This window comes from Lipophrys pholis, assembly GCF_963383615.2.
Source record: "Lipophrys pholis genome assembly, chromosome: 7".
Lineage (NCBI taxonomy): Eukaryota > Metazoa > Chordata > Actinopteri > Blenniiformes > Blenniidae > Lipophrys > Lipophrys pholis.
In genome coordinates this window covers 22,647,601-22,931,331 of record NC_137638.1, presented here as the reverse complement: position 1 = coordinate 22,931,331, position 283,731 = coordinate 22,647,601, and the positions used below count along the sequence as shown (strand labels likewise).

The 283,731-nt window shown below is 41.9% G+C and overlaps 19 protein-coding genes across 42 annotated transcripts; 13 read left to right on the top strand and 6 right to left on the bottom strand.

Moving 5' to 3' along the window:
- Positions 1-2,022: 2,022 nt before the first annotated feature.
- ube2d4 (ubiquitin conjugating enzyme E2 D4) lies at positions 2,023-8,726 on the top strand. The gene is made up of 7 exons (XM_080467013.1): positions 2,023-2,296; positions 3,861-3,924; positions 4,036-4,067; positions 4,163-4,240; positions 4,467-4,572; positions 5,847-5,940; positions 6,062-8,726. The coding sequence occupies exons 1-7, from the start codon at positions 2,273-2,275 to the stop codon at positions 6,105-6,107; spliced, it is 444 nt and encodes a 147-aa protein (XP_080323139.1). The 5' UTR covers positions 2,023-2,272; the 3' UTR covers positions 6,108-8,726.
- A 2,469-nt stretch (positions 8,727-11,195) lies between these two features.
- Positions 11,196-19,980, top strand: dbnlb (drebrin-like b). 2 transcript variants are annotated; one of them, XM_080466908.1, is made up of 15 exons: positions 11,196-11,335; positions 13,552-13,607; positions 13,877-13,989; positions 14,082-14,156; positions 14,835-14,984; positions 15,520-15,597; positions 15,914-16,065; positions 16,149-16,203; positions 16,673-16,744; positions 16,967-17,105; positions 17,366-17,482; positions 17,807-17,881; positions 18,064-18,122; positions 18,207-18,294; positions 18,634-19,980. In XM_080466908.1, exons 1-15 carry the CDS (start codon positions 11,253-11,255, stop codon positions 18,768-18,770), a joined length of 1,449 nt encoding a protein of 482 aa, XP_080323034.1. In that variant the 5' UTR covers positions 11,196-11,252; the 3' UTR covers positions 18,771-19,980. The 2 variants fall into 2 exon arrangements, with proteins under 2 accessions (XP_080323034.1, XP_080323035.1); XM_080466909.1 differs by lacking the exon at positions 17,366-17,482.
- Positions 19,981-23,495: 3,515 nt separating this feature from the next.
- On the top strand, positions 23,496-30,405 carry arid5a (AT-rich interactive domain 5A; the record flags this gene model as incomplete). The annotated part of the gene is made up of 7 exons (XM_080468404.1): positions 23,496-23,616; positions 24,986-25,050; positions 27,071-27,239; positions 27,327-27,379; positions 27,963-28,060; positions 28,182-28,335; positions 28,422-30,405. 7 exons carry the CDS (start codon positions 23,496-23,498, stop codon positions 29,607-29,609), a joined length of 1,848 nt encoding a protein of 615 aa, XP_080324530.1. The 3' UTR covers positions 29,610-30,405.
- A 648-nt stretch (positions 30,406-31,053) lies between these two features.
- Positions 31,054-34,331, top strand: gins4 (GINS complex subunit 4 (Sld5 homolog)). Its single transcript, XM_080467787.1, has 8 exons — positions 31,054-31,548; positions 31,645-31,731; positions 32,418-32,531; positions 32,641-32,738; positions 32,823-32,911; positions 33,006-33,096; positions 33,237-33,341; positions 33,628-34,331. Exons 1-7 carry the CDS (start codon positions 31,450-31,452, stop codon positions 33,331-33,333), a joined length of 675 nt encoding a protein of 224 aa, XP_080323913.1. The 5' UTR covers positions 31,054-31,449; the 3' UTR covers positions 33,334-33,341; positions 33,628-34,331.
- Positions 34,332-35,280: 949 nt separating this feature from the next.
- ppp1r3c2b (protein phosphatase 1 regulatory subunit 3C2, duplicate b) lies at positions 35,281-37,507 on the top strand. The gene is made up of 3 exons (XM_080467786.1): positions 35,281-35,330; positions 35,473-35,574; positions 35,744-37,507. Exons 1-3 carry the CDS (start codon positions 35,284-35,286, stop codon positions 36,582-36,584), a joined length of 990 nt encoding a protein of 329 aa, XP_080323912.1. The 5' UTR covers positions 35,281-35,283; the 3' UTR covers positions 36,585-37,507.
- Positions 36,753-42,669, bottom strand: phyhip (phytanoyl-CoA 2-hydroxylase interacting protein). Of its 2 annotated transcripts, none has more exons than XM_080467784.1 (5): positions 42,483-42,669; positions 40,199-40,378; positions 38,714-38,888; positions 38,401-38,518; positions 36,753-38,321 (listed from the first exon to the last, which is right to left on the bottom strand). In XM_080467784.1, exons 2-5 carry the CDS (start codon positions 40,364-40,366, stop codon positions 37,775-37,777), a joined length of 1,008 nt encoding a protein of 335 aa, XP_080323910.1. In that variant the 5' UTR covers positions 40,367-40,378; positions 42,483-42,669; the 3' UTR covers positions 36,753-37,774. The 2 variants fall into 2 exon arrangements, with proteins under 2 accessions (XP_080323910.1, XP_080323911.1); XM_080467785.1 differs by having other exon boundaries at positions 37,225-38,321; positions 40,199-40,375; positions 42,483-42,656.
- A 2,214-nt stretch (positions 42,670-44,883) lies between these two features.
- Positions 44,884-49,885, top strand: polr3d (polymerase (RNA) III (DNA directed) polypeptide D). The gene is made up of 9 exons (XM_080467782.1): positions 44,884-45,036; positions 46,280-46,426; positions 46,546-46,589; positions 46,691-46,845; positions 46,961-47,085; positions 47,174-47,333; positions 47,464-47,711; positions 47,931-48,083; positions 48,367-49,885. Exons 2-9 carry the CDS (start codon positions 46,283-46,285, stop codon positions 48,481-48,483), a joined length of 1,146 nt encoding a protein of 381 aa, XP_080323908.1. The 5' UTR covers positions 44,884-45,036; positions 46,280-46,282; the 3' UTR covers positions 48,484-49,885.
- A 1,841-nt stretch (positions 49,886-51,726) lies between these two features.
- On the top strand, positions 51,727-64,376 carry LOC308112131 (glycerol-3-phosphate acyltransferase 4). Of its 2 annotated transcripts, XM_080467375.1 has the most exons (13): positions 51,727-51,861; positions 52,478-53,096; positions 54,905-54,974; positions 55,064-55,364; positions 56,913-56,987; positions 57,076-57,165; positions 58,821-58,914; positions 59,026-59,141; positions 59,257-59,312; positions 59,416-59,501; positions 59,607-59,735; positions 60,197-60,276; positions 61,962-64,376. In XM_080467375.1, the coding sequence occupies exons 2-13, from the start codon at positions 52,929-52,931 to the stop codon at positions 62,068-62,070; spliced, it is 1,374 nt and encodes a 457-aa protein (XP_080323501.1). In that variant the 5' UTR covers positions 51,727-51,861; positions 52,478-52,928; the 3' UTR covers positions 62,071-64,376. The 2 variants fall into 2 exon arrangements, with proteins under 2 accessions (XP_080323501.1, XP_080323502.1); XM_080467376.1 differs by lacking the exon at positions 52,478-53,096 and having other exon boundaries at positions 51,761-51,861.
- A 1,268-nt stretch (positions 64,377-65,644) lies between these two features.
- inpp5l (inositol polyphosphate-5-phosphatase L) lies at positions 65,645-81,326 on the top strand. Of its 5 annotated transcripts, XR_013935475.1 has the most exons (17): positions 65,681-66,211; positions 71,074-71,115; positions 71,467-71,567; positions 72,238-72,325; positions 75,708-75,771; positions 76,333-76,436; positions 76,711-76,763; positions 77,936-78,055; positions 78,215-78,299; positions 78,397-78,492; positions 78,585-78,659; positions 78,813-78,886; positions 78,979-79,090; positions 79,335-79,403; positions 79,498-79,557; positions 80,886-80,924; positions 81,051-81,326. XR_013935475.1 is itself a non-coding variant. In XM_080467567.1 (16 exons), the coding sequence occupies exons 1-15, from the start codon at positions 66,152-66,154 to the stop codon at positions 79,537-79,539; spliced, it is 1,119 nt and encodes a 372-aa protein (XP_080323693.1). In that variant the 5' UTR covers positions 65,645-66,151; the 3' UTR covers positions 79,540-79,557; positions 80,886-81,326. The 5 variants fall into 5 exon arrangements, 4 of the variants coding, with proteins under 4 accessions (XP_080323693.1, XP_080323690.1, XP_080323691.1 ...); XM_080467567.1 differs by having other exon boundaries at positions 65,645-66,211; positions 78,002-78,055; positions 80,886-81,326; XM_080467564.1 differs by having other exon boundaries at positions 65,665-66,211; positions 80,886-81,326.
- A 2,905-nt stretch (positions 81,327-84,231) lies between these two features.
- Positions 84,232-91,505, top strand: LOC308112531 (E3 ubiquitin-protein ligase NEURL3-like). Of its 3 annotated transcripts, none has more exons than XM_080468119.1 (5): positions 84,243-84,530; positions 89,334-89,517; positions 90,164-90,676; positions 90,770-90,931; positions 91,059-91,505. In XM_080468119.1, the coding sequence occupies exons 2-5, from the start codon at positions 89,487-89,489 to the stop codon at positions 91,208-91,210; spliced, it is 858 nt and encodes a 285-aa protein (XP_080324245.1). In that variant the 5' UTR covers positions 84,243-84,530; positions 89,334-89,486; the 3' UTR covers positions 91,211-91,505. The 3 variants fall into 3 exon arrangements, with proteins under 3 accessions (XP_080324246.1, XP_080324245.1, XP_080324244.1); XM_080468118.1 differs by having other exon boundaries at positions 84,248-84,530; positions 89,374-89,517; XM_080468120.1 differs by lacking the exon at positions 89,334-89,517 and having other exon boundaries at positions 84,232-84,530.
- Positions 84,246-86,318, bottom strand: nkx6.3 (NK6 homeobox 3; the record flags this gene model as incomplete). The annotated part of the gene is made up of 3 exons (XM_080468121.1): positions 84,246-84,476; positions 85,286-85,455; positions 85,904-86,318. 3 exons carry the CDS (start codon positions 86,316-86,318, stop codon positions 84,246-84,248), a joined length of 816 nt encoding a protein of 271 aa, XP_080324247.1.
- Positions 91,506-97,733: 6,228 nt separating the features above from the next.
- On the bottom strand, positions 97,734-99,682 carry LOC308112544 (E3 ubiquitin-protein ligase NEURL3-like). The gene is made up of 4 exons (XM_080468140.1): positions 99,518-99,682; positions 98,680-99,192; positions 98,425-98,586; positions 97,734-98,297 (listed from the first exon to the last, which is right to left on the bottom strand). Exons 1-4 carry the CDS (start codon positions 99,546-99,548, stop codon positions 98,083-98,085), a joined length of 921 nt encoding a protein of 306 aa, XP_080324266.1. The 5' UTR covers positions 99,549-99,682; the 3' UTR covers positions 97,734-98,082.
- Positions 99,683-105,563: 5,881 nt separating this feature from the next.
- Positions 105,564-129,594, top strand: sorbs3 (sorbin and SH3 domain containing 3). Of its 10 annotated transcripts, none has more exons than XM_080467703.1 (22): positions 105,657-105,753; positions 114,102-114,189; positions 115,865-115,932; positions 116,640-116,828; positions 117,045-117,117; positions 117,945-118,078; positions 118,297-118,360; positions 119,263-119,295; positions 119,378-119,465; positions 119,964-120,072; positions 121,861-121,914; positions 122,068-122,175; positions 122,798-122,847; positions 124,082-124,152; positions 124,710-124,771; positions 124,913-124,959; positions 125,137-125,251; positions 125,341-125,466; positions 126,081-126,596; positions 126,720-126,823; positions 127,420-127,526; positions 128,200-129,594. In XM_080467703.1, the coding sequence occupies exons 3-22, from the start codon at positions 115,921-115,923 to the stop codon at positions 128,259-128,261; spliced, it is 2,124 nt and encodes a 707-aa protein (XP_080323829.1). In that variant the 5' UTR covers positions 105,657-105,753; positions 114,102-114,189; positions 115,865-115,920; the 3' UTR covers positions 128,262-129,594. The 10 variants fall into 10 exon arrangements, with proteins under 10 accessions (XP_080323826.1, XP_080323831.1, XP_080323833.1 ...); XM_080467704.1 differs by lacking the exon at positions 105,657-105,753 and adding an exon at positions 109,141-109,240; XM_080467700.1 differs by lacking the exon at positions 114,102-114,189 and having other exon boundaries at positions 105,564-105,753.
- A 1,410-nt stretch (positions 129,595-131,004) lies between these two features.
- Positions 131,005-167,578, top strand: pdlim2 (PDZ and LIM domain 2 (mystique)). 2 transcript variants are annotated; one of them, XM_080467965.1, is made up of 10 exons: positions 131,005-131,437; positions 139,583-139,711; positions 141,528-141,679; positions 144,351-144,420; positions 144,854-145,005; positions 146,373-146,436; positions 158,931-159,049; positions 163,998-164,146; positions 164,800-164,911; positions 165,979-167,578. In XM_080467965.1, the coding sequence occupies exons 2-10, from the start codon at positions 139,619-139,621 to the stop codon at positions 166,169-166,171; spliced, it is 1,104 nt and encodes a 367-aa protein (XP_080324091.1). In that variant the 5' UTR covers positions 131,005-131,437; positions 139,583-139,618; the 3' UTR covers positions 166,172-167,578. The 2 variants fall into 2 exon arrangements, with proteins under 2 accessions (XP_080324091.1, XP_080324092.1); XM_080467966.1 differs by having other exon boundaries at positions 131,119-131,332; positions 165,979-167,210.
- A 4,736-nt stretch (positions 167,579-172,314) lies between these two features.
- adgra2 (adhesion G protein-coupled receptor A2) lies at positions 172,315-212,134 on the top strand. The gene is made up of 19 exons (XM_080467342.1): positions 172,315-173,307; positions 190,079-190,150; positions 201,982-202,053; positions 203,630-203,701; positions 203,791-203,862; positions 204,285-204,448; positions 204,850-205,063; positions 205,211-205,375; positions 205,456-205,654; positions 205,746-205,895; positions 206,015-206,176; positions 206,799-206,999; positions 207,176-207,362; positions 207,891-208,099; positions 208,529-208,656; positions 208,745-208,868; positions 208,971-209,119; positions 209,853-209,942; positions 210,078-212,134. Exons 1-19 carry the CDS (start codon positions 173,006-173,008, stop codon positions 211,495-211,497), a joined length of 4,152 nt encoding a protein of 1,383 aa, XP_080323468.1. The 5' UTR covers positions 172,315-173,005; the 3' UTR covers positions 211,498-212,134.
- Positions 212,135-213,532: 1,398 nt separating this feature from the next.
- On the top strand, positions 213,533-225,256 carry rab11fip1a (RAB11 family interacting protein 1 (class I) a). 3 transcript variants are annotated; one of them, XM_080467666.1, is made up of 6 exons: positions 213,533-214,275; positions 218,624-219,060; positions 219,161-220,055; positions 221,247-222,890; positions 223,233-223,338; positions 223,937-225,256. In XM_080467666.1, the coding sequence occupies exons 1-6, from the start codon at positions 213,926-213,928 to the stop codon at positions 224,138-224,140; spliced, it is 3,636 nt and encodes a 1,211-aa protein (XP_080323792.1). In that variant the 5' UTR covers positions 213,533-213,925; the 3' UTR covers positions 224,141-225,256. The 3 variants fall into 3 exon arrangements, with proteins under 3 accessions (XP_080323792.1, XP_080323793.1, XP_080323794.1); XM_080467667.1 differs by lacking the exon at positions 221,247-222,890 and having other exon boundaries at positions 213,541-214,275; XM_080467668.1 differs by lacking the exons at positions 213,533-214,275; positions 218,624-219,060; positions 219,161-220,055 and adding an exon at positions 220,543-220,688.
- A 2,325-nt stretch (positions 225,257-227,581) lies between these two features.
- prlhr2a (prolactin releasing hormone receptor 2a) lies at positions 227,582-229,652 on the bottom strand (the record flags this gene model as incomplete). The annotated part of the gene is made up of 2 exons (XM_080466765.1): positions 227,582-228,218; positions 229,192-229,652. 2 exons carry the CDS (start codon positions 229,650-229,652, stop codon positions 227,582-227,584), a joined length of 1,098 nt encoding a protein of 365 aa, XP_080322891.1.
- Positions 229,653-245,693: 16,041 nt separating this feature from the next.
- Positions 245,694-252,533, bottom strand: got1l1 (glutamic-oxaloacetic transaminase 1 like 1; the record flags this gene model as incomplete). The annotated part of the gene is made up of 8 exons (XM_080466577.1): positions 245,694-245,833; positions 246,590-246,732; positions 246,998-247,163; positions 247,918-248,068; positions 248,183-248,400; positions 249,583-249,706; positions 249,947-250,128; positions 252,359-252,533. 8 exons carry the CDS (start codon positions 252,531-252,533, stop codon positions 245,694-245,696), a joined length of 1,299 nt encoding a protein of 432 aa, XP_080322703.1.
- A 1,109-nt stretch (positions 252,534-253,642) lies between these two features.
- adrb3a (adrenoceptor beta 3a) lies at positions 253,643-271,754 on the bottom strand. Of its 3 annotated transcripts, none has more exons than XR_013935479.1 (3): positions 269,863-271,479; positions 262,591-262,842; positions 253,643-253,690 (listed from the first exon to the last, which is right to left on the bottom strand). XR_013935479.1 is itself a non-coding variant. In XM_080467724.1 (3 exons), exons 1-3 carry the CDS (start codon positions 271,179-271,181, stop codon positions 262,808-262,810), a joined length of 1,392 nt encoding a protein of 463 aa, XP_080323850.1. In that variant the 5' UTR covers positions 271,182-271,696; the 3' UTR covers positions 260,216-262,807. The 3 variants fall into 3 exon arrangements, 2 of the variants coding, with proteins under 2 accessions (XP_080323850.1, XP_080323851.1); XM_080467724.1 differs by lacking the exon at positions 253,643-253,690 and adding an exon at positions 263,473-263,510 and having other exon boundaries at positions 260,216-262,842; positions 269,863-271,696; XM_080467725.1 differs by lacking the exon at positions 253,643-253,690 and having other exon boundaries at positions 260,216-262,842; positions 269,863-271,754.
- Positions 271,755-283,731: the final 11,977 nt, after the last annotated feature.

Sequence of the window (283,731 nt, the reverse complement as noted above, 5' to 3'; positions counted from 1 at the left end):
TCAGAGCACAAGGCCCCTGCTGCACAAGACTCAAACTGCTACCTCTGCTGCCTGCTGAATCTGATTACAGGCAAACCCCGAGGACAGGCAGGTCATTGAGAGCACAGAGATGAGCAAACAATAAGATATTATCTGAAGGAATCTTCAGTTTTCCAAAAGAAAATGGTCCCTCTCAGTGTCACATTGACGATAGGATCCTCAACCTGACACTGAATCAGCCATTTAAGAAGAATGAACACTGCGAGCCATTCATACATACTCACTAAAATAATGAGAGCTCTTTTTTCACCCTTGTTTAAGACATATAAAGGGAAGCTCATGAGGCTTTGCGAGACAAGGCTGCGCAGAAACCGGAGCACGCAGCTGACTCGGATGAATATGCCTTGACAGTGGTTGAGTATTGAATGAACAATTCTATAGTCCTTTTTCTCTATTCTTTATGAGTGTGTGTAAATAATACACGTGTTTAGCTCTATTGTACTGAGGTGAACCATTGTTGTACACTTCTGCACTTGAGAAGAAAAAAAGCTTTTGACAGCAAAAATGTATACATTTGAATTCATCAGTCGATTACTGTGCTATTAAATCATAATGAGATATATATACATATATATATAAAAAAATATTTTTTTGCTACCTTACAGAACCACATTTCAGAAGAAACCTGTAGCAACTGAATAATATACACTGACTGTATTTGTGGGTGCTTTTGCTCTTTTCAAATAGTGACATCTTGTGGACACCTGGACTCAGACAGTTGTGGTGACGTTTACAGCGTGTACAGATGTTTAAGGCCCGGTTTTGACTCGTGCCCCGTGTAAATGTCATGATAACCCATGTTGAGATAATAATGACGGTGATCTAATGCAAAAAAAAACAGAGTGATAAACAATTTTGTTTTATTTGTGAATATTTAAAAAGGTATTCATAAATTCACCTTGAACAGGGTGTACACCTAATACTTTTATCTGATCTTGTCTTGAAAGCAGATGAAACATGTTTTAAATTTGAAAGTTATATTTAATTGGATGTTACAAGAATTATAGATTTTACACAAGAGATTTTACACAACAAGGAGGTTTTACTTTAGCTTTTGAGAATAGAAAAGAAGAGAAGAGAAGAGAAGAGAAGAGAAGAGAAGAGAAGAGAAGAGAATTGTTGTTATGACATTCTTCACACAGAATATAATATAATAAATAGAATAGAACAGAATTGAATAGAATGTTAAAAAAAATATCAAATAAGACTGAATTAAAATTAGATATTTAAATATTAAATATCAATGTGTTCAAGTTTTGATGAGATTAGGTTTATAGTGATGTGCTCTAAATGAATAAACAGAATGTAAAATGTTTTATGCAGGAAAATCCGTATTTATGATAATGATATTCAAGACAGTATTCATAAATTCTCGTTGAATTTGGGTTCACACTAAATAGTTTGCCATTATTATAACATAGATATCATTTCGAATAGAATAGAATAGAATAGAATAGAATAGAATAGAATAGAATAGAATAGAATAGAATAGAATAGAATTACTTTATTTATCCCAGAGGAAAATTCTTCTGTGTTGCTCAACACAGAATAGAACACAAAGAATAAAAAAACCACACTTAAATATTAAATGAGGCAAGAAGAAATTAAGCAAAGAATATTAAATGTTAATATTAATATATAAAGGCTATACGGTGTGTAATATAAGCACAGAAAGGATCGACTGAAAACCCAGCAAAGTATAATAATAATAATAATAATAATAATAATAATAATAATAATAATAATAATAATAATAATAATAATAATAATAATAATTAAAAGGGCATTCGTTGTACGTCATTAATTTAAAAAAACTGGTCTTTTTGAACATTTCACTACATGTGGTTGAATCACATAATTGTATAGTTGTGGTATAATTTAAAAGTTAGAGTTTACAAACCGTTTTAAGAACTACACTCATGGGAGTTGGAGGAAGTCGAAATTGTTGCTTCGTGTCTGTGAAATCTCGCGATATTTCCAAATCCCGTCTGCCAGGCACCGAGAGGAGTGCGGATGAGAGGAGAGAGGCAGCAGAAGAAAGACCAACAAATAGCGCATAACTAGCAGATCTTTTGTACTACAAACCAAAAGCCCCAAGTCTGCTACATGCCAGTCGTGATTTCCTGAGTTGAACGTGAAGTGAGAGTGGAGAGCACGCGGCCACAGAAGCTGAATTGTATGTGTGAAGTGCTAACACTTAGCTGACAGGCTACCTAGCATAGCCATTGGAGCAATGGCGTTGAAAAGAATTCAGAAGGTGAGTGTATGTTTTCTTCATGTGCCAGATTCACCCATCACTGGGTGTCTTTTTCCTAGTGCGCCGCCCTCTTCGACGGCAGCGTAGTGTTCGTTATTTTCCGCAGGTCGAATTAACCCTCTTTCGCGTTGTTTTGTGTGGTTCTTTTCAAAATAATTCACAGACAAAGACGAGCTAACTCACTGCTGGCCCTGTTGGTGCACTGCTGCCAATAATGTCATCACGACGCGTTGATTTCAACGTTTACATGTGACCTGGATTGAATGGTTGAAAAGTTTGTGTGTAATCTGGTCTTTTAAACTTGATTGCAGGTGGAGGAGAGGGTAAATTCGCAGAGCAGTGTTTTGGGTAGCAGTTTTCCTGCAAGCGTCAGTTTGGTTTGATTGGTTGGCACGATCAGGATTTGCTCCTTAATTATTCGGCTGTCAGTTGTCTTTATCCCGGTGGTCGATGGCTGAGGCTGACTCTGTGCCTGTGTTTAGTGGCTGAATGACAGCTGCTTGATGGTTGCCAAAATTGAACCCTAGTGTCAGTGTTGCCATATAAGGAATGGCAAATGGGGCACTGGAGCAGGCCATGGTGTGTATTTATATAACAGAATAGATAGACTTTCTTTCAATGGATGTTAAATAACCTGCCTTAATTCTATTTCGGCTTCTGCTGGCTGGAGTTGTTTGGTGATTACTGCAATAGGTGTCATTCATTGTTAGTGCATCCGATTTAATACTCTATCCTATTATATTGTTTATTTTATTAATCATGGGCTTGTTGGTATTTTTTTTCCATTGTTAGACAACCATTTATTTTGTCCTTGTGTCACAACGGCCAAGATTAAAAACAGATACAGATATTGTTATGTATTATCACGACCAGCAAAAATGTATTCAGGTCATTTTAGCTGTCATATGATCTTGATTTAAAAATGTCTTATTGAATTTCAGGACTAACTGACTTCAAAACACAACGCTTCAAAATTGAACCTTAGTAACTGTAGAGCCCTATATTACCAGCAAAGTGACAACAGCTTCTATTTATGTTTTAGAACATGGTCAGGGTCAGTGACAAAGTTCTTAACAAGTTTTGATCAATTAATGTAGAACTTTGCTGATGTTGCATTTTTAATTGATTTTTAATTTTTTTTTTAGATAGACAATTTATACTACAAAGTACAGACTTACTCATACTGTTATCTAGGCAGAGAAATGTTTGTTGGTTTAGGTTTGCAATGTCAGGAGTTCTCACACATCTTTTTTTTTTTTTTTTTTTTAAATTAAAATCCTTTATGCCAATTGTTTATGGTCATTGTCTTACCTCAGGTTAAACCTGCCAGAATGCAGATTGAGACAGAAATTTTATAACCTTTACAGAGTCGTCTATGTTGTACACATCAAATATATTTGAATATATCCACTGTTTCTCATTTCATCTCAGTTGTATCAGTCCTGTGACATGAGCAGGTTTTTAGGGTACTCATCCCATATTAGCATCACATCAGTTTACATTATCTAAAAATCAAAGCTACAAACTGAGTTTTCAAAGTTTCCTAATGTTTTTGTGCTTGTAGGAACTGTCAGACCTGCAGAGGGACCCTCCTGCCCAGTGCTCTGCTGGGCCAGTCGGAGAGGATCGTAAGTGTATTGCTTTTCTGTGGTCTATTAGTATAACTTCAATATAACAACTGTAAAGTGACATTGTCCTTTTTGTGAATTCAAATTGATATATATTTATTTACTTTTCAGTGTTTCACTGGCAGGCCACAATAATGGGTCCGGTAGGTGGCACAATAACTCCACACAAACATGTGAAATATCAAAAACAAAGCTGCTGACAACACACTGAACTTGTTTCTATTTTTACTCCCAACAGAGTGACAGCCCTTATCAGAGCGGAGTGTTTTTCCTCACCATTCACTTCCCTACAGATTACCCCTTCAAACCCCCCAAAGTGAGTTTTTTCTTCTCTCTCTCTCTCTCTCTCTCTCTCTCTCTCTCTCTCTCTCTCTCTCTCTCTCTCTCTCTCTCTCTGTCTCTCTGTCTCTCTGTCTGTCTCTGTCTGTCTCTGTCTCTGTGTGTGTTTGTTCTTTAACAATTTTAACTCAACCAAACCAACTTGCGAATCAAGTTTCTGTTATTTGTAAAGATTAAAATGTTCTTGTCGTGTTTTCCTCCAGGTTGCATTTACAACAAAAATTTACCACCCAAATATCAACAGCAATGGAAGTATTTGTCTGGACATCCTGAGATCACAATGGTCGCCTGCACTCACAGTATCTAAAGGTAAGAAGAGACGATACAGGATTGTACATCATATCAGATCGGACAGTTCCAAATCAAAAAGTTCTCCATATTTGTTTCTTTGCTTTCTGAACGTAGTGGAAAATAGTCTGTTTGACACAAAGGTATTAAAAAACAAAGAAATCCTGTATGCTGTGGGATCGGAAAGCCTGACGTGAAAACCTGAACTACAATTTGTCATAAAATAAATTTTATATTGATTGAAATTGTGCCGTAATCAACTTCTTTGCTCCTACCCTGTTGCCTCTGACCAGATTTGATTTTTGCACTTCTCCCAGACTATTTATAATATTTAGAAAATTCTGTAAAATAACAGAATGCTGAACAGTGGAGTTGTGTGCCCATTTTTTAGTAAAGAGATCCCAACATAAGATTCTTCACCATGTCACACTGGAAAAGAAAATACCGTCATAATATTAAACAGATATTGAAAGTTGACGTTATCTTGGGGAAATGGCAGAAGTCACCCGTTGATAATTTTACAGTCAAATTAAATCCAGTCAACGCAGCCAGAAGAGGCGAAAAACTCATAACTCATTCAAATATTCCTCTTTTCACGCTTCCATGTGATTGCAGTCCATCCACAAGGGGGCCGCTCTAAAATAACAAACTGGCCAGAGTCGAGTTTTCTGAAGAGGAGAAGTAAAAGTAAACGATAACGTATGACAGTGACTGCAGTGGAGGGAGAAGTAAGCCTGATTATAATAAGAAAGGATCACCAGTGGCGGCGGTCTGTGACGACTTTGAACATCACAAGGCGTCACACTGCTGCTCTTCCAGAAACCTTCCTTCCTATTGCAGCAGTGCCTCCTCGTCATGTTGGTTAGATTCAGGGGAACCGACAGACGTAGTGGATGCAGCGTACGCACAGATGGTGATGCTTGTTTGTTTATCTCACTAAAAGCATAAATAAGCCTTTCATCTCCACACTGGAGGTGGTGCTGGTACACTGAACATGACCTCCAGTGTGATAATGGCGTTTATCTAACATATGTCCCCGTGATCTTCTGCTGAATATCAGCATACAGACGGTTTAATCAGTCTTTCGTCATGACCAACAGTTGAATGTTTCTTTCTACATCGTCCTCACTGGATATTTTCATTAGTGTATTAAAACAATCAGAATTTTGGAAGAAAATCTATAAGTCTTACTTATTAAAATCACGTTTGAGTCTTCTGGTGCTTGGTTTAGGTTTGTTAAACAAAAGTTTTATATATCTTTCAGTTCTTCTCTCATGTTTGTTTTCCTTCCACAGTATTATTGTCTATTTGCTCTCTCCTTTGTGATCCCAACCCGGACGACCCTCTGGTACCGGAGATCGCTCATACGTACAAGGCCGACAGGGAAAAGTGAGTGCAGCACCTGAGGAGTTTCACATTTCTTGATTTCATACTGATGTTTGTTTGAGAGTTATTACAGCATTTTCACAAATGTTGCATGTGTTTGTTTTTTTTTGTTTTTTTTTTACAGGTACAACAAATTAGCAAGGGAATGGACACAGAAGTATGCAATGTGAGAAAATCAGAAAGCTTGAAATACACACGAGAACAAAAAAAAACAAATGAATTGTAACTTGAGGCAAATGAGCAACCGCGGAGAAAACAAAACAAAACCCATAACTAATCAACAGCCCATGTTTGGAGGAGGAAGTGATACAATGAGGTACAGTGCCACTTGGCTTTCCATGTGCTGAACTGCTACCGTCTGCTTTCCTTCATGACTTGTATGGATCTGTTGAGCAGGACCTGATGGACTCCTTAAAGCACTCCCATTAAGGAATACCGGAAACTTTTCACAGTCCCACACTCAGACTTCAAACTGTTACTCCTGCTCTTTTTGTTGTTGCAACTAATACATCGTTTTCTTTGTCAACGGAGTCATATCGTGCTACTCAGAAGCGTTTTCAGGAGATTGGGTCTCCTTTCATTTCAGAGGTACTGTCTGTGTCCCACTGGAAGTCCCGTTATTACTGTATTTCCATGTATTTAGTGGCCTTTCTGTGTTTGTGTTTTAATTTTTCAAGCGGTATATGTGCAATTGAGACAGAATGTTCTTTGTTGAACACAAAAAGGTGCCGTGCCACTACCAGCAGCTCATCTGTTGGCACATAACTGTCTCTACCCCCAAACAATGTGAACGCTGGAAAAGCAGGATTGGTCTCCCATCACCCCACTGCAATTCAAATTGTATCAGTATTAAACGGTTCTGAAGACACTGGAATAAAAAACAAAGTTGCTGTTTACAAGCAGCAACGCCCACACTCGCCGTTCACTCCCATTTTTCTCACACATGCTGTCATTGCCCTCACTTCCTGTTATGAACCATCCATGTCTGATGCCCATTATGCACAACTGACTGTTGACTTGTTACTTGTGTTGCGTGGATATCAACATGGCTCCTCTTTGGCGTACGGCTCAGCCGTGTGCCGCCTCCTCAGTCCAGTTACTCAGGTATCCAAACACATCAGCCTTCACATGCAGTGACACGTGGTGAGAAAAATCACTCGACCCCGAGAAATCAGACTTCTAAACACGATACAAGACTTAATTCGATGGTTTGTTTACTTAAAAACAATCTGTTCTGTTTAGTTGGAGGCACCATGGTCAGAGATGGGCCCTGATCATCCCTCTGCCGTTTTCCACTCCTTTTATTATTTGAACACTAGTATGTGAACAGCTTTTAACCAGGAGAGCAAACTGTTAAACGTGTTTGTTCTCCGGTTCTGTTGGAAAGGAAATGGCCTTTTGGTTACCGCAGGCATCCCTCGTGCTGAAAATGGGAACTTGAGACTTGACCTTTTATAGTATCTAGTCCTTTGAGGTCATGTAGTTACTGGAGGTGAAGAAGTACAGTAAACTCGCCATGACGGTTTTAATTTTAATGTCAGGTGATATTGACGCTTCGCATTTATTTATGTTCAAGTTTTTGTTTTTTGGATTATCAACACTGACGGTAAAGCATTTTGTCTGGGTGTTACATTTGTGACTTTTTGTATTGTATCTTCAAAAGCTTTAGCTTTAGGCTTTTTTTGGTTTGTTTGTTTTCATTTGTGTCACATGAACTGAACATGATTGTGATTTGTCATGATGTAATAGTTTTAATATAATCCATTGTAACCGTTGGATAACGTAGATAGGAAAAGTTGATTTTCAAAAGAAATGATAGTGGCTCAATGTGCTGATGCTGCCAATATAAAGGGAAATATTGAATATTAAAATGGGGAAGAGATTTTACTATCGAGGCATTACTGAAAGGAGTCATCCAGGAAAATACATAGCGAAGCATGATGAATTTAGAAGCTTTGATTGTAGAATTAACTTCACAGTTTAGGCACTTAATATAGATTTTCATCATTGTTAGCTGCTGTAGAGAAAAAAAACAAGATGTCCTGAAATATGATATTCACTAAAATGTTTTTTTTTTTTGGCAGGGGGGGTTAAACCTCTAAAGGCAGTTAAAGTACTTTTGCTGCAAAAACCTCAATTGTAATACAAGTAGTTAAATCCTTGTGTGCATTGTTGTTTGTTCTCCTGGCTACTTATTTATTTGAAAGCGAACTCTCTTCCAGCTGACTGAATGCAGCCTCGACTCGACACGCGGGCGACACTACATTATTTACTTCCCTCATCCAGTGAGCTCTGTAGAAGTTTATATAGGCAGCTTGGCATGCTTTGCACTCTGGAGAACCGTCTCACAGCCATTTGCCAGATATCAGGGATTTCGTTACAAATCATCTGCCTAACACCTCCGACTAAAATTTTAGCCTTAACCCTCATTTTGTATGTATATGTATATATCAATAGAGAGGCAGACGGAACGTGTCGTGAACTGTAAATTTGCTATCAGGGCTGTCCCCACCACCCCCCCACCCCCGAGAGTGGGCGATTAATTTCCATCGGCCGATGAGGAAACCTGCTTGAGTAATATCAATATTTTTGTTTAAAAATAAAAAATCAGCCCGGCTTCCCCCCCCGCCCGCCTTGAATATGCAGGAACAGCCTTCATGCATTTTATAATTTGGAATATCTGTGCTTGAACTGCCATTATGAGCATCCACACGTCCTCACATAACCTACACAAGATAACTGTTGACCTTCTTACAACATATGAATAAAGCTCATCTTGGTTTACTGTTGTCTGCAGTTATTTCTCTCCCTCTTTATAATGAACAATCAACTGTGCATCGACTATTGAAAAGCGAGACGCAGCATTTAAACCTTTGTAGAGCACTGAAATATGTGTAGTCTGAAATTTGAAGGCTATTTATATTTTTCAGCAGTTTAAAATTGGTGCAATCAATTACTGTATCTTGTACAGCATTGAGCAGTTCTCCATAAAGTTTGCCAATAATTTGCAATTCTGCTTCACAATATAATGGTGCATGTTTGTACAGTGCTGCCTTTCAAATTACTTTTTTGTTTTTTACATTTTTCTATTTTTAACACACGTGCACCAACTGAGAAATGGAAGTTCTTTACTGAAACAGGCCAAGCAAGGCAAATTTATTTCTATAACAAAAGTCAGACTCATTTCAGTGTCTTTCGAACCACGCGTAATAAGAACAAAACACTGTAGCAAGACAAAATACACAGATTAAGCGAAGTATAAATAGAACAAACTAATATTTAAAAATGTTTTAGAAATGCATGTCCCTTTAGAAGCTCTGTTGTATTGCATGTGTACAACAGGAACAACACCGCACAGGGCAGTGGTTAGTGCAACAATTAAAATACAGCAGCAATCCAGTATCAAGCACTTTAAGATGCATCGTTCAATGCGTCAGTTAAAGGCATAAAAGGGAGAATAAATAATGTAGAAACTTTATTCAATTAATGGTTAAGTTAAAACTTGTTAAATGTAAAGCCTGAGCAAATAATATTTAAAGTCCTGATTTAAAAGAAGAGAGAGTGTCAGCAGTCCTTCAGTATTCAGGACGTTTGTTCCACAGGTGAGCGTAGGAACTAAAAGCTGCTTCACCTTGTTTCTTCTGACTCTCGGAACACTGAGTAAACCTCTTCCTGAGAGCCTCAGGAGTCTGCATGTTTCACATTCTACAAGTACATCTGAGATGTATTTAGTCCCAGGAACATTCAAAGCTATCTGAACCAGAAATAAGATTTTGAAGTCAATCCTTTGACTCCGGCTGCCAGGGTAGCGAGTGAGACTCAGATAGAGCATGCTCCACCTGTGTTGGCCGAAGCATGAACAAGTTTCTCTGAATCTTGTTTGGTCAGGAATCCTTTTATTCTTGCATTGTTTTTCAGATGGTGATATGCTGATTTTGTTACTGTCTTAATGTGGTTGTTGAATTTCAGCTCTGAGTCCAGAATTACTCCCAGATTTCTGGCTTGATTTGTTATCTTGAGTGACACTGAGTCGAGATGACCTGCTGACCTTTAACCTTTAACCTTTCCTCTTTGTGGCCCAAAAACAATTACATCCATTTTTTTCACAAGGTTAAGTTGTAAAAAGTTTGGATACATCCATTCATTCGATTAATCTAGTAATTTCTTTTATTTACCTTTTTGTTCTTTTTTTCTTTCTGGTGTGTATGCATGTATTCTATTATTGTTTTTTATTGCTCATTCTATATGTCGGTTCACTTGTAAAACTAAAAAAATGGTTTGCAATGCACGTCTGTAAGAAATTGTATCTCCGCTGATTTCTGTATGGGATAAAAAGAGAAATATAATAAAGAAGCGAACACAATGTGATGCACAAATCATCATGATGGACAGATTCTTTATCTTCCAAATGACTGGAAATGTCTATTATTTATTGTATGTTAACAGTGTAGTCCTCGGATGGAGCCCTTCTGGTCATCCCAAAGTCAAAGCTTCAATCTTAAGGTGACCGTGCGTTCTCCACCAGGGCCCCTCAACCTTAGAACGACCTGCCTGAGGAGATAAGGCTTGCAGAATCTGTGAGCTCTTTTAAATCTCTTTGAAACCCCCACTTCTATAGACTCACTTTTAATTTAAGCTTACCTTTTGTTTTACATGTTTTTTTTATTCCCTTGATCTATTTCTACTCAAAATTATGCGCCATTTATCTTATACATGTTCTCTCTTTTTTAGCCACCTAGGCCTGTGGTGTTTTGTCACATATAACGTTTGTATGTAATTTCCATCTCTAATTCTCTTTTAATAATTGCACGTCTTCTCTGTCTCGCCTGACTTTTTTGTTTGTGTGATTTTTTTCTGTAAAGCACTTTGTGTAACAACTGTTGTTAAAATGCTATATAAATAAATCATTATTATTATTTATTATTATTATTATTGATAAGAAAGAGGGGTGGCACGCGACTCTGCCCACGGGCTCGCTGTGAAGTCACGCCCCTGCACACCTGCGCGTGCTGCATCAGGGTATGCTTGATAATCACGATGCATTTCGACGCTTTTGCGGTGCAGACAAACAAAATCAAATGTGGAGCATTTCACCCTTTATTCTTCGATCCGACCGACAAACATTTGAACTTCACCACTTGTTTACAAATCTACTTGAGTTGCTTATTCCCTCCTGACAAGAATCTCCGCACCGTCGGCCCGTACTGACGCTGTAAAAGAAGCGCACCCTGCCTGAGTCAGCATCACCGCCGCTCCTCCCAGTAGGAAGGGCGCATCCCGGAGAGCTAGCGGGCTAGCTGGACGCGGTGGTAACGATGGCAGTGAATCTCTGTAAAAACGGCGCTGCGCTGACAGCCGCGTACAAAGAAGTGGTGGATGAAAAATCCGACACCAACTGGTAAGAGGCGGCGTGTGTAACGCGGTTCTTCGCTCCGCGTCGGGCGGGCTGTTAGCTGCTGTGCTGGCTAGCTTTCAGTTCAGTTGGTCCGGTAATAAGTTAATGTTCGCTAACCTGCACGGGAAATAAACACAATCCTAATCTGCTGGCAACGATACTTCAATAATCTAAACAAACGAGTCGGATAAGCGATGGGACGAGGTGAAGAATGGTGTTTATATATATATATGTGGAAGTTCGTGTGTAATCGCACCTATATGTCCTCAGGTTTTTGTCTTGTAACAAGATGCTCTGGTTAAACCGCTTGTTACTGAGCTCACCGTGGAGTCTGGGTTAGAAATTAACTTGCTTTACATGCAGTTTCACCTTTTTTTATCAAAGATAACTCGTAACTGAATGAGGTCAGTGGACCAGCTCCCTCACCCACCTCAACCCACTTCCTGGTAAGATATCAGAAGTTTGACACGATCTGAGTAAGAAAGTAAAAAACAAAAAAAACCGAGAGACTTCCTCTTGAAGCAATGGAGGGAGACAGTCAGGATTCATTTCAGACAGAAACCTGTTGATCACTGCTGCAGTGTTTAATCCTGACCTGGATTAATGAAGCCCATCCCAGGGGAGTCCTGCTGGCTGGATCTGTGCTCAACTCTCATGAATGGCTGCTAGTCTGTGTCTCTTTCTTCTCATTTCACTGAACAGTTTGTTCCTACATGCAGCTGACAAGAGGAAAGTAAAGCCCATACAGTAGAGACTATTTTGACTGAATCAACATCTTGTGAGAAGAGATTTAATTATTCTTCAATGCTTTAATGGAGGATTATTTAAAAAAAAAAAACGAACAAACACAAAAACGTGCAGGTGAGAACCACATTTGATCATGTGAAAGTGTCCACTGGCCAACAGCCCTCATTACAATATCTGATGATAGCTCATCGATTTTAAATAGTTTCTCAACAAACTCTTTGTGCCAAGAAGAAATATGTCCGTTTTAGAACGAAGGGCTATATAAGACCTGACCTTCATTGGCACTGGGGTTGAACTTTGGACAAACATCACGTCAGTTTTTGGCAACAGAACACACCAAGTCTGCTTTTGCTCAATAGTTGTATTCTTTAATCTTATATTTAGATAAGCTCTTTTAGGGAACCGTGTACAAGGAGAGGGAACCTCTCTCTGTTGTGAATGAGTGGTACCGTTGAATCACTTCAGTCCCAGTGTGTCCTCCTTTACCTACCTTACATAGTTACTACTCTTTGGCTCTTTTTAGTTTCAGCAAACTCAATACACCATCTTGTGTTGCTTTAAGTTTTAAATCAAAAGGTCGAGGTAAAGTTAGACGGGCCAGGTTGAGACAGATGACCGATGTAGTGAAGGAGGAAGTAGATCAGGTGAGATGAAGGTCAAAGGTCTTCATTAAGTAAATCTGTTCGATCTCATATGATACAGAACAACAACTCGCCTCAAACACTGCAGAGAAAGTTCCTCTAAGCCCAACATGGGATTTTTCCCTCTAAGGAAAAAGTACCAGAATTACCTGTGGGTCATGTGATAAAAGTTTTGGTTTCCTTGGGACTTTTTTTTTTTTTCCGTCAAAATTCCGTTCAGATAATTCTCACTTGAGTGTGTGTGAAGTTGCGAGAAGGTAAGATAAGGAAGTTGTGTGTTTGTATGTAGAAGTGAGATGAAACCTGAAAGGAAGCGATTAGCAGCCCATTTGGAGCAAGTTGCATGTCCCTTTTTTAAATGTGCTAATTTGAATGTTTATCCGACATTTAATCGCCTCTGAATTTCTTCCCTACATCAGCCTGAAAAACTCCTTTAACCCACCATGACATTAAGAAGATGCTGTTTTGAAAAGCTTGACAGTAAATACTTCCTCGTGCCGCTATGTTAATAAAAACCAATGCAAGAAAAAAAAATTGCCCCGTAGCAACTCGGGATTTAGTTTATTTAGGGAAGCTAATCTTTGGTTATTTTTATTGGGAATTTTATAGCAAAGTAAAGTCTTTATTAGAGCCAGAGCACACATCCGTTAAGGATTACTGACATGGGCGATATAAAGGAGGATTAAAGCTGCAGAAATGTTTACGCTGCCCGGCTTCCTCTGTGGAGTTCTTGTGTGAAGAAGGCTTAAGTGTGAGAGAGCCTTAAAATAGGTTTACTAAACATCCCATGAACTGTGTGAGCCTGTTTCTTAACGGCTGATGTTTCTGCAGGGCCTTGTTCACCTACGAGGGAAACAGTAATGATATCCGTCTGGCAGAGAAAGGCGGTGAGTAACCGGGTTGGTTTTGTCAAGTTTTTATGATCTCAACACAATATTATGAGAACGGTGCTGGAATTTGATTGTCAGCAGCGTTCGGCTGCAGTACTGGAACATCAGCACAAAAGGATCGCCTGCCTCTGCCTCTGCCTCTCCCTCTCTCTCTCTCTCTCTCTCTCCGTCTCTCTGTCTCTGTCTCGCCATTCGCAAAGCGCCAATGGTTGCATAACAAATCACCACAACCATCAGACTTTTTCCCCACAATGTTTATGTTTCAGACGGGGGACTGGAGGAGCTGGTTGAGGAGCTCAACAGTGGAAAAATAATGTACGCTTTCTGCCGGGTCCAGGATCCAAATTCCGGTCTGCCCAAATACGTTCTCATCAACTGGGTCAGTGCCACGTTCACCTCGGGTGTATTCCCCAGTGGGTTTTTCTGTGGCGGCCGTCCTCGTGCTGATGGAATTTTCTTCTTGTGTTTCAGACGGGCGAAGGTGTGAATGATGCCAGGAAGGGATTATGTGCAAACCATGTCAGCTCCATGGCCAATTTTCTCAAGGTGACCTGGTCTTCTTCAAATATGCACTTTCATTTCTGCACACACGCTCCCGCCACTACCGCTCCTGCTAAAGAAAGTTACTCATTTCGGAATTGCACTTTTTTTTTTTTCTTAACAATATAAAGTAAAATAGTGCAAAATCCTCATGCAGACAAGCAAAGATTGGAAAAAGATGGGGAGGAAATACAAACGCATTAAATCTACCCCTTCTTCCTTGGTTATTAAAGAAATGGTCAGGATCTTCGATGTCATATGAAAAAATAAAAAAACTATTATGTGAAGCGTTTTGTTTTTACATTCATATTTAGACAAAAATTTGCACAAGATAAAAAGCAAGCAACAAGTTAATGTGATCTCCTGTTTTATCAGTCATTCCCCAAAAAATGTATATTACAATCTATGCTAAAGGAAACTGCACTGAGCATGTACATTGTGCCCAAAGTGATTTAATCAGTTTAAATTGAGTCGTTTTCATTCATATCATTATAATAATAAATCTCTACAGCTCTTTTTAAAGCTTCAAGCCAATGAATAACAGATTTAATACAATTCAAAGCAACACGCATAGAAACAATGGAGCTAAATTGTTTGATTATTCATTTCAAAAGTTTCTTTTCAAACTAAGGAAAACAAAGAAAAGGTGTTTTTGATCATGAGAAAGTCTATGCGTTGTTTCAGGGGGCCCACGTCACGGTCAACGCCAGAGCAGAAGAGGACGTGGAGCCGGAGGCCGTCATGCAGAAGGTGGCTAAAGCCTCAGGAGCAAACTACAGCTTCCACAAAGAAGCTTCCAGTCGCTTCCAGGACAGCGGTCCTCAGGGTCCAGTGGTATGCTCCTCTGTTTGCTTTGATGGGAAGAGAGAAATGGCAGAGCAAGATCTTAATTATGCAGCTGGAACTATGGAAGCACAGGAGACGTCTCTGTTGGCTGTCACTCACACCAGACCTGCAGTTTTTGTAACGTCTGAAAACGCTGGGATGCTGAGTGATTGAGAGGAGTATTTTATATCTGACACAGTCCAGTTTGAGCTCGAGTTCCCTGGTCTTCCATCTTCTCAGAACGATGTTCTCCTATTGGGGCTTGTTTGTTTTTTTGTTTATTAAACTAATTATAAATTATCAAATTTTTGTTGCAGCCTTTAGCTTTAGATTCTCCGTCACAATAAAGTTTCAAAAAAATCAAATTATTTCTGTTTCCATTTTTATAGATTTGTTTCCATGACAGATGCTTGTCTTATGTTTATGTTACACACATGAAAGAAAATGATCATTCCAACTTTATCTCCATCAAAGCATCTCTGGTGAACAGACTGACTGTTTTTCACATTAATATGAATAATTTTTCTTTCTTTCCTTCCTGCAGGGCTCAGTCTACCAAAAGACCAACGCCATGTCGGAAATCAGAAAAACCAATAAAGACAACTTCTGGGCACAGGCAGAGGTATAATTCTGAATGTTCTCTCAAATTAATAAAGTGTGAAGAGTGCCTCTAGCATCTCTTTAAAAAAAAAACTGTGAAATGTATTTACATGGTTTTAAATCGTCGACTCGTCAAAACTGTAAAATATTACAAAAGCTTGGCCCATTTGATGTAGATTAACTTTTCTCATATGCAAATATACAAACGGGCAGTTTTTAATCATCGAGAAAATATAAATATAAACTTTGCTCTTTGTCAGCACTTCTTCTCATCGTCTGACAGCTTGTCTCACTATTGGCAAAATAACAAACCAGCGCCGATCTTGTTTGGTTTGCAGAAGGAAGAGGAGAAACGCCGGGTGGAGGAGCGGCGCAAGGCGGACGAGGAGCGGCAGAAGCTGGAGAAAGAGCGGAAGGACCGCGAGGCCAAGGAGGCAGCGCAGAGGGACAAAAGAGACAAGGAGAGGGCCTCGCAAATTGACCAGCAAAAGTAGGTTACAACTGGCTACCGTCGGTTCACAGCTGTTGAAGAGGTTGAAATGACATTTCCTCTGTGTTTGAAACGTTTACTAGGAAGTACCAGCAGCAGCAGGACGCTGTGAGCAAAGAGCAGGAGAAGCAGCGCTGGGTAAGAGTCGGACCCTCTGAGGCTTTCTGGAGTGTTTCATGTTTACTGCAGTGACGATGATTAAAGGTTCAAATGTTTTTTGGTCGTAATACAGAACCGATGTTCTACTGAGCATGAATGAGATTTCATCAACCTTCACATTTGTAGAGTTCTATTGATGGTTAAAAAAAGCTTTGGGGTAGTACACACACACACACACACACACACACACACACACACACACACACACACACACACACACACACACACACACACACACACACACACACACACACACACACACACACACACACACACACACACACACACACACACACACACACACACACACACACACACACACACACACACACACACACACACACACACACACACACACACACACACACACACACACACACACATGATGCAAGAACAACAGGGTGACAACAAATATGAGCAGTGCCGTCATTGATCTCACCGTCATCAGGAGGAGCAGGAGGAGAACCAGGAGGTCCAGAGGAAAACAGTCATGAGAGGTGAATCTGTGGAGAAGGCCAATGTGAGTCCCCCTCCCTGAAAGTGTCCTCTTCTCGCTCATCTTCCTCCTTTTTTTTCTTCTCTCCTGTCTGCAATCGAGCCTCCGTCGCTCTCTGATCAAACGCTCTGGGGGAACGCACCTGTCCTCCACTCTTTGTCCCGCATGACTTCTTTCTATCGTCCTCGTACCGTCGGGGTTTCTTTAATTTGCAACGGAACCCAATGAATTACTTGTGTCTTCTAGGAGGCGGCCTCTCTCATCTCTCAGCGTTCCATGAATCCCAGAGAGATGTTCAAACAGCGAGAGCGGGGAATTACTCCCAGCGACTCGGATGTGCCTGCCGCTCCCGCCCCGGCCCCGGCCCCCGCCAGCCCCCAGCCAGGTACCGTCATGACAGAGTAGCTTGTTTTGACTGTTACTGCTGAGCCCTCTCAGCTGCTACTAGGTCACGGTAGGTACAACCTGCTGGTTTTAGTTCAGTGGTGATCAGTGTCTTTTCAAAGTTCCCATCAGACTGTGTCGTTGTCCCATAGTCATTCTTGACATCGTCTCCCATAACTTTCTTCTGCTCAAAGTGTTTGTCTTTCTTTCTTTCTCTCTCTCGTCTCATTTCTCCGCTCTTTCTGGGGGTTCAATGCTCAGGGCGTCTTCAAAGCCCCTTTCTGTCTAAGCAAGCGTATGAGCCTGAGCGATCCAGCTCACCTCCGCGCCAAGCTTCTCCTGTGCCAGCAAGCTCCGCCTCTCCTGTCCATGCCACAGGTGTGAGCTTTACACACACACACAGACACACACGAAGAACACTTACACAGCATATTGGATGTGTCTAACAAAAGCTCAGCATTTCGTGTCTCATTGTTGCTCTCATGTCATCATCCTCATATTTCTTCTAATCTCCACGCGTTTATCACGAGTCAGCAGCTTCCAGTCATTGTGTTTTCTGTTTTCCCGAGCGTGTTTTCCTTTGTTATCCACCGATTGTGACAAACCTCGAATGAGACTGGCTGTGGTGTTTGAGCCTGTGTGGATCTGTGAACGTGTCGCTGTGTGCACATGCATGTCTGTGCTTGTGTTTTGGCTGATAAGAGCCCGATGTGGATGACGGACAGTCCAGGTGTGAGTATGAGGAGCAGGAGGCGGCGCCAGAGGAGCAGCTGAAAGGTGGGGCTCATATCACATGAAAACAACCCCACTGTTAACCCTTTAATACCCCCCCCCCCATCCCTCCATCTGCTTCCACTGCCTGCAATGTATTCTAATGACTTGTTTCGGCTGAGGATCAGCTGCTGATGCTGCCACCTGCTGGCAGAAAAAGTTATACTCACTGTCGTCTCTCTCTGCAGAAGAGCCACCGGCTGCCAACTCGTGGGTTCAAGAACCAGAAGTTGAAGAAACCCCTCAGGTGGGTGTTAATGTACACTCAGATTTACATTTTTACTACCTATATGTGAATAAATCTGCAACATGAGTCCTGTTTCTTCTCCAGGTGGAGGAGAGTAGCTCCCAGGAGGTGACGCCTGTGGAGTCAACAGAGAGAGGCGTCTGTGCCAGAGCCTTATATGACTACCAGGCTGGTGAGTGAAAAATAATTCTGATTCATCTACAGCTGATGCAGTAACACATCACATTATGGAGGCTCTATCGTTAACCCAGCACATTTCAACTCCTTTGCTTTGTTTCTGTTTTTTTGGAATACCTGCATTTTTAGTCGCTGGTGGTTTCACTTATTGCCGCAAAAGTTGAGAACAGCTCCCCGCAGTCATAAAACACTGCTGGGTGCAGGGCTTGGTCTCAAGTAATAAGAGGAAGTTGAATTAAGTGTCTGATTATATTTGACCTGAAAAGTGCACTACTTGTTCGTAGAATTTGCTGGGCAGAGTTTTGCCAGTAAGCGTGCTCGTTGTGTCTCTTAGCTGACAACACGGAGATCTCCTTCGACCCCGACGATGTCATCACCGGGATCGAGATGATCGACGAGGGCTGGTGGCGGGGATACGGCCCAGACGGTCACTTCGGAATGTTCCCAGCCAATTACGTGGAAATTATTTAGCCCCCCCCCCCCCCCCCCCCCCTCCCTGCTCAACCCCCCCCCCCCCCCCAAAAAAAGTTATTAAATCCTCACAGTGGCAGATCTGAAGGTCTTCTGCAGTCTAACAACACACTGCAAAGTCAGTCCACACACACACACACACACACACACAAGATCAGGCTGAATCGGGGCAAGTGAGCCTCCACATTTTGGACCAATGAAGAGTACGAACGGTGATCGCGGGCCTGGTGCTTTTGAAACCTCTATCATTTCAAGAAAGAAATTCCATGTAGTGTCGATGTTGTGAGCAGCAGATTGCATAGTTGTAGGGATTTGTGTCGATCCACACGCTGACCAAAACTCCCCCAAGATGAGTCTCTTTACCTGTCAATGTGATGCAGTACAGTGTCGGCCTCCGTTATATTCCATTGTGAGCATTGATTGCACTTGGCGTGCACATTCCTTTACAAAGTGGCTTCATTTCTCTTTCAGGTATAATTTAGTCATTACTTGTAGCACTCGCTCCTGTTCATTTCAGGGAAATGACGGTGGTACCAGCTGCAACCTGATCTTTTGCCTTGTTTTTATTTTTTATTTCTTTTTGCCTTTCTATACCGGCATACTGAGTTATATTTCTTATGTGATTGAACCTACATCCTGTGTGACTTTCCAGCCTGTACTGATACGACTGTGGTTGAAGTGAATATTTAAACTATAGAGAAACAGATGTTTGCCGTATTCTGGGTGGTTGGCTTCGAGAATGAGAACGCATGAAACGGTTAGGTTCCTTAAAACTGTGAGTAAATAACAGTTTCCATTTCAAGACCTTCCTCATTTGAACATCATTTCAGCATTTCAGCGCGCTGACTTTTCAGGGACGAGCTGACGAGAGGGAAGCTTAAGTAAGCGTTATTTTCTGCCCCGTTTGGATCTGGCTGGACTGAAGCTGAGTGCGTGACCGATCTGTAATATGTGAGATCACGGTGCCATAATGACGGGGGTGAGATTGTGGTCGGTGGCATTTCAAATTTAAGACATTTTCAACCGCTTGATGGCAAAATATATGCAAGTCCATTGCTTTTTATCATGGAAGAAACTATCTGGTCTTTGAGGTCAGTTGACCAAAAAGCAGCTGATTGTGAAGAGAGAGGGGCATCATGTTTCCATTTTGCTTTTCCCCAGAGTCTATTGTATTGCACAGACATTCTTCATAATAAAATGAATAAACCAACCTGCTGTGTTTGAGTTTTGTGTGATTGAGGCTCACATGTAACACACTTAAATTAAGTTAGAAAAACAAGGGATTTTCGAAGATTTACCGGGAACCGTCTAGCTGTGTGTGTGTGTGTCTGTGTGTGTGTGTGTGTGTGTGTGTGTGTCAGTGTGTGTGTGTGTCAGTCAGTTTCCTGGAATGAAACATCGACCAGGGGAATTCACTTCTAATGCATGGGTTTCATTTTCACATGAAAATCTGATCAGACTTTCACCCACACCAAATGAGTTTGCAGGTGAATATTTTGCACATCTCAAATTAACTTGAAATGATCTTTTGCGATGTAAAAGAAATGCCACTCTACTTCTATGAACCTGCGTCACCCGAGCTGCTTCGTCCTTTTCACACTGGTGCAAAAACATATAGTTACATAAAACAATATATTCATTATAAAATGTATTTTATAATCAAACTATGGGTACGATTAAATAAGTTTTACTTCTTACTACTACCCCTTTTCAGGCATGTAAAATTAGATGTATGACTTAGTATGTATAGGTGTAGTATACTCCGTTATTTTGTGTATAATTTCATATAAATTTATTTCTATAGATCAACAAGCGATTTATATGTATAAAGGTGTATTGGTGCGAGTGTTTTTGGCCTTTCTGAAATTATTTCATTTAAAAAAAAATCCATGTAATGAGCTGTATCAATAGCTTGGATAGTTTTTATTCAGTTTATTTATTTAAATCTATTTCACATCCAAGTCTTTTTTTCTGTATCAAAGATCTATTGGCTTTTAACGAAATGAAAGGTTGTAGTTTTGCGAGTCATTTCTGATTACACTTGCCTATTTTCAAACTTCTAACCACACGACAAGGAAGTTAATTTTAGCTCACTTATTGTAAGCAGTGCAGAAAAAGAGCGAGAGGAAAAAAGGAAAAAAAAAAACGTGAACTGAGATAACGAGCAAAGATAAATACAGAACTGTAAAACGGCTTTAAATAAGGCCTCAAATGTAAATTGGATATAAAAGTAGAAGATGAAATTCAACAGCTCAGCCTGCTTTTGTAACCCTGTTGGTGGCCGTTTGAATCTGGAGTCTAGTCGCAGCTTCATGTTGTTTCACATTGTTCCCAGGATAGTGAGTCACTTCAGACAGGAAGTCTTCTTATGGACTGGCAATATTTTCCTCTCCACACGCCCTCATTTTACATTTACATTGTGGCAGCCTTGTGTTTTTTTTTTTTTCTTTTGTTTTGTTTTGTTTTTTGTCAGTGAAAGTCTGAAATGAATAGCGGGGTTTTTTTGTTTTTTTTATTTCTCAATGTCACGACTGATGTTTCTGCCAAAGATAAAGAACGATCAGAAGCGCAAGACCAAATGTGACTTCTGGAAATTTCGAACATTTCTGTAAAGCTGCACATCAACTGAGAGTTTCTAGAGCGAGACGAATATAATAATATTAACATTTACACTGTATGCACATATGAATTCATGTCTTTTAGTCAAACAAACAAATGTGCAAACTTCAAAAACGATCAAATTCAGTTTATCAATACTTTTATTTTGAGCTTCGTTGAATCTCGAAAACAATCAGTTTCGAAAAAGCCCCAAAAAGGCTTGTTTTTCTCACTGAAGCAGAGAAAAATCCCTCGGATATTTGACCAGTTTGTAGATATTTGGGTAATTTGACCTTTAAATGTTAATCATTTTGAAATGTCATTCGCTATCCGCACCAGATGGAGGAATAGGGCATCCCCCTTTCAAAGAGGTTAAAAACATGCAGAGGAAATGTGGATGGTGCTGCATCTTGTGTTTTTAATCATGACATCTCTGCAGGTTTACAGGAGGGAAAACACGGTCAGACTTAACCCTGTCCTTGTGTGAAAATATCTGAACGTCGTTTAAAAAAAAAAAAAAAAAAGGATCACTATGGGCACAAAGCACCATATTTAGTAACTTCAGTGTTTTCTGATTCTTAATGCAAAAGAAGAATAAAGTGCTTGAGGACAGAAAACTGAACTCAGATGTAGGGTTATAATTTACAAAGAGCACGTTGAACAGTAGAATCCTTTTACAGAAACCTCTTCAGTTGTTTTTTATTTTAATGCAAGGGCTTGATAAGTTTAATGTTTTATAAGATATGCACACTTTAAAGTCTTCAACTTCTAAAAAAAAAAAAAGCTTTAATTGAACAGTGGAATTGAAATATTGCATTTACAAATACGTTAATGAGTATCCTCTATAAACTGAAGACTCTGAATTAGTAAGGAAATCTTTCTTGTTTGTTTTTTTTGTATTTTTTTTAAAAACACGCCTGCCAATCATCTCTACTGGAACAGGCTACTTCTGCATTGTCTGGGCATCCTATTTTTAACCAATATCTTTCAGCAATGGTCAGTAGAAATCATTTTGAGGAAGTAGTACATTCTCTCTTCCTGTAAGTGTAAAGTGCTAAGCACCCAGCAGCTACTGAGCGGTCTCAAAACTCTCGTCATCATACAGGCGAGCAGGCCAAGACAGTTTTTTTATCAGCGACTCGCTGCAGTGAGTTGAAATGAAATTGATGTGTGACTGTCCTCAATTGTACTGTTTAACATTTTGGATTATATTTGCTTAATTTGGCGTCAGACTGAGGGTTTGGAGCTACCGTGTAACCATGCAACCACCTTTGAATTCAACTCTAATTCACAACACACCCCTTAGAGATAACACCTTTTTTTTTTTTTTCTCGGTATGATGGATTCTACTTTGTGATTAGAACAATGACTGCCAAACAAAAATGACGATTAGCCCATTTTTGATGTGTTTTCATGACTGAATCTGAAGGATCCCACTTTCAACAGCGTCTTTATTCCATTCTCATTCCTGAGTCAAGGTTGTGTTCATGCCAGCCATTACAGTCACGAGGCTTGCATCCTTTTTCCCGTATTATCAATCTGCAGTAAACGTCCAAGAAATGTCACTCCTCCATGTCATGCAGCCGTCTCTTCAAACCTTTATTTGGACATCAGTTGGGTGTTGTTTTTTCACTTCCTTAAACCGAGAAACGCTGCTGAATTTTACGTCTGTACAATGAAGATGACAGACTTGTTTAATTTGTGTGCATTCTGTCCAAAATTAAAAAACCTCTGGCCAGTTTGTATGATGCATTATGGCAGCGCGGAAACTATATGGAGATCTAGAGTTTTCTCTTGTACATAATAATCCACATACTGACATACAAAATCAAAAAAGGACCGGCCAGTTGGTTTATATAGTGAGCATTTGACAATAACCTGATGTCCCTCTGGAATGTAAATAGGAACTATTGCTGTCACATCCCGTCTTGTTGAAGCTGTGGGAAACGCAGAAAGATGTGAAATTTAATTACCAACGATTGAAGCACAGCTGTCGTCTTTTGGGCAGAAAATCAAGAGACGAAACTGAGAGGACAGATATTGTGAGATTTAAGCAAAGAAAAAAAAAAAAAAAAAAGAAGTACTTAGTTTCCCAGCCACATTTGCTGCGGTGTCATCCGTCAACCAATGAAACTGCCCTGTGGAAACACCTTCCTATTTCGTGGTGTCGAGTTGAAGAGAGCATCGCATGAATTACAGTCACCAAACACCGATGAGCCAGAGACTGAAGGACCGCTTCTGGAAATGGGTGAGAATCAACTTTAAAGTCATTGAGGAGCTTTTACTTTAACTTATTTACAGTTTGTCTTTTTCCTTTAGAACATGTGGAATACAGTCAAACATTTAAGTTACTTTGAGCTTATTAAAATACAATTTTAAAAAAAGAACAATGCTTTGAATGAGATTTTTTTTATTGCATATATGAGGAACTGAATTAAATCTACTTTTGTCAATGTAACTTATGTACATCATACTTTCTTTTTTTTTTTAGACATTGCTCCTGCACTTGGAAATTCTTTGTAAGCTTTTATCTTATGCTTGTCCAAATTAATCTTTGCCCTTCTCTCGGGTCCATATTTCAGTACATCACTCCAAGTGAACGTGTCTTTTAGTTACACAAATCAAACAGCCGTAAATATTTTATGGCAGAACAATACACGAACAAATATTTGTTGAACAGAAAACCAAAATAGAGAAGTTGAGAGCTCCTGAAAGCAGAATGAAAGATTCAAGCCATAGCACAGGAAACGAGCCATCTCAAAAGAGAAGCGTATTGGTTTTTACACCGTACTGACATCACTGCAGGGCGGAGGGCTCACAAGATGAAGCGCTTTACTCTTCTAAAGACAGACTGTTCTCGGGCTTGTCAAATTAAAAGTTCACTCTCCCTAGCAGGGAATTATGTGATCGAATTCTATTAATTATTTTTGGACTCTGCTCATCTTAAATTGCTTAAAGTTGCTGTATTTTATGGGAGAGGGTGCAAATTCCATCTCCTCGTCGTTGGGAACAGAAAACGTGCCCGTGAGCACTTTTTCAGGGGTTTTTACCAAAAGATCACTCTGAAGGTTACGAGACTTTGCCCACACAACTCTATGAATTGATCATTTTTTGTTTGCAGACGTAATATCTGGCGTCTGTATTTTGAAGTATTGCATAGTGATATTAGAGGTACTTGGAGGTTTGTTGCTTCACTGCAGTTGCAGCTTTCAAAGAGAAAATCTTGCTCAATACTTAGTTACAATATGATACAGTGCAGCACATGGCTGCGCCGATGAGCAGGAAGTGGTTTACGAACCTGTGGTTTTATATCACACCCAGTTGACAATATGTGCTACGTTTTGGTTTTTTCTTTTGTTTTGTGATTTTGTGTTGATCAGCTGATCATGCAGATTACTAAATTATACCTTTATATGTTTACATTTTCCCGGCAGTCAGTTTTGAAATCTCTCCAGAGAACTGGGTTTGACCTTGTGAAAGACTGCATTGTCATTTTTCTTGAAATGAAGAAGTGCTGGGCTCCTTCGCTTCTTTGAATTGAGATTTGCATAGCAACCTGGCTTGTTTCTTTTCTCTCTGCTCAAGTCATTTCTTTGTAAATGTGTTTGCATTTCAAGCCCAAGACGACCAAAGTGAGGCATCGACGCCGAACCGTGACGGAGAGAAGACGAGAGTGGAGCAGGTATTGCCTTCAGTCACTGCTGATAAATAATTGGGCCTTCCAGTTTGCATCAGTTACAGTTAATCGGGGACTACAGACATGACTACTCAGAATGAGTAATGTGCCTTTTCATTTCCCCTTTTCAGTCGACTTTCAGAAAGTGCTCTTTTTGATGTGCTGATTGCTTGATGGACATTTCAGTTTTAGCGGTGATGTGTTGGCCCTGCTTCACATTTCACTCACTGCTGTATTTCATAACATGTGAAATACACACACACACACACACACACACACACACACATGCACACACGCACACACACCCGCAGCGGCAGCCACTGTTCTGGTAACTGAAACATAAAGTACAATATGAGACGCAAATTAGGCCATGAAATTTCCAAGGTTGACGTGTGTTGAAAGCGCGGTGGTTTCTGTGGTGACCGCTGGCCTGCCGATAGCATCGGTCCAGAACGCCACCAACAATCATCGCAAGAATCGCATAATCAACACAATGACATCAATACCACCCACACAGGTTTCCAAACAACAAAAAAACAACCAATATGTCAAATTCAACTGAATTACTGACTGAAAGACGTCCACTCTGTGGTGTCCTGTGAGCTCTAGCTCAAGACGGGGGGGGGGGGGGGGGGGGCTTCACGTTGGGGGTTTGAGTGCAGACGCTTCCTGCAGGCAACCACCAATGCATAAACCTGAAACTTTTGTGAATCAGCTCTGTAGAAAGAAGAAAGAAAAAAAAAAACAATGACTGAAACTCGACTGACATATTTTGAATAACAATGAATTTGATGCCATTGAGATGTGATCGCCGCTCTTTAACGGTTTTGTGACAGACGATGCTCGGCTGAGATGCACCCCGTCAATCCAAACGCGACACATGCAATGGGAAAAGCTGCTCGCTGAGACGTTCTCGACAGAACAACAGCGGAAAGTCAGAAGTGCAGGCAGTTAGCTGGGAACTACAATGTGAAGCCAGTGAACTGTGACTCAGTGGGTGCTATCTCGGTTAGAGGCCTGCACCTTCACTATTAGTCACTCTAGAAGTTTGCTTCTCGGAACCAGGAACCACATAGAGGAACTTCATTCAATATGAAACCGCCTCGAGCTCTTTTGTTGTGCAATGAAAGCCGTGGATATAGCAGCTTCCACGTAGGCTGATTCAGAGTGAAATATTGACTGAAATTCTTCAACGCAGGCGCCATGCGAAACTTCACATTCAAGTGTGTGACGTGAATTCTGAAATTTTCAATTTCACTGCAGAAACCAAAATGACTAACTGCATGAGGCACAGCACATGAGAAATAAATGCCATGACTTCTTCTCACTACTTACAGTACATCATTTACATTCAAAACTGTTTGCTTCCGCTGATTACATTTTCTTATACAGTAGTACCATGGGTGTTAGTAAATAGAAACTGCATGGTGTTTTAGTTTCAATCCTCTGCAGTTCTCTTCAAATAGTTTGAACTCATCATTTCTTATCCTGCATGTCTTCACGCTTTCATTTCTCCTTTTTTGAAAACCACAAATATTGACATTGTGATTTATTGGAATTTATAGCGAACACTTGACTCACCTCCGTTCAGATGCTGAGCACACAGAGGCAGATTTTTTTTGTTTTTAAAGTCTTAGCTATTCAGGATTGTTTTTGAGAAATGTCTGAGTCAAAAGTGGGTTTTGTTTTTGACACCAAACTCCCCTTTCGGGTGAAGCTCATGTTTCAAAGTGACACCGGCGACAGACAACTCGAGACCGAAAACCCCAGAAGTCTGCTGCTTTCTGTCCAGACAGGAAATGTAGCGGTTATCTATTGAAAGCCGTGGTGAAAACACACTCTCCGATTTTGAAGTTTCATTTCAACAATGAGGCGTTCAAGACATATCTCTGTGCCCCCCCCCCCCCCCCCCCCCCCAACCTTCCACCCTATTCTATGAAATCAACATATACGCCAGGTTTTCACTTAGTGCAGTGGTGAACTTAGTCATATCTCCTCTCTGATGTATTTGTCCTCTCGACATCAGGCCTCCCTGTCTGTTATTGAGATTGAAGACTCCGTCGCCAAATGCGAGGAAGAAGTGAGACCCGGTGTGGTGCAGATGGAGGAGAAGGCATTCATTTCAAGTTTACACTCTTTCATGAAGAACAAAGACACACCGATAGAACGAATTCCACATCTGGGCTTCAAGCAGAGTGAGTTGAACGTTTACCAGCGCCATGCTGGCTCATCAATTCTTTTCAGTTTAAAGCTTCGGGTTTTTACTTGTTTTCTCTCTTCAGTCAACCTGTGGCGGATCTACAGGGCTGTTGATAAACTGGGAGGCTATGATTCAGTAAGTTCTATCGATGCCAAATGTATTTGTGATTTATTTTTCTTTCTTTCTTTCATTTTTCAAATAGCAGTCGCTCAGGTGCTTTGACATGGCCGCTTTTAACATCTAAGCTTCTGAGCTCTCGACGATTCTCAAAGCTCTGCTGATCGGTCTTTGAAGCTCACGCTGTGGGACGAGTTCTGAGAGTGAACCTCGCATTGAACTCTGCCAGAGTTGACCGTCGCGTCCCGGGCTGTAAACACACAAGGCAATTGCAGCTGCCTGCCCACGCATACACACGCTCACAAATGAGAGTTTTGTTTCCGTACTGAAAGTCAGCCGTTTAATAACCAGCCACAGCCTTTTTGGATCCGATGCAAAGCAATATTACAATAAAACTAAATAAAGACATGACTAAATACAGCAGAATTTCAGGAACTAAACAGAACAGCACCGCACACCTTCCAAACACAGTTTGTCTAAGTTGATGTCCGACCTGTTGCCTTTTTGTTTCTGTATCGTATATAAAAAGTCATTTGTCACTTTCACACATCAACTGTCACTATCATGAACTTGAGCGTTTGTAAATGCTTTGTCTGTGTAGGTGACAGTTCGACGTCTGTGGAAGAAAGTGTACGATGAGTTAGGAGGAAGCCCAGGAAGCACCAGTGCTGCTACCTGCACACGCAGACACTATGAAAGGTGGGACTGATCCTGGTTTACCTTCCTTACAGTAGTGTGACGTTCACAAAGTTTTACAATAAAAAAGTAACATTGATTAAGGTGTAGTGTGGAATTCTAAAAGCAAAATGTGTCATTATAGGCTGGTGCTGCCGTTCGAGAGACACTTGAAAGGAGAGGAGGACAAGCCGTTGCCTCCAAGCAAACCCCGAAAGCCATACAAGAGAAACTTAGATGGAAAGGTATACAAGGCTGATGGGAAGAGGAAAAAGACTCATGTAGACATCGAGCCGGAGGTATGCAAAAGACAAGAAAAAAAAAGGGTTCATTCTGCATTGCTGATTGTTTGTACATAAAACAAATCCTGCGTATTGTCTTGCAGTTATTCCTTCAAAGTCCTGAAGCTGCTTGCCCAAGTGAGGCGATGATACATCCCCACTCTGTTCTCTGGGCCGCCTCGTCTGACAGACCCGCCTCCAAGAGCAACCAGCCGAAAAGAGCCAGCACTGACCTCTGCGCCTCTGTCTACACACACATCCTCCAGGCCCCGACATCCACTCCCTGGATTACTCACATCCCACCTGCAGCAGGGGAAGTCATCTCTCCCCTGGAGAAGAAGAAGCGAATGGCTCAGGCGAGCCTTCGCTTGCCAAGAAGCTCTGAGAGTGAGGACAAAGACCGACCGTCCGTCATCCACCGCTCTCAGTCTCCCGCCCGGGCTCCTTCCAGCAGGAATTCTGAAGGCTCACCGTTGCCCTTGTCCTCCTCGTCTTCACGCAGCCCCTCCCCCGTATCTGTCTCGTCAGACGATGGTGCAGCAACTAGTAAATACAAACCTGCGTCGAGCTCAGAACTGACTGTCAAAGACACGTCCGTTTGCAGTGAAGAAGGCAAGGCTATAAGAACAAGACAGACATCCAAAGACCCCCCGGGACGGTATAACAACGTAACTCCAGTCAGAGCCCGACCACTGTCTCCCGACTCGGTGAAACAACTGAATCAAGACTCTGCCTGGAGGCCTTACCATAAAGGAACTCACAAATATTTCTCTTATCCTCTTCAATCTTTGTCCCCCTTCTCTTCTACCACCTCTACTTCGAGTTTCACGAAAGTCGCCTCCAAGTCGGTGCAGCTCCTACGGCCCGCTCCAATACGACCCAGTTATAAAATGTACCCAAGTCGGTTGCTGCAGCAGGTTGACTCTCAGACCTGTACAAAGAGGCTACACAGCGGGACCCAGTGGCCCCACCAGACAGAGAAGAGGGAGAAATGCCGGACAGCCCAACAAAAAGCTCCTCCTGTTCAGCAGAATGTGATTCACCCCAATGCCGCCCTGCCGAGCTACGACAAGTCGGGGAGAGATTCTCGGTGTCAGCCTCTCTTACACCCTGCGTGTCTCACCAACCGAGTGAGACTACCTCAGTCTCAGCTGATGTACCGTCACGTCCCCGTCGGTCCAGCTGTCTTTGGTTCAGCTGTCTATCCATATCCGTACGCCATTCCTCTATATAATTCCCATAGTGGATATACCATACCTGCAATAAACCACATTTACCCTCACAAGCTGTAATCAGTAAGCAGCAGTGACATTTGGAGATGTTTATAGGATTAGAGGAACTTTTTTTTTCTTCCGTTGTCCACATAATGAGTGCATTTGGAAAAATAAACTACTCACAAAATGTAAATTACACTTGTGCCAATTGTTACAAATCTGTATCATGTAAACTGATGTCTTTATTTACAGGGTCCTTATTCCCACGTTCTTGATATGAATTATGAGTTGATAAGTAATACATTTAACAATCAACCATTTGATATGTTGCTGATTTTCATGGAAGAACAGGTGGAAATGTGCTGTCTAAAATGCAGTTTTTATCAAAATATGTACCACATGATCCTCCTATGCCACATATTTGGTTTCTGCATGACCTTTATCTATATGTTTATTTATGTTGTAAATAAAGAAGTATATTAACAAATACAACAATATTTAACATATTGCTTAATGTTTTCAGTTCATCGAGTTGTCCAATTGTTCCAGAGCAATAATGTTCATTTGTTCAGATTATTTTTCAGTGCTTATTCAAACTTTTGACTGCAGAATTTGTTTTGGGGTTTATTCTTAATGTACCATACAACTCAGCTCTACAAAGTCCACATCATGTTGTTTTTTTGGGGGGGCACAAATCCTTGTCTCTGTAGTCATGCTATTACTATTTGTTGATATTAATCAGCTGCTGCCCTCTCAGTCTCTAAAATTATGAAATAACTGAGTTGAAACAGATACCCGTTGTAATTATTTGTTTATAATAAATGCATTTAAAGTGAAAACTATAAATAAATAAAAAAGTGCAAGCTGATTTATTAAACATAAAGTATAATTCTCATACTTCTGCTCTGATGGTGAAGGTTTATTCTCACAGTTGGATTTCCCTGAGTTTTAGTATTTCAGGAAACACGAACATTTACCTCACAAAAAAGATGCAAGAAGCTGATATATCAGTGGAGGATGTGTTTCATCTACTCTTAAGATACGATATTCTAAGATATTCCTTTATTTGTCCCAGTGGATATATTTTAGTTGTTGCAGCAAAGTCTCATCAAGCACATAGTACTATACCTTTCTCCCCCAGTCCTCCCACTACTGAGTCGTAATGTACATGCAAGCATATACGTGACTGTACACATATACTCTCACTTCCACCTGTTAAGAAGAAGCCCAGCTGTTTTGACACTAAACGGCTCTAAATCATTTCTTATTGTTCACATTATCTGCTAAACGGAGCACAAAAATCATTAATAAACACATGTATTAATTCCCATGTGGGCGAAACAGGCAGCAAAATGGAATTCTATATCAACAATGGCCATTAACATGAACAAAGAAATTAAGATTTGGGCTGTGGTATGATTTTTAAACAATGTCATTTCCAAATTTGTTGAAAATTCAGTGAGTTAGGACAACATATAGAGCATAGAGGGGACCACATTACTGGCACGTCGCTCCAACAGGCGGCGACAGTCTAATGTTTACACGAACTACTGTTTATATGCAGCATGAATTTTGCTGATTTTGTCCTGAGTTTAGTATTTCAGGAAGTACTACTCGTATAGAGGAGCTGGTGAACACAAACTCTGTTCAACTTCTAAAGGAAAGATAAACACTGATGCTAAATATGATATAAGCAAAGCCTTGATGCTCACAATCTGCAATATATATGCTTAAATCTTGGATTTTCGGAGTACATTTTACACAGACGGCAAATGGCGTTGCCTTCCATACAAACCTCGGGGTGAAAATACATTTTTAAGGTCTCGCGAGAGGACCTGTTGTGGCGCGAAGAGACAAGACGCTTCTCTAGTTTTCCTCATTTGTTTTTCGGTCGTAGTGTTTCTCCACACAGCGAACAATGTCGGAATCTTTACCTAATGACAGCGGCGACCTGGAGCAAGATGACAGCCAGGAGGAGATTATGACCCCGGCGGAGCTCATTTCCAACCTGGAAGAAGTAAAGTGGCTTCACCTGGATGAAGTGTGACGTTTAACCTGCCGGAGCCTCAACGCTACTCTTTCTTTATTTGTTTGTTTATTTGTTTGTTTGCAGGCCTGGCTGAATGAGAAGTTCTCCCCGGAGCTGCTGGAGAGCAAGTCTGAGGTGGTGGAGTGTGTGATGGAGCAGCTGACTCACATGGTAACTAAACGTGTGTTCACTGTGGGAGAAAGATGATGGAAGGCAAATAGTTCCACAAATATGAAGCTGACAGCAAAGGAGCCAAGCAAGCAGTGATTTAAAATGTGGACTTGCTCCTTTAAAAGGAGTTACAGTCCGCCAATGTTTATCCCTGAAATAAACATGTCTGCATTTCACTTAGTGAAGACTTCTTCATAAAATACTTATCACAATGGTTCCATGTGCACCCTTTAACTTTTTGTTTTTAAATGTTTTCTCAATATGATTTCTAGTATTTGTCATTTGCGGAATATGAGCCTTCACATCTCTACACTGATAGTTGTCTCTCTTTAAACAAAACATTTGTTGTTGCATATGTGTGAAAAACTACAAACTTCTACGAACAAGTGTCTGCCAGATTAACTATGCTCTACTGCTAATGTAATAACGAACTGCTCTACCGAATACAATCCTACTTAAAAGTCTTATGATTTCCCAATGTAGGGGTCATGACAGGAAATCTGTCTCTGTGCGGCTCCCTGAGTTTGCTTTAGCATTATTATATGTTAGAGCTTGCCTCCACAGTACCAGAGATGCAGTACATTTATAGTCATAAATAAACATTTAAATGTTGGTAGTTTATCTCAGCTGGATTGTAGCTTCTTTTTTGTGTTTGTGATTTTTTTATTTTTTTTTTCCACCATCAGGAGTCGAACTTGCAGCGGGTGAAGAAAGGCGATGCAAAGGCCAGCATCCACCGCATGGAAATAGACAGAATCCGTTTTGTCCTGAGCAGCTATCTGCGCTCTCGTCTGCAAAAGGTCAGTCAGCGTCGCACGAAAATCCACAAAACAAAACAAACAAAAAAAAAGAAATCCCTGAAGACTGTCGGTCAGTCTGTTGGCTCATTCCTTTTGACTGCTTGTCCAGATCGAGAAGTTTTTCCCACATGTCTTGGAGCGTGAAAAATCCCGAGGTGAAGGAGCTCCGTCGCTGCTTTCACCGGAGGAATTTGCTTTTGCCAAAGAGTAAGTGTTTTAAAAAAGACAAAGGTTTGAGGCGTTTGTTTTAAAATGGTACTAGAGATCTAAAGTAGTCGATCTGTCCTGCAGGTACTATGCCAACACAGAAACCTACCTGAAAGCTGTAGCATTGAAGCGCATGCCACCAAACCTGCAGACACTGGATTTGCTCAAAGCAGGTAAGTTCTCTCACACTCAACTGACCCCTGACACGCTGTGGCTTTTCTGTCGACATCTATATTGACTCTCGCATGTATTCCCATGCACTTGCAGTTCCCGAGCCCTGCTTGGACTCATTTGTGTTCCTGCGGGTGAAAGAAAGACAAGAAAACATCTTGATCGAGCCGGAAACAGACGATCAGAGGTACCTCCTTCAATCTCTTAACATTTGGCTTATTATTTCACTCTCCAGCAGGTGGCAGTGTTTCCCTTTTTACAGTCATTTGATGATTCCGCTTATCTCCTGAAATGATTGATGAATCTGTCCTGTGGCTCTTCTATCAGAGAGTATGTGGTGGATCTTGAGGAGGGCTCTCAGCACCTGATGCGGTATCGAACCATAGCACCGCTTGTGTCGAGCGGAGCCGTGCAGCTGATTTGAATGTTGAGGTAAGAAACAATGATCGTTGACCGCATCGGCCTCCTCATTAAGCCAGCGCTGCCCTCGCACCTTCTTTTACCGACATCTGCATATCTTACATAAGCCGCTGCTTTGTGGCGACATGTGGATTTATTTTTAGCTCTCACTTCTTTCTCAGGCTTCATTGTCTCTCGGCAACACAACCTGGTCTCGTTATGACTCACAATATTAGAACAATATGTCGAACATGGTAATTCACGTTGCTTCAGTTCTGGGTCACACACAAGTAACGCATCATGTTTTTTGATCTTGCAGGTTTGTCCGCTGTGTTATTATTATTTGGACAATGGCGCATTAAGAAAAAGGCCGTTCAGTTTGCTGGAATCACACCAGAAAAACACGACCCTCTGCCCTGCGGCCGTCTGGAAGGACTGTCGAATGGGGATGCAAGTTGCCGAGAAGTTTGGAGCACCACGGTTCATTTAAAGTACTCGTGAGGAGACGTGACAGATGTGGAGAGACGCTCTTCACTTGATGGGCTTTATGCAGTGCGGGGGTGTTATTTTTGGGTCGTTCATATCATGTCACAACATGAGTTTGGTTACATAATTCTAATGTATTCCAGTTTGTTGATCCGTGTGACTGCTAAGCCCCTTCTAGCGCATCTCCTAATTCATCGCCCGTCCTGTTACTATATCCAAATGATTCACATTATTTGACGTTTTCTCCCCCTGCTCGATAACGAGATACATCAGATGACCCGAAGGTGAAATTTCATCAGTTCATTTGGCATCACAACCCCTGCTTCATGAGAGACATGTTTATACCCGTGCAGATTTGAACATTTGTTTTTCTTTAATCGGTGTTATTCACATTTTGATTTGTAGATATTAATATGATGTAAACAGTAATAAATCATCTCCCTGTGTTTTATGTGCACCTCAAGTTCCCGTTTCTTTTGTGTGCAGTTGTGAGCTTGATATTGACGGTATGTATATAAAGTGTTACCTTCTCAGATCAATAACCTGCATGAGAGAGTTCTTATGTAGGAGTTTCATCGGGAGCAATCAGTGCCTATTGTCTGGCTTCACGTAAACATGCTCAGTAATCGGAGCTAATAAGGAGCCGAGGGAAAGGCGGCTGGATACAACTGAGCACTTTAGGCTGAATGTCCTCCTCTTGAACTCCACTTCCTTACCCTCACTATATGAAAACACCGTATAACAGATTTTAATTTAATTGAATATTAATAAATAATGCACAAAGCATTGAATTAGAACAGTCATTTCAAATTTATTGTAATGTGCTGGCAGGCACAATCATACAGTCCTAATCTGAGCTCATCAATAAGAGTTTGACTGCATATCACTAACTTTGTCTGACTTGACCTGTGTCCTGTGTGTGAATGTACTTATATGGAGAGATTGTGGAAAAGCTTCCTGGGTTGAGTGACCTGCTCGTCAGGTGAGAGTCGTCATTCATCCGGTTCTCCTCGGCATCGTACGTGCTGATGGACTGCGGGACAGCGATCCAGTTAAAGCAGCAGCCGGATACCACAAACTTGGACTGATGCCTCGGCCTCGGCCTGTTGACGTGTCTGAGAATAGAGGCCGGGATGACTGGAATGCTTTCCACAATGCAGGATGAGGTTACATACTTTGTACATTATGTGCGTTATCCATGAAATGACTCGGAGCTGAGCGGGTGACACAGCCACTCCCGTTTTACACAAATCTTCACCCTGTCATCACGGTTTGATCCTGTTCTGATGAAGCATTCAACTGAAAAGAAATACATAAAAATGACGGGGGCTTTTGTAAAGTAAGCAACATCAGTATTGAGAAAACATTTGAAGTGCACAAAACCACAAAGCTTGATTGGTCGGGACAGAGAAGAGGGTGGGGAGTACAACATGACATCTTTGCAGAGGTAGTATAAATAGGAAGTGGAGGCAGATTCTTAAGCGGGCAAATGGATGACGGAGACGACACAGAACAACCTGCTGCTCCCTGCAGTTTGTAAGTTAAACATGGATTTTTAAATAACTTAATCCTATTTTAATGACATTAGAAATGCTGAATTGTACATAAAGGTGTTTAAAATATTCACAGTAACTTGAGATTTTTCTTTAACTTGTTATTTGTTGTAATACTGACACAGGCTACTCTTGTGTTTGGGTTTTCTAGAGCTTCCATCAAGACCAGAGTCTAATAACGCCATCACTCAACACAAGACAAACACTATGGAGATGTCGAACACAAGGTGAGCACTTTCTTCAAGCTAAATATATGAATTGAAATGAATATCACATTTAATGTGTTGGGTCACATTGACCCTGTAATTATACTCCTTAATGCACCTGAAAGATTACAGTATAAGGCTATAGTCTCACTCCGTTGATTCTAATTGAAGTCGCTCTGGTTCCTGCTAGTGTCTACCCGGCTGTTGGCTTTGGGTCGATGGCCCAGTCGGCTGGACTTGCGGAGATTGCTGTCAGGCTGTGTTTGAACCAGCGTAAACAACTGTGTCCTCATGTGTGGGTTCCCATCCTGAAGCCCCAGCGGCCCTGCCTCCGCTCTTCACTTTCGGAACAGCCATCCTCTGAAATCTTCAATGAAGCTTATCTCTATGCCCCGTTCTCTCCCTTCCTGGATGACTTCGACGGGGACATTTTGATCCCCATCAGGAACAAACGGGTGGTTTTTGCAGACTCAAGGGGATTGTCTCTTACAGCTGTGCGAGAGTTTTCAGAGAGGGAAGGGCCGTCCGACCTTGACCTTCTGCCATCGCTACGAGGTTTAGGGAGTATGACGGAGGATGGCTACAGCTGCACCGTCAGCACCTGCTGCCCGGGAACGAGCCTCAAGCTGGGTTTCCCGCAGCCCTCCGCCGATTTTCAGGCCTTTCGGGCCAAGCTGGCCGAGAGCATGGTCATCCTGGAGAACTGCAGCATCAATGAGCAGGCCCTCCACGGGACTGTACGGGTCAAGAACATCAGCTTCCAGAAGGACGTGCGTGTGCGTATCACCTTCGACTCGTGGCGGAGCTACAAGGACGTGCCCTGCACGTACGTGCAGAAGCGCTTTGGAGGGCCTCAGACAGACATCTTTGAATTTGACGTTTCCATTCCTAAAGTCCTGGATGCCAAAAGGAAGATCGAGTTCTGTTTGAGATATTTGCCAGGAGGACAGAACGAGTCTTATTGGGACAATAACAACGGGGAGAATTACAATATTGCAGTGTGTGTGAACTCACATCTCTGCTGTGGGTAGAATCTAAGTGAAAGGGCATGACATAGTTTTGACTGGAGGCTAGAGGTGACCCCTATTTCTGTCACGTGTATTACGTCAATCTCTGAAAGGGGATATTTTCTTCTACCTGCTTTGTTTTCCCCATCAAATAGTGTTTTGAAATGTATTTTAAAAGCAGATACGATTTTTCGCATTTAATATTATCCCAAAGTTTTATAATCCCTTAAGCAGAACATTGAAACTTCACACTCCAATGCCATGACTAACATTTTGGCTCGTCACCCTGGTATGAATTGGCCTTGTAGTCCAGAGCAGGGATCCCTTTCACCTCCTGCATTTCTGGGATTCCTTTATAGGTCAGAGATTATTGGGCAGGGAGAAACAGAAGCCCCGTAGCGGAGGACGCTAATCTTAGCTCAGGGCCGTTTTCAGAGCTGAAGCTTGCAGTCAGAAAGTTACTGCTGCAGCCAACTTTGAAATACATACATCTCCACTGTTGTCGTCATAGGTGTAAAATCCCAAATAGCTTTTACTCTGATCGCATATTGTGTGGTTCTGCGGTGAAAATGCAGCATGGCACACAGATAAGGTCCTTATCACATGTTTTGAAGTGACGAGAAACGGTATTGTGTGAAGACGCTACAAGTAGAAGATGAAGAGGCATAGTACAGAACTACTTTAGTTTCTTTGGAGAAAAGTGGTGTTATTCTGACTTCATGCACAGGGCATCACTATAAGCTGAATTCATTATTTCTATTGGCTAAAAATTGTATTTACGTTTTTATGATGGGCCTCAAACTCAAACGTTGGTAAAATAATCCAGCGAAACACATTGGAGAAAAAAATGTAAATGGGAAAATTATTGCCTAAACGTCATGAAGATGCCTTATAAGAGTTCGTGTGACTCCACAAATAAAAGAGCAGAAATGTTCACCCGTCCTGTGAAGCCTGACATGTCTTCCATAATTCTTGTGCTCTTCACTGTATTTCCAGCTGTGGTCGTGGTGAGGTTCTGCAGTCCACATTTTAAATGTTTTCTACTTTAAACATACTAATCTAGTCCCGGAAGGGTTAAAGAGAGAAGCAGCATGGACTCCAGAAGTGTCTGTTTCCACAGTGTCCACCAACTTGTGGTGAGTGGGACTTTTTGGTCAAGCTGCAACACTGTTTTTAACTGTCACTCCAAACTCAGCCCTTGTGAAGTCTTTTCCTCAGCGTCCCACGCTGATGTTGCACACTTTGCAGCTCGGGTCCTTCTTGGCGTTGGCTGTAGTCAGACTCATGAGCTGGTGGTGTCCACTGATCTGCTCCACGCTGCCCTGATCCAAGTGAACAGGCTCTGTGAAAAGCACCTCGAGGATGACATCACTGGCGTGGCAATACAGAGGCTCCTCCCCTGGCCTCTGGGGGGCAGTGTATGTCAGAAAGGGGTTGGAGGCCAAGTCCAGCATGGGGAGACGTGTGCGACAAAAGTCATCTCCAGCGGTGCCCACTGGAGCCAGCACCAGCACCACATAGTGGTAGGCTGTATACATGCAGTAGAAGTCTGCAAAGTAGAGGCTGATGTTGGGGTTCAGCAGGTGCCCGGCCGGGATCTGAAAACGAAGGGGCCCGTACGGAGAGTCTTTGGGAGGGAGACCTGTGTCAAACTCCGTGTTGCAGCTGAAGAAGACTCCATGCAGTTTGCCATTGATGGGAGAGCCGTGACTCCCACTGGTGTCTTTGAGTGCTGGACTCATCAGTCCTCCACACTCCCTCCTAATTCAAGACAGGAAGAAGAGATCATTGTAGCATGGCGTTGCTGTGGACACATCAGAAGAAAGAACGGAGGACTGACCTGACGTAGTCGAAGTAGTCTGGGTGCTGGTTGCGATAAAACACGGAGAATTTGAGCAGCCTCCCCGCAGAGCCTTTGGCCTTGTCGAGAAGCTGCTGAAGGTGTTCCACAGCGTAGTCTGCAAAGTTCATTTAATTATTTCAACTCCTATTCGAGCACTAATGGCTACTCCATGCTGAGACTATGATTGCTCTTATGTAGCCGGTTTCTCCTCTTGTAGGCACTGCGCATTTTCCCCTTTCAGGCAAAGCGTCCACATTACACAACACGCACAATCAGCAGTACTATAATTGCAAGACGTGACACGTCTTACCCCCGGTGCAGAACTCCACCACCTGGCTCCACTCTGACACCTGGTAGTCACCGTCTGCCTGGCGCACAGCCGTCTGAACAGCCACACAGTATTCAGTCCGCGGGCTGAGGAACCAGTGGCCTCTCACTGCCATGGGAAGAGGCACAGCCTTGGCCACCAGCTTGGTCGGCACATCCTGGAGGTTAACAGCAGGAAAGTGGTGATACTGAGAAACATTCACATTTCAAAGCAAATGTAAATGCAATTGTTAATCTGGCCATCTCTCTCTGTATTCTTTGTCTTAGTAGTGTGATTTTTTAATTATTTTTTTTAAATTTTCAGTTTGATCTCCAGCAGCTGTAACCAGGATACATCTAATCAAATCAGCGGCTTTGTTTTGTCGAAGGCCTCCAAGAAACGCAGCTAATTACAACAGGCTCAGAGGGACATATATCCATAGCAACATCTCTGATGCAAGTTTGTGGCACCTTTTGCATCAGAGAGGGAATATAACTGCATTCAGGAAGAAGTCAGTCACTCCTGCTGCCTCACTGCTGACGTTCTCTTCCTGAATACTGCCTCCAATAATGGACTGTAATTGCAGGAAAGATTAAGCCTCTGCTCTAAAGGGAGGAAGAGAATGTTATGAGTAGTATAACTACCAATAAAAGAAACAAATGAGTAGAAAAGGAACACATATCTGTGAAATTTACATTTGTGGAGAAAATATGCTGATTCTTAGACTTAGATTCTAAATTAAAATGGTACATACATAACAAATAGCAGCTCTGTAATGCAAGGAAAGAAATTCTAACAAAGTTACAAGTCAGTTTCATGGTTCATGCTGCAGGTGTTAAACAGAAATACATGTATATGTGTATAATGTGAAATTATTTGCTGTGTGATGAGCGTCTCTAGTACCAGTGTTTGCAGATAGATGGTAGGTAAATGTTGCACAGAATACCTCTGTTAGAGAAGAATGTACTCTGACTACTGCACTTATTTGAACAAAGAGGAACAAAATGGTTCAGATTGCTTCTTTGCAAACTTGTCCGAGTTTAATTCAATCTAATGGCTAATTTGAGAATTCAAAACGTTGTGCGTTGGAAGTAATTAGCATGGAAGCGGCTCCCGGCTGCAGCTGGATTTGTCAGTTTGAGTCCAGTTTCAAAGAAAACAATGTACGAGTGAGTCACTGGCCCGAAGCTGTTGACGGCACACGTTCTGCATTTCATTTGTATTGGAAGTGACTGAAAGGGCGCAACCACAGTGTTCTGTGCTCAGACTAAGGCAGAGTATCACAAGCCAGCCTGTTAACCCAGCTAGTTCTCTGTCTTATTGAGGCGAGACACTCCAGCACGTAGTACAAGTATCGAATAGACAAGTGCATAATGAAAACCGATTCACGTGAAACTGGTCATTGGGCCTCTTAACACTGTACAGAAGCCTACGAGAGGGGAGTGAGGAGTATGTAGGGGGTCATGCAGGAGATTTAAATGATCAGACCCTGTGTTTGAAGCGGTTTGGATCCCTGTTCTCTTTGCGGCTCAGGTCTATGAAGAAGTGTGTGGCTCTGGCAGTGTCCTCGGGGGTCATATCCCACATGATGCGGAAGGAATCGCAGGTCACCTCACAGATCTGGATGTTGCAGGGAGTTGAGAGTGGGGCGTCCATTTCCGTAATCTGCTTTTAGAAGTGGGAGATAAGAGCAGACAGTCAGACCATGGTGTAATCTGGGATTGTGTTAGCAGCGCTGGAGATGGGAACGATCCGCTCTGAGAGATTAAACTGTGCCACTTAAGAGCCATGAAGTTGACACTGAACAGCGGTTGAGAAATATTCCGGCTGAATGCACCTCGGGCAGAATCAAATTAACCTTTCATTTAGGGGTCTGTGTCCCAGCCTTTCACTCTCTGTCTTGCTCATTTATTTCCCCACAGCCTCCCCTTTCTGGCCCTTAACTGACATTTCCGATCATTATACAACACAATATGTTCCCAGCTGAGTGACTGGCCCCTACTTTCCTTGCACATTTCATAATCCACCTACAGCAGTCTCCCAGCAACCGCACGCCCGACGCCTCCCTCAATCTTCACCAAGTGATTTTCAAAGAAATGGCCACGAACAAAAACATTTCTGCACCTGTCAGCAACAATTTCAACCAAATGTGCATTTCTGCTTTTGTGCTAAAACTGCCTTCCGAATCAGCTTATTAAAGTGAACTCCCCGTAGCTCAGGGGAGACCTTTAAACAGCTCAGGGACTGTTTCGGCAGACACGTTAGGTTTTAAGCACCAGCAGCAGGTGATGTACGATCATATCTCCTCAGTGGCCCATCAGCAGCTCGATCCAGACTGCTGCACACAGCCTTGAGTACCGGGCTGGGAGTAATCAATTGGTCAGCCCTGTGCTTGTTTCATTAGCTGTCACCTTCCCTCCTCTGAACTGATGAAGCCTTTCTAGTGTGTGCAAAATTGTTTTTCGGCAGTAATTTTCATTCGTCTGGAGTTTGTTCTCATTATATCTGCTCCGGTATATCTTGCTGACTTATTATTACATGTTTATTTGTCTCCAACCCCAGCTTCTTATCACCAGAGGGTTATTGTTATTTAAAGCCCTTATCACACTGAGCATATGCCAAGTCACAGATGTGGCTAAAAATAACCCTTGAGCAATTTTAGATCAAACAAGCTCCCTTTTGTGTTCCTTGTGATCCTGAAAACGTCTGGAGTGGAGTTACTGTCTGACTGTCGGGTCCACTGAGGTGCTCTCCAGTCACTATGATGGACAGGCTGCATCGGATCATTAAAGCCTGTGAACTGTGAAATTTGCGCGGAAGCTCGTTCACGCGGGCACCAGGGAGGAGAGAGCTGTTGCATCATGCACGTGCATTTCCATGCGTCTGTTTTCCAGCTGCTGTTCTCATTTCCTTGCCGTTGTATCGTTTCCGAGATGGAAACTGGGGCAGGGGGAGATTCTCACTCATCCCAGCCCCATGTTTGTGTTCCACTTTGAGATCGAATACATTTGAAGACGGTTCAAACACAGGTCTCCACGTCATTCACACAGTTTCAATGTCCTCATTTATAAACCCGTCCCATTATCTGCACTGCACAACTGGATCTGACCATGCATCCCGTGCTCACATCATTAATCATGTTTTCGTGCTTTGTTATAATTCTCATCCAAAGCTGAAAGACACAACACAAGTACACAGATGCAGCGAGCTTCATGCATATGGAACAGGGAGCAATGCTGACTTCAAAGCCTTTTCCATTCAGACAGAATACTTTAAAACACAGCTAGATAAGAAAAGGAGAAGAACAATGCAATGTTTTCTTGCAGTTTTTAATATGGAAGCTTAGTTGAAAGCAGAAATATATAATCTATTTATGAAAGTTCAGGAAGCACTCTGAGAAAAAACCCAGAAAAAGCGAGACCTTGTGTGACTGCAATCCCTTTCACAGTTTAACCGAGCATTAACAGAAATGGAACCCATCTCATTACATGAATCAGTCAGTGCTGCTGCAGAAAATATCCTGACAGTCTCGTGCAAAATGTCTTGAACAGGATTTAATGGAAGTCCAAAGTTGGAAAAATGGATTTCATCACACACGCATGTGTCCACTCACATTGCATGACAAAAGAACAACTTATAAATCATCACGCAAAGATCAGAATTTGTGTTTTACCCACAAATGAAAAGATTGTGAATATCTGAATATAGAGTGAAAAACACTCCTGGGTACTTAAAGCATCAATAAATTGAATCATTCAGAAGAATCACTTACTTGTATGATGCTGGATTTTGTGATGGGAGAGGATTTGAGCGTGTCTTTGTTCCACTATCTTCTTACTTTGCTTTCTTCTTGCCTCCTGTGCTGATAGATCCTCCAGGAAAAAACAGATCAGGAGGTGAAACGAGCACACGGACTCCTCTCGTCTTCTAACTCCCTCTATTTCTCGCTCACTCTCTGTGTCACACAAACACTACCCCCCCCCCCCCCCCCCCCCCCCCCCCACACACACACACACACACACACAGCCTCTCTCCCTCCATCCACTCCTCTCTTCCTCTCTCCCCCTCTCCCCCTCCCTTCCAAATCGCTTTTTTGCTCCGAGCACTGCATGATGTTTACTTCACTCCTATGCGAGCAAATGGGATGAACTGAAAACCTAAAAGCAGGAAAAAAAAAAAGGGTGAGGATGGGTGAGAGCGAGGGAATTCCATCTGCAGCGGTGAAACGTTCAATCAACCTTGTCAGCATCATGCTTTCACCAGCCAAGCGTGCACAACAGCTCGCCAGTAATTCTGCCTGTGGGCACAAAAGCCACACACTCAAATGTTAGTCTGGAACATTTAGATGCTTGCATGAATGTCACCTCTCAGATATGGAGACAGTATGGCAGAGAAGGGGGGTTACAAACACTTTTTTTTTTAAACACTCTACTTGCCATAGAGCATTCAGAGGAGATTATGCTTTGAGTGATGTCCCAGTAAATTACATCGAGTACCATCCAGACCTCAAAAAAAAATATACATGTGCCAACTGTCATGCCATATGGACTAACTCCACAGGACATCCCCCTCCCAGCCTATCTGGAGACAAGGGATGCCACTGTGTAAGTCCAGAGTAAGCAGATTTCCACTGGCATTAATTTTCTGTGGGATGTTTTTGTGCTGGTTCAGCCTCATGTAGCAACATAATTTAGGATTCCATTAGAGATTAAAGCGACCCCTCCCAGATTAACGTCTATAATCTGCCGTTAAAACAATAGACGTGAGGGTAGGATAGAGGCCGATAACAAAGGGATCACGTTTAGTGAGAGTGCAGTCTTTTCACAAACACATAATACGCATTTTTTCGAAATGACAAAGATGTATTGCCATAATTTTACGGGCTGCGCACAGTATTGAAAAGCTTCATTTATTTCCAACCAGTCACAGATAAGTGATACCCTCAGTGTGTAATTAATCTGTAATCATCCATCATTAGTCATGCCATGACAGTCCTCCTCTTTCCAAATCATTCTCTCAGCTCCAGAGATGGGAAGAGCAAAAGGGGGGGAGGCTGCTTGCGTGTCAATGGAATGAAACATTTGGCCTCATTTTTTAAAACATCTCTGTATTTGAATTAGGCTGACACTCAGTCATATTATTTCCCACAGATTTAATAATCACAACTCACCCTCTGAATGTCATGTATTATCAGCAGGGCCAGGCCTCAGCAGCCTGGGGCACCAACATGGTCAGAAACAAAGGGAAGCAGGTTCCATGTTTGCGTGTTGTCTTTTCCTGGAGGATGCTGCCAGGGCATCCCGCAAAATGCGGGATGTTTGCATTTGTTTGTAAGGATCTATGTGCATCAAATTCTAGATAATGTTGAAGAAACTGAAGCCTCTCAAATTAAATTTTGATGCAAGAATATAAATAAGTCTGTATACATTTAAGTCAAAGGGGTACACGATGAGCCTTCGCTCACATTTAACATTAACATTCATATGCAATTTGTATAATTTCAAAGGCTTCATTTGGTAAATAAATCCAGATCCAGCATGATTAAAAGGAATTATAGAAAAATCATTGAATGCTTGGGCATAGACCGAATAAATCCAGTGAATTTATTCTGCCCTGGCTGGCACTTTGGGGCGCTCATGGAAAATATCCTCATTCAATTGCTTGCCTCAGTAGATGGCACATTCCATCGCCTTAAAAGAAACAAACACACACACACACACAAAAAAAACAACCAGAGGTTTTCAGAAAAATATCTAATTAATGGGGTATTGAAGTTGCTAATTATTATCATTATTAGTAGTAGTAGTAGTAGTAAATTAATAATCATAATAATGATAATAATAATAATAACAATAACAATAATATAGTTCTTGATTCGAATTTGGCTTTCTACATCGAGCTTGGATGTTTTTTTTAGATTACTATTTAGTATTAATGAAGCATTTATATAAGTTCATATTCAGTGAACTGTCCTTTTACGAAACATGTCAAACCTTGGAAATTGAATTGAATGACTGCAAGTTTAACAATATTACGTATCAGTTCACCATGTACTTCACAACTTTTATTACACTATTTGCACCATAAAACAATTGACCACATGAAGCTGGAACTCAAATTGCATAAAAGAAAACGAGGTGAAGGGGCGAGATGCGCGTGCTTTGCGCAGGCTTGATCCTCGTGAAGGCGGAAGTGTCATGGCGCCGTGCGGCTTCATGGTGAGTCAACGTGATGCAGAGTCGGTGTCAGTCCTTAGAGAAAACACTTTGTGATGACTCTAAACTTCTGAAGCTGCACGTGTAGGACACAAGAGGAAAGAAAAAACTGTAAGTATTTACATATAAGACTCCCATCGAAGCGTTAAAGTGAAATAAACGGGTATTTGTGCGGTATTTTAGCCACGTGTTGCAGATTTCTCTTGGAAAATCTTCCAGTCCTCCCAGCGATGGTCGTGATGTTGACAGATGGTGAAATGTAGATTTTTACACGTTTATTTAATATGGATTTAGGACGTTTGTGTTCTTGAATCGTAAATTGTGGTCTGACGCAACAGCAGAGGCTCCTCGTGAGGGTAAATATTGCGTCAGTTCTCTTGTGTTGACAAGTTACTGTACGTTGTACAATTCTCATATTTACTGTGGAAAATCTCCATAATCAACGCAATCGAGTAATGTGTCAAATTCGGTAAAGAATTTCAAACGTTATTTTGCCTGGACACGTCCACATTTTATATTCGACATGAATTTGAATTGATATAAATATTTTTTTAATGTCAGGAGACTTGTGCAGAACATTTTTTCATGTATATTTATTAATTTGTTTTGAAAAGACTGTTCTTATTTGTCAGTCGTATCGTGGTTCTCCATACAAGCAGCTTCATTTTCATATTTTTTAATTAGAGAAATTCTCTTCATACCATTGATTGTGGAAGAAACAACAGTTTAGGTATGGAGGGTCACCTCTGAGAAGCCTTTCTGTATTTCTATCTTTGATTAAAGAAAATAAAAATGTGTTATTTCTATTCCCACAGAACAGGCATACTGTAAATATGCTTAAAGTATGAGGCATCTTTTGGTATTGTTTAAGTATCTGGGGGCTTGGCCAGGTGTCGCCCTTTAAATCTTGAAATGAAAAAATGTTCACACTAAATAAATTTCAATAAAATGCATTTAGGGGTTGTGGTTGTATCCTCACAAAAATAAAGAGCTAGACTAGTTCACTGAATAAGTGAACTATCATATTGTCAAAATAATCACTTTGATGATTATTTCCTTGTATGGAATTATGTATTCAGTTACAAATAGCCAGTAGTGCTTCAGTTTCAACCTCAACCAGATAGAAGTGTTACAGTTTTTGAAGTAAGCAACTAGAAAGTAAGTAAAACACAGGCAGGTATGGATGACACGACTGAAGGTACATAAAGATAAGGTCTATAAAGATCCAACTATATGAGAATAATTCACAAAGTTTTGGGAGATTTTTTATTTTTTTTGCAATAGCAGACCTATTGACCACATCTAAAAGTTCTTAGAGTATGAACGATATGATTTATTTTTATTTTTGAAACAGTTCATGATGGCTGACTCGGGAGACTCCAGCGGCCAACGTGCTCCAAACCCTGGACTGCTGACGGGCCGGCGAAACACGGCTGGCATGGCTGCTGCCCGTCTGCCTTCAATGAGATCCAGAGATCTCACCCTGGGAGGAGTGAAGAAGGTAATGTTGTTGTTTTTTATTCTCACTACAGACATCTACAGCCAGTGTTTGAAAGAATGACACACATTTTCAGATGATGACCTATTTGTGTTTGTCTTTCATTTGTTTGATTCTTTTAGAAAACATTCACACCAAACATTATTGGCCGAAAAGCTAAAGAAGAGTAAGTTTCCAGGGTTTTTATTTGTTTATTTATTTTTACTGATTCATCTTTCTCTTCATGTTGCATTGATTATTGACCTTTGTCACTTTCTGTCTCACCAGAGCAAAAGCTGAAAGCGATCCAAGGTCAGAGAGGAGGGATGCAGGTCGGGGTCGGGGAGCGAGAGACCGGGGACGGGGTCGAGGTCGTCCAGAGGTCATCCAGTCCCACTCTATCTTTGAACAGGGACCTGCAGAGATGATGCTGAAGAAGAAAGGTGGGGCTCCAGAGGGTTAAACATTAGTGTTATTGTTCTTCTCTCAGGCATGAACGTCGTCACTCAGACATTCTTGCCGAATCTTGGTTGAGGTGAATCTCCTTGTCTTTCACAGGTAGCTATAACAGCGAGGCTGACGCGCCGAGCGTGGGCCCTTCACCCATCATTAATATTAAAAAGGAGAAACGAGAGACTGAGGAGGAGACGAAGGAGATTCTCCGCAGTCTGGAGCGAGACAACGTGAGTCCCTCGGTCGTCAGTCATTTTCATTGAGCGGGTTTATTGTGCCGTTTCTGAAAGTTTGACTTTCCTTTTGTGTGACATTCAGTTTATAGATGACCCTTACCTCAAGAGTGAGCAGAGGAGCTGCCCTGTCCAGCTTCCCCTCGCCGTGTCCGGATGGGGCTTCAAGGAGGAGTTTTCCAAGCCTGCTATTAAAGTGGAGAAGGAAGAGGAAGATTGTGAACCCATGGAGGTCGCAGTTCAAGGTATTTTCATTATGTGACTTAGTAATTTCACAAAACACAATCGATGTATTTTCACTCCATTTCCATACAAAATAACATACAAGTGTTTCATCTAAGTTGTTTTTTCCAATACACACCAACTTGTCTTCAGTGAAACAAGAGCCAGAAGAAGTGGAGATCAAGAAGACCGAGGCCATTTTCAGGCCTCCTCCTCTCCCCGATCCCGAGGTTCTTCCCGACCTGCTGCACCAGTGGAGTTTGAGTAAAGCCGAGGAGCTGTTCTTCATTCAGATGCCGGACTCGCTGCCTGGACAACCTCCCACCAAAGAGCACAAGCCCGTGAAAACTGAGGTGCAGTCCGAGGATGGGCAGTCTATGCTGCTGAAAACAGAGACGCAGGTAGATACACCTATTCTTTTAATTGTAGTCTGGTTGTAGAAAAGTAAAAGAACGTGCCGTGAATAAGCTCTACTGTGTATTTTTCCAAGATAACTTCAGTATCTCACCTTTTTATTTTGGAATGTGCTTCATAGTGTTAGTGAAAGTTAGTCTGTTACCAAAATGATGTCGATGAGAATTTCCCTTGCCGACATTCAACTTTATTTAAATTTCAAACAGGATGAGGAACCTGAAGACAACAGCTGCAATCTGAAGGATCTCCGTGAAGGGCTCGTGGGGAAGATGCTGGTCCGGAAGTCTGGCCGGGTGCAGCTCATACTGGGACAAGTGACACTCGATGTATCTCTAGGAACGTCCTGCTCTTTCCTTCAGGTACCATAACAACAACATACATATATTGTGTTCCTCTAGTTTTAACTTTTTTTTTTTTTTAAAGAATTTTCTGGGAGAAGTTTTAACCTGCTTTTATGTCTGCATTTGAGAGGAATCATCAAAGATAATCACTAATCCTTATCAAATGAACAAAAACATGTTTTGGTGTGCCTCAGTGTGCTTCGATTGTTTTCATACACATCAGACGGGAAAATGCAAAAGCTGCATTGAAGACTGAACTGAATCCTCTGCTTCTCTTCCTGCCTCCCCTGTGCGTCCTCAGGAGCTGGTATCTGTTCATACAGAAGGAAAAACAGGCAACCTGACTGTTTTAGGGAATGTCAAACACAAGATGGTTTGTTCCCCAGACTTCGAGGCTCTGCTGGAGAGCCGAGCTTGACGTCTATTGGAGTGACAGGCCTCCTGAAGCCTGGCTCATGAACGGACTCGTGCTGATGGGAGCTCTGGGCTGCCCTCCTGGAACCTGGCATCTCCTATATCGAGGATGGCAATTAACTGCACTTTTTTGTGTCCAAATTACCTAGAACCTCATCGATCTACACTAAACACATGGAAAACAGTGCAGAGATATATTTTGCTGTGGAAAAGGCTGATTATGTGATTCAAAGCTCGAGTTGCGTGCCAAGTTTCAATAACTTATTTTTCTTCTCTGGAGCCGACATTGGGGAACTGTACATGATTGTAAATGTGTCAATAAAAGCTTTTGTTACTTGGATATGTTGAAATGAATTAAGTAATTGTTTTGAATGACAGAAAATAAGGTTACTCAGCTTGGAACTTAAAGATGTCACTTTTGGGAGACAATTGTTGTGTTACAGAAAGGTAATGGCAAAAATTAAAGCGGGTGTTTAAAATGCAGTAGTCTGACCTGCAATGAATTATAGTTTGGAGACCTTGGTATTGTAAAAGACCAGAGGCTGAGTTAGAAATGGTCGAGATGAAGTTTTTGAAATTCATTGCGTTTGTCAGTTCCAAACTGGACTGCTACGGCTCCCTATTATCACGGTGTACGAAGAACTCATTAAACTATCTCCGTGATTCACTATGCTGCTAATAGAGTAGGGACTAGCAGAAGAGATCACATCTTGCCCATATCGCTTCCTCCTCATTGGCTTTTTTTGAAATTTAGAAAAGGAATTCAACTTCTTTTAACAGCCTGGCTTCATCATATACCGACATAGATTCTCTGAGGTTCAGACCAGGCCAGGTTGCTGGCCAATAAAACACAATAACAGCATCGTCACTGAACCAGCTTTTGGTACCGTTGGGGTGACGAGGCCTGTTGGAAAATAAAATCAGCATCTCCACAAATTTCCTGACTTCACTGACTGTGAACTTCAGAAAACACAGTGGACCAGCACCATGTCATCTGCTGGTGTTGGTTCTTTTGTACTTTATTTAAAAACGATTTTTTTCACTGGGTGATTTCGTATATTATGTTGATTACAAATGAATTGTTTCATTAAAGTAATCCAGACCTCATGATCTTGGAGATGAACAGAAAAATTCCAAAACAACAGAAAACGTAAGTCAAAAGAAATGTGATCGGCCTTCCTCTGAGCTGCATGCACTGCACATTTACACCGGCAGGGGGCGATGTCTGTACGCAGTCCACACATCACAACAGTGACCTGCACAGATCTCAAGGGGGTTTATATCTGGTTCTGGTTCACTTCAAGGTTTTTTTTTTGTTTTTGGTGTCGCATTATTCACTCATTTGATCCGTTAAGTTGTTTACTTCTGCTCTTTTGGGAATAAATGTCATTAATTTTGAAACCTTTGTTTCTGTTTTGTCTTTTTGTGGTCCTATAATTGAATTGATTTGTGTGACAGTTTGTTGGTTTTGAGGGTGATTATTGATCATTGATTTGATCCGTCCTGATTCCTCTCGACACCTGCTCATCGGTCTGGGACCATTTTTATCCTTTTGGATTGTTTGGCATCTCTGTTCTGTGTTTGTGTTCGTTGTTCATCTGAAGATTAGACCATATTGCAAAATCTGTGGAATGAAAATGAAACAAAAATGAAAGCAAATGTTTTTGTTATCACACATTGTGAAAGCTCCATGGAGCCGTTTAGAGGAGCCACAAAGTAGAGAACACGGAGAAAATCCAATCTTGAACGTTAGGTCCCCAAGCATGTATAATACTACTGTGAAATAAGTTTATAAACCAACCAATCAAAGTGAAATAAAACAATTCCTTCCATCCATCCTGTTCATGGTGTCCAAAAAAAATTCTATTGGGAAAAGAAATGGCAACAAAACAAATTATAGTGATAGGTTATGTCAGGATATTAAATATATACAAAAGCCCAGAGTTCATGGGATATGTATACCACTGAATAAAAATATTCAAGACAAAATGTAATTTAAAACACACACACAAAAGCATGTTACTTTATTTACATTGGTATTCTGAAAGAACCATGAAACAGGCCAACTTTTATTGCCCGTCGACTGGATGACCCTTAGTTATTGGTTTCATGCTGGAAACATCAGCATTCTTCTTCATATGATTTGGAAAACGAATGAGGCCTCCTATTGGTGTTGGTAGTGTGTGTGTGTGTGTGTGTGTGTGTGTGTACGTGACATATTATCATTCTTTAGTTAAGACAAAGATCACACATTTCCACAGTAAGATGAAGATCACACATTCATTTCATTAGCCTTTATTTATTCAGGAGAACCACATTGAGATTGATAATCTCTTTCTGGTCTAATCTCTTTCTTTCTAGCTAAACTTCCCTCTTCCCCTCACTGCTCTTGCTATTCCCATGTACTCCACCAATGTACTGTACTGCGCCCATCTGTCCAGAACGCTGGTCTCAAGCTCTGGCCTTTCCCCTACCTTGTCCTCTCCTGACTCCAGCCCCCTCTCCTTGATCCATACTCCATTCCCTGTTGATCCCGATAATGAGGATTTTGTTGATTCATGGGCTGACGAGTCAAACCTTCCTGACCCCCTCTTCTATCAGGCCCAGAACAATCCAAGGACACTCCTCTGTTTTCAAGCCGTGGTCCCATAAATCCTGTAGCCCCAGGTCCTCTCCTCGCAGGCCCACGGACACCCATGCATAAGTCTCTGTTCTCAGGTCCTGGTCTTCTCAACTCTGGACACCCAGGTCCTCTTCTATCAGCTGGAACAGGTGGCTTTGTGGCAGGAGCATCACTTTGAATATTTTGAAAGATTGTCCCATCCTCTGGATCATAGGCCACATTGTCTGGTGAGATCTTGAGAGATGGTATTGTTAGAGACTCCATTAAGAGGGATGCTGAAGAAGTCATGGCAGGTAAATCAGGTGGTGACAGCAGGTGGGAGTCATTCCCTGAAGAAGTTGTTGATGACTCACGCTTATCTCTTGATACAGAGATCATTGCTTTTTTCTTTGCACATGAAATAATTAAAAAAATTTAAAAAAGTCAATGGATTATTTGCTATTTTTGCAATTCTCTTCTTAGGCCGAATTGGAGCCTCTGGTGGGTCTATTTTGGTCCCCGGGCCTTCTGTTTCACTCCCCTGCTCTGCCGGGACAGTGGAGGTTGTTGCTGTAGTGGCGGGTGTTGTCCAGCAGGGGGCGGGGCGGCTCCGGACGTGTTGTTGTGGGCGGGGCCTGCTGATACATCGCCGGTGAGGCGCTTGCTCGTGCTCGTCGTCCGCTCCTGCTGTCCGACGGGTGGAGTTTGGCTCCGGCGTTCAGTCCGCAAGACAAAGACAAAGTCCCGCCGTGTCGGCGCTGGACGCGACGTGACTCGAAGGTCGGTTCCTCCATCACTTGGTCTTTAAACGTGACATATGCGCACAGATCAGGTTTTATAAACCTAGCGGTCCGGGGCTAGCGCGAGTTTAGCAGGGCGATGGGGAGAAGCCAGGAGAAACAATCAAGCACAAAGTGTTAGCTCGGAGGCCACAAGCTCACTCCAGCCGGGTTTTTTAAAAACCATGTGGCTCCTGGAAGAGGGGGTCAGCTTCACGACCCGGCTCCGCGCCGCGCCTCACCCGTGTTGAATTAGTCTATAGAGGCGTTGGAATGATCCGCGAAAGCCGAGGCTGTGTTGTTCACGAGCGGCTAATCCTTGCGAGAGCGGCGGTGCTCGGATGCAGTTAGCCGTCCTGCTGCATCGCCACACGGCGTGAGGAGGATGAGGGCCTCCAGCTCCCTTTATCGCTCCACCGCAGCTGATAACTCCACGTTTATCTGCTCCTTCACAGACAAAACCTACAAGATCGCTGTGTTTGAACTTGGATGGTGACACTCATTTCTTTACATTGTCTTGAGTGGATACAGATGCTGCTGCACCAGGACACGGCGTCTTATTTTCCATGATTAAATCAAACCTTATGTTCTCTGACACTTTGTTTACATCTTTTCAGGGGTTATTTTGTGTGACCCTGAAGCCCTCTGGACCCTGTGGATCTGCACCAGACAACAGAAAACACCTGCTGTGACCATTGTTTACATCTCTTCCATGTACCTCAGGACATCTGCTCCCAGGACAGTATTCACCAGCAGCTGCTTCACGGATTAAAACCTTTTTTCTTTTCTTCCCTGGAGCTAAATTCAGTTCAGTTTCAGAGACCCAACTCATGCTGCGACTAATGAACTTTTTGGATATTGCCCAAGAGGGCAACGTCAAGATGGGCGCTTGTATTTATATCGATCACCTGCCTGCTGTGAGGAGAAGCTCCATCTCCTAGTCATCTTGATGACGGCCTTTTGGTGACAAAAAATAAGGGCCAGGAGGTAGACCTCCTCTGACTTCAGCTCAGCCCTGTGACTCCCAAGTGTTTTCCTACATTTTCTCGCCCACTCCCTGACTTCAAGATGGAGCTCTTCTTCAACCCCTTTGACAACCTGGTGTGTATCCTGCTGGGCATCTCCTTCACGGTGTGGTTCACCCTGCTGCTGGTCTTCATCATCGTGCCTGCCATCTTTGGAGTGTCCTTTGGCATCCGTCGCCTCTACATGAAATCTCTCTTAAAGATCTTTGAGGTGAGCCTCATCTGCTACCACATCCCATGCCTATTTTGCCTATTTGAAGAAATGGAGACACTTTAAGGCCAGGTGATGGTGAAAAAAAATTATTAGTTTTGGTCTGAAGAAGTGCACACAACATCAGTCTCCCTCTCTCTCTCTCTCTCTCTCTCTCTATATATATATATATACAATTTTCTATTTGTGGATTGTGCCAATGGACAGGTGCAGTTTTTCTGCTTGTTATTTGAGTTCAACCAACCGGTAGACTGAGTGCTGATACAGATTAACAGCCACTGGGCATTCTTCCTATGTTATGTAACTAGAGGAAAAAAGTGGCCCAGGCCCTGTCAGAAACTGTCGTCTGTGACATGGCTTCATGAGTACAGCGTCGTCTCTGAGGAGAAGAGTTTGATTGGCCAGCGAAGGTATTAATTCAGCTGCTCTGCTCATGTGCATCATCAGTAGTAAAGCAGTCGTCACTTTCCATCATATACCTCTGAGAGCAGTTCCTGTGCCTGAAATAAATGAACCAGCAGGGGATATGGGAGATGTTCTTAGCTCCAGTAGCAGCAATTAGATTTCAAAGAAAGGTCAAAGGACAGAGGAGGCGCAGAGAAAGAGAGAGCAGTGTGGTCTGCTTTGTAACTTTTGGTTCAAGTTCAGTCACCTAAAAAAATGTATTTATTGCATTATGTTTTATTGAATGATATCCTCAGTTCTTCTGCGCCCACCTTTGTTAAAGGTATCCCTGCAGTAATTCCACACCTGTAGCACTTCTCACAAGATAAAAAAGTTGAAACTGTCTCTGACAGGCAGCTCCCGAGTCACATGCTGCCACATGCGGTTTTTATTTTTTCCTCCCTCTTCTGCTCCGATGATCATTACTCTCAAGTCCAGCTGCATTTTTTTTTTTTTTTTTTTATACCTCTGACTCAGGAATGTAACTTAACCTAACACTATTTAAAGGTAGCAGCCAAGTTAAACAAAAAGATTGCTGGTATTGCACGTGTCTAAATCAGAGCACAATTTGTAGCGGAGGTGCTCCAAATATTAAGTTGTAGGTTTTATGTTAGTGTGAAATGTGCAGCCCTAAGCTGAAGGCAACACCGCTGTACCGCTTAACATTCTTGGAAGTCTTCCCAAGTGGCTTGCTCGCTTCTCCCTGTAAACGTTCATTCCCTGCATGGCTCCAGCTGCAACTACTTTCAAACATGTGTGTTTCTTGCCGCGTCAGTTAATTTTTCCGTGTGATTGATGCAGGCGAATCTCGAGTTTGGGTGGCGGTAGTTTTAGACGGACCGGCATGTGCCGGACGGCTTTCACTTCAACAATCATTTCCTGAACTTTCCTGCTCGTCTTACAGCTGGAAGAACACGGTGTCCTTTCTCCGGCCCTCCTGTTTGTTTTTCGTCTCAGCACGCCGAGCGCTCGCCAACGGGCTGAACTTCTCAGAGCTTATATTTCTGACACTTATTGTTGTGTTGTGCACACAAGTGGGCATTTAAATGTAGGTTTCTTGAGGATGGTTGTGATCACAAATGGCTGATTTTTAAAGACATGAAAATGAATGTCTCAGATGGTGATGCTTGGCTTTTCTTGACTTTGAAGACAACCTAACATGAGATGCTTAGCGTGAAAGAGTTGGCGATAAGTTGAAAAGAGAACTCAGTTTACCATGATGCACGAGTGTTATTCAGTCATTCAAATCTTACAACCGTGCCTGTCTTTAACTCACTGGATAAACATTTCATCAGTTGTACTTTTCAACCAATGGGTCCGTCTTGTCACGTTGTACATCTTGTGTTTTTCATTTTGTCGTCCAGTGGGCCACACTTCGGATAGAACGAGGAGCAAAAGAAAAGAATCACCACCTGTACAAGCCCTACTCCAATGGTGAGATCACTGTGTATTTGTGTCTTCCTGCATGTTTATCTGCTTCCGATGTGTGTGGCGCTAACATCCTGTCTCTTGTCCTGCTGAAGCTATCATTGCTCGGGAGCCCACCTCTCTGGAAGAGGAGATCAAGGAGATCCGGCGGAGCGGCAGCAACAAAGACCTGGACTCGGCCACCGAGTTTGAGATGTCGGACATCTTCTACTTTGCTCGGCGGGGAGTGGAGAGCATCATGGACGACGAGGTGACCAAGCGCTTCTCCGCCGAGGAGTTGGAGTCCTGGAATCTGCTGACGCGCAGCAACAACAACTTCCACTACATCAGCCTGAGGCTGACCGTCCTCTGGGGTCTGGGCCTGCTGATCCGCTACGGTTTCCTGCTGCCTCTCAGGTACTACTTCCACCTCCGTCCGATACAAATACTTGCAGCTTGATTCCAAAATTGGGATTTTTAATCTTGTCGGTAGTAAGTGACGCAACGTCTTCATTTTTTAATTACAGCCACAAATGTGTTTGGGTTTTACATTTATCTGTGTGGCTTTAAATGTATTTGAGCAAAGTCCACATTGAGATTTGTCCAACAATTTCAAGATATTCCTCTGTTGGAAAAAAAAAGAAATAATGTTATGACCTCTGGTTACATGTTTCTCTGTGTTAGCTCAGTAACTCTGTCTTCCGAAACTTGTAAATAGTGTTGTACAATGTTATGATTCAGTTCCCTTGAATTCACCACTTTATTAACGGAGTGCAGCACTCGAAATCAGAAGCGAAATCCGTGATCAGAAACATGGTTTTTCCCAGAAATTCCTCCATTTGTGACTCATTTCCTGTTCCAAATGTCAAAAACATGTCAGCTGTGGCATATCAACTTAAAAAACAAAAAAAGTTTTTATTGTGTTTAACTGTCAAACATAAAACATGTTTGTTATCACACACGTCTGACGGGTTCCTGTTTTTTTAGTTTACTGTAAGAAGAAGCTGTGATGGATAGATATGAGAATCCTCTTTAATGTAACAGCAGTTTGTGGTTCTGAGAAAATTTACCGCTGCATTTATTTTGAGCGCGCATCCTGACAAGTCATCTTCATACAGAAGCGGCGAATACCGGCACTTCTAAATGCATTAAAATTTCATTAATCGGCCAACTGTTTTTATTGATCCGTTTATGAGCAGTTTTGTGATAATTGTGGCCTCTTGTTGAACAAATTTGGGAAAATAATTCTCATGTTTTGAGATATTGGTCTTTGGCTATTGAATTTCACTTCTCTTGCATTGTATTGTAATGTTTCGAAACGTGCCTGTAAACGTTGGCACACGCAGCAGTGGGTAAAAGAGCTCCTCAGTCAGACCTATTAGAGAGACGCAGGGACAGAGACTCAGTTCTAAGCCTGTCTGGCTCATTTCCAGTTGCCAGTGGGGAGACGAATCAGGCCACCGCCGCTCTGACACCCGTCGTCGTCTCTCGCACAGCCAATAAATTCTTTCAGTCACTACTTGTCTGGTTGAATATTGGCTCGGTTGAGATTTAGTTCGGATCCTTCACCTGTCTTATGTTTTTCTAATCCTCACACAATCTATTCAGCACCTTCTCTAACCCTGGATGATTGGTTCATCCAGATTATGTCGACCTGTTGGTCAGCTTAAGCGTCGCCGAGTGTGCCCTCATGCATCAGTACCAGCGGTGAATAAAAGAGAGGGCAACATTTTGAAATGAAAATAGAAACCCTGATCTCCTGGAAAGCATTAATCCCGCTGTGCACATATGAACTGAACGGTCGTTTCTCTCAGTGGAAGTTTGAAGTCCAGAGAGAAGCTTTGAATGCAAAGGGTCATGTCTTTGCATTTAAATGTCCAAAGAAGTGATGCACCTCATTCACATGCACGCTGTACATTCCCATGTTCAATGGTCTTATGTAATGCGCCTGTGTCTCTCCACCAGGGTCACTCTTGCCTTCACTGGAGTGGGCCTCCTGGTGTTCCTCACCTCGGTTATTGGGCTGCTTCCCAACGGAAGGTAAGACGGATCACTGTTTTGATGTGATAAAAGCCCGTCAGCTCAGACCTGTGGGTATGTTTATGCTGATTTATACTCCTCCCTGCAGGATGAAAAACTTCCTGAGTCAGAAGGTCCATTTGATGTGCTACAGAATATGTGTCAGAGCTCTGACTGCCATCATCACATACCATGACAGGTAAAGCTGCAACACAAACTCACCAGTAAACACTTGGAACAACGTCATAGAAATAATGCTAAATAAACAATCATGCATGGGGGGTGGCGGGTGGGTGGGGGTGGGGGGGGGGGGGGGGGGGGTTCAGAGTAAACCTGGAATGCATTGAATTGGACATGTGTGAACAGATGAACGTTTTAACATGTCAGAATGTCTTTCAAGACGTGCAGTCATTTCCCTGCTGTATGATGGTTCCTTGGTTGCTTCTGGCCTCTTTCGAAGCAGTTTTGTGCTTCAGGACAAGTTTAGTTCTGTCAGTGAGAAATGCAGCTTGATAGAAGACAGCCTCCGTTTTTTAAAACTGATTTCTTGGAAGGAAAAGATTTTTCCAAAACTGTATAAAGTTGATCACATTTACTCGATAAAGTAAATTGCGTCTCGCCGTTTATAATAATAAAAACACTCTCTCAAGTTATTCTAAATCCGTCGAGTCATCTTCTGTAATGCTTCTAAAATCTCATTCACTGAAAACGGATGGTTTATTATCACACTGCTGCTCATCTTCCCAATGCTTTAGATGTAAGACAATGTGCAACAACATGAGTTTTATGCTTTTCTTTTTCTTTTTTCAAGAGAGGTTTTGTCGATGAAAAGTTTTTTTTTAATTTCAGTCCTGAAAAGATATAACTTGGCCTGCTTTAGCCTCTTCATACGATTTCATTCTCTTGTTATTCCAATAAGATTAATAGCAGACCTCGAGCCAGGAGGAGGGCTCTCCGTCAGATTATGTAACAGGAAGTGAATTATGTTCCGAGAAAACAAATCTGGGCGTGTTAGCAGTTGAAATATGAACACGCGCGCAGTGAACATATAGAACGGTTGCCTGAGGCTGGACTTACTGTAAGACTTCCTGCCTGCCTTCATACTCAGTGCAGCCGTCATTATGAGACGAGGTGCAGAACAATGTCCAGTAATGTTTTCTCGAATATGCAACCGCTCCACCAAGTTCTGCATCTGAAGTTAGAACATGTAACGGGTGGCATAACTTTGATGAAAGTGGTGCAACAGGATGTACCAGAGGAACCTGACGCTGCATGTTATTTACTCACACCTTTTGAGCAAACAACATCTGTTGTATTTAACAAGCTGCACTGCTGACTGATGGATTGATTCTATGAAGACATTAACACGTAGTTTATTTTACCTTGGTGTTCCCACCACAATAGAAGACGTTTCATTATCGCAAGGGGAATTTATTGTTTTAGGCAACTGAATATGAGTCTTATTAAAACCAACTAATTGACATTTCCAGATGAGTTTATCCTCATCGGATGAGACAATGATGGGTTGTAGCTTTCCAAGCGTCTGGCTTTTAGTCCCAGGCCTGTTTGAACTTGACCCAGTCGGCTGCTAAAAATACACAACTGACATAGGAAGTGTTGCACTCTCTCTCTCCCTCTATTTAAGATAGTAACTCTATCTTTGGTATGTGAACTTGGTCCGTACCGCTCCTGCGTGCTCACGGGGTCAGACCTTTTAACATTAGGCGCCACGCCCCCTTTGTTACCCCTCCGAGACGAGCATGAGAGGCAGTGAACCGCGACTCCCTGAGCTGTTTTGACACTAGTTTTCATGCATCACTGACTCCAAGCTTTATTTTTATCTTCTTGTTCCAGTGAAAACAAACCCAAGAATGGAGGCATCTGTGTTGCCAACCACACCTCTCCGATCGACGTCATTATTCTCGCCAGTGACGGCTGCTATGCCATGGTAAACAAACGGCTTCCCAAAAGGAAACTGTTTGAAAACAAAAAAAACATGTTACAATTTGACTTGCAGCTCTTTGTTGGAGTGACATTTCATTGTTTGTGATTGTGTCAGGTTGGCCAAATCCATGGGGGCTTGATGGGCGTCATCCAGAGGTCCATGGTCAAGGCTTGTCCTCACATTTGGTTTGAACGCTCAGAAGTGAAAGACAGACATCTGGTGGCCAAAAGGTATCATTGCAACATATTCTTGGTGCTCTTTTCCCAATAAGTTCAGACAGTTTAAATCTCAATCTTCTTTTCTTTTTCTTTTTTTTTTTAACTTTGCATACGTCTTGTTTTGCAGGTTAAGCGACCATGTAGAAGATAAATCTAAACTGCCCATCCTCATTTTCCCAGAAGGTGAACTTCTTCAGTGGTTATCTACAAATCCCAGTTGTGGTCTTTTACAAAAAATTTTTTTTCGTGTCTTAATTTCATCTTCCATCATTTTTTTTCCTCCCAGGCACCTGCATCAACAACACATCCGTGATGATGTTCAAGAAGGGCAGTTTTGAGATCTGTGCCACCGTCTACCCTGTGGCCATCAAGGTGAGCGTTGTGAAACTGTATCATCCTCTACGGTTTTATGTGCAGTTTTCATTGTTAACCTTTGGATCATAACATTTATTTTTTTTGCTTTTTGATATGTGTCAGTATGATCCCAGATTCGGAGATGCTTTCTGGAACAGCAGCAAGTTTGGGATGGTCAACTACCTCTTACGTATGATGAGTAGCTGGGCCATCGTCTGCAGTGTGTGGTACCTTCCCCCCATGTCCAGAGAGGTACGACTTTTCTTTATAATAAATGGATCTAATTCTGTGAAATCAAGCTTTAACTCTCAAAATAAAGTGATGGGAGAAACGGTGAGGAGGTAATCTCGCTTGATGTCTCATGTTGTGCTGTAGAAGTTAGTCAGTCCATCTTCTCGCAGCTCGTCCAGCCTCTGGTCTGTTCTCACTCCAATAAGATGAATGGCTTAGAAATATTGAAGAGTAGACATAGTGGATGTTACTAACTAAACAGAAAGCAAACTGTAACTCACTACTGCCCCCTAATGCACATAGCTGGTATGTTTCAATTACCCATTAAGAAGATTTAGTACTTTTCCATGTGCACATGAAGGTATTACACTAAAGAATACTACAACATTTGGTTGTTTGAAATTTGTGTCCTGCTGTTTGTAGATAAAACTTGGTGCTTTACTGTTCTAGTTGTGACCATTTTCTTTTTCCTTCTCTAACAGGAGGGAGAGGATGCTGTGCAGTTTGCGAACCGTGTCAAGGCAGCCATAGCCAGGCAAGGAGGACTGGTGGACCTCCTGTGGTAAGAGAAGAAGTTCTCATGCTTCTCACACATTGGTCTGACATCTAATCCATCATCCTTACCTGCTTTGTTCAGACAGGGATCCCGGGGTTCTGTACCCTTCACGTCCAGCGCTTCAACGACTGATCGGTCTTTCGTAGCAGATCAGTCACAATTTCAATCAAATAATTTTTGCCTCAGCATGGGTACCAAATTCCGTACTTTCATAGGTACCGACCGAATTTCATCGGTACTACGGAGTACCGATTCACGTCAATTCAAATGCTACCAATTTTCAGCTAAACGTATCCTTGTGCCTGTGAGGGAGTGGAAGAGTAGCCAGTTTTCTGAGCTGGACTTGAACACAGCATGGCATGAGCATATTGATATTAGTAGCTGCAGCAGTGAACGCAGCAACATGGCTGACAGGAAGCGCTCAAACGTACGGCTCCACTTATCAAAATGCGTTGCAGATTACGCTCGCTGCAAAATTTGAGGCACGAAGGCCAGCAGCAGAAATACTTCAAGGCTGAGGTTAAGCACTAGATTTAGCTCCTCCATGGAGCCTCATCACACAATGTTTCCAGAGGTGAAAGGAATCGGATCTGGTTTTTAATTTGTGCATTATTAAGAAAAAAACCCTGCGTAGTTGTAGTTCAGAGTTTTCATGTTGAAGAAGTTTATGAAACAACTGCGACGTTACAATACAAGCAGTTAGATGCTGTGATATATTTGTTTAAAGTTTACATATTGAGAAATGTTTATGTTAAACGGAAAAGGTTTGAGATATTATTATAAAACAAACAAAAATTTATCACCAAATAAACACACACAAAAGTACAGAAAATGGGTACCATTGAGTACCGGTATTGACTCCCAGGTATCAGTAGAGATGCGAAAGTTACCATCCCTATTTTTGCCCCTGTTACTAATGAATGTAGTCCAAACTATTACAGCTTTCAGTGATAATAATTTGAAATGGCATCGAGTATCTAAACTGTTCTGTCATATAGTGGGTATCTTTGGTTCTGCAGCCACGAATCAGACATAACGTGAAGAAGCTTGTTCCCAGGAAAACCTCACTGACTCCTCCATCAGAACTTGCTCTGTGTTTGAACCAAAGTTAGGAACGTCAGTGGGAAAAGTCTTAAAGAAAATTGAAGTACATAGAAATACAGGATAGGGCTTAATGTTTTAATAAAAGTCATAGTGAATGGCTTTTCTCAGATCCTTTCTGCGACGGAGCTTCAACATCAATGCTGTGTTTGATATCGAGGTTAATGGCGTCGTGTGTTTATTAGCTGAGAACCTACAAGCTTGTTCTCGCACACACACACACACACACACACACACACACACACACACACACACACACACACACACACACACCTACCTGCAGGGATTTCTGTATGACCATGATGATCCCCGTCCTTCAGCCACACACTGAACCGTAGTTTCCACTCTTGAATTGGTAAAGCACGTCGAAACTACCGAGGTGGAAAATTGTACTACTCCACTTGCGTATACTGCAATAAAAGATTATTTCCAAGGTGACAGGAGGGTACTCGGTCTGCTGTGTCCGGGAGTCACGTTCAGCCTTTCATCTCATCAAACTTTATTCTGAACAGGGAACCTGCTGCTGTGTGATGAAGCCAGGGGACATTCCTTCGGTGTCTGAATTAACTTTTGATCTCCTCTCTCTCCAGGGACGGAGGATTGAAGCGAGGAAAGGTAAAAGACACTTTTAAAGAAGAGCAGCAGAAGCTGTACAGCAAAATGCTGGTGGGCACTCAGGAGGACCGCAGCCGCTCCTGAAGGACTATTCTGGGAGTGAAACTCGCTCAGCAAACTCAGCCGGGCTCCTCTTGACTCAGTTGGCAGCCGGCGGCGGTCCCGCTCTCTGCCGAGGCACCTGGACTGGAAACTCTTCTCCCCGATGTCAACTGTACTCCATTTGGCTTCCTCGGTCACTGCCTCGGCCTGGCATGTTAAGTTTGCATTGCTGTTACGGGTCATTCAGAGTCCGCTGCCCCGTGTCTCGACTTGAATCCCTGCTTGCATCAGAGACGAGCGGCGCACAGAGAAAGTCTTCCTCGATGGCAGTCTTCTGCAAGCAAACATGTATTATTACCTATCATTGAGCTCCTGTCTTTGTTTGATAGTTACCACTATAACTTTTTAAGTTTTCAGGTGTTTGTATCACTCTGTGTTTTAAGTTACACTCCTGCGTATAATTGGGATGTAGAGGACAGTTATTGTAGATGCAAAGTGACATAAGTTGGGGTCTTTCAGGACTGGCTCTTTCCCATGATCAGAGGGCAGAGTGCCAGCTTTTGTTACATTTCAAGATATTTTTATGGGCTTTTTTTCCACGAGAACAAATCTTGTATTTGAAGCTTTGTGTTTTGCATTAAGACTTGTATCCACACGTGGTCACTGCGGGAGTTGCTTTGCAGACATTCTGCTGTCATGTTGTCATTTTCCGCGATTTCTTTTTTTCCCCCCACGGAATGTGTAAATCGACACATTATGAAGTGGAAACTGTGCCGTTATCCTGATGAAGGCTTTTTTTTTTTTTAATGGTGCATCCTCCTCTTCTGGTTAAATAATGCAACATAACTGAAGTAAGGGGTTTTATTCAAGTCCATCCCATAGTCGACGTTAATTGGTAACACTAATGGAAAACAGCTCGACCTTCTCTATGAGACTTTCTCAACTAATCGAAAACATTCTTGTCATGCCATGGAGCTGATAGATAGTCATACTAACTGGACATCGGCTTCCTGCTTTTTGCAGTGACCCTCCTGCCTCATTCATTCTAACTGAAGTCTAAAAGTGATTGTCTTTATTTTCCCACTCATTAATAACCTTCCTCTCACTTGGCAGCCTGGAGGAGGCGTTAAGGAGAGCCTGCAGCTGTAGTTTGAACTACACCACAGTGGGCATTCATCACGTTTCTTTTTTTTTTTTTTTTCATTCATGGACAGTCATTAAGATTGTGTCAAATCAGTTCAAAAATAAATGTTGAAGAATGTGACTACATATGACAGTTTAAGGCTTTTTTTTTTTTTTGCTTATTCATCTTATATACGACTTTATGTAGGTGAAGGCCAGGGTACACTGTCCATCGCAGGACAAACACTCACATCCACAACTCCAGGCAACTTTTACAGTCGTTTGGCTTCAGCTGCATATTTGTGGACTCCGAAGACACCAATAAGTATACTAAAGCAACATCCAACCATATCAACTAGAACTCAAATGGGATTTTCCCGCCATGAAGCCATAGTGCCGACCACTTTGCAGCCCTTGTTACTCACAAAGAGACAATAAATAGGTTTTAACATGTTCTCTTAACAGATTTTTGGCATTTAGTTCCATAACATATTCCAATAACATGGATGGATTTATAGATGATCTAAGAATTAAAAAACAAACAGCGATTGCTTTTATTAGTTTATGCTGCTATAAAAAGACTCTCCTTGCAAACTAATCTAAATACTGTGTGGATATGTGTCGCTGAATGTTGTGCAGCTGCTTCATCCAAAACCAAAGCTTGTCGCGGCTGCCATAAAGCACCTTGGGGCCCCTTTCAGAGAGGCTTCTTTCTAAACTCTTTGTCTCCAAACCGGTGACGGACACGGCAGCATTCTTTTGCATCTCTGTTTGCAATAGTTTCAAATGGATGTGTTGGCGTTGGTGAATAAAAGCGCACAGTGCTCGGGAGCAGTAAGAGGAAGCAGAGAGAGGTGCTCAAAAGGACTGGTTGTGTAAGCCATGCCATGGTTGAACGGCTCGCTCGCAGCACTATGGAGAGGCAGAGTCAGGCCCCCAGCGATCTTTGCTTTACCCCGGGTCGGAGTCCAGGCTGCTGCGTGGCACCGGCCCATGTGCTCTAAATGCATGTTTTATAGCGAGTGGCCTCACTGGGGAGTGTTATTGTAAAATAGTGTGGTTGGTCTGTTGGAGGAGGCAGGCTGCTGAAGAAACAATGACGGACTATAGTTTAAAGCAGGTCGTTTCTTCAATTTCTCAACACTTCCAGAGTCAACAAATTAACAAAAAAAAAAAAAAAAGGGGTCATAGACTCATGTCCCAATAGACAATTGTTCATATTTGATAAAAAAAAAAAAAAATCCCTAAGTTGCAACATTTCTCTGTTGTTGAGCAATGTCTTCTCTGGAATTAGGGTTGTGTACTCGCATACTTGCAGACGTAAACTCTCATCATGAAAGACTTCTCAGTGAAAAGGTGCTTCATTGGAAGAGTTTCTCAGAAACTGACTAACTTCCTGTTTGGGAGTCCGCAGAAACAAGTTGTGGTATGTTGAGCATCCAGCAGAGAAACCCCAGCTGGTAGGTTTTTACAAGTGTAATACTCAATGCAGGTCACTATTGTGGTATCAGTGTGTGTGTGTGTGTATATAAATGTAAACCAACCCTATAAATCCTCTGAAACATGCTTCAGCATCAGTGAGACTCTACACACACTTCTGTTCACTTGCATGTTCTCACTGCATGCATGTTTTTTGTTTTTTTTCCCCTCCAGGTTTCTCCCACAATCCAAACTCATGCATGTTTGGTTGATTGGTGGATAATTAATTGGGTGAAGGTGTGTGTTCCTGTCTCTGTCCTGTGATGGACTGCTGAACTGCCAAGTCAGTTGGAAGGTAGTCTAGTCCCTGTACTCCAGATGCTGAACAGACAAATGGACATGTTGCCATAGACCCCATGGTCATCTTTCCCCCTGAAAGGCAACAGCACAAACCAGGACAAAGAGAAATATTTGGATCTCCCACAGAAAAGTGCAAAAACGTTAATATGAATAACTTAATTGCAACAAACACATTAAGACCTCGTAAAATGAATTAAATAGACCGCAATAACACAAACCATTCACTGTCAATGACCTACAGTATATTTGTAATAATAGGGTACACCATGGACAGATCAGCAGTCAAAGGACAGGCAGAGAGACAGGCAGATACAAACACAACCACACCTACAGTGTTTGCACTGTGGTATGAAACCGGAGTACCTAGTGACAACCCACGCGTGCACAGGGAGAACATGCACATTCTGCACAGAAAGGCTGTAATTAACTACAATAGAGCTGCACAGCCTCACTGCGGGGCTCTTTGGATTTGCTCATACCGGGTCAAATGTTGAATAAACGCATGTGTTGAAGCTGCAGTATGACAGTAAAGTTATGACTGGTGCACGAGGTCAAATCAGCTACAGACTCAAAGTGTATAATGTGTCTGTAACTGTTTAATGGATCGCAGCCTAACTTTACCATTTCAGTTCCTGACTGTTCTCTGATGAGGCTTATTAGCAGGGATGGAGCCGGTTGAGCTCTCTACTCGAGGAAAGAGCAGTCTAACTGGAGCAGATGGGGCGGAGCACCGACTCTCCATAACAACCCAGACGGCGGCGCCGTGCGCTGATCTGAGCGCTTCACAAGGAGGCGACAGATGCGCCGTCCAGCTTGGTTTAGTCCTCTAAGACGCTCCTAGTCCAATTAAGTCGGAGGAGGCGCAAATCCACGCTTGTCGGCACTTTGTGGACCAACTTCAGCAGCGCTCCTCCGCACGAGGATGACGAAGGCGCGCGCGGCTCCGGCAAACGGTCTGTTGAGACGGACCAACATCCGCACACAAGTTGGAGCAGCAGAAGCGACGCGGTGCCAGTGACAGATGCGGTGTTTCGAGCAATAGCAGTGGAGATCTGAGCCCGTCTTTTCTCTCTCTCTCTCTCTCTGTCTCTGTCTCTCTCTCTCTCTCTCTCTCTCTCACGCGCGCTCAGTAAAGCCTCCGTAAGCCGCCGCCGCGAGGCCTCGTCTGTGCGTTATTTCGCCCGAGTTTCCTCGTCGGACCGCAGCTGAAGGTGGATCGACAATGGAAACCTTCACCGATGTGCTGCTCGTCACCGCGAACGTGGGCTCGCTGTTTGACAACGTGAGTACATTTGACATGAAACCCCGCAGATACTGCCGGAGGAGTTAATCTCATAAGTGGCGCAGAGTGAGAGAGGGAGAGAATAGGGGAAGGGGAAGTTTTCACTCTGAATGGGCTCCGGCGCGTCAGCGCTACAAGTGTGCCAAAGAGCGCGTCCCTCTCTCTCTCTCTGGCTTCTCTCTGTCATTGTGATTCATGAGGATCGAGTATCTTACTGCTGAGAGAGCCGCGCGTTTCTCTGTCAGCTGTCAGCCGCATGTGCTCGGAAGGAAGGCTCCGTCTGCTGCAGAGGAAAGTCAAAAGTTGACGCCTTTTTTTTTTTTTTTTTTTTTAATAACCTGCTATTGTGTCACATGACCTGCACCAACGGCCCAGGTTGACTATTTTTAAAACAGCAGCCAGACAGATGATTGGCTTGGAAGGTGCTGAATGAAATCAAGCGAGAGATAAGAGTTTTCATAGAAAAATACGGGGTGAAAATTGAGCTGATGATCTTTGGAAAGAAATGTTTTAATAATTGAGGGGAAAATTATATTAATATTTTATAGGTTCATATCACAAGAAAGGTCCACAATCAATGTACAGTAGATCACAGATCATCACTAATATTAAGGCCAGGAGTTACATCTTAAAAGGCTCATGTGGAAACAGAAATTCAGAAATGTTTAAGTTATAAAGTGAAGAAAAATCCATCCATCCATCCATCCATCTATCTGTTACTTTACTAAGTATATAATCAAGGTGTACAATATCATCAGCCGGTTGGTCTTATAGATAGATAGATAGATAGATAGATAGATAGATAGATAGATAGATAGATAGATAGATAGATAAATATTGGTCTCAGCCCAACATTAACCTTTATCTCACCTGACAGCCCAATAAATGTAAGTTTTAAGAAAGCCTTAAATACAAATGTCTCCATTAAAGAAACAGTAGGTTGAGTTAATTTGTGTATCATAAGTGTTGAAATCCTAGTTTTGTCCGTCTGAATCCTGTAGTGGCTCATTACCATTTGAACATTTTATCCCAAATTGTTTTGTGACTGCTCTCACACATGGTGAAGACTGGTCGTTTTGTTTCCAGCCTATTTGTTTATACTGAAATTGGGCCTGTTATCACTACTAGATTCATTATTATTGAGGAATAATTAATCAGTTTGGTGAGAATAATGTCAGAAACTTGAAAATGATGATACTTGAACAAAATTGCAGCGGTGTAACCTGCCGAAGATGAAAACATATTCAGCTGATCAACAATTACGCCTGAAGGAGTCAGAAAATGATCTCATTTAGGACGCCAGAATCAAATATGTGCAAACACTTCCCAATCAAGACTGAAAATAATGAACCAATAAGCATCAAATTAATTTTCTTTGCAGGTCATAAACTCAAACATTCAGGAGATTAATTATGTGCCGTTCTGTTCTTTTTCCATCAATCGCAGTGTTTTTGCTCTTTGTGTCCTCTGTGGTTAAATGTCTCTCTTATCAGATCGACTGTCTATTAGAAAGATCCTCAACGATTCCTCCTACAATCTGGTGCCAACTTGTCCTGCAGGACTAAATGGCCTGAGGCAAGTCAGAAAACAGTAGCACATTACTAAATTGTCATTAAGATGACATTCATACTATTTATTCTATCATTCAGAAGTTATATTACTTTTACATTAAGCTCAACGATCACACGCTGCCATTTTAAAGCGTTCGTACGGGGAGTGTCTGTGTCTTTATCTTTATCTTGCTCTATGGCAGCTCCACTGCTGGCGCTGCGTTTCTATAAATTATTGAAGTTGTAGTTTATAGCTCAATCGTACATGTTTATCTCTGCTTTTAAACAGAATCAGAGTGGTCACACTGTGACTTTACTTCTCCAAACACACCTCTGAGCACCCGGTCCGTTCTTTGTCTCGGCCGGAGCTCGCCAGACAAAACGTTCAGACGTTGCAGGGAGGAGGGCTCTTGCGCTCATGGAAATTTGGCTGGGGACCATGTTTCCGGTTGCCAGATCGAGCTCCAACGAAAACACGCTGGATACATTGTGAGAGATATGTAAACAGATGGTATCTCGCTCGGGGGACTTGAGCCTTTCTACTTACTCGGGCCCCCTTATTTCTATAAACAAACACTCCTAAACGTCCAGCAAGCCTTTGGGATAACAGCAAGACGTTAAGCACATCACAGAATAAATCCTATTGGTGGACTGCAGCAGACGAGCCGGGAGTGTGAGCAGCTCAACAAGTGAACTCCTGCCACCCGGTTCCACTACAGCACGGCGTGTTTACGACTCCGTTCAATACTAACCACTCATGCTGTTTTTACATGTTACATGGAGAACAATGCTGCTGGAGACACAAGCCAGCCGGGATTCTAAGAGAACTTCAAACAACATAAACTGTAACTTCATTCCTCTGTTTGATTCTTAAAAGTTCACTTTATCTCACTTTATCCTCCCGATCCAATCACTGAATTATGATGCTCAAATGAGGATGTTTTTATATATTTCTACATCCTGAGTAAACGTGCCACATTAACTATCTGTTAGTAAGTGTCCCCAAATGGAATTGGATGCCCATAAAGATTGAAAGTATGAATTCTGTGGACAGAAGGATGCTGGATTAATCCTCCAGGTCTCAGGAGCTGAGCCGTCGCCGCCCCCTGTCATGCAAATGCAAATGCACTATGCAAAGTCTTCTTGCAGACTGAATGCACGACTTGAGAGTCGTGCATTCATCTGCTCAGACGCAACTCCGTAACAAATCACATTTAAAACATTGTAAAGGTCTTTTCTTTTCATGTATGTTTTTTTTTTTTTTGGCCAGAAAATTCCGTTTTAGACACACAGACGAGTTTGCTCTGAAGATAAATGTCACACTAGTAGTGAACCCTGTTCTGGCGTATTGTTGAAAATGACATATTTGTCCACAGTATCATTGACTAATGAAACAAGTCTGCTTTGTTGGAAGCTGTATCCAAGAAATGAATGTTTAAGAACTACAGTAACAACTTATTTTGAAGTGATTTAAGAAAGCAGACTTTATTTGGTATTATTATTTAATGCTTCACAGTCACTGTGCAGAAGAGTCGGTTTGGTTTGACTCGTTGCCGTTTGTCAGTATCTGCCTGCTTCACTCATACATGTGTTACAGTTTATTGTGTGTGTATATATATATATATATATATATATATACATGTATACACAGTATACTCCACTGTTGACTGGCCATGCAATATTAAACACATCTGCAGGGGGGCTGTGTGGACGGTGGCCATACAGCCCCCCTGCAGATGTGTTTAATATTGCAGGGGGGCTGTATGGCCACCGTCCACACAGCCCCCCTGCAGATGTGTTTAATATTGCAGGGGGGCTGTGTGGACGGTGGCCATATCGTTACTCAGACGACCGAGTACAAACACATGGATTACATTATTAGTTGTTCTGCTCACGACCTTTTAAGTTTTCAGCCTCCATTTGCACATAAACATCTCTACTCTCTACTCTTTGTGTTCTTTGATTTGTTTCAATCTGGTGTTGAGTCAAAGTGACGGTAAAAGAGTTCGCACTGAAACTATAGAAGTTAAATGAATTTGACAGGATCAAGGTCGAAAATAACTTAGTGTCTGTGTCAACACTATGATACAAGTTGAACAATGGCCGGCGTTGCAGCTGAACTGCTTTTATCCACGTTGAGAAACATTGTATGACGTTAACAATAGTGTCCATGTGAGCGGGAGGCGCGGTGCAGCAGTGGTTAGCACTGTTGCTTCACCTAATGAACGCCTCGGTTCGTACTCTGTGTTGAGTCAATGTGTCTCGGGTTTTCACACTTTGCTCTGATGTGCTTCTTTAATTTATTAAAGCCTGAGCAGGTAAATAATACATTTATACAATAGAGCAGCATTTTCAGCTAGTATTCACTCTGAAATAACATGAACAATATAATGAATAACAGTAGATCTAACAGGTTTCACAGGTAAAGAAGCAGATATTTCCAACAGGATCTTTAAGACAATAGAATGATCTGCACCCCGAAATCTTGTTCTAATGAGTCTTGAACTTTGGAATGTTTTAAAGCTGAGTTATGAGACATCTTGTACCTTGTCTTCTGATGGACTGATGAGTATTTGATTTGATGACGCTGCATCAAACAGTGACATCTACAGTCCTCGTATGATTCCACACACTGGTTTTTAAAACTGGTCTCGTCTCCGGGCTAAAAACAGCTAAATTAGGTAAAACATCTAAAACAACCAGAATAGATAGATTTGGTAAAAATAGAAGAAAAACTACATAAAACTACTCCCCAAAGAAGGAACAGGAAGAACCGTCAAAATAAAATGATTAACTCAGTGAGTTTCAGGAAAAGGAAAAAAGAAGAAAAAAGACTTGCATAGATGAAATAGAAAAAAGAAAGGGAGAAAATGAAAACAGAAAGATTATGAAAAAAGAGGTGTAGTATAGCTGACCCTGCTCTCATAATTGAAAGCACACAGCGACTATAAACAGTTAAATGGCTCAAATGGGAAAATCCATGAAACAACAAGAAGAAAAAAATCTCTAAAAATGGCCAGAAAAGCAAAAATTACAGTAAAATATATTAAAATGCTTCCTGTGGCACATGAACGCAGGCTTATTTTTTGTATGTATAGTATAGCTATTTTTTTTCCTCTTAATTTCAGATAATTGAAATGTTTTATGGCTTCAGACAAATTTTACTTGGTGGGAAATCCTGACAACGATTCTTTAGGTCACAAAGGTTGTAGGCGTCTGGTTTGGTAGATTAAACACTTTCAGCTGAAGAAGGAAAATATTTCCAAGATCGAATGAAATAAATCAGTGACTTTTATCTTTGTCATTTTGTAGGTGGGGGAAATTCAAAATGACTGGCTACAAGAATTGTACAAGGTGAGTCTTACTTCTCCCCTGTGATTTCATGTTGTTTAATTTTGTTTCTTTCAACAGTAATGCAGGTACGATTACTGACATTGTCTTGGGCTTGTTACTTCACTTGTACATTTTCGAGCTGCAGAGCTGCTGTCTGTGTATCAGTAACTGTGATCAGGTTTTGATCTTTGCTGACCCGTACAGCTCTTGTTATACGCACCTCAGCAAAGCACTGGCATCCTGATATACGCAACCTCTCTGTGTTAATCCAGAAAACTGATGCTGAGCTGATGACTGCTAACAAAGACCAGTGCAGGGAGCCTGACGGATGTTTACTGTCACCCTGAGCCTGTTTGCTCTTTTCTGTAACAGACTATCAATAGCTACAAGCCGCAGTTCATCGCCCTGCATTTCCAGGAGGTGGGAGGGAAGGACTACATGGCCAACATGGGCCATGCAGAGAACTTCTTCTGGTAGGATCAATGTGCCAAAAAACAAACAAACTCTATGTTGTACTGTCAGTGTGTGCTTTGCTTTTACTGTGTGTTTGAGTTTATTTCAATCTGTTACAATGGAAGTCCTGCATCTAAATGCCCAATCATTCACTACTGAGCGCACACGTCTAATAAAAACACAGATTATATATGTTTATGTTTGTATAGGTAATACTTTTTAACACTTCTGTGGTTGACTAATATTGTCTTGTGGTGGATTTGCAGCTGTGCAGGACAATTAAAGTTCCTCTGATTCTCATTCAACCAGGAAATAGCAAATGCATGGAAACATTTATTTATATAATTGTTCATTTATCATCTTATTGTTAAAAAATAGCAACAAATTGTCATTTTAAAATAAAATGCAATCATAAAATTAAGGAGTAAATATGTTAAATAATGACAAAAGCATAAAGTCTTTTTAAGAGCTGCGTAAGAAGTGAGACTAAAGTGGAATACAACTCGCTTGTTTGATCCAGTCAGCAGGCTCATTTGACAGGCTTGAACTGCTGAATATGTTAGATTTAACAAAACAAAAAAAAAAAGGATTTTTGAAATAGTTATTACATATTCATCAATTGAATCAATTAATAATTTGTTTTCCTGAAAATCAAGCTTCTCTGCTGTTTTCTGCTGTTGTCGTTCCCAGGAGCATTGAGTCCAGTGTGGAAATGAAAGACTTTGACAGGGTCTGTATCTACGTGGACAACCAGTTCCAAGCAGAGGACAGCTTCACGGTGAGACGTCCGGCTATGCTCAGTCAGTTCCCATGTGACTCCACTAGATGGAGCCCTCCTCCATGTTAGTGCTCAGTGGGAGCTGCACATCCAGGATGGGTTTTGTGCTTCTGAGAGTCAGAAGGTGGATTAAAACCTTTAAACCTTCCCATGTTAGGTCCTCACTCATTGGCATAATTCACGGAACGCCGGGACACCGGTCCATCACGGGGCCAACACACAGAGACAGTCATAGAAGCGCAACCACCAGCGATTTAGACTCACCAACTGACCGGAAAATGCATGTTTTTGGATTGTGGGAAGAAAATGGAGTACCCAGAGAAAACCCATGCACAGGGATAACGTGCAAACATCGCCCGTCCCAGAGTGCTGCTAACCATGGCGCCACTGCGACGCCAAATACTTGTTCTCCAAGTGTAACTGAGTGTTCTCAAGAGAAAAAGTGGCGTTATCGTCCCCAACAAAACAAAAGTCTCACTGCACATAAATCTGATTTCCTATTCGTGTGGGTGAAAGTGTGTTTACAGTAAAGGGTGAGTTGGTTTTCATACATCAAGCCTGACAGGTTTTTTTTGTCTCAGACATGTGCCAAAGCACACTTGTATGAAAGCGCCATTGATCGCAAAGATTCTTTTTGAAACAATGCCAGCCGTTAAACAGGAGGAGGCGCTTAAAGAACAGTTTGTTTAGTTGCTCCGTGGGTTTCTGAACACCACGTGTTGTTGAGAGCCAGCCTCTGAGACGGACGTGATTCTCTTTAAAGTATCATAAAGGAGCAACCCCAATGCCGCGCGGCTCACGAACGCAATAAAAAGAGAATTCTTCCATGCAGCTCAGTGTTGTTGTGACCTCATGTGGTGACCAGATGTGGTCACTTCAGCGTTTCTTCCGGAAAACCTACAATTTCAAATGAGAATCTCATTAAAGAAGTGGTGGACACTGAGATAGACACAGCTTGTGGAGGAGTCCTGGAATTTTAGAAGCATTTCGGCTTCACGCTCCTCATGATAACAGAAATACCTTTGATGATGTGCTGTTTGCACACAGTTAGTTGTTTAGAAGAACTTTTGCTGTTATTGATGTGTGTGTGCGTGCGTGTGCGTGTGTGTGTGCGTGTGTCTGTGTCTGTGTGTGTATAAATCAGCTGTGATGGGAGTCGCGGTTCTCCAGCTGAGGAAAGTAGCTGAGTATTTCTTAAACTATTAACCCTTGCTCCTCCCAGGTGATATCCTCACACTGGGTGTGTGACAGTAGGGGTCAATGGCTGCGTCTGCAGACTGAAGGTGTGTGAAGCTAAGCGGGCGAGTCAATGGCAAGGTGTGTGTTTGTGTGTGTGTGTGTGTGTGTGGGGAGGGGGGGGGGGGCAAAGCCAATACATTTAACTCTAGATTAAAACTATCGATCCCAGGCCATTCGTGCACAATAAATAAAGTGTGTTGGGGGCTGGACGACAGCTGGGACTAAGTTTCCCCTCGCACTCGAGTGTTTGCACCCTCCGCTGTTTGCCCTGAGAGGGTTGCAGCCACCCCCACCCCCCACACCCCCCCTTCAGCCCACCTAATGCCTCATTCTCATTTCGCCGGTGCCACCTGCATTGATTTTCAATTTGTTTCCCCTTGGCTGCAGATCATCAGTTATATGGCCAAGAGAGACTGAGGTTCTCCCTTCAGAGGGGCTGCAGAAGTAGAGAGGACAGACTTGCATGCATTCCCAGTACAAATGGTGTTTTGATAAAAAATCACTTGTAAGTCAATATTTTTTTATTAAACTGTGCACAAACCTGATTGATGAAGATAGGTGTTTGGCGGCGTATGTGGAGGAGAGTGTGGAGGGGAAAGTGTGAGTGTGAGTGTGAGTGTGTGTGTGTGTGTGTGTGTGTGTGTGTGTGTGTGTGTGTGTGTGTGTGTGTGTGTGTGTGTGTGTGTGTGTGTGTGTGTGTGTGTGTGTGTGTGTGTGTGTGTGTGTGTGTGTGAGAGCACTGTGCTGTAGTGTTTAAGCATAACATCGTTACTAATCCAACATAAACTTGAAAGAAATGTAGTTATTTTTATCAATGAGTGAGTTGTCAGAACAAAGTCTTGGAGTATCCACAGAGACTCAAAGTTTTTGCCGTGAACTAAACCTGCAGGATAACTTTTCTGGAACTTGATTTTCTACTCCACAGCATCTCCTCTCTCAGCTTTATGTCTAGACTCTTAACAACTTTATGAGACTTGTTCACAGACAATAACTTCCCGGTGCTCCTCCGTCCTTTGTTTAGACGAGCTGGTCACTAATTGCAGCTCACTGAGCTGACCACCGAGACTATTCCATTTCATTAAATGAGGATGACTTTGGCACGGAAGATAAATGACATCTTCAGGGAGAGATCTCTCATGCTCTGGCTGTGTGTGTGTGTGTGTGTGTGTGTGTGTGTGTGTGTGTGTGTGTGTGTGTGTGTGTGTGTGTGTGTGTGGATTGGGGGGGTCGCACAGCGGTCTGTCACGCCCCGAGCCCTCCGAGCGCCGGCTGATTTTTCTTCGGCCCCCAGTCACAGCAGCGCTGCCTGCAGACAGCAGGGCTGCTGCTTAATACCTTTTAAATGGTTTTAATTTTCTGTCTTTATTGATTTCACAGGCCATGATTAATCAGATCAGTGGAGCAGGCAGTTAGTACATTAAAAATTGTCAGGCCCGTGTCAGGGAATGATTGGGCACCCAAAGTGTGCGTGTGTGAGGGGCCGCTGTGCACCGCACAGTTATATGTTCTCCCGAAACGTCTGTATTCTTTAAAGTTCCATGTGTCTTTTCTGATAGTAACGATAAACTGCGTCACACTGTGTGATTCAGTACAAGGCTCACAATTCAGTTCTAATAATGAAGAATGACGGTTTCATTTTCCGTTTTCTTTTTTTGGTGGGGGGGCTTTCTATAGATTTTGCGTACTTAGCGTGTATGTGTTTTACAGATGTATGGAAGGTGAATGGCTAAAGTTTAAAGACGAAGTATGAAAATGAATAGTGGTTTGCACCCTCGCCTCACTCACAGTTAAAACCCTCCAGGCACAGACTTGGGGCTTCGCTGTTCTGAGTCTAATTTTGGGGTAATTGTCTGTGTATGTTTGCTCTGTGAAGGACCGGTGACCTGTGTGTCCTCTGAAGTTCATCCAATTCATAAAATGAAAGAGTGAATAGAAGATGAATTGTTTTTCTTGTTGTAGGTTCTGCTTGCGCATTAGTTCAATACCCTTTCGGTGTCATCACTGAATGTATTTTTGCATCCTTTAATCAGATTGAGAAAAGTTCCAACACAGTGATTTACTTGCGATTACGCCTCTTCTAAACTGGTGTTGCTTCCAGGTACATTTGGCAGATATTGTAAAATATCCTCTTTTATATCCACAGGCCCTGGGGAGTATGTACTTCATCCATAAGTCACTAAAAAATATCCATCAATATGACTTTGAAGGTAAGAAAAACGCTGTAATTGATTTTTAGCATTCCATTAATTACCAGGCTGTCATAGGTTTACGTTTGTGTTTTTTTTTTTTTTTTTGTTTCATTCTTTAAAACACCTCCACTGTAGAACTCACTCCTTCAGTGAAACAAATTCATTGCTGTGTACAAGTTTACAATTCTTCTTTTTTTTTTTTAAATCTTTTAAATTTGAATCCCCTTCTTTGTGTGTGATGGCAGTTTGAGAGGCGCCTCTCCTCACCAGGTATTTGCAAAAGGAGTCCAACTCAAAGCGAGGCTGTTATTTCTCTGTTGCATAGTCCAGTCACGTTAGGTGTGAAAAAGCTCCTCAGAAAAGCTTATGGAAGAACCATAAACATCCCACAGCTGCCACCTCGCTGCGTGGGCCCCAAACCGATTGTTGTTCGCCAAACGCGGGCTAATGGCCTGCTTATAGATTCTCTCATCACGTATGCCGCTCTGATGAGGTTAACACCAGTTTATTGATTTCTGTTTGCATGTTTTCTCACTCTTTTACATGCCACCTCCCTCACTCCGCCTCTCCCTCGCTCAGTTAAGGATTTCAAAGCGGTGCTGGGGCAGAACAAGTGTGTGGGCTCCCTGGTCGGGGTCACCACTGTGGAGAAAGAAAAATTCCCAAAGAATTTCTGGCCTGATGTGAGTATGCATGCAAGAATGTGTGTGTGTGTGTGTGTGTGTGTGTGTGTGTGTGTGGGGGGGGGGGGGGGGGGGGGGGGGGGGGGGGGCTGGGGGGTTGGGTACACATGGGCCAAAGGGAGATGTTGGGATAAATGAGTCTACAGGGGCTGTCGGCCAGCTCTGACAGGAAGATGAGACAGATTATGTGCGAGAATCAATAATTATCAGTTTGGCCCTTCAAAGACACAGCTCACTGCTGTTTAGTGACTCACTCAATTTGTCTCTGTTGCAGTTCAAGTGGTCCAGGAAGGGCTTCATGAGGACCCGCTGGATCATACACAACCAGTACGTAATATACACCAACCTCCCCTCGCCGCAGCGCTACCGCCGGACTCTCAGCTTCGGTTCTAATCCAGACACTGTTGACAACATCCAGATTTGAAACAAAACACGTGGCCCGATGAGACGCGTTCCAAAGATAATCAAGCAAATGTTAGTTTGGTGACGATGATCGCGTTAATACCCGGCTTCAATTGAAATGATCTCAATTTAATGTAATAGTGAGTTCAAGGAATAGAAAAACAAACTTCTAAAATTCTCTGCCGTAGATTGTCATAAATCCTAATCCTGAGCTCGGCTTTCTAATCACCCGGTCATGGATTACATTTTGTAAATCAGCTAAAAAAAAAAGAAATCTGCAAATTCTTGATTCATTGTGTCATTAACAGCCGTACAAGCCAGAGGTCAAACAAAGATAACGTGTCATTGTGGAGCTCAGTTCAGCTCCACGAGCTGCGTGCTACTCTCCATCTGCCCCACAGTTTGCCGACGAAGAGTCAAAACATTTCACTCGGATGTAAAAAGCTTAAATGGTGAAAAGGAAATGAGGAAATGAAAGTTATTGTTGCTTCATATGTCTGTGATGTTTCTGCCTGGTGAATGAAGCTTTAACACAAACATGGATGGAGCCGACCTGATTAAAATATTTACTAATACTGTCAGATAAGCAGCTGCACCTACAAAGGTTAACTCAGTTTAATCATTTGATATCCGGCTCGACATTTAATGTGAATTCTATATGGCTGCTGCCACCAAACAAACACCCGGCCACTCCTTAAACGTGTTTGGCCACTTTCAAACGTTCACTCACAGCCGCTGCTGAAGCCTTCATGTCACTGTTTTCTTCTTCTGCATTTTCTCTCTCTGGATGTTTTCAACAAGAACTAAAAGATTGATATTAATGCAGCCACTAAACAAGCTGGAATAAATCACTCAGCCGTGTCTTATAACCCGAGGCTCCACTATCTGTTTGCCACAACCTCCTGCGGCGTGTCAACACAATTTATTTGTCATATGCACATTACTTCTCTCCTGTCACATACGAACTGTAGGAGTGGACGCTTCCTATCCAGGACAAATAAGCTCGTTCACTTGGAGATAAGAAGTTACCTGCTGTAGGGCAAAACATAGCCGGCCTGGTTTTTCTTTATTTGCTGCATCTTCGGTTGTTTTCCCAGAGGTCTTGACCTGGTTAATGTGCACCTCTTCCATGATGCCTCCAACCTCATTGCCTGCAACTCCAGTCCTTCCATTTACTCTGCCAACCGCAACAACGCCCTCAGATACGTCATAAACAGGTCAGAGTTTAAAAAAATTTTTTTTGCAAAATGTTCAAAACAGCTTAAAGCTACAAAATCTAAATTTTCTCAAAATGATTTTCTGCAATCATGGTGCCATTTTGAAAGGCTATTTTGGTGAATTATACAGAAAGGAAAAGATCCTCTCTCTCCTCCTAGGATATCAGATAGCCGCTACTCTTCTCTGCCTTTCTTCGTCTTTGGAGATTTCAACTTTCGTCTGGACACACTCAGTCTGGTGCAGGTATGTACCGGCATCCCCTTTTCCCACAAAGCTGATATGGTGACGAATTCAAGGTGTAGACGTGGTATATTGACACCATTTGTCTCTCTTCGACCAGCATCTGTCCACTGCAGCGGACGTGCAGAGAGTGAAGAAGGACAGCAGCAACGAAGTGGAGAAAATAATATGTGAGGAAAAAGATAACGACCATCAGGTGATGCAAGCAGAAACGCATTTCTAATAACAGCTCAGATAGGATCTGATATATTTTGTGATGCACTTGACGTGTCCTCATTCCGTGTGCAGGTGCTGCTCCACATCGAAGAGAAGCTGTTTGCTTACCTGCACCAGGCGGTTTTCAGAGAGGATGATGGCAGAGCGGTGAGAGCAGAATCTCTTCCTTCACCCTGATTAGAGCCAATCAGGAGACATGACCTCCTTTTCATCCACGTCCCAATTCTACTTATTCCTCTTGTGTTTATTTTCTCATGTTGGCATTTCCAGTTTCCATTAACAAACGCTTCTGTCCCTCAGCTGTTGAAATATGACAAAGAAGCCGCAGCTTTCCATGACATGGTTAGGGAAGAAGACATCAGGTTTCCCCCAAGGTCAAACTCAGAACCGAACCACATGCTTCCTCCTGACAATCCAGTCCAGATACTTAGGTTTTCCTTTTCTGTCTCCTCTGTCTGCTGCTCAGCTACCCTTACAGTGAGGAATACAGCAAGCCGACTCAGTACATGAACACTCGCTGTCCTGCCTGGTGTGACCGCATCCTCATGTCCAACACCGTGCAAGACTCCATCCACAGGGTCAGTCACTGATTCAGATTCAGAAACCTCTGCCGAGCTCCACTTGGTGGACATGCTTTGAGACTCTGAAGAATTTCAGACCAACTCTCCTTAAATTGACATTTCTCAGACTATACGTCTGCTCAAGATGGATGGATAGATGGATGGATGGATGGATGGACTCATGTTTGTTTTAAAATGTCACAAATGTTAAGCGTCAGAGTTGTTCAAGCCATGTGACGACAAAGTTCACTTTTCTTTTCAGAGAGATGATGGCGAGAGTGGCGTTGTTTACAACACCGTGGGTCCTAATGTGTGTATGGGAGACCATAAGGTAACAGTATGAATGTTGCGCAGGTAACAAACAGACCATGTGAAGTCTCTCTTATGTTTTTTTTTGTTTCTTTGTTTGTTTGTTTCCCCTGCAGCCTGTTTTCTTGTCTTTCTCACTGAAGACAAATGACCATTGACTCTGATCCTTCTCAATGGTAAGCGCATTGTGCCTCTTGAGTGTGTGTGTGTGTGTGTGTGTGTGTGTGTGTATGTACTGTATGTTGGAGCGCAGCCGGTCAGTGTGGTTCCTCCAGAGGCCAGATTCAGTGTGTGAGAACGATCACAGTAATCTGGCTCCGGTCCCCAGGGAACCATAACCAGGCCGGCCCTGTGGAGACGGGATATGAACTAAGATGAAGTGCCTGCGGGACACAAGCGGCTCCTTTGTGTCCAGTGTGGTCGGCGTGCAGGCGATCAGCACTTTTCACTGATCTATGTCTATCGAATCCTCTCCACTGTCACTGTTGCTACTCGTTAAGTGTATTGCCGGGGCCCGGTTTTCATTAATTACCACCCCGATGGTCAGACATTCATTGAGCCAGGCGGCATATTGGCATTTTTACGGCCATAATTTTGTTTTGCTGCCGTTTAAATTTATTCTTTTTGTTATAAACTGCTTTTTCATGACAGTGCTTTCTTTGGAAGTCAGCAAAACGATGAGATCCACGCAATCAAGGGGTCTGAAAGGGGCTACAAGCGGCTCACATTTGGCTTCTTGTGTGAGAATTTGAAGTTAACGTCAGTGCACTTTACAAACTGTGGCCTGACGTTTCACTTGGGGAACCTTGAGTTGGGTGCAGCAGCAGGAAAAATCTGGGAGGCAGCAGAGTGCCTTTTTTTTTTCAAGATGATGTTTTCCTTTTAATGTTTGAGAAAAAAAGATATTGAATCAGGTAAAACTGTTCATTGTTTTAATAAAACACATATCTTTACTCCATACGTTTTTTAATGAAATGAACAATAATTGCAATGGTAAACCAAACAAAATCATCAGACTAACCAGAGCCTTTAATAAAATAAAGATGTTTCAAATTGAAACCGCACAAGTAGCACAAGAAGATTTGTGCTTTTGATTGTTTGTTTATTGCCTCATACTTGACACGGAACCAAGTATATGCAGTGAAAGGGTTTGATAGGGTGTAATGTGTTTCAATCGCTTTCATTGTGGATGCTCATCCGTCAACACTTTTAATTATTGTTAATCTTATTCCGCATGCTGGGAGAGGCTGCCGCTGCCTTAACGTAACATAATGTTGTTCTTGACAGGAGTCGATGCTGTAGCTGCTGAAACTGTGCCAGCTAACGTTCCTCACATGGTTCATGTGTGTGTGTGTGTGTGTGTGTGTGTGTGTGTGTGTGTGTGTGTGTGTGTGTGTGTGTGTGTGTGTGTGTGTGTGTGTGTGTGTGTGTGTGTGTGTGTGTGTGTGTGTGGTGTGGGTGTGGGTGTGGGTGTGGGTGTGGGTGTGTGGGGTTTTGACTGCAGGTTTTTAACCGCACCGTCTTCAGAGCTCTGCCGCTGGAGGTAAACAGCACGATTGTCACTCGGTACAAACCGACCCATCAACAGGGGGAAACGCCTCACCTCACCTCACCTCACCTCACCTGTGTCTCACCTCTGTCCTCACTGCCACATACCGTTCAACCACAGCTCTCGAAAGGCAGGCATGCAGGTTCATCAGAAGACGTCATTTCTACTGCTCAACTCAACAGTCGCTTCCTCATCAAGACCTGAAGTCAACTGAGATCTCAGAGCAAACTAAGCTGTTGCCCTTTTTCCTGCCTGAAACTGTTGGGAGAGAGTTTTATGAGCGAGACCAAAAGGGACCAGACCTCTCAGATGAATGAGTGTCTACATGCATATGTGACACATTTAAAAAAAAAAATAAAAATCTTTGAGATGTTTTTAGTCAGATTTCTTTTTTAATATAGACCCAAAGGATCATATGTCTTTTATTGACTGTTAAAAGTGTCTAAACTTCTAACTTAGTCACGCAATTCAAATCTATTGCAAAAAGATTTAAAATTCAGACAAATATTATAGTAATGGCAATTTGTGCACAAATATTTGAAAAGAATTTAAAAAATCTGGGATATTTGATTTAGTCAGGAATATTGGGCTTCTGCCCTGCTGTCCTCCCACGTATGTTTTAGAATCTTATTTTAACTAACATTTTGTTCTGTATTTATTTTTTACACCCTGTTGAGCTGTTTATTTTGATGATTCTCCGCAGATAAAACATTTAGGTCATAAAGTATTTTTTTTTCTCCACACGTAGCTGTCTGGCTGATCAGTTTCTATGATATTCAGCTTCAGAGGAAACTTTTATTTCGATATCAAGTAAAAATTATGCTCTGCGGGCACTGAAGTCGACTACATAATAATAAAAAAAATAAAAATACCCTATAGGTTTTCATGATCTATAGGAGGAGCTGAATTTCAGCACAGAAACAATGGTTTACCCTCATGAACTTCAACTGACATGATCTCTAGTCTTTATCGAACCGAGTTTGGATTTCTACGATTTAAGTTTGTTGTCTTGCTTCACAATCTAATACTTTAACGCCAGAGCAGTGATATCAATTTTTTAATATGCAGGTTTTAAGTTTGATGTTTTCTTGTGGCAACCCCCCCCCCCCCGTGAATTTAACATGTTTATAACTAAATGTAATTAGATTTTTTACTATTTTGTTCAGCCTGCACAGCTTGATGGATGGCACAGTACACTCCCTGTATTGATACCAAAATGCTTTTTAATGCATGGATTCACAGATAATTCACATTTGTTTGGACTCTTTGTACAGTGTAACCTCTTTTTAACCCGACACTGAGATGCAGGCGTTCGTGTAGATTGATTGAAAATGCCAGTAATAAAGTTGTAGCATTATTAGGATGTCGTCGCCGGAGTGAAGTTGGTCGTTTTATCTTTTGCATTGATTCTGGTGAAAAAAACACTACATCATTGCGATGTTTCACTTTTGTAAATAAAATATTACAATCAAACGTATGTCAGAGTCTTATTTACTGCAGGGATTAACTGCAGTCAGCTGTTGCAGATTAACAGTTTGCAGTCTCCACCGTTTAGAGGAAATGCAGCCGGCTTTGATGAAACACTTGTTTACTCTCCTGTGATTCATTTATGACCCGAGGGCTGAAAAGCACGTGAGCTTCAGGAGGACACGTCGGTCACAAAGATTTCTTCTCCCCGAAACTGTTTCCATGAAATGAAAGTTGATTATGAAATGCACCAATACATTCAATCTCTTCTTCTTCTTAATATAATGTGAATTAGGAGTTCAGCCATAGAGAGAGCAGAAGAGAAATTCCTACTGTAACATTAGATAAAATAAGTCAGGCCCCTGAAACTGGAATTGGCTGCCTATTTAGGGCTTTTTGTTCAAATTGAAAATCTCCAACCAGTCAAAAGCGCGCAGGATTTTACACTGGTTTTCGTTTTCATTGCCATTTGACGTCTGAGGTGAGTCAATAGTCTGTTGATTCAGTTGTTGAAAAATGTCCCGATAGTAGGGAGATGGAAGGACATAGAAACTTAGATTTGTGGGACTTGGCAGCTGTTAATTGTTTGCATTTTACCAGCTCCTGCATGGACTTGAGAAGGATTTAGATAATGATGGGAGGGGTAACTCCGGCACGCTGCAGCCGATCTGAGCAGGTTTTCTGAACACGGCTGTCAGGCCTGCTGTCGGCTAATGAACCACGGCGGGCCTAAACTCACTCAGCCTGAATGGTGATCGAGCTGCTTTATTGGTATTGATTTTATGTTGAAGTGGGTTGCAAGGGTCATTGTCTTCAATTAAGCCGTACCACAGGAGTAAATCACATAAGATTTGACCTCTGACCTCTTAAGCTTTTGTACCTCTTGGTTGATTTCACTTTTACCGTCACTACGTGGGCTGATCGTTGGTAGACCTTAACCCACTGCTGCCAATAAATATATATGTACTTTAGATTGTTCAATTAAATACAAACTAGACAAACACAGTTTGATAAATAATTCCCAATAATTTATTGTGCATGAGTTCAGGTGCTTCTCTCACTGCATGTTTGCTGCATATTTTATAAACAAGACAATGAGAAATAAAACATCTGACTTGTGTTTGAGCAAAGTGAGCTTCAGTTGGAGCCGTGATAAAAGAATTACAACAAAATGAAAGTGGATGTGAACAGAAGGCTTCCCTAGAAATATTATGTCCCCTTTAGTTGCTTTCTCCCAAAAAATATTGCAAATAAAAATGTGATTCTGCTAGTTGAACGGGTGGTTTTTCACATTGTGACAGCCTGCAAGTTAACTATAAACATTACATGAGAAGCCATAACAGCAATGTGAAACTATGATGTAGTCGTGTATTCTCTAGACATACTTTCTGAATCTTACTCAAAGCATGTATTGGCTTGTGTCACGAAGGCTACAATTATTTTAATGATGCACAAAGAAAACCCAACATGAAACAACAGTTCAAAATGTGAGCTTAGGGGAATTACTTTCGGTTTCGCTTTCCATTTATTAGTATGTCCCACAGCATCATGCAGATTTTTTTCTATTTCTGTCAGTGTGTCATATTTTTTTTTTTTACAAAATTATTTGTATATTTGTGAATATAATTCCTTCACACAGCTGAGTAACAGACCAGGGAGTTTTATTTCCAGTAGCTTATAAAAGTTTTTGTTTTCTTAATTGTGTGTTGGATCTCTCGTGATCATGCTATTCAATAACTAAACCTTTGGAATTAAAATGTTCATATTCATACAAGCATGCGGGTCTGCAGAGAAGCGCGTGGATGTAGGCATGTGTGTGTGTGCGTGTGCGCGCGCGCGCCAGGTGCGTCAGACGTGGTGCGGCCCGAGGCGCAGCACGGAGAAAGCCCTGCGGTGTTTGCGCAGCAGCAGCCGGATCTTGTCGTCGTCGGAGTCCGGGTCCAGCGGCTTGTTGTACTCCTCGTCCTCCACCTCGTTCTCCGAGGCCTCCCCGCTCTGCCCCGCGTGGCTGGCCTGCGTGGAGCTGGGCTCCGACGCGCTCTTTTTCCTCCACTTGGTGCGTCGGTTCTGAAACCACACCTGAAGCACAACAAGGGGCCCGCTGATATTTCTCTCCGTGATTGTCGATGCAAGGTAAAAAAATTTAATAAAAAATGCATCACATGAAACCAGGAGAGGTTCAGGATGAGGTGAATGTGTTTTGTCATCAGATGAATTTACCTTCCTCTTAAGTCACAAAGGACAGACATGCCAGCTTCCCTAAAAAACGGCTTTAAAAATACAACACGCTTGTAGATTTTTCTGCTTCAGTCCTGATCAAATAACGAATAATTTCCAGGATTTAAATTTTCACCACATAAGAAATGTGTTCAGAAACTGAAACTACATTTTTCAATCTGAAAGCCATTATAAAATGGCATTATGCATTCTGGGTTTGATTTTTGAGATAATACATTTCATAATTTTTACCACTAAAATCTATCTTTTCCTCATTATACGCACAAGCATGAAATGCTTGTCATAATAAAAAACAAAACAAAACAAAAAAAACAGAGAACATACCACAAACTACTATTTGAACTTTCCAACTGAAATCATATTAAAGTGATTTCAGATCTGGAACACAATTTACTTTAAAATATAAAGTGAAGGTTCAAAACAGAGGATAATATTACTAATATATTGGCATCATGTCATCAAACTGGCACTTAAAGGGTTAAAATCTTGATACTCTATCAAATAAAAAAGATGTGGCAGAGTTAAACAGTTTTATTGTGCTGCACCTATAATGGTGTATGTGCATGTTTTAGAAAAATGCAATAAATCAATCAAGTAACTGTGTATTCATAATCCGAATTATAATTTCACGAGAGCACGTTCATCTTCACCTTGACTTGTGACTCGGTCATTCCCAGAGAGTAAGCCAGTCTCGCCCGCTCAGGCCCGGCCAGATACTTGGTCTGTTCAAAAGTTTTCTCCAGAGCAAATATCTGATGGCCACTGAATGTCGGTCGGGTGTGTTTCTTCCTGTTGGACATCTCCCCGAGATGACCGCTGCCTGGAAACGTCAGAAAAGCAAACAAGTTAAAAAGCACTATAATATCACTCTGCAAATAAAAACCCTAAATTACTTTCATGTGGAGATAACCATATGAGCTGAACGAGCATGGATAACAGTGTTGGGAGGAATAAATATTAAGTTCCTTCATTAACAAATGGCTATTTTTCATCAGGCAAGAAGGCTATGTGAAATGAAATGAAAGTAACATAAACATCTACTTGTACATCCTGGAAAATTGTTCAGCTGACATGTTGAAAGCATGTTTCAGAGCAATAAATGAGAAAATTCAGAATTCTTCTCAATTGAAGCCTGCGATGATGCCCTGGCTATGTTTTAGCTCTTAACCTTTTGGTTTTGCATCTCTGACTGCTCACAGACAGACACAGAGAGGGTTCCTGGGTGTCTGAGCTGGATACTGAGCCCGGGCTGCTGTATTCAGACTCACTGTTGCTGCACTGCTGCCTCCCTCCTCTCCAGTCACAGCCGCTCTCTGCCCAGCAGCTCACGCTGCGAGCCTTCATGGCGCACTCAGCGCCGGGCTTGGCGAAGCCGCTCAGGGACGAGTTGTAGTCTCGGTTGTAGTACATCGATGTGCTGGTGACCGAGGGGCCGAAGCCCCCCATGGTGGAATATCCGGACAGCAGGGTGGTGGTGCCCGTCGAGCCCACGCCGACCATGGAGCGGCTCAGGATGTCGCTGATGCCGTGCGGCGTCCCCGGCTGCAGCTGGCTGTTCAGGCCCGGGTTGAGCTTGTAGAAAGAGTTGGGCATGGAGTACTGGCACACCGGTGCCTTGAGGTCTGACGGAAACTGGTTGATGCTGTTGTTGAACAGGAAAGACCCCTGGATGTTGGGATCCATGGAAAGTACTGTAAGTCTGCCTCCAGGTACCAGGAACACATCCAGTAAGATCCAAGCAGGAGAAGACCAGCAGTGGGCCGGAGGGAGGAGTTCTCTCACCCCCAACAATATCTGGATTGGAGAGCTCACCTTTCCTCCCCAAATTTGCAGGAAATTCAAAGCACTAATGGCAATTTGCACAAAGTTCTTGACGTTGGTACCGCATCAGAAACAATGCAGCCGTAGGTTAAAACTCACTCTCGCCATTCGCCCTTTCTCATCCACACCTGGCCGGGTGTTAGCTCCATGTCTGAAGTCTTCGACGAGAACCTCTGGACACAGATTTCTGTCTCCCCCTGAAGACGTATGCCTCCCGCCGGCTCTCGGCTCAGAAATCATAAATAAGCAGTATGTGGAAGTGGAGTGGCACCTTGATAAAGATGGGCCGCATTAGAATGCAGCCTGGGATTGGCCCGGGTCTCACAGCTTTAATGCCTTGCTATTGGCCCGGCGGCCAGAGCCGAGCCTTTTATTGGACGGCAGCAGATTGATGGAGTTTTGAACAGGTGGAGTGGGAACAAGTGGATTTTTTGATGACCTGCCATGTCTGACCAAGTGAGGTGCAGCTGGTGTACACGGTGGAGGAGAAGAGATGAGACGCTCGGCTGCCTGTTTAAACACCACAGATATTCAGCATTGAAACAAACAATAGTCGTTTTGCCGCGTGCAATGCAACGAAACAAAATCTTAACGTGGATGCCCGTTTAAACTCAACTAATCAGTTTCACGTCATTGGTAAATGGCTTTTAAGTCATTACATGTGACACAATGATTTATGCTTACTCAGCATGTTGAGGAATAAATTCAGATCAGGAAAATAAGTCATTTAGGTTTTAAACATGAATTCTGTCTTCAGTCATGTCAAGGACAATGTTCCTCGTGCGATTGTGATGTAGAGAGATGCACTGTCCTTGCTCTATCCTTCAGTTTATTTCTCCTCCAGGTATTCCAGTTTTTGAAAACGTGAGCTGATATTGTATCTGTGATTGTAAAAGCTTTATTGTACCATCTCAGAAGTAAACATGGCCGCTTCAGTGCATATCTAATAATCATAACAAGCTTTATTTACATTGCACTCCTTATACACACACAATGCAGGTCAAAGTGCGGCTACTTAAAATGATATGTAAATAAGTAATTTGTGATTCGTAATGGAGCATGTGGTCAAAGGATTTACAGTTATTGTCTCTCTTATCTGCTATACTTTATTGTGCAGCTGTTTCCGAAAACATTCCTTACATTTGTGGCTGAGTTTCCGTCAGTTCTCTTCAAATGGGAATTGGTTTTGTCATCTGCTGCAGCAGATTTCTAACGTCAGTGTAACATTTCCTGTCATGCCATACACTTGATATTGTGATTTTTAAAGATAAGCATTGAGACTTTCAAACAGAGGTTGTTCTATCTCTTATAACTTTACCTCCGATAATCTCAAGCAAAACTCTTGTAGTAAAAAACTTAATTATCAGGATAGAGATTAAACACATTCATGAGGTAAATACTACAGGATACTCTGTATTTAATTCTTGTATGAAGCGATTAACCTCAATACCTGCTTTGAAAGGCAACCCGACATGTTCAAACATGTACTGAGCTCACTGGTTGCCCGGATGTGCTGTAATCCTCCAGGACGGCAGAAGAGTGGGATTTTTTGTAATCGTTGCTCATTTCAGGATAAAGACCAGTACATTTCCAGGAATGATGATCTCACTGTGGCCTCCTCAGTAAGGCCTCCTCCTGTCACATGATCATATAAAGCAGATGGTTTTCTATTCTGAAGTGTCCTGTAGAGGGCGACAGAGAGACTGACGGATCTTCCTCCACCAACCAGTCACACATATGAGCACATCTACATGCTTTCGTTACTCCGCTGAGGGGACTTCCTATAAGATCACCGGTTTATTCGAAGGAATGATATCCCATGTCTTGGTGGAAATTTACAGCTTGGTAATCAGGATTGTCTGTCATGTGATGTGTGTTTTACAGAAAGGAAGTGAGTTTATAATGCATATAAAATGGAAAGTATGTATGAAAGTATGAGGATCGTTTTTGGGGCTCTACAAAGAAAAATATTAATATTGAGATCCTGCAGACAGATTGTTGTGTTTATATCAAATGTCTTCACAGTCCAGTAGACAAAATAAATATTAGTCATTGTTTATTTTCTCTCAAATGGAACAAAATAATAATATTTGAGAAATGAGAAGAAAGAAAAATTGTACATTTACATGTTGTTTCCTTAGAAGTCTCATCCTAACTTTTGAAAAGCTCGACTTTATCAAGCTGCATGTACAAAATCACAAAATATTTTTCATTTTAATAATTTACGGATGCTGTTTTGCCACGTATTTCAAAACTGGAACATATGTTTTTGTATGTATTTAGATAATTATATAAAAAAAAATTGGAACATCATAAAAAAAAAAATCCTGGCTTATATGCTAGAATTATACAGAATAAAACTAAAAAGTTCAGAAATTGTTGCATCTATGTGTAATAAATCTAAAATAGACCAACATTTCTCAACTGAATTGTGAAAGAATTAAAGTGTGTGTGTGTGTGTGTGTGTGTGTGTGTGTGCGTGCGTGCGTGCGTGCGTGCGTGCGTTATTGTCCACTTTATTAAGAACCTTAAATATAATTTGCTTGTCTCTTATAGAGTTTACAAGAATCCGAAAATTGACTATCAAATGTCTCATTTGCAGAAAGAGAGACTGATTAGCACTGGCCAGTTGTAAACAAATGCTGCTTGTCAGCTTTTGTCTTTCAAAATGAAAAACAAAGATAGGTGGTGAGAAATAAAGAAACTGCTTGAGAGCAATTGTCAGATAACTCATTCATTATTGCTTCCGAGAAGGCCGTCCCTTTACATCCCACGAATACCTTGGATAAACCTGAACGTGACTTTGTTCTCCACTTTGGGGAAATTTCCAACGTTTGGTTCCTCCCTCTGTCCCTCCCTCTTTCCTTTTCCATGCAGTGGTTTCTTGTTTGTAAACCACATGCACCATGTGCGTTAGATCCCGCCCCCTGTGTTCAAAATGAGGCCACACTCCCTGGTTTGTGACAGTCACTGACACGCTGAGCCGAGCTCACTCAAGACTCAAAGACAACTAATGACTGCATCTTCAAGATGAAGAAGCAGGACAGCTATGAGTACGATGGTAAGAGATTCATTCTTGGTTTTGACAGAAATTGACATGAATGTTATAATCCTGCTTTACATATGGGTGTTGTAATTCCAGGATGTAAGTCCTTCTTTCTGTTGGTCCTAAATGGTGATGAGGTTGAATTTGGTTTAGAAAGTAGTATGAATGAGCAAACGCCTTTGAAGTGCAGTGAAATTGGCAATTAGAAATAAATTGTGGAAAACAACAGTGAGTAAGTGACTTTAAACACGTCGACTGAAAGTACGGCCGGTAGGTGCGTGTGAGTCAAATGTGTAAGATGAACCTAACAGATGTGACAGTGAGCTGTAATTCACTGTGATTCATCCTTTGGCAAACAAAACACTTACACACATTTCTCAATTTCATCATATTTGCTGTAAGACAGTTTATTACTTTGAATATTCTACTTGTTGAGAATTTTCTCAAAATTGTATTAATGGAAAACACAATATTCATGCATAATGTCTTGAATAAAGACTTAATAGTGGAAGCAAAAATATGAGGAATATTCATACCATGAAGACCAAGATGCTGCACACAGCTTGTTGTTGTTGTCATTTGACGTCACAATGTTTATCTGTTAATGAAAGAATGTACTGAGATAAATCAGGAATCATAACTGAGTTTTGTTCCGTTGCAGATGGAACATCAAAGGCATCACACAGGTGTAGCTGGCGCTGCCTCGGTCCTCTCACCTTCCACACTCAGGCTGTGGGAGACACGGTCTGCCTGAGCCATGGCCACCGGCGAGCAGAGAGAAACAAAGACACCTTCAGGAACGGCCTGGTGTTCAGCAGCCGCCCGCTGAAGCTTCAGGAGAGGCTTCGTGTGAGACTGGAGAAGAATTCCTTTAAATGGGAGGGATCTCTGCGTGTGGGCTTCACTAACGTGTCGCCCTCAGGAAGACCTCTGCCTCTGCCCAGTATGGCCATCCCTAACCTGACCGACACCCCCGGCCACTGGGCTGCTGCTTTGCCTGAGTCCTTCTGTCAAGCAGGTTCAGAGCTGGAGTTCTGGGTTTCTGCTGGTGGCAGCATCTATACCTCAGGAAACAATGGCTCAAGGGTAAAGCTCCTAACAGGGGTGGACCTCAGCCACCCACTGTGGGCCATGATCGACATCTATGGACAGGCCCACTCCATTTCCCTCCTGGGTAAGTTCACTTTAAATGTCACATGTACCGATTGTGCTGAAAACTGTTGTCACACCATGAAATGATTTAATGTCTCGTTGGCTCTTTCTGCAGGCTCAGAGAAACAAGGACTGGTTTGCAGAAGATCCTGTCCTGCACCTGAACCCCTCCTCTCACCTGACTGTGACAATCAACTCAGGTTGCTTCCGGATGTTTCACCCCTGGTGGGAGACGGTGATGAAGACACAGTCCTCCGAGACATGGAAACCTCTGAAGGTAGGATGGAGTCCCTCCAGCTGATACTGTCCAGTTTGAGCTGAGCACATTACCAGAGAGGAGGATGTAATCAGTGACTCAGTCCATTGTCAGTCTTCTAATTGTGATTCCTGTCTTCTGTCCACAGAGAACCGCTGTGTGGTGTGCATGATGAAGGAGGCCAGAGTCACTCTGCCTTGTGGTCACCGCTGTTTGTGTTCGCACTGCTGCTCCATGGTGACCCAGCGGTTTGGTACCTGCCCGCTGTGCCGACACCAGATCAGTGCATACTGTCTCTGACAGGAGATCAACCAGGAAACTTTTTTTATGTGTTTTTTACTTCCTTTACTATGTGAATGTTGTACAGCCTGTGAAAGATAAAACTCTGAGATGTTGGCATGAAGATAATGTGAATGAAGAGCGAAGTCAATTTCTCACATGTAATTATGTAAAACTGCACTATGTATAAAACATTTTTACAAACTATTGTGTAAAATTTCTGTATATATTAAATATTACATTGATTTTTGTGAAGTTTTGAAATTTGCCCATGTTGTTTGTGTCGAAAAAATAAAATGCTCCCGTCTTTCAAAGTAATCTGGATTCTGCTCTTCTCTTAACTGAATTCATAATAAAATCATCACACATTTCAATAGTGTGGCCAAAATAAAGGAAAATATAAAAGTCACACGTTCAGAATAAATGGACTTCATTTAAGATATTTTTTTTAACTTTACCACTTAACACGGGACCTTCTATTAAGGCATGTGTGACGTTTTATGTTGCTTTAAACTGCTTTTTTAATGAACGTCTTTTCTGTTTATTTGCATGTTGTGTATCACGTGTGAACGTTTCACAATCAGCTAGTTTCGGTTTGATTCAATGTCCTTATCAAAATCAAAATGAAAGTTGGCATCAATACATTATGAATGATTCACACTCTCAACATTGACCTTTGTAGATTGTTTTGTAGATGAGGGCTTATCAGATGGAAATTACATTAATTTGAAAGCTGAGTAATTTGTTTTAGATTTTATTCTGCAAATGAAAAAGCAAAAAAAAAAACCCCACATTAGTAATGCACATACCTGCTGCAGCCACTTTACAGAAATGTACACAATTTACTAAAAACAACATATTCTGGTCAGGTCAGGAAAGTTGACTTTCATTTAGGTTTTATTCATCACCCAGTCTAAGACGATGTAATAAATCACTTTATAATAACATAAATAGTCGGAAATGACAGCAAATTACACATTAAAACTCGGGTGATAGCGGAGAAGCAAAACTCAGCTTTCAGTGTTGTGCTGTGTCTTCTACTCTCAGGAAAATGTTCTATCCCAAGGAAAATAAAATCCAAACAGCAGGTATTGTTTTAGATAGAAGTTTTCATACGACAGGTGGACGGAGCCAGAAGTACTACAGATCAGATCCAAGGCTTTTAGCTGAAGATTCATGCTGGACGGCACAGAGAAAAAAAAGACTTTATTTCTTTTTATAACATTATATTTTAATGTGTTTTCCTTCGTAGCTACTTTGATTCGTATTTCATTTTTATACATGGTATTTATTCTCAGTGTGACGTTTTCTCTGGATCCTAATATTGGTCTCGTTTGTCCCCAGTTATATCAACATTTCATCCTAATATTTCCTGCATTTTAAATGACATTTCATTTGACTTTCCAACACGAGTTTAACCTTATTTTTGTCGATTTGATATTTTACTGGGTTCAGTTAGAAGGTATTTTTTAAGGTATTTCTAATCCACTACTCCTCATCTTAATGTTTCTAAGCACTCTTGGTTAAACCTTCAAATGGCCTTTTTTTTTTTTTTTTTGTCTTGTATTTTCTGTTTCATTCGGTCTTGATATTGCTGCATGAATCTTCCTGTGAAGCACTTTGAATCGTTAATTTATTCTTTCCTTGTGTTAAATTTCTGTGGTTTGTATCTCTTCGTCTGGTCAGCTTATGATCCCAGCTGGGGATCTGATGACTGGCTGTGCTTACATGTTGATGGCTTGGACCATAGGTGTCCATCCCGCGGGTGCTCCGGGGCTCGAGCAATCACTAAAAAGGTTGCGCCCCCAAAGGGGATAGCCGATCTTGGAAAACAAATTCTGACAGAAGGCAATTCACAGTGCTTCACCAAGAAATAAAAGACAGGAATACGTTAAAAAAGGGACAAAAAAAGGCCCAAGTCATTTTCTCTGCTTTGGCAACTTCAGTCTCACCGGTGCTGAATTTTATTTCCACAGCAGCAACACGGCAACAGCAGTCTCATGCATCTCGGTCCAAGCCACTACAAAAGAACTACTGCTTACCACTGCTGTAAAACAAATGACTGTCATGCTATTCCTGCTCAACAGAATATATATTCACTAGTATTTTCACGAGTATTAAGAGCTTACAAATGAAATGTGACTTTCTTTACAAAATAAGATTTCCTACTTCTTCATGGTCAGACATGTTATAGAACTAGTATAAAACAGATGCATCAACAGCAAAACAGGTTTTGTTCTCAGAGGATCATCAACTATTGCATAGCATGTTTCATCTTCATCCTTTTGAGATTCAGGGAATTTGTTTTTTGGATACCGGTGTGAAGATACTGAGTATTTCCATACAGTATATAACAAGGATAAAGTTGTGTTGCTTTCATTGAAAAGCATTAAAAAAACAGACCTCTACTGTAATTATTTTTTTATTTTTTTTATTTTTTTCTTTTTTTCTTTTTTTTTTTGCCCTTGTCCTGTTCGGCAGCTTGGGCCAACAATATGATGTGATTGAGAGCCTTCGGAGTCAGAACAGTTTTTGGTCTTGCAACAGGGAGAGACCTGGAGTCTCTCCCTGTTGCCTTCTCCGTCAGAAGCTGGCATGGCTGCCGTACACGACCGGGGGGGAACGCACAAAGAGAGAGAGAAGAGAAGAGAGAGAAGAAAGTCGAGGGGGGAGGGGGGAGGGGGGTGGGGGGAAGGGGATAACATACAATGTCCTTGTTGTGCTACATATATTATTTGCAATAATCACACTCATCCAAATACTTTCCAACTGTTATTAGATTGAACCAGCCTGAGCAGCTCTATCTAGACAGTAAGATGGTTTCCTAGATTTAACCAGCCTGAGCAGCTCTATCTAGACAGTAACGTGAAGCAGGAACATGAAATAACAAAGTACGGTAATTATTAAATAGTGATGTGGGTTAACAGGAAAGCCAGTGTGGCTCTTAATTATGTTCTGCAGTCAATGTCAGTAATACTTTTCAATGTAGAGTTTACTCAGTTGTAAATGTCAAATCTTTTTCAATGCAAAGTTTTGTTTTGCATGAAATGATTATGCAAACTTTATTACATGCATTAAAACGTGTCCGTTATTCTCATTTGAACCGAATTACCTCCTTTAACGTATCTTTGAAATGTTCATTTTATTTTAGCAATCATACGACTTTAAAACAATTTTGCAAATGGACTGTAATGGATTGCGGTCATTTGGTGGTGCTTTTCCTTTCAAAGTCCAAAATATTTTTATTCAGCCTATCCTGGGGTTGTTTTTCAAATGTATAACGTTTGGTTTCATTTTTACCGCTATCAATTTTTTTACAGGTGTAATTTTGCATCAAAATGAAAGTCAACACTTCAACGGTGTTGATGTTGTTTTGTCTCAAGGTTAAGAGTGAATTTAGTGCAGCATGTGGTCTGTCAGTCATGCAGATAAAACAGTTAAAGCCAAATCAAAGTCCAGTTCAAGCTTTTGCAAAGTGAATTTCTAAATATCTGTACTTTACATGCATGCTGTTGTAAATTCTTGCAAATTATGTCCACCTGGTATTTAAGATTTAGCCATTAATGTATGGCCTGAAGAGTCAATTAGATAAAAACATATGACAAGTCTGGTGAAATGTATAAAAGAAAATGTTTCGATAAGTGGCACTGTGCACTGTGGCCAAGAGGAAAGCACTTCAGAGGGTCATTAACGCCGCCCCAATAAGGCTCGTAGTATCCACAGAGACCACACACACCCGGGACACCGGGTGTTTGAGCTGCTGGCCTCATGGCAGGAGATTCAGGGCGCTGAAGCCTGGCACTAACAGACTCAGGGACAGTTTTTAATAATAACAAACTAAAACTAACCAATGCACACCAATAGAATCTGGTCCAACTGTTGGCCAACCGTATTCAAAATATTACATTTACTATTCTCTGCACTAACAGCTCAGTTTGTACTGAGTCACCTCACTAAAGACTTATTTTGTCCGAGCTTATCTTACCTGGCCTCTTGGACTGAAATTTATTTGGAGTTTTTGCAAAATAGGTATCATTTTTAAAATCACACTTTCAAGATTTGATTTAAATTAAAGAGTATCATACATCACCAGTGCCTGGAAAAAAGAATTAAAAAATTTTTTCAAGGTATAATGGGCATCAAAATGAAAGTGAATATTTCAGCAGTATAAATAATTGACAGGTGATGCATAATAGAGGCATTGAAGTTGTTTCAGACTTTTACCTTGAATGTCTAAATGAGTTTGTCACATTGAAGTGTCAGTAAACAACACGTTCGTCAAGTCATTCTTCAAGAATGGTCTTATACCGATCTCAGGTGACCATGACCAGGTGGACAGGTGACCTGTCCAACACCGGGGCAAACACCGGAGTATCACACACACATTCATGAGCAATTTAGAGTCACCAATTAATCACAAACACAAAAAATCTACTAAACCAGATCACAAATTGAGTATTACTTTTGTGCTTCCAAGTAGCACATGTGTTGTATTATAGGATATCTTTGGGCACTTTGAATTGCTCTGTGCCTGAATGGTGTTTTATGTATCCATTTGCTTTACCCGACCTTGTCTTTAAAGTCATTTTGACGTTGAATCTTGTCAAAAAAACCTATTCTCTATTTACATTTTGACTACCGAGGCATTTTCCTATTGTGAGCCTTGGTAGATGTTTATCATGTGACAGAATGTTCAAAGAGTTAGAAACCTGTTTTCCTGTTTGACAGCTTGTTTGCTTCCATGCAAAAGAAAGTCTATTCCTGACACAATGGTACAGGCACACAAAAGACACTCATCACATAGCTGTCTTTTTTTTTTTTTTTTCACATGACCTATTAGAATATTTGGCCTTTGACGACCAGGATTCAGTTCTCAGTTCTGAACCATATTAAATAATGAGAAAATGTTCGAAATCTATAAATGGATTCTGACCATACATGTGAAATACTCTGGTTTGTTTGGTTTTGGGGTGGTTATCCTGAGTTCATCCTTGGTTTGCTTTTAGATAGTTTGTCTTCTGTGTTGAGGATTTTCAATAAATCATTTGTGAATTCAAAACAACCTCCAGTCATTCACACTGCTGATGTGTTGACTTTCGTTTTGATGCACAATTGCCCCTAGAAAATGTGATAGTTGTAAACATCTAAAAATTAAACCAGCTGGTTGATGTACATTTTGATAACAACCTCATGATGTGCTAAACAAATAACCTTTGGGACTTCGATGAGAAAACCACCACTAATCCTGGTCATCGCACTTGATTTTCAAAATGGTCTCGACGGAGGTAGTTCAGTTAAAATGAGAAAATCAGACATATTTAAATGTATGCAATAAAGTTTATTTCAAAGACCATAATACATACTCATTCAATACAGAACTTTACATAAATAAAGATTTGACATTTACAACTGAGTAAACTCATACATTGAAAATTATTACTGACATTGACTGCAGTACATGATTAAGAGCCACACTGGCTTTACTGTTAACTCGCATCACTATTTAATAATTACAGTAGAGGTCTGTTTTTTTAATGCTTTTTGATAAAAGCAACACACATTTATCCATGTTATATGCTCTCTGAAAACGTCACACTGAGAATAAATACCATATATAAAAATGAAATACGAATCAAAGTAGCTACGAAGGAAAACACATTAAAATATAATGTTATCAAAAGAAATAAAGTCTTTTTTTGGGTTTTTTCTCTGTGCCGTCCAGCACGAATCTTCAGCTAAAAGCCATATGAAAACTTCTATCTAAAACAATACCTGCTGTTTGGATTTTCTTTTCTTTGGGATAGAACATTTTCCTGAGAGTAGAAGACACAGCACAACACTGAAAGCTGAGTTTTGCTTCTCCGCTATCACCCGAGTTTTAATGTGTAATTTGCTGTCATTTCCGACTATTTATGTTATTATAAAGTGATTTATTACATCGTCTTAGACTGGGTGATGAATAAAACCTAAATGAAAGTCAACTTTCCTGACCTGACCAGAATATTTTGTTTTTAGTAAATTGTGTACATTTCTGTAAAGTGGCTGCAGCAGGTATGTGCATTACTAATGTGGGGTTTTTTTTTTTTGCTTTTTCATTTGCAGAATAAAATCCAAAACAAATTACTCAGCTTTCAAATTAATGTAATTTCCATCTGATAAGCCCTCATCTACAAAACAAACTACAAAGGTCAATGTTGACAGTGTGAATCATTCATAATGTATTGATGCCAACTTTCATTTTGATTTTGATAAGGACATTGAATCAAACCGAAACTAGCTGATTGTGAAACGTTCACACGTGATACACAACATGCAAATAAACAGAAAAGACGTTCATTAAAAAAGCAGTTTAAAGCAACATAAAACGTCACACATGCCTTAATAGAAGGTCCCGTGTTAAGTGGTAAAGTTAAAAAAAATATCTTAAATGAAGTCCATTTATTCTGAACGTGTGACTTTTATATTTTCCTTTATTTTGGCCACACTATTGAAATGTGTGATGATTTTATTATGAATTCAGTTAAGAGAAGAGCAGAATCCAGATTACTTTGAAAGACGGGAGCATTTTATTTTTTCGACACAAACAACATGGGCAAATTTCAAAACTTCACAAAAATCAATGTAATATTTAATATATACAGAAATTTTACACAATAGTTTGTAAAAATGTTTTATACATAGTGCAGTTTTACATAATTACATGTGAGAAATTGACTTCGCTCTTCATTCACATTATCTTCATGCCAACATCTCAGAGTTTTATCTTTCACAGGCTGTACAACATTCACATAGTAAAGGAAGTAAAAAACACATAAAAAGTTTCCTGGTTGATCTCCTGTCAGAGACGGCGTGTCTGTGTGGAAATGACTACTGAACCTCCAGAACACATCAGGTCAGTGTGCTACAGTCATTTGGTGAGTTTGGTCTGGAGTCTTGGAGCTCAGACCAGCACAGAAACTCTCCTCATCTGCACTGATCTGGTGTCGGCACAGCGGGCAGGTACCAAACCGCTGGGTCACCATGGAGCAGCAGTGCGAACACAAACAGCGGTGACCACAAGGCAGAGTGACTCTGGCCTCCTTCATCATGCACACCACACAGCGGTTCTCTGTGGACAGAAGACAGGAATCACAATTAGAAGACTGACAATGGACTGAGTCACTGATTACATCCTCCTCTCTGGTAATGTGCTCAGCTCAAACTGGACAGTATCAGCTGGAGGGACTCCATCCTACCTTCAGAGGTTTCCATGTCTCGGAGGACTGTGTCTTCATCACCGTCTCCCACCAGGGGTGAAACATCCGGAAGCAACCTGAGTTGATTGTCACAGTCAGGTGAGAGGAGGGGTTCAGGTGCAGGACAGGATCTTCTGCAAACCAGTCCTTGTTTCTCTGAGCCTGCAGAAAGAGCCAACGAGACATTAAATCATTTCATGGTGTGACAACAGTTTTCAGCACAATCGGTACATGTGACATTTAAAGTGAACTTACCCAGGAGGGAAATGGAGTGGGCCTGTCCATAGATGTCGATCATGGCCCACAGTGGGTGGCTGAGGTCCACCCCTGTTAGGAGCTTCTCTGTCTCACTTCCGTTACATGTGACGTTTATACTCCCACTGGTGCAAACCCAGAACTCCAGCTCTGAACCTGCTTGACAGAAGTACTCAGGCAAAGCAGCAGCCCAGTGGCCGGGGGTGTCGGTCAGGTTAGGGATGGCCATACTGGGCAGAGGCAGAGGTCTTCCTGAGGGCGACACGTTAGTGAAGCCCACACGCAGAGATCCCTCCCATTTAAACGAATCCTTCTCCAGTCTCACACGAAGCCTCTCCTGAAGCTTCAGCGGGCGGCTGCTGAACACCAGGCCGTTCCTGAAGGTGTCTTTGTTTCTCTCTGCTCGCCGGTGGCCATGGCTCAGGCAGACCGTGTCTCCCACAGCCTGAGTGTGGAAGGTGAGAGGACCGAGGCAGCGCCAGCTACACCTGTGTGACGCCTTTGATGTTCCATCTGCAACGGAACAAAACTCAGTTATGATTCCTGATTTATCTCAGTACATTCTTTCATTAACAGATACAAGTACATAAAAGAAGGAGTACATAGAAGTCCATTCTTTCAGTGACAAATAATTGTCTCGGTGTGAAAACTAGTAACAACAGCAATGCACATATTTGTGTGAAAATACTACAAATCAAGTGAATTAAATAATAAATTAGTATTTTTATGTATTGTTTTTTAAGTTCTCATGACAAGTACGTAATTATCAAACAAATATCCAAAGTGTAACTATAACTTATTCATCCTATTATCAAAATCTATGGGAAAAAAATCTCACCAGAGTTTTCGTTGCTATTCTGTTTCACCATCTCGAAGATGCAGGCAGTAATTTCTGGTGAGTTGTGTTTGTAGATGAGCTCGGGCTTGCAGCTCCGTGCAATTGTGATGGAACACGAGTGTCACGTCCCTTTTTGTTGTGACGCTCAAAATTCTGGGCTGTCCCTAAGTCGCTGAGGTTGACGGGTTTATACAGAAAAAAATCCTCTGAAACAAAAAGGGGAGGAAACAAACACATAGTGATAACATTTTTCTTCTCCTGTTTACTGACATTCCTGTGTTCATATTCACTGAGCCGCACTACGTGCGACTTTATTTTACTTGATGTCCATCATTGCATGACTCTCCTTCCTAAATATTTTGAGAATCTTTTTGACAGTAAACACCAGTTGAACTGAACTGTATGATATCAGGTCACAGAAGGAAAACATTGGAAACTACATACCATAAAGTCATTTTGAAGTTAAATCATCTATAGAATTTATTTTCCAGTGTTTGGATTTTTTGAATTACACATCAAAAATCTGGTCAAATACAGACAAAACAACAAACAAACAAATCAAATAAATGTATAACTTCCAGGTGAATGTAGTTTACTAACACAATGTTGTCACACTGAATGGTGAACCCAAAAGCAGACACAGAGTCAGAGTCAGGCTTCGGGTATTCTGGTATTCAGAGACACTATCCAGAAGGTAAGTCCAAAAACAAGCAGAGTTCAAATGTAATCCAAAACACAAAAAGCACACAAGGAAACACAAAACAATTGCGAGATTTCTCGATGCAAGGAATGACGATGATCTGGCGCTGAGACAAGCGTGAAGGGGAAGATGAACCGTATTGCATAAACACACGGACACAGGAAGTGTAGGTGTGCATCGAGGGAGAGGAGACAGGTGAGTACTAAAATAAAGAGACACAGACTTTACAATGAGAATGACGGTTTTACCTTCAGACACAGGCAACCCAGTGACTAAGTCCAGGGCGATGATGGACCAAGGACAGTAGGGCGCAGGCAAGAGGTGCAGGAGACCTCCTGGATGGTAGGAGGTCTTGCGTTGGACACAGCCAAGGCAGGCGGCCTTGTCTGTCCCCCTGAACATCTTTTTTCATGCCAAGCCTCCAAAACTGCTGTCTGGTCACAAATAATGCTTCTGGCCCCCAGATGGCAGGATATCGATGAGGAGTAGGCCCAGTGGATGACGGGAGACTCGAGGGACTATGTCACATACAGGTGGTTGGATGGACACTTCTCTGGGACAGTCTGACCCTCAACAGCTTGTCAGTCTGACCCTCTCCTCGACTGCCCACAAAACAAGTGGGGGAGTAGAATCATGTCAGGATTCTCAAGGTCGGGAGAGGTGTCAGACAACCATGAGAGGGCATCCGGTTTAACATTCTTATGACCCTGGACAGTGTGATAGAGTGAAGTTGAATTGATTGAAATAAAGTGTCCGCCTGGCCTGTCGAGAGTCCAGCCTCAGGGCTGAACACAGGTATTGTGGTCCATCCAGACAACAAATGGGAGTTTTGCCCCCTCAAGTCAGAGTAGCCACCTTCACCACCAGCAATTCTTTATTCCAGACATCGTAGTTCATCTCTGCCATCGTCAGCTTTCTGGAGAGGAACATACAGGGCTGGATTCTCTTGTCCTTTGTTGGGACAGCACTGCCCACCTCAACATTTGACGCGTCCAGCTTATTGATCTATTGCTGTTGGGGTTCAGGTACAATCAAGACCGGAGCCTTGTTGAAGAGGACTTTGACACATTTGGAGGAGGTGTCTGCTTGAGGAGACCAGGAGAACGGTACCTGAGAAGATGTGAGAGAGCAGCAACAGAACTGAACCCACGAATGAACTTTTGGTCGAAGTTGGCAAACCCCAGTAAGCACTGCAGATCCTTCCAACTGGAACGGGTTGGCGAGTCCCTGACGGCACTGACCTTCTATGAGTCCATCTCCACATGACCCAGACCTACCATGGAGCCGAGAAAGGAGACCCGGTGAACATGGAAGTCACATTTCTTGACGTTCATGAACGTTCATGAAGTGGTACTCCAAGAGTCTTTGCCAAACATGCCAGATATGTAAGTCAAGGTCTGGGGGGGGGAGATCTAAGTGTCACTGAGGTAGATAAAGATGCTGGTATTGAGCGGTGAATGCAAGTTTTATCCATTCTTTTAATTGAAAATACTTTGCACATTTACATTCGAGGAGGGCTGAATAACACGTGACATGATTTCAACACATTCACTGAATCACATGGAGAAAGAAAAAGCACGAGCCAAACGTAACAAAGCCATAGATTTGTGGTCAATTTCAGCCAGTTGTTCTCATTCTTTAATCCATTTTATAATCCAAATTACACAGGCTGCTGTTCTTTAATCTGCAAACCATTGCTCAAGTAGCATTTGCCAAAGCTCCAGAATAATAGTCGATGGTGTCATGATAGTGTTGCATTAAACACGTGTTGTGATATGTTTACAACTTTATCCAATAAATGTTTATAGTAATAGAGATGCTGTCAAATTGAAACTGCTCATTACAGCTAAGATAACAGTTTGTATTAGTCATGTTTCAGTAATTGAAATATAGCTTGGCAGTGAAGGTCAAGATGTTGCTGATTGTCTGAAAAGTAAACAATGTTATAAAGGTTTATTAGCTTTTAGCTGAATATGCCAGAGCAGTGAAAGGCAGCAAAGGTAGGAATTAGACACACACAAAAAAGAACTCAAGCTCAGTTCTCCATCCTCGAGACATGATTATACATTCCAGTATTTGGTGAACTTGCTGTGCAATTTGATAGACACCTCTGAACATTTACCCTGAATGTACTAGATATACAGTCAATCACATGTATTTGGTATTTGCATGTTGTGAATGTGTGCATGTGTAGTCTGTGTCATTCCCTTTCCCTCATTTATTTTGTCACACATGCATGTGTGACAAAATAATTGCTGTATTACTATATACTACAAGCAATTGGTATAGTTACTTTGCCTTACTCAATTAGTGCAGATGTAGTTGAGCTGTTTCAACTAGGTCAGTCTAATAACTCATAACATTAATCACATGTTACATCAGTTAGTTTCAATGAGATATTCCAAAATGTGTTTGCTGGAGTTTCTTTACAGAGGTAGATGTATGAATTAGTAAAAAGGAGACCTTATACAGGTACTATGAGTACAGGCAAATGTTGATTTTTTTTTTTATAATATAGCAAAAAAAAAAAAAAAAAAAACCTGCTTTGTCGAGTCAACAGGAGTTTAGTGAAATAAAGCTGCTCATCAGCGCCGACTGATGCTCATGTTAAAGTTAACAGTGACCTATGGCTTAGTTGGTAGAAACAAGACAGCAGCTCCACTTTGCAATTGAATCCAATAAATGATTATAGTGATAAAAAAAGCAGTCAAAATGAAACTGCCCATTCCAGCAAAGGTAACAATTTACACTGGTCACGTTTCTGTAATCTGAATAAAACAATGGCAGAAACCAGACAGCATCCACTTTTTATGACTTCCACTGGAGTAGCAGTGTCACAGTAAAGTGTCACAATCAGGTCGATTTTACTTTCCTTGTCTTTATAGTTATAGTGTTTCTGATAAACTGATGATCAAAATGAAACTTACAATAAATTAATCCTTTAATGTTGAACCTAACTGGCTTTAAAATGCAATCAAAGGCTTTCAGTTTCCTCATGAATGCAAACACATCATACACACTTTAGTTGAACAACAATAGTTTTCTTCAAGTATTTAGATTAGTGCCTTTCAGTCGATACTAAGTAAGACAAGTAAACATGACATATTCTTGGAAAACGACAACAGATCTGTCAGTCAGCCAAGTGCAGAGTGAGGTGCATGATAAACATCTCTGGAGGCTCATGCTGGAGACACGTTTGTGCCAGTCAAAGTATGTATTGCTCTGATAATGAACAGTATTCCCCTGCATCTCCAGGGTCACAGACAGACTTTGTTTTCATTCCTGAGGTGTCCTGGGTGTTCTGTCTCTGCTGCTGTAGAATTTCCATTCAGTTTGAAGTGGTTTGATTGGTTTGAAAGTTTACAGATGACGATGGTTTTTATTGTTATGATCATTTTGGTTTAATAAATGTAAGGAACATGCATTTGTGGGATGAGCATAGATATATTGCCGAGAAACAATGTTTCAATAAAGAAATATTCTACCAAACAGGCATTTCTTTACTTTTTGTGCTGACTTGATACGTGTTTAATTGTTTGTCTGAGGTGAACATAAAAATGGATCTCACTGGCAGAATGCTGTGCACAGCTTGTGTTTTTCTCTGTGTTTGGGTGCGTGTGTGTATGTACACGTGTGTGTTTTTATCTATCAGGAAATGAACTCTGCCCAATCTCTTTCTGATGGGATGATTTCTAAGTTGTAGATGCTGTTGTGTGCTTTATGAGCAAAAATAGATCAATAAGTAAAGATAATGAAAACCCTTTCATCTGGACACATTAAAAAAAAAGATAAATAGAAATGTTGCAGAGCTCAAAGTGAAGTCTTTCTTTATCTAAGAACATTTGATGACTCACAATTGATGCAATGCATGAAGGTTGTTTTTCAGATTTAATCTGCATGGCAGACAAATGGAGGAATTTCTAAAAATAAAATGTCTGTAACTCAGAGGCAAGACATTCCTGATAGGCCTACAAACATGTGTGGTATAAATCAAACAGATAAAAATTGTATATTTACAAATGCACGCATAGCCAGGTATTTATTTACTTCATGTTTTTGCTCTGATTGTAACCATTTATTAAATAAATCAAATATTCATGCTATGTTACTAAGCTTATCAAACAGCCATCTATTTTTTATTTGAGTAAAATACATAGAACATAAAAGTACAACTAAAACAAAAAGCATATCTTACTTTTGAAAAGTTGTGAGAATTCATTCCTTAAGTCAATGTCCACACACTTGAATCTGGCGCCATCTGCCTGTGCACCTTATAATATCATGTAAATGTTGTACCTTTTCTCAGAACCACCAAGAGGCGGTGTGGTGCTATTTATTAGTTTTCTGAAACACAGGCGTGCATGTACAAAGACGTTTGAAAACTAGTTTCCTTCCTTACGATAAACGTAAAAAATATCTAGAACAAACAAGATGCGTTCTATGGAAATAGTTTCTTATTTGTCTGGAGGTTGGGTCCTAGAAAAGCTATCTTTTAGTTGAATAGAGGTGTGATAACACGGAGCATCTGATGGGATCTGGAGGAAAAAACAGAGGTGTGACCTTTGGTTTCTGATCTCACAGCCAACCTGTTAAATATTTATTTTGCATGGGAGAGTTTAGCAGCTTCTGAACTCAGGGTGCAGAAATCTGCCTGCCATCTGTTGTTTAATTAGTTGGGGTTTTTTTCCGACGATAACCTCATTGATTAACTCCTCTCCAGAAGCTTAACAGAAACTTCTACTTGCACAGAAATAAACTTACCATCATGACTGCATTGGGGTCTGCTACTGGAACGCAACACGGAAATGCTGATGCCTGTCTGAGGCTCTCAAATCCTTGCATGTGTTTTTGTTTTTGCATGTATATGTGAACTTAGATGAACTCAGAAATTGTGTCTTCTTGAGTGTACACACAGGTCTTGCAAGGTGATGCATGATTAAGTCATTTTAGCCACCCGGGGCTTGTACAGAAGCACTAAAGCGTGTCTCCTGTGCACAATACGAATGTGATACACACAACATGTGAAGACCTGACACAGTGACTAGATCCCTCTCTTATGAATGTGGGTTTCACCCGGGCTTATTGGTTGGGATGGAAATTGCCTCCTCTTCCTTTACGCGTAAAACACTTGAGGGCGGTTCTACTGAGCCTGTGCCTGTATGGGAATCTCTATTATTTCCAGCTGTGCATGGAAACTATTACTGAGTGCCTTCTCCCTGATGAGCTTTAAAGTACACACACACACACACACACACACACACACACACACACACACACACACACACACACACACACACACACGCACACACAGAAAACAAGCTGTACACAGACACAGTGCACACGCCTACAGACACCCAGTCAAACATTCAGACCCACGCTGAATCATTCACCACAGATAAAAGAGACTCTGTTGGCCTTAGTAAGAGAAAGAGAAAAAGGGAGGAGAGAGAGAGAGCAGTGGTTCACTCCTTCTTTTTTCTTCACTTCCTCTGCTGCCCTGTGCTGAGGAGACCTCACAGCTCAGCTGCATTCGCCTGTAAGTACTTCACAACTTCTGTCTCACTCTGATTATAGAGCAACTGTCAGTGTCACGAGGAAAGAAAACAATAAATTACTTTTCCCAGCATCCGTCACAGCAACAGGAATCATTTAAATGCATGTTTTTATTACAGTTTAGAGAGATTTTCTGACAGATTTGAGCATCATGTTTATTTTTCAGCCATTATCAGTAAATGAATAAAAAAACAAAACAAAAGTGCAAATACTATTTATTCTTGTTTTATTGTTGGGACTGTTTTACCTCAGTATTCTGTTAATTGTTGAGTTGTTTAGTAGTTGAGGGAAAGCTATGTACCCGAACAAGCCTTCCAAAGAGTAAATGGCACCCTGATATAAGATGGTTGTGATCAGGCCTCTATCCTAAAGCTGTTTAGTGTGTGAGGATGTTTCCAGGTTAGAAGTGCTCAGTTTTTGTTGTTGTTATTGTTTGATTTGTTTATCTGACCAAGCCCATGATGATTCATGGCAGATTTATGGAGATGTTAGTCCTCTTTAGCCAACAGTATGACACAGAGTCCTGGGCTACAAAAGGCTGTTTACAGTCAGAATAAACCCTGATGCTTTTTGTGTTTGTTCCCAGATTGTTACGTGACTAACTGTAAAGTATTGTTTGCGTTCGTTATCTGTCCACGCTGATGCTTGTTAACCCCGTGGACTCCTATCACCTTGACGATGTGACAGTTTGATGGTAACGCTATCTCTGAATTTTACAGACTGGCTGTCCCAAATCTTAAAGTTTGTCCCCTTAGGCACTAAGTAATTAAGTTTTTGATTATATAACCCATTTCTGTCATGGTTTATTCACTCGCTGGAATCTTCGGTTGTCATTATTTTAATGAGCCTCTGCAGTGCCACACTGGCACTGTGTGAAAGGACAGTGGTGGGTATTTACAGCGTAGTAAAGGTCTGCTGGAATCCGTCCACCGAAGTGAAAGGCTGAGACAAGCAACCTTCGGTCCAATATGTTTATAAACCTTCCTGTTGGTTTTGTGCAGCGATCACATGTACAAGGACCCTGTGGGAAAGGTGTTGAATCCCAGTCTGAACTTTTTGCATGGTTACTTCATTTTACTGCAGAGTGACAGGGTGTCAGATGTGCTCGCAGTGGGGTGAAAGTCTGCACTAGTGGGACTGATTATGAAGGGGCCCTTCTCCAGCAAGCCCTCGTTGCCCCTCAAGATTTTGCCGCGCTGCTGTTTGGCAGTAACAGGCATGGTAAATGGATATCAGCCTTGAGTTTTGCTCTACCGGGCCAGACCGCTGAATTATTTAATAGAGCTGAGTCCTTCAGTTTCAAGCTGAAATGGGTCAGCACACGCAGACAGACTTTTAAACAACTTGAAGGACCACTGAAGATACCATTAATGCAATTCTTAGCTCTCCTTTCAGTTTTTTTTTCAGATTACATTGTGGTTGTGAGAATTGAAGCTAATTGCATTCATCAGCTGGTGATGGGATCCCTAACCTGCGACACGGACCTTGTAACTCTGTCCTTTCAGGACAGAAGACATGCTAAAACAAACGTGTCAGCATGTTAGACATCGACTTTTTGTGCTGTTTGTCTCTTTTGGCAGGACATGTGGATGAACAGGTAATCCTGGTTTTATTTGGGCAAGAACTGCCTGCAAGAGAGGCCGGGGGAATTTGGAAAGTGTTCATTCCTTTCTAACTGGTGTTGGCGCCAAAGTTTGGCCAACCATCCCACCAGAGTTTCACTTACTTATCTGTGTTCATAACACATCTCCAACTTTGAATAATTTCCTGGTTATAAAGAGTGACATGGTTCAGTCTCTGGTTACTTCCTTTAATCTCAATATTGGAAAGTATTTTGTGTGTGTGTATGTGTGCATTCATGAGTGTGTGTGTGTGTGTGTGTGTGTGTCTGTGTGACCACCACAGTTTTGGTTTGTTTCAAAATACGTGTTTTCACAATTTACATATTTCTAATGGTTGAAGTGTGGTTTTAGGGTTGAAATCACAACTGGGTCAGGACGTTTAAATTACAGTGATGTTTACCTCTTTCAGCCTAGTGAGTGGTGAACAGAGTCAATGGTCTTGTGAGGGATAGAGTTTAAATGTCAGGATTCAGATGCTTGGATTTGGGGTTTTTTCTTCTCATTTAGGTTTACAGCTTTTATCAAAAGGATGAAGCAGAGATGAGAGTTGGATTGAGGTCAGGAATTTGAAAGTAGAGTTAAGGATTCAATTCAAGGTCAGGCAGACGTTGGAGCGATGGCTAAAACTGAGATTAAGTTTAATGTCAACATTGTTCGTATTTGTTTATGACCAGATTAAGGCTCAGGCTGTCTCCTGGGATTGAGGCTAAAATTGAGGCAAAGATTGAGATTTAAGAAAACAAGTTTGATTGTGGTTAAGAATTGGATCAGATTCAAGATTAAGGTTTGACATGAGGTCAAAAGTCAAGGGTAATGGTCAGTCAACAGCAAGGTTTAGGTAATAATCGTAGGACTAAAAGCTATAGACACTTTGTTGTGATGGTAAGGTTGGTGTAAGGCACCAGGGGATGCAACGAGTGGACCCCACAAGTAATGCTCCGCGCTGGTGTGTGCATTCATGTGTGTGTGTGTGTGTGTGTGTGTGTGTGTGTGTTTGTGTGTGTGTGTGTGTGTGTGTGTGTGTGTGTGTGTGTGTGTGTGTGTGTGTGTGTGTGTGTGTGTGTGTGTGTGTGTGTGTGTGTGTGTGTGTGTGTGTGTGTGCGTGTGTGTGTGGGATAAAAGTGAGAAAAACTTGTGGTACACTATAAAACCTGGAATAATGACTTTGAAACACTTCCAGGGCTCCTGGAACAAAAAGAACTCTTATTCTCCCTTCATGGATTTGGCAGGCAAGAGACCTGGCCACACACACACACACACACACACACACACACACACACACACACACACACACACACACACACACACACACACACACACACACACACACACACACACACACACACACACACACACACACACACACACAGACAAAGAGAGCAGGAGGCATAGAAGTGATAAAGTTAAGAGGGGGGATATCAGTGAGCAGTGGCTGGGACGTGGAGGTGATGAACTATTTGTGTTCCCCTTTGGTTAACCCTGCACTGTGAAATATCACCTTATCACAACAATACGAACTGCCTCACTCAAGGAGGTGCCCCGAAACGACAAGCCAAGTGTAGAATGGCTTTTGAACGAGGGCCGAGTTTGGTTGCTATGGCAACGCCTGTCAACCGGGAAGTCCTCTGCAGAGTGAGTGAGAGAGAGAGAGAGAGAGAGAGAGAGAGAGAGAGAGAGAGAGAGAGAGAGAGAGAGAGAGAGAGAGAGAGAGAGAGAGAGATTGTGTGTCCTGGCTAGTTTCAAGAGTCAGAGAGAGAAAGTGCAGTGAAGGTCAGCAGAGTGGTTTTCATGCGCGACTCGGGGCAGACAGAACGAGGTGTGACTTTGCTTCTTGCTTCAACTTTGAAGGTGAGTCCAATTAATCATCGTAGCTGTACAGAGATGTACGGCATGCTTGGCTTCCTTGCAAGTGTGTTTTTTTTGTTAAGGCTGAATAACCAGTCTGACTGCTGGCGGAGTATGTGCTGCTCCACACGAGCAATGCCTGGAGTTTACACAGAGAGCTGTGTTCTCACAGAAGATGAACTCCTGTAATGTCTGCATTTCCAAATGTTGAAGCAGACAAGGTGTGTTGAGTGAAGTAAAGGAGAGAGCATCAGGTGTTATGGCTGGAGGAGAGTAGGAGAGAGAGTGGACACAGTGGGTATTGTTTCTCAACATGTCATCCCTCATTGCTTTGCCCGGTAGGTAAGTTTACACTGGTAGCTGCCAGGTGAGTTTGAGACAGTCAGAGGAAATCTTTTGTTGCGTGAGATTATGCTCTCATCCCGCAGCAGATATCAAGGGTAATGGCCCCCCTGGTCAAGGAATCCTTGGAAGCCAGGGGGCTCTCCTTACTGTCGGGGTGATTTCCACAGCCAGCTCTGACTTCCTTTGTGATTCTACAGAGGATCGAGCTGTCACTGCTCATATCCTCGAGCTGGACTCAGCTTTGAAGATGCAAAATGACAAGCATGAGAATTTAAAACTGTGCACATACTGTGCACCGAGCATGTACTTTCTCACTCAGTTTAGAAATGAGAGAGAATATGTTTGATAAAATGGTGCAATTCTACTACTCTCTCTGGTGGCAGGAGGCTGATTTATTACCTTATGGACACATTGCCTCTCCATTGACAAGAAGCACGCAGACTCCTCCTGTTGTTGCTCAGACTGGAGGAGCACCATACATGGAGGTGAAATACTTCCCCTCCTGATAAATGTGTGTATCCACCAATAACACCATATCATAAACTTGCGGCTCCCCAGGACCTTGTATGGAGCTCCATCTGCACGTCTGTTGAGTCGCGGGAAGGCAGGATGGTTGTGCGATCCACCTCTCGAGATTGACCTTTCACATAGCTGCTGAGTGACTCATTTCATGAGTTTTCAGGGAAATGCCTGTTTTATTTACTCCACAAATGTGCTTGAAATTACCAGCGCATCACTTTTATTTCAGCGGAAATTTTTCTTTCTTTGCTCTTTTCACCACATTGTATAACTTGTTAGGTAGCAGGTATCTTGTACATCATGTAATACGATTGATAAGCTTTGACCCTTTTCTTCTACATGTGACGCAATACTAACTTGGATATAAACAATATATTTAGAGGAGATAATCTCATACAATTTGAAGAGTTTAGGTCTCATTAGGGTTTAGGTTGAGGTCTAATGCAGGTGAACCTCATAAAAGGACCAATTGGAGCTGGGCTCATATTTTGGCAGCTCCCCTTCACATGAGCAAGACTTAGATCCTTTCATCAGACTGTGTGCAGCAGTTCCCACCGCATGGAGTCAATGATTAACTCTGCTCTCTACTCCCCAGCGCACACTCCAAAACAGAGGACATGAACCATGTTAATGAATGGAGATCAATTCAGAAGTGACTGTTTAATTTGTTTTATTCAAGTCCATTGGCCTTGATTTATGGACAAAGAGTTTCCCTCCCTGACCTGCACTTCATGACCTTTCATACTGAACGCAGGTTCACGGGTCACCACTGTGTCACCACTGTCACCTCGACAGCCTTGTTCTTAGCGGGAACAATGCAAGAAGCTCTCTCCCTGTGTGGTGCAGAACCAGGTCATCAGAGGTCACCGTCTTCTCAGAAGAGACCTGGCTGCAATAGAAGACGGACACGTTTGGGAAATTCGATGACCGATGTTGCTGTAATCTCCAGTTCTTGTGAACGAAAGCTATTTGACAGACTGGTTTCTCTTCATACTGAACTCAAAAAACCTTTTCTTTTCTTCTTATTTGTTACCTCCCATTGGTGTTGTGCAGCTATTCCTTGTCTTGTCTATTATGATTCACAGGACTCACATTGGGTGTGGTGAAGCTCACTGACCCCGTATAGCTGCTGAGTAGGTCTTCTCTGGCGCAACAGCTCAGCGTAATATCCTGGATACTCATTTGCCTTCTATAGATAACAGCAGGGATGTAGAGATTCTACATAGTGTCAAGTTTAGAAAACCCTTTATATTTAATCACACAAGCTGCACTGAAGGTCTTTGCTTCCAGAGTGTCCCGACCAAAAGAACAGAACAACACGGTGATAATAAAGGTAACAAATAAACAGAGATCTCATATAGTAATTAAGTGTATTATTCAGATAGTAACATTAAATATGATTATGTGAAACACTTACATGTAGATGACCAGGAGATTTAGTGCTTCAAGTTTAAAGGGAAAGTGTTTTCTGGCTAAGAAAGTGTATGTAGATGAGCCTTTTTAAAAAAAAATGTTGCCAGCTCAGTATTAACAGTCAGAGAAATATACTACGAACTGTCAGCAGATCAGAGAATAAGTTGTTCTGATTATCCAGGTTATTGTCTTCAGATTGATGGTGAAAAATCAACAACCAAATTTATGCCATCTGTGTTTCTTTTCTTCAGATCATCATACAAAATAGCTCACAGACCTACAGCTGTACTTGTAGCCCACCGTTGGAATTTCACATCTGGCTCAAAGAGACTGGCTAAAGAAGGAGGAAAAATGCAGAATTCCCTTTGGTTCTCATGTTGCATGTCCTCAGTTAACCTATCCGAGACTGAATGTAAAATAAACTCAAACAGAGAACTTTGGATTTTCCTCAGGCTGAAAATATTAACGTGATGTTGCAAAAGGCACGTCTGAGGCCTGACATTATCTCTATATCCGGGCCTTTTATGGGTCTGTTTTTCCTTCAATCTGTGAAGCCGATCCAGCGGTGATAATGGACCTCTCACCTAGCAGGAGTTTTGCTTGTAAATTTGTGGCCTACAACATTTCAGATAGCATCGAGTTGCCGTCTGTGAAAGCTTGTAGCTGCCTCCTGTGTTGAGTCTTCGTAATTACATAAGAATGCACTGGGCGTTCAGAGCAGATCCGAGGAGGGCCAAGATTTCTGGACAGGGATTTTCTAGCTAGATATCAACACTGATTTCTCCTTATTAGGCAGGATTGTGTTTGGTGCTGTCGAAGGGGGAATGCTTCTGGTCCTGGAGGATTTCTGTGGTGGATTTTGTTCCCAAGAGGAATGAGACAGAGTCAATGTTATGACATGCGTTTATTTGTGGAGGGGCTACTTTTGATGAAGCACAATGTTTTGGCTGTTAGGGGGAGGGAGTTCCTATTTCAACCACAAAATATTGCAATTCGTACATAACTGTCGTTGTATTAAATCAAATGTGGAATGTTTTTTTTTTGGTTATTTCTTTTCCCAATTGAAAAAGAATCCAGTCTAATGGTAACACTGAAAAGATTTGTGTAGAAGTTGTGTCATTTTTCTTCCTGTCCGGTGGGAGTTTTCTGAAGTTTCAAACTGAACCATCGACATGTCCTCCTTCACTGCATCCATAAATGTTCACTGAGTTGTTCTTCATCTTCTCCATTTCCGACATTTAATTTATCCACTAGCTTTTCTCAGCACACGTCCAAACCATCCCCGGCCTCTTCAGTTTATCTCTGCCACCTCCAGCTCCATTGTTCCCACAGTTCCAAACCATACAAGTCTCACTACTGTCTTGTAGATCTTCCCTTTCCTTCTTGCTGCTACCATTAGAAGAGGGAAGCCTGCCCAAATATATTAAAACCTCAAAGATATTTAGTGATAAAAGCAATTGTTAAGGTCAAAATGGCTTTTATCTGCTCAGTACACACACGGCACTCATATTCATACTGATGTGTTGCATTCACCAGTCAACCATATTACAGGACAAATGTCTATATTATTTAGAGTGTCTTATGGAGTCTTATGGGTTCTTTACTCTGATGTCCAGTGAGACTGATCATAGGTTTTTCAGAGTCGGACTGTATGAAACTAATAACGCTGCTTCAATATACCACGTGGTTATTATTATGACTTGTACTTTTTTGAATGAATGATTCGATGATTTTCTCAGAGTGTACACGCTCACACATTAAAGTATAAACTGTAGTGGCATATTCTTATCTTAACTGTTAATAGGGCACACATTGGAGAAGGTGGAAATTTATAACACAGGAGACTAAAATCAGCGCCATATGTGTGTGTGCGAATGGTAACTTAATTAATCTGGTGAAGGAATATATATGTATGTTTACATAGACAAATTATGTGTATTTTTCATTTTTAAAACTTTATAGCTCACACCTGTAGATTAGGCATTTGTGGACTTGAATGGCTTCATGATATGGAAATTCTTTCTGCATATATAACACACAGTTGAATTCTTATCTACACCTGTATACGATAGTTCTTAAATCTAAAACCTTCCATCCTCCGGCCAAGCAATGAAGTTACAAACATCACATCCATTAGCCTGCTACTGTTCTTGTATGATGTGTCTGGTGCATCAATGTTATTTGGAAGTAACTGAAAGGAACTTTCTCAGGTCCACTGATTGCATTGTTTTTCTAGATGACAAACGTGAGAATTTGTCACTGGACTTCCAACACACCACCAAGTCCGATGACGCTACAGCGCAATGTGCAGCTATAGCAGCTAAATATAAATGAGTAGATGCATTAAATGCATGAAAGCTGCCACACTTCGACTGGCACGGGACAGGAAGAATTGAGGGAATTACCACGTATGGTTATGTTATTCTGGGGATGCCTGGCCAATGCGTACATTTTGGGCTTGAAGTCATTATTATTATTTTAATATTTCATTAACTACTTATGAGAAGTATTAAATAGAAAAGAGAGTCCATTGTTTCTTCCTCAAATGTTCGAATGTTAATTATTCATCTTGTAATTGCTTCATCAGAGTGACTCTCCTTCAGACTGACTGGCCTCTTGCTCAGAGGAGATCAGGCATAAACAGGGACCAGCTTGTTAAACATCTTGTAAATGAGGTTAGTTGCAGTAATTATTCGTAAGTTGAGCTTGTTTGCGATGTTTCCTATTGTCAGATGGATAATCAGCTGGCACTGATTGGTTTAAGCGATGATGGGTCATCTGTCATGCGTGAGCGTTAACAGCTTTGTTGTGGACTCAATTCTCTGGTTCCCATCTTTCTCTCATTATGTAATGTAGTTTACTGGGACATGATGACTCAGATGAGTGACGGCGTTGTCTGGAAACGGCGACGTTGATTCTATCAGCGGATGAGCCCTGTGCAGTCTCCCAACCTTGTGCGCAGAGACACAGGCTGCTTATACGTTTCTTGGTCTTCACCACAATGATTATGGACTCTAATACGCAGCTGCGAATGCCACATGGAAAACTCATTAGTGCAAATTGTGTCGGGCAGCTCTCAGCCTGCAGCCGTCTGGGCCCCACTAGGTCATTATTTTCTAGCCAAAGCCAAAAGCTTTTAAAGGCAAATTCCTTATATTTACCTGACAAGTTGTGTCAGCGTTACTTTCTGTGAGTTTTTACCCCCAAAACAAGACTTCAGAATCAATTGAGTAGCTGGCCTTCGCAGAGGCTGGAGAGTGAAGCTTATTCAGGGCTGTCAAGAGTCTGCAGTTTGCCTGTATTGTCATTAGAGACTATTTAGCCACTATAGGTGCTCGTCGCACTCAGGAGCGGAAACAGTTTCCTCCTCTTCACTAACCCACTTTGATGTTGAAACAGCAGCTCTAACCTGTCAGTCTGAGGTGCAGTTGATTAGGAGCTGGTCTCCACTTTCAGTAGCCAACCTTATCCATTATCAGGTCTGGCTTGTTACGACTTTGTTTGACTGGGAAGAATGAGGGAAGCCAGGCCTGTGAGTCACTGTCATTGTTTTTTTTTGTTTTTTTTCCTCAGTAACTGGGGGGAAAAGTGGATGACGCTGACTTTCCCTCGTTAGGATTCTTTTGGGATGGGATAATGGAACAGCTGTGAAATGTGAAGTCATGACAGAAAGGCTTTGTGCTTCCTAACATAGATCATGAGCCGTTAAAAAAAGGAAACAATTCATATTTGAACATTTTTAATATTCTTCAGATATTTTGAATAATTTTACAAAAAGATTGACTGAACATGAAAATTCCCGTTGAAGAACTATATAAGCTACAGATCCTAAAAACAAAGGTGAAAACTTTTTTGAATGAAGATGGTTTCTCAAATACTCGTGCAGCAAATATGATTTATCTATTTATCAATCTAAGACATTTTTAAGATGGTTTAAAACCAGGAAACTTCTTGCAGTATAAACCGATATATCAGTGTTTTCAAAGTAATTTTAGCTCAGGGGTCGCATACTGTACAATTCAATCTTAAATCAGAATACTACCTTTCCTTAGTGTTTCTATTCACGCTAATGTAAGGAACAGCTTGCTGCCTCTCAGAAGGCAAAATTCCTGCAGTCTATCTGGAGTATGCAGGTTTTCTCAAAGCTCATGGCGTGACTTCACTGAAGAAGTGAGGCACCTAGTGGATAAATGAGTGAAATCAGCAAGATTTGTTTTACGAAAACTACTAAGATGATAATGTGATGTTACGAAACCTGAGTGGTATATAAATACAATTTAAAATTAAATTATTGATATTTTAACAGATTTGGAGGATATTGACATTAACATTTTACAAATATTTTTGCAGATACCTTCGATGCCGGGTCAACAACGCTGATACCCTGAACGACCATAACAGATCACATGCAGTCTCAGGTAAAGCACCGCCTTTTCCAGCAGATGAACATATGACGTTGCCTTGTAATACAACACTCATTAGTGTGACACATGTCCAGTCAAGTGTCACAAAAACATGCCTGTGGTGCAGATAGCCATCCCCACCAGGCACCCGGGGGCTTTCCCATGACCCCTCGACGAGTGAGCAGGGAGGGCCGGAGCTTCTGATAGGACCACATGGAGGAGGAGGACTGGTCATCACGGGCCAGCTGGAGGAGTAAAAAGTTACTATGGAGACCACAAGGTCACAGCTAACTCTGCTCGATTTTGAAGTTGACATCAGAGACCCCATCACAACCTCCCTGGCCCCAGCTCCACCGCCTGGATGGAGAATAGGGAGACTGGGTGAATAGAGAGTTAATGGGCTCATAATGGTGCTCTCCTGTTTCAGTGCCCCCGCTCTTGCACCTTGAATGAAGCCTTTCTGCAGTGGAGTCTAGAGAGATGATGGAGTGGGTGGACACGCCACGTCCCCCTGCTCGTGCTTTAAATAAATTAGGGACCTTTTCATCAGAGGCTCCCCCACTGAGGCCGGTTATCCTCTGGAGAATCGCTCGACTGTTACCAAGTTCACATGACCTCGCGTGGAGAGCATTGTTTACTCTCGGCAAGCAGGAGGACATGACAGGAGCAAAGTTCACACAGTGTTTTTGTTCATCTATATTTCTCATTTCCTCTTTGTTTAGCAAAGTGAGGAAGTGGTTGGAGGACCAAATGGCTCCAGGATTGTTTTCCCCGGGGGCCCCGGAGTTTCTTCACATCAGCACATCCTAACTTCTCCAGAGCTGACCCATGAGGTGGTCATCTCCCCTGGACTCCCCACGCCTCCTCTGAGCCCCTTCCGCTCCGTGAGGCAGCCATCTGGAGACTCCAAGGTATCTGATGATGGCTTGGAGTCTGAGTTATTAAAACTACTGAGGCTCAGTGTGAAGAGTTTAGTAAACAAGGGCTCCTCCCTGTGGAAAAATGAGGAATTACATGCTATATAAAATCAATTGTGGCCACAAGGTCACTATTGAGGGTTTTCAGCTTCATCACACTGAGATTTTTGTTGCATTACCGTTAATTTATACATTTATTTCCTTTGCTAGGTGTCAGAGCTCAATGGAAGCGGCCCAGGAAGTCTCAGCTTTGGCTCATACTATGGACCATCACAGGCACACAGTAAGATTAAGAATTTTTCTATCACTTTGTCAATGAATGGTTAAGAATTGAGGATCATATTAGAGTTATATTGTATGTGATGTTGATTGTAGAAATGTTAGATAAAAAAAAGACATGTTTCCAGCACTACAGCTTATCTATCTTAAAAATGCAAATACATAGATTTGCCATTGAGTGACCTGTCCATTGGCTCACCTGAGAGGAACTTCACATATATTCTTGGGCAAATCAACTCAGTGCATACTAAATTAAAAACAATTTAAATATAATAAAAAAACGAATTAAAATAGCTGCTGAAAATGTATAACTAATGTATAAAACAAATCAAGAAATTCAAAGAATGTTTACCGTTATTGTCCAAAATGAACTTACGCAGTTTTATCACTGGTATTTATCATTTAAAGTCCAGGCAAGGATGTCTTAGCTGGATAACTTCTCATTTGTCTATTTCACTTAGCCAATCCAGGAGATTTTATCCTTAATAAAATGTAAACTTGTATTTTTAAACGGATTGAATTATCCGACAACATAACTGAAGAAGTGGAAAGTTTAAAAAGGAGATCAAGCCTGAATATAACAATATAGCGATGTTTGTTTATAAAATATAACAGTTATTTTTATAATATAACAGTGCAGTTTAAAGTTTCATCTGTCATTTTTTGTATTGTAATCTATAACTGGAGCCGAGTGGCGTTGAAACGTCAGGTTATAAAATTGACTCAGTAAAGTTTAGCATTGATTTCTTGCTTGAAAACACAGACGTTTAATATGTGACTAACGGTGAGGAACATAGTGACTGAAATCTTATATTTATGATGGTAACCCAGGCGGACTGTCCAATGGCGTCCAGGCTGTGGCCACTTTACCACGCAGCTGGACGCCCACCAGAGAGGAGAGGCTGATCAAGTTCCAAGGAATCGGACCGGTGGATGAGACCGGGATGCCAATCGCCTCCAGATCGGTAAGACACCAGAACTTAGTACTTCATTACCAAACACTTTCTTTCATTGTGTTGTGTATGATGGAGAGTGTTCTGCAGCTCTATTTCTGTTAGTGAGCTCGGTTTCTTACTCTTCTCTTTTTTGGAGTTTGATGTAAACAGTCATGAAAAGTATTTTAACAAAGTCTGATTTGCCAGGTTTATTTACTTTCTGCACCTCCCCTCTGTTCTTGCATCAGAGTGTTAACAAGCCCAGAGACTGGTACAAGAGCATGTTCAGACAGATTCACAAGAAGCCAGAGGGTAAATATACTCCTCCTCCTCCTCCTCCTCCTCCTCCTCCTCCTCCTCCTCCTCCTCCTCCTCCGTTCACACACTCCACTCCAGAGCAAATTCCTCACTGTCAGCGTCAGGTACAACAGAGGTTATTCAGCAAACAGATTATTGCAGGGGCAAAATAAGACATGATGAAAGAGCCCTAAAGTCTTATGTCATCTCAGTTCATGAGATCTGACATTAATCCAGCTTCTTATGTCAGCCCCTCCTATACCCGGGTTTTCAGTTATCTCTGTTTTGTGTTGCATAATAGAACGATGTGTCCTGGTATTTATTTACTAAACTCATGACAGGAGTGTCGGTTTAAATTCTAAATCAATTTTGTATTTTGTAGTAATATTTCTGCACGTTTTATTCAAATTGTTTTATAATTCAACCTACTGAGGAAAAAAAGCACCAAAGCAGCTTCATGTGCTGCATTTCCTGTTGAAACACATGTTGTCATAACAGTGACAGGATTTGGCAGAATAATCTTACTAGAAAATATGATTCAGGGAGGAAACTCCTCTAACAAAACCATCTAGGATGCTTTGTATCTCATTTTAAATCAAACTGAATTATATAAGAATATATGACAACTTCTCCTGAAGAACGTATTAGTAACAACACAGAGAATCTATTCATAAACATGCATTGAGTTCCACATTATCGCGCTTTGAATATAGGTTATAAAACATTGGGAGAAATGATAAAGTTTTGTTCCTATTTTTAGTTTTGTTTTATATACTTACACAATATTTGAAGCGCATTATCTGATTTCTCAAACTGAGCAACATGTGAGATTTTGAATAAGAGTAAATGTGGCTTTCCTTCTAATTTATGTCTATAAAGTGCTTAACTGATCCGAAAATAATGTCTTTGTTCACCAGAACTGGAGGATTCGCAGCAGTGGTCGATTGAGAGTGAGTTTATCCAGTGACTCTATCATTGTTTGTTTCTGTAATAATTTCTATATGTGAAGCTGATCCACTGATCCGCATGCAGGACTCCGGTTATCTGATAATACAGAGGAAAGTAACGAAGCAGACAAGAATCTCTTCAGACTGACGCCTCACGGAGCTCTTCCAGACTGGTGAGTTTACCCTGATTTGATGCAACTGCTTCAGGGTCACGAGACGACTGCTCATATCCCAGCATGAACTGGAAGGAAAACTGAAGCAAACTCACGATCAATCACCAAACTCCTTTCGGCATTTTTAATTAAACTTCTAGACAGCTTGAGATGCAGTGGGTTTTTTTTTTGTACTTTTCTTCAAAATGAAACACCTGTACACTCAACACGTGGCAAAACTGTATGACCTGTACCGGTGTGACATATAAACTATCATGCGGGGTGAAAGCAGAGGAGAAAAAATGTGCAGTCGAGACAAGTTTGGATTTGTTGTTACAGGTGCTCACAATGAGGCCGTGATTAAGTTGCTGTCCATGATGTGTGTGTGTGTGTGTGTGTGTGTGTGTGTGTGTGTGTGTGTGTGTGTGTGTGTGTGTGTGTGTGTGTGTGTGTGTGTGTGTGTGTGTGTGTGTGTGTGTGTGTGTGTGTGTGTGTGTGTTTCGGGGTGTTTTGTTTCAGGAGCGAGGATGTAGATAAGCTATCAGAACCAGGAAAGCAGCACCGTCAACCAAAGAGTATATTCGACTTTGAGCCTGGAAAGACGTCCACCTCTGAAAGCCACAGCCAGGTACGAGCTCACATGTAGTCAGAGCAGAAAGAGGATCTGATTCCTCCCTAAAAAATGATTTTGTGTGGCGGATTTACCTGGTATTGTTGTTGGTTCATCATCAAAGTTCTTTGTGTAGTCTGTTTCTTTTCCCACCGTGGCGCTCGAGAGCGGGCTGGTCACCTTTTCTAACAGGATTACAGTCTAAGTCCTCGTATTTCACCTTCTCACGCGAGGTATCTGATGACTTGTGAGTGAAGGTTTTTGACAGTGCATGGTACCTGGCGCTTCCTGGGCGCGTCTTCTATTCAGAGCGAGCCTTTTTAGCATTCATTCATTATGTTTTTCAGACCAGGCTTCATAGAAGTGTTCATGTTTGTGGCTGTACCAGGTTTTATCCTTAAAGGTTGTGATTTACGAGCTTTTGAATGAGTCTTCTGGGATTGTTTTTCATTGGTTTGTGTGTCCCGCACCTTCTGGGTGCTGCATTGACAGAGTATGGAATCATTTGTGTACTTGAGACGTGTACTCCGCATTTGAACATCCCCAGTGAGTCACAGAGTGTTGTCTTGAAGTTGTTTTGTTTTGTTTTGTTTATTTTTCTTAAATGGTTCTTGCAACGCTGTCCTAGATCTTGTGCATTATGTACCTTGTGTCTACACTGGTGAAGAAAAGAAATCTTTGTTTTCACTCCCCCACAGGAGCTGAGGCGTCTTGTGATTCGTATTACGGTGTTAACCTCTTGTAGTGTGCAACAGCTGACAGCACAGAGACTGATTTCATTTTGTTTTTATGACAAAGGCCAATGTTGAATCCCCTGGACGGTGTTGAACAAACCGCACATCGACCATATCAGGTGTTGAGCTGCTTCACAGGGACATTTCAGACTGAGATTTTTCAGGCAGGATGACTCCGAACTAACTGGGAAGGTTCTGGCATTCAGGGGGAAATGTTCAGCCAAGAGTTTACAAAAGAAAAAAAAAGGCTCAACTTCTCACCATTGAAGCCTTTTAAAGTCATGTTGCATAGCTGGATCAGCTGCAGGTGGGGTTATGTCTTTCTAAGGAGAGGGTAAAAGAGGCATTGCTGAACTCCAGGAGTTTGTAACTACTAGAAACTGGACCTCCACCCTGCGTCCAAATGCACTTTATTTAAGCTGTAATTATTGTGCTGACTTTTTGTGCATGTCGGAAACGCTGCTATTTTGGAATGTAACGTAATAAGGAATTTGACTTACTATTTTCAGTTGTTTCTGCTTCGCTCTGAAGGCCATCAAGTTTGTGTATTGGAACTGACAGTATAAAAATCCAGTTTCTTGTTGAATCATAAATGAATTTTTTATTTTCTTTCTATACATTTGCTGAACGGGAATTATCAGGGTAGCAGGGGACACAGACAGACAATACCACACACTCACATTTATATTTATGGGACATTTTGAGTCACTCATAAGCATCGCAGGCATATTTTTGGACTGTGGAGGAGTACCCCGACAAAACCCACACACAATGAGAACATGTGAGCTCAAACAGAACGGTCCATCAGAGAGTGAAACCAAGGACAACCTCACTCTGTGCCGAGATTGAAATAATTAGGATCTTAACGTTGGATTCTTACTCAAAGTTCAGAAACTTTATATTGGACAAAGACCAGTAAGAAGTAGCTGATAATTATGTGAATTTATGAACAAATCCACATGTGCTAAACGACGAGGCGATTTCTTATGTGTTCTGAAGTTTTGGATCATCTGTAGTTTTTGAAGCAATGATGAGGTTCAGTAATATGTTTTTCTTTTGTTTTTTCTCGTAGACTCAATTACTTGCGACGAAACAGCCCGAAAAACAAAAGCCCCCTTCAATTGAGGTGAGTGTCTCCAACTCAACTTAAGTGTATAACTCTCTGCATAACAATGGTTCATTAGAAAAACGATGAATTAGATACTATCATCTCCTAAAATAAGACTGTATTGGTGTTGTAATCATGCTACTACATTACTCCATCGCTGCTTGAGCTCAGGCCAGTCTGGTATCTGAGCTGAGTCGATTTGAGGCTGAGCTGGATTCGGAGATTCAGGGCCTAGAGCGAAGTCTCTCCCAGAAGAAGCAGCATCGAGGCTGGGGTGAGGTACTGAGCCCCCCTCCTGAATCTCTCTTTCTGTCGTATCCCCACACTCCCACCAACCGACCTTGCATATTCCCCACCCACCGTCCTCGTTACTCCACGCTCTCAGAAAATATCCCTCTGCTTGCTGGCTTTAATCACATATATATCCCCCCCCTGTGTGAACTGGATGATGACCTCTGCATTGCCTGCCTGTCTTGTACTTGGATGATTTTGCACTGACGATCACCTGCCTGCAAGCTTCCCTCAACAAACCTAAAACTGCCTGCCAGAAAAAAACAACCCAACTAAGAATCAATTGCTTTTGAATCATTTTTTAATATGTTGTTATGTTGTACTACAGGGACTGTCTAACAAGTGTTTGATTCTCATGCTTCTCCTGTGATTGCGTTTGGCTCCAGCGGCTGCAGCTTGACTGAAATACCAAGCAGCTCAGACAGATCATGAGTTGTGTTGTTGTTTGTAGGCTGGGGAGGATAGGACCCAGGGGATTTCTTGCTCCTTTGGGAGTGGTCAGCACCTCCACTTTGTCTGAGTTGTTGTGAGATTTGCTCTGAGCTGTGAGGTTCTGTGAGGGCCGCTGCAAGGGGAGAAAAAAACTGTTAAACGTTCACTCTGTTTGCAGGAGACCAGAAGCAGAGAGCCAGAGACTCCAAACTGCAACACAAACTACAGGTAGGATTAAGACCTGTGCCACTGCTATGATCATCATTAAGACAGTTTTCATTTCACAATGTGTTTGCTTGTTTTAAGGAGTTTTGAGAAGTGTTTTTACACTTATATTATTTAAGGAAAAGTATCTTTCATTCAGATTGTACTGCTGACTGCAAACATTCCGACGAAAGTGTAAAGTTGATGCATGGTTTTATATTTGTTAATGTTTTCATGCATGTTGTTCACCAATAACTGAACAAACACAGTTAATACTATTAAAGTATGTAACACTGTTTGATTCATTAATAGTAGTTGATCGAGATGTTTTGTGGATCTTAGATATTTTCAGTTCAGAAAGTCTATTCACGCATGCCAAACAAGTTAATAGTAAATCCAAGGTGAATTGCCAGATAACAGACCTCCTCTGAGCAGAACTCTCCACCTCTAAATCCAGTCTGAAGTTCCTCCATTCCTCAAGTAATGTTACTATACTTTACTTCATGCTTCGGCCAGGATTACTTTGCAAGATACCTGTTAGTCGATCAGGTGACCTTCTGTGCTCGACACACTGTGAGCGGGCTGTTCATTTAACGAGTTCAAGTACAGTCTTCATTACATCAAGCAGCAGACAGCATTCCACATTTCTCACCATGTGTGTAATGCATTCTTGGACGATTCTCACTGCTTGTTTTTTGAGGTTAAATTCATGGCTAATGACCTTTTCCATTCCAGGAGGTTTAATTCTAAAACAGCAAAGTGTCCATCGCCTCCCCGCTGCTTCTTACTATCTCGACTTGTGTAGCTGTTTGTGTCTCGGTGCAAACACTGCAACACAAGAATACTGTCTGCAAATATGCAAATTGATTCAGAGGAAGTCAAGCAGGAAACTTTTGATTCAGGATGAATTCCAACCCTAAACACAGACCCATGGATCTTATCAGGAGGGAACTGTCAGGACTGTAAAGATAAATGCAGCTCCCATACTTTCTTGAAAACCAGAGTTTCAATACAATGGCAGGTCACACAGTGTCGTCGGCCCGCCCCTGTAGCTGTCTGATTATTTGTTTCATCTCTGTATGAAACCCAGCTGCAAACAGATGTGCTTTACAGTGAATCTGCAGGAAGGCACCACACACGCTGTCCCTCAGCGGCATGCAGTTTGTGTATTTTGTCTCCTGACGTCCTCCCCGATCGTAAGACACTGTGACGATAAAATAAACACAAAAAGTTAAAGCATTTATTTTCTTTTTCACAGCAACTTCTCAGCACCCAAGCAGCCTGTCCCCCTCTCTGTTGGCACATCCTCAGCCTCGGCTCCTTCATATGGTAAACATGGACCCCATTAGTATCGATGCAATAACTCTATTACTAAGATAAAACCAATTAATTACAAATAGTGCTGATTAGTTGATAAATTGTTTTGTAATCTTTCTTAAATCCTGAACAATTAAAGCCTTGCATCCTCAAAAATGAGGCCATTTATTCAATCAAGTCAGAACATTTGAGATGGAACATTAAGTAATCATGTTTTTTTCTGATGGTCCTGTGCTTCCTTTCGTCGCCTTTGTTGTTTTCTGCTCTGGTATTTCACCCTTTTATCGAGGCTGACGTAAACCTGGGAAGTCTCAACAGTTTTTTCCTATAGAAACAGCTGTGGATGGGTGGGGAGGAAGCCCAGAAAAATAGGAAGTTAAACTCGGAAGACCTGATTGAAGATTAGCTTTATCCAATTGTTCTTCCTGGAAAGTCAAGAATCCATCGGAGCCTGTGCGGGTGTTAAGCCTGTGACTGCTTTTACATAGCAACACATTTAAAAACAACAAAAGAGTGCACGTATTAGAAAAGTCCACTCACAGCTCCGTGACTTCATTTTTCCTCCACAGTAGAACGTCTCTCCACTGCAGATGAAATCATGGAGCTTCCACATAAAAAAGAAGAGAAAAAGGTACATTTCTACAATTTACTATGTGCTATGATTGCATGAAAAATGAATGAACTATTCTCTGTTGTTTGATTTCACTTTTTTCAAATAATTGCAGCTATTATTTTGTTCTCATGACGTTCAACGATTGGTTTTTTTTTTCAGATGAAAGCAGCACGAGCCAAATTTAATTTCCAGGCGCAGTCGCCTAAGTGAGTTACAGCTGATACGATCAATACACGTCTTCCTGTTGTGCTCGGTCATTTACATTTCTGAAACAAAGCATGACAGCAATAAACAAAAGTCTTGACTTCACCGCTCAGATTGAAAACACTCAAGATACCGGCGTACGCCCCTGTAAGATTGTTTCATGTTCTCCCGTCCTGCAGGGAGCTCGCGCTGCAGAAAGGCGACATTGTTTACATCCACAGGCAGGTAGATGCAAACTGGTTTGAAGGAGAGCATCACGGGCGAGCCGGCATTTTCCCTACATCCTATGTGGAGGTGAGTTTCTAATGCGGCACAATCTCTGTTCGACATTTACGGTGTGACACTATGTGATCACGGCTACAGAAAATCCACCTCCTTCACAGATTTTGCCACCGACAGAGAAGCCGACTCCGATAAAGTCTCCCACTCTCCAGGTTCTGGACTACGGAGAGGCAGTGGCTTTGTATAACTTCAATGCGGACCTCCCTGTGGAGCTTTCTTTTCGTAAGGTAAGCACTTCATGCTCTGAAAAAAATGTCGCTCTCTTCACCTCTGCATGAGAATCTCGAATATACATGAGAATGATAAGAGGAAGACAGACTGTAAATTATGTTCTGACAAAATATGGAGAGGACGGCTGCAAGCTAGTTCCAACATGTGGAGACTTAAAGAGTTTTTGTGTCTCTTTTCATTCCTTTTGATGGCCTGTTACATGTATGTGTACATACATGTAAACATGTATGTACACAATACAGCACAAGATACTCGTGTACAATACTCTGTGATGAGGATTGTATATGTACATATACAGTTCCAATGTTGGTAATATTCTTTTACTACTCAAAACACAATTAAAATTTTCTCTACCCACTTTTAAAGAATGTTATGACCGTAATCTTCATGTAAAAACCATGCCTGTAATTATGAGGCTTATATGATTTACATTGATGAAGAGTTGTACTCAAGCTAATGGCTTCTGGGAGCTGTGTCATTTTTATCACAAACAAGACCCGATTAGAGGAAGATACTGCTATGGTTCTTACATAAAAACAGACTTTGACTTGGATATATTCTAAATGCTAATTCCACAAAATGACCTTGTTAAATCTCTATATCTCAACAGGGTGAAGTGATCAGCATTACCAGGCGAGTTGATGACAAGTGGCTGGAGGGCAGGATCTCAGGGACCAGCCGGAGTGGGATCTTCCCCGCCACTTATGTCCAGGTCCTCAAGATGCCTCGCACCAAATACTCCACGGATGACTACTCACCGGGCCCCGTGTCTCCCCTCTCCCCTGGACCCCAGAGTCCAGGACGCCCTCTTCACTCACCCTGCTATTCACCACTCTCACCTTTCACGCCCACCTCACTGAGCCCACAACCTCAGCACTCCCCCGTGAAGCCTTCCTCACCCGTACCGTACGGCGGCCTTGTGTCACAGTCACGCTCCCCTACTCAGTCACCTGTATCTAAAGAAATGGCCAATCGTTGGCCCCACAGCGCCTCTAAAGCTGCTTCGCCCACCAACCAGAACAGCCACTGGGCTGGGACACACTCTCCAAACCAGAGCTCCCCAGCCAGAGCCGTCTCTCCAGGAGCTCCCACCGCCGCCAGCCCCAGATACACTGACCCCTCACAGGTCTGCCTTCACTGCCCTCCCCAGCACGTCCACTCCCTCAAGCTTTACTGTTTGCCCTGTCGGGAATGCGGCTCATCGTTTCTTACTCCCTAATACCTGACATGACGTTTCTGTTTTTCCCAGGGGGCAATACCAAGCGTGACTGCTCCGTCCAATCCACATGTCAACTCTCTGCTGCGCACGCGAGCACCAAACAGCTCCGCTTCAACTGTGGTGCAAAGGCAACCGTACGTCGTCAAATTCTTCTTTTAATTTCACCTTTTATTTCTGGAAAACAGAATAACTACAGTCACCGGGTTGGCCAAAAACAGTCATGCTGGTTTCTTCCAGAGGGAGGGAGGAGGCAGTCTGGAGTTAACATAAAGTACAGTCAGGATGATGCTGATCAAAATGATTACTTATATTCATATAGGTAGACTTTTTGCTGAGACAAAATAACACTCCAATTTGCTGACCAAGCCTCAGGTATTTGTTCATAGAAGGCTAAATTAACATTTAGCTTTTGTTTGTGGCTTGGCTGACTTTTATTTTTTAAATGTTTCCATTAAAATATTCCGAATGACTCTTATTATACTGATGATTTTTGTTTTACGGCTGTTCTAATGTCAGTTTTGTGGTTTGGGGACTGTGCCGAGATTTAATAATAAGTTTAAGTAGCCAGCCACACTACACATTTTAAAATGTAGAGGAGAACAGATAATCTTGAAAATAAAGATCAAACTACATGTCTCCTACACTTTGAAACCCCCCCAAGTGTTGCAGATCAGTTGATTCATTCATTCGTTTCTCACTAAATGTATGTATTCACATTTTCAATTTTCAGATATAAAGCTGTTTACAACTACAAGCCTCAGAATTCAGACGAGCTGGAGCTCAGAGAAGGAGACATTGTGCAAGTAATGGAGAAGTGTGATGACGGCTGGTTTGTAGGTAAGATTTATTTGGTGTGTTTCCCTTTAAGGTCACAGAGAATAGTCATTTTAGGGTGTGTGGCACTTACTCAGTTGTATTTATTGTATAAACAAGACCGTTTTATTTTGGGGAAACAACATTCTGTCCAATCTTTTCAGTGACGTGTCTCTCAACACATGAGTCAGGAGTTTGTATTAAGTCATCTGAAAGCCACACCTTCATACAAACACAGAATTTAAGACTTACATGTAAGTAAGTGCTGGTATTTTTTCCTCACTTGATGCTGTATTTATTGAAAATACAACAACGACCATATATTTGTATTTCCATAAATCATCAAATTGAAGTTTAAAAGGAATTTGAGTGATATAAATTGTGAATATTCTTAGTGTCAGTTCGCCCTCTAGTGGACGTTACAACACATTGCAACTTTCCATCAATAGACCCACCGTTACATAATATGTTTCCACGTAAAATCAGGATACCTCCTCAGACAGCTCATAAATCCATTAATGCAAAAACACTGATGCATGCATTATGAAATCACAGTAAAACCCAGGCACAGGGTGCAAACTGCATAGAAAAGCCCCCGAGCCCAGTTCCAAACTGGTTAGGCGAGAGCGCTCACCACGGCACCACTGTGTGGCGTCTTCACCTTGACAAGTATTTTTTATCATGTGTTTGATTGCAGGTACGTCTGAACGGACTCGGGCTTTTGGAACTTTTCCTGGGAATTACGTTGTACCGGTTTGACTTCTTCACTTGCTGCTTGGCCACATCCACCAGGACTCACAGGAGCCTGGTTATTAATAACTGCCCCACCCCTTCACCCTCCACACTCCAAACACCTGGATTAGTAAGGCCTGCATGTTCACTCTGGGTGAAGAGCGGGGGGGGGGAAGATCACCATTTGGTCCCTCAACCCTGCATGTTTGCGTACATGTGTATGTGTGTGGCACAGAGACATGGAGAGTGTTTTCACCCACATCACTTGAGAAGAACGAATGAATGCTGATGATACAGTTTCAGATGCAAAGAATGGATTTTTTGTTCCACAACTGTTTGCAGCTGCAGGACATTTGCATTCCTTCCCACTGAACAGCACTGTTCCCTCTGAGGTTTGACGCTGCATTCAGCTTTTTACCCCCACAGAGCCATCGCAAACCACTGCTGAGATTTCTGAATGAAATTTCACCCTTTGAGCATTCTGTTGGATTAATTATATTTCCTTTAAATATTTCCCCCCCTCCAGATTTTCTTTCAGATCTTTGAAAAGGCCCATGAGAGAACTACAAGAACATGTGTAAATAGCGCTCACAGTAAAGCGCAGTCAGAGCTTGGAGATATCAACATAAGTTTACAGTCTGCAGTCTTTACAAAGCGATGCAGAAACATTAATGGAATCCATGCAATGTACTGATTTATTGACCAAGTTTGGATGTGGGAATCCTGTACAACACTTTGACATTGAAGTGAGTTGCCAAGGGTGAGACTGAGGTGCCTGATCATGTTCTGTGTTGTTATAGAAGCATCTTGTTGTAGAAATTACTTTTCAAATCTCAGTAAGTTGTACAAGATCAGCCATATTGACTGACTGCAAAACAACGAATGCCTCCGTTCCAAACAGTTAATCTCTTAAAACTGAATTAATGCTGTGTGTGTCAAAGCTAACATTAAATGACATGACTCTGTTAAACTTTCCACTCATTTTATTCTTGCTGTGTTTGCTGCTACTGCTTTTTACTGAATTTCCTCCCAATACGGGGCTAACATTGTCACTTTGAAATCAGTATTTACAAAATAATGAATGTTTGTGCCAGGAAAAAAAAAAAATCCTTTGACAAATTTGTGACTTAAAAAAAATAAATAAAATGTTGTCATGAAGTTATTTTGCAGTTTTATACGATTCTTTCAGATTTTCACTGTAAAATCTTAATCATATTCAGTAGACTCATGAGATGATTGTACAGACTGTAACCCTTTATCAAACTGAAAAAATAATATATATTTGTTATAAAAACAATGTATTTCCTATGTATGGTACGCAATTTTCTAAGAAGTCTATTAAACATTGCAGAGTGATACCAGCTTGTGTTCTCGTTTTACTTTTGTTAACTAATTTAATCATATAATTTGGTATCATATGAGAATATGAAATGAATAATTTAAAGTCCGTTCATCTAAGTTTGAGCTATAGGAAGCTTTAACTGTTCCCAGGACAGATCACCACCACTGAGAGAAAGTCCTACTTGTGTTGAATTTGTCATAACCATGCATGTATTTGTATGGTGGGGAATAATACCCAGAGGAGTAAACCCAAGAAGAACATGCAAGCCACACTTAGAAAAGCCTTCAAGCTCAGAATCGAGGCGACACTACATAACCATGACGGCGTATTTGTGAAAACATTTAGGACAGTTTTGATTTGTAAAAGCACGCAAATGTACCTTAAATGATAAATTGGCAAGTTACGTAAAGTTTATATATACAGATGAAGCAGGCCTCCTTATGTATTGCGTTTTAGTGCAATCATCCGGATCATAAGGATCCTGGAGGAAAGTCAAGCATTCAACTGTTCTAGTTTGCTCCATGGGGAACTGTCAGACATGACAGGAAGGGGCTGTCTGCTTTCACATGTGCGTGAGAGTGGGTGTTTCTCGCACTGTAATGTTTTCCCAAGTCAGAAATTAGAAAGGGAGCCCACATCCTTTCTTAGAGGCAGGAGCTAAAAAGAAGTAAGGAAAATAAACAGTATCCTATATAAGAACATACATTTACAAGTACAGTTAATCCTACAGAGACAGTAGCAATTTAAATAAACAAATGAGGTAAAATCTAAAAACACCTAAACTATACACTAACATACAAGTACAGTTAACCCACAGATAAATATGCCTGTTAGTAATTCAATAAGGATGCTAGATACACTACTGACAGGGAAAACAGTTAAAATAAACTAAACATTAAGTTAAAAGTAATATACAATTCAGTCTCTTTGGTTACATTACATTAATCAAAAACAATACCATAAATACAATATTTACCCTGAGGGTAGTAGTTGTTGAAGAATTTCTGGAGATGAGCTTGAAGGAATTCACTGATGCAGAAAGTTTATTACAGCTGAAGTTATGTCTTAGAGAATTCTACAACACAGGACTTGCTGTCCCATTTCTGAGGAGCCGACCTTCAGGGAACATATTCATGAAGAGAAGCAATGCATGAGAAACAGGGGGGATTTAGAGAGTGATACTTGGACACTTTACTGTGTTTTAATGGACACTCCCATAAATAAATAAAAAAAAAGTTATTTATCGCTTATTCACAAAAGCAAACGGTACCAACCGGGAACAGAAGACTCAGTCATAGCTTCGATTCCAGCTGAGAGCAATTATCTAATTAATCAATTGACCTCAATTAACTGTGACGTCCGCGCGCGCTGCTTTGCGCCCTCTCCGCCAGCAGGTGGCGCGTGGACACAATGCGTCACCGAGGAGTGTTTCGGGTATCAATGGTTCAATTATCACTGCGGCACCCTTCTTCTCCTCCTCCTCCTCCTCTTCCTCCTTCTCCTTCTCTCGACGCGGTCCGCCCTCGGCCCCGGGTGCCGCCTGTGTCAAACCCGTTTATTTTGGTAACAGCACATGGCACCGCGAGCAGTGCGCGCGCAGCCACAGGTGATGGTTTCATGCGTGCCATCTTTAACGTCTGACACCGCAGAGGAGATATAAAGGCGCCGGCAGCGCGTCGGTGCCTCCACACTGACGGGAGGGAAGTCTTGAAGCAGCTCCGTGCCTCGCTGTGCGCGCAGCTTGAAGACAGTCGAGGTGAAGTGGGAACTACGAGCTCTTCTGGGTGTGTTCGGTGTTTTTCCTTGAGCAGTGCGCAGAGATTAAAACAGGTGGAGAACGCACCTTGAGGCACATCACCTGGTATGTGATTTTACTTTTTTTTTTTTATTCATTTAAAAAAAAAAAACACAGAGAAATGGACTTTGATTTATGTCAAATTCTTATTTGCTGAGTAAGCACACATTTATATACCCGCTGTTTAACCCTTTTTATTGTGTGTTTTATTGCTGTTTTTGAGAAAGCTGAGATTTTCACACTGAAATATTAAAAAAAATTAAATGTGAACGTCCATTCTAAAGCTTTCTGCGTTTTAGAAGAGCTGCTTTGGTTAATGGTGCATGATTGAAGTGGAACTTGGAAGTCAGTCCAGCAGACCTGAACAATAAAGCCCACACAGTTCAAATTTCCAGCGCCCACTGCAGACTTTTCCATCCTCTCCTGGATGCAGGAGAGCAGTTCAGTTATTTGCGCACATTAAGTAGTCAGTGTGATTTGTGGAGGGGCTGAACCAGGTGCGACCTCCTGGAGCTTAAAGTCAGTATTCATGTCACATTAGTCCAACAGTTAGTCCAATTGTTACCTTCTCCCCTGTTGTGATGAATTGGCAGGTTCAGGTAAAAGGCACCTCTCATTGACCCCCCCCCCCCCCCCCCCCCCCCCCAAACATGTCTAGAGGTGGTTGTTCTTTAACTTGGCCTACAGTGTTTGGAAATCAATCGCTGTGGCTGTGAGCTCAGCAGATGGGAAACTACTTGAGCTGCCCCCTGAGAGTCTGATCCAGAACAATCACTGTGGAAGCATCATGTTCTCCAGCCTCCATCTCCTGCTGTTTGTATATGTTGTGCATTGTGATTGTGCCCAGCTGCCTTTCACATACATGCTTCACCTACCCAGCTCTTACTCTGTTTGTTTCCTGATGGCTTTTCGTTTTTTTTTTTTTGTTAGAGGTAGAGAGAGAGAGAGAGAGAGAGAGAGAGAGAGCCAGCACTCAGCCTGGATAAAGTTATCCAGGAACTAAAAACAGACCACTGTAATTTAGGATAAGGAGCAAAGTCGGTAGCTTTTGAAGAAAACAGAAAGAGCCAGTTAGTTAGCTTCTAATTCAGGGAGAGATTTTTTTGTTTTGTTTTGTTTATTTTTACAATTGTAGTGTGGTTTTCAACTGGAGTAAATTAACTTTTTTTTGTTTGTTTGTTTTCTTTCTGAGTTTTGCTAAATACTACTGTGTTGCTGTGATTTTGATTTGTTTCTGTTCCTATAGCGGTCTCTGTCGAGAACATGCTCGCAGGAAGTCAGAACTTTGTTTAGTCTAAAAAGAGGAAAATGTTCTTTTGGATCCCGTTTCGCAGAAGTGTGGTTTTCACTTTTAGCTGAGGCTGAGCCTTTGCTGGGTGTTTTTGACTGTTAGGTTTTTTTTGTTTTTTTTTAACTTACTTTCCACTTTACACCAGGTTTCGTTGCAGCAAAAGTTGGTTTCCAACCCAACCGAGGAAACTGTCTTTCATCAGGCAGAGAGGTGCACAGCTGCAGGGATATATATTATATTTGAAGAGTGCGACTGTGGTTCTTGGTGTTTGTCTAGTCGTGAAGATGGTGCATGCAGAGGATGTGGTGAACTGATTAAGCTGCCGTGTTGAATCTTTTGAGTAACACGATCACTAAATGATAATGCAGAGCGGGAGAAGCAGCAGCAGTAGCCGAGAGGTCTCTTGTGAATGAAGTTGTTTGTGCGTTTTGTTGATGAAATCCACTAGTAGTACGCACCCTGAAGAGGTTTCTCACCGAAAAGGGAGTAACCCACAAAAATCACAGGTATGTTTCGGTCTATGATTAGTTTGATGACACACGAGCGAGTAGTCGTATACAACAATACAGAGGTTCATCAACCAACACCCTTTTAAGACATGACTTGCCCATTGTTTGGCCTGTTTGATTCCCTCGTCTCCTTGGTGATTACCACTACAGTTTATCTGACCAAATAGGCGTGATTTGGAGAATGCTCAGAATGCCTTTTCACTCCAGTGTCGGTCCAGGGAGAGGCCTGCCAATGCATTCTTCTTCCTGTTACTCAGTGGGTGTGTGTGTGCATCCAAGTGAGAGCCAACCGGTCAGTGTAGTGAGTGACGCACGGGTTCGAGTGTGTGGCATCACCAGCACACGCTGTGGAAAATTCACACTGGCGCATGGCGACCAGTGTTGGAGCCCCAACAAGTGTGTGATTCATACCAGGACTATTCCCCTGAAGCCACAGTGATTCATCTGAGAAAACTTCCTTCACATCACGAACACAACCTGAACGTATACGTCCTATCTTTCACTATTGGCATGTTGGAGAGCCGATGCTTGTCCATCTTGATCCTGTGGATTTTGGCTGAGAGTTCAAGTAAAAGAAAAATGCATCTCCAATTCAGTGAGAAGTGAAGCGTTGATGTCGGTGGTCAGGTTTGAGTGGCAGACAATACAGCATACCTGGTTTAATCTTAATGCCACACAAGTGACAAGAATATTTGATTTCCAGTGTTGCACAAAAGGTTTCAGCTTTCCATTCCGTGGAGTAAATGAGGTGTTAAGTCTTGGGATTAGCTTTGTTAAACATAATGACACAAATGGTTCCATGAATGGCGTAAATGTAGGAGCTGGTCATTTTCTAAGATGTTGTTTTTCAATTAGAACAGTTCCTGAAACTATTTTGTTCCGTGTTAAGTAATAATACAATTCTCAGCTGCTGGTTGCCTTAACTTGTCTTGTGACATGCTTGTTAAATTTAATGAATCATCAGGGTAGAGTCATAATTATTTCTGCTGGCTCAGAAACTTGCATACTTTCAGACTTGTGTTTGCAGGTTTCACTCCATTGTGTTTGTCCTCGCAGGACTACACCCTAAAGTCAAAAGGCTAAATAATATTTGTCTTATATCTGCACACTCAAGCTTGTGTGCTTCTCATTTGTTGTGAGAAGACATTAAAACAGCTGCACTTTTTTCTTTTTTTTCGAAGGACAAAACCAGGAAACGCATTGTGACCGACACATTTACGGTGACTGGAGTTTAGCAACATCTTTTCTGTACAAGTATTGCTTTTGTCATTTGATTTATCTGTTCCTCAATTTGTACAAATGGTACCAATACAGAAAGTCAATCTGACTTTGGCACAGTTGATTCCACTCACTAAGATTTTACCCTGACTACCGTAAACTTGAAACCCCAGTGATTCTGTAAGTTTTTACTAAATCAGGTGGTCAGTCATGCCGATATTGTCCTATATGAAAATTCTTCGACACCCTTAAGGCAGGTGTTCTCTATAAAAGGTTTGATTTAATGTTGAAAAAGCTGACCAGTAATGTGCTTGTCGAATTATTTTCTTTGATGGTGAAATATTTTAAATATATCAGACAGAATTCAGTTCTGATCTTCATGATAAACAAGGAACTGGCCAGAGTAACGTTTTGGAGGTGAAAACCCTGAAATGTGTATGCAAGTTAAACTTCTGGGACTCTGCATGCTGGAGCGGTGAGTCTTGAATCTAATCTTACAAAAGGCCTGTTTTCCCTGCTTCATACTTCTCCTGTCTGGTTTTGCCTGTAGCGACAATCCCTCAAACACATGACAAGTGCCAGAGTGGTCTTGAGCATATGAAGTGTGAACACAGCAGGCTGGAACTCCCCCAGAGAGCAAGAATGTCCCTGTAGAAAGAGAAAAATACAGTGAAGTCACTGCTGAGCTCATCATTCCCCCGAGGGCTGTTTACTTCCACCACAGCAGAGTATAGGAACCCAGTTCTTGTTGTTCTGGCTCTTTATAGGTAATATTGCTGGACACAAGAATCCAGATTGCATCAGGAAGGACATCTAGCTGAAAACGTCCAAGTCATCGCAAGTTGCAAAGACTGTGGTGATGCCTGCAACCGAATGGACACCGTTTGAACAATATATCCTCTATTGAACAACAGTATTTATTTGCTTCATTTTGACTTGGAGAAAACGTAAAGGTTTAACTGCAGTGTTCCGCACTGGAATTAGATTTACTGCAAAAAAATATTTTTTTATGATGCATACTGCAAAATAGTGGCAATGCCTTCGACTATTTATCCATCTTTTGAGTTACAAGGAGCACAAATGTTAGACCAGGACGTTTACTGTGATCTTGATATCATTAAATCTTGATGTGGCATCTAATAAAAAGTAACTATTTGAATTTTGGTGCAGATACAGATTCTACTTGCATTAACGGAGGAAAGGACATTTGGCCTCATAAATTCTGTCGCTGATAAGGTCTAATATTAATACACTGACAATTCTATAAGTACAATGATCCCAAGTTGTTGCCCATTAATTGACTCTCGATGAAGCCAGGGTAGACCCTGGACATGTCGGCCATCCTGTACAAGGCAAACGCACAGTAATTTGAACTAGTAGTTGGCCTCAAATCATTGTAGTAGTAATATATGGAGAAAAGTCATTCATGCATGGGGAGAACATGGAAACTCTTCACATAAAAGGCCCTTAAGTCCAACCTGGACTTGGAACTGGTTATATACTCTCCATTACACAAGGGACACCCCACTGTTGTGCTGTGCTATACCAGGTACATACAATTTAATTGAAGTGCCTGCCATCATTATCTGTCCCCAAAGTCCATAATTTAGGATTGTCTACTAAAAATAATTAACTTTAGCACAGCTATATGTAGCATCCGGAAGTACAGTGAGGGGGGAGGTGATTATTGCCTTCTGTAAAATTTCCATTTGTGACTATGAAGAGCAGTCTTGTTACATTACACTGCATTAGTTGCAGCTTCTTGTGTGGGATATATTTTGAGTATGTGAGCCAAAATCGAAACCTGTCTCATGAGGATGCAGCATGTTGTAGTATGTCAAACGTGACACCATGCTGTTTGTTGGTATGCAGGTAAGTCGTAAACCTGCCTGTTGTTAGTCGGAAGTGAGAGCGTTTCACTCGAGCCGCCGGACCAGTTTCCGTTCTCCTCCTCCTGCTGTGTGACTGATGCCGGACTGAAAGACTGACTCCATGACTTGAATTCCCCTCATTGTGCCGGGCTTGTCGAGTTGTGCTGTCAAATTAGGGTTTCAACAAAAGCAGCGAGATGTCACCAGAAGGGAATTCACCTTTTGTTTTTACTGGCGACAGCTCATCGATCCTTCTGTGGGATGGTGAGGTTACAGCAAACTGTTCAGCACTTTGCTTTATGCAAGTAGTACTGCAGCCTCTGAAAGCTCATTAGTGGCTAATTAAACGGAGCGCATGAGTGTGCCACTTATCCTCACTGCCACAGTGTTTTTTTCTTTTTCACTGTCTGTCAGCTCTGCCCTCCTTTCACTTTGTGCACCATTGGCATTTTTATGACGCGAACGGCGAAGGTTTACACAGAGAATTAGCAGGGTACCCGCCTGATAATGGCCACGCTACAGGAGAAGCTGCCGCGGCTCATAGTGCTAATGACACCCCCGGAGGCTGGGAAAGTTTTGGGCAGCTGCTCCCTGTCATTATCACAACTGCACCTATTTCTGGAGGCCGCACCAATTAAGAGCCCCTAATGATGGTGAGCCGAGTAACCCTGCTAATTGGCCCAGACTGTTAATGAGTATCTAGGGCTGCACTGCTTGTCCCAAACACTTGTGGAATGTGCCTGCCATGAAGTGGGCCAGTGTCTGGAAGGATTTAAGGGAGCAGCGTGGCGGCTGTCCTTGATCTCCTCCACGCTGCTCCGTGACGTCTCTTGCTTGTTCCTTGTACTTTCTGGAACTTTGACATTTGTATTGTGTAATCATTGTGAGACCTTTATGGCTTTTCTTTCATGGAGCCTGATATTGAGAACATAATTCACATTCAACATGGGTGATACTGTGTTTACAGTGCTGCAGAGTTTATTTTATTATTTCTGCTTGATATCAAGTGAACATGTTCTCAGATATTAAGATAACGTAACAATTTGGAAAAGACATTTGCATAGATCTTGATAATGTCTTTGTGCTTCATGAAATAACATTGCTCTTTGACTGAATTTACACCAGTTGTGACTGGCCAGAGAGAACTGGCCCATGAGGTTTATGTTTTAATTTTTTTATTTCACACGCTGTATGGCCTCAGACACATTTACACACCTTTTCTGAAATGGCAGGCATCACATGCATTAGGACTCCCTCTGACTTTGCTTCTCTTCTATTAAGTTGCCTTTTAGATTTAGCTGTGCATTCACTTTTAGAGATCCATTTGAGCCCGAGTTGTCAGTTTTGGGTTGCACAACACCTGAGAAAGCTGTTTTGATGTCTTTTTTTCCGCCTTGGCAAAGTTGCAATCTATACTTAAAATAGCTTGTGTCATCATCTAGGAGTGCACCTACAAATTACTTGTTGCAATAATGTCTTCATCTAGAATAAATGCACCTTTTCTTAGCAAGACGAGCTTCAGTCACGGACACAGTGTGTTTCTCGGTGCAGGTGGTGGTGTGTTTATGAAGCTGTAAGTGCTTATCCCATCATCACGTCTTCCCACCACAGCGCTCTTTGTCTCCACATGCAGTCAGACTTGCTTCGTCTGAGAAAAGTCAAATCACAGGCTACTGTCAAGACACGAAGGAATATCGGAATTATTGTTTATCTCTCATGTGACTTTATTCATGCTCTGTCTGGGTTCCAATCAGACCCAGGATGATTTATGAAGCACAAATTAAGCAATTAAACCCATTCATAGGCTTTGTCTGCACAAACTGGAATTGAAATTACAAATCCTCCTTTTAAAATGTTTCTGTAAATAACTTAAATGAAGACAAAGTAATTGATGGCACAAATAAAACCATAAATGCATATCTTCTGATATTATTAAAAAGGCCTTTTTAACAACAAAATGTTTAATTGGCTCTGTCTTTTTGTTGGATTAGACAGATTGTGGATCTTTTTAAGGTGACCGTTAAGTTTAGCACAACCTATGATGTTTGGCACTTTTTCATTATTGGTTTTAGAAATATTTCACAAGATTAGAATAAATCAATTTTCTTTTGTAGGGTCAAGTCAGACTTTGTCAGATCCCCTGCTGTTCATGTCAGCAAGAGACACACTGTTGGATTTTGTTGCTGAGTAAACTCGGTTAGTATGGCGCTGGATACACTGGGCTTTACCAGACGGTGCCACTTTCATACATCCACACAAATGAACCAGGAAAAGGTTTTTGCAGCAGACCTGCTTTTTTCTGTATATAAATATTTATTCCATAGACGGACAGAAGAGGACACTACACTGTCATTACCAGACACAAGTTGCAGTATGTGATACTGTTAAAGTTCCAGTCTCAGCAGTAATTAAAAGCTCTCCATCTGTTTCCCATCTGTTTTGTCATGAAGCTGACTAGATTTTTGATGGATAAAGATAATCAGCAAAGGCTCAACATAATCTTCAGGCACATGATAGTCGACGCTGACTGTCAAAACAGAAATATTGTTTAGAGTTGGTCATTTGTTCCATATGGCGATACGAGAACAAAGCAACCATGAATGATGTTTTAATAGGATTTATTTGTCCTTTTCACAAATAAAATAATGCTATGAATCAAGTTTATGTACAAGCGGACAGAGATCACACTACTTCACATGGTTGCACTACACTTTGGCTTCAGTCACGAATGTACATGAAGCCTCAGTAACTCACACCAAACTTTGTGGAGTGAAGAATCGGCAAATGGTCGTGCAAATCCTGAGCAGAACATTATAAAATACCCATGAGGGATAGACTGACTACTAAACAAATCGACTTGATGGCTGCAGAAGTTTATTTACGTAGCCTCTTCTCGTACATGGTATAAAAGGCCACTATATTACACTGAACCACTGTATACTTTGAACATATACATTAAGCTAAACAGTAACCACAAAGAAATGTTTATTTCCATGCTGGTATGACTTTTTTTGTTTATTGTTGCATTGAAAGTCTAGAATGTTGTTGGTGCCGCAGACACTTCAGTGACCATATTCATGTGGGTTTTACTTTTGGATTCTCCCCATTCCTATTTAATGTGCTTGCATAATTCATGTCAAGGAGTCTTTGGGTCAGGGGAAGTGAAGTGCTGCGAGAGATGAAAGGGAGCTTATACAAATGGTCACTGGTCAATATCCTCATGCCTGGCTATCGGGACATGTGACTCTGAGTACTAACCTTTTACCAGCTGAATGTTTAATCACATAATTATTTTCATCTTTGTTTCTCTTTTTCTTTTCAGGGCTTTGACGAAAGTGTGTGTTTATCCGATCACTCAATGGCGTTTACGCTGAACCTGAGCGGTCCTTCACCATGGGGCTTCAGAATATGTGGAGGAAGAGACTTCAAAAAGGCGTTGACCGTATCAAAGGTACATGCCAACAGCTGCCCTGGTGTTGAACCTGGTCACACCTTATCAAACCATATCCCCTGTTTTTGTCAAAACACGGGCTGCAAAACCATGTCATGCAAAGTCAACTTCCCACCCTCTGTCTCTTTTCTTGTCTTTGTTTATGGCGGCTGCTGCTTCGTAGCTGCTTCCTTGACCACTGAACCTGTTAGAATAGGATGGAAGTCGATTGCATGAGAAGGAAACCACTGATTACAGTAACAGTGGAAGCTGAGGTGGGAGGTTGAGGAGGTTCCTGCTTTATGAGTGAAATGTGCAACATGGCTTTATGTTTCTGTACTCCTGCTCGTGTTTTACCACCTACGTCAGTAAATTCAGCACCATTCTGCATTTTTTTAAAGAACTTTTTTTTAACTGACCATACTTTCAGTCCGTTTCCAAAAAGGAGAAAGGATGGAATAAAAGAAGCAGAAACAATACCACTGTAAGCAGCCGGTGTGCAGTAAACAGAATCAGGAAACGTTGCTCGGGCTAACTTCGGCATACCGGAGACACCCTGTTCTGCCTGCTGCATACCCCAGTCGCAGAGCACCACCTCAGCCTGGAATTATTTTTTTTTCCTTCCAGTGAGATTCCTCCAGTAGCTCCTCGGCCCATAAAAAGGATAAATTACGGCAAAGCCATGGCAGGGCACCAGGGCTTCAAACAGCTGGAGTTTCAAGCTCCTTCAACTTCAAACGCATTCAGTGTTTGGCTTTACTTAACAGCTCGTGCTGGAAAAACAGACCTTATGCATGATTTGTTCAATTTTGATTTTGTTACCGCTTTCCAGTAAACAACCCCGACGGGGTTGCTTGTCTCAGATGTCCCACATATTCTGTGAAGTGACAGAAACTGTGTCACTGAAATTGGTCTGGAAAGGCCAGTGTGAGAACAGCTTGTCTCGTTCCGCCGCCGCCTCCCCCCTGGCAGTTTTAACAGCCGCAGGGTCGAGGCATCCAAAGCGAATGGTGCTTGGCAGATAGATGACATGGATGCCCTCTTTTATTCCTGTTGGCTTGAAAGATAGCTTGTCCCTGTTTTTCTTGGGCACAGACCCTGGAAAAGAACCCCCAACTAATCTTGGTTTATGTGAACTCAGGCGTGTCCTGATCAGAAAAGGCACGCACTGTTGTGGGTCACCACAGCAACTCTTAATTGCCTTTGGAGTGGGCCCAGACATGGCATCCCTGCCCTCTTACGCTAAACTCGGAATGTTGACCATCGTTTTCCTCGCTCCCTCATCCATACCAAGAGTCTCTCATCCTTGCTGATGATTTGTTTTGGATTCCTTGTTTTATGGGCTGTCTTTTTTCACAACTTTTTTGTGGGAACCGTCATACTTTTTGACGACGCTATGTTGCGGCCCATTAGTGTGGAATTCCCTCTGGTGTGGTGGTACAGCATTGGTTTTGACATGCGGTGAGGCTGGTTGCAAAGGTCAGGCCCAGTCAAACCATCAAATAGTGTCACACTAATGATTTCTCCCAAGAGTGTCATGAATCTGTTGCCCACCACTACTCTGTTCTGTGTTTTTGAGTGAAATCCTTTGGTGCCTGTTTGCGTTTGAGTGGACTGAGTTATTTATATATTCTAGGGAATTTTTAGGTTGTGAATGTTATGAAACGCTTTGCAAGTTTTCTAATTTTTTTTAAATTCTGAATCTCATTGTCAAAATATTCACACAGGCCAGTGATTCAAAGCTGTTCGTGGTTCTTGGGTGGAAAGCATCCACTGTTATTTTTTCATGACCTGGGGCCAGGAGCACCTAACTGGAGCTCATTTCATTTTTCCACAGGTCAACGGGGGCAGCAAGGCAGAGCAGGCAGACTTGCAAACCGGTGATGTTATCTTGGAGATCAATGGGGAAAACACAGTCGACATGCTGAACGTGGAGGCCCAGAACAAGATCAAGAACTCCAAGACTCATCTGCAGATGCTCGTGGAGAGGTATAGACGCAAGATATCTCCTGCTTATTTTATATTGTCTGCTGTAATCAATTGGTATTTTCTATTTTGTGTGTACACATGGTTGACATGCATATCCATTCATGTAGTACAGTACATAATGGTTCTTTTAAGAGTTCAGGCCATAAACACTGCAGCTTTAATCTTTATTTACACTATTCAACTCCTCCGCTCAAGTACTGTACAAAACAACAAGTGATTGTAATCAGGGGAAATGCCAGCATGTAGGAGAGCCACACTGTTCCCTTCCCTGGTCCCTCTTAATAAACCTTGTTTAGAGGTTGGCCAAGACCTTATTTGGATGACAGGGAATTGGCCACCGCAAAGCCTTTTCTTTTGAGCCAGGACTGCTCTTGGCTGGCATTTTGATTAAAGATCCTCCCTAAATTCTTACCTCTTGACACTGTTAGCCCACCATCACTCTTCATTTCTTATTGCCTTCAAATGCACACCGTTATGCACACACTCTCTCACACACGTACACTTCACATACTTCCTCCTTGGATGTCCCATGTCCAAGTGAGTGAATTTTTCCCTTCTGACCTCATGTCTCAGACCGAGCCAGAAACAACACCATTACTCTCCGCCTGTCGGGGACAATGCCACTGTGTAGCTTTGCCATATCTTTAATCCCACTCTGTTGAGTGCCCTTCGTTTTCAGCACCAAGACTCTCTCAGGCTCCTCTGTAAGTGTTACTCGTCAGGCTTATTAACAAACTGAATTATATCCAGACAAGCCCTCCAGAGGATAGTAATCAAATAGTAGGAGTCTGTAATGTTTAGTCTGGTCTTAGTCCAGGTGAGAAGACTCTCTGTCCAGCTCAGCATCCGTCCATCTGCATTGACGTGAGGACGGGTCGTCCTCATGGTTATGGTCTTTCCCCTTGAGGCTATGACACTGGCTCTGCAGCCACTGGTCTGGGAATGGCTCACTGTTTATTTGCAGGAATACACAGGGGACAGATGTCAGAGCTATTCCACTACTACATTACCCTATAGATGGAAAGCAGATGGATTGAACAGTATTTTGAATAAATAAAACTGCCATAAGTTTATTTATTTATTTTTAGTTTAAAGCTTGGTAGTGGGCTTTGTTCAGTGTGTTTGGACTTGGTTGTTGGCAAAGAGGCCTTGTGCATTCAGTCTTTCTGACCAAAACAATTGTCTCTGTGATTCTGTTGTTGTTTTTTTGGAGCTTTGCCACACTATTCCCCCAACAGAGTACAATGGAGTTTTCTCTTTGATACTTTCTGTGTGAATTATGGTTTGTTTGAAGAGATTAGCTTGTTTTAGTCATGTTTTTATGTTGAAAGTAATGAATACATTACTGAAACTCTCATTTCATACCAAGCGTTTGAAATTGATAAACTGTCTATTCAAGCAACCCATAACCCCAGTACAGTTCGGAACGTTATAGTTTTTCTCCTCGTGGATGGATATCTTCTTCGGCTCTGGTTGGATATGAAGTGTTTTATTTCACGTCTCAGAAATGACTTTTATTCTTAAATTTCACTGTAGTGAAAAGAGGCAGGTGTCTCCATTGAGACAGCGTACGGTTTCAAATGTTTATTTATGTCAGTCTCACGTCACTGTGGTTTGAAGTCAAGGTTTTTTTTTTTTACCACTAATCCATCTTCTGTAAAAGAGACCTTTGACCTCAGTCAAGCGTCTCGACTTCAACAAAGTAACCTGATTTCTAACCTAAAATATTACTCATTGCCTAAAGGCCGCAGCTTCCTCCACTGTTCATAATGATATGCCACAGAGTGAATATTGTAAAAAGAAAAGGTGGGGGGGGTGGTTGCTGCTATGTAGTTCTTAATGCAAAACAAGTTTTTCAGGCCCGCAAAAAACTGACATCCCTCTGAAGGGAAGCGGGGTCTTATGAATGCTGGATCATTTTCTGTCTTCTTGCCATCTCTCACTTGCACGCAGCCGAGAGCCAAGGCCACTCGAGGTGTGTTTCTGGGTGATTTACCACAGGCATCCAGGCCTTCCTGTGTGCTTCATTACCCCAGCCTCTGGCCCTGCAGCCACGGGGGCAATGTGTTTGTATTGGCACTTGCACAGCCCATATTTTCCTCCCAAAAAATTCAATGATGGAAATGCTCTGAATATGTTTTATATTAGAAAAATTACAGCAAAAGTCTGAAAGTATTTTCTAAATTACCCCCATATTTTGAAGGATTGTGAGTATCCCCATCTGAAGTCTCCAGGATTCATGAAAACATACGGCCCCATACTTGCCAGAACATAACACAGATATCAAAATGATTTTATTGCTTCTCCCCACACTTCAGACACAGTTCATTAGGTTTATGGCCCTTACAAAAATGGATTTTCCCTCTCCCTGCATTTTAGTTCCAGGTTTTTAACATGTCATTTTGTACTCTACCGAAATGCCATCAGATCAGTTTTAAATACTTTTGCTTATTTATTTAACTCGACTACCTCGCATCCTTAGCTTGGCAATCCCCCCCCCCCCCCCCCCCCCCCCCCCCAAACTCTCTTTCTTTTAAGTTCTGCAGTTTTAAGTTCTACAGTAATGAGATGGGACATTTTCCCAGATGCATGGCTGGAGACTGAAACTTTCGATCGTCAAATATTATTATGATTAACAATCCTTTTCTCTCTGGTTTTCTGCCTATTTTAGACCTGAACCTTCGAGCCCGAGACAGACCAATGGCATCAGCACTCCTGAACAGCTCACTGGACGCTTCCAGGTCAGTGCTGAAGTTCCTCTGCAGATTTACTTTAGTTTGCCTTGATTACTGAACTATCTTTTTTACTTTTTGGGACCTTACAGTGTGTGCCACTTAATGTCTGCTCTTGGATACCTCACACATCTGTTTATTGCATCTGACATTTTCATGTCCTCGGATAGAAGCAGTCGAAGAGATTATATTAGTTCAGTGCATGTCCATGGATATTTCTGAGGCTATAATGAGTATACCAAATCCCGGATAGAACATGGCTGAATACACTGAAGACGAAATGTTTAACCCGATTGTTTGTGTTTGTATGTGTGTGTCCACTTTCTTCCAGATGCCATTCCCACTTGGGACTTTTATTACCTGCATGGCCAACAAGCAGCAGCAAATATAAAGTTGTGCACAGCATGTTAATGCACTCATATTCTTCTGATGTGTTTTGTAGGAAGCCGTAATAGTGAGTCGAGATGAGAACCAGAACTATAGAGACTACAACATCTACAGGCCGGCATCTGTGTCCCCAGGACCGTACTCGCCAATTCCTCCAGCCAGCCCCGATGGAAAGAAGGAGCAGCTCACAGCAAACATTAACAAGAGGTAGCTGTATTTCTGTTGCAATAAAAGTTGAGGATAGCGCAGAATGAACTTGCACACATAAATTGTTGTCACTTCAGAGTTGCAGTTGAGACAAGCCTGAAAGTTAATATCGGAGAATCAGAGAAATTCTTTCAGCATGGTTGTGGTGTTAAAAACAGACTTTTTCGAGCTCCATGATTCCTGTGGACCGTTGGGGCTTTTTTAGAAACCCAGCCATTCACTACCTAAATAGGTTTGTATCTGGACAAAAGGCTGCTGCAAGTGCTCTCTTGACTCCACAACGGGCGAGTCAATAGGTATGGGAATAACAGACAGAAAGTGGAGCCACGGGATTGTACTGTAGTAACAAAGGATATGCACAGGATATCACATTCCTCCGTTTGCATTCACTTTAACAAAAGGCAGAATGTGGAACGTTCACCACACTTTCTCTGTGTTCGGACGTTTGTTAACTGTCCTGTTTAGTAGGTCACAGTTCAAACAAAATTTACTTCTGCTCAGGACTTGGTTTTTTTAACCACAATATCATTATTGTTGTACTTCACTTATTGCAGTTTGATCTTAATCACATAAACCTCTATTTTAGTGGAAAAATATGTCAGGATTTATGTTGATTTTCATTTCACATATTTGTTTTTGTAAAAACCTTAAGCCCTGTCCACACAAGCCAAAACAGTCTTTTTTTTTTTTTCTTTGTTTTCTCTCCCCGTCATTCTTAAATATGTGTGGAGGTGTGCAGCTCTGAATCACAAATTAGTTGTGAAACACAAGCTTGCGACTCTAAACTCAGGCCCCACATAGGATAGTGAAATCATAATTACATATGACTTGATTTTCACAAGACACCATAAATATGTACCGTCTTGATGTTGTAGAAATGATAAATTGATGTATGTTTTTATTGATGGATAGTAAAGCTCGGCTCCCAGTGTTTGATTGTACTTAAACTGAATTTCTATTTGGAAAGACAATAACCAAATACGTTTGATGCACAGAGATTTAGAAGGTAGTAAATGTGGTTCCTCAAGGAGTTGATCTATATTTGTGCAGCACATCTGATTAGCAAAGAAATGTGAAGCACTTTAAATTGAATTTAAGCAATTGTACCACCAGAAGTTAAATGTAAAACTTTGAACATGGAAACAAATACCCTAAATATGTGAAAAAAAATTATTCTGAGTTGAATTCTGGCCAACTGAGCTATGACAAAAGATAATACAGGTATTACTGAGACACCTAAGTTGGTACAGGAAAAAAAGAAATCTAAACTGTTTTGTTGGCTTTACAATGTATGAACTGTATATTGATCAACTAAAGAAGTGTACATGTATGAGTCTTTGACCAGTTTTTCATCCCGTATATTTCAGTGTACAACTGCGCTCCTGGTCACCAGAGGAGAAGAGTCACAGGCTGTCCAGACCTTTGTCACAGGTTGGTTTCAACCAAATCCTTTAATCTTGCATTGTTTCCTGCATTGGCAAAATGACTGCATAGCCAGGACATTTGTTTACTCATTTTTGTTCAGAGTCCTTGCACTGGTGTGCATGCATCAAGTACAGTCATTTCATTACATGTAGGTGTTTTCCTCTCTGTCTGGCTGCATGTGCTTTATAGAGGTATGCAAAGTCACACTCGGAGTGAATCTATCATACAAACGCATGTCGCTGCAGCTTTAGACTGCAGTTCACCCAGACAGCTCAAAGTTTTCTGTTCTTTCTGCTTTGCTCTGTGGAGTCTATTTATTTTGACTGCAGTAGTCCAGTCTGCAAGAATAACATCGCCTTCCGCCTTGAATTGTTGGTCTCTGATGCCACAGAAGGTGCCCTGCACTGGGTTTGTGGACAATGCACTGAATGTGCACTTCACTGTAAAGGCAGGATAAAGAAAGGGTTTGACATTTTTATAGCAGGGAGTGTACAAACTTCAAAGGTCAGTCTTTGAAAATATCTGGCATAAAGCTGAGCAACAGTCTGGAGCTGTTTCATTCAGAGCCTGCTCCAAGTGAAAAAAATGATATGCTTTCCATCATAATAGTGGCCTTAACCTTTAGTTGTCTGAATGGAGTCTCGTTTGAATCAGTAGGTGGCAAAAAATGGAAGGAAGTGAAATACAGACGTAGGGGTTATCATAAGAGTGCAGCTAAACTATGCTGTGTCTTTTTGCCGCTCCTGCTACAAAACCAAAAAGGGGGATTTGGGTGTCTATAGAGACCTCGTGGGTTAAAGAGAAAATATGTTGTGGGAAAGTTCATCATGAGCTATTTGAGCTATGTCTTCATTCTCGGGTCTCATGCATTTTGTCCGACTGAAGACAGAACATGTCAAATGACAGCAGGAAAAAACATACAAGACCTTTGGTAGCGACACAAGGAATTCCACCCATTTTTTATATCTCTGGACATTACAAAAAGTTAGATAAATATGCAGAGGTTTGAACTTCAAAACATTCAAGCATTCTTTCTGGGAGGCAGCTGGCTGAGAAGATCCAGTTTTAGGATTTTACTTCGAGTTTGGCATTCTTTGTGTTATTCACATGTTAAATGGGATTCAGATGTAGTGTCATGCACAGCAGTGTCTGCTATCTGATTCTTTGGTCTGACGTCAGCGCCGTTTTGGTCTCGTACACTGCGTGGCACTGATACGGTCATGATATAACCTGAGTGAAATGGGTCAGTTGAGGATGCAATCATTAGTTCCCGACAATCTTTGATAAGCTGTCTTTATAAAAAAAAAAAAAAAAAAAAAGTGTCACCGATTGGCACTGTGAATGTGGGTCCCAGCTGATTGTAGAGTTCAGTAAGTGATAACAAATGTAAATCCTCATGGCTCGTCTTCTGTTTCTCAGTTGTTTTAAAACACGTTGAAGTGGATTTATGCATCTGATTCTTCCCACATTGTTTACTGTTAATCATCTGATTCATATACATTCACAAGGCAACAGGAGTTTAGCATTCAGAGTGTTTTTATTCACAAGTCTTAAAGAATTGATTATTTAGTTGTCCCCTATACTGTCATTTTTTATTTATTTTTTTTACTTGACAGTCAGTCCATCCAGCCTTCTTCTATAGAGCTTTTTCCAATTCAAGGTCAAGGGCACTGAAGCTGATCCCATCTGATAAAGTGAGGTGTGAACATGATAGTGCATACACCTACAGTAAATGTATAAGCTGATCTACCAACGGGATACACTGAGGATTGTGTTTTGTGTGATTTACAATCTGAAATTATTTTTTTTTTTCACATAGTTGTCGTATAGGTTTGCAAACCGGCTTCATCTTTAGCAGATATATTGTTGTTGTTATGGTGAGACCCATTTCTTCTTCTAATTAGCCATGACTTCAGTTTGCAGACTTTATTATGAGATATTTCCTGAATTGTACCTCAGATTTGGACGTTGATTGATCAGATCCTATATTGCATTTTTTTCAAATTTCATATTGATGAGCTGTAAACTGTCAATATATTCAGGTTTTTTAAATAAATGTATTAACTTCCACCCAGATTTGTTTGTTGGTGGGGGCTCAGTGCTTCATACGGTCACTTCATGATGAATGTAACTTCATGAACTCTTTGGTGTTATGTTCCCAGCAACATTGTTCTAATAAACTCGATCTAAAGTGTGCCAAACCTTTATTAGACAAAGAGCTCTTCAAAGTTTGAAAAATAATGAATTTGTCACATAGTGATGATCCATATGGGAATGTCTTTTCAAAGTTATTTGAAGTTGGTGTATCTTGGCCACTGCAGTAAATAAATACCTCCATGACTGTCGTATTGCTTTTTACTGACATAAAAGCAACACTATATAGCGAAAATGGGGATTCAGATGGTCTAAGATCACATTCAAGAACCCACTGAGGAGATAGTGTGGCTGCCTGCAAACCATGATGGAGCTAACTGGAAGTGGAGACACCCAGAAATACATTAGGGGCTGTGCTGTGGCTGAGGGCTCCATCAGCCAGCTCTCTAAACTCCTGACGGGACAGTCTTGCATGTTTGTGGTATTTATGGAGTCACCTCTTCTCCCCAATTCTCCTCTCCATTTTAAAATGTATTCTTTCTCTCATTTTTTCTAACATTGGAATGTGTTATGTTGCCTCTGGAAGCCTTTTTTCCCCCCACAGTTCATTGTGTGTGTTTAAATTAAATCAGCCTGGTGGATTAGAGTTTTGGTTTTGGCTGACCCCTTTCCACCAAGAGATGTCTACTTCAGTTTTAAAGTTTTGATGATCCTCCTGCCGCGATGCTGTGATTAGTAAGCAGAGTTCTTTCTGAGCACTCGGTGGGGAAATGGCTGAGAAGAGGCCCTGGGTACATTGTGCATTATGCTGCTTGGGCTGGCAGGAACACAGCATCCCAGTGAGCATGGAGATGTGGAACCTCCATGACAAGGGCCTCTGTCCTGGCCGAGAGGTGCAGAGAGCTGCTGTATCAGGTGATCAACCTCAATGAAAAGCTCCTAAAAGCCTTTTCCTCCCCTGGTTTGGCTCCTTGAGTACAGAGAGTGGGATGCGCAACAGGATCCTCCATTTTCCTGGGTGTTGGATATCCTGAGAAAAGGCCTGTGTACAATAGTGGCTGTGATGGCAGATGCCGTCGAAGGCGGGTGCTGCTTTTTCCCCTCGTCTCACAAGGCTGGTTGTTGTGTAATGGAGGCTGGGATAAAGGAGGCTAGAATAGAGCAGATTGAACACCAGGGAGCCCATTGATTTTATTTTTTCATAACTATACTTGAGCTATCATACCATTCTGAATGGTCCTGTATCCTCGTCACATAAAACCGAACTCCCTGTGCCACCGAAATGTTTTTCCTTCAGGAAATATATGCAGTGTGATTGGTGTTTTGAAACAGGATTATAAGGGACTTGTATGTTGGTCTGAACCAAAGTTGTCAGTATAAGGTTTGTGGTCATACTGGCAATTCCAACTTTTTTGACCAAATGATGGCTTTGACAGTTGGGTCACGATGTTCACCGAGCAAATTGCATTGTATTTTCGATTATTTTGTTCTTTCACCAGTTTAGAACTTACCAACAGGTTGGACAATGTAAAAAGGCATAGGAGCAGAAGCTCCTCACTGGGCACAGGGCCTCTGATACAATTTTGATATTTGGCACCGCTGACGTTTGTCAAGTATTGCATGACTAGTTAAACATGTATAAGCCTGATCAGCACTGGTTTGCCCATCTCTTCATCATATACTTGACTGTTGGATCCCTAAGGTTAGGAGGTCCGTCCCCAAGACCCCCAAGAAGCTTTACTCCCACTTTAAATATCCAATTTCTGCTTTAAAATGATGGATAAAGTAAAAAAATAACATCTCATGTGTATTGCGAGAGCTAAATGTATGGAGCCACTGTAGGAAGTTCTGATTAGAATTGTGACATTGTGGATCGTCATGTTTCGTCATGGTGTTACTGGATATGTTTGATATCTTTGTGCTAAACACCATGACAAAAGAAGCAAGTACCACCAAAATTCCTGAAAGCCCGGTCAGTGATTGTATCTGAACTGGCCGGAGGCTGTCAAGATTCAGAGCATCTGTTTATATCATCAGAAAGTGACCACAACAGGATCTGTGTTGCCCTGAGCAGCGCCATAACCAAACTGCTTTTCACAAGACGCAACCCGTCACTGGGCTATTATGACCAGGCTCTGTGTCTGGGTTTATAGTCGCTGCACGTTGAGGTTCCTGAGGGTTGACTTGGCGGGCCGCCCGATCCTGTGCCGGGATAGGGAGTTTTCTTTATAAATATCCCTCTTAGAGTAGGATGGGCAGCTCCAGCAGGGTGACACACAGTTTTTGGCCAGTACAGACCAAATCTTTGCTAAATTGGGTGACCTGGCCTTGGCTGTATCACATGCCACTAAGCTCTTTATCCTAAAGGGCTGGGTAGGTATCCAACCAGAACTCCTCTGCCCTTCACAGTCCTGTCCATCATCGTGCTCACAGCAGGCCAACCTGCTTTGGTGCTCTATTCTGGAGGCTGTGGTGGACTGCAGTGCAAAGCTGCGGCCATTGCTTTAGCCATGTAATAAATGCTTTAGATTCAAGAATAGACATAGATTTTATAGCAGTTACATGTTAAACTTTGGATTGCATATAGAATTTTTTTTTTTTTTTTTTACATTTGGGGGTAAATGTACCTTACCTACAGTATAGTGTTCTCTATACAGGCATGCATATTGTAGACTTGATGACTGCTTGGAATGATGCACTATTTCAGGTCTGACATGAGTGGGCCTCTTGTTTGGCTTGGCATGTCCATGCTACGCTAAGCCAAGCCAGTGTCCGGGGAGCTGCGCTGGCTGTGGCTACAGTGGAGGGATGTTTTCTTCTTCTCCTCTGCACAGTGAGCTCTGTGATGGGACAGTGTGAGGCCTTTTCACGTGGACTTTCACGCTAAGCTTGGGGTCCATTGTGGCCGCTCCATAGGCAGCATGCCTCTCCTCATCCCCGCTGATTGATCAGAACGCCTGTTTTTCTTTCCCCCGGAGTGGAAAAGCAAACTGGGGCACTTTTGATTCCCCGGGCTTTTCCAGGCCCCCGGGTGCACTTGAGGGACGGTGGCTCGTGCAAGTTTTATGGAGGAACTTTGGCCGGGAGAGATGGCCCTTTTTACTAGTTGGTGCTGTTTACGAAGGCGGTTGAGCGATATGTCAACATTCCTATGGTTGTTGTCAAGGGATTGACGACTATAACTGCCTCTCAGTGTATTCATGCCAACAAAAATAAACTTGTTGGCATATGTTCCTCTAGTTTCACACAGAATAACTCCTACGTTTTAGGGTAATAGTTGCTCGGGCTACATTTGTTAGTCGTAAATCATATTTTCCCAGCAGGTTGAATGACATCTACAGCAAAATGGAAAATAATTCTGCTGCAGTGAGACTCTATAAATGCTAAACCTGCTGACATTTAAGATTTATGTTTTAGTCATTAGTGGAAATTCTTGTTGAAATGATTGTTGGGTTGCACTCCTTCACGTAGAGCAATGAAGTATACATAGGCTCATGCAGTATCATCTTTGTGAAGTTTTTATTGAATGACAATTGAAGAGATAAGGCGCCATATTGAAACCTGCCAGGTTGATATGACGATGTTATCAACACACTTGGAATTCAGCCTGTCTCAATAGTTAACTATTGAGACAGGGGTCTTATTTCATGGTATGTGTATCGAGAGGCATCTGGTCAGCCATAAATTGGAAGTATCAAGAAGTCCAGTTAGTTTTTTTTTCTCCTCACCATAATAGACTCCAGATGTCTAATGAGCTTGATATGCTGCTGCAGTCAGAGCCACACAGGGAATTTAATGGAGAGGAAAAAAATGTGTTGCTCATAGCGCCCTTCGTGTGTAAATAAGTACTCAGAGAAGCAAGAAGGGATGAATCAAAGTCTGACTTATTGGTGGCAGTGTGGATGAGAGCCTTTCTCAGACCACCTACAGTTTGACACATGAGACTGCTTTGACTTCTCTCATGGTCTCAAAGTATCTGTCGTGCCATTTGGGATTCAAGCTTTTAAGTTTATAAAGAGCTGAGCTCTAAATATCTGGTACTTTCCAGCTCCGATTATAACCTGCCGAAGTAGTAAAACTTGAACCTTTTAAAATCCATCCTATTTTTAGGTTTTTCCTGAAAAACTACATGCTCTTATAGTCTCATCATGGTTTCATCTGTTGTGTAGTTTGTTTGTGAGGCATGAATTTGCTGAGTCCAAGTGGGTTGATGAGAAGATGCTCCATGGATTTCTGAATATTATCTGTCTGCCTCCAAACTGAGGGTGTCTTTTTTTATTTATTTTTTATTTTTTTTAAAGGCTTTAAAGTGCATTTAGGTAGCGTTCAGGTGTCTTAACTTTCTTTGTTTGGGACATTTTTTGTCTCATTACCTTGACTTATCACCTAAGTTTGGATATAGAAGGAAATTATCCGTTAAATCTCTTCCCGTATCAGAACTGAAGCAACGATGGCCCTTTTGTGTATTTGCCTGTATAAGTCCAGTGTGTGACAGAAAAAAGAAGAAAAAAAAGAAGAAACCTGCATAAAATAAATGGCGAGACAGAAAAGCTGTGTGAAGAAAGAAATTGGATTACTCATATATATACCTCTTCTCTGAGATCAGGTTTTCCCCAAAGACCTACAGGCCACACATGTATGTTTTACATTCATATGGTGTTTCAGAACTCAACCCTTCCATCCATCAGTTTTCTCTACTGCTTTATCAAACGTAGGGTTACAGTGAGCTGGTTCTGATCCTAGTTGACTATGGGGTTAAAGGTACATGGAGTATGATACAGAACAAACGTACAACAACACCCATGAGAGATCTTGTAGTCAACAGTTGACCACAAAAGTTTTCTTTTTTTTTTTTAATTATGGGTAGAAACGAGACAAACCGGAATGCACGGAGTGAACATGCAAACTCGGGACAGAAGGGCTCAATATCCAAGACTGTATCCTGACATATTGTTACTGTAAGGAGAGAGTACTAATCAATCCATCACTGTGCAGATCACTTTGAACCCTTATTGATACATCTACTCAAAAGTTTTGTTTACTGTACCCAACATTAAAACAGTAACTGGTGTTTTTGTTAAATACACTCGGATGTATTTTTACATCCACTGGTATATCGGGATCATTGAAGGTGGTTTTTATGTTTACTGCAGACGGTCAGTCAGAGCTGTAGCGCTGCTCAAGCTGCTGGTGAAGTTGACAGTTTGCTCAAAGTCATCCTGTTGTCTTCGTCTCTGCGCTGCTCATTTGGCCTATAATCTTGTACATATGGTTTATATCTGGAGCCGTCTGAGGGTGTGTGGCTGCAGTGAACGAATGGAGAGAGGAGGCTGTATTAGTGCCACAATCACTTTATTCCATGTTATTGAATGCTGCTCTCTGTAAGCTGATGCAAAGAATTTATATGTGTTGAGCATTATGGAGGGATTAAGGAGAATAAGTTTAAACGAGTCTGGACTTTGTGCTGTTTGTGTTTAGGAGTTTTACATGTCTTTTGTTATTCAAGGACTCAATCTCTTTTGAGGAAACAAAACTTTCCATACAGTTTATTACATATTGGACAGGTCTAATTTGAGGCCATAGGCTCATTACCTGAAGCAGCCATTTGTCCTTTTTGCTTGTTTATTTATTTTTTATATTAGTCAGCAACTCATAAGCCCATGCTGTATCATTAGAGCCATCAGTGTAGTTTAAAGCCTGGGGCCTTTGTGGACCGTGAGGCGGTAAAAGAGGTCAAGAATGTTAATAACATGAGCTTTGATATAAAACTGTGCCCTGTGTTCAGCAATTTATTGGCTTTTATTTGTTGCAGAATGTCATGCAGCATTGCTCAGACATAATTACAAGGCAGAGTCCATCAGTGACAGTGGATAACGAGTAGGTTACTCTCAGCCTCAGGTCTGTGCCCAGGACCTCCACCAGTATACACTGCAGGATAGGAAACACTGCACAGATCTCTGATTATTACCCAGACCAGGATGTCTGGTGTCCCCTACCTCATTGTTGTACAGCATTCATGTCTGTGGCGGAGACGTTGAATGAGTACTTGCAGCATACTTTCTTACTGCAGCACCAGGCTTCCCAAAATATAAGCTCCTCTGAGGCATTGCTCCGATGTGCTGCTGGCCGATGCCCTGTAATTGAAGCAGCAGGGTGGTAATGATGATGCAGAGTGGCTTGTTTGGAGCCAGACTGAAGGCTGCTCTGCTGGCACTGTCCCCACTGTCTCCCACGAGTCTTTATCTGTAACAGCTGCCATCACTCTACTTCCTGTTTGTGTCTTAAAGTAGTTAGTCATAAACCACTTTCTTTACTGTTGTCTATCTTTTTTTTTTTCTTTTACAGTGTTTCAATATTATTCCTATCCTTTATTTAGCCCTTGAAATTGCTTTCCCTTTAAAATGCTTTTTAGTGCAATATGGGTACTTTAGAAAAATTAAATAAAGTCATAGATTTATGTCCGCTTAAATGTTTTGGGTTGCTCTATGTTGTGACTCTCTATCCTGTGAGAGATATGACGTCCCTAAGTTTGACATTACTGCCATGGTTGATAATGCCATAGAAAGTCATTCATAATGGGGCATAGACTCGAGTGGGACATCTTGGTAGTTCAGGTTTTTTAATCATCTGAAGCCTATAAGTACCTTGTCTCTTTCCTATGCACGCTGAGATCGGCTCCAAGCTCTTCATTCTTAACGTGAGTCAGGCAATATGGTTGGATGAGTTAAATAAATAGCAGACTTCTGCAAAATCCTCCACAACCAGACAGACATCTTTTTAGCAGCTGTCCTGCTGCAGATGAACACAATTTAAATAAGGGGGAGGATTGTTACAGCTTTTATTTAGCCTTTCAAATAATTTTAGAAACTAACTAAAAAGATGAAACCTTGAAATCATAGTAATGTTTACTTATTAATGGTCTGAAAACTCAAGTAATCTGTAAGGCAAGCAGTTATTTCTCACACATTTTCACTTCCAAAAAATATTTGAACTACTAATCAAGCTGAATTAAATGAAATTTGTTGACACACGAGTCAACTTCTACTTGGAGAGTGCAAGCTGTAAACAACTTGAAACCGTCGCACCTTTTATACTTGAGTTTCAGTTCGCTTGTTACTGCACATTTCTGTAAACAAGTACATATTGTATGCAATGGAGGCGAAAGTATTTTAATCTCTTACTTTCTGCTTTCTTAAATCGTGTGGCCATTCAGCTGCTTGTTTCTCTCAGGTTCCACCATATGTCAATTCAACTTGCACCATAGATGCCTGCATGTATCGAGACTGTGGGAGGAAATGGTTGCAACTGGAGAAAATTCATGTTGTCATGGGGAGAACATGCAAGCTCCCAAATTCTGTCTGGGAAATGTGCTGTGTAAGACCCAGTGACTCATTGTTTGTATTTTTTTCTTATTTCCTAAATGAGATCTTGTGTTTGCCTGCAGTCTGAGATTCTCTCCTGCGCAAACAACCTTTAAGTGGCAGACATGTACTGCAGGCAGTGAAATGAATGACTGGATGTGATGTTGTATATTCAACTCGAAGCGAGCGCGGCCTAGCAGCGACTTGCCTTAATGATCTGGGGTTTGTTGACTATGAACTCCTGATTACAGTTCAGTCCAGCTTTAATCAGAGCTTCCTCCTCTCACCAGCCACAGAAACCTCAGAAAATTGGCTGATGGTTTTCCCCACTGGTCTCTCCCATCTCTGACCACGCTTCCATCCAAGACAAAATAAAAGGCTGTCTTCAGCTCGCCTGTGCCCCTCCCTTGGTGTGCTGATGCGTGAAGCTTGAGGACATTGTTGGCACCGCCATGAGGCACTTAACCAAATGCATTGTAGCCGTGGGTGATTCTTTGATGGCTTACTCTGAGGCGGCGATGGTTTTACAACAAAGACGTTTTGGGGAGAAGAGTTCACAACCACTGCCAGTTGTCCCATGGTTACGCTAATAAAATCCTGGCATTGTGTAGCAGAGGAGCTCCTCCATAACCATAATCTATTCTGATTGTGTAGATGAGGGTTTTTTTTTTTTTTTAAGCTTTCTAAGGTCAGGCTCCATCCCAGCTGGATACTGTATGTCGCAGCGCAGTTCTTGTTTTCGCTCCCTCTTTCTTTTTGTTTTTCTTTACTTCATTGCATTCCTCCTGAGTCTCCTAGATCACGGTCGTTATTCCATCCTTAAATTGTTACGCTTTCCGAGAGCATGAGAATCCGCATTCAGTAGCCAGACTCTTATGTAACGTACACTTGGTTTGCATTAGTGTGGATTCATATGAATGTATTGGGTGGCTTCACGAAGTCTTCACGAAGGAATCTCTAAAGCATGTACGTCCATCAGGTATGTGCCCTTTAGATTGTTTCACAGCAGGAGAGGACGCGGACGTCTCTATCCTCTACCCTGATGATATGAAAGATGTGATCTTATGAGCCATGTCTTATTATGCCGGGTTTATCCTGAGAGGAATCACATAGAGATGTCCTGATGGTCGTTTCTGGTAAAGGCTTCTTGGCATGCACCACTGATCTGCTCACTCACTAAGGAAAAGAGGAGGGAAAATTGGACTCAATTGGGAACAGAGACATTGTTCAAAGAGTTTTTCTGAATTGGAAGCGGCTGCTGGCATTGGACACACAAATCTTTGACTCCATCCGTGCCACTGTGTCAGCTTCGAGCGCCGGCATCAGTCTCGGACGTAAAGAGACGGGTGGAGCTTTTTCTGTCTTGGATGGAGTCTGTGAAACACTGATGCCAGCTGGTGACTGTTTAGGAGGAAAACCTTTTGTGAAGCATTGTGAAAACTGTACCCTGCAGTTGTTTGTGGGCTGTGCACAGGCTTGAATGAAGCAATAGTTTTGTTGCCCTAGCAATCAAACAGTTGTGAAACTATTTTGATACGTTCTCATTTTTCTTAATAAGAAAAGTCATTTATTTTGAATGTCTCTGTGTTTCCACATACATTTTCCTGTCAGTAAGTTGTTAACCTTAAGGGTGGACATGGTTAAGTACCTGACCGTTGTAGTGAAAACAATTAGCTGACTGAGATTCCTGAGAGTTAAAGTGTCTGACATGATTTATGTGCTGTGCACAGTTAGTCCAGGTGTGCTGAGAGTTTGTTGCAGGCATGTCAGAGGTTAGTGTTTCAACTGGGTTGCTGATGCTCTTTTCTCGTATGATTGAAGTTCAATTAACCTTTTGTCTCATGATAGAAGTGTGAGACCATGATGTAAGGGCACCTACAGATCACTCGTTCCAACAGTTTACAATCACTTTGTGGTGTGTAGCGCCCTCGTCTGGTAAGAGTAGAGTAATATTCTCCTAATCAAGAGGTTTGTCAGTTTCCTGCCTGAATCACAGTATTTTTACAGTAAGTGTTTGCCTCAGCTGATCCTGCCGTGTTAACTCATGTCGTGATGAGGCACACTGTTTAATGAGTGTGAATAATTGTGAGATTCAAGCTGCATCTGGAAATTATTGAACTACATGCAGGCTCTGCCTTTCCCATCAAACCAGTGCAGCCAAACATCTGTTGCCGCACTATCTCTCATCCATTAGCCCAGGGGTCAAGGTACAGCTCTGATTATAAATGGTAATCAAGATAAGAACAAGAAATGTTAAAACCAGCTGCAGCGATTGAGATGAATCAGCAGTACGAGTGAAGAGTGTTGGGTGTGACTCCTCTCATTGAAACTGTTCAAACACCCGATACCACAATGCAATAAAGAGGTGGTTCAGTGCTTGAAATTGAAATCTTCATCTAAATGAAATAAGGTTAAATTAACAACCTCGTACATTTTTCCAAAAGGTTTCTTCAAGTGCCTGAATATGTACAGTATATCCAAAATACTGGACCTTTGTCATGCTGTCATTTCTTTTTCTTTCACAAAGTCACTCTTGCCCCATGTTTTTAAACGAAGACAAATTGATGTTATGATTGAAGAAAAAAGAAATTAATTGAAGTTTAAAAAAAATTAAATATCTGTCATTTCTTTTTTCTCTTTTTGTCCTATATATTTTGACATGAATCAAGATACCTTGGCATATCAAGTCTATCAGTTTGTTAGAAGAGTGTTTATGTGGGCATATTGTCTGTCCCCTAACTAGACTTTGAACTGTATGAAAGCCTGATGTAAAAGAGTGCAATCACCTCAGATTTACTCCCTTCTGAAAACGGAAGAGAACACATGTTCTGCACTGCTTTGTTGATCTGACATAAATTGTTGCCTCCCCACCGAACATAGCCCTTTTTGTCTCTCTCACGGTCTACGTCATGGACTAAGCACTTACACACTGTCTCAGTAGATTCCTTTGGACAGAAAATTTGGCTTTGACTGCTGCAGAAGGTTTGACTTTCAATCGTGCTCACTCTCTCTTGCACTCATTGTTGCTTTCCACTTCCTCCACAGGAGTTTTCCCCTTCAGAATACAGGAATAACTCTGTGTCCAGTCGAACTCCCACACCACCGGGATCCTACTCTCCACAGAGCCCCGTTGATCGGGACGTGCCTATGTCGCCTAGACGCAGGTAAGGCCTTCTTTTTACCTTTTCTCTTTCTAGTTTCTCTAGATGTGCCCAGCTGTGGTCTCTGGTCTATTTTCATTTGGCCCGTAGCAAATAATGTCATGAAGGATTGTAACACGCTTCTGATATTGGCACTTGTGGGTTTCAACATTGTCTGTATTGTTGAGCAAATTTCTTCTTCTAAAGTCACAGAAAAGTCGCTGATAGAAAAGGAGTCTAGAAAATTTACCTCCAGTGAGTTATCCTATCCTTTGGATCAGTCTGAACAGCATTACCAGAAGTGTTTACAACCTTTCAGCTTTTCCAGAAATGTGTAAACACTGTGTGGTCATTTATGGACTGTCTTTTAGTGCCACCTATAGGCCTTTTAAAGGAGACATATCATGCTTTTAAATCCTTCCTTTTTACATATAAATCATACAGTTGTGGTCTATACAACGCGAAACTGCAATGCTTGGGTCTGAATTCCTCATTATTATAGCTCCACAGGCCCCTTTTCAACCCCCTTTCTGATGTGCTTCTGAGAGCAACTCGTTTTGGGGCGGTCTCTTCAAATGCAAATGAGACACTTCAGACCCCGCCTCCTCTCCAGGTTGCAGAGGTGACACTCGGTTCAACTCCACCCTGTTCGGCCATCTTTGTAGTTTGATAGAACAGATACAATTATCTAGCGGCGCAGGAACTTTATATTCACACATTATTTACAAAATGTCAACAAGGGAAGATTTGTCCATCCAGCCATACATGTTGGAGCCAGAGTCGGACCCGGCGGAGCGAGATGAAAATGACGATGATGCACCTGCAGAACAACGTCTTCATATGGATGTAACGCAATGGTGTGTTACTATATTTACACTAACTTCTCCATCCATGCCCACTACTACAATACTGCCTGTATTACAACGACTATTTAACACAGAAGTTACATTATAATCTAAAACGAGCACACAGCGCTAACATATGAAGACGGTGCAACTGCTAATGCTAACAAAACAATGACAGGGACGTCTTATCATCACACTTTTTAGCGTTATATACAGCTTACCGAAGTGCTCTGTTCGTCGTCTCCATAGATAGAAGGAACTGACCGCTCAATCAGACGAAGTCTTTCGGCAAATCCTTCTTTATACTGGCGGAGGTTGCTGAAGCAGTCGTCCTTAAAGTGATTCGCGCACACAAAAATGATCTTACCCACAGATGTGGGTACATTTCTGTGAAAAATAAAACTCAACCAGCCACTTCGAAAAGGTTCTGATGCTGGGAGACGGTGTAACGAAGCTTGTGGGTTACTACATCCAACAACCAAACATTTCGACTTATCCTCTCGTAACTTCGGTTGGACTACAAAATCGCAGCGAGAAACAAAAATGGCGGATTGCTCGAAATGTCGATGTCCTAATTTGGCAGTTCCGCTGAGAATACTGTGACGTCATTGTTCAAAAAACGTAATAGAGAATAGAAAAATCGAAACCGATCGCAAAATATGACCAAAACAGAATATAAAGATATCAACGGAGCACCTGAAGAGACTACTTTGAACTTTTCTGTACTTCTAAACACTCTAAATATACAACAAAATGCATTTAAGGGCTAAAAAAGTGGATTTAGCATGATATGTCCCCTTTAAAGTCTGGCTCGCAGAAACTGATCTGAGAAATCAATGCCACCCGAGGCCTCAATCATTAAAGTGTACGTACAAAATAGCGGGATAACGACGTCCCTGAGGGTCCCCAAACATCACTCTGGTACATTTTGTTACACACCATCAATGCTTTAAAATCACCTGCCTTCTACAGATAATAATGTGTATTTATGTTGGCATAATTGGGAATGATGTTATGTGATCTATATGTGTACCGGTAAGTTATGTCTTGTAAAGCTTTCAAGACAAATACAAACTTAAGTCACTTACTTGAATTTTTTGTAACATGAAAGTTAATCAAAATTAAATTCCAATAAATGTGTAAAATGGTAATTGCAATGTTTAATTTAACATTGTTACAGAGCACAAATAATAGACATGAACTTAAAAGTACCACAGCAGGGTAACTACTCATTAGATTTGTCTTTTACAAAAACATATTTGTGTTTCTGCAGATAGGGTGTTCCCTGTTTAACAGCCTGTGGGTAAAAGCTATTGAAAGTGCTACTAGAGTAAAATGTCTGTCAAAGGGTTGGTTGAGTGTAGGATTGCGAGTCCTCTTGTAAACTCACTGCTGCAGTGTGGCGGAGTGCTGCTGTTCAGAGCTGTTTGCAGGTGCATTTGGAGTCGACAACCACAAATTAATTCTCGACCTTTGGGAAACACCAAACTGTCCATCTGTACAGCTGCAGTCTGCCTCTTTTCCTGCCTCACCCTCTCTGATGAGGTGATACGCCTGCATTTCCACTCATTTCCCAGTGTGCAGGTGCTGCCCTCTCAACATTGTTTGGAATGTTTTTTTGTCTCAGCAGAAATGAACGTTTTTCTTTTGGTCGCTGTCACATAATCCTCTGTGTTGACTCTCCTTGCTTGAGAACCTGTTGCCTGTGTTTTCACAGTGCACAAGAGTTGACCTTGGCCCCCAATTCTCCTCTCGGGTGACCACGACTAGTGATATGACGTGTCGGCAGCTGTATCCAAACACCATGAACTCCCAAAAAAAGAATGACTTTTAGCACACCCCGATTGGCCCCTATCTGGAGCCCCCAGCCTGCTCTGCAAAATCTTTCTTACTCCTCCTCCTCAGCCAATCGCAGACTCTGTAACGCCCACACACCCACCCCTTCATGTCGCGTGGCCAATGACTTTCACCCCAGGGGCACACCTTTGTCAGTCCTGTTTTTCTGTCTCGTCTGGTTTAGATAGAGGTGTGTGTTCTGCATCTCTGTGTGCTGATAGTGTTTTATCAATGGTGTGCTCTGTGTTGTTCCAGTTAGAAATTAAAGGACTGCAGGAGTTTTGCTCCCTCGTTCAGTTCCCTGTTTTTTTTTTCCTCCCGTTTTCTTTCTTTCTGAGGTGAGTCTTGTCATTTTGATTTCTTTTGTCCACAGTTTGACATATGTGCATTCTGCAAGGAAAGCAGCTACAGAAATGTGGTTTTGATTTAGTGCTGTAATCCTAGATGTTTTGGCTTCATGTGTTTGAGTCCTCAGTATGGCTTAGTCATTATCACTGCTCTTCTTGAAGCAGGGAACATGGTTTGCTCGGTTGTAGACGATGTACAATAGAAGTGAAGAACGTTTCAAAGCACAGTCACAAGCCTGAGGTTCCCACACAGTGTGAATACCATGTGCTTTTACAGCAAATGAGTCAAACCCATGCACTCGACTGCTTGCACAGATGCACGCCATTCACTCTGACCCTGAGTTCTGCTATTTATTTAATTCCCATTCGACTCAGACTTCCCATTTGTTTTGAGATTGCATGTCAGAAGAGATGGTGAGCAAAACGAAAAGGGGAAATGCATTGCTGAGGGTGCAGCTGGACACGAGGGTGTGCTTTAGAGGTCTGTTTCTAATTTAAACTCCGTTCATTGATGCAGAGAGAAGGGTCGGAGCATTTGTATCGGCCACATTTCTGTTGTATTGCCGTGTCTTGTCGCAGCCATGTTGACGCAGTGAGGAAATTAATTCTCGAAGGTTAAACCCAGAGAAGAGCACAAGAGGGTAGAAAAGTTATAACCAGGCATGCTCACAGGATATGAAACTCCAGAGCAGCGTTTGTAGTCGGTCTCTTGCAGCACAATGGCACACTTGCATGCAACACTCGTTCCCCAGTTTGTGGACCACACAGTAAGACCCTGATCCTCACAGAAACGGCATGAGATGGTGAAATGAAGAGTGAAATGTTCTTCACCAGCCAAGTGTGTCACATGATCTCAATCTGCAGATTTACACAGTCTCGAGGCAAACATCTGAAACGAGCAAGCAAGTGAGCTTGATGTGGTTCAAAAAGCAGAAATGTAAATTCACCGACTTGTTCAGTTCGACCTGTAAAAGATGGAAACTCCAGTTAGAACAAACCATTACAGTCGGAACACTATTTAGCCAAATTGCAACTTTAAATCTTTAAATTAAAATGATTGCTGGAGTTTGGATATCAGTGTGCAGAAAGATCTTTGCAGCAAATCTTCAACTACTTATTTCATCTTGGAGCAACGATGTCACCAAAATGAAAAGCTCTTATGTATGTTGGATCCCAGAGGTTGAAGGCTTTGCCTTGGAGCTGCTTCCTAACGCCACAGGTGTCTGTGAACGAGCACATATTTGTGGATGTTTGTGTAGGTGACAACAGGTGGGACAGTCCATCAGGTGAACTTGTCTGATTCTGACTGACAGGCTTCCTACAGGTGTAAAGAAAGACAAACCACACCTGGCGGTAGTGTGTACACAGCCAACCGGTTCCTACTGACAACAAACACTCTGAGGTCTGCTGGTGAACACAAGGACACCAGGAGAAAATGCTGAATCTGAATAATGAATGTAGATTGAAAGGTGTGTCTTGTCTGGAAGGGTGCAGGAGGGGAGCTGGTGTTCAGCCTCACACATCAATGAAAGCAGCAGTAAAAAGTAACAACCTTTCCGCCAGACCAGGTTTAAAGACTTTGCTTGTAAAAAAGACCTACTGGTCTTTGCGGAAGTTTGATAATTAGGTTTTTCTATCCTGAGTATAGCTTTGACAGCATTATCACGAAATGCAATTTTTTCTCTTTGTTTTGATGGACTAAGATTCTTTTATTTATTTTTTTTATAGCCATGCTCTGTCAAAATTGTACTTTTCTGATTCTTCAGATAGGAATTCATACATGTTTAATGAATATATTCCGTTATTTGTCTTGACCTTGCTTATGTTTGTGTTGAGTCGGTACAGTCCCTCTTGACAGACTCATGCTGATTGAAGGAAAGGTTGAACCTCTTGACTGCACTTTGAATGCACTAACCTCTGATATGTCTTCTCTTCCTCATGCAGCAGTACCAGTTCTGAGTTTGTCATGCAGAGGTTCGATAAGGACTCGGAGGTGTACAAGATGATCCAGGAGAATAAAGAGTCCCGCACACCGCCTCGTCAATCCAGCACTTTCAAAATGCTGCAAGAGGTCCTGGAAGCTGATGAGAAAGGTTTGGAAAAACTCTAAAATCAAATGATTTGAAATGAGAGAAATGCATCTTGCATACTATATTTAAAGGTGGAAGAGTTTCACAAAGAAAGATAAACGAGTACTTGGTTGATCATTTTCAGGGTGTTGCTTAATGAAAAATTCAAAATGAGAATTGGTAGAACACTGGTTATAAGGTAGAAACACTACATTTGGGAACAAGACCAAGGTTGTAAATCACTGGCAACTTGTCCATCTTTAATGTCTACCTGTCAAATATGCATGACACAGGACTGACTTATTGACCGTCCCTTGTGCTGGATGGGGGGGGGGGGGGGGGAGTACAGGCCTCCAGTTTCTTCCCGTAAACCTCACTCATGGAAAGCATCTCTTTTACCATTCCCCATCTTTGCTTTGATAAACGGTGGTGAAGATGAAACCAGATCATGATAACATTCTTTCACGACGTGATAATGACCCATGTTTGGGCACCTCGTTCATGAAGCGTGTCCCCTTGGCGATGAGCTGCTGACGACTGGTGGGGAAACACAAACGAGCTCCAATGACCTGTGAAGGCAGAGTGTTGATGTGATGAACAGAGACACACAAGCATGTCAGGACATCTTTATGAGCGGCTCTGTTCATGTGTATCTGTGTGTGTGTGTGTGTCTCCAGAGGCAGCAAGGCTGTTTCCTGGGAAACTTTCACCCAACCCCCCGAAACCCGCCACATCAGTGGGAGGAGTCAGCAAATTCCACACCTGTGAGAGGTGTGGCACCAGCATTGCGTAAGTCTCCCATCACCCGAGTTGTTCAAGATGATATGTGTCCCACAGGAAAGGATGTACATAGATGTGTTGCTGTTCATGATAATGGTCATTATGATGGAAATAACAGTACAAGTAATCATGATGGTAGTAACAATGATGATATTTACAAATACAGTAAAACACAAAGTTTACAAAATGCTTTGGCGGAAAACAAAAAACACTGAAAGGCCGACAGGGCCTGTCAATGTGGGTTTTTCCAGAAGCCTCCAGCTTCCTGGCAGAATGTAAAGACAGGACTGTCATTCTAAATGATTCAGAAGCGTGTCTCTCACTGCGTGAGCTGTGGGATGGATTGGTGATCTGCAGAGTTGAACAGCCTCGAACAAACCTGGTTTGGTTAAAGCAGGCAAAGAAGCTGGAAGCGTGGATGTTGGACCATAACACAGTTCTATCATGCTTTGTTTATTTAGTTTATGTCCGACACTGACTCAAAAGAACCTGCACTGAAGCCCAAAGCTTTTGCATTTCAAATAACAGACACAACTGAGAAAGAGGTGGAAAAGGACTCCATCGCTACACTTAAGATGAGTCCAGGATGGTCTCAGTCAGGGATTTATGATGTTTCTCATATATAAAATAATCCTACTCTACCACAAATGGAAGAATGGAGCCTTATGCTCATGGTGGCATGCAGGACTTCCACACTATGATCAGACAAACCAAAAACTAAAAGTGAACCAAGTTATTTTGTATAATTTATTCAGTCACTACATATTTATTTCTATAGTCATGAAGATAAATCCAGCCAATCGATTCACAATGTGCTTAAGCTTAAAGTCTATTTCTGCTTAATGTTATCCACTTAACCAAGTGCTAATAGAAAAATATTTAATTTATCAAAAACATTTTTTGTGGGTGTGACAATAATAAGCTGTTCTTCATCAAATCACTTAAACTGTCAACATTTTTAGTGAACACCAGTATATCTCATGCACATTTACTTGAAAATGAGCTCATCATGTCGCCCTCTCATCAGACAGAGCAGTGTATTTGTCTGTTGTCTGACGGCGCTCGTCCCTCTCTAGCACACAGGCCGTGCGCATCACAGACGACCATTACCGCCATCCAGAGTGCTACACCTGCACGGATTGTGGCCTGAACCTGCGGATGAGGGGTCACTTTTGGGTTGGAGATGTGATGTACTGTGAGAAGCACGCCAAGGAGCGGTACCACGGTCTGGGCACGTCCCCTCTCGCCACCATCGTGCCTCGCCAATGAGTCCTCCCCTTCACACCCGGCTCACTCTGGACATGAAGGGCTGCTCGTCTCCCTGAAACTCCTCCTCATCCTCCCTCGGGGTCACACGCCTCGGGATGTCGCTGCAGAGGTGGACGCAAGTCAAAACTGCGGCCGAGGATGCGATTTTCTGATCAAAATAAAAAAAAAAAAATACTTTGCAATATTATGATACACTTTCTTGCCTCTCTTGTAACTGTATGAGGATTGAGGCTTTGTTTTTCATATAGCGCACTCTCCACAGTCTCTCTAGGTTATTCTTGGATCTAATGATTCTCAGCCTGCCATGGACTCGAGCCACATCACGTTGTACTTGGGCCAGATTTACATAATTTTAGACACGCTCGACAGGAACGACTCTCCGAGGATCAGGATCATCATTTGAATTTTCTGCCGACACAAAAAGGGACCAAAATCTAGCTTACACTGCATGCCATTTCAAAAGAAATGTACTGTACAGAGGCAGTGCTGTGTGGGTGTGTATGGGTGCATGCTTTCACATGCAGAAGTGTGGTGGCTTCTGTATGCCTCCCCTACGTGTGTGTTTGTGTGTGCGTTTGCATAATTGCGCGTTTGTGTGAGAGAGAGAGCGAGACTGAGTAGAGGAAGTGGGGTCCACGTTGTTATTGAAACAAAGGAGTTTGTGAATTTTGCGCTAGTCAGGCCAAACGCCCTCCAGTTTTTCTGTATTTCTTTTGTAAGCAGAATTTGACTAGAAATTACAAAAAAAGAAAAACAAAATGGCAGGCTTGTCTGGCTGTGGTGTTGCTTTTGAGGGACTAGAGATTCATTCAATATATAACTATTTTTGATGTTTTTGTGATTGAATTGTATTCTATTATATAGATCATTTACAAATGCATAATGTATGCACAGCACATTTAGTGTGAAAAGAAATGACCATACTACTCTTGTCCATTTACAGCAGTACGCCGAGATATACTATGATGTTCACATTTCATGTGGCTCTTAATAAAATCACACAAGCTGAAAGTTTCTTCAGTGACTTTGATTGTTTTTGAAACGCTGCGTGTTCAGAGTCTAAATGTTTTTCTGCGTCATCACTGCTTCTGTACATTTTAGGAGCCATTTCAAGGCACACTACATCGCCACCAGGCAGGATCCGACGGGATGGAGGTAAACGGAACTGATCTTTGTACAACATCACTTAAATTCTACCAACTTATCAGTAGAAGTAGCTTGAATACAGCTCGATGTATTTAATCATATGCAATTGCATTGTCGGTAGACGTAATCTTCACTTTGTGAGACTTCTGTGTTCAAAACATCTCAATCTATTAAGTATAGATCATTTACTCTAAACCAAACAAATGTGTGCATAGATCTATAAAGCAGGATTATTTGTCTGTTCATAAAATAAACTGCACCAAAAATATCAAAAAGGTTGACTGTTAGTTTGTAGTGGAAATGTACTCATGAGTGACTTGTGGTTTTAAAAGTAGTGAAGTACATAACATTATGCAACTAAAAAGAAAACAAGAAATGAATAAAGGTTCAGTGTTACCATAATTTATTCCAGACCAACTTTCACATTATTGATTCATCATACATAGACTGAAATACACCAGTTTTTTGGTTCGTTTTTATTAACCGTATGTCTTAAAAATCAAAAACAGCACCTCAAATTATTCAAATATTTGATAATATTGGCTATTTCTCTTAACATGATTCAAAAAGAAAATACTTTGTTATGGTAATGTTTTTAGTTATTTGTGAAAACTTGCAATTTGGAAGTCAAATGAAATGTTGAAAAGCAAAAAAAGTAATTTTTAATTCATTAACCTTATTAGTATGCAGCTGTTAATCATGTTAATTAGACTCGTGTTGGCCCGGGTTATGATGCTGAATTTAACCTTATTCCTTGTAAAATAAATTGACATAAAACCAGGTTTTGATAAAAGAATTACTGTATCTTGTCAGCATTCACCATAAAGGACTGTCCTACTGGAACAGTTTTGTTTGACCACATATCATAACGTAAGGACTTTGGAACTTGATCACGCACAAAACAAACTGCACCAGTTTATCTTCAACTCGGCCAGGTTGACTCATGTGAGATCACTTCTCATTTAAATCAGACCAGCGTTTCCCTCTCCTGTTTTATTCGTCTCCCTGCTCCCACACAGCTGATTCAAATGAACTCGGTGTCACACGGATGCAAAGCAGGTCAATGACTCGGGTGTGGATCATTTCCAAGACACTGTTCCCTCCAGTAGGAATACAGGTTTGGCAAGCAGGGTGTTTCCCACATCTGTCACAATATGTTCTTGTATTCAGCTCAAGAGTGAGGTGAGTTAACCATATATTATAAAATATGAAGCTGGTAGAGACAAACGGAATCTTCTGTTCCGCGTAAAATCTAGGACGTGGCCCTTTCTGGCTTTTATGCGTCTTCATAATGTTCAACTCTGTTGGAGTCGTGTAATTCTCAGGGTTGACCACCAGATGGCAGCGTTATTATACTTCAAAACTTTCTTTGGTTATAAAGGCCACAAAAATGTCCTCTGCTGCCAGAGGGTTTTGAACGAGCATACACTTTCTTCTTTTTTTTTCCGATTGTCATTTTAATAGTATAGTCAGAGCAAATTGAATTCAGCTATGTCTAATAGTGTTCCACATCCCAAACCAAGTAAAACCAGTAATTTCACAGTTATAATAAATTGGCTCCAGAACCCCAAAGCATGTGGATAAGGGGTCACTGGTTTCCTCGGTATGCATTTTGGGAGAACTCGCACTAAGATTACATTGTCAATTTTTTGAGAATAATTGGAGTTCGAAAGAAAAAGAAATCCCATTAAAGTTAATTAAATTGTGACAATGGATTACTATTTACATGCAGAAATGACATGAATAAGTTATCACAGTAGTAGCTGTCTTTTTCTCTCAAATGTACACAGCACGTCTGTATGAAACCTATTTGTACATCATGCAACGCAATCCTTGAATTTCTCCAAATTTATTCAGCATTAAATTTCAATAATCCCTATATTATAGCCACGTATGTCATTTACACAGTACTGACATCTGTGCTTCGTTCTGAAACAGAAACAAGTTTGAGAAAAACTTCATCCATAATTTCTGAGGGAAAATACCAGCAACTTTACCCAGAAATCTTGTTTTGGGTGCAAATGTTTGTAGTCACTTCTCTTTTCTTCTGTTCTGAGGGTTTGCATTAAGTTAAATAAACAAACTCAAAACCTCTATTAGAGGGTTCATGTCTTGAAGAATGTTGACAATCTTGCCCATAACTACAAGATCCACAAGAATAAATTTGGAAAGGTAAATTGTCAATTCAAACTGCTTTTCATCAACAAACTTGGAGGTTTCGACTCACAGAATCACAGCAAAAAGAATATAAGCTGCAATGACAATTGTTCAATGTTCCAGTGTCCAGTAATTGCCGTTACTGCACAGTTGGGGTCAGTGTGAACCAACAACACAGACCCAAAAACTGAATGATGAACATAGATATCGTTGTAAATCTCTTCATTCGTGAAGTATTTTCTCTCCCCCTACCTGTGTCCTCCTCTTCCTGTGACATATGCCCTCTAACACATGCAACCTGTGCACAACTACCGCCACCAAGTGTCCAAATCATGCAACAACAAATCTAGAACTAAACCTGTCAACAATAAGTATACATTGCTTCTACAAAAACTAAAAAAAGAAAAAGTGTCAGCACAAATTTGGGATAAGAAAAAAAAGAGGTGCTCAATATGAATGTGATGCAATATTGTTAACTACAGTTACAAAGCAGCAGCGAACAGAAAGATCCATATGTGAGATCTACTAGAATGTTCACTGCTCCCAAATCTTAGTGGTCAAAGAAGGTATTTAGTGTTTCACATATGGCACTACGTTATTATTTGATAACCTCATAAAACGGAGAGGCATTGGGGCTTAATGCAGCAATAAACAGTTAATCAAAACCATCATGAGCTGCTGAGAGCTGCAGGGTGACTGTGAGCTGCTGGTCACGCCACTAGATGTCACAGGCTCCTCAGGAACAACACAACCAGGGCCAACCAGAGGTCCTGTTACGTGCTTCCCGGCTGGAAGTTTTCTTTTGTTTTCCCAGAGACACAACCCAGAGCTTTGCCTGAATCTCAGCAGCCAGTTTCTGATTGCTTGAATCCCCCCGGATCTTTTCAGAAGTCTCTCACTCAGACGTTCAGAGAGGTCGGTCGCCAGACATCTCACAAAATTGTGTGTGCAGTTCATCCAGCTCCACTCTTCAAAACTCCACACATTGCCCCCAATTCTACTTTGAGTTTTCCACCTCTCCTTCTCAACGTTCTCCACTTTCCCACCTGGAATGGAGTCCAGATGTGGAGCGGGGAGAAGGAGAGATTGCTCGCTTAGCTTTAAGGAGCGAGGAAGGCTGCGTAGAGGGAAACTGTTGGACCGACATTAAAGTTTGTCTGGATGCCATTAAGTACAATTTGATGTAATGTGCAGTTCGGGACGTGACATTCAAAATGGAAACTGTGCTCTCCAGATGAGAGAGATTTGGGCCTGGTGGAGTCGGAGGGGGGTGTTGTACTTGAAGCCTTATTTAACAGCTTGGATAAACAGCCCTCTGTTTCACTGCTGAACGGGCGCCCATCGACTCCTTGTGCTTTCTTTCAATAATCACTCTGGCTTCCCGAGCCCGCTCCAGTGTACAGTATCATATGCAGGAATAACAAACCTGGGGTCCAGTGTGTGGGTCAGAGCACAGTACACTATTATACTGGCAGGCCGCTTGCATGACTGAGGTGCCTGCACTTTGAATATGATCGTGAATACATGTCAAGCCCAATCGCATAAAATCTCAGTTCAAGAGCTGTCCCGGTTCGCCTTCTCATATTTTAAAATTCTCTCCAGATTTGAGTCGCCGCAGTCTCCATCCTCCCGAGTCTCTCCTATATCAAAAAGTATTTTGGAAGCAGGAATCTGTCACTGCATTATGGGAAGTTTCCAAACGCATGAAAAGGACACATGGAGGAAAAATATTATTCTTTTCAACAAAAGATTTTAGTTTGGGAGTTTATTTTCACCCCCTCAGGTTAAGTCTAAATCAAACTTTGCCTGAGATGCATTAGTCCATATATTTTTTATCCACTGTGAAAATATGAAGCACACATGGCATGCAAAGAGCAACACAGCCGACTTTGAAATGGTAATGTTCAGTCGGTTAGTTTGGCTTAGAAATGTTAAAAAAAAAAAATCCAGATCCAGCGCTTTTCAAACAGCCACTCGTCACCGCAGCCATCAGTGTCTGAAGTGCCTTTTACTGTGTTCAGCTTCTGTTCACCAGCAAAACCTGGCAACCAAGTTATATCATAAACTTGTGTCATCAATTTATAATGTCTGCAGTTGATGATTAATCTCTTTAACTCTTTCCCACAGCGACAATATAGTTTTAACAGGATGAAAATCTTTGCTTCCTCTCTTTCCTGCTAATTGAATGAAAAGTCTTTTGATCTGCAGGAAAGCACAATACCCTTCAGCTGTCGGAGTCCATTCATAACTTTAGGCACACAATGAAATTAGGGCCTTCCTTTCCGTTACAACTTGGAAGGAAGAAAATGCAGCAACATGGGCCACAGTTTAGCAGAATGCACTCCTTATATATATATATATATATATATATATATATATATATATATATATATATATATATATATATATATATATATATATATATATATATATATATATATATATATAAAAAAAATCACTTTAAAACCAAATGACAAGAATATTTGTTCTATTTACAACTGTAAATATAAAAATTGTCCACAAATATGATTAAACTACACTTACTGCTTGTTTAGGTTATATGACAAGTTGGAGCTGTGAGTTTAGCTGGAGTGTGTGTGTGTGTGTGTGTGTGTGTGTGTGTGTGTGTGTGTGTGTGTGTGTGTGTGTGTGTGTGTGTGTGTGTGTGTGTGTTTGTGTGTGTGTGTGTGGGGGGGGGGGGGGGGGGGGGGGGTGTCCAGGTGGGCTGACAGGGCAGGAGAGCCCTCCTCTCCTCTGTACTGTGAGCCGGTTGCGCTAGGACCGCGGGGACCGGAGCGCGGAGCCGCTCGGAACGGGCGCACTTGGGGTTGTAACGGAGTGAGTCTGAGTGTGACAGAAGCAAGCAGGCAAAAACCGCTAGATTTTGGGAATTACACAGGAGCCCGATCAAGAGCAGCTCGCGTCTTCTCCCGACAAAGTGTTTTTGAAATATATTTTTTTTGTCCTCTCCATTTGAGTTTTTCTTCAATATAAAACGTTGGTTGCGCGCGAGAGAGCGGAGCGCACAACGACCTGGCAAGGGGGGGAAGAAAAAACCTGAAGAAAAGTTTTAGGAACAGCGAAACAACTATCCAGAGTTAGAGATTGAACTTTTTTCTTTACTTCCTCGTGTGAATGAGTGTGTGTCTGGATGTGACCCCCAGGAGCGTCTGGATTAACGTTGAGACGGTGAGATAACGGTAATCTGGACACTCCCAAGTCCCCAAAGAGATGTAGCCGAAATCTCCTCAGGTAATTTATACAAACTTTCCAAGGCGGCTCGCTGCGTCCTTACCACGTCTTTTACGAGTTTGGATGGACACACACACTCGCTTCCTTTTGGATTTATTATCCATTTTGACCAACTGGAGTTGGAGTGTCATGACATAACGGGACACTTGGAAAAACCTGAATATCTCTGGAATGACCGGCTGATGTGTGTTCACAAACTCAAACTTGACCCTTGAAAGCACACTCTGTCTCCTCTCTGCCTCTTTACACCCCCTGAGAGCTGGATGGTGGAGGTATGGGATGACTGGAGGCGGGGGTGCAGCTGAGGTGAGATCCGGCCGAAGGACAATGTTTGCGCCCGGCGTTGGCATCCCTCCGCTGCCGGGGCGCCTGGTACTGATGCTGCTGCTGTCGGTGGCCTCCGAGCCGAGGCTGTCCCAGGCCTGCCCCGGGCTGCTTGCCTCCACCAGCGGCTGCAGCTGCACGGACGAGCGGTCCAAAGGCCACAGCGTGCAGTCGGTGGGCAGGAGGGTCATCTGCAGCAAGGAGGACATGACTGAGATCCCTGATGCCAGCCTGCTGCCCAACAGGACCGTCACTCTGTGAGTTTGGATCAGTTTTACTGCCATCCACCGCACCATGAAACAAAAATACATTATTAGAATCGTCACTGCATGGTCTAGTGAAAGTGGTGTGTCTGAGAGTCGAGTGATTTCATGGTGAATATCCAGTTTGGAGCCTTCTGGTATCACCAGTTGACAAGCTGCATTTCGAGACTGTCTTGGTTTTTTTCAGAGTTACATCAGGAGTTGAAGTATTTTAGTTTTCTGATCAGACCCATGCGGCCGTGACCCCGTGACCTCAGTTCTAACTGTATTGCTGTGGGAATAAGTCTTGTTAGGTCAGAAGTTTACATCTTGATCTGGTTTAGCTCTGGAGTGGAGGGCTGAGCGTTGCCTCTCTGTAACGCATTAAGATGATTGGCGTGATGGCAGATCGACTGTAACCATCATCACGGCCCTGCCCCTCTGACACAACTCTGCCACTTTAAATTTGACTCTGCTGCTTTGAAGCCACCCCTGTGCACATGTTCCCACTGACTGGGCCTTACAGAACAAAAATAAAAAATAAACACATTCTGTGCATTTTTTTTATTTATCTTTTTTATTTATTAATTTTTGTTATATCTGGCGCTTTGCTTGACTGGCAGATTGGCTCCTACTTAAAAGACTGCAACACCCTGTCTCATTATTTTCTTCTGGTCAAAAAGGAAAAAGCATCTGGTGAGAGCTGGACATTGTTGATTGTGGGATTAGTTTAGTTGGATCGTTTTAATTACAAAGCAGTTTTTTTTTAGTGGGATGTTTGGATCAAACTTGAAAGTCATGATAGTTTGCCTACCACTCGTATTAGTGACACTTTTTTGCGGCGGTGTTTTTTTTTTTTTTTGTTTCATGAAGAAGCGGCTCTTTCTTTCTTCACAACTGCCATGACTTGTTCCCACAGAGTGTTACCGTCTCTGTACTCTGACCCGGAGAGGGGAAATGCTCACTGCACATGGGCACAGTGAAAGAAACATGCTCAGCTCCTCTGCTGCAGAAAGCATATGAGGTAAAGTGAGGGGATTTGTGCCCTAAGAGAGCAAAAGCCAGCCAGCAGTCCTTTTATAGGGCCTTATGTCTGTTGCTTAATAAAGGCGGGATAAACATCTGGGGAACACATTGCTGAAACCCAAGGCAAAAAAGAAAATGGCTTGGGTGGCAGTGGTTGAGGTGATTGAAGAGAATCTTCTATCCCCGCACCTACTAATTTGGGTTGAGTTGTTTTTCTGCACATGTTTTGCATTCTGCGACACTTTTATGAGGCTTTGTAACCAGCAGCAAACAATTCCGCTCGCCAGCCGCCATTTTCTCCACCTTCCTCCTCCAGGAACTCCGATGTCTGGAGCGTTTGTTTTCCTGACGTTCCGGTGAGTTCACGAAGCGCCTGCGTTCCCATCGTCGCACATGACATTAGCTCCAGATGTGGAATGTGAGAAGTTGTGTTGATATTCATGTTATTCCTGACATTCCTCCGCCCGCTCGGAGACTGCGGTGGACAGTATTCCAGGTGCAGCGAGAGGGGGGGTTCCTGGTGCTCCACGCCGCCTCGGTTCCTCACGATGATCGGAGGGCCCGAGAGCATGCCCCTCTTATCTGGGGCAGGCAGGAGGAATGCTTTCCTCCATGCTGAGCAGGCGAAGGCTGGAGGACACCGGGCCCAGGGCTTCCGGGGCCGGCTGCTACGTGTAATGCACAACAGCTGGCCCCTGTGAACATTCCAGCTGAGGCCCCTCAGCCTCATGGGAAATCCCAACGGGGATTTGTTTATTAAAACTATTAGCCGGCTGTTTGTTGTTCCTGCCAGCCGCAAAGGAGAAAACAGTCCCCCCCCCTAATAATATCACCTCCTCCCCGGGCGGATGAGTGCCCGCTCTGTGCTATGCATCAGGTCGCACACTGAATCATTTCCATAAACTCTTACCTTTCGCTACTTTTCAGCTCCATCCATCTGTCCCACTTTCCCTCTTTTTCTTTATCTCCAGCTCCCCATTGTGCTCCCCATTCCCACCCCCTCCACCATGAGTTCATCCACATGCAGTAACTCTCAACCTAAATATTTAGTCGTCTTGGTAGGAAACTGCCATGTCCAAACTCCTTCCAGATGTGAGCCTGCGCAGGCTTGTGCTCAGGCCTAATTATACACGGCTGCAAAGGAGCTGGATCGCTACGAGGGGAAGAGCGGTGGAAGGGTAGAGCGAGGGGAAGAATAGATAAGCGTGAAAGTGAAAAGGAGAATGTTGGAATAAGTAACGGAAGTCAAGAAGAGGCAGAAACGAAGGAGAACATTGAGCATACGGGGGGGGGGGGGGGGGGGGGGGGGGGGGAGTGGGAAGAGTGAACTGAGAGGGGGGAACAAAGAGCAAGAGAGAGCGGAGCAAGAAAAAGAGGATGGAGGACGGAGAGGGGAAGCTTGGCAGGCGGTTCAGAGGGATGTGCCCCCGGAGACTAAAAACTCCCCAGCCCCTGACTAACAGATCTTCGACACTGGGGTGAGGAGGAGGAGGAGGAGGAGGAGGAGGAGGAGGAGGAGGAGGAGGCAGGGCTCCGTGGTGCACCAACATACCCTCACTTCTAAAGTGTTGCTCTTTGTCTTTATTATTAGACATGAACGTGTGAAGAAAGTATCATTGGAAAATAAAGAAAAATCCTCACCTAGAAGTTGATATATACTTTCAGGCAGCCGGCCAGAGAAGCAGAGAAATGAGACCTTCCTCGCTGCAGCGTTTGTTTGTATGTTTTCCTGGGTAGCAGGCGAATGAGAGCCGACAGTGGCAGTTTATGTGTGAATATGCTGGTTGATTCATAGCTTGTGGTTATTACCCAAGTCAGAACTGTACTCCTCCCTTGGCCTGTTTCCTTGTCGTGGTAGTCACTGATGGACGGCCTCCACTCAGTTGGTCCCAACCTGAATGGGCACAGATGCCGTGGATGGGTTGGTGGGGGGGGGTCATCCTTGGCCTGATACCCCCCCCTCACCAAGGACAGCTGCAACTTCTCCCTGCATGTTTGAGCTCAAGCCCAGTATGTCGCTGTTGTTGGACGGCAGGCAGAAGTTTGAGATAAAAATATTTCAGTAATGGCAACAGTATTTTTATCAGCCAGGATCACGGTTGTGAATAAATTCAGTTTATGGCCGCGGGTCAAGTTGGTCCTGAACTACAGTTGGATTTTTACTCATTTCTTTCAAACATTGAAACTTTGGTGCTGAAGCCAATCCCTGCAAACTATGGGTGAAGGCAGGACACACCTGGACAGGCCGTCAGTCCATCACAGGGCAAACACACTCACATGCACACTCACACACACTTTTTAGAATTCTTTTTGAGTACCCAGAGGAAGTCCATGCCCGCATGGGGAGAACATGCAAACTCAAAATAGAATTTCTTCTTTCCGTCAGTTCATGTTTCTTTTTCTGTAATGAACTGCCTCTGTCCAAATTGGTCATTCACACCACAGCTATGTATTTACCTCCGACAGCCTGACTAAAGCAACCGAATCACTGGATTATTTAGACATATTGTCAATGACAAATTGCAAATTTAGTCTGATTGAGCTTTTCCGTGTGAACGTTTGACCCAGTTGACTGCTGTGCAGCCTGTTATCATTTTCAGTCGGTAATTATTACTCCGACTCTGTTTTCTAACAGCCCGCTCACCTCAAAAGTGTCATCGATTGGCCACCGTAGGAATCTGGATGCCTTTAATCACTATTTTATCTTCTGAGTCACGTCGTCGGTTTCTCAGTTGCGGTCGGCCTGTGGAGGGATACGGACGGGCCAGCAAATGTGTCGGCGGTTTACTGTGAGTCAGTGTGTGTTGAGACGGGAGTGTGTCGACAGAAAAACAAAACAAAACAAAAAAAACGTCGCAAACAGTCGTCTTATCAGCGGGGAGAATTCCAATAGTGGAGCGAAGCCGGACCCCCGGCATTCCTGCAGCGATAGGGTTTATTTGTGTGGGGAAAGGTGTTGAGAGGAGGGGGAGCAGCTCTCCTCCACACATGTTAGGTGGGGCAGTGGTCAGCAATAAATCAAAAAAGCAAACAAAGGCCTGACACGGGATACTCTGAGCTTTATCCTGCAGCTGCAGCACCTGCTAATGCCACACAAGCCTGGGATTTTATCGTTCTCCTGCAGGTCAAGGTCACGTGAGCATTACGTGACGTCTCCGCTCACCTACTGTGCTGCGCCGAAGCTCCGGATGATTAATGTGGATTTCACTTATCGCCTTGTTGTGTTTGTTGATTAAAGGCCTGCGATGTTTCAAAACTTGACAAAAACAGTGATGTGTGGTCACAGTAATCCCCCCCCCCCCAAAGTGATGTTATTTTAGTTTTTCCTTTCTCGCCGCTCTCTTCTTATCTTACTCCAAAAAATGGCTGACTTCGGCTTTCCTCTGCCAGCGCCGACTTCCCTCTCCCTGCGACTGACCACAGCGGCCCTCGCAGTTCCTGCTCTGGGTCGAGATAGTGGGCGTCTGTAGTGGAAATGCCTGTGGCTTATGTGCGTGTGTGTGTTTGAGTGTTTATAATGTGCTTATTCTTGAGAAATAATCCGCTGCAAAAGCAAATTTATCTACTCAATTTCAAGAACTCACTGATGTAATGTGATACTGCAAAGCTGCTTTTTTTTTCTCGAGCAAAGTTGGTTCATTGAAAGTATTTCCTTTAACTCGTATGCAATGTTGTGCATTAGTTATGGAATTAAAGGTAATTGATGTTGGTTACTTTTGATAAAAGTAGAAGCGTTTATACATTAGTCACAGAAACGTCAGCTGTTCGAGTGACTCAGCTGAATTAGTCTCTGACAAAGAGGATCTTTTGCTTATTGAGACTCAGGAATACTTCACACATATTGCATGTTAACTGCATGTTAATGTATTGGTTATGTTTGGTTATGTTTTGTTAACAGGGGTTTATTAGACTAGCTTTGGTTACACTGACAGTAGGTTCTTCAAGCAGGACAGAGAGATAGCAACTTTTTTCATTTTCAACAAAAGTTAAGTGTTCCCACTGTGTTACTGCTCAAAGTGGTTCATGATTATGGATAATGATAATGTTTTCTGAAATGCTGCCTGTGTCAGGCGAATTTAGACTCGGCCTTCTGTGTGACAGAGTAGTTCAGAGTTATAAAATATAACTGAATAGAACCCTGCACATGTTTCATCTCGCACCAACTGGTCATTTTACTTCCAAGTGTTATTAGTGTCATATCGGATATTGGTACTCATGGCTGTTGGGACCCATAGACGATAGAAAGTAACACTCTTCTTTTAGTTTACAAGTCTATTTAGATTGTTTTCAACTATTTTACATGATACGTAAACACAAAATACCATACCGGGTAATGTAACGTTATCTGCGTTATTACAAATGAGAAAACTTTTGAAGACGATAAATGCTTTGGGTTTTGGTTCCACGTTTGTTTGCTGCAGGATGCAATTTAACACAAGTAACACAAAATCTGCTGCTATTCGGTGCCATTTCATCGTCACTGATTTGTATAGTTGAGTATGCTATTATATACCACAAGATATTTGAAATCTGTCACAATGTTAATATCCATTCCCCTTCTGTTCTGTGAATATGATCTGGCCCACAGCTCCCGTCGGACGGCCAGACGGGGTTGTGAAATATGGCAATAAACTTTTATTAAAGTCTTTGTTGATCGACTAAACCACAGGTTATATATACACTATAAATTTGTGTTTCTTCAGCTGAAATCGAATCATTCTTGGAAAAGCATGTTGGTCTCCCGTATAGTTGTTGTAACGCAGGCCTTCGGATTGTTTGATAAATCGTGGTTAATTCTGGTGTTGAAACTGGATGACATGCGGTAATTAGGAGTGATCGTGATTCAAGAAACACACTGAGGCCCACTCTACCAGGCATAAATGCAAGCTTTCTCACAAATAAAGGCCGTGAGTATCTGGGGCAGAAAGATTTCGTCCAACTCTTTGTAAAAGCAGGCTGATTTCCCAGCAGTCTTTGGTGAGAAGCAGAAAACAGAGGCGGGTTATGAGACCGAACAATGAGACAATGTTAGCCAGGCATACACCACATTCCACTCACTGTCTCAAACGGCTAAATTCGCTAAATTGCCTCATTAAAAGTGTAAAAACACTTTAGACGGCGATTAAACTGACTATTGTGTTCCTGCTCTGCAGCCACAAACTTTCCAATTTGGTTAGTCTTGACGAGTCTTTGACTGTAAATATTGTGATAATTTATTGCAGCTTAATAGCGAGGCGTTTCTACTTCAGCTTGTGTTCTCCGGTTGTTAATATTTGTCACAACTTCTTGTTTATATTCTTGAAAGTTCACTGCTTGTCCAGCTTTGATAAATTGTGTATAGAAACGCGCTTCATGGACAGTTCCTGTTAGCAAACCTCAATGGATTGTCTAATGGGACCGTGTGTGTGTGTGTGTGTGTGTGTGTGTGTGTATGTGTACACACATATGCGGGAAGGGCGTGCATGGCCACAGCTCTGAAAATAGCTTTCAGTCCTCCCCTCTCTAATTAGAGACATTTCAAAAACCCAAATTTTAATTTTAGACTAGTAGCATTTTAGACCACTTATGCACGCACACACACACACACACACACACACACACACACACACACACACACACACACTTTCCATATAAATAAATCTGATAGGTCACACACTTGTGCATCTAAATCTGCTCACACACACACACACACACACACACACACACAGAAACCACAAAACCTGACTCTCTGGTCCAGCCTGCTAACCCAAGCACAATGCAGTATACTCTATAATAAGCAGTTGCACGTATCAGAAGCAGGAGCACACTCCCCACATCGGGCCTGCAGGCACTTCAGCGTGATAATAAAACGAAGCGATGCATTGCACGCTTTGCCAGCTGTAAATCAGCAAACTCGTATCGTTTTTTTTTTTCACATACTGTGTACGACAAGAATCTTTTCCACTCCTTAATGTGGCGTCTCGGCCCTCCTCTCTCCGTTTGATGACTGAATTACCCGATCAGTGTCTGCATAATGATTTCTCAAAAAAACATTATGCATGCAATTACATGGATGCTCCTTTCCATGACAGACAGTTAATGGGGCCTGGAGATTGGCAGCGTTCCCCAGTGGCTGCTACGAGCCCTCTGGTGGATCGGGCACAATGGGCACATTCACATCTTGACATGCATTTGCTGCTAAAGTGCCTGTTGTGCTCAAGGGCATTTAGTCTCCCTGTTGCATTCAGTGCCGTGACTCTGTGAGGATGGGCTCAGGGTGCAGGGGTCTCTTGGGACCGCTGGCTAAGGTGGCTCTCTGTCTTTTTTACTACGAAAGGGTTAAGCTATTTGGATAGACCCATGCACTGAATAGTCGGCACAGTCTGGAGGCCTCTTAGAAAGTACTTATTGTAACAAAGATGACATGACCACCTCCCAGTCTGAGAGATCTCTCTGGCTGTGCTCTCTTTCATTACCCCCCCCCCCCCCCCCCACCCCCCCCCCCCCCCCCCCCACCCCACCCCCGCCCTCCGCCCCCCTGCGCTCCTCTTCATGTCTCTGCAAAAGTGTCCATTAGCACAAAAAAAGGAGACCGTTAGATATGAGCTGCAATCCAATGAATCGGGATGTTGCGTGACACAAACACCAACTGTCAACAGTCATGGAAACGGTCCACAATCAGCATCATTGAGTTGGATAATTACACCATGAATCCAATCAAAATGTCCAGAATATTTTCTACTCCACCCAGCACAGTAGCAGATCCATAGTTTGCACTCCAAACACCATCAAACCAGCTGCACCATGGTCATTATACTGGGGTTGGTTGACAACATAAAATCTTTACAGTTTTTGTTTTCTTTTCCACAGCCTGCTTATACACAATTCCTGAAATTACAATTTACTTTCCCCAAAGTCTAAACACGAAAAAGCCACACTTATCCAAGCCAAACCTCAAACATCAGAGACAAAATTAAACACGTTATTCAAAACATGTTATCTTCCATCGACTTGCAGCTACTGATTATTCTAGCCTTTGAATGACACACAGAAGCTGCCAAATACCAAAATACCGCTGGATTATGTATAAAAAGTACAAAATTCAGGACACAGAAAGTTGCATTCCATAAACTGTCCAGTTAAATTTAAAAGGTTCATATCACCTGTTATATAAGAGTGATTCTTGACAACATTATAATGCATGTATATGACAGGACTCCCTGCTTTATCACACTAAGGCTCCACAAACACATCAGATTGTGTTTGACTGTGCAGGCGTACTGAAGCAATTCAAACCTTCAACCTTTGGTAATGAGGCTCAGGGAAAACATGCAAACTCCACCCTGAAAGGTTCCCGCATCAGACTTCAGTCATGTTGCCTAACTGCTGTATCCTCATGCTGCTTCTGGAAAACGTGACTGAAGTATTTAAGAAAAGTTCAAGTGGATGAAGTTTTGAACTTTTGTCCGTACGTTTCTGTTTGTGTGTATACAGTAATCTACTGAGAAGAACCAGGCACGCTCAGAAATGATAACATATTTTCAGTGATGATAGTACTAAATGGCTCCATGGCAGTTTATCATCGGGGGTGAATTTGGATCTTTGCTGCATGGAAACATAATTTTGCCTCAGTGTTATATGCTTTCACTATTTCAACAATAGAGCTTTTGAATTGGATGACAGTCTGGAATGATGCCTGAAATAATCATTTTATTGAAAAGGTATATTTTACATGTTTTGTGGCATTTTGGGCACGATGGTCCAGCACTTTTACTTTGACAGCTCGAATATCCTCGGTTCAGCCGGGCCTTTCTGTGTGGAGTTTGCATGTTGTCCCTGTGGGTATGTGGGTTTTATTTAGGTACTTTGGCTTAGTCCCACAGTCAAAAAATAGAAATTTGGGGGATAATGAGTGACTCTGAACTGTCCGTACATGTGAATGTGCAGGTGTATGACTGTCTGTTCTATGAGGGATCCATTCAGGATCTTAAATGTTTTGCTTAGAGCTAATCCAAACGATTTCCATAAAATTCTATACTTCACCAAATTGATCCTGGTTGTCATTAAGCAGCTTTCAGGTCTGTCTTTGTGCATGAAAACAAAGCCATCATTAATATTTTTAATAACTCATATAGCCGCTGTGTCACACATGAACACATTGTGACATATTATGATCCACTATTCAAGGTCCCGGGGATTTGACACTCGTGGAGCCCGAACACAGAACATGGAGTATCTGGATGTGTGCATGCACTTGCTAGTTTTTATGGCTAAAACCTTTTTACACACTGTATAATTGATTATGACACAGGTATGATTGTACGACCCCTTCTTGTTTGTTAAACTGAAAAATAATGTTGATCTATAATGACACTCGATCCATCAGTCCTGGCATATGGGCTGAGAGAGCAGTGCTGGGAGAAACAGCCAAATCAAGCAGTACAGCTTTTAATCCGTCTTTTGGTTTTTAACCGCGGAAATTTGTTGATGTGCTACGTCTGTCCACATTACTCTGAGCGATGTGAGTGTGATGTATAAATGAGGAAAAGACAAACTGCCATACCCACTCAGTTCTCCTGCTCGTACTCTTGAATGCAGCATTGGTGGGCAAACGCAGGTCAAACAGGGAAGGGAAAGATCTAGTTTTTATCTGTTTAACTCACAAATGAAAGTGCTCACACAGTGCGCTGCTCTCAGTCGAATAGCAGACAGTGATAATGCTTTCATCAGAGTTCATCTCCCTGGAGGCTGAATTCTTATAAATTTTTATTTCTGTGAACTTCAGCGGTGCTCTGACACAGAGCAGCATGCCCATTTACCAAAATTGGCATGCTAATTAAACTGGGCTTAATTCAATAATGGTACACAGAGTCTCTGATTTAGAATCACTCTCATTATCTGGCACCAAATGGTCTCTGGATTAGGACTGGATTTATGCAACGTTACCAAACTCTTTCAAGGGTTCTTGTCTTTCGCCTCGCGTGTGGTCCTTGAGGGTAAGAGACCAATCCAAAGTTAAATGATGTTTACACAGTGGCCCATTGGGTTGTTTTAACTCTTTATTACACTGAACCTGCCTGTGCCCCTCTCGCTCTCTCTCTCTCTCTCTTTTTGTCCGGGTGCAGGATCAATGCTCACCATGTGGTGATCACACTGCTTCGGGTCACGGTGTTTTTCTGCATCATGCCACTACTATTTTCTGCAGGTTAATACAAAGGTAATGAAAGTAGGCTGCTTAGTGTGCAAATAAATTCTTATTAAAAAAATAAATCCCTCTTTAAGAGCTTTTTTTTTTTTTCTTTCTGCTTGTGGTTTGCAGTGCGGGCCTGCAGCTACACAGGCCTCACTGTTTGACTCCAGCATACCTAAATATTTAGAGGGCCAATTGAAATCAGTGGGTTTTTTTTCACTCAAGTGCATTTCATTGGTTTGCCAGATTAAAAGCCAAACCAGGCTACAGCATTTCCTGTAAATGCTTCCAACTTAGAAAAAACCCCCCAAAAAAACCGATGTTTTGAGTGTCTGACAGGATGAAAAGTGAAGAGATTCTGACACCAAGCAACAGTAAACAGAACTTCCCGCCGTGCTCCGGTTTGAGGTGGTTCTGGCCGCGGTTGGTACAGGAGATAGAAGGATGTGTTTTCACGCCTCTGTACCAGGTTACGGCACATTTCTCCCACAATCCCTCACAGAGCTGATTGGCCGACAAAACCAAAACCATCTGCAGAAAGCGTTCCACAGAAAGTTACAGTTACACACAGGTACACACACACACACACACACACACACACACACACACACACACACACACACACACACACACACACACACACGCACACAAACACAGCGTGTGGGCAAGGCCTGGGGCCATTTACTACAGTGAAGCGACCATCCGACGAGGAGTCAGGGCAACAAACGGAAGCACATCAGCGAGTAAATATGATCTGAAACACGCTGTCATACTCCTCTGTGGTCCTCAAAGACTTTGCGGATTTCCGAAGCAAATTGAGCAAACCAACAAAGTGAGTGGCACGGTGCAGGGAGGAGCCGCTGTGGTTTACTAGACAAGGCTCATTGTATGGTTTCTACTTTTTCACACGGACAATGCAACAATGGCGCTCTGAGCTGAGGGGGAGTGTCGTGGCTCATGATACTGAAACATCAAGCAGGCACTCATACTTTCACTTTTAGGATCATTCATAAAATTATAGAATCATGCAAAATCATACATTAATCAGCTTAATCTTAGCATTGCCCTTCGATTAAGTATTTGGTTACTTGAAATATATTATTTTCTTATGGAGCAGGAGCTCAACAAAAGTTAATAAAAACACTCTTGAAAGTATGGACGAGTAGATTTATTCAATCTCCCAGCAGACTTACATATATTTCTTTCAGAATTGACATCATACACAGTCCTTGTTGTTTGCAACATATTCGAATACATGAATCAAACTTACATAAGTACACGACCATATAGACATACTAATAACCTCAAATTAAACTTCTCTTCTTTTTACTCATTTCAAATATACATTTAATGATTGAGCAATGTCTCATGTATGTTTGTAAAAGTCTTCTCCTGATGCCTCTGCAGTTAGCGACGGAGATTCCCATTACAACAGGTCAGATGTGTATACAGACTTTAGATTCAACCACAAATGTTCCTATTTGTATTATTCTAGAATTGGTCAGTCTCTCCCTTGTTGAGATTTCGTAGTTCGATTCTAACTAATCCTCTCATATTATCTGTATCTGCTTTCAACCACACCTTTTTTCCAGAGTTTTGTTTACCTTCAGAAAGTAATGTTCTCATGAGATATTTGTCTGCTTCAGTCTGTATACTCAGTATTATGGAACCCAGACACCTTGTCAGAGCTCCATGAGAAATAGTAATTTCTCATCCATAATTTTAGGGAACAGAAAAAAGAGGTACTGGTGTGTTTGTGCTGTTTGTGTAAAGGCGGCTGCAGAAGAGAAGCCGGTGTGTGTGTGTGTGTGTGTGTGTGTGTGTGTGTGTGTGTGTGTGTGTGTGTGTGTGTGTGTGTGTGTGTGTGTGTGTGTGTGTGTGTGTGTGTATGTGTGTGTGTATGTGTGTGTGCTTCTGTTTGACCTGGATCTTTTCATGTGACCTTCTGCTTTTTGATCTCCTTGTAAATGAATTACATGAAATGGTTGAACAAGATTCTGACATGTGGTCCTGTTTTGTTTTTTTCTTTTCTTTTTTCTTTCATGAATTAGATGGATTCAATTAACCCGTCTGATTTTGTGGAGGCCTTTGTGGTCTGAAAGGGTTAAGTGAATGAGAGATGGTAAATGCTGCTCTGAGATACCATCCGCTGTCTGGACAGAGTGAGCACACTGTCCGTGCCATGGACCATACAGCATTATCGCTCTTGAAAAGCAGATCAACTCAATCTGCCATCTGATCTGTCACTTATGTTGAGCGGAAAGAAGCCACTCGTGTAGCGTTAAGCCTCGGTAGCAAAGCGCTCGGCCTCCGAGGAGCACGGCGCTCGGCGACTAAGGAAATGGCTCGTCCTCCCTGCTTGCGGTGCTCTGTTAACCTCTGCAGCGACGAAGTGACGCCCTCTCGTATGCCTCAGCTGTCACCTGCCTTCAGACACTGCTTGGTCTGTCTGATGGCTGTCCAGGAAGCGCTCTCGCTGCAACCCCTGACCTCTGAAACTGGGTTCTGAATAAACAGCTAATTGGCTGGGTTTCCTGTTTAGCCTGATGGGAACGCCGACTATTTCTGTCTGTTTACAGACTTCTGCCTCTCTCTCTCTCTCTCTCTCTTTCTCAGAGTTTTACTCCCTGTATTGTTTATGAAAGAACAATGTCCCCCGCTACAGCTCTGCTCTAAACATCGGGCTTCAGGGATTATACAGCAGTGTCCAGCCTCTGCAACTCCCCGGCGTTCCTGGAAATCTGCGCCTTTTGTTGTCTGTGGGAGGAATTCAGTTAGCTCATTTTGTGGTCTTTGTTTATTTACGAAAGTCAGCTTTTAAGCCCGGGTGAGGAGAGTAACAAGCCAAATGTAGTATTGTGGGGTGAAATGTCATAACTTGAGGGCTATTGTGACATAATGAGACGTGCAAATTTTATTTATTTATCGTTCATATTCCAAATGCACATGAATACAGCCTGATATTAACACATCTGGAGGGAAGCTTGGAGGAAAAGCCTGCATGGCCAATGCTGGGAAAGCTGCAATGACTGAAGTTTCCATGAGCTTGGTACACCAATTGTGAAGCTGCTGTCTCTTTTTGACTCACTTCCTGTTCAAGCGTTTACTTTTTATCTGACCTTTGCCTGCCACCACATTACCTGAAATGGTTTTTGAAAAGTTCTTGTAAATATTAGCGGAGCTTTGATAAAAGCGACATGCTGTTTGTTGCATGTTAATTGTCCAGCTCTCTGCTGGTTTGTCCCGGCTTGTTTTTAGAAGCATTGGTGCAGTATTCTCAAAACTGCATACATATTGCGGCAACATGCACAGATTAGCATTTGCAATCGATGACTTTAATAATGACTGATGAACTCAAACAAACCAGAATAGCTTCCATGTCCTACCATGTGGCTTCCAACGTCTTCCCTTTTGAACTTGAATAATTATCATGATTATTATTTTGTCTGTTTGTCTATTCATAAATCAAAAAGAAAGAAAAAAAAAAGGTTGAGGTGTGTCAGCAGTACCTCTTCATGCACAATATTACGTCCATTCGGCTGCTGGCGTTTATAAGATTCTTCATCACGTCCTTCCCGTCACAACCGAGATTCAAACTCCAGATTCAAGGTCAGGACCAAATGCAACGCACCACTATCAAGACATTCTAATTAAGAGAGATAAATATGAGGAACACATTAGTTAATTTTCTAAGTTACTATTTATTTTTTCTTTGTGCTACAGTTAATGTAACTCCAGCACTTGTAGTAAGTCAGAACTGTAATCAAGTACAAAGTTTTAAGTAACCTGCACAACACTGGTTGTCAGACAAGCACATATATAAGCAAATTAACTCCCCGAAACCAAACAAGGGCATAATTCACTGACTAATAGTTTTTCTTTTTCCCTGCTTAATAAGCTTAGTCATAAAGGAACTATCTGCATCTAAACGGTCTGTGTTGAATTAAATGGCTTGTTTCTTTGCCAGATGTGACTTTCTCTTCTCCTATCTGTATTGAATTATTCAGGCAGTTCCGGATCCTCTGTAGCTTTCATCTCGGGCCTGCATCCATTTATAGGAAGAGATTCTGTGCCCAAAGTCAAGCGAAAGACCTCAAGGCCCCGCAGTCATAGGTTCAAATTCGGGCTACGGCACGAGCAGACTGCGCTCGTCTGACACTCAGAAATATCTTGACTTAATAAGCTTGATGTAGTTCAAGAGCTCAGTGCAAGTTTGTGAACATGAAATGTTATTTCTTTATTTTTTTTCCTGGGGGTAGAAATTATTTGGAGTAGCATTCATGGCAGGATTTGAAGATGACTTTAGGTTTAATGTTGAGGTAATAATTGAAGTCTTTGTGTTAGTCATCATCACTGTAATCATCCTAGTCCCTTGAATACAGTGCTGTTTAAAAATACACCGAACAAACATATAAACGCAACACTTTTGATTTTGCTCCCACCTCACAGGTGTGGCATATCAAGATGCTGAATAGACAGCATGAATATTTCACAGGTGTGCTTTAGGGTGGCCACAAGAGAAGTGCTCTCTAACACAGATTTAGACAAATCTGTCAACAATATTTGAGAGAACTAGGTCTTTTGCAGACATAGAAAAAGTCTTAGATCTTTTAGTTCAGCTCATGAAAAATAGGAGTGTTGCGTTTATATTTTTTTTCAGTATACTTTTGTCTGTTTTTTTTAAAATGTTGCTAAATATTGTGTGTCCGGACCAAGTGTGATAGAACAACCTTTAGTTTTATGTAGTTTTTTGTTTTGTTTATCTTGTTCTTGAATTCTTTTCTGTCTTCAAATCATCTCTATATTTTAAGTAATACTGAAGAGAAGTCAGCCCTGTTTATCCCTGTATACTAAGAGTGAACGATTAAATCTGGTCATTAAGTGAGCTGGAAGGCGCAGCGCTGAAGGCAGTGTTTTTATTGATGTGGCAGGAAACAGGGGGGCTGACTGCTGCTGCTGAATCTGTAAATCTCACAGACTGTTCACAGTCAGCTCCCTCTTTTAAAGGCGCACACACAGCTCTCCTCTCGATTTAAGAATGCACTTAATGTCACAAACAGCCCGTTAAGCGCCATGTGGTAGGGCGAAGATGATGTGAAACTGAAGGGCGTGGTAATGATGACGGGCTGTCGCCAGCGCCGGGCGGACCTGGGCTGGTCAGGTCTATGAATCCACAGGGCCAGACACTGGACTAACATAAACACTCTCATCTGCAGCAAGCGTGCACACACACACACTGTGCTCGTGATTGAATATTAAAATGCACAAGTTTTCCACCTTAACCTCCGTCTTTTTTTTCTTCGTGTGAGAACGTCACACTTTCTAATTGGAAAAAACCATTGCAGTGAATGTAATTCTGTACGGCAGCAGTTCTGTTTCCAAAATTTTCACTCCAACAAAGACCCAGTGTTGTGGAAACTGCCATTTCTAACTAATATGCCCGACTGTATAAATGCTTTTAATGCATCTCCTTCTCCTGCCTAAAAGTGCCGGCTTTATTTCCCCCTGGAAAAAGGAGGGAAATCATTTTAAAAGATAATTGTGCTTTGTCGGATACTAGTAAGTCATAACAACCATCCATAAAGCTGTGAAAATAGGTGTACATTTCCAAAAACCAGTCAACTGGTAAGAAACCCAGTTCAGCTGACATTTAGCTTAAGCTTTTTATAATTATTGTATTTAGTATATTCCACAATATTGTTTTTGCTTTTCTTCATTGTGTGTTGTAACTGTGAGAAATGATTATCCTTTATTATATAAGTCAGTTTGTACGTAGTTAACACCCTGCTTTATTTGTTACATGATTCATTTATTTTATTATTGTTCTTAATCATTTATGGTGGTTTGATTGTTTTGAATAGTAATCAGTAAACTGGCTGATATAGTGCATTTTTATTGCACTTTACACTGTTAGTCACGTTCACACATTGAGACACACACTCATAGAGATGGGTTTTGGAGACATTTCAGGGTTTTGCCCAAGGACACATCAACATGTGGACAGAGCAAAACAGGGGATCAAAACTCCACTTTATCAACGGAACCACTGCGGCCCCGAATTTAAGGCTCCAGGTGTATGAAATGGCTGTTTTCCGTAACTGTTCTGAGAAGTACCTCAAAATAGGCTGACTTTTGTATTGTTTTCACGTGTTTCTGTCAGACAAAACAAATCACAGCCTTATGTCTCACAGCATTTCGCCCTCAGGCCTGAAAAGAGTCCCATAGGCCAAGTGATTTGCCAGGAGATAAAGAGCAAATTAACATGGCCTATGCAGCCGTTTGTTTGATGTGGAAGGACATTCGTTTGATGTACGTGAAATGATTATGGAGATTACAGCCTCCCGCCTAATCTTTATGTCCTATTCTGTCCTAACATTTATTGGAAACATCTTTAGTTAATGTCTCTGGTCAGGCTAATCTCTCATGTGACTGCAGCACCAAGAGGACATTTTTCTTTGGCTGTCATCCTCCCAGTGTGTACTTCACAGTGTGTACCGTTGAACCTGAACTCGTCCTTAAGCTACTAATAATGTATATTTGAGTTTCATTGAAACATTTCTGACAAGACTGTGTTTGCTCCTCTTTTTACAGGATACTGAGTCACAACAAAATCCGAGTTCTCAAAAATGGATCCTTCTTTGGACTTTACGCGCTGGAGAAGCTGTGAGTATCCTGTTTCTCGTCGTGCCATTTCTGTCAGGCTTTCACCTCTGCAGATGCTCTGCTGTTGTGTTTACTCTTTGCATTGGTTTTGTGTCATACACCCACGTGACGGCTGCCTTCTTGGCTCTCCTCCGTTGTTGCAGAGACATAAAAACAGGGTATCAAGGAGATCTGAGTCGGATCTCAGCAGCTCCGTGCACAAAGATCCAATCGTTGGCACCCTTCCAGTGGGGAGGATGATACTTTTAGACTTGCTATCACAGATTTATGTTGAAAACCTCACATAATTACACTTTAGTCCTTCATTATCAAGTAAGCCCCACTCCACAGGACAAGATAAGAGCGATCTCTGGCAGGAGGTGTATGTTGGCAGTTCCGCCTGTGGCTTGCAGACAGTCTGGCCCTCCTTAGTAGCATCCTAATCTCTCTGAATGAGGTGTGAGGCAAGTGAAAGATGAGATTAGTTGTCAGGATTTATGGAATTATGCAGAGTATTTCTGGGGACAGTCAAACAGAGAACGGTGACTTGCTCTTCTGACTGAAATTAGCTTTTGTATATATGCTTGTCCAAACTTGCTCCAGATTACACGATCTCAACAGTTATTCAATGTTTTGTCATGGCTTTTCTCTCGTTCCTTCTGTTTTGCTAAGATGATAAATACTTAAATTATTTGAACAATGTCCCCACTTTTAAACTAGCCTCATTCAGTTACTGACAATTACTGGATATATTATAATTACATTTATCCTCCAGAGGATAACTGGCAGACAGATTGAGCAATGCGTCTTTTTCGCAATCATTTCATACTTAGAAGCTCTTTTGTGCTCAGAGGTATCCAGAGAGATAGAGACTGTCCTTGTCTCCCCCTAGATGCCCTGAATACGAGACATTTGTGTTTCCCACACAAGACAATGTTTCCAAGGTGTGCTGTTTCACACAGCGTCCCAGTAAAGCTTTATGGCAACAACACACATGGTGCGGCTTCAGTCTGGATACCGTAGACCGTAGCACTTATTTTGTTGGAGAGGAAGGGTGGGTAATGTTGAAGACATATTAGTTCCACATGCCACTCGAAGCTACCACCCATGACGCTAACAAGCTTCTCGAAAATGTTGAAAGAAAGAAAAATATGGTAATTTGCTGCAGTTGTTAGCTTGTTAGTACCTACCTAACAGCACTCACACCAGACGTGCCAGTTGAGAACAAAGGCTAATTTTGCTGAAATTGCTCTTTTTCCCCCCTTTTTAAAGCGTCTGGCATGAGCACAACATGGGTGAATAGTTTCAAGGCCAAGTTGTCAGCTCTCATGTCATCAGCCTCTCACCAAGGACAGTGATAAAGTTGTGAAGAGGAGAACACCAGGTCCTGGACTTAATGCTGCTTTGATAATAACCATTATATAAGTGAAAAGTAAATCTGCTGCTCAAAGCGTTTGATGTCAAATAAGCTGACGCCGCTTATTTTTGTAAAAGTGCAGACAAGGCTCCCTGTTGCTCCGCAGGGTCGACGGGTCGGGTAACCTGAGCTTGTCCACGAATTGGCCCCTCTACCTGAAGCAGTGATAAAACTAGCGGGGTGCAACAGGGTGGAGCGTTCCTGGACGCTCAACTGAAGGAGCGGGGCTGAAAGACACACAGAGCAGCTCACTCATTCAAACACCGACACTTGCCCACGCTCTGAAGTCGGGGAAGTAGGCGTCTGGTGCAAGGAGAGGATTTAACTAACGTAAATCATGCAAGCTTCATTTCACTCCTCTGCCTCAACCTCGGCTGGCTCTGACACACCGCGGTGGAGGTCTGCTCACTCACGCTGACAAATTTAACCTTTTATTGAGCCCTGCATGGCTTCCAATTACATCTGCGCTCATGAGAAAATTGCTGTATGTTGTAAAATGTCGAGCATTAAAATTTTACATTGCAGTGGTAGAAGAATTAAAAGAGATGAATTTAGATTGGAAGGGTTTATCTGTGAATGTGTTTCTGTCCGATTTCAGTTTTGAGCTCTGGCCCTTCAACTCGCCATGCATCCTCAGGTCTTGTCATTGTTTCCAGTATAAAGTCTACATGTGCTTGTCATTTGCAGCAGTAGTGAACAGTTACTCATATTATGTGGTCAGTGCTGTAATCAAAGGCCAGCCCACGAGGGCTGAGTAAACACACATCAGGGAATTACACTGCATCTCGTCTCCTATATGAAAAGGATAAACAACATCGTCTGCTCCCTGTGCACGCCTGCACCACCAGCACATACAAACTTCTCAACCCGCCTCTGTTGTGACTGCAGTGTGTGCTGCGACTCCTGCGCATTTCCTAGTATGGCCACCATCTCTCGTTGCCCAGTCACTTCAGACTCGTCTGCTCACTCTCTCGGTGGACGTAGGCTCTCGTCCACACGCTCAACCCAGACTTCTATTCAGAGTTGAGTATAGTCTGATCTGCTGTTGCTTAGCGTGGAAACACAGCTCCAGGGGCAGGCCACCTTCCTCCAGGCTCAAGCCAGACGGTGCAGCAGTCTACACAGTTAGCCCTTTCATTGGGATAAACCTCCTCAAAGCCACTATTGCCTTCATAACCTGCCAAACCACCCAAGTACAGAGGAGCAATTTAGGCTTGTTTGTTTTTGCCCTCTTACTGGACTACTGTGTTTTTGTAGCTCTTTTAAATAGGCTTACCATCCAACAGCTACATTTGGATCTTGGAATACCTTATTTCTTTCCAGCTCTTGGGGCACACCAGTTGAATCATACCTTGCCTTTGTGGTCGTACTTGGTATGTGCAAAAAAGAGTCACATTTGAACCCACCAGCTCGAGGTCCCCGGCACTGCACTCATGTACCTATTTGAGTACCTCCACCTTTGTGCACACCCTTTTTTGGGGGCGAGGTTTCGCTGGCAGCCGCGTTAACGAGCCGGGGCCTTTATGAGTTGTGGACAGATCCCAGCAGCCTGTCCTGCGCTGATTTGAGGCAAGGTAATGAGAATAATGAGCAAAGAAGGCCGAGGCAGTCTGGCTCTTGTCCAGCTGGGCCCCACTGCACCATGGGACACAGGACAGGCAGGCAGGGCACAAGGGGCCCTCATTACCAGGTCTGTTCACCCTACGGGGAGAGAAGGAGCAGCAATGATGATGGATGAGGGAGCAGCAGGGCGTTTGTTGTGAACAGGTCTGAAAGGCAGGGCCGAGGCTTGTGGTTCGGACTGTGCGGAACATCAAGGTGTTGGCAGCATGACAGATTTTGTCAGCATAAGATGCTGCAATGACCCCCGCAGTGTGAATCTACTTGATGTGACTGTACTCTTACTTATTGCTTTGTGGAGGATAACGCACAGAAAACGTATTTCAAGATAATTGAAAACTTCCTCTTGACTCCTTTCAACTTTATTCTCGAGCAGGAAATAAGGAGTTTCTTGTGATATATCATTGGGGAGCAACTGGGATTAAGATTTATAGTGAAACCTGTGACCAATAAGTCACAGAGAGCATGAGAATGTGCAGATATGTTTGGAAAATATCTCCATAGTTGAACTTATACAATTATAACGGTATGGTTATGAATGACGAGGGTAGTTCTCTACTTAATGACTTGATCGTATCTGTTTCATAAACAGGCCACTCAGTCTTTGCCTGTGTCTCTCAGAAACCGACCTTGAGATTGCCTCTGCCATTCTGAGCAGCTGGGGCTAGGAAGAAGTCCAACTTAAACAACTTTACCATCTGACACAGGGGAAGTGGAGCCGAGATGGCTAAAGATGGTATGGTGGTGGCTCGAGTGAGAGGGGAAAGAGAGGAAGAAGAAGGGGGAGGGAGGGAAGGAAAGCACACTCCTGCAGTTTGTCTTATATAAACCTGAAGTTGTTTTCCTTAGCGGGAGATTAACATTATTTCCACACGCAGGCTAAAAGAAATTACATTGATGAGTGGAAACAAAGTAGAGCCGAGCGGCGATATAGCATGTAAAAACAGAGAGAATGTGTAGACATGTCGAGGAGCCCTTGTGTCTAGACCAGTCTGGGTTCAAATTGTAGCAGCCCACCACTCTGAGCACAGCTCAGGGCAGCTGTGGAGGTTGCACATGGGACTCTTGTTCCCTCCCTCACAGGAAAATGAACATTTATGTTTGTGTGTTTTCCCGCACACGCCATCGAGTGGCTGCCGGTTAGGCAACAGTCACCTAATGAGAGTGCGTGACATTGAGGGGTGGAGTGGGTGAGGAAGGGGTTAAGCGTGCTGGAGAGTGGAAACAGAAAGGGGGTGCTGCTGGAGTTGATAGACTCCAGATGTGTCTTTCAGATAAACTGAAGGAACGGGGTGTGTTTGTATTGCAAGTCTAGCTCAGTCGTGGCTCTGGGGGTTTATTGAAACAGCGAGCGAGCCCCCTCATAAGCCCATTACCAAATTGTACGCTTTATATGCCAGTAACTCGCTCACACACTCTTTCTGCAAACTTGATATGATTTCAATGGCTTTTTCCTGCAGAGGAACTTGAGCTTTCTCTGGACTTACTTCCCCCCACTTCCGTTTCTGTTCCTTTTCTGCTTCATTTTTGCATCTGCCCCCTCCCATCTCACAGGGTCTTTCACTGTTCCACCCCTTTGACACTCTCTCCATGCCGCAGTCCACCTACTGGCCGAAAATATCTTTTCATTGACGATTTCAAGTTGCATGTGTCTTTCCAAGCTAATGTTACTTCATATTAACTCAATTTGACATACCAAATCTGTGTTATGCTTGAATATTGGAAGGATTTACAGCTTTTTCGCTCTTCTGGAAATTGATTTCTTTGACTCTGAAATATTTGACGTTGCATGATGATCACACTCCGTAGCTTCTATGGTTTCAGATCAAGAAAAACTCCTTGCCATCAAAATTCCTTCACCCTCTCACTCAGCTGCTCTAAAAGCCAGACCTGGAGGCAATAAAGATTCATGCTTCCAATATCTTCCTTGGCTTCATATTCTCGATTTTCTCTTGCTCTGGAATATAGGAACATATAATCAACGCAGAGAACTGCACATTTGAATTAAATCTGCAATGCTATTTCCGTGGACCTCGCTGTGCAGTTTTAACTGTCGGTCCGTGATAGTACCATGAAAAATGTGCAAGTTGTTATAAGTCCTTACCTTTCCTCGTGGTTCACCTGTTGAACCATAAAAGAAGAAAAGCAGGGACAGGATGAGGCTCTTGAGTGAATAAAGGAAAAAGATTCAGTATGTATAACAAGAGTAATCCAAAATGCAGAAATTCTCTGACTGTAAAAGAAAACTTATCTTGATGTCATTTAGCTTTCTGATGGCTTTAAAACAGTTTCCACATGAACAAAGACATAACTTTGATTAGGTACACTCAATCTGAGAGGAACCAGAAAAAAAATTAAGAAAATAATCTGGGGAAGGGACAGCAAAGCAGGAAATTAGTAGAAAAACAAGACCTCTGCAGATCCTGGTTTCCTGTTTTGGGGGGAAGGCAGGAGTACGGTTTGGGCCTGTGTTACAGAGCCCCCATTGTGAGCAAGTGTGTTGAGGAGTGGGGAGGTGGGGTCTACGGGGCCAAACACAGGAACGATTTTGCTTCATACTGAATCCCCTAACCCACCTGCCCCTCCCTACAGGGGAAAGCTAGGCTGTAAAAATGGAGAAAAAGGAAACTGTAAAAATAAACGAGCGAGGGCCACGGAAAGAGACGCCAACCAGACAGGAAATGACACGCAGCACAAAAATGGTCTCCACTGACCTCCGTCAGGAACCAAGGTGCCAGTCAACCTCTCATTTGCCTTTTTTCAGAAAACCTAAGTTTTTTTGTTTGGCTTCAGACAAAGCTTATATTGGGCTGTACCCAGAAAAAAGCATAATCAAAACATAGAAACAACCCCTACAATTCCACGTTTTTCTATGAAAAAAAAAAAAATCCTGCCACAGGAAATTCTTGATTCCAGTCTGGTGATAATGAGCGGCCTTTCCCTGGTTTGAGTCTTTTTCTCAGCTCCCTCCAGAGCCGGGGCCTAAACAATGTCAGCACTCCAGTCCCCGCTGCTGCGCTCCTGATAATGGAGCACTCCATGTCTGGAGCACATTATAGACCATGTCTTCATTATTACCCTCTCGTTGCCCTACAAGCACATCGCTCCTCTCCAGTCTGCTTGGGGCCCAGGTGCTCATCCCCTATACCCACCCAGCAATGACTCTTCAGAATGGCAGAGGACCAGCCCCATTGATCAAGAGGAGTTTGTTGCAGAAAAAAAAGACATTCTTAATGGTAGCCTCTGGTGTTAGGCCCAGTGGCAGCAAACAATGGCCCCTTTTGGGCCGGGAGTGAGCTCGAGTCTGTCACAATCCAATCACACAGGCCACATGTGGCGAAGGGGATAAAGCACTGCACTCAGAAGGTTACAAAGCATAACTCAAAAGGAAAAGCCAGAGTCATAATAATAATGTGTCGCAGCCAATCATGCACCTTTGAGATGAACTGCAAGCAGCTACTGAGAAGAATACTGAAAAAAATGATAGGTAGAGTTGACATTTTAGACGATAATATTTCCGTGTTCAGCAAGCATGTGAGGCTTTGACGTAATTCTTGTCTGTGCTATTATCCCCGCGCATGGTGACAGCTGTTGTCATCGGTGTCAAGGCCACTGAGCTGTGAAGCTGTTGTCAGAGAGGGCGCTCTCCACTCCAGAGGGCACACTGACAAGTCATCGCCTGAGTGTGAGGCCCGCTCGAGCTGCTGTGTGGATTGTGCTGCGTGCTTGAAATAAAGCTGGAAACAAATCAGAGAGTGGCGAGGGGCTGCAGCTGAGATTCAGCTCGGATTATGGCGGTAAGCAACAGCTGACGTTTGGGCTCCGGTGAAGGCGAGGGCTTGGCTAGTGCTACAAGCAGCGCTGAGGCCGGGGAGCTCCTTCAAATTCCCCAGCCTGGTGATAAGAGACTGTATCACTAGCACTGGACTGTTGATATACTCCTCAGGCCGAAGCACGCACAGAGCTCTGCGCTTTCAAGTCACACAGAGATATTGATAAGTTTAAAGTTAGTGTCAATTCTAAAGGTCAATAACTAACATGTCAAAAGTACAAGCTATTAATAATGAATACAAACATGGTCCCTGTTCAAAACCCAGTGTATTTAGTGTGCTCAATATTGAGAATAAAAAGTGTATATTCATTATGGAAATTCAGCAAACTCCCTCAAATGCCACTGTGTTGATGTTCGTCACTCAGCTGTGTTATTATTCAGTTTCTGTGTGTCAGTCTGATTCACTTGATAACGTGAATGTCAGTGGTTCTTGAGACAAACAGATCTGTGACGTAATTATGAGAAGAAAAGGCAACGAAATAACTGAAAAAAAAATACTGGCAGCAGCTATTGGTGTGACTTGAATCGAGGACATTGTTAATATTATTCACACTTAGACATCTTTCTAATTGCTGTCAGGAGGACTGCGTTAGCTCAGGATTAATTAGACTGTCCTCGTGAAAGAATATCAGAGCTGCTCTTCACATAAGGGATAACGGTCAAGTCGAGCAGAGAAACAGCAGCTCTTCACAACAGATTATATATGAGACCGGTGACAAGTTACAAATCCAATGAAACTGTATTAATTTCATAATTGCAGTCAGTTGCCAGATTCTGCCAAAAGGAATAGCACTGCAGTCGCAGGTTACATTTACAACACTATTGGGCAAAGTTGCCAAAAGTACTCATAGTCTTTATTCCAGTAAAATAAATGCATTTGGTAAAAGTAAATGCAGTTCAGGTGAAATGTTTACATTATTGATAAAGTATTAATGTCTTTTTATAAGGCTTCTTGATCCCTTTGCTTGTGGAGGTGAGGTCATATCAGCATACATGTATGCACATGCACACACCTTATAAATCTTGTTTTCCAAAGCATGTTTGTCAGTATTGATACTTCAATTCACAAATGAGTCTTGATCACTGTTGAATTCAGCTGCTTTGAGCTATTCACTGTAACTCTGAATCACCTTCACCTTCGAAGCAGACATACTGCTTTTGTTCAAATAGGGGGAGAAAATATAAAAAGCTGTCAGAATAGTGAAATACAAATATGCGAAAAATCTACAAATGCTTTGTACTTTTGCCATATTTGCTATTTGGTGATGGACAGTTGGAGAGGTCATCAGGTAATGATGCTCAGAATAGTATTACACTGATCTGACACTAATGTGGATCGATAGCCTCTAACAACATTGAATCTGAAAAGCTGCAGGCTGTAAAATGTTCTTGTAACAGCTGGCTGTGTCTGTTCAGCTTTTCGTGTGAGTAAAAGCTTCTAATCAAAGCCACGGATGGATAGAGACTTTAAGCCATGTCATCACTAGTTGTCCCTCTTGTGGGCGTCATAATTGATGATAATTGAAGGTAAGGCAGATAAAAAGTAACACATTATTTTTCTTCAAATGAACAGTAAAAACTGCTGATGGTAGAATATCGTATCTAAAACCTTAGAGAAATCAAACAGTTCAACTTACCTGTAGACTGACTTCTTGTTCCTGTTGTGGCTGATCTCCTCGGGGGTCTACAGCAAGTCATGTGTCTCCATCCTGCCTGCTGCCTCCTCTCCTGCTACATCCACTGTCTCCATGTCCTGCATCACTACATACATAAATCGTCTTGTGTCTCCTGAGTAACATGATGTCATTCACATGGTTCCTTAGCATAGATACTTTGTCGCCGCAGTGTGTATGATTGAATTAGTTTGATGCAAGGTGGAGATTTCCATTTGCTTCATGCAAATTAAGACTGTAGATGAAAAAAAAAAGTTCCATGTAAAGCAGAGGGAAGTCAAAACATTTCTATAGGTAATTTTTTTTGTTTATTCTCCAAATATGATTTGTTCATTTATAAATTCTCTATTTGTGCATTTATTTGAGTAATATTTTGGACATAAAGATCTTAGTTTGGGTGAAAGTGCAAGTTGACATAAAAACATCATAATACAATATATTCCTGATATAATAATGTCTGCTTTAGAATTGTATCCCTTGTGTTTAAGTAGAGGTGTGAAGCTCTAGACCCGGAGAGCTCCTGTCCTGCATGTTTTAGTTCTCTCTCTGCTTCAACACACCTGACTCTCATGGCTTTGTCCTCACCAAGCATCTAACAAGGCCCAGCAATGATCCAGGATTGGTGCTGGGGACCCGCAGGTTTAAAGCCATAAAAAAATAGCCCATGGGATACAAACAACACAGGAATAAATGAGAAGAAAATGTCCATCTTTTTCACAGGCCCAGTTTATTTATACTCATGTCACACATTTCATTCCTTCACCTACAATAAAATGCACCAGTCATCATGTTTTCAGTAAAGTGAAGCAGTGTCTACAAGCACAGAATGAGAAAAGAAACATATTAACCCTTACTCTCTGATATAAATGTAAGTGAAGGGAGTAAAATTGGTAATGGGTCTTTTTGTATTTACAATGGCTCTGCTTTACCGGCATTATAATTTAAATCCAACTCTATACACGGGTATGTCAGAGCATCTACATGGAGGTCAGTGTGAAACGGCAAACACACGCTTGTGTATGTGTGTGAAAGGGGCAGACAGAGAGGGAGGGGCAGACCTCAGAGAGAGGAAATAGTGGGCAGTGCCTCGTCTTTCATCGCCGCACTAATGAGCCCCGAGACACGCAGACTGGAAACAGCAGTATTGTTCTCTCCCTGCCCCGGTCAACAAATCCTATACAGCTACTGACACACAGAGACACATGTATACTCAGAGTGGGACATTGGCACACAAAGATACATACAATGTGGCAGAGCCACTAGGCCTCTTGCACACACACACACATATATAGGAGGGTACTGTTGTTCCCTCGTGAAATGCAAAGACTCCACTTTGATTTGATTGGTGAAGTGTGTGTCGTAACAAGCTGCTCATTTCTGTTTGAATCCAAGTTATGGAAATATCTCCCGTCTTTTTTTAAACGTCCTGTCTGGTCGACTGGCGTGCGCTCAAAGAGCTGAGGAAAAGCTGTTCAAACCAAAGCTCGAAGACAAACACAACACACTTCATCTTTTTGCTGAGAGGCCAGACAATTTCTACTCCATTATTATAACCTGTCTCCCGTCTATAATACAAATATGAGCGATGGCTTAAAGAACGCTTGGACCGCCAGCGAAACCCATGATCTTTTTCTGCATCCAAGCCATACCGCACAGTGTAATTTTTTTTTGCTGGAAGTCATTCTCTAAAACAATTTCCCTGCCCTAGTTTGACCAAAAAAAGCTCATCTCTTGGAGAGTGGACAAAACAATGGTTATGAGATGCCTGAGGTTGTGCAGGATGTGAAGCAGTGTGGTGAAAAGAAGCAATCTCGGATAATGTTTGTGGAAAAAATGACCCAGAAAGTCCCCTAAGGTTGTCCATACCACTGTTCATCTTGGTTAAAACACAAATACAGAAAACTCCCCCCAGGAAGTCCTCTTCTGCGATCAATAGAAACAGGATTTTGTTTATGATTTAACATCCATTTATTGACCTGATTTAACCCTGTTCCTCTTACCCAGCTGATATAACGACTCTCGAAATCTACTCCATGTCCGATGATGGATTCAAGTATCCTTCTGAAATGTAACGACACACAAAACAATGGCAATTCCTTTGTTATCTGTCCTTCCAAAACATATTTTATTAAGTAGCTTGGTAGTCTGAATTCAAGGAGTTTGATTTTTGTGTGGAGATCAGTTCATGATTAGCTGAGGAGTCATTAAATTGGAAAGATGTGTTTGCTTCTACCCTATGGAACAGTGGTTACTTAGTGGATTCAGGTGGAGTTTGCATGTGTGGGTTGTTTCCCACAGTCCAAAAACACGCATGTGAGGTTGATTGGTGACCATAGATTGCCTGTAGGTGTGAATGTGAGTGTTTGTGACTGTGTCTCTGTGTGTTGGCCCAGTGACGGACTGGTGACCTGTCCAGTTTGTATGCTGCCTTCCCCGATTGTATCAGCCCGAGAGCCCCACGACTCTGAATTGTATAAAATGGTACTGAAGATAGATAGATGGATGAATGGATGAGGAAAATTGTGTCCTACTTGACTACTCAATGGTCCTGGTTGGTTAAAGCGTTTTTTTTTGTTTAGTTTTTTTACAATACTTGGTATTCCACATGAAAAGGAATGAACAGGCTAACATAAGTGCTTAAGTGGAACAGAAATGCTGATCCTCACTTTTTAGGTCAATTTACTTGGTGCCCAATCTCGGTGTGTGTGTGTGTGTGTGTGTGTGTGTGTGTGTGTGTGTGTGTGTGTGTGTGTGTGTGTGTGTGTGTGTGTGTGTGTGTGTGTGTGTGTGTGTGTGTGTGTGTCTGCATGCGTGCAACCATAATTCTTATTCTTTGTTTATTGCTTGATTTTTTCAGAAGCTGCTTTTTGACTGAACTTATTGCATTTGAACAGAGTTTGGCTCACTATTCCCTCTTGATTATATGCTAAGCTACACACCCTAAGCTCAACATTTTACATGCATATGTGTCTAGTTGCGAGTGAAACTACAACTGCATTTGCTAAATTAAATTATCCCAATAAGCAAAATGGCACTGAGCTAAAGGTACTTATTTTTAGACTTACTTGGTGAAGAAAGTCAATATAATTTTAGTCATTTAATTCATGAAGGACCACTTCCTTCAATGTATCTGGTTTCTGCCTCCAGCTAATGTATTTATTCCACAGTCATAACAGTGGAGTAGCAATGAAAATCTCCTAACACACAAAAAAGCTAATCCCAAAATCTACAATCATCCTCCATTACACACCATTCCTGTCTTCATTTAGTTTGTGGCCTAATGTTTTTTTTTTTTCTCTCTCTCCTTCAGGGACCTCAAGCACAATCTAATCAGCACCATCATGCCCGGAGCCTTCCGAGGTCTGTCTGAGCTTCGGAAACTGTAAGTAGACAACAGCATGATTCACGCGCTGGTTAATTCATGGCAGAAGTCGCATGTTAATGATTTGTTTCTCTACTTAAGTAGACCTTTTAGGTATATTACATTTACTCACATATTGAGAACTTTTCACCTTTTCTCCATATATTTTAACACAAATATCTGTACTTTCTATTCCTTACATTCTTCAAACTGCCTTGTTACTTGTTTTAACCTCTCCAGATAATAATTCAGAGTTACAGTGATCCAGGCAGCGGATAGATACTGAAGTTGCAGATCTTGACAAATTCAAGACTTCCAAAGACTCAAATAGAATTCATACTGGTCAAAGTCCAGTCACTTTAATACATGTTGTATACACTTAGAACATCATTTAATTTCTGAACCAGAACTATGGTCCATGATCTCTGCCATTACTAGTGCGCTGGTGTATTCATGGTGACAACCATAGTGTCACAATAACAATAGTCATGAAGCGTGTGTCCACACATGTGCAAATAACATATAACCACAAAAAGGTTTAAGATTCATATCAAAAAAGAACACCGTGTACTCGAAAATATTTCAGTACTTCAGTATTTTTTACTTTTACTTAAGTGAAAAGGTTGAATCAGCACGTTTACAGATACCAAAGTCTTATTTAAACAAGTATCTGTATTTCTTCTTAAGTAAAGAATGTGAATATTTTGGCCAGCTCTGGTTCACACCAAGAAACCACGAATCATCAAAGTTGTGTGTTTTGACATTACAGACAGAATAGTTTAGCTTGTTTATGACGGCTCATCAAGATTGACAGTAGCTGAGACAAAGTCACATATATGCTGTTTTGGCAGCTCGTGGCAGATGTTATATTGCGCTCCCCAGTGTTAGTGTGACCATAAAGGCCTCGTTCAAATGTTTCTGCTGATCTTTGCGGAGGCCCTGGGATGTCATCTCTACGCCCCGCTTCACCCCTGAGGAAACCTCAGAGGCTCCTCACACGGTATTGAATGTGACAAGGCGGCTGTTTGCAGCCGCTCGCTGTTCACTCATTGTGTTTTTGGACACTTGAGGTCTGGTTGCAGCGTGGGTCGAGACTGTTCGTCTGTGCTGCTCCGCGTGACTCCCCGTCCCTCCTCCCCCTACTTGTGTTTTCCCTGCAAGGTCTGGGGCTTCTCAAAACAAACAGGGGGAGATAAACACATGCTCTGGACAGCTCTCTGCTGGGTAGTGTCAGAGGTGCAACAGAGCAGATCCCTCTCTGGCTGCAGCTATACATCACACTCAGAGGTGAACAGCAGGACAGGGGCCCTGCTTTTACCCCGGCAGTGATAAACTTTTACTCTGGCACCGTGGAGTCCTGATAAGAGAAAGTGGCAGGGACTGCTGGCATGTTTATATAAATCGGAACTTTCTAAGGCTCTTTATCACTATTTGATTAATTGTAAACCAGAGTAAGTGAGGCCCTGAAAAGTTTTCAACATGCCTATTGTGAATATGTAATATGCAATCTGATAACACAAACGCAAAGGCTTAAGATACCAAAATATGTGGCTGAGTGGCTGAGCTAACACATTCCATTGTTTTTTCGCAATTGCAGCGACCTGTCCAACAACCGCATTGGCTGCTTGTCTGCAGACATGTTCCAGGGACTGACCAATCTCACTAAACTGTAAGAGACACATCCACAAAACAAAATGTTGCACTGCTCAATTTGTGGCGAAGCGATTGAGTTCATTTATCCGATTGGTCCTGTGTTAGAAACCTGTCTGGTAACATCATATCGACCATGGATCCAGGAGTGTTCGAAGAGCTGCCGTCCCTCAAGCTCGTGTGAGTGTTTCAGTTTCAAGTCAGCGTTAACTCATGTCCAATTAAAAGTATTCATTAAGTGTTTTTCGTGTGAAGTGGAATATTTAACGATTTTATGAGTGGCGACCTGCTTTAACCCCGAGTTAGCCGTGGATCAACTCCAATGGATAGATTGATGGATGGATGGATGGATGGATGGATGGATGGATGGATGGATGGCTGGATGGATGGATGGATGGATGGATGGATGAATATTGCACTGGGAGGGCCCAACTATTTATTGGTCCAAATCATCTTTTGTACCTGCAACAAATGAGGAGTTTTAACAATGCAATGCAAAAAGCCATCAAGTGTTCACATGCATGGGTACCGTATGTCAAGTCTGTAATGAGATCAGAAATTGTACCCGCAAAAAGAAAAATCAGTATTATCTCTCTCCCCAGGAACTTTAACTCAGACTACCTGTCCTGTGACTGTGGGCTGCGATGGGTCCCGGGCTTCTTTCGCAGCAGTTCAGCGCGTCTGGGAGATGAAACCCTGTGTGCCTACCCCAGGAGTCTGAGGGGAAAGCCCCTGCGTGGGCTTAGAGAAAGCCAGCTAAGCTGTGGTGAGAGTCTGGCTATGAATGAGGTGGTTTGCCACTTTATTTTAGAGAGCATTGGGCTGTGAGTGACAATGACAGTGTCCTCATAATAACACGCCACATCTTTTCAGCTATTTAAAGAATTGTTGGTCCAGAGGGGTTGGAAGTTGGAACAGATCTGCCCCAAGAAATCCCTGCAGAGAATTTTTTTTCTAAAAGTATCAATGAACAGTGTTGACAGCTAATCCTGTGGGTTGCATTTATGAATTGCTGCAGTCTGCATCCAATCTGCTCCAAACAGCGGACTCAAACTAGCTTCTGTGGAAACATTTAGCTGAGGTTGGGTAATGAGAGAGCAGCACAAGCCATTTGGACCGAAGTGTGATGGTCACATCTGCATCTTTTCCCACCATCATGTTTTTCAGACGGTCCTCTGGAGCTGCACACCCTGTCCCTGCTGCCATCCCAGCGCCAGGTGGTCTTCAGAGGTGATCGGTTGCCCTTCCACTGCACCGCCGCCCTGGTGGACAAGATCACCACCTTGCACTGGCGTCACAATGGTCAGCTGGTGACCTCCGATCCAGAAATGGGTGTCCAACTGGAGGACAGTGTGCTGCACGACTGCACCTTCATCACCAGGTGCTGCTGGCTCTCTGAGCTCACTTCTCTTTAAAGGTTTACTCTATTACTTCTGAGTAATGTCACACAAAAGAACAAGGGTTTTACTAGTTGAACATGATGTGTTGATAATGTCAGATAATGAGCTGTCTATGTTGTCTTATCCAGCGAGCTTATTCTCTTCAACGTACATGTGGAGGCCAGTGGGGAGTGGGAGTGTGTGGTTTCCACCGGGCGGGGCAATACCTCCCGCACTGTTGAAATAGTGGTGCTGGAGAACAGTGCCTCCTTCTGTCCAGAAGATAAAGTTGTCAACAACCGTGGGGAGTTCAGGTTGGTTACAGTTACAGTGATGTTTATCTTAAACAAAAAGAAAGTCAGGTTTCTCAGTGTTCTCTGGGCTTATTTACCAGGTGGCCAAGAACTCTGGCAGGCATCACCTCTCATCAGTACTGCCTGCAGCTGCGTTACACTTCAATGCCTGTGGATGAAGGGATGGAGCAGAAGAAAGCCTCTCGATACTGCGACCGCTCTGGACAGTGGCAGGATGGCGACTACTCGAACTGTCACTACACCAACGGCATCACCCGAGTCCTGCATACCTTCATCCTGGTCAGAATGGCTGCCGGTGCCACAGCAGCTCCACAGTTTGCCGTGAAATAATGCCTCATGGTCTGACTGACGTTTTGCTCTTACATTTCAGAGACCCATCAATGCGTCCAATGCTGTCACTGTGGCGCATCAAGTGCGTACGTACACAATGGAGAGCACGGGCTTCACTGATTCAGTAGATGTCATGTATGTGGCGCAAATTATGGAGAGATTCATGGAATATGTCAGACAGCTGCGGGAGGTGAGAAAAGTGTTCAGTTAATGATTTAAATGGATCTTTTAAAGCCATGTTCATGTGACGTCTTCCCTGGGTGTCAGCATCCTTTTAAATCTCTGTACAAATGTCTGCGTGTGTTTCAGTTGTCGGAGGTGATGGTGGAGATGGGCAGTAACCTGATGCAGGTGGATAATCAGATTCTCTCTCTTGCTCAGAGAGAGAAGAGGGCTTGTAGCTCTATAGTCTACTCTCTGGAGACCTTGGCCTGGCCTCAGCTACACAGTCATGCTCAAGACTTCTCCATGGTGAAGACCATTAAAACTTTATTCTGTTTTTTTCTTTTGTTCCATGACAAGATTTCTTTTCCACACAACACATTTATAGTTGCTGGGAAATCACATTGAATATGTAAATAAAATGTGATAACAGGACATTTACTGTATATGCAACAAATGTATATGTTATGAAGTTTAGCATGTTTAAGGTTTAATTTCAAAACCTGTATATTTTTTGTTACATTTTCTGGGACTTTTACCTTTCTAATGGAACAGAATTATTGAATGTCTGCAGAAAACCAGTTTGACTGTGGTGATACATCCAATTGAGTGCATGGCACCTGGATTCTGAGTCTTGGTTGGACTAATCTAGCCAATTCCACAATGCAATTTACAATCATTTGCAGTGGTGACTCCTGTAAAAGCAGTTGAATAGACACTCCTGCAAGCCATATATAAACTTATATACAGTATATACTGTATATATAAGTATATAAGTAATAAACTTGAAAGATATTGAACTTGGCAGTTGTGTACTATCCCACCCAGAATTATTAGTAATTATAAGAAAAAAAAATTTTTTAAAACACAAACAGCTGTAATATATGTATGGAAAGCAGCGGTAACTAACCAAAATGTGTGACTGAAACAGGTGTCTAAAAACATTGTGATGGAGGCTCATCTTATCCGACCAGCCCACTTCACTGGTATAACCTGCACGGCATATCAGCGTCGCGATGTGTCCACGAGCAGTCCCGGAATTGACATGCCAGAATCCATCCATGAACAGCAGCTACATTTCCGCTGCAGCACTGGTTCCCATAACACCTCGCTCAACAATTTTCCACTTAAGGTGAAGCATGGGTGAACTCTAGTGCCACTCCTCTCTTCTTACCTCATACTGTACTATTCACAAGCAATTCTGCCATCAACAATTCAACAATTAATCAACAATTATTATGTTTTACTGGTCAATTTCAGCAAATAAATGCATACTTTGTCTTTTGTTTTGTTTTTCCTTTTGTCCAGAATTCTGTAGCTCTGGCTTCTGTGACTCTTCCGGCTACTCTGTTTCCTCCCGATACTTCAGCAGATTGTAAGCTCCAGTTTGTAGCTTTTCGAACGGGAAGCTTTTTTCCCCTGTCGGGGAACTCCAGCAACACTGAACACTCGCGCAGACGTAGTGTCAACACTCCTGTCATCTTTGTGGGCCTTGGTAAGAAGACATCTCAGCCAAAGCCTTTTTTAGGGGTTAAAAATGGAAAAAAAATAGTCATATAAAATAGTTAAAATCCTACTTAAAATGTACAAATTGTGCTTGTGTCAACTTTGGTAATGTAATTAGTCTATTCTATTATTATCAGGAGTCACTCTCCACCAGAATACCCGAACACGTTTTACATATGTGATGCTGGTACCATGTCACATCAAGATTCCATTGTAATAAATAAATCTACAGTGACAGTGACTTCAGTAATCTCATCAAGCAATTTGGAAGATTTGTTTTAGCATTTATGTCTTATTTATTGAGATTGTTCAGTGTCACATTTGTTGTAATGTCTTGTGGTCTGTCTTTATCTTGTTTTTTAACATACAAAGGTAAAAAAAAAAAAAAAAAAAAAGGTTATATACGTTCATTGTGATAGAATGATGTAAATAATTGTAAATTTCTTCACATTAATCTGCAATTCAGAGCACGTTGGAAACGTTTTTGTCACTTAAATTTCATTCCATCCCGCCATAGATGGTTGCAGCATGTGGAACAACTCGGAGGCCATCTGGGTGTCACTGCGCCACTTGTCCCCCGGTACTGATGCAGTGGCAGCCCAGTGGAGCCTGAGGGGACTGGAGAAGCAGGGCGGCTGGAGCCAGGAGGGCTGCCGGCTGGCGTACAGTGATAGCAGCACATCCACAATGCGCTGCTCCGTGCTTGGAAACTATGCTGTGCTGCAGGTAGAATTACTTTGAATATTTAATCCCAACATCCTCAACTGGCAGCCTCTGTTCCAACTTTTTGTGTGATGCGAGCACTTTTTCTTGAACACGATAAATCACTGGTTTAATGGGTGATGGAGGGTGGAGAGTAATTTTAATCACATGTCTAGTAGAAGTTATAATAACTCTCCAATCACTGTATTCCAGAATTAATTTTGATGTAAAAAGGATAATTAAATACATGCATAGTAATCAATTAACCTTATTTCGACAGTTCCTTTTATTAAACTACGAGCCACAATCTTTGCATTTCGTCCCTCTGCAAACCAAACCAATTTTTTTTGTGGCCCTCACAATTATTATACTTGCTTGTCCCCAATGTAGTTCATGAAACACCACTACGTTTAAAGAAAACTTTCTAAAGACTTTCTTGTTTTCTTTTCTTAGGAGGTGCCTGAGTTCCCCAACTCCACTCCCATCTCTGTCAGGGTGCTCCACCCGGTGGTCTATGCCTGCACTGCAGTGCTCCTCCTTTGCCTCTTCACCATCATTATCACTCATATACTTCACCACAGGTACTGTAGTGTATCTCCATAGAGATTTGTCAATGCTGCTTGTTAGTAAACTTCATCCTCTCATTAACTGACACTGTCGCTCTCACAGTTCAATTCACATATCCAGAAAAAGTTGGCACACACTGTTGAATACGTGCTTCCACATCGCCATGACAACAGCGATCTATGCAGGCGGCATAAGCTTAACAAGCTACCCGGTGGTTTGCCAAGCAGTACGTTTTTTTTTTATTTCTTCACCAATTGTCATATTTTTCTTCAACAGCAACATTTTTTGTGGCATATAAATGTACTAATGTAAATGCAACACACAACAGGTGGGCATTGCCTTGCACTACTCCTCCCTCTCGACCCTGCTGTGGATCGGAGTCAGTGCCAGGGTCATTTACAAAGAGGCTGTGTGGAGAATGCCCCGGGCTCCAGAGGGAGAGTCTCCTGCTCCACCTACTCAGCGACCTATGCTCAGGTCAGTGAGCAAGCCACAACTCACCTTCCACCCATGTCCTCCACCAGGAGATGTTTGTTTTCAATACGGTTTATGTCTTAGACAGATGTACAAGTACATTTTGCACGGCCACCCAAAGTGTTCACCATCAAAAGCAGCCATTGTCCTCCAGCAAACCAAAGTCCCTCTGTTTTTAAGAAACCTTGGGGGGACATAACAGATTGAATGCTGAAAGGCAAAAGAGCCCTGAGCTGAGATGAGTATGGGAGGGGAGGAATGTGTGAGACCAACATGACAGAAGCAGTGGGAGTTGTCATAAATCTGAGCAGGGTGACTCAAGGGGTGCACTGTCTTGGCCAATATTCTCCTCCATTACTCCTCCCACTTTTTTGCCCCTGTGATATTGAAACTGCAGGCATACACTATGCCCCTGACCCCAGTGAGCCTTCAGCCATCCGCTTTGTTGCCCACTCAGCCCACATGGGATTGGGCTGCAATAAATCTCAGACTTCTGGAGTCTGTATTGATCCTTGTAACACTCTGCCTCCTGAGAAAGCAAAGAATCACACAACTCTGTTGAGGGTATAGGAAACCAGAGAGACATTAAATCATCCCAAATGAGACTGTTGTAGCCTACGCATTTTAAAAACATCTGCACTCCCAAAGTTGTTGTTGTGAATTAAACATGATATGGTCTGTTTTCTACAAAATATAGCTGAGAACTGAGTTTGGTGTGTTTTCTCTGTTACTAAAGGTTCTATCTGATAGCTGATGGAGTTCCTCTCATTATTTGTGGTATCACTGCAGCTGTCAATGTCAACAACTATGGAGAGAACAGCCCATAGTAAGTTGTTTTCCCTTGACTGTTTTGATTCATTTGTTGCTGAATCAAGTGTGTACATTGTGTAATCTGCTGACCACACAAAGATGTTATTGTTTTTTGCACTGACTCCTCTGCCATCTATTCTCACTCTTGCAGCTGCTGGTTGGTCTGGCGCTCCAGTCTGGGGTCTTTCTTTGTCCCTGCTGGCCTTGTGGTGTTGGTGACCTGGATCTACTTCCTGTGCACTGTATTTCGCCTGAGGCACCGTGTGGCCAAAGAATGCACAGGAACCACCCTGTCCTCTCCTGGGACCGAGAGCCATCCTGTGCTGACAGGAAGCACCAGCCTGCTCTCCACAGACTCTGCGGTGGGACCTATGAACCCCATTATTCCTCCAGAGGATCAGTACTCACTGAAGACACAGTTCTCTGTGCTGGTGGCCACCCACTTTCTATTTGTGGTTCTGTGGTGTTGTGGAGCCATGGCAGTGTGGCTAACAGGCCACATCAGCCTGCTCTTCAGCTGTCTTTATGGGATGACTGCCACCATTTTGGGGATTTTTCTGGTGGTTCATCACTGCTTCCGCCGCCTGGACGTGCAGGCATTGTGGCTTTCTTGTTGCCCAGGCTATCGCCGCTCCCACCCCATGTCTACTTACACACATACCTGCACTACTGGGAGCGGAGTGCATACGTCCGAACAGGGCTCCCAACTTTTCATCAACTGCCATCCACCAGGAGACTCTCATAACTCATCATCAGCTCGATCGTCGTCCACACCAAGCGGGATCAGCAGCGTGGGGCCAGGGCCCTGCAAGCTCACCAACTTGTTGCAGGTGGCACAAGACAATTCAAACCACACGTCTCGTATCCCCACAGGCAACAACACCAGCACCAGTACTGACAACATCACCAAGCCAACAAACAATACTGTGCCCACCAATAACTGTGCAGCTCCAGTGCATCCCCAGAGGAGAAAAGTGAGCAGCAGAACTAAACCAGGGAGTAGTCAGTATTATCATCGGGGCGAGGGCAGAGGTCACTATCGTCTCAAAGCCCTCAGGACTGCAGGAGGTGGAGGAAGTCTTGGGGCTTTAGGCCCCACAGGGTTAGAACACATCAGTTCATCACATGCTGTTTACAAACAGGCCACAAGTGAGAATGGCAGCATCCACCACAGCCTGTCCGAGAACCAGGCAAGCCCTTTGACCAACGGGAAGCGGGTGGGAGAGTCGGTCGCGACAAGCCCCTCAGAGGGAAGCGACGGGGGCAGTAGCGGCAGTCGCAAACCCTTCCCACTGCTGCCTTCTGTGGCCAGCAGAGCAGCTGTGCACGGTGCTCAGAGACGATGTGCCAGCAGAGACAATTTGAAACTGGCAGCAACATCCGACCGTGAAAGTAAGCGCTGCTCCTACCCTTTGAACAGTGTCACCACCACCGTGCCAGGAGCCGCCACCACGAATGGCACTCTGAAAAACTCAGTGCTCGAGCTGGAGCAGGACATGAGTGGCACAGACCAATCCCAAAGCTCCGTGGGAATGAAGAGTGGCTTGTGGAAAAGTGAAACCACAGTGTAAACTATAAATCCATGTGAACACCTATGCATGACCTTATTGAACTCTTACATGACTTGGTTATGTTTTAATGGTCTCTTAATAATTATATAATTTAAGATGTAATTTCATGAAGGCTTCCAGGACCCTAAACTGGTACTTTTGCCTCTGTAGCATTGTAAAAGATTGCTGTGAAATGGTAAAGCAATGAGGCAGTTGTTATTTTATTTTTGTCATTTTCAAACATAGGACACACATTTATTTTATTCACTTTACAAAAAAAAAGTTCAAGATGATTCTGAAATTGGCATATGATGTTGATTTTGGATATGTAATGAAAGCTTTATTGTTTTAGTTGACATTCTTTTCTATGCATATCAACTATAGCATGAAATAGAATACAGGACGTTCTATTTCAAAGTACAGCTATATGCATTTATTCTGGGGACAACCTTTCACCTTCCTTTTTTGTTGTGGGCTCATGTATGCACTTGTGTGCACGTGTGTGTGTGTGTGTGTGTGTGTGTGTGTGTGTGTGTGTGTGTGTGTGTGTGTGTGTGTGTGTGTGTGTGTGTGTGTGTGTGTGTGTGTATGTGTGTGTGTGTGTGTGTGCGGCTGTACAGAAGCTCAGAGTGCATTAAAAACGCTATGTGACTTTACATCATACAAAATGCTTCTTTTTTTGTCACTATGTCTTCTCGTCAGTTTTGATGAACAGTAAGAATTCCTAAATATCTGCTGGTTCGACTATCAACTTTTAGGATTTTGTCAAACTACCCTTGCCAAGCGTGTTATTCAGTGCAGTAATACTCAGCTCAAACTAATTAAAGTAACTCCGTAGTAGTAGCAACTTTTTTCATGGTGAAGACATTAGATGCTTGAGTAACCTTCAAAAAGTATTGCGTTCATACTTACACGCTGAGTGATTCCTGGATCCGTTGAATACACTTGCAATTTAGGACATTACATTAGCAGGAAATGGTATTTCTACACAACACAATGTCAGTTTTTTCCCCATTGTTCTTTGGGTCACATGCTGCATGTTGTAACTAACAGATGTTTCAGTGTCGTCAGCTTGTGATGCATACTACACAGTGTTTACTACTGTATATAAGCTATTTTTTTGTCAGTCTTAAGCATAATGTGAAATCGACTTATCTGGAACATCTAATGTTGAACAAATACACTTTTTGAGAAACATTTGTCTAGCTTAGAACTGAGAACAAGTCATAAGAGTTTATTTCTAGTATAAACGTAACTGAGTCAGCAACAACGATTTCTTAGTTTCCAATTTGAGGGATATGCAGCGCATGTTATATTTTCAAATCTACAATTAATTACTCTTTATTTACCTAGTTTGTTAAAACAAACTGCATCGCTGACTATTTATAACTAAGCTTTGGATTTCACCAACTGTTTTTTTCTTTCACCAACTAATACATGGATGGTTTTGCAATGTAGTTTCTTTAGGATGTTACACAATCATACAAAACACGAGAAATATCCAAAATATATGAAGGATACTGCCTAGGGGAAAAAGAACCAAGTTAAAAATGTCTATTTATGTACAATTTCTGGCCACATCATGGGATACAGATGTAAAACAGAAAGCAATCTTGACTGCATAAAAGTTCTAGACTGAGCACTATACAAATGTAATACTTATTACGACAAAAGTCTTAATGTATTTCATCTCATAAAAACCATCACTTTGAACACCTCCGTCATGATTTGAAAATTCAGTTAAACTTGAACTTTTCTCATGACCTCAAGCATGTGGCATGTTTTTTTTACTTAATTATATATCTATATTTATTTATTTATTTATTTATTTAATGTTTTTACTGTCCTGTGATTATTTCACAGACCGACAGTCTCTAACTTGGGTTTTAAGAGCCAAAACAAAGTCAGAACTATAGATTGCATGGACGTCTTATTAAAGGTCTCGGGTGTCCACACCCTCTTCTACGAATGCCCAATCACTGACCGGAGTTTGAAATTGACAGACAAATCAGCCAATCGCGTAGCGTTCTCTGGAGAATAGGCGGGGCCTCGCGCCATCAGGGAAGTGAACGGTTGAAGTTAGCGGAGACCAAACATCCTACATTGTGTATCTACGAGCGTTTTAAAACTGATAGTGGCTCGGCAGACGTGTCCCAGTTTGTTTAGCGAAGCTGGTGTTAGAGTTAAGTTTGTAAACTGAGCGTTAACTCAGTCAAGATGTTATTTGAGGTGTAGTTCGGACGGGAGGAGGGATAGTGTTACGACACCAGATCAAGCTTCCTGAACTGCACTGAGGTAACCAGAGCGAGGACGCAGAGGACTCTGAGGGAGGGTGGAATCCGCCGAGTTCAGGGGGGAAACAAAAGGTTCCTCAAGAGTTTTACTGCCAAACCTATTTCACAAGGTGATTCGGATTAACTTTGGGGGGGATCTTAGCGGACTATTCGCGATGTCTCTGGCCGAGCAGAGCCAGCAGTTCTTTCCTACGAGTGTCCAGGTAACGGTGCATCAGGCTCGCGACCTGCGTGCGAAGGGGAAAAATGGCTCCAACGATGCGTACGCGATCATCCAGGTGGCCAAGGACAAGTTCTCCACCTCCGTGGTGGAGAAGACGACGGCTCCGGTGTGGAAGGAAGAGGCGTCGTTTGACCTGCCGCTGTTTCACCCCGGGAACGCGGAGCGATGTACGCTGTATGTGACCGTGATGCACCGAGCCCAGGTGGGACTGGACAAGTTCCTGGGACAGGCTGTGGTCAACTTACTGGATCTGCATGACAACAGGTCCCGCAAAAAGCTGGAGTAAGTGTGTTTACTCTGCTGCGATTATGTGCATATATCTGTCGTTGTTTTAAATTATGTTGAGGTATTCTGTTGTATATAAGGGTTAGACACAGGTGTCAATTATTTGTGTCTCGGTCGCAGTACTTAAAGATTCCACCATCAACCCTATTGTCTTATAGAGTACACCTTCATTTTAAAGCCTGTTATAAACACACAGATCAGTTGGTTAAACTTAACCTTCATTACTCCCCCTCCCCCTCGGTTACAGGTATTCATTGAGATTACTCTGACCCGAGGCTGCCTTTTTCTCTGAAACACATTTCCTTCTTCTACTGACTGAGTCTGAACCTAGATAAAGATACGATGACAGCCACGCTACCCCACGCTTTCCTGTGACTAAATATACTTGTGTTTTGTTGTGTGTGTGATGCGTTAAAACTATTATTTTACTAGAGGATTTCCTTCATGTTTCAGTTTTGTCTCCATGACAGCAGGAGTATTGAATATTCAATAACAAACTATCAACATACCTTCTGTGGGTTACAAGCAAGCAAGCTTGTGCTTGACTCAGATAACAACCCAGTGAGAGTTTGGATTCTGGCCAAAGTGAAGCCACCAGCTATGGTTACACAGGTTTGATCTTTTAACAGAAAACTATTAAAGATGTTTGAATTTACTTGTATGATGAAAAAGTCTTTAATTCATCCACAAAAATGCTATTGTCATACTTTGCATTGTGTTTCCTCTTTGAGGAGTTTTATTAAGCTACTGGAGCCACAAATTAATAATTAATTCTTGTCACTACCTTTTTGTATATGTCACTTACTGTGCAGTTAAAGTAGGTTAAAAACAATAACCTTAAACCAACAACATGGTAATGGGCTCGCCTATCCTCACCCACTTCTATTATTGGCTGATTTTTGTTATTAGTGGTGAAAACAAAACATTAGGTTGCTAGGGAATGCATCTGACTGTTCTTCCTGACTTGTTTGCAGTTGTTGGGCAAACGCCAGACGCTTGGCTGCGACATTCACTTGATAAAGTGGTGTGATGTCAACGCCGTCGCTGTCAGTGTGACGCAGCTCTCTGAAAATCATTTGTCACTTTACTGCTGTTAATCTGCCACGTTCCTCCAGGCTGTTGACGGAGTTGCATTGGCCCTATTCGCACCCATTACGCAAAACAGAATGACATCTGCAGGGTTGACGTAGCATGGGTGTAACATGGATGGAACAGGAACCATAACAAAACTTTGTCTCAGTGTTGTGCTGGGAAAAATACACCCTCTTATGTAAGAGCACTTTAAAAATAAGGTTTGGGTGGAATTGGCTCTTTCAGATTGATTCCATTCTGGTAAATCCTCCCAAGTGTGACGTTTAATTTTCAAGTGAGCTTTGGTAGAAAGCTGAGTGCACTGGAGGATTGGCGTTCTCAGTATTTCAAGGTCAGCGATGATATAGTGCAAGAATGACTCCCCTCACTGGGTTATCAGAGAGGAAATAAAAAGGTCATCAAACAGTTATATCTGCAATGCTATCTTATTTTTTTATGAGATCATGGCAAAGTTCAGTGCGTTTCCATGTCATGCCCAAAGTCTTTTATCCTCTTTGTTTGCCTCACTCCCTCCTGGGCCCTGTGAGATCCAGTGTACGGTGGCTGGATGGTGTGTGTGGTGTTGGATTACTGTCTCATTGTGCTGATGCAATGGGCTTCAGACTTTGTTTTCCATCTGAAAGAGATCCCTCTGGTCACTTCTAATACAAAAGTGTAATTTTCAGAGGAAATTGGGGCATAAGGTCATACGGCTTGAGTTTGGGAAAAAAAACAAGAGATTTTTATTTACTGTCTTCATCAAATCTAAACATCTCTGTTTAACTCTGTCCTCCTGCATGGAATATGTGTCATAATCAACTTCTATTAATTTCAATGGCAATAATTTTACAGTCATAGATTACACTACAATTAATAGCCATTGTCATTTGTTTGTGTTTTTCTGCACTGTAAATCACAATCCTGGCCGATTGTTATTGTTATTCTCATAACGGCAGAAAACCCCTTTTAAAGCTTCAATTTGTTTTGTTTGTCTGTCCTGTTATCCAAAACATAAAAGATTTCATAATATTTTCACAAACTTGTCAATGTTTTGAATGAAAAAGAAAATCCCAAACATATTATGTTGTTTTCCAATTTTGTGGTTGTTTTTTTGCTATAATTTCCTTTACAAATCCTCAACAAGTATCAGCCTGATCATTATATAAATAAGCTGCTTCCTCTGGGTGAGTTTGGAAGAGTTATCCTGATGCTGCATTTTCCCATTAGAGCCAGGAATACCTGATCACAGGAGCTGAATAAATGTCTCCTGGCTCTGGGTGCTTCAGTCAGGACCATAGATCAATTTGAATTGTTGCAGGGCTGAGTCAGCTTTATTTCACACCTGTGCTACGACATTGAGTTTATAACCACAAAGTAGAGCTCTGCCTTTAAATCATCACAATCATCATTACAGAACTCAAACTAAAATGTCTTTTTTTTTTCTTTTACATTTTATTGAGTGAAATCATTGTGTACAGCTATTCCATGTTTTTGTATTTTTCCACGCTTTTTGTTTTTTATTGATGGTTACTTCCGCTCACAGAATGAACATTGACTTTGTTGTTAATCATTATACATTCAGGAGAAGTAACTTTGACAGTTAACAGGAAACCTGTACAGCAAGATGAGCGAGCACACGCACCAGTGGGAACGGCCTTTTATTTTGATGAAAACAATAGAAAAACCAAACGGCCTATGAATAACCAGTTGCAATGTGCTTTGCAGTCATCTGAGCACGTCCTCATGTAGTTAGTGGGAAATAAAAAAACAAAACATGCAAATTCTGGATTGACTTGAAAAGCTGTCCTCGTCTGTCTTTCTAGTTTGACATAGTTAGCAATTGTTTGACTTGGCATTCCTGGTTAAGGGTGGGAGTTGAGGAGTGTTTAATTTAGATTAGAGTAAAGCCTCCATTATGTGACAGACTGTGCACCTCCTCCTTACACTTTTCAAAGTGCTTGAGGAATGCTGGTTCACTCCCATGCCTGTTTCCTGAATCGTATTCCCACCAGAGTCTGCCTGGATGTCATGACTTGAGAATGAATGATCCGGGTTACTGTCTAGTTAATACCACACCATGGTTCGCCTCTTGAAAACAATGATCTTATCACAGTGTTGCAGTTTGCCGCCCATAAAAACCCACCAAATACTGTAAACGGTGAAAGAGATACTCACACAATGACCTTTAAAACGCGTGTCGAAAAGGGGAAAGGCTTGTCATAATAGGCACTTCTACCACTGAAATAGTACCTCAATAGTTCATAATTGTTTCATACTGTTCCTTTACAGACAGTCTGTAGTGCAACAACGGCATGTGGGGGTAGTCCATACAGAGCTGAGTGTGTCAGGCTTTATCAGAGGTTGGCGTGGTACTACCAAAAAGAACTTGTACTGTTTGTACACTCGTTAATAACCCCTATCAGACTCTGTACTTTAAGACGCAGAAAACACATCAGCAGCACTCGAATGATTGAAGGCTTGATCATATTGTTCTGCATCTAAGTGCAGTCTGATTTTGTTTTTCCTACAAAAACAAAATAAAAAGCCGACACAGTCTGCAGTTGTCACAAAGTAAACTGCTTTGTTTACATCATAATTGTATACAATTGTGTGAAATTGAACAAATCCAGTATTAAATGGTGATCCAAAAAGTTTTTTGCTGCCAATCTCACCAACTCCAACACCAATCACAGTGGAACCCTAAGGCTTTGCCTGCTGTGTGGTTGTCAAAAATAGATTTGTATATGTCAAGTCAAAGCAACTTGGGGATGTGCTTTGCTGTGATGTTTTGGCTAATCAGAGTCTGCAGAAGGAGTCTGCAGCCTTTCTTCGAGGCAAAGCTGTAAGTTAAAAAAAAAATTAAAAAAATTGGGAGCCATCGTCTTTAAGCCTAATATGTTCCTTAGATCTGTCGCTGCAGTAATGAGAAGTGCTCGTCGCAGTGAGCAGACAGCAACCGGGAAAAAATAGTCAAATGAAGTGAAAAGAAAAAGAGATTGCTTCAGCTCATCTTGTGCTGTTCATGGAGACGTAATGTGCACAGATGTGAAGGCAGAACTCTGATGACAAATTAATTTCTCCCTCACATTGGAATGTGGTCTTCTTCTTTGGTATGAAGTATTTAGGTAAATGGTGGTATTTTAAATACGGCTCTGACACCAAACTCCCTGATCTAGAGCAAAAATATTTCTGATGAATAACCACAAACACAGTTCTAAAAAAATCTATGGCCTTGCAGAAATTAATCTAGATTTACTCTTTGTGTCTTTTGCAGTTGGTTCAAGCTGGTGGACAAGTCTGGAAAACAAGACAAGGAGCGTGGGGAGGCGCTGCTAGACATCCAGTTTTTGAGAAACAACATGTCAGCCAGCATGTTTGACCTTTCAATGCAGGACAAGCCTCGCTCCCGCATCTCCAAGTTGAAAGACAAAGTCCGCGGGAAGAAAAAGAACGGTTTCTCTGACTCTGCCTCTGCCATCGTGCCCCCTGTTAGCCAGGTGCTCACCGACAGTGAGGGAGAGGCAGACGCAAAGTCACTTAATATGTCTCCGGGGGGGAAGAAGAAATCCAAGCTCAAAACTCTCTTTGCCCCCAAATCAAACCTGCACCGTAACATTTCTCAGTCTTTGTCTACACTTGGGACACTTCCTGAAAAGAATTCATCTCTCAGTGGTAGCCGCTCCTCGGGCCTCAATATTGATTCGCCTGAAGGTAATTGAAGTTTTCTATACTCCCTGTGCCGTTTGTTTTCCTTCTTCTCTGTTGCACATTGCAACAATAATGTCTGGACTCTCTGTCTCTCCTCCCTCAGTGAAAAAGAAGTTCAAGTTCCTGGGACACAAGCGCTCAGGCAGCTCTGACAGCAAGGCGTCACACAGTCCGTTCTCCCTGCTGGGTCGATCCAAGCAGAGCAACAGTGACCAGAACAGCCTGTGCATCAATGGCAGCCATGTGTACGCAGAGGAGAACGAGCCCAAGAGTGGATCCACACTCAGTCTGAACAGCTCCGGCCAAGGCTCGACGGAGGACGTCCACAGACACACATCGGATTTCTCTGCAGATTCCTTTCAAAGTGCACCTTTACCCTCCTCCAGGAATGAGTCTGAAGAGCAATCTTTACAGGAACAACAGCACCATCAAGAGGAGCAGGAGAGAAGACAGGCAGAAGAAAGGCGCATAGCAGCGGCGAGGAAGCAAGAGGAAGAGGAGAAGTACAGGGCTGAGCTTGAGAGTCTCAGGGAAGAAGAGGAGCGCCGACTGCAAGAAGAACAGGAACGGAAAAGGCGCTTTCTGGAGGATGAAGCAAGGAGAAAGGAAGAGGAAGAACGCCGGATTCTGGAAGCGGCAGAAAACCAGAGGCTTGAGGATGAGCGTCGCCAAGCGGAGGAACAGAAACAGGAGGAGGCCTCCATGAGCGACAGGTTAACGTCCCTGTTTGGGATGATCAGAAAGAAGGAAGAGAAGAAGGAGGAGGTGCAACCACAAACTAAAGGGGATCACCAGCACACCACAAACCTTCACAGCGACACAAGCGAGTCCAAACAAACAGTCTCCCCCTTCTCCTCCAACCCGTTTGAGGACATTTCCCTGCATTCAGACTCTCCGTTCAGCAGTAATGAAAATCAGAAATCCAGCCTCAACCAACCAACTCCGTCCACCACGGTCTTCCTGAACCGCACTGCAAAAGTGTCTGCAGTCAAACCCAGGTAGGCTTTCCTCTTAAATGGCTTCCACTGTACCCCGAACAAAATCTTACTCTGAAATAAATGTTGGGGCAAATGGAATGTTATTTAGTCTATGTAGTAAACATGCTTGGATGTTACCTTTGAGAGAATTGGTGTTATTTTTTCATTTTCATTTAATTCAAGGCAAAGCGTTCGCCTCGTATCAAAAACAAGCTGTGTTTTTTTTCTGACCGTGCATCAGCAAGACAGGGTCTTCTGTTAGGAATTTAGAAAATGAACAATGTGTCTCTTTAATCATTTATTTTTACTCTGTGCTGCAAACTATACAACTTGGCGTACTGCTTCAGCTCACAATGACTCGACCTTGTCAGAGTGTCGTTTTACCAAATCCTCTGAATTCCACCCAACGGCTGCCAAACACGTTGGACCAGTTTTGTGTCTGTGCTCATGAGAATCTGGGTGTGGCTTCTGCTGTTGGAGATGTTGTGGAACAAGTTACGGGCTGAGCAGAGCTCACAGGGAGGGAATGAGCCTCGGTGTTTCTCTCTCTCTGTGTGTGGATGTTCGGGGTTGCCGACTGAAATTTTTTTCTAAGACTTTTCTGAGGTGGTGGGCTGGAATGGACGGGATTTTTCAAATATTTTGATCGGAATGGTAAGGGGATTGTGTTTGTCATGGCTGCTGTTTTAGTCTGTATTTTCCAAAGTGTTGGACAGTTTGTTATAGTAGTGTAATCGATGCTGTATTTTTAGGTATATTTTCACATTCTGATGAAATGTTGAACTGCCTACTATGATCAAAGTGGGATAATGTTTGTGTACAGTCCCTCAATGTGAGCAATCTAAAGTTAATGATAGAAAGCAGCTTCCACAGGACACGTGTATATCAGAGGTTTTGCCTTCAGGTCGTTCATTAACATTGAACAATGGCGTGTATTGTGGGAAATCAATTGGCCATATTTAGTAAGTTTGTTTAATTGTTAAAAAAAAAAAAAATCAGATAATAAGTCTTATGCTCTCTTTGTAGTATTTAGTGAGGTTAGAGTCACTTGCATTGAATACTGGGCTGAAGGTCATAGTTTGTTTGGCCTTTGATATATGAATGAATTGACATGCAATATTTTCGTTAAATTGGTGACGGGCTGAAGACTGGTGAAAGTAGAAATGTTGTGGTCCCACTGACCTTCAGGCCTTTGTTTTCACTCCTTGGCAGATTGTCTCAGTCTTCGGATTCTGAAATCTCTGACTCTCAAACCCCAACTGAGCTGTCACCTTCCCCAAACGACTCTGAGCCCATCTTCTTGAGTACCCAGACCGAATCCCCCAATACTTTCCTGGACCTCCACTCATCCCTCGCGCCACCAAATATAAGCCCTTCTGTTTCTCCACGTGGAAGCACAGACAATCTGTCCACTGCGGGATTGGAGAGATCAGAGAGTTCTGGGGAATCGTCACCCACTATGGCCGATCAATGGAGAAGACCCGGTCCTCCTCCTTTGTATTCGATACCAGAGGTCCAAACTGGAGGGGAAATGAAGAGCTCTGCATTTTTGGAGACAGATGGATTACAACACGATAAAAACCTCTCTCTGCCACTTCCTGATTACGAAACCCTCTATTCTCAGAAGAGACATGGCGTGCAGGGGCAAACTCGGTGGGATCATCTAATTGCAGAGGTCAATCAGAGACACAGGGAACTTCCCCCTGAGCTGATGGGTCCAGAGATGAGTGTGGACGGCCCAGTAGATCGCAACGTCAGTCCTACGTCTTCCATCCCTGAGGAGAGGTCTGCACTGGGCTTTTATAAAACACACTCCAGTGACAATAAACCTGTGTCGACAAAGAAAACACCAGCCCCGGCTCCACCGGAACCAGGCAGATCTCCATTTCCTGAACCAGGTTCCAGTCCAATCAGTCCTAATCCGTCTGCAGTTTTTGAAAAAACGGACACAAGAAGGGCAGTGAGTCCTTCACTTGCACCTGCACCTCCACCCAGACCGTCCAGCCAAACAAGCCCGGAAACAAGTGCATCAGTCAACCAAAAGTACGCAGGAGTAGCCGTCAACAAAGACACACCCACGGCCAAACCCAGACAAAAGGTTAGTGGCCCAGGGCCAACACAGGATTCTCCTGTGGTTAGTAACAGCCAAACGCTGCCCAGTTTAAGTGAGAGCAGGACAAACAAAATGGATAGCTTTGTAGAGTTTGACCCATTCTCTAATAATGACCTGCTTTCCAAAGACCCATGGGCCACGCCGAGAGACGGCCAGAAAGTGACTGGCGGTTTGACTGGCAACGTACAGACAGAGCAGAAACCTGAAGATCGAGGGATGACGCCAGATGATCTTGATAAAATTTTCAATCAAGACAAACCCACACATTCCCTCGCCAGTTTCAATGGCGGCGATTCGGTTAAAAACAGTCCGTCCAGCCTTAAGGAGGACGTTTCCAAGCAGTTTAGTGCTGCTTTCCAAAGAAAAAATTCACAAAAAGCAAGGCGGAGTTTTACAAACTTGACTCACTCAGATAAGACTTCCACGACTCAGCAAGAACCTGCGGATAGAGACGGAGCAACCTCACCCACAGCCAATCAAGATTCCTTCACAGGCACGTCTGACACGCTGCAAGCTCAAGCTGATGAAAAGACTCAAAGCAATTCTTATGGCGGAGTTGATCTATTTGGAGCGCCACTTTTGACTGTCCCCTCAGCTCTGACGGCATCAGAGGAATTTGCATCGCAGGACGAAAGCTTATCTGGGGAAAAGTCGCATTTGCGAGCGTGGGGCTCACCTTCCGAGTTTCAGGCTGTCAATTCTCAGAATAGCAATGGAAGTGGTCTAGTCTTATCTGCACGCAGGTGAGATTGAACAGGTTATTTACAACGTATGCGCTTGTGGACTCTTTCCCCTTAATTTACATGTGGACATGGTGCATTGCACATGGTGCTGTTGGGTTGGGAGGAATATATGTGGCTTGGATTTCCCTTTGGTGTTACGGTTTTGGAAGCTGGGATTTCTTGGCCATTTCCTTCACGCTGGGTTTAACTCACGATTTCATGATTTATTTATTTTTTTCTTTCTAATGAATTCTTCGGTTTTTTTCATATATATATATATAAATATATTTCTGTGCTGGATGAACTTGCAGTGGGTTTAGATGTAGAAGGTTTTTCTGAAAATGTGTGCTATTTGCTTCACAGGCCTCATCCTGTGAAGCCCTTGAGCTCAGCTGAGAGCCAGCATCCCTTCAGCGCCCCCGCTGGTAGAGACATAAAGGTCCGGGACGTCGCTGCAGGAAGGATTAAGGTACTGTCTTGTAGAGATAGGGAACCTAATGTGCAGAATAACTTCTGAGCTAGAAGACATAAAAAAACGTATTAATCTTGGATCATAACCTATATAATGACATTTTGCATTAAGTATGGCTGTCTGGAATGAATCTGTGGTAAAACTCTTGTTCATTCATTCATTCATTCATTTTCTTCCGCTTATCCGTTTCCGGGTCGCGGGGGTGACAGTCTGAGCACTGTCACCCAGATCACAATGCACCATTTAAGAACCTTCCTGCAGGTGGTGAGCCCACGGGAAGGTGGCGCCCGGCGTGGGACATGAACTCTTTAAAACTCTTGTTTTAAAGAGAAATATCGAGTATTTGTCAATCGACTCGAATCTGAATTGTTGTGACAGAGCGTCATCAATATACTTACAATAACATGTTGACCCAAAAACAAGTTATTTTTGTTTTTACACCCAAATCTGCATTTGGCCCGAGGATAGCCGAACAAAAGAATTACCAAGCTGTTTATGAATAGTAATTATTCCTGGTTATGTAGTACAATACATGCATCCTTATGTTGTAATTAGAGGGCAATGCACTCTATTCACTTCTCTTCACTCTCCTCAGGTGGGCGACTCGGTGGACACCGGACCCTATACTCAGCTGACGCAGGAGGAGCTCATCACGCTGGTGGTAAAGCAGCAAACCGATCTCTCCATCAGAGATGCCAAGATAGCGGAACTGGAAGAGTACATAGATAACCTGCTGGTGCGCGTGATAGAGGAGAAACCCACCATCCTGCAGGCACTCAAGATTCCCAAGCCAATGTGAGGGAAGAAAGCCCCACTGGAGGATTAATCTGTGTTCCTCGTGTCTTTGTCATGTTGTATAAAATGAGATGTCGCTGTGGCGCTCTCGGAGCATATGCACTTTTTTATATCTTTGGCTTGAGAGTGCTGGAAAATCATCTGACATACATTATTAATATGTAGTGATTAAACTCAAGCAAGTAAAAAGTCTTGATGTAAGCAAACGAATGTATTTGTCTGACACTAAGGTACTACAGTTTGTTTTAAAGATGTGTTACATTATTAATATATTCAAAGCTATGATGTGTGCACAATACTTGATGAAAATCTGGGTTGAGCTTTAATATACTGCGGAGAGAAATATATCTTTCTATAAACTTGTCTTAATTTTTTTTTTTTCCCCTCAACCTTTACACTGGGCTCTGTGTAGCTGGTTGCCTTGTGATCAATGATCTTATACATGTACGGCCTTTTTCACGTTCTTGCATGTTTCACTCAAGTCCTTTTTATTCTCCTTTCCACCCATATATATTTCTAAGCAGAATACATGACGTGGTACCGCCACACTTCATCCAGCCCGTATAAAGGTATTGAGTCTGCGGGAGCTTTAGAGGGGTCATTTAGAAAACCAGCCATTACTGGAAACAAGTAGCTCAGATGTACTGTACCTACTTCAAAGTGTACAGTAGTTTTTTTCTCCTTTATTGTCGTCATGAAGCCTCTTGGCCTCGTACACAAAATGTCATGCAAATAATTGGACAGAATCACGTTCTTTCAAAATAACATTAGGTCTTGATCACTGTGATGCTTGGGTTGTTTTAAAGCGATAATCAGGAAATTGTAACAACCAGCCTTTAACAACATGGAGGAATGCCTTTACGGACTAGAACTGTTTGGTGTCTTAGTAAAATTACAGCAATATGAATTTTGAGAAAGTACAGTACTGTGCCTTCAATTCTTTTTCATGTATGGTGATTTGGACCGAGTTGTTGGCTACCTCTCTTTGTTTCTTCTGTAATTAGTGTGTAAATGTACTGTGCGTGTACAGCCTGAAAGATTGTGTGTCTAACAAAAAAAACAACTGATCCAGATGTATATGTCTGAGAGCACAGCAATATGCTTTTATTTGAAATAAAGACACTAATTGTCATATGTGGTTCTTCTGTATTTTGAAAGAAAAATGTCCCACATGCCAAATGACCACAATTATGATTTAATACTCAACCATCCACAGTGGTGGAAAAATGTTTCTCCCTCCGCCAGCTTTTGTTTATTCTTAATGTAGGACGTCGGCTCTGTTCTACACAAACTAAGACAAGTAATGTAACCATGGAAACGTTTACCCATAGCTTGTTTAATGTATACACTGCAATTCAGACCAGATTTCCATGCTGGCAAACATGTTTTTCTATGTCCTTATCAGGGATTAACTCAGTGTTCATATTTAAAACAGGCCTTCAAATGTAAAAGGGTAAAAAAAAGAAAATTACAAATTCTTTTCAGTTTACAAACATTAATCTCTAATATGAATTTACAAATATAAATAAACACGGGTCGTCACCTTTTTTTTTTACAAAAACAAAATTCATTGAAACACAAGAAATGAATCAGTGAACAAGTGAAGTGTGTGTGTGTGTGTGTGTGTGTGTGTGTGTGTGTGTGTGTGTGTGTGTGTGTGTGTGTGTGTGTGTGTGTGTGTGTGTGTGTGTGTGTGTGTGTGTGTGTGTGTGTGTGTGTGTGTGTGTGTGTGTGTGTGTGTGTGTGTGGTCACAAATGGCTCCACTGACTTTAAATGCTTTCCACAGTCTTGTAGCTCTCAGCTGGAGGATACAGAAGAATCCAGTGTTCACCTGGTGGGTGAAACTTTTTTAAAGTGTCGCGGAAATGAACATGACTATATCTATACAGCTGATAAGAGCCCGTTTGAAATCTGTCTGACCGAAACGTCGCTTCAAAGCCACGTCTGCAGTTTACATCCCAACGCCTCACCAATGAAGCTACAATTCTCACCATTCATCATCATGACATCATCATGGCCACCTCAGTCATTTCAAATTGTTCATTGGTGTTCGGGAAAGTACTTACGGTACATATATTGTTCAGCAAGGTATTCTTTACAGCTATTACCAACTACGTTGAGCTCATCTTGTATATTTAGAGCCTCACTTTGCATGACTTTTCAAATACTATGAAGTGATTTATCTAAAACATTGTACTTTGTAAAGATATGAGCTGCAGAAACACTCAAAACAAATCAGAAACTTTGCACCTCTGGTTTATCAGCCTCAAAAGAAATCAATGACAATATCAATGAAAATATCCATTTTGTTACATAATTGATCTTTGATGTAGTTTAAAATGTTTGCTATTTGAAAGTACAGAAAACTCTTGATTTAATTGTATTAACTTTTTTTTTCAAAGAAAATAAAAATAATGTCGTCCAACTTTTATCATATTTTGCCTTCAAAAATCATACATCTAGTCTTCATCTATTTTTTTTTTTTTTTTTATACAGGACAAAATATAAAGCAATAAGTATATATTTTTATTTGTAAGTGTCCTGTGATGTTACAGTATTTTTGGGGGGCATCTTTTCAGGACAGCAGGCTGCTCAGAAATTCAATCTTTTTGTTAATATCCTCAAACGTGAAGAGAATTGCAATAGCATGTCATCAATCATTTCCATTGTTTACGTTCGACCTTTTGAAGGATATTAGAAAAAGTATTTAATTTGTTTAGGCTTCATTTTTGGTTTCTTTTTCACATGATAAAGTTCAGGATTATTTATCCACCCAGATGGCCTGAGAGCCTCCTCAGTGTGAAGCGAGGGGGACCGAGGATGAGGTAGATGTGCATGTAAATATCAGCAATGACCAGTGCCTGGCGAATTTCCAGTGCACCTAAGTGGAGTGAACAGTTCATCTGACTTTTGGTTATCGTTTATCCATCTTTCACTGCAGCCAGCAGGAGCAGGTAGACAGCAACAAAGATGAGTATTAGTGTAAAAAGCAATGTGAAATCACATGGCTTTATGTTAAGGAGATCAGGGTGATGCTGACTCTCGACTGGCTAACAAATATACAATATACGTACTCCATGTAGCTTTGTAAAATACTACTTCTGGATCAATAATTGAATTTTCAGAGTTGTCTTTTCTGACGCAGCATGTTGTGCATCATTTGGCTCGATTATCACACAGACGTCCAGTAGGACTCCTTCCTGCCTTATTCTACCTGAATGTTGTGAAAATGAAAACCGCTAAACTCGCAGGGGACGGGTCCTGCTTGTTTCCAATAATCCCCTGCTGCAACACACCTGAGTTTAATGACGGCATCATGATGAAGCTCTGCAGAAAGCCTGACAACGAGCCAATCGTTGCCGTCAGCTGTGTTGAAGTGAGGACCCATTGAAGCCGTGCAGGACCGCGGCCCTCGGGGACCACTGCTATGGAGGCACGGAGGTTTCACAGAACCACGCTGGCTGTGGCGCAGTTGTTGGCCGAAATGCCGATGCGGCGGCGACACGTGAACATCTTGCGGAGCTCTGCGCGGAAGCGGTCGTGCAGCCAGGCGTAGAGGAAAGGGTTACAGCAGGACGAGCTCATGGCACACAGATGACAGAGCAACTGGATGAGCAGAAAGTAGCGCTTGTCAATCAGGTCGATGTCAATGTCACGCAGGATGTTGAACACGCTGATGGGCATCCAGCAGACGCCGAACGCCGCCACCACCAGGCTGACCAGCCTGAAGGTCTTCCGTTTGCGCATCCGCTGGGCCTCCGCCTGGCTCTGGGTGTGGTGGCCCGGCACGACGCAATTCCGCAGCTTGACGGAGATGCACAGGTAAGAGATGCAGAGCGCCGACAGAGGCAGGACGTATGTGATGAAGAGTTGGCTGTATGCATAAGCCAGCCTCTCCCTCTCCTGGCCCATCCAGAACTCCTCGCAGATGGTGAAGCCTTCGCTCCTGAACTCCACGTGGTAAGTGTGAGCCACAGCTGGAGCCACCAGGCCACAGGAGAGCAGCCAGATCCCTGACAGAAGGTAGGTGCATGCCAAGACCGAGATTCGCTTCTTCAGAGGGTGCACTGTGGCGTAATATCTGAGAAGAAACAATGATCAGAATTAAGACGATAGCAGAAACACGTTATACCTTTTTGTTGAATGCTGAATATCAATAATTTGTCACAATACTAACATCAATCAAATTATAGTAGAATGTAAGGTATCCAAGATACTACAGGCCTACTACACAAAGTCCAATTGAGGTTTGAAACTGCTAGGTCACCAGGTTTGTGCTACTGAGTCTTTTTTTATCTATTCATCCATCGCATGTATCAGTTTTATCCAACTTAGGTCTTACATAGGAGTAATTTTCTTATCAGATAAATCGCCCTCCATGTTGCTCATGCTCCATCCAGACAGATTTACATTTCTATGTGCTCAGATGGGATTAGTGCATAATATCTCTTCAAAGCTAGATTTATTTTTTTTCATTTCTCAGTACCCATTGAAGAGATCCTATTGACAGGCAAGTCATAATGCAATGTGCCAGAATACAGAGTTTCAATGCCCTCCTCCAGTCATGTGGAGGCTTTGAATTTCCATTAAAAGTCCTGGAAACAAAGCAGCACTTCAAAATCTGCCATCCTCCAAACGTCTAAAGCACTACTTTTGAAAAGAGTACAGACAAGAGTTCAAGACTTGTTATCAAATTATAATTTTGACCCACAGAATCATTTGAATTTCACCTTATTTGAGTATACAGTACAGTGGGTTGTGCATTATGCGCTCTGCCTTCCTGGAAGTCCCTGATCACGGTGACTTGAGAATCAACATCCAGGGACCTCTCGTGTGCATTATTGGGCACTTTGTGCCACATTCATTGTGGTGGGTTCTGTGCAACATGATTACTGTATTTAAGTACAGTTTCTGAAAGGGTAACTAACGCTATTTGAATAAATTCCTCAAGCCGAAACACCTCTGTGTTTTTCCCCACCATCTGTTCACTTGATGATTCATGCAGATAACACTCGGCAGAAATCCTCACGAGAGTTTTGCTTTTCTTAACTCACCTGTCCACACCAATGGCGGTGAGAGTGAAGACCGACACGTACACCGTCACCGGCTGGATGAGGTACACCAAATAGCACATGAATCGGCCAAAGACCCAGCCGTGTGGGTTGAAGGCGTAGGCCAGCGTGAAGGGAACGCACGTGGCACACATCAGCATGTCGGAGAAAGCCAGGTTTCCAATAAAAAAGTTGGTGACGTTATGCATCTTGCGGGTTCGGCAGATGACATAGAGGAGCAGGTAGTTGCCAAAAACGCCCACCAGAGCCACCAGAGTGTAGCAGGGTATGATGAGCAGTTTGAACGACTGCAGCAGCTCCACACCGACAATCTGGGCACTGCGCTTAGAGGAGCCGTTCTGCAGCGCCACCTCAAACACCCTCCTGCTGTCGGTCCCATTGGCATCGGGCATCACACATGGAGGGGTGAGCTCGGCTGCCCAGCCACTGCCAGTGTCCTCCATCCCAAAGGGATGGTGTCAATCTGGAATGAGTAAAGTAGTGATGACAATATAAAAGATGTCATGTTTTCGTACATAGTGAAATGTAAAACACAAACTGAAAACAAAAGAAACCACTCTATGACGATAAATTCATAACCGGTGTCTTCATTACAAATTACAGAAGTGTTTCTTCTTATTACAATCACGTGAGGATGAGCCAGTTCATCTGACCACTTAAGTTCATGGAGCCGTGATGAAATCTCTTCCACTTGAAAGAAAAATAAATATGCACAGATAGTAACTACCTTCTGTGTTTTATCCCTGGATGATGAAGACTGGGGTTGCAACGTGAGATTTTAGTGAATCCAATCTCTTTGATCAAAAAGGAGTTTCAACACAAACATTCCACGTTGAAACAAACACTGCATGACTCAGATGATCTCCCACATATGTCTTTTCACTGTGCACTTGCATTATTCACGTGCAGCGCAGAACAAGCGTTGGTTTGACAGCTCGAGATCAGTTCAGCTGCAAACGTGAGAGAAAGTGTTGACACTCCCAATCAGCATTTGAACTCATTTCAAATATTGATCGCAATAATGCGCGCGCGCGCACACACACACACACACACACACACACACACACACACACACACACACACACACACACACACACACACACACACACACACACACACACTAAGTAAAAAGGAACAAACTAAAAATAAATGCTGTCAGAGAAATGAGTGACCTTTTCACGCAGGAAATGTGCAAGATAATAACAGGGAATGGCAGGTAATGTCATTTTCATTTTCGCACACGAAATTGCAGTTTCGCCTTCTAACCCATTTTCTCTGTAAAAAGTGCGACATTTTCCTGTAATTGACGGGTCGAAATGGGGCTGGTCGCTTCTCCCTCAGCAGAATGAAAACCCTGTACAGGGATGATAAAATATATCTTAAAAAGAGATACAGAAATGGAAAAACCCGCGATGTATTTAAACGGCAACTATTCAGATTTAGAAAAAGTGTTTTGTCACGCTCACCATCGGTCACTTTTAACCACAAACCTCCTAATTCAAGCATCAGTGAGTAACTTGATTTTGTTGTCGCTTGTTTGATTAAATCCCACCTCTCTCCTTGAAGCTCAACTATTCTAGGCATCGACTTCATGACAATCTTTCTTCAAATGAAAGTAAAACCGATATTTTGCATTAGAAACAGGAAAACAAAGCAGCGCACCCACCTTAGTTTTCAGATGCGGGAGAAAGGCGCAGAGAATATCCTGCGCGGCGCGTCCGTGCGTCTCCGCGAGAAACGCTTATTAAACGAATGAGAGAATATGGGTTTCTGAGAAGCCACTAAAGTCATGCATCCCCTATCTGAAGCTTTCATTAGCCACTGTAGACGTTCTAATTGTCCTCGTGATGGTCCTCGTTAGGAGAGTGTGTGTTGCCAGGAGATCAACAGGTGCGCGCCACGGACTGTTGGAGATGGTCCTCAAATATATGTGCTGAAAAGCTGACTGACAGCTCTGAGCTCTGAGGATAGGACTTCCTGACGCGTTTATCTCTGTGCAAAATACTTGAACCTATAAACCACGTGCAAAGGGAAAACATTTGCAAGGAGCTCTCATAAACTAATACACGTGCCTACAAAACGCCTTTATATGGAATCTACCGCTTTTATCTGTGCGTATGAGTCCAGTGTCATAGTAAGTCACCCCTGCATGGTTTGTATAAAACAACACCCCGCACCTGACTATGTATGTTAAATCATGCACTACGATGTAAAAGAACAATAACACTACGTTTAAACACTCCTTTCATTCATAAAATGACGTTTTCTGGCAGTACAAGCACAAGAACCACAAGGTGACACTGATTGTCGCAGTTGAGGTCTCATCCCCAGCAGCTCCACTGCTTACCCAGTCTCTCTTCTATGGCATCAAATGTTTGCAAAAGGGACACAGGGTCTGGCTGATAAGGAGGTGTAAGCCAAGCCTTAATATTGAGTAGCCTTTGTGAGGAGAACACTTACAGATGGAGCCGCCAGGCAGGATGCTTCAGTGAACAAACTGGCTCATTTTGTTTCGAACAAGGCAGAAGCAAGCCCGTCACTGTGTGCAGTGGCTTGATTGGGGATCAACAGTCTGACGCAGAGCCTGAGGCCCGGGGCTTGAAAGATAGAGCCTGGTGTGATGTTCACAATATGTGTTGTATACTCACTATGTCTGAGGTGTCGGGGAAATTCGCTTGAAGAGCCAATTCTTCTGTAATTGTTGTAATCACTTGAGGTTAACCTACTCCACTCACCTTCCTGCATGGAGGCAATGCAGTCCCCAGGTCCCCATTTGCAGGATTTACGATCAAAATAAGCCACATCTTATTCCAAAGGTTACTAAAAGGTGTCAAAACACTGAACTGTAGAAAATACAACACAAGGACACAAGAAATACAATGTGCGCTCAATCATAAAGCTACAATGAAATATACATAGATAAATGCTAATACTGTGTTAAACATGCTCATAGTATAATATCATGTACATGATGCAGTCCCTCTTGATTTTTTAGTTTTTGTTTTACGAAGCTGGTATTTCTCCTGTTTCCTTTGTATAGTTTCATCTTCCTCCTTTTGCAAACCTGCTCCTCTACCGTCTGCGTTTACCTGCACAAACACCCGATGTGAGATTGTGCACAACAGTGAGACACTTTAACCCTGAAAGAGTAAATTCACGCCCGTGGGAGTGTTTTGGTTCTGTGAAGTGGGAATTACACAACTCTGTTCACATAACCTTCACATCCATCCCCTGAGGATTCAGCCATGGTCAGGTACAGGGAAATCCCCTAATACTTTCAGGTCTTACTTGTATCTTTTAAGTGATCAACAACCGTCACACACCGGTGAAAACGTTGCTCCAGCCAGCCACAACTCACACACAAAACGCAGTTAGTCTTTTAGCTGATAACTCGCTGTGAGAGCTGTGAAGACTCAGTGGTCATTGTATAAAGACTTGTATTACCATTTTGATCTTTTAGAAACTTTGAAAATGATGTTGGTTTTCATAACTTTTTCTTCTTGATTGTTAAAGCCAAGTCTCAATGTGGCAGAATGCTTTTTCCTTGTTGAATCAAAAGCAAAGACTCAGAGGCTGAGATAAAAGACAAGACAGCCTTTCAAAAGGGAACACGATCGTGGTTTGATGAAGAGCTTAGAATTCATCTCACATTGTGCCGACTTTTCTGTTTTCAATCTCACCGTGCTAAGTCAGTAAAGTCTTGTGCTTTCTAAAAGCACTGACAACCCGTCATTAGCAGAGAAAAGCAAAGTCAATTCAATTTCTTTTCATTTATAGCACCAAGTACAACACAGTCAATTCAAGGCACCTTCACAGAGAAAAACTACTATTCTACGTCAACAATCATAGGCGAGAGAAGAAAGGAGAAATAACCCTCTAAACTCTCTTTTAATAAAAAAAGAAAAACAAAACCTGCAGCGCCAGGCTTAGAGGAGGCAGCTTTCTGCTGTTCTGGTTTAGGTTAAGGGATAGAAAGAGAGAAAAAGATAGGACAGAGCAACAATCAGATCATCATAAAGTACAGGCTGCAGGAGAGAAACAATGACACGTAATAGTGAAACATCACTGTATGGAGAGGAAAAAAGCCAAGTGTAGTAATGGTCTTTCAGTCTAAACCTACAGCAGCTTCACAAGGAAGTGGTCTGAACCAGCCCTAACTGTAAGCTTGATTAAACCGAAAAGTCTTAGACTGAGACTGTGTCAGCCACCTTGACTAAAACTGGGATCTGGTTCCACATGAGGAGCCTGATAGCTGAAAGATCTGCCTCCCAAAATCGAGGAACCTCCAGTAAGCCAGCAGACTGAGAATGAAGTGTTCTTCTGGGGTGGTGAGGCACGAACGGCTCTTTAAGATATGATGATAAGATATGCTTTGAAGAGCTTTAGAAGTTAAATGAAGAATTTTAAATTACATTATACTTCCAAACATTGGGGGGGGGGGGGGGGGGGGGGGGTCTCGTTGACCATGATGACTGACACCTGGGTAAACTGCTCACCAAGCTACGCCGGTGCTTTAGACAGCATTTCCTGTTCTATCCACTACTTTAATCGAGGATTTAGCAAATCTTGCTTCTGGAGTGGCTCCACTGATGGAGTGGTTGAAGGTTGATGTTCAATATGTTTGGTCTCCATCTGTGGTTTGGTTTTGGGTGGAGTTACTTTGCTTTCTCACACACGATCACATCCATTCACTACACACCAGGCTGATGAACTGACTCCATATTCAACTTGGTTTTTTACTCTTGACTCTTAAGCTTCTCTAATCAATTTCATTTAATCTTTAATTTCCTCATATGTGGTCTCCATATTGTGTCCTTCCTCTGACTCGGGTTGTGACAATAGGTAAATAAATTACAGTCAACATACAGTATGTGTAGGTCTGTCTTGGGCATAACATAATAAGGTGCTGAGGTAAACATTGTTGTTGAGCACTGAGAGATGCTGTGTGCGTCAGACATGCTTCTATTTTCATTCAAGTACTGTATATATAGCGCTTTCCTTCGAATCACGAAATGCATTGTTGGTTAGCTTTGTCTGGTTTCTTCACAAATCAGTTTGGTCCAGTGAGGCCTGAACTACAAATCGGGATCAACATATCCAGGATCTCTCTCTGTTTCCTGGGTTGACTTATCCAGACACACGTGATCCTGATCACCGTTACTAGGAAGCAGGTTATCAACTCTCTGGTTCAACCCAGACCTACGTGTGTGCGTTCACGTGAAAGGGCCGGAGTTTGCAGCGTCTGACCAGTCACACGCACAGAGAAATCCTGCAGCGCAGTTTACAGATTACTGAAGGAGCGATTATTCTCAGAGAAGATGAAGAATTAAAACATGCTTAAAATTAAAAGCAACACTGCTGCTGCACAAAGCCGGAACGTTCCCGACTTGTTAATGTGCGACTTCATGAGATTATAGGATATTAATTTATCAGCGATATAAACAGACAGCACGTCCACTGATCAATCAATTTCACTTTATTACAGCAGAAACGTTTCAGGCTGAATTTCCTCACTGCTTTTCTTTTAGTTCAGATTTTTCGTCCAGTTGTTTTGAGGCTGAGTCTCTCTTGTTTTGGAATATTAATTCATCACGGCGACGACACGAGGAGTTCTGCGCTCCATAAATTCATGTTTCTACAGTTCTGCCAGGTGTGATCATTAACCTCATTATTCCAGATCAACCCTCGTGGAGATAAACAGACCTGGAACAAGTCAACAACAAAGACATCCTTCAAAGCCTCAGTGACCAGGACTTATTTTATTATGTCAAAAAGATTGTTCTGAATTACTTTCTCATCTCTCCGCTGCAGCTCAGCGCTGAACCTGCGCACCAATCACCATCATTTAAGAATGGGCGGGGCGTTTTCCAAGAGATCTGATTGGTCAGGAGGCGGAGCTCTGACCTCTTATCCAGAACCTATCCTGATCCGGAGCAGGTTAGACATTCAGTGTAAGGGTTAGTTAGTTACCGGGGTGATTTATCCTGGTGAGAAGTGAGCGACCATTGTAGTACAAAAACCAGGGTTAATCCTTGAAGTTATCTCGATAAGAGAAAATTCAGCTTTGTAGGACAGGCCAGAGTAAAATCATATTTGGGTTGAGGTTAGATATTGGTTTGGTGTAGTGGTTAATAGAAGTGGTTAGCTGTCACCTCACAGTAGGAATATCCTTGGTTCAAGTGTATTTTCTGGATTAGATCCGTTATCCCTCAACTTTAAGAGGTACACCGGGATACAGAGGGTGGATGGATGTCAATATGCTGTTGACTTTATTCTCCCCATTCTATGATATTTGATCTATCTTTCGTCAGTATTGAATCAGTATGCTCCCTGCTGTTTATCAGTTTTTGTGGTTTAGTTTGTTCACAAAGTGCTGCTGTCTCAAGTTCATGTTTCCCAACGTCTCCTGTGTATTTGTCTGTTTGTTTTGTTTTCCAAGCCCAATAAATGTCCGCGTGTTAGTGGACTCTTGCTTCGCTGGCATTTAGTCAAGAGTGGCTTGTTTTGTTTATCTGGCTGTAAACTTTGTGTACTTACTTTAGGCTCATTTTAGCTATTGAAAGTTTTTGGACCTTTAATTGGGCCTGTTTCTATGTATGTGCGTACTCTCTCCTGTTCTCTCCTTGACAAGACAGCAACTCTTGTTTGGTGCATCGATTCAATGAAGTCAATCCCAATAACTATCACACACTCAACTGCCATTCAGTGATCTTATTTTTTACATTCTTTAGTTATAATTTTCACTATTTCTAATAAGGTAAATAATCTGATATTTCATTATTTGCCTTTGTGCCACAGAAATGACACCATCTTTTTAATGGCTTAACATGTATTTTGCTGATGCAAAGCTGAAAATGTGCAAAACATTTTGCGAGTTTGTGAGTCCATGTGTTTTTAGGTGATAATAAACACACAAGCCCTGGACTTTCCCCCTCATTCCCTGGTACATCAGCAGCTCAGCATGAACTGATGGCTGGTGAATATTTTAGAGTAAATCTGTGAAAACTTGCTATATATCCTCTTATTTAGTTCACTGTGATAAACATCATCCGGTGCTCTATAGAGTCTCAACTAAAATTGTTTGAATTAATTTTTTTTTACAATCAGCTCAATTACTGAACAGTGTTCAGTGGAATAAGGAATATATCATTTCATCATTAAAGCAAAGGGCACTCAATATAAAAGGTGTCCTGTCAAGAGGCTTTTCAATCGGCTGACACACAAGCTCAAAATGGAGAGAATGACACGGTTAAGATAATTTTCTGTGCTTTTCATCATCAACTCAAACATGATTGTCGCCAGACAATTTGACCATGATTTTCATTTAAACCATGATATTGTGTCTTTTTGTTCAAAGCTAATAGCATTTGTTCAATACTCAGCGTGAGTCATGTTTGAGAACTCAGTGCTTCAAAACAATTGCTCCTATGGTAATAAAAGACTTCTGTACATCCACTCAGCTGGACCCGGTGTGCTCAGCGGCCTCAACGGCACCACTGGCATCTTACTGCCACAATTAAATTCAATGGCAATCACCCAGAGCCCAGGAGGTTTAGCGACCAAGTCTTTAGACTGTATCTGGCGTGTGATTCACAGTCTGGGTGAATGTCACTTTTGCTGGGTGCCGAGGAAAAGATCAAATGGTGGAGAAAGAGAACGCTGATCTCATGCTTCCACGTCTTAGTAGCAGAAAGATTTTCAATCAGAATCCACTGGCGGACTGCCAGCTTTCAGAGACTTTGTGAGAAGTCCAACATGACAGTACTGGATATAAATGAGTAACTTATTGTGGTTGTCGCATAATTAAAGTTGTGTTGAAATATGTCTTAACTGAAATATTGAGCCTTTTTTCTTAATGACGGTTCCAAATTATCCAAACATGTTGCCTAACAATGCTCATATTGACCCCCTCTTTAGCCAAGTGATCATTTAATGAAATAGGGGCTGCTTGGGGAGAATTTCTGGAATTCGAGTAGATAATGACAAAACATGAGACTTCATGCTTCTCATGAACAAAAACACTGCTGTGTTTTGCTTTGAAGCAGCACCTCTTTCTCCCAGTCCATGAACAAGATCTGAAGGTTGTGAATCCATATTTAATCACAGGATGCAAAAAAAGAAATAGAAAATTCACAATATGGTAGACATGTTCAGCAACCACTGAAGTACAACACAATGCATTGATGTACAGTATATGTAAATGTTAGATACGTTTTTTTTTACCAATCCAGTGAGAAATATGTCATTGAAAGTTGACACAATATGGGATTTTATTCAATTTGATACTTTTTCTACAAGTTTTATGAAAAATAAATGTCATGTAATGTTGATTTTGTTGTTTTTTTACTGTTATGATCTTAAAAGTCTCAAGCAAAAATTGACTCATGGAATGCCTTTAAAAGGTTCCACTTTCAATGGCTATAAGCTGTATGCAACTCTTTATTCAATATAATTCTGAAACCTTTTAAAGTTATGAATAATTAAAGTGTGTTCATAGGATGAAAACAAAGAAACAAAAAAAGCCCTATTGAAACATGTTGAGGGGTAATACAGCGAAACTGGTTTCCACTCTTGCCTCACGTCAAAATAAGTCTGGTTTAAACTTTGTTTGGAGTCTGCATGTGCTCCCTGTGCCTCTGTGGAACCAACACTCCTGTCAGGTCAACCGGGGAGTTCAATGAGTTTCCAATAGTTCTTGATGTGTCTGCGACTGGTTGTTTGTCTCTGTGTTAGCTTTTTCTACAGGTGGACGTAGTAACATTCATAAAACAATGATGAGGCAGTTACATGCAAAAATACTCAGTTGTCAGTTTTAATTGTGTCCCAAACCAGAAAATCGTTTATCCACATGTCTGTAATCACACTATACCATGAACACAGACTGGATAAAGTTATGTATTTAGATTGAACATGATTGTAATTGGCTGGTAGTGTGGGCGCACCAACTTTCTTCCGCAATCTAAAGATTAAGTAAAGTCCATCCATCCATCCATTTTCTTCCGCTTATCCGGGGCCAGGTCGCGGGGGCAGCAGTCTAAGCAAGGAAGCCCAGACTTCCCTCGCCCCAGACACGTCCTCCAGCTTCTCCGGTGGGACCCCGAGGCATTCCCAGGCCAGCCGAAAGACATAGTCTCTCCAGCGTGTCCTAGGTCTGCCCCGAGGCCTCCTACCGGAGGGACATGCCCGGAACACCTCCCGAGGGAGGCGTCCATGGGGCATCCGAAACAGATGCCCGAGCCACCTCAGCTGGCTCCTCTCGATGCGGAGGAGCAGCGGCTCTACTCCGAGCTCCTCCCTGGTGACTGAGCTCCTCACCCTATCTCTAAGGGTGCGCCCAGCCACTCTACGGAGGAAACTCATTTCAGCCGCTTGTATCCGGGATCTCGTTCTTTCGGTCATGACCCAAAGCTCATGACCATAGGTGAGGGTAGGAACGAAGATTGACTGGTAAATCGAGAGCCTCGCCTTTTGGCTTAGCTCCTTCTTCACCACGACGGACCGATACAGCGACCGCATAACTGCAGACGCTGCACCGATCCGCCTGTCGATCTCACGCTCCATCTTCCCCCCACTCGTGAACAAGACCCCGAGATACTTGAACTCCTCCACTTGGGACAAGGGCTCTCCACCGACCTGAAGGGGGCAAGCCACCTTTTTCCGGTCGAGAACCATGGCCTCGGATTTAGAGGTGCTGATCCTCATCCCAGTTGCGTCACACTCGGCTGCGAACCGCGACAGTGCACGCTGAAGGTCCAGGTTTGATGAAGCCACCAGGACCACATCGTCTGCAAAAAGCAGAGACGAGATCCTGTGGTCCCCAAACCAGACCCCCTCCGGTCCCTGGCTGTGCCTAGAAATTCTGTCCATAAAAGTTATGAACAGAACCGGTGACAAAGGACAGCCCTGCCGGAGGCCAACGTGCACTGGGGACAGGTCCGACTTACTGCCGGCAATGCGAACCAAACTCCTGCTCCGGGTGTACAGGGACCGGACAGCCCTTAGCAAGGGGTCCCGGACTCCATACTCCCGGAGCACCCCCCACAGGACGTCCCGAGGGACACAGTCGAATGCCTTCTCCAGGTCCACAAAACACATGTGTACTGATTGGGCGAACTCCCATGAACCCTCGAGTAGCCGGTGGAGGGTATAGAGCTGGTCCAGTGTTCCACGACCTGGACGAAAACCGCATTGTTCCTCTTGGATCCGAGGTTCGACTAACGGCCGGATCCTCCTCTCCAGTACCCTGGAATAAACTTTCCCAGGGAGGCTGAGGAGTGTGATCCCCCTGTAGTTGGAACACACCCTCCAATCCCCATTCTTAAAAAGAGGGACCACCACCCCGGTCTGCCACTCCAGAGGCACTGTCCCCGACCGCCACGCAATGTTGCAGAGACGTGTCAGCCACGACAGTCCCTGCACATCCAGAGACTTAAGGAACTCAGGGCGAATCTCATCCACTCCCGGTGCCTTGCCACCGAGGAGCTTAGCAACTACCTCGGTGACTTCAGCCCGGGTAATGAACGAGTCTACCTCTGAGAACCCAGCCTCTGCTTCCTCAGCGGAAGACGTGATGGTGGGATTGAGGAGGTCCTCGAAGTATTCCTTCCACCGCCCGACGACATCTCCAGTTGAGGTCAACAGCTCCCCACCTCCACTGTAAACGGTGTTGGTGAAAAACTGCTTCCCCCTCCTGAGGCGCCGGACGGTTTGCCAGAATTTCCTCGGGGCCGACCGATAGTCCTCCTCCATGGCCTCCCCGAACTCCTCCCAGGCCCGAGTTTTTGCCTCCACCACGGCCCGGGCTGCGGCCCGCCTGGCCTGCCGGTACCCGTCAGCTGCCTCAGGAGTCCTATGAGCTAACAGCGCCCGATAGGACTCCTTCTTCAGCTTGACGACATCCCTTACTTCCGGTGTCCACCACCGGGTTCGGGGGTTGCCGCCACGACAGGCACCAGAGACCCTGCGACCACAGCTCCGAGTAGCAGCTTCAACAATGGAGGTGGTGAACATAGTCCACTCGGACTCAATGTCTCCAACCTCCCCCGGAATCCGTGAGAAGTTCTCCCGGAGGTGGGAGTTGAAGACTGCGCGGACAGAGGGCTCGGCCAGGCGTTCCCAACAGACCCTCGTGACACGTTTGGGCCTGCCGAGTCTGTCCGGCTTTCTCCCCGTCCAGCGCATCCAACTCACCACCAGGTGGTGATCAGTTGACAGCTCTGCCCCTCTCTTCACCCGAGTGTCCAAGACACGTGGCCGGAGATCAGATGACACGACCACAAAGTCTATCATCGACCTCCAGCCTAAGGTGTCCTGGTGCCAAGTGCACTTATGGACACCCCTGTGCTCGAACATGGTGTTCGTTATGGCCAAACTGTGACTAGCACAGAAGTCCAATAACAGAACACCGCTCGGGTTCAGATGAGGGAGGCCGTTCCTCCCAATCACCCCTTTCCAGGTCACACTGTCGTTGCCCACGTGGGCATTGAAGTCCCCCAATAGAACAATGGAGTCCCCAGTTGGAGCACTATCCAGCACCCCTCCCAGGGACTTCAAGAAGGTCGGGTACTCTGTACTGCTGTTCGGTCCGTAGGCCGAGACAACAGTCAGAGACCTGTCCCCTACCCGAAGGCGTAGGGACGCGACCCTCTCGCTCACTGGGGTGAACTCCAACACATGGCGGCTGAGCTGTGGGGCAATAAGCAAGCCCACGCCAGCCCGCCGCCTCTCACCGCGGGCAACTCCAGAGAAGTGGAGTGTCCAGCCCCTGTCAAGGAGCTGGGTTCCAGAGTCCAAGCTGTGGGTGGAGGTGAGCCCGACTATATCCAGCCGGTATCTCTCTACCTCCCGCACAAGCTCAGGCTCCTTCCCCCCCAGCGAGGTGACGTTCCATGTCCCAAAAGCTAGGTTCCGTGTCCGGGGATCAGGTCGTCGAGGCCCCTGCCGTCGACTGCCACCCAATCCACATTGCACCCAACCCCTACGGTTGCCTCTGTGGGTGGTGAGCTCACAGGAGGAAGAGGAGGGACCCGCGTCATCCCTTCGGGCTGGGCCCAGCCGGGCCCCGCGGGCAAAGGCCCGGCCACCAGGCGCTCGCATGCGAGCCCCAACCCCAGGCCTGGCTCCAGGGTGAGGCCCCGGCTGCGCCTCGCCGGGCGACGTCACTTTCCTCTTTTGTTGTATTTTCATAGGGGGCTTGTTGAACTGCTTTTGGTCTGACTCGTCACCTAGGACCAGTTTGCCTTGGGAGACCCTACTGGGGGGCAAGCCCCCCGACAACGTAGCTCCTAGGATCATTCGGGTACTCAAACTCCCCCACCGCGATAGTTCAAGTAAAGTGTTGATTTTAATTTCCCTGCAGGTGGCAGTATGCATGGATGATCAACTGACTCCCCGTTGTAAGACTGTGATGAGCTGCAGCCTTTAGAACCCTGACTTGACAGCAGTCAAATGTATTAGGATTTTTGCAAACCTGTCATTCAAAAAGTCTTTAAAGAACATGGTACAGAACTATCCTTGGATACTTGTATCTGATGATTTCAAAATATAAGGCATAATGTGTGCTTGGCTGCATTGCGGAGCAATGGTTGGTGCTCTCTCCTCACAGCAAGAAGGTCTGGGGCCTTTCTGTGTGTGGTTTGCATGTTCTCCCCGCGTGTGCATGAGTTTCCTCTCACGGTCCAAAAACAGCCATGTCTTGTTAATTGTTGACCCCAAATTGCCCCTATAGGTGTGATTGTGAGTGTGTGTGGTTGTGTCTCTGACAGCTCCGTGAACCTGCACAGATTTAAGTGGTATGGAAAATGGATGGATGGAAGGATGGATGGAAATGTGTAATGCACAGTGATATAGAGGTTAGCACTGTTGCCACATTGCGGGAACATGAGGCGAGGATTGTTTCCCTCGGAAGTCCCTGAATGTATGTCAGTTATTTTAGATTCCAGCAACCTTTGCCTCATTGAAAATCCTCTTTATTCGATATATGTGAGGATAACCACATGCGCTATATTAGGCCATGTGTAAACAAAACCTCAAACCTCTGATATGAGCAAATATCTTCAGCGGTTATGCACATTCAAGCATTTTCAGATGCAAATCAAAGAAGTTCAGATGGGACCTAATGGCTCTGACTCCCTATGATGGAGCATGCTGATTACGCTTGCTGTGCTCGCAGGGTCAGAGGAATGAAAGGAGCGAGCACACCAGCTCCATTAAATACCTGGTCACAACCTGCTTCTCAGAGCTAAACAGCATACAGTGGCAATAATGGCATGCCTCACAAATGAAAAGAGAGCTTTCTCAGGTATAAAGTTAGGTAGATAAAAGGCCAGTGTTGTCCAGAAAAAAGTGTATTTTTCTTTCGGGAAATCAGAAAATAACATTCATTTCTGTATTGCTCCATTACTGACACACACACACAAGCCTGAGTGAGGAGAGCTTTACTCGGTGGGGTTTGCAGACGAACAATAATTTGTTGTATAATCCACTCCGATTATTTTGATGTTTTGCTAAGTAGAGTCGAAAGGATATACTCAGACATAACATTATTCTGACTGTTTTACAGGTAAGATCTAAAATATCAGTAAAAATAAAACAAATGTTGTTAAACTCTCCAGAAAATTTAGCTCATAGTAATATTTTTTTTGTTTTTGAAAGACAGAACATGCTTTTGTCATAATCATTGATAATGTAAAAAAACAAAACAAAACAACCTAAAACCTATTTTTTAAATCCATAAAGGTTAATTATGGGCATATTAAGTCACAGAATACATCAGACTTGTTTTGAAAAAAATGAAAAGATCTTGAATGGGATTTTATTTGAAGCCATCCTTAAAGGCAGTTGAGATCTGCACAGCACACACTAGAAATATATTGGAGAGCTTTTTGAATTTTATTTTTGCAGATGCACACACTTTAAACAAACTCATAAAGCTAGAGGGGAGGCACAACATATAGGGGCTTATTGAAGGTTTTTCTTTCCAACGGTCACCAGTCTCAGACAAAGTTCTTCATACAAAGGTACAAGGTAGTATGTGCTCTTTTCAGTTTACAGCACAGCTACACTGAAAAACTAGGTTACAAAAACTGAAGGACGGCATGAACTGAGTTCTTCTATTTTCTCTGCTTCATCCAAGTCAGGATTGCAGGGGCTGCGGCTGATGCCAGCTGACATTGGCAAAAGGGTTTCCTGTCCATCAGAAGTGCCAGCAAAGAGAATCAGACCCACAGCAGAGACATCACACATTAACACCGACCGGCCAGTGTGTTTTTGGATTGTGGGCTGAAGCTGGAGTAGCTGGAAGAAAAACCACACAGACACAGGAAACGATACGCAAACTCCATGATGAAAGTCTTATGTCCTGCTCAGATTCAAGAGTGTAAACCAATACACCATTGTGACATCATCAATGGACAATCAATAGAATAAAATTCCACTTACTACCATGGTGGGAAGGATTGAGCCTCCCTCTGGTCTATGCATGTTACTTAATTATTTTTCTGTAGTAGGACTCTCTACAGCCAAACATGATATGCAAACTATAAAATTCAATCTAGGAAATGGCCACTTGACTAAATTGACAGCGCAGTGGACTGAAGGCTTTGTTACGGAATATCTGATGAAACAGTGTACCCTTTCAATAATCCATTCTACATCCGTTAGACTTGAGTTATTACAGTTTGCTTCTTGAAGAAGCAGGCAGGCAAATGTTCCTAGGATTAGTTAAGCTGCCACCTGCTGTCACCAGGATGAAGCTTTGACGAACCATTTGCTTCGGAGCGACCCGAGATTCTGATTGGCCATCTTTTAAACATTTCCTACTATTTCTAGTAAACAAATTGTCCGAGACCGAGGTGTTGCATTAACTGGAGTGTTTCCTGTGGTGCATGTGATGCTGCAATTTATGTCCTTCGCATGTCTTAATGTGGATTCATTGGAAATCTACTAAACCACCCACCCAACGTAAATACGTCAATACATTTCTTGGCAGGTTCAACTTCACTACTTTGCTTTACGTTACTTTTACCATAGCACATCTCCACAAATGGCATGATAACTTTATTTATATCACACCTTTCTTACATAAAATACAGCTTCACAATTCACAAAACAAATAAATAAAAAGATCTAATAACATCTGTAAACCAACAAGGTGAAAAATATATACAGAAAAAAATAATCATAAAAAAGATTTATAATCAATCTAAAATATAATATGAGGGGTCTGTAAATAGAAACGTGCTTAAGAGAGTGTTTCAAACTGCTTTTTTCAGCCGGTAACAGAATGGTGCCTGGCAGATAAATTGGTAAAGAAAATTCTATATTTTCATAAAAACGGAATGCAGCACTTCCCGTGGGCTCACCACCGGCAGGAAAGGGTCTTAATCGCTGCAATGTGATCTGGGTGATGGTGCTCAGACTGCCACCCCTGCGACCCGGAAATGGACAAGTGGGAGAAAATGGATGGATGGATGGATGGAATGCAGCTTGTTCAATCTTTCTGTGTTGAAAGGAACATTTGATGAAGCACCACTAGCTGAACTTAAAGTGCTGTTTGAAAGATATTAAGTCAGGCAGTGAGAAAAGTATGAATGTGCTAATCTATAAAATATTGTATAAATTCTAAAAGAGATATGCAGCCAGTACAGTCAAGCTAAAAAACAGACTTATGTTCTCCTTTGTATCAGTGAGTTTGAACCAGTTGTAGTGCATTAATTATAATTTTGGGGGTGAATCTAATAAGTAAAGCATTCCAATAATCCAGCTGTGCAAAATCTGTTTGCATGATTTCAAATTCAAATTTGAGTCTAAAATTACACCAAGCCTTGGTGTAATCCTTTTTTGATTGCAGAGCCAAACTTACCAACTCCTTAATCTTTTCACTGTCATTTTCATTACTGACATTACAGACATACAAAAATGTCTGTTCTATCCTCATTTAATCTTCAGAAAAGTCAGCCAGATATATTGTTCGTTTATGTAATGTATTGTTAGGTTCTATGGATAAATCGCAGTGTCATCTGGATTACTATGGTAACTTATGCCATGCTTTTGAATTGTATTGTAAAGCTGAAACACGTCCACTCAAAACAGTAACGGGCTTAGTATACAACCTTGAGGAACACCATATTCATATTAGCTAGTGGTTTTGTATGAAGATGTTCAAATTTCACATATAAAGTTTAACTATGTAAATATAAGACTAATTCTGGAGAGCAATGCTGTGTTCCTGTATACCACAGACAAAAGAATACGCAATTCTGCAATATTAGCAAAGAGATAACAGCCTGGTTATCTTTAAACACCAGTACTTTGAAAGTCATTGTGTGACAATATTCTGTATAACATTGACCTTTCAGTGGCTGCAGCTAACGTGAAACTGAACATTTCAGCATGGAATATGACATGTTCAGGCTCAGCATGCCCCAGTCAGACTGAAAAGCCTCTCCGGCTCTGATTTTACATCTTGATCGAAGGTCACATGGTTAGAGTGAAGTGGTCAGGGCCAGAAGAATGGACTCTGCGACATAATCCAGGTTGCGGCCGTTGATTGCGCTCATGTTTAGGCAGCCACTTGGGAGCAGGTACACGTGTCTGGTATTTGACAGGAATTCTACTTGATGATCTACATTTGACATAAAAGAAGAAAAAACACGTACGTATTTAAGTGAAAATATTATTGACAATATCACAAGGCTTGCTCTTTATTTCAAAGAGGTCCAATCTCGGTGTCTCTACTCCAACGACACTGACTGCAAAGGGCAGCTTGTTATCAGGTTTCCTGCAGACTTTGATGATGAAACATTTATTAAATTTAGCTGTCTTGGGCAGCAAGACATCAAACACATGCAGGACAGTAGCCCTGAGGAACAGGAATGGACACCACGGCTGTGTTATGCTGACAAAAGCTTGAGAAATGAGGCAGACACATACATTAAAATACAATGCCCAAAACAGAAACAGTTCATGGAGATACAAAATGGAGACATTCTGTTAATGTCATAAGAATAGTTTGTACTAAAGCAACCAAAAACAAGATTTCTGAATACTGTGTTTCCGAAAAATTTATTTTACAGGTTAATAATGGTCATTTCAAGCACATTTGAACCTCCTACTAATTTACCAATTGGAATTTTATTTGAAGCTGAAAATGATCAAATGCATCCTTTTTGATTAACTTTGACTTATCATACTTACATTTGAATTTTTTTAATTATTTGACCCACTTCTCATAAACATTTATAGAAGTGATCCATCATAATTTGGCTCTCAGCGAGTGAGGTAGAAATTTTTGTGGTCACAAAAATATTTAAAGTTGCCCAGCTTTAAGGAAATAGACAGCAAGAATCCTAGTGCAAAACTGCAGTGCAATGCTTCTCACCATTCAAGCCAGTACAACTGAAGAGCCCGCGTTGCTGAGTCAGGTGGTCCCAGCAACCTGGAGTCCCCAAAAGCCTCAGCTTCTCTCTCAGAAGGGCTCGGATCAGCATGCATCTCTCAACCATGTGCTTGACCTCCCCCTGCCTGCGGATCACAACAGGCAGCATTACTCAGGAAATCAAAAAGATATCTAATTCAAAACCAGTAAATCAAGAAAATTCACCAGGGAAAGGTGGATTTTGTAAAAGCCCATTGTTTTTTTTGTTTAATGCATCAAATACCTTTGACACAGCCAGTTCACCTCTCAGAGGCACAGTCCAGCATGACTGAAGACGTCTAGTAGCAAATCGGGCATTCTAGCCACATTCTCTACAAACCAGACAGCTCGTTCAAATGAGAACTACCTCACCATTCGGCAAGGTGGGCTGAGTTGCTGAGCACCGTGGCGACGACGTGTGCTCCTCCCACAGACGGCTGGGACCACAGCGAGCTCACTATCTGGTCAGCTTGGGACTTTACCGATAACAGGAGGGAGTTTTGTTTCAAAATGTACAGCAAGTGTCCGACGGCCTCACCTGGGGAAGGAACGAAGACACAAATGCACGACCGTGATCAATAATCTGACATCAAGGAAGATTTCACCACGTCAGAGGCAGAGAAGAAAAGTACGTGAGGCTCTAAAGAAAGATCTGTTCATTCACATTGAGCCTGACCTCCAGAAACGACTGCCTCTGCTGTAGATGAATACAAAGTCCTGAATGGTTTCAACTTGTCCTTGCTTTAACACACCTGACTAATAATAATAACAGGATTTCTGCAGAGCTTCGTGATGACACCCTCACTGAAATCTGGTTTGCTGTAACAGACCCGCATTGAAAACTGTGCACACCTTCAATCTTACAGCAAACACACACATTTCTCAGTTCTACCATCTTCTACTGCCATCATTTGCGTCATTGTCCAATAAAACACTGCATTCCTTTCTTCTGAATTGTCTCTCCTTGGAGACCCGGTGCTGATACAAAGCAAAAAAGGACAACAAGCTCCCAAATATTTGTTGGAAATAATTGAAAAAATGAAGTGGGAAGTCAAAAAGTAGCAAAAGACCCCACAAACTAATACAATCACATTTCTTTTTCTTCACATCCATGACATTTGAAATGGAAGTGAATACACAGTTTCAGAAGAATACTGAGTCAACACTGACATTCTGTACTTCTTGTACGTGCTGTACGGTGTGTTGATTCACTATCAACGATGTCACATAAACTCTATTTGACAATGGAACACACATACTTTATCCTTGGCTTTTCTTTTTTTTCCCCTCACCATATAGTCCAAAACAATGGGAAAAGGACTGAGCACAGAAGAGCTCCAGTCCCTGCGATTCGCAGTACTGCACAGGCCAAGCGTCCCGCTGTAAGTCCCCATAGCAGAGACCCTGAGCAGGCAGCAGCAGGAACGGCAGCAGTCTGCGCCTCTGTAGAAACAAAGTGGCAACAGAGCAAATGATGAACCAAGTGGGAGTGAAGGACGACAGATAAAAACTCTTTTTCGCCTTTTGTTGAGGAGCATAAAGCAAGATGTCAGTTACCATGAAGAGTTGTGTAATCACAGCCCACTGGCTCAGAGAGAGGTCTGCTCCAGTCGGGTAGTGGGCAGATACTGAGAGAACGACAGCACTTTGCTCGGGGGCTTTCTCCAAATCCTCCAGGAGCCTCTCCAAACAAACTCCCCTCTGCCTGTCATCCCAGTAACAATATCGGCGGATGTCCTGGATTCCTGCTGCCTGGAAGACTCCGGCCAGTGAGCCTGCAGCCAGGATCAAGATGAAAAACCACATAGATCAGATGTGGAAAATCATGAAGCTCATTCCAACATTGCTAAAGGTAATGAAAACACAATTTCATTTATTGAAATAAATGGGGTGGAAACTGTCTGATATGTCTGAATCTTTGTTGATTTAGTTTGTCAACGCATAAACGGCCGTCTGCCTCCGTGTTCTACTAAATAAATGTGTGTTTCAATGTCCAATTCCTTCCTTGTGTTTACATCATTGTGTCAAATAAAGCATGCCAGGCGCTTTGTTTTTCAGGTGCAATGATTTACTTTAAAGCTGTTGCACATTTTGTACACAATCAAACCTGAAGTTTAAAGTTTCTTCTTCCAAGAAAGCTTTTGTTTTTGTTGACTTTTTTAGATTCAAGTTTTGAAGAGTCCTCAGGAAATGTGAGGCGTTTCATAAACAGTTTCATGTTCTGTTCATACGTGTCTTCAGCCTGTGGACTATATGTTCACTTTTATACAGAACACTAAATGTATATAATCCGTGAAGCTGCTTTGCACATACTCTGTTCTTAAAGCTGTTATTTGTGTCTCATTTCATGGACTTTTGCTGCCTCACTCAAACTCTATTTCACTATTCTGTTGACACCATGTATATTATCCCCATTGTAGAGTTTCAGCAATGTGTATAACGCGAATGATTTATAGCCTCCACATCGATGCTTTTCTTTTCTTTACCATCTATTCTTTAGCAAATATTTAACATCCGTGAATATGAGGTACAAATACTGTATGTGGGTGGTGCAAAGGATTCTCTCATTCCTCTAAGGATTCTGTCTTACTGCCACATTCCACTCGTACATGGTCCTTGAGACTGTTTCCTTAAAAAACAATTTTTTCCTTCCGAATTCTTAAAAATCATGTTCATGTCATAGCGACATGAATTGCAAGAACATCCCAAGGACGAGCCAAAAGAAGCTGCGAGACAACCGGATGTTGTGTGTTCTCTTTTTTCATATGCAAAAACTAAGCATCTACGACTGGATGGATAGATGGCTGAATACATGAGAAGTAGCTCCATACACTTACCGCTATTACACTTGGATCTTAAACTAAATCATGCCTAATTGATGTTCTTTGAGAGTAGCAGTATGAACTCTCGATGTTCTAGTTTTAACTGTTGTTTATAGGAAGTTACATTTTATTTACCATCACAGGGAGATGAGAGGTAAACAGGCCCGCACCAAGCAGCACTGACGTCACACCGGTGCTTCAATAGTTCCGCTCCAAGACGCACTGCAGCGATGAAACAGGGCGTTTGTACACCGAACACCTGCAAATCATCAAGTATTCCTACAGTCATATTATTACCCGAGTTATTAATCCCACTGAGTGCTGATGTTGTATTAAGTTGATCTATTGCTCGGCGTCTCTCAGTGTAAGTGATTGACTGAGTTATTAATGAAATGATGATTATGTCGTGTCTCTCCGTTTGTTTGACAGTGAAATTAAATGTAAATATATAACATATACACTGCAATGAGACGTAGTTTATATGAACACCAATGGTTACCCGGTTCTCTAGTACAGATGGAGAACTCTTTCCCAAAGTGACCTCTGTGGCTTGCCGGGTAAACTCTCGCAGGCCAAGAGAAGATGGATACTCAGGATGGAATGTGGGGTCATTGTTTAACTGTTGCTTTATTTTTCCAACAAGATCCGGTTGGTACGTCTTTCCGTCCTCGCTGAAGTACTCTGTAAATGAGAGAAGTCAAAAAGAAACTTCACAACTGTATTAAACTTAAACACCAAGATGAAGTGAAAATCTTCACAGAGATGGTGCAAGAATGTCTCCAAAATACAAAATGTACATTTTCTGTAACGTTCTTTTTTTTGTTTGTTTGTTTTTTTTCAAAGAGGTAAGAAGTACCCATGTATGTATTGTCTTTTGCACTCCTGTGTTGTTCAGAAGAAAATGTAGTGTACAGTGCCATTGGAAAGATAAGATGAGTAGGTGTAAAATGAGACCATTTTGAGGTTCATTTTTCTTGCTGTTATTTCAAAACTGTCTTATATCTTCATGCCAAGCTTCCAGCTGACTCCATGTTCTAGGCAGCAAATTGCTTGTTATGATGGAAGGAAACAGAACCTCCAGTCTTTTAATTGCTTTCTCAATGATCGAGTCCAAGCACGCTGTCCCTGGTTTCCATAGCGCATCGAGCTGCTGGTTCACGAATACTGAAGGTCAGCATATATAGTTATTGATTTACAAGAATATTGTTGTCCAGGTTTAGTATGCTATCTCACCATCAAACCATATCAGCAAGAGCACGAAGAAACCTCAGTGAGTCTATATGTTAGTGTAATAATTCACTATGAAAAGACCAAAAATAATCGTTGTTCTTCTTTTGTTGTAAAACAAAGTCGTATTCATCTTTGTTTGTTTTGGTTTGTTCACATGACAATGGGCATGTACAACAACAAGGGAATTAAACAACTGGAATTACACAAATACAGAAAGACATTAACCTTTTGAGCAACTGAAATCCACCGTCATGCAAGGATATGAAAGGATTTCTTAAGGACCACAGCTGCTCTATTCAGGAGGTGATTTGAAGAGGAGGTGATGCAACACAGTGGTGAGCAGGTCTCTGTTATCGGCATCAAATTCACCCTTAACCTGAATTCAATGCATTTAAGTTGAATTTAAGTTTCGACATTTGAAATCTCTTTGTTCAGCTTTGAGTTGGTGCCTCATCGTCTCTTATTATAGAGCACTGGTTTTTAAAAAGTGACGACTTAAATTTATTTTAAAATAAATTTAACACAAAATTCAAAACTACTCTTACCTTGAATCGTCCCCTGTGAGGTTAGCATCTTACACCTCTGGACCATTTTTAATCTGGATTCTGAGTTGCTTTTATCATGTGGATGATTTGCACTTTTGCTGCTTCACTCACACATTGAACTCTTCTGATAACAGCAGTACCCTGTTCATTATCCTCGCTTTAGATCTTCAACAATAACAATGACGCCATGCAGGCCATCTGTGCAGTTTTTCCTTACATGCCACACAAAATCATGCCACACATGCCGGATGTGGATGATTTAAAGGAATCTGTGAGATGTCTGAGGTGTCAGCAATTATTTTTGAACTTGTTGTCACATTTCAACCAATCATGTGTGGCCCTTCACCTGCTGTTTCAGTAAACACTCATTTCCGAAGGTGTGAAAGGAATTTTTTCCATTCACACCTACTGGACATTTTGGAGTCAACAATTAATCTCAAATGCATATTTTTGAAGTGTGATACTGAGAGGAAATCCAACTGACAACACCACTGTGCCGTTCATTAAATGTGAATACATTTTGGAATGTTTAAAAGTGAATAAAAATAAATAAATCAATAAAAAAAATGTTTTTTGTATGTGTTTTGTTTTGTTTGTTTTTTCTTTAACTTACTTATTTACTCTTCAGTCTTTTCACATCTTTTTGTAACTCATCTTATCTGTTTATGCTTGTGTTCTTTTTGTTCATTTGTTGTTTCTGTTTTCTTATCTTAAAAAAAGAAGAAATTATCACCGACCATGACAACTGATCAGTTAACTAATAATAGTATTAATAATAATAATAATAATAATATTAGACAATCTCAAAGTGGTACAAAAGACAGATCCAATTTAGAAAATGATGACCAGTGAGGAAAAAAAGAGCCATGGCGTTGTTGTTGTTATTGTTGTTGTTGGTAATCAATTCAATATAACTCTTTTAGAAACAACAGATGAAAAATTACCCTTCTTTTCTTGTGTATATTTTGGGTGGAGACTCTAGTTGCAAAAAAAACAACAGAGCAATAAACGTATTTGTGAAAATACAACGCAACAACCAGACGAATGAAATCAAATAATTGTCTGTCGTCTTCACCAGGTGGGGGAGCGGAACTTCCGCCTCGTCTTGTTCGCAGGTAAAGAGGAGCAGAACTCACCTCTGCCTGCCAGGTTCACTTTCCCGGCCTGCAGGTGCTTCTTGAAGGCGGACAGCAGCCTTGTTTGCGGGCTCTCCGCCGCGGTGTGGGGACCAGTAAATACGGACAGATGACCTCCCGCGTCTCCACGCTGGATGACCCGCTTTCCATCAGGTCCGCTGTTGGCTCGGCTCATCCTGAACTCAGTCGGACTAATCAACGCAGCCTTTTGTTTGGACACTGTTGCCAGACGACGGCACGTATTTGGACGGGATGCTGTAGCCATGGCAACACCGGTGACGGGACTGTTGTCCCTCCTTTAATGCCCTTCTCTCTGGTGAGTTTACTTTTTTCCATTCACTGAACAAGCAGGTGTTATGACGAGTTCTGCTTGGTGGCCGATCACTGCTGCAGTGCTGGCACTGGAAGACACTTGGACAAATATTAACTCCATCAATCAAGCGTGCTTTACTTATTTTAGTACACCACGTTTCACACAAGCAGTGCAGCACAGACTTCTTCACACTGAGAATATTTAATAAGTAACATTGCCATAAAATCTGTGAACTGAGAACACACCATAATAGGCCAGACAGATTTGTTTATAGCAGCATTTAGACACAAGACAGCTCAGTGCTTTACATGGAAATACATTAAAACAAGGTGATTAAGAATCTCAAGTGATTAAGATTGTGACACCATTAAAAGAAACAATTAATAAAGACAGACAAATGACAAAAAATAAAGTAAAAGCCTGAGCAAAGGACAGTTTTATAAGTTCTGAGTGTGTCAGCAGTCCATATTTTTTCAATAAGTTTTTTTCCACAGGTGAGGAGCATAGGAACTAAAAGCTGCTTCACCTTGTTTGCTTCATGACTTTGGAAACACTGACTGAACCTTTCCCTGAGGACCTCAGAGATCTGGATGTATAATGTGTAGGAAAACGCAAGAGGTAGTCAAAAAAATAACTTAAAACAATCAATTAACACATGAATAAAGATGTTGTGTACATAGTAGGCCAGAATAAATGCAAATATTTATGAAATCAGTGAAAATATATTGTAATCCAGTGAGAAAGAAGCAAATTGGTTGTGGGTTTGAGTTTTGGACTGGCCTTTCGCCCCAGAGTTTTCATGTTCTCCCTTTGCATGTGTGGGTTATCGCCACTTACGCTGGTTTCCCCCGAACAATACAAAAACATGTTTGAGGTTAGTGACCCTGAATTGCACGTGACTGAGTGTGTGTGTGACTTTGTCCATGTTTTTTTTCTGTGATGGCTGGACCTGTCCAGGGTCAATTCTGTGTTCACCCATTGTTCGGCTCCAGTGCCCCGCGGCCCTGGATTGGCTAAACCTGAATGGAGGAATATAATACAATCAGAATGTAATACAATCGAAGTACATGGCGTTTATTTCAGAGGTTATTGCACTTGGAAAAAAAATTGCACAGGCGGACACTAGAAGACAGTAACACTCAGAGAAATATGGCAGCTTGAAAATTAGATAAATCATATTCTGACTGCTGTATGCACAGATTAAAAGTGAGCGAGAGAGAGAGGGCGATAGAGAGAGAGAGAGACAGAGAGGGGAGGCGGGTTACATAAAGTGAGAGCTTCAGGTTTTATCGTCTAATATTTCTCCTTCAAATACATGCAAAAACCATTTCTATGTAACTACGGGCACCTTGCAATCATGTGCTGTTACACACAGTTCATTGGGGCTCTTATCAAATTCATCACAGTAAATTTTATTCATGTTACTTTACTTAACAGAATAACTAAGAGGATAAATGCGGCGGACAGACTTTACCAAGGTCTGAGAAAATCGGTCAACATTAAGGTCCTGGCTTTTTTCAAATTGCACGTACTCCTCTACACCATTTCCAGCCAGAGGAGATGCCATTTTCTTCAGTCTATAGAAAATTCAAACATTACACCTCTCTGGAAATAACAGAAGCCGTTTTTCAGTTAACGAGAGGACACAATCAGCCACCCACATGGATTTTGTTTAGCTTCTGTACAGCTTCTAACACGGACAGCAAATCAGCTCAAAGAGGACCCTGATGTCCTCATTATGTTTGTTTGGAAGCTCTTCACCTGAACTCCAGCCACTTATAATTAACAGATAACAGGCGGAGAGCCAGCCGGGGCAGCTTCGAGTAACTGCACCGAAGCATTGATGTGTGGAGTCCACCTGGGCTTCAAATCTGTTTCTGCTAAGGACATTTGACTTTGGTTGATCACTTTGTACATAATGAAGGAGATCTGTTGATACATGGTGTGATTTCAGGGATCAAACAACCTCTTCAGTGTGCTGGTATAAAAGAGGGTTTCTCAGTTTCCTTGAGTAGATCAGTGGTTTTCTGGGTGTGATGCAGGCTCCTCTTGGGGGGCGCCAGAGAGCTTTTGTGGACACACAGTGTCACTAAAATGAATAAGAAGTTGTCCACAGCCTCTTCACTGCTTTAAGCTGATCCAACTTTTTGCTGTTGTATTGTAACACTTTATAAGTACAACTTATAAAATAACTTCCATATTTCTTCCTGATGCTAACACCTTGCAGTAATGAGCTGAAGACAGAAAATTTACTTAACAGTCATTAATTATTTATGTGTTGCATAATTTTCGATTTTATTTATTTTTTAAATCATGACAAAACACTATCTTTATTTTCAAGTCAAATGTGTGGCAACAGGATTGAAGAACATTTTACAAAAATCAAACAAGTTTATGCTCCATGGATTTTAAGGTATAGCTTGAAATACCACCCTATAGTGTGGAACCATTATGTCAGCGAATGCCTAAATGGGGTTGAAGTAACACAGTTTCCAACAATATATCCAGGGTGAGACTTGTGATAAAAGCAGAAGCGAGGGACATCTTTTGAAAAAAATAATTGACAGACTAAAATTAAAGATTTTATCACAACACAATGCTTGGCAAGTTCAATGCAACTATGTGTAAAAAAAAAAAAATGTTATAAATGTGACACAGATGAATAAAAGCCAAATTCATTATAAATGCCTGAGGGCCAAAGGTTGCTGAGTTTTTCTCGTCTGCAGTAAAAATAATTGAGCAGAAGTGGAGAACAGATTGAGGCTGATTCTCTTGAGTACCTCCCAGCAGCAAATCACACCCTGGTTATCATGTACGGCTTGAGATAAGTTAAAAAAAAATATCTAGTTGAATAGCATTATTATATTTGTTTATCTTTGTTCAAGTCAGTGGATTTAAATTCTGAGGGAAAAGTTCTGTTGCTCTACTGCCAGAATGTGTCATTTATTTAAAAAGAAAGGAAAAAAAAAAAGTAGATTTTCTTTTTCAGAGAGGCTAAATGACTAACTGCCACACAAGAATACGCTTATTTCTACATTTAACTCTTAAAAATGCCCATGCAACTCCAGCATGATGGAACGTTATGGCTTGTGAATTGCACAGGAGGTAAACATCATGACAATTTAAATATTAAAATGTATATATATATTTTTCTTTAAGATATTCATATAAATGCTGTTACTACCAAGCTTTAGTAGTGAGAGAAGCAGTGTGTCTCACTAAATGAAGGCAGTGGAGTTTGAGCCTGGAGGTCACCAATCACTGCACTAGATGGCAGTAGATGGTCAAAGCAGCCCTTCAATTAGTGATAATGTGTGATATAAGAGTTATTTATATAAGAGTCGGCCTCCATGTCACCTCGCAGAGCACAAGGCATCAAACTTCAGAGAAATCTTCAAAACAAACACTTTTACTAGAAATATAAATGTGTCAGTTTCTCAGGAAAATGGACCTTGTTTGACCTTCATGTGAAAGCTTATTCACTCAGAATAGTAGCTGTTGTGCGAGTTGAAAACAAAAAACAAGACATGTAATCTTCTTTCTATTGTCGCCACAGCTGTGAACCATGTCTGATGTCAGGTTATCTGTGTGTGCACAGTTGTCCTGAGGAGCAATGCAGATAAGTCATAAAACAAAAGATACAGTGAGGAGAAAAAATACAAAATGTCCCAAATTGCAAACTCTATTGTTGCTGTGATTCCCGGCCTGTTCAGATCTCAGAGAAACGCTTTTGATGAGGTATTTGTTTACATCACGGAGCTGTTAGTGAGGAAGAGGATGCCATGTCTGAGGCTGCCAGCTGAACCCAGTAGAATGAGCCTCAGTCATGCTGCTGTGTTACCAGGATGAATCCACAATACTTCATTTAATTACAGTGCCACTGACTCAGTTAGGAAACTTCACCGGTAAGGCTTTTAGTGTCTTTTTAGTGTCAAAATGACTTCTTTTTTTTTGGTCTAAATTGAGCTTTTAAAAGTGCTATGTGTCCTGAAGACAACTGCTGTGACACCCCGCTCAGGACAAGCTCACCGGTAAAAGGCTGGTGTTGGACAACTGATTGCGTTTGAACTTTATAAAGACAGAGAAGATGTCTGAAACTTCCAAGTCTACAACTTTAAAGGTTCAAATGAAACAAGAAAGTGCATTTGTCAAATTGAGTAGGAAACATAAATGAAGACACACAGCAATGGACCGAGCTTTGTTGCAATAGAACGTTTCCTAATCAGAAAAGTTGTTGTACTTTGACTTATTACTACGATTCATCTACTATGTCTATACTGCAGTATCCTCCTTATGCTGGCGTATCAGTTGGACACAGAGAGGTTACCCCCTGACCAAGTCCCACAGACTCACACGGGCCACATCCTATTTTTACTTTGGCCAAATAGCCAGTAGGAGAAATAACCTGCAAACTCCACACAGAAAGTTTCCCAAAGAACCAAGTTGGACTTGAACAGGTGATCCCCTCACTGTGAGGTTAGAGGCTACTCCACTGAGACGTCCCCCCCACAAGACCTCTGAGAAAAATATCTTGCTTCTTGTCTACAAAGGTTTGAATGGTCTCGGGCCTAAAATACATCTCTAGTAGAATATGAAGCATCCAAACCCCCCGGAGGTCCTCAGGGAGAGGTTCACTGAGTGTTCCCAGAGTCAGAGACAAACAAGGTGAAGCAGCTTTTATTTCTTCACCTGGAGCAAACTTCCTGAACGCTGGAGGATTGCTGACACTCTCACTTCTTTTAAATCAAGACTTATTTGTACACGCTTCACAATAAACAATAGATTTGACTTACTTCATTACCTTTATCTTAACAACGTTTTCACTTTATTCATTCTTCTTTTTCTGCTGTTTTATTCCCTTTTGTTTTCATGTATTTCATAATCTTAATTACTGAAGATTTAGATTCTTAATCGCAGTGATTTCACCTCCAGTTTTGTTTCTGATTAGATTTGAGGTGTCTTGGCATTGCAAGCATTGTAAGGCCAGGCCAAGTTTTTTTTCTTATATAATAATGGTGCAACCAAAGAGCCAGAATATAATTCAGCCCAGTCCAGTGTCGCTGCAACATGGGGCTGGTTCTTAGAGTGTTAACAGGCAGAAGAATGTAACAAATTCATCAACTGATGCAGGTTAATTTATAACTCTATCTGTAATGTCTTCAAATAGGTGTGGATTTTTATTGTAGACGTGGCTGGTGAACCTCAAATACGAGCTGCCTGAAACCACTTCAGCTGGCGCCTCTCAGTGAGGAGTAGCGGGTCTACTTCGAGCCTCTCCTGGATGGTAGAGCTCTTCACACGGTCATAAATTGTGTCGAGGTAGAAAAGCTTGCATGGCCTGTTGATCTCCAGAACTTTGGCATTAGAAACAACATGCTGCTATTTGTCACTCAGACAAACCCGATGCAAGGTGGTTTTATGGCGTACAAAATATCATTAACTTGTTTATTCCCAAATTGTTCCCCTTGTAAACCCATTGTCACTCCCAATTGGGCAATACCTACTTTGGTCCACACCGCATAATGTCGTCATTTACCAAAAATGGCTCTAAAATTGTGACATTTCATCCGCCTCGTCTTTTCTGCGGGCACATCCTGATCATCTGCTGGATGGTTTCTTCCACAGACTCTGGTGTAAAAGACCCATGAAACTGTTATGTACACAACACCGCTTGATGAAACTGAAGCGTTAGAATCGATCCAGTTCAAGGTGAGGCTCAACTAATAGTGGCCACTTCTTGTTTTTAAAGAATTGTGTATGCTGTCACATACTGAGTTGTACAACTCTAAGGCACAGTCTGAAATGTAAAGTTTAATTTTGAGATGGGAGGACAAACCATCAGTTCAAAACGTCCCTTGGTTACAGCGTTGTTATTCAAGAGAATAGGACCCTTCTTCATGAGCCATTTACCACATGGAATAGTGCATTTGTAGTCTTTTCAGCTCAAGCATGTGGAGCATTCAATCCCCAGACTACTGTGTATTGCATTCAGTCTCCGCTCCGAGGCCACCTCTTCAGAAGGGCTCTCGGCGCAGTTGTTCCAGTGCAGGCAAAACGCGGCTTTGTGTTTACCTTTCAGACATCCTGACAAATTGGTTGAATTAAACGAAGCTCTGATGCTTCCGACCCTTGCAGATATTGCATGTGGTCTATGGACTGTTTTGGCCTTTTACTTTGAAATATTTCAACATTTCTGTTGTATTATCTATCATATTGCTGATGCTGATGCTGCTACAGTGGCGTTGTTACATGGCTGTTTCAGGAAATGCTGCATACGGTGCTCAGTTTATATCAGTTGTCAAAACAACTGACTGAGCTGATGGGCTTAATTTACGGACGACTGATCGATCGAGAAAAGCTCACATCAGCGCTGATCCGATCAGGACAGTCGCTCAAAAGCCATGCAGGTAAACACTTACCTTGTTGAGGCTCACTTGCAAAGACTACCATGGGGGGAGGGGTACATCTGGAAGGCTTTGTGCTTGTACAGTAATCTGGTTTATCATTGACATAACCTTTCGATCAAGTGATCAAAGTGTGACAGCGTAATTGATCAACCAATATAAGCCACATTTCAGATCGATGAAAACGTATTTTTGCGAGCCACATTAATATCTTATGGCACTCACACTCATCACCTTCAGTGGCGACTTCCCATGTCGCTTAGTTCATTTCAATCTGAACCTGCTGATGGAAAACCTTGTAACAGGAATCAGCTGATAAGAGTCTGGCCTTACTTCAGGCAGGGTAATTGTTTCCACTCTGACTTGTTGTATTTGGGTTTGTTTTTTTTCACTGGATGATATTCCAGTAGTCACACAGCCTTCTTGGCAGAGCTAATGTTTGTCACAGTTTGTTTTTATAGGCCTTGAACTTTACTCTTAGTTTATTTTTCAAAGCCAGCAAAATCCTGAAAATTCCTCCCATGTTGAGAGGATGCCCGCTCAAACGGTAGCAGAGTCGGAGATGACAGAGGTTTTTGTGGGTGGAGTATTAACAGAAATAACATTGGGAAACAAGGGGGTTGTTTAGGGCTGTTTAGCGTGTACAGCTTGTTTCAACAGCAGTTTTACTTTGCTCAGTGTTGTGGAACAGTGTGTGTCAGTGTGGGGGTCAGGACCCCCCAGGGCTTCGTAAAATACACCGAACGTGGATCAAGGGGCAGGTTGGGATGAAAAAAAGTATTACTTTTACATTAGAATAAACACATTAAAATTTTTCCTTAATTCTGCAACGTAAGCATGATTCCTTACACGCCTTTTTACAACGAAAACAATGAGCGAGCATTTGGGAAAAGGATCACCTACACAATGATACTATTTGCTGTCATGAGGGTTCATGAGTAGATTATACTTTTCATTGCTGAAGTGAAAACCTGAAAGTTCTGAAGCCAATGTCATTGAGAATTGTGCCGCTTGGCTGAATGGCCATGACTCATTGAGGATAAAGAACAGCTGTCATAATATAATATCGAGCAGTCAGTGAGTTAAAACACTGATAAAACCATAATCAGCTGAAATGATGTGGCTCATTGACATGTCATCCCAGTAATTTTATACTTTATTGACGATCTTCTGTTTCCGAAATATTGAGAAAACAAATCACACAAAACCAGAATAATCGTTTTGAGGGTTTGTAGTTTTTTTCTTTCGACGTTACAAATGTTTCTTCTGCTCAAATGTGTGAAATCTAAGGAAAAACAAAACAAACCTGTCAGTGTTTTTATCATTTATATTATTCATGGACTTCCTTTTTCTCCACAGCGGTGATTCATCACGTAAGAGCACATGTGGCCAGTGTTAGACAATGTAATATTTAATTTCTCTGAAGCAACAGATGACGCGTCACACGGTGTCTCAGTACATTAAAACAGTGTTTGTTAACCCGGGTGCCGGATGAGCCGCTGCCCTGTGGGATTTCGATGGCTCTCTGCTTCAGCACACTTCATGTTTCAAAGAGGGTGCCACGTTATCAGGCTGGTGCAGAGCCTGATGACAACTCGTTCGTTTGAGTGAGGAGCGCTGGAGCAGAGACGAAACAAAATGGGACAAAAAACCATGGGAAATGCTGCATCAAAATAATGGATAATGTGGGGACAAAGTTTTCCAGCAACATGACCATTATGTTCCTCTTTTCACACATTTCAGAGAGTGTTACCACGCAACCACTTACTAAAGTTTAAAAAAAAAAAATAAAAGATTTGGAGGTTTGGTCGCAAAATATTATAAAGGCTGTTTTGCTGCGTTTACCTGCAGTTTAAGGAGGTTGTGAGAAAGTAAAGCATTGTCAGTCACCACAACGTTAGAAAAGCCTCTTCCAGAAAATCGTCGTCATCATTACTGCTCGGAACATTTGTTCCATTGTTGAAGGTAACCATCATATTGTCTGGTGACTCACCAGTTCAGGATGAATTGAATGCATCAAATTTTTCAGTACAACTTCTAATTTCTGACTCAAGGTTTCATGAAATTTGTGATTTAAAGATATTTGCGTCAAACTAAACAGAAACGGAATGTGGTCATTTCCAGATTGTACCGCCCCGTCGCCCATAATGGCCCTGAGTTGGATGAAGCAGTTTTAAAAGATGTGAGTTTGTAAACATATAGGGACTTAAATGACATTTCTCACCGTCTATCCCTGAGGTTACACCACCTTCTCACAAGCTTAACCACACTTTGTGAGAGAACGTCACGTCTGTCAGCTTCAGACACATTCAGGAGAAGTCAGAGCTTCCTGGTTCTTCCTGGTCCTGATACATTCAGTGAATGAGTCATGAGTCACGTAGCAAACGGTAGAATTATTTGAAACTCGATGTAACAGAGGGCGAACACTGTTTGTTGTTAATGATCATGTTTTAAAGTAGTATTTCTCTCGAGCTATGTTTCCGATCCCCGAGAATATAAGTGGGCTGAATTCGATTAGCACATGTTAGAGAAAACTGCGTCAGTTTTTGAATCCTTGAAGAATTTTTTAGAATTTTAAACACTCCTGCTCTTGTACATTGGTTCACGTTGACGTGGGCGTTCAGCTTCACTCTTACGTTTTGGTGAATCATGGATATGAGATAGCTGTCGGCACTCAAAAACACCACAAATAAACACAGGAAGTGAAGTTAATTAATTTCAAAAATGACTTTGACGTTTTTCAATTTATTAAAGTGGAAAAATAAAACCCAGTGCTTGATTAGCAGAATGAAGGTGATAAAGGCTTCCCAGCTTTTTTCCTTATAACCTCCCAGATTGCCTCTAAAATGCAGATCAGTGTCATGACACGTAAGAGGAGGAGGCAATTTCCCAGGTCTGTTGAAAGTTACTAATGGTTTTCTTCAACATGTGCAGTTTTTCATTTTGACCATTTCTGCGCAGGAAAGAGTCTTCGATAACCTGTAGTGTGGTAAAACCCTTCAGTCTGCTTTGCTCTGTTCATTACTAAAGCTCTAGTGACTGAGAGTGACTTTTCCATCACCCCTTGTACATTGACTGATGCCAATCGTGATTCTTTCTGCTTGAGACTTCAACAGCCATTATTTCACACCATAGGTTTAGTCGATCACAGACCCAGAGGACCTAAACACTTTTAACAACTATTCTTCAGAGAATCAGACAGAAAGACTTTCAACAGAGGATAGTTTAGCATTTCATTGAGCACGATCACACTTGTGTGATAGAATTACATTTTCACCGTGAAGACCGAATTATGCATTAGTCGATCTTTGTCATTTGCTACAGATTCAGTGTTTTTATAAATACTTAACTTACCAGATAGCATATTGTACAGAATCAGTTTGATGTCGACACTTTTGAAACCACTGGCCACAAACGCCATGTCCAATGGATTAAAGCTGTCAGCATGGTCTAATGAGGGAACAGAGAGTCTTTTGCACACTGGATGTAGATGAATGTAACACCGGGAGCTTCACCTGCGGTGTCACCTCATGTCCGTGGAGCTGCAGCAGTCTTTCTCTTCCTGTCCACGCCAAATCAGCTGTTTCTGCAGAGTGCCTCCAGTCCTCTCCTTGTGCTCCAGAGTCGGTGTCGTTCTTCTCTTCCGCTCGTCTCCACTGTTGTTTCCTCTCAGACTGTGCAGGAATCACAGTAACAGCTGGAGAATGAAGTTTGCTTCAGTAGATTAAAGTCTTACAGTTCATCCGTCCTTTTCCTGCAAAGTGAAGCTGAAAAGAAACAAACGCACCAGTTTGCTGTCGTTACACACAAACATAGGCAGAAAAACAGACAAATCCCTGCCATATCTTTAACAATGCAGTCTAATTTCAAACTCTATTACATGAATTGAAAATATTTTTCCCCATAAGAATGATGAATGGATTTCAATTATTGAGTGCACTTCCTATTTGTTCGATATGATGTTCAGACTCTTACACGCACAAAGTCATTAATTTGCAGTGATTCAACTACGCATCAAGTCTCCAGCAGCCTTCGCTCGGATCTATTGGTGGAGTAGCCAGGATTAATTCATTCAGTATTTGTTTGTTTGTTTGTTTGTTTGTTTGTTTTTCAAAATGGCCTCACTCTCTATTTAGCAGGTGACCATATTTGGTAGCTTTTAAAGTTCTACCTGTTTGTTTTGATCAAATATTTCCACATCACATTGTAAATGGTTAAACTGTTTTGCTGAACATTGACATAGCTGCTGCTGCTGCTGGTATATTCGCCTGCTCACTGATGCATTTCACGTAAAAAATATGATGCAGTTTTAACTGTCATTTATTCAATTATGGTTGTTAATGTATAATAATACACTTTTCCTATTAATAAATCCATTTTATGTTTATTTTACTTACTATTGTTAATTTGGTTATTTGAAGAGGGTGGGAAGTTTCTGTATAAGAATGGGGGGAAAAAAAAGTCAATATAGATTGTTGAACATCAACAAACAGTATTCATCTTCATCATAGGGTAATTTTTGCGACAAGAAAATCCCAAAAGAAAGAAACAAAAAAAACCCACATTATATTGTTGGACAGTGGTGCTCAAGAGCCTGGAGCCAAACTTTTACAGAAACTCAGTGAGAACTTTATCTGGTGAATTTTTTTTAAACAAGAATTTGTGAACTCTATATGATTTTGGTCAGTATATTGTTTTCCAACGTGTTTTATTTCATACAAATTGCTCATAAGTGTGTTTTACACACTTCGGGTATCTTTAGATATCACTCTGGGTTGTGGCACTTGAAGGCTTGTCTCATCAAGGGTGATGGTTATATTCAAGGTGTGCAAACAATGAGGGGGAAATGTCGGCACAACCACTTTTAGCAATGTAGTTGTGCTGTTTTGGTTTGTCATTTATTTAAAAAACAGCATATATAGTTGTCAAGATAGGCTGTTTGTTTTTATTATAATAAACTTTATCAGGCCTATGACTTTGTGTGATGCTCTCCTTAACAAAGAAATAAACTTGTTGCTCTGTCCTGGTCACACCCTGCACTCAATTTCAGTTTCTGTCTGATAAAGAAAAACCCCAACGCAGCTGGTTGTCGTCTGTCAGGTTATTTTGTGAGCAAAGTGAGATCACTGCCCTCTGTTTTTATACATCTATTTTTGTCTTTGTAGATCCAAAAATCGTCACTGCATATTTGCCCTCATACCTTTTATCCTCCATGAAACCAAAGTTTTCTCTCCTCTAACAGGACAGGAATTCTGATGCTATCACATCCACTGTACATGTCTGCACAGGAAGACGTAAACTGCCACGAACTGTAAGCTACAGAAATATGCAGGGGCTTGTCCTTTTCTCCTGCTCTAACAAAGAAAAGTGACCTCGCTTTATTTCTTTCAGTTTCACCCAAAGCCCTGTAGATAGTGATGATTTCAACAAGATGCTTATGGAAAATTAAATGAGCAAGAAACCTTCAGGGGTGGTGATGTATTTCACATTGCCTCCGGTTCACACTCTGGTCAGTGTTTTCTTTTTCTTTTTTTTAATTGCAAAAATCAGGTTTACACATGACGTGTAATCTCTGTTGTAGAATAGAATAGAATTGTATTTATTTATCACCTTTCCCAGACATGAGTCACAAGGTGCTTGACAGCACTAAAAATAGAAAAAATAGAATAAAATGATTAAAAAAGTTGAACTCATTTAAGTTCAGGAAACACATCAGTCATAAATGACATGTATATTTACAATCACCAAACTCACTAATGTGAGAACTCCAAAGAGAAATTCAATTCGCATTTATGGTTATTTGTCAACTTCTTTTTTTAGATGAAAACCTAAGTTATAGGTGGACAACAGAGCCAACACTGAAATACAGCCATCTGTTATTTTTGTTTGAAAATAAACAGAAAATATACTAATCTTGAAAATAAACAGACATAAATCTCCTAACAACAAGATATGAGCATCTAGTTTTTGAACTGAGAAGACAATATTGAACTGAGCAACCACTAACAAAAGGGATCTTGGTTTAATTTGTAATTAATAAAACCTTTTTTTTTTTTTTTTTTTTTACCAAACATGTCAAAGGGAGCCAGTATGGAGGATGAGACACATTTATAATCTTTATAAACTCAGGTTAAGGTTCCTTAAAGGCTTTTATCATGGCTGACTGAGCTACTTAAATAAACCTTTCAACTACCTTCATTAGGGTTTTCTTTCAGTGTCAATCCTAAATAGACAAATGATTTACAGTGTGAGTATAAAAACTTTATATCCCTGTCAAACTTGAATCTGTAATTTTATAGATTTTAGCACAATGTTTTTATATTTCCAACTTCAAGTCTATTTGAATGGTTTACGACCGGTAAGTTCAGTAAATCTGGCTTCTTGGAATCGCTTGGCGTCCGTTTTTTATGATTTCTGTAATAGGCTCGAGGCTATTAACAAAAGTGCTTGAAATGCATTCATAAATAGTGAGTATTGATAGACTGAATTTGACTGGAAATCCTGTCTTCTTGCTGAAAATTGATCTGAGCCACTGTTGAAGAAATAAACATCAGGATCTGGTTTATTGGTTTATTTTTAATCAATTTAAACCTTAACAACTCCCAGATGCCTTTATTTATACACTGTCACACACCCTGATTGCCTCTGATATCGTGGGCCTGAAAAAAACGGGCGTTGTGGACTTCCCACAGGTCATCACCGCCATGTTTTCGCTTTACCCTGCTCTGTTTCATGCTCATTTGGGCCTGACCTTGCTCAAGGCTGACTAAACTCACATTATGGAAGCCGGTGTGTGAAACCGGGTACGGGGATCTGATTAGCATACAGCAGGGGAAAGCGCAGGGTTGCTCAGTGCTGGAAAAAAATCATTAGTTACTGCGTAGTTACCGCTCTAATGTGTGCATAATGATAAACGCTGCGCTATATTGGAATCACATGGGGCCGTAAGCTGCTAACAATGCTAAATCCAATCCGTGCTTAACAGGACAATCAGACGACTGTTTACACGTTTCCTCCGTGTACCTTATCGACCACATGCTGTACTTTCAAACATTCAGTTTGCTTATTGTAACAACTTGTTTGAGTAACATACAGTGCAATCCTGAGACGCAGGCTTCTGAACACATTGTCCTTTTAAGTTAGTTTTTTTTATGACTTGTTAACTCGCATGTCCGAACTGTTTATGCAATGAATCTGTGAAATGAGACATGTATTGTGACTGAGCTGCATTAGTGTTTACACCGCAACCGCCATTCTCCGCCACCTCCCTGTGCTCTCTGTAATGTCTCCTTTTAAAATGCATGAGCCAAGAACATGCGCACACATTCATTTACATACCATTCTTTTAGTAATAAGCTAATTTCCTACCGCTTGCTTTTCACATGACATTTTGATAATTATATTTGGATCCACATGAAAGCTCTCACATGTTCGGGTATAACTTTAGCAGTCTCCGAATGTGTAGATGCACAAAAAGGGCACCTGCTTATAATTAGGATGTGAGGAAAAAATGACAAATACCAACATTACTGTTAAGTTGTAGACACTTGTACTTTTTCCTTCTTAACTCGGTCAAACACACGTACATATCCAGTAAGCCAAATTTAGGTTTTAATTTTTGCAAAAAGCATATATATATATATATATATATATATATATATATATATATATATAAAATCATAAGTCAGCACACCTGCATTTTTCCTCAATATTCAATGATTTTGATCTTTATTTTTGTATAAAATGAGGTAGAAAATCACAGCAAATTCGGCGTTAATCCAATGGCATGGTGTATTCTATCAATAGAAAGTAGCTTGGAGTGTAGATATTTTATACAGGCACTTTAATAAATAAATGCTTGTTATATATACATACAATTGCTTGGATTGAGTTGCTTTTGCAAACATTGATGGGAAGATAATGGAGTAACAGTGTAACCATACTGTATCCACCTCTTCATATCACACAACATTTCCTCTTTAAATTAGACACAGATTTAAGTTTAAATGCCAATAGTATATATAAATGACTGTGCTTATATGCCGTGCAACAAGACAGAAATAAAGTACAACATAGTCTCACCTGAAATAATTGCGTGACTAATAGAGTTAGGAGTCATATGGACTTGACAAAGAGTCTCTCAGCTGGGAATCTTGATAGAATTGTGGTTGTCATGTAGCGCGGTGCATGCGTGACAGGAGCAGAAGGCTGCTGTAGATGTTGATAAGGGCATCACTGATATGCCAGCATGTGTTTCTCGGAAAACAAAGTAGCTATTGATAATGTTTTTCCTGTGCACTGCCGCGCAGCCTTTCTTCCTCGTAAAAATTCATCTCAAGCACTTGTACCTCTTTTTATTTATCAGAACACACCGTCTCCTGCTATAGCCGACCTTGCGGTTGCACGTTGTCCTGAAGTGCTCATCGAATGTCTCTTTATGCTGCTGGGTCAAAGGGCTCTGAAGGTGGACATGATCTCAAGCTTTAGTATAATTTGCAGTGTTAGGCTTCAACTTCAATAGTCCAGACTGCACTTAGAACAGTTTTTCATTTTCAGCGAAGCAGTCGTTGAGCCTCGGACCCCTCTGAGTCATTGTTGAACAGCTGATCTCACTTACATTTGGAATCCTTTTGAAAGTACCGGTAGTTTCTGCTGAGCCTTCCCCTCGGGCCGATTTACTGCAGGACACACCAGACTCCTTTTAAGGATAACTTTTATATGACCGTAAATGTGTCCTGGTTGACTGGCCCATTGATTATGTCTGTGAAATTCTGCTGAATGCTTGTCATGCAATGAGATGGGAAACATGACATATGGTGTGTAGAGTAAATGTTTAAAGAGGAAACATCCCGAGTCCATAAAACTGCTTCACTCATGGGAATTGGCATGGCACAGCAAGGACTGTAGTCTGAGAGTTGTGCCACTTGTCTAATAAATTTTAATTGCAAGCTGTGAATTTATGTTTTACGAGCTGAAATTGAATAATGTGTCTTGTGATTTTATGTACATACCAACAAATTAATATATATGGATTTCTAAATTTCAGCAGGGGATTTATGGCTTCAAGCACTTGAGGATGCATTTGATAATAAAAGTCCAACATGCAAGCCATCAATTCTAATTAATACTTAACTGCATTTCAAGCCTTTATTGATGATGTGATAAAGACATTAACTGGAATTGATAAATAATATAATAAAATTATTCTCTCCCTTATCGGGCTGTTAAGATGATATGGCTATAAAACAGTAATTTAACATTTTGGGAAATATTTGGTTTGTGATCGTATATAATGTGACATTTATGATTTAAAATGTAAAATTTAATACAAAAATAAAATAAATGTACATAGGGATATAGTAATTCCGTTTTGGACCCCCCAATGAACCAAATATTCTGTTGTCAAAACTCTGCTGACCTGCAGTAACACCAGCGGCTCACTGCCTGTCAGTCTTGTAAACAGCCTCCCCGGTTGTGGGGGGAAGTCTTGTGCTTCAGTGATAAAGAGTTATCTTCTGCAGGGGGTGTTGGGCATGGCTCACGGGGGCCCACTCACAGGCAGAGAGCCACACTAACAACTCCAAATGTTCTCAGATCTAACATGTGGTTCTCCCAATCAGGTGGATCTGCTCGAGTCAGCTGATCAACAAAGACACTTCAAGAACATTGTATCTTCAAAAAAATACACTGTTGTTTTTTTTAGATCAGCGAATAAATCTTGACGTCTAAGATGTTGGACTGAATGCACTATTGACATTGAATGAAGTGTTATTGATGTGTGAATACGGATGTAATCTACTACCTATAACAAGCTCATATTCAGCTCTGTTTGATAATACACATCTGTTTATTAACGCAGTACAAGTACAAGCTTTAATAGCCGGAGTATGAATAGGCTGTGCATTGAGATTAAAGTGTTTCTCTTTTTCTGTTGTAACACTCTTATAAAATCAAAGTTGCAAACACTCCACAAATGTTTTCCTTTTCTATTCTGAGTCTTTAGAATTTTACTGGACCGCAACACAACAAAAAGCTCAAAAGCATGAATTTGCATAAGGAAACCATTTTTAAATAATCCCACATACAGAGATGTTAACTGGATATGTTTGATATTTGTGTTTAGAACCTTTTAAAAATGTCCCATTACTTTTTTTGTGCCGATGTGGTGGTCGCTGTAGTTTGCAATATGCTTAAGTCATGCATTATACATAATTAGTATTTTAATTTAACTAATGGATTGAAATGGTGTTTTTTTCCCTCTATTCCTATTTGTCATAGTCTTAGTGTTGCAGTGAACGCCATGCACATGCGCACTCATGTTTTCATCATCACCCTAGTGTTTTGGTGCTTCTGCATCGGAGCAACCAGGAGCACTGAGTGGTAATTGTTTGATTCTCCATTTTTACACTAAGCCCTTCGACAAAGCTCCCCAGTCCGTCATATGACACACCGCTGATGTAACACGCATGTCTGCAGAAATAATGGGAAACAAAAACCAGAAAGGAGGAACTCTCAAACTAAAGACGTGAAAGACACAGACGTTGATGTACCTCACTCCTCTTTCAGTTTTGAGAAGATTTAATAAAAGATTGTTTTTTTTCCCCACTGATTTGAAAGTTGCTGTGATGATGATGATGGTGATCATCGTGTTACCACGAAGCATTACTGTTGAGCCTGACTGTCAAAGCTGTTAAGCTTCATGCTTTTTTTTAAAGGGCAATCTTTCTCTGTCAGAGTCAAACGAAACATGTTAAATGTGATCATGGAATAAGAGAAAAGTAACTTACAGTTTGGTTTCTGGTTCTAAAAAGTCACTGAGCTGTGTGCTGCCGTTGGACCGCAGAGGACCAGTTGATGCCTCATCACTTTTGTTACTTCCCTGTGTACTCGACAGGCTGTCGCTGCCGTCACTCCGACTGTTTGGAGGCTTCTGGAATGAGTCCTCTGCTCCTGACTCGGGTTTCCATAGAAAGCAGGAGCAGAGAGTCTGCAGGTCTTTATACAAAGTATGGAGCCACGCGGTGGAGACCCACGGACAGCCCAGCAAGTTCTTGAACGCAGTACGAAACTCTGGACTCCTGCAGTAGATGATGGGATTGAGGCCAGAGTTTATGTACCCCAGCCAGTTTAGGAGTCTGAAGAGCCACTCTGCGGGCACGTCTCTGTTGAAAGCATTGATGATGTTGGCTACAAAGAATGGCAGCCAGCACACAGTGAAAGTCCCCATGATGATCCCCAGTGTCTTCAGAGCCTTGTGCTCTTTGACCAGAATTAGCCGGGACGGCCTCCGTTTGGCGCTCTTCCTCCTGTCCGTGCTGTTGTAAGTGCCAGATCCCACACACGCCGAGGGCAGGATATTGTTCATATTGGGTCCAAATTGTATCTGAAGTGCTGGACGCTCATTCTGGAATCGCATCCTGCTCTTATCGATGAGCTTAACCTGCCGCTTTGCTATTAGAAATACTTTTGCGTACACAAAAATCATTATTAGCAGCGGAATGTAAAACGACACTATAGAAGATATGATTGCAAAGGCTGAGTTGGTCACAAAGTCGCAACACGCCGGGTCGTTGTAGCACCTCAGCGCTTCAGGGTCACTGTCTGCCCGCCAGTACCCTTTCATAATTGGCACAAAGGAAATTAAGGTGGAAACTACCCACACTAAACAAACAATTATTCTGGCACGCCACTTACTCAGTAGAACCTTGTACCGTAGCGGCTTTGTAATGGCTATGTACCGATCAACCGCAATGACACAAAGCGTCTCGATGCTAGCTGTCACACAGAGGACGTCCACAGAGGTCCAGAGGTCGCAGAAAGTGTCGCTGAGCTGCCAGTTGCCCGTCACCACTATAGTGGCCCCCAGAGGTACCACGAGGACGCCCATAATGAGGTCCGCACATGCAAGCGACATAATAAAGATGTTTGTTGTTGTTTGCAGCTGTGAGGTGCGAGCCACAGCGAGGATCACCAGCATGTTTCCCAGCACTATGATAAGAATGATGACGGCCAGTATGACCAGGATCCAGGGTCCTACTGCTTTGTGGTAGGGTCCCGTCACATTAGTCCCAAACGACACAAAAGTGCTCAGGTTGCCCTCCATCATTCACCAGTTCCGCTCAAGAAGTTGGAGGCAAGTGGTTTTCACAACTCAGGATTGTTCTCGTTTCTCAAGCATCCTCACAGATTACTCAGCTCAAACCAAAAGCTGTTTCACGACAGACAGCTTCACGACACACAGCTTCTGTTCTCTTCCGTCACTGCTTACATTTCACAGTTTTAAAGTTTTGTTTGGCAGCATCCGAAAGAGAGGAGTGTCTCTCCATCCTGAGGTGTGATATCTTCTTGAAGGCGAAGCAACATGTTCACCAATAATCTTTGGGTCAAAATTGTCCACAAAACAATATCAGTTGAGACTCTTGAAAAAAATAAATAAATAAAAAATGTAGAAGCATCAAGTAAAAAAAAAAAAAAGTTCTGTGGAAGAAGGTCCGGGCTTGTCCATTTAGATATGGCTTCAGGGATTTGCTTTTCAGCAGAATCCTGCACGAGCCACAGTGCTCCACTTGAACTGTTTGGAGATCAAGCAGGCAGTGACGCTGCTACAAGAACCACCAGAGTGCACCAGTGGCTGCCCTCTCTCTCTCTCTCTCTCTCTCTCTCTCTCTCTCTCTCTCTCTCTCTCTCTCTCTCTCTCTCTCTCGTATTGGCTCTAATCACACTCTAGCTGGAGTCGGGGGGGGAGGAGTTGAAAAGTGTGTTTGTGAATGTGGAAGCCCGACAGGGATCAGAGACCTGATACGACTGCACACATGTGAACGATCACACATACATGTAACATGTAACATGGGACGTTTAACATAACCACAGACACGGATGCTCAGCTGGACTGGGTGGAGTAAAAACATCAGTTAAAATGTTGTTCCCAAGCTGCAGAAACACAAGTTAAGAAGTAAATGATGATCATCAGCTCTTCATTCCCGAAGTTAACAGTTCCGTTAAACTTGTTAATGCATTAACTCCGTCTGTCACCTGATACTATTAACAATGGGGCAGTCTTATGTCTTCTGTTTAGTGGTTTTGCACTGTACAAAAATCGTACGTAATTGACAGCACACGTCCACAGTTATGTTCTGTTGCTGAACAGCAGCATTGTTAAAAAGAGTCATTGGACTTTCTAACAATATGAGCTGCTGCTGCTACCTTTTCATAGCCACTGAAATAACACAAATCTAAAGTTCGGAAAAGGTTTATTTTATCATGCAGTTTGTGGTCAGCTCTGTACCACAAGGCACGAGGCAACCCATCTGCAGAGAACAGGAAATAAGTGACTCTCTCTTCGACTCAAAGCAGTAAAAGAAAATAAATGATTGCTATCTCGTTGTTACTCAAACCATCGCAGTGAAGAAGCACGATCAGCTAAATGCCTTTCATGCGATTCGTCTCAGATAGCCGCTGGTGGTTCGCTGTCTTGTCACCAAAGCAGTTCCTTCTTTGGTCTGGTCGGCGCTAAGACTGCAGCTGTGACCGCTCCGTGCCTGTTTCCAAGTACTTTATTTCTCATTAACAGAAGTAAATAAGGGAATTCCAATCCAGCTTAAAGTTTGGAATAATTTTTGGGATTGTTTTTAGATTTTACCTTTCAGTCTTTAAACCAAGGGCAATGTTTTGTCATATAGGCCCCGCCCACCAGAGATAAATGGCCCCTTCCAGATGGAAATAAAGCTTATCATAAATGCTTATCGGTCTGGTTGAAGAAGCTTTGCAGGAAGTTTTAGATGATTGTTGAACAGTGTAGAAGAACAATGCTTCTTCTTCTTTCACTTTTGATTTTGTATACATTATGTGTGCAGCTGTGTACATGTCACTGAAAATAGAGGTTGGCTGCAGTTACTCAGAATAGTGGTTTGCTCTCCCTCCCACCTCATAATGAGAAGTAGAAACTCACTGTATGTCATAAATAATGCAAAGAGAAAGTATTTACTTGGAAAGTAAGGCTCGGGTTACTTAGAACTGTCTGCCAATGACTAAAGTGCATATATTTGTGTCAGTGTAGTTTTGCTTTGACGTATTAGCTGAAGCCTCTGTGTAGTTCAGTATGACTCATTCAGTTAAAGTTGCATCAGTTCCTTGGAGGAAGATGCTCTAAAAATCTGAATTTTAGTCGTTCTTGAACAACAAAGTATGAATTCATGGCAGGAAGACGAACCAATTCCCCATCTTGTGTGAAATGATTTGTAGCTCTCAAGACGTATTGAACAGCAAACCCAGCAAACCCGGATTTACATTGAGCATAACAGTCTGGGATTAGCTCAGTTCATGACGACACGCTGTAAATCATCAGAGCCATCACAGGGATTTAGAAAGTCTGTGTCTCTTCTATCTGCTCCCAGTATATTCTGTACCTGAAGAAGAGGCAGTAACAACGGAGCTGTGGTAAACTACAAACAAACAGAATTATGTCTAGGATGTAATAATTTTAGTGTTTTTAAATTGTTTTATCTTTCTGTGAGGCACTGTGGTCTTCTTTGGTGTCATTGTACAAATAAACTTTGATTGATTGAACATGCAATTAGCACACATGTTGGACTAAATAGGCTAATTAAGGCTGCTAATGAACTTCATTCATTCATTATAGTTTATTGTTCTACATGAAGTCCGGAGGACTGACGTATTTCAGGATTAATGAGCGTGCTCCTCTCCAGTCAACAGGAGTTTGATAACATTTTAACACAGAGACTGAAGCTGACACTCTTTCATTAAACATCACAGGGACAGACAGTAACTCTGCCGCACTCCAAAAGTTTTCCAATGCGTCAAAGCAAGTAACAGAAAAATCCCGACTGTGTTGCTAATTTGACAAAAGTAATAAATTCGTAACAAATGACTGAAAACAGTAGTTGCATTTCTTCAAAGTGCCTTATTGGCATACAGTCATAGATATTTAAAGCAACCAAGTAGGTTTGTTTCTTCTCAGCATTTTCACATTTTGAGCTCACCAGCTGCTAAATCTTGCTTCCCATTTAATACGGCGACATTCCAGTGGTGTCCGTTTTCTTATCGAACTTCTGACAAGGAAGCAACGCAGCCCCATTCACAAAATAGCACACTATTTACGGGTGTTTTTAAGATATACTTTTAACTTTAGCAGTAACTTATAAATAAATTGTCCTGAGACAGAGTCCAGATTACAAATTCCACTGTATCGGTACATGCCTTTCTTCGCCATCTATACATAATTTCCCGCTGACCCGATTTAGGTGTATATTTTTCATGTTTTGTTTTTCCTAGGCTGGGTCACTTTGTCACTCATCTGACAGGATGTCGTGGAGTTTGTAAGTGCATTCACCAAAGGGGAAAAGCAGGCAAAAGCAAAACATGGGTGCCTTTTAAACTTGATGACTAAGAGGCCCCATCTGACAGCATTTCTATAGATGAAGGTCACCGCTGTGGAGCTGACCGCTTGACAGCTGCTCGTTTGTCTTTGCGTGAGAAGATGCCATTGGTGCGATCTGGACCCGGTCCTAGTCTAGTCAAGCACAGCAGCTGGCACAAGCCGAGTTGTTGATAGTGGATTCAGCCGTGACAGCGTTCTCACCATTACATACACCCAATGTAATGGTAACATGTACTCATAGTGATTAATAATAGTGTAAGTCATTTGCAAAAATAACTTTTTAAATTCACAATGCTTAGCTGATAAGAGTAATAATGCTGACGATGATGAATATTTTAACTTTTCAAAAAAAAATAAAGTGTTACATAAGGACCCACGATGATCAGTGGTTATATACGTGATGTGGTTTGACATGGTGCGCCGTCATACCAGATGTAGGAGCAAAATTGTTTGCAGCAGCTTTACCTGTTCCCCATCATGTGTCAAATGCTGCCCTAGAGATGTAGTTGACAGCAGGCCCATACTTCCCACAGAGAAAACTCCGGTTTACATTGAGCATAACAGTGTGGGATTAGTTCAGTTCATGGCAACACGCTGTAAATCATCAGAGCCGTCATAAAAATTTAGAAAGCCGGTATTTCATGCTCGCTCCCTGTATATTGCTGTACCTGGACAAGATTTCCTTTCTCTCTATAGAAAATTAGAAACCCCCCCCCCCAAAAAAAACCACTAGAAGGCTGATCTATGTTTGATCAAATGTCTTGTAAATCCGTAGTGCAATACATCAGATTTTTTGCCAAAAGAAAACTATCATACAAGGAAACAACTGTACAATCACAACCTTTTTCCAAGCTGATTGAGGTCAGCAGCACTGATTGTTGGTCATTTTTTTACAGTAGTCTTGCCTCTTTAGGTTGTTTAAATCTGCTGAAGTGCTACCTCTCCAGAGGGAGACAAGAGATACATTAAATGTTCTCATCTTGTTAAACAAAAGCACAGGCTGTACTTATGTCAATCAAGGTTCAATCAAGTTTATCCACTTGTTGCTTCGTATCTGACTGCACAATCTGTGCTGCGTTCATCATGTTCAATGTCTGCAGAAGAAACCACCATCAAATAAAGCAAGGATTCTCTTCACACCACACCCACACTGCTGTATGAACTGCCGTGACTTTTCTCTACATCAAATATTTACAAATGCCTCCTGCGAGATTGTTTGCGAGCTACCTTTTTTCCCTTGTTGCACAGGAAACTCTCCATTAGCTGGAGGAGCTGATCAAGTCTGGAAGGAGCGGCAGCGGGCACAGAGCAATCAAAGTCTGATTCCAAAGCACGACTCATAGCTTTTAATTTATCCGGTATTACACATACTAACCTGTACAATATGTCGTAGCAGAGCCTGCATCAGTAATAAGAAGAAAATGAAGTTGTTTTGGACTGGAGAAGTTGTCTTCCTCACGTTTGCATGCTGTGGGGGATAAATCCCAGCACATATGTATAGTATGAAACCATATGTTGAGGTGAGAGGAGGGCGGTATAGAGACTGAGCTTCCACAACTATCATGTAGTGGTTAAATCACAGTCATTACATATTGAGTAGAACCACATGCAGGGGTTTTTCTGGGTATGCATACAGGGAATACTGAGAGTTTAAGGCACCGACGGCCTCTGTCCTCTCATAACACAGCACTCTCACAAGAAACATCCCAGACCAGTGTCAAGCTACTCTGGAGGACAGCCAAACTATTTTGTTCTGATGACTCCCTCTTGAATATACTCATGTTCTTAATTATAGCCCAATAAATGCAGCAAGAATTTAACTTAAATTAGAGAAATCCCAGTGTATTACTGTATATGCGTCTCACATCCCCCGTGTCCTTCTGCTAATAGTCCTGTTATTGGACAAGACAGGAAAAATGAAATAACATTTTAGCCATATCACTTCATTGCCAGTATTCTGTTAGAAGGATCTTCACAGTGGGGTTAAACTAATATTGTTTCAAATTAAAAATCCTCCTTTTCAATAACATCCATGCATCTTGTTATGTTTGGACTCATCTTGGAAAATTACAGTGCAGTTTTTTTATCTCTTCAGGCTAAAGTGCATTACGCAGTAGTGGGTATTGTGCTGGGTCAAAGCAGCAGCGGTTGGACGCCGGGCTGAAGCAGCTCGAGTCAGACAGTTTGGCTGATGTGTTACAGACACACCACACATCCCCACACAGCAGAAGACTTGTTTTAACCACCTTCTACAGATGTGTGCTGAGAATTTTAAGCATCTGTTAATAATTAACTACAGTACATTCAATTTTTATGACAAATACTGAACTTATTTTGATGGAAATGTCTTTAGGAAATAAACATAATAGGTGTTTATTTGAACCCTGAGGTGTTGTTAAAGAATATTTATGTCCCTTAGGATTTGAAAATCAATTAACAAAGATAAGCCATTGTATTCCAATTATACTTCTCTTGGAAAGCAACGTAAAACTGACCAAAATCACACATGATTCACAAACTCTTTTGATAAAATTCTCTGAATTTACTTTAGTGCCCCGTTGTTGAGTACTACTCTGCTAAAATACAACATGTTAGTAGCAGGCCTCCGTTGGTCGATGTCGACCATGGATGTTGTGCCCTAGTGACTGGAACAGCTTCGGCTGTGAGGCCAATCTGGGAGCGACAGACTGTGTCACAATAAAAGTAAATGTTATTTACCGAAAAAGAAAATAACAAAACAATAAATATGACTTACAAGACTTATTGGGTGCATAACACATTAAATGGAACTCAGTGATGTTACAGCAAAAGGGCCAAATACTTTGGTGTTTAAACTATTATAAGAAATTATATCTCAATAATTAGCAATTTCTTTTTAAATTCTAGTATTTGTAGTATTCTAGCATTTTGACAAGCCAGTTGAAGCTCAGCACAATCGCAGCAGCATCTCCACTGAAGGCTGGGTGGTTTTGCACCCCCTTTTCAATTGTTTTAAAAAAAGAGACATGATCATTAGAGCTTCTTTCAAACATTATAAGTCACATTATGGGTTGTACATGAAAACTTTATTCATAAACAATTTCCAGTTCAGTATATAATGTTGTCTGCTAGACTGTCAAATGCACGCTATGGCGTGCCCCACATGGATATGCACGCAATAACAACTATTGTGTTTCAGTTCAGCGCCACACATGGTTTTGACCTTGTCCTGTTGTACCTCGTGTTCAGTGATGTAGGCGAGCCCAGTGAGCTCATTGTGTTGATTTGTGATTTACTTACTCAAGTTAGTTACAGTGGCTGCGTCGTCATCAGATTACTGTTTGTTTATCTTACTCTTTCAAGTCTGTGCATACAGTGGCATGACTGTGCGACATGGATCACTTTATTCCTCGTACTCATTTTCTTGTACAAGATCAGAAATTTCTAGTGTTTCTCATTAATCCGGTGTGTCATGTCAGTGTCCACCCCACCCAAAGTCAGACTTTTGTTTTTGCACATATGTGACCCATATCTGATTTATAAAAAAAATGTCCAACACTGTGGCAGTTAAAAGACATTTGAAGATATTTTCAAAGTAGATCAATGGCCAACTTTTCTTATTGGATTAGTCTGAGCAATCAGGCTGCATGTGATCCATTTTTTCCATCATACAAGTGAGGCAGGTATCACGATTCTGTGGAGGAGGCATGATGTCAAAAGATCACAATGAGACAACTAAGGAAAGTTAGCTTCCATTCAAACCTCCTGTATCATGGCAGCAGCAGCTGCTGCACAAAAGGCCATGACTAAAATTTGTTTGTATTTGGTTTCTTCATTTATTATTAACTCTTTCTCTTTAAATTTTCATCCACGCACCCAACAATTTTTTCAGCTCAGATTGTACCACATCTTCAAAATATACAGGCTGTAAATGTCGCTGCTAAATACACTTGTGCTATACAACGTGCTTTGACACACTCAATCTTCTGCGCCTGCGGATTACGTCAGGGCCGCAGACTGTAAACACGGGAATCTGATGGCGGTTGCATTCAAGTATTAAAACCTGCAGAGTGAACCTAAGAAGGTTTACATGTGTTTTCTTTGAGAATGATATGCAGGACACTGTGATGACTAACAGCTAAGGTAAATATCAGACCTGGTACAGGCTATTCGAGTGAACTGATTATCTTGTTCGGCTGGTTTTGGACACGAATCACGTGTCCACACTATGAAGAAAAACCATGTTGGTGCTTCCATTTAGTAAACAATACAACAAAAATACACATCATCTCCGGTCGCTCATGATCAAAGTTGAAAATCTTTTGTTGGGAGGAAAAAGGTCATCAGGAGGTGGTAAATCTATGAGTTTGTTGCAGATGACCATTACAACATGCTATAAAAAATATGTATAAGCACAAGGTCGGCCACTATGTTTAAAAGAGAAACAGTAACTTGAAGGCAAAGGTTGGCACTGGCTTTAAATCTTACAGAAAAAGGAAATGGTTTGCTTCCTATCATCTGAATCAGTGTCAGCGTGAAGAAGGTAATAGTGCCGGCTTCTGGCGCCACACGGGGAGACACAGACAGACAGAGAAGGGCTCTGGTAAAGTGATCATCTAGTCCTGTGGGACTACAGCGAGTGTCAGCAGCATGCTAACCCTCCGCCGTCTGGGGGGGGTTAGTCCACATTAATCGTCATCATTACTCACGACTGACTGTGATCTCATTCAAATATTAATGGCAGTTCAGTCGAGATCCTACACCGGGTACAAATTCACTGTCAGGTACACACGCAAGATAGAGATTTTCCTCGTGGGACATCTTGATGTCCGAAGCAATGACAGTCCTGTCACAACAAAAGAAGAATGTGAGACAAAACAACAGGGCAGTTAATTGAGCGTGGAGACGTAAAATATGGGCACCAAGGATAGAACGGGGCACATATGGGAGAGAAAAATCTGTTTAAAAAGCTTAAAAGAAAATAAGATCATTACTGGAAATAAAAGAAAAGAAATAGAAGTGTCAGGCTAAAGTGAGGTTCCTTTAAAAAAAATAAAATAAATAAATAGCCCTGTAATAGCAACAGTTTCCGGCTGGCTTCATGCGTGTGCAGTTTATCATGCTGCTTGACAGGTTTTTCTTTTTTTTCTTCCAAAGATTTTAAAGAACCATTAGAGGCTTTTACTGCTTCTGTCTCTTCATATAATTCAGAATGACTCCATAATGCTGCGATCAGGACTTCATCCGGGATGTAATAATGTTTCACACTCCTAATAGTCAATAATTGTGCAAATGCATTCTCAACATATTACATTTACCTGCACCTTTAGAAATATGATTCATTCTTCAGTTATACAAAAGTCTTTTGGGTGCATGTAATAATGTAGTTGGCTCAAAAAACTATATATATTTACATCAGTACATAATTCAACCAAACATAATCCAATCAAGTATTAGCATAAAGAATGCTCCACCTATTGCAAGCTTTTATGAGGCACGTAAAGATCAACACGCAAGTGGAAGTTTGTGATGCATCTAACCAAACAATGTTTGGATATTGTTTTTTAGATTTATTTATGACATTAAATCTATATTTGAGGATGCTTTAAGGTCAACAACCCGATGAAGAGTCAGATACAAAACAATAAGGACATCCAGGATAAACCAAGTAATAGCAAGAAATAGGTACAATACATACAATCACATATATCCATGATTTAAGGGTCCAGGGGACTTCAGTCATCTGCTGTATAAAACTGGAAAACAGAAACTGCCCGTGTGACGTTTCCCCGTTCATTTGCAAGTTTCCCCGAGATGCTACGGTTTCCTTCCAAAGTTAAGACAAAGAAATATAAAGGAAACGTGTTTGCAGTAACTGGTTACTCCCAATTGCACATAAATGTGAATATGTGGGACAGATTGTAGTGTCCATAGTCAAATGGGATCGGCTCGTGATCCCTACAACATTGAAATGGATAAAACAGTGTGATAGATGGATGGAACCAGACATAATCATTTTCTAGAAACAAGGTCAAAATCGATGGAATTGTACTTAAAGCAAAACCTTAAGTAGTGCAGCGTTATGCTAGAGAAGAGACTTTCGCTTCTCCTGGGCACGACTGCTTGTTCCACCAGTGGAGAAGAATTGTGTGCAACAATTGTTTAAAGTTTTAACTCGGTCGTCATCTTGAAAGTAGTAATATTTTAGTTGTTCAGTCATTGCTTCCCCTCCCACACCATTACCTCAGCTTCAGATGCAATAAGATTCAAAACATAAGCCTGCTTTCTATTTATGACTCAATTGAACCTTCGCGAGTGTTTGATTTTATTATAAGCAAAACCTCTTGCATCAGTCCACATCAGCCATTTTACTATGCAAACGCTCCCTGTGTGGCTCGGATATTCTAAACCTGAGTGAAGAATTAGACAGTGCTGGCATTACCTGGAGTGACAAGCTGACAGACTCCAGTATTTACAGTGACTCTGAAAGAGGGAGAGATACACGCTCATTTTCCAGACTAATGTCAGCCCAGTCTGAGTGAGCACTTTGAGGCTGACTTAATAAACACAGAGTACCACCCATTTTCTCAAGCTGCATGACGTCCAACATGTATTAATTGAGATGTAAGACGCCCCTTTTTGTAATAGAAACATAAACAGTCCCTATTTGGGCTCACAGAACCCCTTTTGACCGGCCTGCATTCTCAGCGGCCGTACAGCTGTAACCACATGTTTCCACCGACTTGTCATGAGCACTTGTGTGAACAGTGCTCCAGCCACAGTGTTTCAAGGCAGGTCCTTGTAGCTCGCATTGCACCGCGCCGCCCACTCTAAGTGTTCTCATTACAGACCAAGTCATTTATTGTATTTTATGGGTCACAGCCAAAGCTCCCTTAATATTTCTTGTAAATTGCTGTTTTTCATTGCAGCCCGTTGTGTGTTTGGTCCGGGCCACAGATCATTTGGCCTGTAATCAGGGCCGTCTCCTTTACCGTCGCCCGATAAAACACATGAAACAAACACACCCACACTCCCACTTCAACACGTTCATCCTTGTTCTGTTTAAGGAAGAGAAAAGAAAAATGTCTGCAGACATTACACATCATTTCTATTCATTCTCTAATCTCAATCTCTGACCTTGGTTTGAACCCACATCACTTAACCTTTAGTACTTGTCAAGAGTCCAAACCCCTATGAAACACATTCTTCTGCTGTGGTTCATCCTACAAGCAATAAACATTTGAACACATTTACACTAAATCTATATTCTTTGGGTAAGTAAACATTGCTCACAGCATGCATGCTCGGTGACCGGAGCTGTGAGAAACCCCCCATGGAAAGATCGTAGCAGATAATCTCAGGTGTGTGGGTTGTTAGTGGGAATGAGCGTTCCCAGCCAAACACACATAGAGGCACTTGTCCTTCACAACTCTACCTAGTGCACAAAGAAAATCCAGCATCGTGTTAAAATTGAAATATGTTCTTCCAATGAACCCCACATATTTAGACTGAGGGTTGATTCGCTAAGAGCCGGTGTAAAATGTTGCGCTTTGAGTTTGTGTGCATTTTGCAAGTAATAAACTAAGGATAATACCGGTAGTGACATGACACGGTTTCTGAAAGAGGGTTTTGCATGCATTAGATCATGCATGATCCTCTCGAAACAAAAGAAGTTCCTCGTTGATTTGCTTTTGTTTGCCATACAGCGATTGGGGAGAGCAGTGGACCGCGGCAACCACAAAATGTAACCTGATACCATGGACTTGGTTGTTAATGTCAAACTTATCAGAGCGATAAGTTAAATAAATTCCCACCCCTTAAAAAAAACAGAAAACACAATATGAGAGATGACCAGTCACAAAGTCAAAGCTGCAGGGAAAAAAAAAAAAATATATATATATATATATATATATATATATATATATATATATATATATATATATATATATATATATATATATATATATTTATATATACCTCTTTAAGGTATATATATATACCTTAAAGAGATGTGTAACAACCAAAAATGTAATAATAAAAAAGGATATTTGAGTCATTACCATAATTACACATTAAGAACAATGTCACTACAAGATTAAAGTCACATTAAAAAAACTTTCAAGATGCAATAACTGTAGCCATTTATGGAATAAAACATAATTACATGAATAGTGCTGCATGTTCTGGGAAATAAAAGCTTTTCTTGCATACATTTTCTTTTTTTAATAAAAATAAGAAATAAAAGCTTTTCTTTCATACATCAGCTTGTGTCCTTTAGCTTTGCTGGGGGATAGATTTCAGTGCCTGTTTAACTTCTTTGAGAGCTTCTTTAATCACGGGCATAATTTATAAGCTGACAGAAAACAGCCCAGTCGTTACCAACCCACTGAAATTCTCAAGATGTTTTCCAAATATTCTTTTCACGTGTTCACTTAACTGATAACTCAGTGGAAGTAAATCAGCCGCACGTGTCCTGCAAGACATCACACTGATTTTTAATATATCCGAGGAGACAGTATGCTGGGGGATAATGAACAAGGCTCTGCTAAGGTTTTGACACATTCAGCTGTGCAGTGTCCACTGCTGCCAGCTCGCTGCTAGACCCCAGCCAGTGTGTCAAATTCAAACTCATGTGGCGTACACAATCTTTCTCCATACTGACAATACCATCGGTTGCCACAAGAACAACTTGTGTTCGATATTTGCATAGCCTCTTTTGTTTAAATAATAAATGGTTTGGGCACCCACGCTGCACTGTAATATTTATTCTGAAAATAAAGCTACTTCACTGATTAAGTCCTGAGAGTTGTGCCAAGGACTTTAGTTTAGAGACTTTAACAAACATGATCTGTCAGCGGCTTCTCACTGTAGACAAGTCAAACTTCTTGTATTATAATAATAGATACAAAAACAGTAGTTCCTGCTCAGCAATAACAAACAAACCTTTTAGAGGAGAACTGTGATCCACCTTCCCTGACACGAAACAGGATGTAACTGCTTCTCCATTATATGTTTTATGCAGGTTTAGGCCTTTCTGTGTGCACTTTGCACTCGTATATTTCTAATTAGTGGAGGTTGGTCTGAAAATGTCTATGATGAAAGAAAACTACCAATTTACCGTCTTTACTGTCATTTAAAGTTGATTTAGACTGAATATATATATATATATATATTAAAAATGTGTTTGTGCTTAGCTATGACATAGACAAAACCTGATTGTATGTGTTGGACGTGCAACACAGCTTAATGTCACCTTGCCACAAAAAGACCTCAAGCTAAT

Excerpts from the sequence above, each read along its gene's own strand:
- ube2d4 (XM_080467013.1), top strand. The coding sequence starts at position 2,273 with ATGGCGTTGAAAAGAATTCAGAAG. Across the intron at positions 3,925-4,035 it reads TGGGCCAGTCGGAGAGGATC|TGTTTCACTGGCAGGCCACA; the intron begins GTAAGTGTATTG and ends TTTACTTTTCAG. Across the intron at positions 5,941-6,061 it reads TACAAGGCCGACAGGGAAAA|GTACAACAAATTAGCAAGGG; the intron begins GTGAGTGCAGCA and ends TTTTTTTTACAG.
- dbnlb (XM_080466908.1), top strand. The coding sequence starts at position 11,253 with ATGGCAGTGAATCTCTGTAAAAACGGCGCTGCGCTGACAGCCGCGTAC. Across the intron at positions 13,990-14,081 it reads AATACGTTCTCATCAACTGG|ACGGGCGAAGGTGTGAATGA; the intron begins GTCAGTGCCACG and ends CTTGTGTTTCAG. Across the intron at positions 14,985-15,519 it reads GCGGTCCTCAGGGTCCAGTG|GGCTCAGTCTACCAAAAGAC; the intron begins GTATGCTCCTCT and ends TCCTTCCTGCAG.
- gins4 (XM_080467787.1), top strand. The coding sequence starts at position 31,450 with ATGTCGGAATCTTTACCTAATGACAGCGGCGACCTGGAGCAAGATGAC. Across the intron at positions 31,732-32,417 it reads TGGAGCAGCTGACTCACATG|GAGTCGAACTTGCAGCGGGT; the intron begins GTAACTAAACGT and ends TTCCACCATCAG. Across the intron at positions 32,739-32,822 it reads GAATTTGCTTTTGCCAAAGA|GTACTATGCCAACACAGAAA; the intron begins GTAAGTGTTTTA and ends TCTGTCCTGCAG.
- ppp1r3c2b (XM_080467786.1), top strand. The coding sequence starts at position 35,284 with ATGGATGACGGAGACGACACAGAACAACCTGCTGCTCCCTGCAGTTT. Across the intron at positions 35,331-35,472 it reads CCTGCTGCTCCCTGCAGTTT|GCTACTCTTGTGTTTGGGTT; the intron begins GTAAGTTAAACA and ends ATACTGACACAG. Across the intron at positions 35,575-35,743 it reads ATGGAGATGTCGAACACAAG|TGTCTACCCGGCTGTTGGCT; the intron begins GTGAGCACTTTC and ends GGTTCCTGCTAG.
- phyhip (XM_080467784.1), bottom strand. The coding sequence starts at position 40,366 with ATGGACGCCCCACTCTCAACTCCCTGCAACATCCAGATCTGTGAGGTG. Across the intron at positions 38,889-40,198 it reads CAAACCGCTTCAAACACAGG|GATGTGCCGACCAAGCTGGT; the intron begins GTCTGATCATTT and ends GTTAACCTCCAG. Across the intron at positions 38,322-38,400 it reads GACTACTTCGACTACGTCAG|GAGGGAGTGTGGAGGACTGA; the intron begins GTCAGTCCTCCG and ends GTCTTGAATTAG.
- polr3d (XM_080467782.1), top strand. The coding sequence starts at position 46,283 with ATGATGGCTGACTCGGGAGACTCCAGCGGCCAACGTGCTCCAAACCCT. Across the intron at positions 46,427-46,545 it reads CCCTGGGAGGAGTGAAGAAG|AAAACATTCACACCAAACAT; the intron begins GTAATGTTGTTG and ends TGATTCTTTTAG. Across the intron at positions 47,334-47,463 it reads CATGGAGGTCGCAGTTCAAG|TGAAACAAGAGCCAGAAGAA; the intron begins GTATTTTCATTA and ends ACTTGTCTTCAG.
- LOC308112131 (XM_080467375.1), top strand. The coding sequence starts at position 52,929 with ATGGAGCTCTTCTTCAACCCCTTTGACAACCTGGTGTGTATCCTGCTG. Across the intron at positions 53,097-54,904 it reads CTCTCTTAAAGATCTTTGAG|TGGGCCACACTTCGGATAGA; the intron begins GTGAGCCTCATC and ends TTTGTCGTCCAG. Across the intron at positions 54,975-55,063 it reads GTACAAGCCCTACTCCAATG|CTATCATTGCTCGGGAGCCC; the intron begins GTGAGATCACTG and ends GTCCTGCTGAAG.
- inpp5l (XM_080467564.1), top strand. The coding sequence starts at position 66,152 with ATGGAAACCTTCACCGATGTGCTGCTCGTCACCGCGAACGTGGGCTCG. Across the intron at positions 66,212-71,073 it reads TGGGCTCGCTGTTTGACAAC|GTGGGGGAAATTCAAAATGA; the intron begins GTGAGTACATTT and ends GTCATTTTGTAG. Across the intron at positions 76,764-77,935 it reads CGCTGGATCATACACAACCA|AGGTCTTGACCTGGTTAATG; the intron begins GTACGTAATATA and ends TTGTTTTCCCAG.
- LOC308112531 (XM_080468119.1), top strand. The coding sequence starts at position 89,487 with ATGAAGAAGCAGGACAGCTATGAGTACGATG. Across the intron at positions 89,518-90,163 it reads GGACAGCTATGAGTACGATG|ATGGAACATCAAAGGCATCA; the intron begins GTAAGAGATTCA and ends GTTCCGTTGCAG. Across the intron at positions 90,677-90,769 it reads CCACTCCATTTCCCTCCTGG|GCTCAGAGAAACAAGGACTG; the intron begins GTAAGTTCACTT and ends CTCTTTCTGCAG.
- LOC308112544 (XM_080468140.1), bottom strand. The coding sequence starts at position 99,548 with ATGGTGAAACAGAATAGCAACGAAAACTCTG. Across the intron at positions 98,587-98,679 it reads CCACTCCATTTCCCTCCTGG|GCTCAGAGAAACAAGGACTG; the intron begins GTAAGTTCACTT and ends CTCTTTCTGCAG. Across the intron at positions 98,298-98,424 it reads AGACATGGAAACCTCTGAAG|AGAACCGCTGTGTGGTGTGC; the intron begins GTAGGATGGAGT and ends TTCTGTCCACAG.
- sorbs3 (XM_080467700.1), top strand. Across the intron at positions 120,073-121,860 it reads CCTCTGAAAGCCACAGCCAG|ACTCAATTACTTGCGACGAA; the intron begins GTACGAGCTCAC and ends TTTTTCTCGTAG. Across the intron at positions 125,467-126,080 it reads TGGAGCTTTCTTTTCGTAAG|GGTGAAGTGATCAGCATTAC; the intron begins GTAAGCACTTCA and ends ATATCTCAACAG.
- pdlim2 (XM_080467965.1), top strand. The coding sequence starts at position 139,619 with ATGGCGTTTACGCTGAACCTGAGCGGTCCTTCACCATGGGGCTTCAGA. Across the intron at positions 144,421-144,853 it reads AGCTCACTGGACGCTTCCAG|GAAGCCGTAATAGTGAGTCG; the intron begins GTCAGTGCTGAA and ends TGTGTTTTGTAG. Across the intron at positions 159,050-163,997 it reads CCTATGTCGCCTAGACGCAG|CAGTACCAGTTCTGAGTTTG; the intron begins GTAAGGCCTTCT and ends TTCCTCATGCAG.
- adgra2 (XM_080467342.1), top strand. The coding sequence starts at position 173,006 with ATGACTGGAGGCGGGGGTGCAGCTGAGGTGAGATCCGGCCGAAGGACA. Across the intron at positions 190,151-201,981 it reads CTTTACGCGCTGGAGAAGCT|GGACCTCAAGCACAATCTAA; the intron begins GTGAGTATCCTG and ends TCTCTCCTTCAG. Across the intron at positions 202,054-203,629 it reads CTGTCTGAGCTTCGGAAACT|CGACCTGTCCAACAACCGCA; the intron begins GTAAGTAGACAA and ends TCGCAATTGCAG.
- rab11fip1a (XM_080467666.1), top strand. The coding sequence starts at position 213,926 with ATGTCTCTGGCCGAGCAGAGCCAGCAGTTCTTTCCTACGAGTGTCCAG. Across the intron at positions 220,056-221,246 it reads GTGTCTGCAGTCAAACCCAG|ATTGTCTCAGTCTTCGGATT; the intron begins GTAGGCTTTCCT and ends ACTCCTTGGCAG. Across the intron at positions 222,891-223,232 it reads CTAGTCTTATCTGCACGCAG|GCCTCATCCTGTGAAGCCCT; the intron begins GTGAGATTGAAC and ends TTTGCTTCACAG.
- adrb3a (XM_080467724.1), bottom strand. The coding sequence starts at position 271,181 with ATGATGGAGGGCAACCTGAGCACTTTTGTGTCGTTTGGGACTAATGTG. Across the intron at positions 263,511-269,862 it reads TTAGAACCAGAAACCAAACT|AAACTTCCCACCCTCTTCAA; the intron begins GTAAGTTACTTT and ends ATTCTTATACAG. Across the intron at positions 262,843-263,472 it reads AAATAACCAAATTAACAATA|CTTCACTTTGCAGGAAAAGG; the intron begins GTAAGTAAAATA and ends GTTTCTTTTCAG.